The 213,987-nt window shown below is 33.9% G+C and overlaps 4 protein-coding genes across 4 annotated transcripts; all 4 read right to left on the bottom strand.

Moving 5' to 3' along the window:
* Positions 1–3,959: 3,959 nt before the first annotated feature.
* Positions 3,960–5,067, bottom strand: LOC149902897 (uncharacterized). The gene is made up of 2 exons (XM_090109733.1): positions 4,976–5,067; positions 3,960–4,424 (listed from the first exon to the last, which is right to left on the bottom strand). The coding sequence occupies exon 2, from the start codon at positions 4,420–4,422 to the stop codon at positions 4,093–4,095; it is 330 nt and encodes a 109-aa protein (XP_089965859.1). The 5' UTR covers positions 4,423–4,424; positions 4,976–5,067; the 3' UTR covers positions 3,960–4,092.
* A 9,384-nt stretch (positions 5,068–14,451) lies between these two features.
* On the bottom strand, positions 14,452–15,949 carry LOC149902898 (uncharacterized). Its single transcript, XM_090109558.1, has one exon. The coding sequence runs from the start codon at positions 15,649–15,651 to the stop codon at positions 14,695–14,697; it is 957 nt and encodes a 318-aa protein (XP_089965684.1). The 5' UTR covers positions 15,652–15,949; the 3' UTR covers positions 14,452–14,694.
* Positions 15,950–16,078: 129 nt separating this feature from the next.
* On the bottom strand, positions 16,079–19,184 carry LOC149902899 (uncharacterized). The gene is made up of 3 exons (XM_090109698.1): positions 18,905–19,184; positions 16,512–18,025; positions 16,079–16,135 (listed from the first exon to the last, which is right to left on the bottom strand). Exons 1-3 carry the CDS (start codon positions 19,182–19,184, stop codon positions 16,079–16,081), a joined length of 1,851 nt encoding a protein of 616 aa, XP_089965824.1.
* A 15,081-nt stretch (positions 19,185–34,265) lies between these two features.
* On the bottom strand, positions 34,266–186,941 carry cpo (RNA-binding protein). Its single transcript, XM_090109520.1, has 10 exons — positions 186,778–186,941; positions 169,807–170,510; positions 44,472–44,549; positions 43,642–43,695; positions 43,392–43,454; positions 42,369–42,513; positions 41,546–41,673; positions 40,407–40,588; positions 39,321–39,525; positions 34,266–38,833 (listed from the first exon to the last, which is right to left on the bottom strand). The coding sequence occupies exons 2-10, from the start codon at positions 169,864–169,866 to the stop codon at positions 38,795–38,797; spliced, it is 954 nt and encodes a 317-aa protein (XP_089965646.1). The 5' UTR covers positions 169,867–170,510; positions 186,778–186,941; the 3' UTR covers positions 34,266–38,794.
* Between the last annotated feature and the right edge of the window lie 27,046 nt (positions 186,942–213,987).

Raw genomic sequence — 213,987 nt, forward strand, 5'->3', positions numbered from 1 at the left:
GATAATTTTCCCCTGTAACCGTGAATGCTTGAATAGAAAATGTTTCAACATTCATAGAGTAATAACTCGGAGTTATCTTTGATTTTTTTATTGTCTGCGCGGCCTTTGTGCACCTGCCTGCAAAAAATTGTATTGCTCATTTTCTAGAACGCGGCAAACAACCTGTTGTGAAATTTTTTAATTAAGTACAGGGGAGTCGCTTTGCTCAGCCCGTTTATTGTGAAAGTGGCTAGTTTCCTTGCTTTACAGTGCCATCTACACGTGTTTATGTCTCAAAGGTATTGTCTTTACCTCAAGTTGAATTTTTAATTACATTTTATTAAAGATTTTGTGATAGCCAATGAGCTAGTGATAGAGTTCTTGGGAAGTTTTTAGTTTTGTTAACAAGAAAGTTAGATAGAAAAATTTTACATTTTTTGCACACTTGTCTTTTTAAAACATTTGCAAACTATTCAAAGAAGGTTAGGCATATATTTAACTTTCCATAATTGGAATAAACAAGCAGTCCCTAATTAATAGTTACAAATTAGCCCCACAAAAGTTTAGTTTCGCTAGATAATCAGAGTCTAGGCTATATCTAAGCGATGTTCGAACAACCGTGCCAATTAGCACTTGAAGTGAAAAAGCCAACAGTTTAACTGGATTGCGGGTGTAACCTAGATGAGTTTGGCGCATGATTGGGGCCGTAGCCGTGACCTGAGATATGCCTAGTTGACGTTGCAAACATTAAAATTTTGATGTACTGCACGCTAGGCCCTTGCATCATTAAACGGAAGCAGCTCTGCTACATAATTTTTACCTAGGTTTTACGAGATTTCTATAAAAAATGGTATGTACAAGGATCACCCAACTATCTTTGTAACCTTTCTTTTTCCCCGGCTTTCGCTGCAAGTATGTACCATTGTAAGACGAAGAGGGAAGATTCTAAAACCCGTATGAGAAAACGACCGACTCTGAATATACAAGCTACGCTACTCCCAATAAATATTATGGAAATATACGCTTAACATCATTCAACAAGGAGATGACAAATCAAAGTCTAAGCGGATCTTTTTAATTTTATTTTTACCACAAATCGAAAAGGATTCTACGGCGCTCAAATATAAAGAGACAGCTTAATGATCTGCTATGGATTTGACTTTTATAGACATTCTGAACATGGATTAATTTAGGTAGTAAGAGCATCAAAAGAATTTGCCATAATTTATTGCTCATTGAAGTTGATATAAAATACATAGATAAATGGATAATGTAAGGTTATACAGGAACTTAATTTTCAACAGGTTTAACCTTTGAAAATATTGTTTTATGCTTACCTTTGACATTTATGTACCTATTCTTATGTGATACTAGATATTTATAGCTTGATTTTAGATGCATATTAACACCACAGCATTTATTACTATATTATAATACTAGTAGGTATTGTAAAATAAATCCTGAAATGAAACTTTCAACCATACAAAAAGTTATCGATCAAGTTTTAATTTTGTAATTATAGACAATGTTTGTAACCCACATAGCTGATATACAATGTCACATAATTACTAGGAACTCGTAATAATGGGTTGTGTATAAAAGCTTCATAGTAGTTCGTTTAATATACCTATACACGTTATACAGAGGAACAGTCACGAATGTCGAATAAAAAATAATTTAGGTCGAGTCCCTAATTTATGTTGTTTCGTTCTGAAACACGCGATAACTTCGTGCATGATACTAGACTGTTCGCTTGTGTATACATTATACAATGCCTATTTTTACGGCTTTGTTTGCGATATGTAACTTAAAGCTGAATAATGAAAGTTGTACTATGCGCACTTAACACATTGACTTTGTCGGGCACGAAATTGCAGTATTGTCTTCTTTTAATAATCCTTCTACTATTGTCTGTTATAATTTATTCCTACTTAACAAGCATGAATTTCTGTATCAGCCATCTTCTTTATAAACAACATAAATCGACAATAAAGGAACAGTCTTTGTCAGTTTTCGGATACACGCCAAAAGTTTTTAATTTATTATAACAACTGTTAAGTGATAGCCACACAAGTCTAATAATTGATTTCCTCAGTATCCTGATTCAATAGTTCGGAACAAACTATAGTTTTCGGCTGCAATGGCTAAAAAAACGTGTAGAGGGTTAAAACGCCGGATATTGGAGGGTTACGAACATCCGACCGGGTCACCGCGACCGCTGTAATACTAACTCATTCGGTGTACTTACCGATATTTATGCTGGCCTACTGGATTGATAGCGATTCCATGTAGTGCAAATCAATTATTAATGCCCCATTTAACTCTGGATACGGGCCATGTTTGCATTTTACAAGAATTTATTTAGTGTTCAATAGAATGATTTCATTTCCCTTTAGTGTAGACTCCATCATATAAATGTGAAAAGCGCGTCTGTGACAACGATAACTTTAATTAATTGATTAGTTAAAACGAGGTTATTTACCGTACTCCTTCAATTAATTACGAAAGCAAGTAAATGAGTAAAGTATTTATTAAATGATAGAAACACTCAAGAAGAAAGCTAAAATCCATGTTAGAAATATGAGTAACTGATGTAAAATCAGCTGTTATTATTAAACCGAGCTGGTGGGGCGCCTAATGGTGAGCGCTTCAACCACCCAAGGGTCAATCGATCAAATCGGATGAGCTGATTCAGAGCTGATAATTTGTAAATTAAATAATTATACATTGACAACAATTAATAAACTAGTAAGCCAGAAAACATAATCGAAAAAGAGAAAACGTATCAATATTAATAGATACACGCTCTTCGTCTCGTAGGATGATATTACAAAATAGATTAAATAATATTGAAATTGTCTCCAAAAATATGTACCTAGAAGCAATATAACACCTAAATCCGGACCTTGGAACTTTTGGAACAAATGGCAACCGAGTACATGCAAAAGTTCTTCATGCAGGTATGTATCGTAACAAATAAATAATCTATATATATATATAAAAAAAAACCCGTTTTCCTTGGTCACGGCCGCGGCCGCGGCATCACGCGTGAACGGGTGGACAAATTTCGATAATTCTTTTTTTATTATATTCCTTGAAGTACGAGGATGGTTCTTATGTAGAGAAAACGTTAATTTGTACCACGGGCGAAGCCGGGCGGACCGCTAGTGCTAAATATTTGGCACAAACCCATAAGTAGGTAACGTTTTTTCACTGAAGCCCATAACACGTATTATAATAAAAAAAATCTCATTTAGAGTGCGGCTAAAAGAGCGGACAGATTATAAAATATATTTTTGTATGAATTAATTTTTAGAAACAAATTAGAGTTCACATGTTGGTATGTAAAAACTCAAAACACTAAAACTTTGAATTGAGTTGCTTTTTGTGAAAGATTTTTATTTTGTGAAAGACTAGAAATAAAACGCAATAAACAGTCTTTATCTGTAATGGATATTAATTATTTGAATTCACAAATAGTCAGTTATCGGTGATAGTTAGCACGAATTGTTATCTAAAATGGTGATATTATCGATTTAGGCAGATAAGGATATCCATACCCGCCTAAATATAATCAAAGTTATTTCAAAATTTTATATAGATCGAGGTTGGCTCTAAAAGTACCATTACATTAGTGATAGAATAAATCGATCGGCATTTAGTATACGAGGCATGTAGACCGCTTCCCTCATGATACTTGTACCGAATGCGATCAAACACATCTGGTGTACGTAATCTTGTTACAAGAAAAAACTTTCTTAATAAGAACGTAGCTGGCTCCTCCCTAGAGAGAGATGAAATAATTACTTGTTCCACTGTCAGAAATGACCCCGACCACTTGTATATTCTTAATTAACTCATTAAATGTATGTTCCACTAATTACACGCCGGAACAAAGCGTGTCGTTGTGACCTTTTTTGTAGATATTAGGACTTGTTCACTATAATTAGATATAATACCATATTAATAAAAACACACGATAATCATTTAACTGTTTTAATATTTAAGAAGATACAATGATAACAAACCAAATTCTTGATCAGTCTTAGATTTTCAAAGTTGATTATTTTCACAAACAAAACACATACAAATGTATAAAAAGAACAACTTAAATCACCGCCTCATTGCGTCCGGTACATCATTACGAGGATGCAGATGTGGTGGATAAGGTTGCATATTCGGTGGATATTGGGGTGGTAATGGCATATGCGGCGGGTACTCAGGCTGCATATGCGGGGGGTACTGCGGGGGCATATGCGGGGGGTACTGAGGTGGATAACAGTCGTATGGTGGTTGATTCTGGCCGGGCGGTGTGCTATACGGCGGCGGCGAGTACGTCTGCAGGTGTGGAGGCAGTGGTGGAAGGCTGGCAAAGTAGCAGTGGGGGGCGCAGTACCCGTTTCTGCAGTTGGGCCCGCAAGGAAGAGCGTGCGGCGGTGGCATGTCTGAAATTTATGATTTTAAACGTGAGTGCAAATTAATTTTACAATAACGTGATTATTTTAACGATCATTACGCTGTCGTTGTCCAAAACGTAATTAAGCAAACAAATGAGTATTTTTTGAAGATTTGTTTCATTTCCATTTATCAAAATGGAGGATATAAAAAGTTTTTATATAATATAAAAACAGTATAATAGATGGTCTTTGTATCAACCGTCCATTGTTACACGTTTAAACCTTCTTAATTTGGTTAAAAATTCTTATATAACACTGTTTTTTTATTAATGAATTACTTTATAAATTACGTAATAAACATTACGGGCGATATTAGCACCGCAATATTGTGCGTCGTTTTCTAGTAACTTTAATGAATTTGGAGACCGGGTATGGCTTTGACATTTACTCCATAATATTAGTACCTAGGAATCATTAATTTTATGTTATTATTATGTTAAGTAATGTTTTAATCTATTAACCTAATTACAAACTTCTCTAAAGATAATAACTTGGTTTACATAAGATTTGATTTTTATATAAATAATTAAAATACTTACTGCTTTATGTTTTATCTTCTTGCACAACAATTAACGCGTAGCACTTGTCTGTATCTATAAGCGAACTGATAAAAACATCGATAATACCTTACCTTTGCCTGATTTTATTGATAACTTGCTGCCTTTATCAGTGTTTGTGTGAAATCACACGTTTAGATTACTGACAGAGCTGAATCATAATGTTATCTATAAATAACAATGTTATGTCTTTGTTTTTCGATTTATTATCATTTGATGTCATAGCTATTTGATTTGTATCTAAAAATTGTTCCATTTTAAATTATTTTTAAAATAAATCACATAATCATCAGGGTATGATTAAGTATGTAATTTATAAAAAAATAGCTTTTTTTAAAATGGATAAAGTATTTTTGCACAGGCAGGCGGCATTATTATTTTTTAGGCATTATTTAGGCAGTTTTCAATTTTTCAGTCACTTTATTTGATTTTAATTAACGAAAGTGCGATTGTTTACTTTCAATTACTTCAGTTAACAATATATTTTTATCCTTGTACATCGTTTTATGATATTAAAATAAGATGTTAAATATCAAATTATTATTTTCGTTTATTTCATTCTTATCATACGCGATAAGAAAAATTATTTATTTTTTGTACATATCTCCAGAAATTGCTATCATGTATTCTGAGAATTTTCTCATAATGCTTCAGATATTTATTACACTCCAATTTATCTACATAAAATGTTTTTGGCATTTGAAAAAAATCAAATACAAATTATCATTGTGTACATTTTTGTCATGATATAGAGCAAAAAAAACAACAATACAGAATAAAAATATAAATTAACGGGCGTAATTAATTTCTCTCCACTGTTTGGAGTAATAAGTTTGGGGAATGACCGCAGCGCCCCAGAGTATCAATCTGTTAGAAATTGTTTAAAGTTTCCAACGGCGTCTGTTGCGAAATTTTCTCAAAGAAGAAAACGTTATTTACTTATTGCGCTTCGTTTACTTACAAGGTATTTAGGTCTGTGTCGTCTGTTCCCAGTTTTGTGTTTGCAAAATGGAATTTTCCTGTTGAGAAAACGAAGAGGAATTCCCAATCGATTTATAAAAAGGTTATTTGTAATAGCTGTTTTTGTTGACACTTTTCCCGTTTTGTTCTTAAATGGCGATAAAGTACTTTGCCACTAAATACGTTCTGAAACTTTTAGCATGTAAAATTCACGTTACGAATATTTATTTGGACACGTCTATTATTTCTAAACTTATGTCTCAAAGGCTCGAGGGTCCTTTATCAGCCGTTTTGTGAGAACTTCTTAAGGGACACATGAATATTTTCGGACCTCTGAATGCAGAGTCACATTTTTTGTTTACTTCAGTTTGTCATTTTCGGAGAAGTTCAAGCTGAATAATATATTTTATGTTGTTAAGTTAAAGCTTTTAAAAAGCTTTAAAATTAAAAATTAAGATAGAATTCATACACGCTTGTTTTATTTATCGAGAAAATGTTTAAAACTATAGCCTCATTCTAATACTTGGTGCAATAAACAGTATTTTGCGTCTCGTAGCTACCTGCTACGAAATTCATGCAGACTGTCAAATAAATGAACTACTTTAAAATAATAATTAAAGTAACATTTCAAAATATTTTTAATTAATAATGACTAGAAACTAACCTCTTTAATATTCACACATATTGAGGTACAATGAAGTTCTGTTATAAAATACATTTGTTTTATTGACCCAACTTTTATTGAAAGCTCTATTTAATATCACTACGAATAAAATTGAACGCGAATATGCAGCATAATTGCAGCGGCTATATCAGTTTATTACACAGTGGGACGTTTCATCCGAGGCGAGTTAAAACCAACAAGCGCTTATTAGCTGGAGACGGGACAAATCAGGAAATTAAGTGAGTGCTCTTTCCTCGCAACGAACACTCCGAATGACCGGCAATTATTATTAAACCTTTTTCTTACCACGGTAGAAGTATTGAATGTGTTATTTGTGGTAATAATTATTAATAGGTTTTTAAGCAAATTAACGAAAATATAATAAGAGGTAAATACTATAAAATAACTTTAGTGGATATGATTCACTGGGAAATAAACGGAACATTACATTTACATTTTCGTCAAATGATAAAACTTATATAACACAATATTTTGTTATTTTCAACAAACACTTTATAAAAAAGATTTTCAAATTTTAACAAACACACGCACAGTATATATATAATCACAAAAAATATGTGGTTTATTTAAAAGTAATCAATCAACATCGCCGTTCATTATTACCACAAACATAAATTTCAAACCAGATTTGGCCGTTATGGAAAAATCTGTTCAGTTTTAGTGAATCGGTATATTTTTGTAGGAGAGCTATAATCCATATATCCCATTGTGTTTGAATAAACATTTCAATCGGGAGTTTTTCATTGGCAGTGGTTATTCGAGCGGACCGTACCTACATTCGCTCTTTTTTACGCAACGCTGGCTAGCGATGAATGGACTGCGGTTTTGATATTAGAATTCAGTATTGCGTAGGTCACGAATACAAGCCTGTTTGCTAAAATCGATATGGAACAGGTAATATAAATGCTGTAATATTTTTATTGAAATTTGGTATGGCTTTGTTTTGTGAGCGTACAATTTAAGATTTTTGTTTTTTCCCATGGAAGTAAGCCTAAGTTAGTAGGTAGTAGTTATAATTTACATCAAATTACATTTAGTATTTATGGTATGATAAGAAAATTTTAACACTAATATTAAATAATTTGTTTATCTACATCATAAACAGTTTTCAAATAAAAGAAGGAATTTTAGGAATTTAAATAATCGCTCCCCAGAATGGTTTAAAGTTAAAAATTTACTCTAAAATAATTATTTGGTAAAGTTTACTCGGGGGGCTTTGCAGCGCTTTCCTCGAAGCAGTGTACGTTAGTGTCTCCCGCTCTATGCGTCTCTTGTGACACATTGCTGACGCCATTTTGAATCTTACGAACACCTGCTCGTATTGGTTAATTTTTTATGGAACTTCTTTATTGCTTGAATTCTTGTAAAAATACAGAAGGCAATTGCTTTTATATTAGGGTACAAATAAATTTTTATTAAAAGCATGGATTTACATTGATAAGTTTTATGAACAAATAAAAACGATAGATTTTGTAAAAGTCAAATATTAAATACATTTAAAATAGAAATAAACTGGAATACAAAGAAACATATAAGTGACATAACGTAAAATTATTCCTTCTGAGTGCAAACCATTCAATGTGTTTAGTAGATACTGAATTTCAGTAAATGTGAAGATATTGACAGAGCGCAACGTCAACTGGAAAATATTTTATGGAAGACGTACGCGACTCATGAGTCGTAGCAGCCCCGTATCACGTACCTACCACATCCCGGCCTTAGAAATGCATGAAATAAAACACCAAACAAAGAATGCAAAACTGCGGCTGCAATCGTAAAATACCCTTCCATAAACTGATGCACACATTAGAATTTTAAATTCGATTTCCATCCGGATTCTGTCGGAATACAGCTATGCCCATTAGTCGGTCCGCATGCTTTAATAGGCATGTCAATTTGTTTTATTAATACGTCTGCCGCCAAAATAATCGCAATTAAATATTCAAATATGGAAGTGCAGATTCGTGTCGTTGCAACGGCGAGGTAGAGGGCTGTCAAGAGTTGCATTTGGGCTGTCGGCAAATTGAACATGTCTGGTCCGTGGTATTTCTGGAATAGCGTCGATCGAGACAGGTCAAACGGAAATAAAGCGCGCTGCACTCAGTAAAGTTTGGACATGTCTGATAGCTTACTGGCTCGTGAATAAAATACAAGCTGCTTCCCGCTTTTATTTCGGTGTACCTATTATATTCCGCCGTGTCTAAAATATCCCGTTGAATTTTTATTCTCTATGCTTTATGGAAAACAAAAGAACGGCTACTCTATTTTATTATGCAGAGATGTCCTAGCGCTTCTCGAGAAATGCTCAGAAATAGTTCTTTGTTTATACGTTGAATATGCAAGTTATTTCCTTTCTGGGTTTTTAATTACGTGCACTAAGTTATTCAATACTAAAGAATGGTACATATTAAGCGAAAATCACTTTATATGTATACGTAGAACTGTGATAGATGTTAATTGCCTTGTCCATTAGGGTTAGCTATAACCATGAAGTTTTGCATATATTAACTGGGACTTTATGAGAATTATTAATGCATTGTATAGTCGGTTGGACAATCAGGAGATAGTTGAAATATTAATGTACTACAAGAAAGGATCTTTGAGTGACTTGTTACATAATTTTGTGTCCTAAAAATTTTAATTAATACTTAACTCGCCTCAAGGCAACTCTTAATTCAATTAATTAAATGTGTACTCAGAACAAGATGCTAAACTTTGGAAAGCTTAATAATAATAAAACAATAGTCACTAGCCAGTTTATCGTTAAACATTTCCTTCGCAGGCTTTTCAAATTGGAAAACTTTGGAGTTAAATCATCAATGATTAATATTAGTTGTTAATTTTGAGTTGGGCTCATGGATCAATCACACCCACGAGATCATTATATTTAAATAGGATATCTTTAGAAAAATAAACCAGCATTTTAAATATATTCGAATAAACTGGAAGCATGGACAAATATAAATTGTGGTACAGGATTTATCTCAAAAATCTTATATAGCATTTCTGTTGGACGGAAACATTAGACAAATTACCTATTCAGGTTGTGTGGTTCTTATTGAAAGTTATAAGTATAAAGTATTGATTTGTGGAAATTTAAAGCGTGTAAAGTTATCTTCGGATCGAGCGTCCATACCTATATTTGAGCATAACAACTGAAAGGCTTCGATTCCCAGTAGAGCTTGTTTATAAACTACTTTTTGCTTACTTTCTCCGTATAACGAGGTACAGAAGGTAGACTTATTTGAAAGATAACTAAATACAGATCAATTTAAGTTTAAAGACTTACATTGTAGAGTTATCATGGTAAATTTACGTACAAAAACGCGCTTGAAAGCAGCCATTCTATGTGGTTATTATTTCACTGTATAGTGACAAAGTATATGTAAATTAAAATGAAGCATAAATAATTTTTAAAACAAGAGATAGAGCGTAAAGATAAAGAATAGCGCTCAACATGGGGCCACTATATCGCTTAATATATCGCCGCTTGCACCTCGAGCACCATATGTGGTCGCTATATATGCGTTTTACATACGCTTTACTCTGATACTCCTAAATGAACATATTAAATTAAACCAGTTTGTTAGTGAATAAATTGTTTATAATATCAAATATGACATACATTTTTTTTTAAATATTCGTAATATTCTATTTAACGATATAAACACCAATGTAGAGAGTGTATACTTTTAAACTTGTTATTTTGCATGCCTAATTAATAATAATTCATTAATTATTAACTTGTTATTCTACCCCAGTAATTAATATGTTAGTGTCAGAGTTAAAAGGTCATGTCATGTGAATACACAAGTATTAAATTATATACGAATTACATTGGTTGTTTTAGACAGGTAACTTGTTTACCTTTTTAGAATAGTTTCATTTATTTTCCTTTGGAGCGTTACATGTTACAAGGTTGTTGTGGTAAATACTTTTACCCTTATCAGATAAAGTTTTCCTATCATCTATGCCATATTTTACATCATAATAAATAGTTTATTTTACAACGTGGGGTAAAAAAGGAACGACATGAAATTGAGACGAAAAGCAATAACAAAATAATTTATGAAAGCTGTCGTTTTTATTGTTTGGCAGTAAAGTGGAAATTTGCATCGGGAATCGAACTGGTGTGGAAACCAGGAATCGTAAAGCGAACCCGGTCACCAGGTTTCATGAATAAAAAACTTCCGAGCTCTCGTGCCTTGCAAGAACCTTTTGTACCTACTGTCGTCACAATGTCGGAAATTTGTTGAAATATTTACACAAGCCTTCCGCTTTGTGGCTCTCTACCGCGTTCTTTTTTAATACCTCCCCGTGGAATCTAATAGAAACAGACGCATTCATATTTGATATATTCGCTCATATACTTTAATACGTCGCTGAATTCATTTCTATACCATGATAATTAACAATTAATAAAATAGAGTGGGTGGTTTTACGGTTAATGAGTTAAAAAAGACATTAAAAAGTAGATAAAATTGATAACAAAGTGAGTTGTTGGAAGGTATAGCAATGAAGTATAAATTAAATACACAATGTACTTATTTTATTAAACCTTTTGTGGACATTATTATAATATAATTTTTAAGGCTGACCTAAATGGCTACCGATAACCGACAATTGTACACACAGGATATTAGAATCGGCCAAATTTTGTACTCCTCGTTTGAATGTCACCACGAAATAACAAGGTTATATTTTAGTTGGTTAGCTTAAGTGTTTAAGCAATTAAAGCGGACGACACCCACTGAAATTCGAGTCTACAATGCAAATTCCGAAATTCTATGAATCCAGAAACAGAGTTATCACGTGTATACCATTTGTTTCCTTAAAACCTTGTCTAGAATATTGTAGCTAGGCTTACAGTACGTACATGCATATATATTTCAGTTGAAAAGCGTGCAAGAGTCACGTTCAGGCAATATTTGCTGTATAAAATTCAGCAACTGCGTCGGCTTGTGTGCGTTTTGTACATATAACATTGCTTGTGCAGGCTTTTTTCTTCTTTTGGCTAAGTAAAATGCAGCTTAAGGAAATGCTTATTGCAAATTTTTGTATAAAGTTTAACAGCAGAAACATAAAATTAAAAATATATTGCAATTCCACCCAATACAGGTAACCATGTTGAGTATTTTTCAATTAAAAACTGAACCAAGCTTAACGTCGAAACAAATTCAATGGCTTCGTGGCCTTTTCTTTTGATTTTCCTCAAATTATAAATAGCCAATTACTTATTCCTTGACCCTTATTATAAATAACTTGAGCTATTTTGTCTGCAAGTCGTAATGTAACAAATATGACCGACTTTTATAAGAAAACAGTGCTATATGTGTTTATAATAAAATATTATTTATACTTTGTACTGTTTATAACAACGCGATTATTAAGATGGTAATAATAAATAAGCTAATTTATTACTTTGTCACGTTAAGTGCTATGGATTTAATTATTGTATTTAAAAGTTAAATGAACTCGCGGTAACAGTTTTAGCAGGAAATTAAACTCGCTAAGTTTTGTATCTCACTCGCTGAGAGGTATAGTGTTATTGCTCGCAAACTTTTTGCCATGGCTTTAAGTCAGTCAGAGTAAAATTTATAAATATACATACCTCTATTTACCCTTTAGATACGACTTTTTAATTTACATCAATTTTTGGAGTAAATTATTTCATACAAAGTGATAATGTCCACTGACGTAATCTTTTTGATTTTTGAGTTTATTTCGTAGAAGATGTATTTGTGCATTTAACGTTACAATATACGGCATAATTGATCAAAAGTGTTCGTCTTTGTTTCGTCATAAATGATTTCTGCTTGTTGAAAAAAAAAAACATTTATCTAGAAATGTATATTGGGGCTGCAGAAGCAAATATATTTAACCGTGACTCTCGGATTGTTTAAATCCGCGAGGATTTCAATATTTTTTGTAAACGTTTTTTATGACGAAACAAACGTTCGGCCACTAAAATATAGGTGATATTTATAGGTGTTGTTTATTGCTCTAATGTATCAATAAATTTTCTTAACATCTTTATGGTTAGTGCTCATATGTTTAAATCTGTAAAAAAAAAATAATACAAATATAAAGATTCCTAAGGTTGTGACTGAAAACCTTAGAGCAGCTGAAAACAAATGAATTTGACAAGTATTTTTATTATAACAGATTACATTCGAACGACTCTATATCCTATACTCTAATATATACCCTATATATAACTAAAGCCACAAATTACATTATTTGGTTCACACAGTTATTTTAAATTGAGTTGAGCTCATTTGCAGAAACCATAAACTTCTAAACCTCAACCATTTCTGTATGAGAACCTCCAGTTTAAAATTCAGGGTAATTAAAATACTAAAATGGAGTTTTTATCTCTGCCAACGCCGACACTCGACAGTAACAAGGAGATTGCTGGCTTAACATTTATCTTAGGAGAAGGTGCTTTTATTTTACGTCTTTTGTATTACGCCACTGATTACTTACTTTTTCATTATAAGAATGATAATTGTCTTCCTGACATATATTTAATTTTGTGTACTGATATTTGAACTTCAACGTATACGCAATCTAATCTACCCCATTCATTACGAGAAATAGGTGAATGACACTTTGGAGTCCTTCAATAAAACGGCGAATAAAATCAAAGCATTAATTAGCGAAATGGTAATTGAATGGATAAGTAAGCTGTAATTTATGCCACGGCTTGGAATTGGGTAACCAGGATAAGTGCGGGGTCTAATTTATTACTCTACTATTGATTTAATGCTTTAAATTCTCGTACATACTACGTGATGAATCTCCCACCAATTGAACACAATCTCCTTAGATCCGTACTAGATTGAATTTAGTTACATGCGAAGTTCAAGACGAGTTTAAACGCAATTAAAACCATGATAATGTTATGCGCGCTTTGTATTAAAACTTTGTAACAATTCATGTTACGTTAGCAATACGATACGTCTTTAAAGTGAAAACTTCGCATATTCTTAATAACATAGTGAAGTTTTCGTATCTTAGTTTTAATGGGGTATTTCTGGGTATTTCAGTGATTTAAATTGCTGAAAACAAGAGAGAGCCTTTTTGATCGGTGTTATTTTTGGAAGTGTCCTGGTAGGTAAATAAAGAGCGAGAAGAAGAATAAAGAGCGGAAATAAAGAGATAATATTATTAATGTTTTCATCATTTTTTGTTGAATTAGAAATATCATATATTTCATATCTTCATTTAATTAATTTGTATGAGGAATACAAAATGATTTTGAAAATCAGTAAGCTATGAAGGTATTTAAAGTTATAATGCTTTCAATTTAGAGTAGAGTAGAGTAAAGCAAGCTCATAGTACCAAATCAAAAATGAAACAAATATGAGTGCAACATTATACGTGTTTAAATGGTGCTACGCAAGACGATCTCTAACAAAATCTTACATGAACTTTTTATACATCAGATATGAACAAATCCTTTGAAAAGCCAGTATAATACGTACATCCTTTATTATCATGTGGGTAATATATTGACCTCTATTACAAACGGGTAATTTAATTTGCTGGACAGCAGTCGTAACTCATAACCAGGTGGGCGGACTATGGACAATACGTTATAAAAATCCATCCATTACTATTTCAGGGTTTGTACAACGTATATGAGATGGAATGGTAAGGAATTTTCGTTTTTTTACAATACCTTGTTGATGAGAAGATTCATTTTGTGTTATTATGGGTATGTTTTTTTATATGAGTAATAAACAGTTCATAATATCTACGTAACGTTTATTCATGATTAAAACTACAGTGCATTATCACATCATGTTCCCGCTTTAGGCATGGGAACTGGAATTTCTTTAGGGAAACTCAATATTCCTTGTATAAAGATTTTATTTTCAACACCAACGCCCCATTTGTACAAAGATTTCTTTGTGAGTAAAAAAAATACATTCTACCCGGCCAATAAATGATAAATTTATAAAAATGACAATCCATGTCGGTGCGTGCGCGATTGCTATTATAAATTAACAGGCGTAGACATAATCCTCCCCCCGGTGAAAAGCGTAGATTTTCAAGCTTGAAGGTCTTCAGAAGTGGGCAGAGGACACAGTCGAACCAAAGGTCTTCGAACGCAGCCTCTTGTAGTTTCGACGTCCGCAACTCGACAAACGCCGTCTGTTCCATGGAATAATCGAACGATACGCCCCATGCGCCAACAAAGTGGTGGAGAATTATCCTCTTGAAGCAGTACGAGGTCTCCGACGTTTATTTTTGATTTGTCAACCTTCCATTTGGTTCGTAGTTGCATTTCTGAGATATACTCTTTCTGCCATCTCTTCCAGAAGTGTTGGCGAATTTGTTCAAGTCTGCCATATCTATCCAGGGAGCTCTCTTTAGCGTTATCCAACGAAGGAGCTGGCAGTGCATTCAATGATCTTCCGATTAAGAAGTGCCCTGGGGACAAGGAAAGGAAGTCATTGGGGGAAGATGACATGGGACACAGAGGACGGCTATTGAGAATGGCCTCCACTTGAGCAAACAATGTCGAAAGTTCCTCAAATGTGAGATGAGTATTGCCCATGACTCGCTTTATATGAAATTTAGCGGACTTAACCCCGGCCTCCCATATTCCACCAAAGTGAGGAGCGTAAGCGGGGATAAAAGAAAATTTTATTCCCTCCTGAGCAGCAAACTCAGACAGAGGTGCTTGATTAGCCTTTAGAAAACTATTTAATTCTTTCGCGGCAGCTACAAAATTTTTACCGTTGTCGGAAAATATTTCGGTTGGCTTTCCACGGCGTGCCACAAATCTGCGAAGTGTCATAATATAAGCATCTTTTGTCAAATCAGACACGACCTCTAAGTGAATGCATTTGAAACGCAGACACACAAACAAACACAAGTAGCACTTAACTACTCTAGCACCGCGCCCTTTACGATTTAGAATGAAGAAAGGGCCCGCATAGTCCACTCCAACAGACTTGAATGGAAAGTCAACGTTGACGCGATTTGAAGGTAAGTCAGCCATTTTTGGATTATAGGTCTGACCACGAAGACGAGTGCAGGTAACGCAGTTTTTGAAAAGAATAATTTAATTAGTCAATTGATAAAATGCCGGTAAGTTTATTATTTTTATTTTGTTTTTAGAGTTGTGTAAAATCGTAGAATGTAAGTGAAAGTTATTTGAAGTTTTGTAAATTTAGAATATTTTTTAAAATCAAAATTAATTTCAGATTCGACGGCTGTATGGACCTTGACTTCAGGTAAGTCTTCTTCGTATTTTTTGTTAAGTTGAGGCCATCAGCGCATTGAGATGCATCGCTAAACGAATGTAAACGATTTTTGGTGAATCGCAAAGAGCTCTACGAGAAACATCGAATTTTGAAAGAAATTTTAGATTATCAACAATATCCAACCAGTCATTTTTTATATCCTGCGACACAGGTTCATCCCACTCAACACCCTTGAGCCACAATTTTTGGAGCAACATCTTTGGTTGAATAATACACGGGCTAAAAAGACCAAAATATCGAAGATTCGAAATGAACTTGAGAGGATATGTCTCTTTGTAATTTTGTCACTATGAAGTGAAATTTCGATTGGAAAATTGAAGGCATCCTTCGATGGATCCCAACAAAGTCCGAGAGTGCTCGACGACTCACTGATTGTTAAATGTTCTGTATTACTTTCGTGTAAATTTTGAAATAAGTTTTTTGAATTAGTTTTGTACTTTCGTAGAGGAAAACAAGCTGAATTTAGAACGTTTGAAACTGAATTTTGAATGTATTTAAGTTGATCTTCATCATCACAGCCGGTGATTAGATCATCGACATAAAAGTCGTGCTGAATAATATTTTTGATCATTTCGACCCCACATTCCTCTCCAACCTGCCAAAGGCATCTCGTGCTCAAGTAACTGGCACTTGCGGTACCGTAAGTGACAGTACTCAGTCGCAGAGTTTTCAGAGGCTGAGACTCATCTTCTCTCCATAATATGAGCTGCAAATTTTGATCTGAACTCTCAACTTGGACCTGACGGTACATTTTGGCAATGTCACCGGTCAGAATGAATTTGTGGTGCCGGGCTCTAACTAAAATGGAGAAAAGAGAGTCTTGAATATTTGGGCCCACCATGAGGATGTCATTGACAGAGAAGCCTGAGGTTGTGGGGGCTGAGCCATCGAACACTACTCGGAGTTTGGTAGATTCACTATTTTCTTTTATGACAGCATGATGACACAAAAAATATGATGGATTTGGAATAGGAGTAGGTGATTCAGATAGATGGCCCATATCAGCGTATTCACGAATGAATTCAATGTATTTTGATTTTAGTTCTTTATTTCGTCTAAATCTTTTCTCAAGATTTAGGAATCGTTTTTTAGCTTGAGAGTATGAATCGCCGAGGCAGTCAGGTGAGTCCTTTAGGGGTAACTTCACACAGAATCTGCCGCTTTCTAAGCGAGTGGTGGTATTTAGAAAGTGTTTTTCGCATGTTATGTCATTTTGACTTTGAACAGTTTTTTGGGGTAGCTCTTCAAGCTCCCAGAATTTTGTGAGCATTTTGTGAATTTCGTTAGTCATTATCGAATTCATAGTCATTGCAATCATGCCATAAATACAAACCCTACTTGGGTTTGTATTTATGGCATGATTGCAATGAATTTCGCTACTACGAGAATTATTAATTGGGCCAGCTATTAACCAGCCGAATTTAGAATTTTGCAATTTAGGATTATTAGGACCTAAAGAAAGCTGCTCGCTTTCTAGAATGTCCCAGAAGATATCTGCTCCAATTAAAACTTCAATCGGAGCTGGGTTGTAGAACTCAGGGTCCGCCAAAGTTAAAGAATTAGGTATTTTGAGACCTTGAATGTCAACTGGCGTCTTAGGTAAGCGGCCCGTCAATTCGTTGAGAACAAGACATGAAAGAGTAACGCTATAGTTGCTATTTAGAGATTTTAATTGAGTGAGACAGCTTTCGTGCACTGTATTAGAAGAATTATTGCCAATGCCAATGACATTCATTGCCTGCAATGGGCAAGTTCTCAATGACATTCTTCGTTGCAGGGATTTAGTGACAAATGAAGACTGGCTGCCACAATCCAAGAGAGCACGAACCTTTTCTACTTGCTTATTAATAGGGTTAAAAACTTCTATCAATGCTGTAGATAGGAGAACATGTTTGGACATTTGTCTAGAAAAGGCTGCTACAGATTCGTTTGGTTCAACTTGTTCATCTGTGCTGAAGTTGGCAGTGACGTCATCATTAGAATTATGGAGAAGAGTGTTGTGTTTTTGCTGGCATTGTCGACATGAACCCATGCGGCAGTTACTGACAGGATGCCCTTGTCTGAGGCAATTTCGACATAATTTATATTTATTTACATACGACATCCTATCTTGAATGTTTTTAGACTTAAATGTAGGACAGTCATAAATTCTGTGATTTTCGTTACAAGTTATGCAAAGATAAACGTTTAATTTATTTTGATTAGATGTAGAAAATGAATTAGTACTTCTATTTGTATTAAATTTATTATTTTTTTGTGAATTTAGTTGTGCGGGACGTGACGTGAATTGTGATTTAGAATTATTTTGGGGTTCATTATTAGTGCCAACCTTATTACGATTCAAAGATTCTAACACATCTGCACGGTTGATTAAAAATTGTTGAAATTGTTGCAAAGTTGGAATGTCATCAATAGTATTTCGATACTCTTCCCATTTAACAAGAGTACATTTGTCCAATTTAGAAGATAAAATAAATATTATAAGTACATCCCAATAGTCAGTAGGCTGACCCAGGCTAGACAAGGCGCGAAGATTTTTTGTAACATGATCGACTAAAAAACGTAGTGACTTGTCTGACTCACGAGTTATAGATTGAATATTAAGTAAAGAATCTAAGTGATGATCAACAAGAAGCCTTTTGTTATTATATCTGTCGCAAAGTAGCGTCCAGGCTGCCTGGTAGTTTGCTGTTGACACTTCGAGATTAGAGACAATCCGTGCCGCATCACCTTCAAGGTAAGAAATTAAATAATGAAATTTATGTATATCAGTAATATTTTTGTTTTTATGAACCAAATTTGAAAATGTATCGCGGAACTCTAGCCAACGGAAGTATGAACCATCAAACTTTGAGATTTCGATTCGTGGTAATTTAACATTTGAGTCTTGATGGAAAGAGTCTTCATTGCCCATCGATTTCCTACGATTTTCGTTGTCATTAAATAAATTATCATATTGTTTAATCATTATTTTAGCAGAAGCAATACCTTGGACGAAATCGTTCTCAATGTCGTCTCTTTCATCAATCTCAGAATCTATATTTTCAGAATTAAGAACCTCAATCTCAGTCTGCAATACATCAAACTTTGTTGACAATGCTTCGAATTTGCCAAGTTTCAATTTAAATTCAGCCATTAATAGTTCATCCATTAAAGTGGACTCGCTAATTCTGTCCAAATAATTTTTAAATTTTGTAATTTGGCCCTTAATAGCAGACCTTTTTGAATATAAATCTCTTAATAACTTTGGATTAGGTTCCGTAGACATTTTGTAAATAGTTTAATTGAATATTTTATATTGTTATGAAATTAAAATTTAATTGTATGTAATTATTTTGAAATTGTGTAATTATTTTTTGATTAATTAATTATTTAAATGCACGTCAACAAGCTTGATAAAATTATGGAAGAAATAAAATGCTTATCTCACGCTCCTCGCCTGGTGGAACCTGCCGCTGGTAGCCGGGCTGCTGCTCACACGCAGCTGCTTCGCAGAAAATCGTGCAAGCGATATTTAGTCGCCTGAGAAGACGGCTCCTGAAATTATTCGGCGAAGTCGAGTTAATAAGCGAGAAGGGCTATGATATTCGAGATTGTTGTAAACAAAAAATGAATTTAATTTGGAACAAATGAATTACGATTTACATGCCAATCCCGCAAGGGAATCTGGCGTGAAGATATGATAATAGGTATTGATAAACCAATATTACTATAATTTAAATTGTTTAACACAAATGGAAGCGAAATTATAGGTAATTTTTGGATAATTATGAACGTGAATTTTATGTTATAAGGTTAGGTATAGGAATGTGTTATTGGAATTAAGGATTTGCACTTAACTTGGTACTATGAGCTGCACTCCGGCACGACACTTTAGCTGTATCGTTGTTCAGACGAGCAGGTTATCCTTTTCGACAGGAATCAGTCCCAAATTGAAGTCGTCAATTCCAGAAACAATGTTGCGTAGATGTGTAGATATTTTGTAATTAACTCGTATTTTGCGGTGAAATCCGTTTTAGTCCTGTCACGGTCGCCAAATTGTTCCCGCTTTAGGCATGGGAACTGGAATTTCTTTAGGGAAACTCAATATTCCTTGTATAAAGATTTTATTTTCAACACCAACGCCCCATTTGTACAAAGATTTCTTTGTGAGTAAAAAAAATACATTCTACCCGGCCAATAAATGATAAATTTATAAAAATGACAATCCATGTCGGTGCGTGCGCGATTGCTATTATAAATTAACAGGCGTAGACAATTAGGTACCTATTGATATTTGAAGTATATGATAAAAAGTACTTTTTTACTTTTTTATTGGTCTGAGGTCTAATTTTATATATACCTACCTAAACAGAATTGTTTTCAAATAACATGGCAATGAGGATTTATAAGTAAGTTAATAACTCTTTGGGATTGAAATCGTTACTCGATCCAAAAAATTAAACGAGACAGCTTTATATGAATGGAGACTATTAGAGCGAAATTTTCCTTTACTTCTTCACTTTTAATTAAAAAAGATGAATTACGCAGGTATTTCAAGAGGTTTTTAGTTCGGGACGTAAGTTTTTTAAGCTTCGTTTAACTTTCATGATTTAACCGCGAGAACCTGTTTCCATGAATAAAAATTGTTAACAACTTTTTAATTTAAATTGCTCATACAGCGAATGGTTAGACTTTCGCCTTAATTTTTATTTATTACCCAGGCATTAAGAGTAATTATCTTGACTATATTCAGATAAATAATTTGATAATATTTATTGAAATTAATATAAAAAATACGGTAAGATAAGAATGTAAAAATAAAAAGCTCCTTTTTGATTGTACCATAATGGATCCAGTTCTGGGAAAATTAGCAATATTGTCCGGTCACAATACCTTTCTGTTTTGAAATAATCTTTAAATAAAACGGAATTCATTGTTTTTATCCCGTTAGAGATCTTCGCTCGAGTAAGTCTTGTATATTCTTCATATTTGCTATTTATGTAGAAAATCTTATTGAAGAAAGATGAACAATCGTTTTATATTTATTTACCTACCATTTATTGGCTTTTGCCGTTTTGATTTGTTATTTCTGCAATTATATTTTATTTCTGTTATATGATTCTGCAATAAGGTATTGTTTTTAACCTTTAACATTGATTTTAATCGTTATACTATTATTGTAAAGATTAAAACATAACACTTATTACTCGTAATATAGAGACGAGAACACATTACGTTTACGTGATGATTTAAAAATCACGCGCGTAAATATGAGTTTCTTAAAAAGAGACAACAGTTTAAAATAAACTAGTGTACAATGAAAATGCTTTGATAAAAGTGCAAACAGTAAACCAAGCCAGAGTTTACCTAGTCTGCTTTGTGTAAGCAGGCTGAAAATAACTTGAGTTTGCGAGAAACAGTTGATACATTGTGGATATCGCAACGTAGATAAAGATGTTCATTTTAATTAAACCATTCGAATATCTTTTATGCGTTTTATTACATTTTTTGATGGTTTGGATATTTATGACAAAGTTAAAATATAAAAGAAATCAGCTACTATTACACGTTTAATTAAAAATACAATTGAATCATATTATTTGTTCATTTATTATTAAGTAAACGAATAAAAATAAAAATTACAATAAGAATTGACAAAACCGCAATTCAGGAACGTCTAATGATTCTAGTCATTAAACATTCCAATCTCCTGAGTACAGATTTGAAAAGTTCTCATTCAAACATGGTTAGCATAAGTTACATTCAAATTATGAGACATTTAAAACTTACTTTTACAGACATAATATTCTTTTAAATTTCAAAACTAAAAGAAATACTAAAGACACCAATTGCTTATCGCTCATTGTTCGTAAGATGTGTTTTATTTGCCGTGTGTTTTTATGTATTTTATTAAATTAATAGACTGCGATCCGTCTATACAATTAAAAAATAACAATTGGATGACAGTTCAAGGATAAATCAAATAAAATTATGATAAAAAAATATGAATATAACATAGAAGAAATGCATTTGATTCCATGTTACAGAACGGTAACTAAAATATTAGTAAAGTCGTTGTTCGTTACATTTATTTAAGCAAATTTCCAGGAGATCGTTATTTCGGTTTAAAATAGACCGTAAATTCTTTATTAGTATGGTTGTCCGGTGGATTTATGAAGACATCTTCTGTACTTATATTGTCACATCGCTCGATAATCCAGGTGCCCAGTTAAGCTTCATGTGTAATGTTTCAAATTATAACTTTTAAAAGATTAGTTTAAATTTTATTAAAATATGTTTATTTTTTTTAATTAATAGGTCAAATAATATTGAGATGTTAGAACGTCAACTTTTAAGTATAAAAAGTTTACTATCCCTCGTATAATAAATTATTTATAATCCCCTTTGTTAAGCCAATAATAGCATATTAAGTATTCTGCGTTGTACAGTAAATTATAATTAACATTTTTTTTAAAGAAGTTAAAACATAGGTTTAAACTTTTAGTTTTATTATTTCATAACAACTAATCAACGCTTACACTGGAATTTGACTATCTAGATAGAAATGGATGTTATAAAAAAATAGTCAAGACAAAATATTTCAAAATATTGTATTCGCTTTTTAAAAATATTTCCTGGAAAGCGTAAAAGAGACGGGCAAAAATTGATGGATGAAAAATCCAGTCTATTAATTTTTTTATGCATTCTTTGTACACACCAAAAATTCATACGTAAAACCAGATCACATAATATACCTAGTAACGGTGAAACCTTTGTTCTATATGGGATGTCTTTTAAATTTTGTCCTTTGGATATGTCTGAGGATTTCCAGTACCTAACGATAAATCATTAAAAGAGAAGATGCTGATATTATACTAATATAATTAACGCAAAAGTTGGTAAGAAAGAATAGATGTAAGATTGTATAGATGGATGTTTTTTACTCTTTAACAGTTTTAAAGCAAGCTAAATGGAACAAATCTAGAAGCTATATAAATAATATAAATAAAATATAAAATAATATAAATAGAAGCTATATAAATAATATAAATAAAATATAAATTCCTTTAAAAAATTACTAAAAAAATCTTGCATCAGTTGCGTCATTAACCTTTTCTGTAACGGACGGGATAATTATTATTAATACTTTTCAAGAAATAGTTTATAAATCCTGATTGTGTCATGTAAAGCCAGAGAACTCAGGGGATTATAAATTCTTGACGCGTTCTTGTTTCATGCGGGATTAGATTGAATGATTAAATAATCAAGGAGTTAATTATAAACAACAGGTGTTTTAGAAGCTTTGCGGATGAATTACACTAGCGTGTTAAGATAATTGACATACGATAGGTGAAAATTTAAGTACAATTTAGGAATATAATATACTTTTCATGATTTTTCATGTAGGTAAAATATCACATCAAAAATAAAATGATAGATAGGTATGTATTAATCTTTTTAAACTGGTTTAGCGTTTTTTTTTTTTATAATAATAACGAATATAAAGAAGGGGAGAAAGGCAAACGAAATGTTTCTGTGTGACATTAAAAATTGAATAATGTTTCAATAAGTAATTGCTACGCCACATTTCTACGAGCGTAGCACGCAGCCTACGCAGTCTACGCAGCCTTTACGCTCTGTTGTATGAACATAAAAAAATATAAATAAATACTTTTACTTTTAACTGCAATGTAATGAAATTAAAAAGCTTTATTTCTTTTTTCTCATTAATACGTATAATCTTTTTTCTCATTATCTTATCTAAATATCTCATATGTAAAGTTCCATTTAATATGCAAAATATTTATCACATGTACTAAAAAGAGGGCAGTAGATTAGTCACATTTACGTATCCATAACAAGGCGCGGACGGCGGTGCGGCACTCAGCAATTCGCAATTAGTTTTTACTGGCGGTAATTAGGGGCCGATTGCGCACGCTCTCTGTTGGAGCTAAAAACTCATGGAAGTGTAATTAATTGAGATACGCCCTTTTGTATAGACTGCAAAGGATTAAAGGGATGTTTGCGGGTCTATAATTTTGGCCTGTGATTGGAAATATTTTTTATAACAATTAAGTTTGTTTTATTGTTTCAATTACATAGCTACAAGGACAATCTTAATGCACAAAATAGGCAGTTTTTTTAATCATTTCCACGATAATAGGGATTTAAAGGAATAATATTTTTCTTCTTTTACCGTCTATATTAAAGTGAATTTTAAGAATACTTCACTGCTACTTATTACAATACTATACTACTTTATACACGCTATTTTTATATTAATACAAACTTAATATGAAATCTTATATTATATGTTATACATTCATACAAAAATAAGAATAACAAATTAAGCGCATGTGTAACGTAATTAGCTACGAAGTGGTTTTATATTCAAGCTGGTTTTTTGCATTTAAATATCTATTCTATTTCTAAATAATAAGGTCGCAATTTGCGTTCTCATACTTATTCTACTCTGTTGTATCGTTACTAATTCCAGAGATGAGACAAAAATTATATTTCCAGTATTACTTGATATTGGAAACCAGACCATTTATTTATTATAAAAACTTTTCGCTTACGATTGGATATTCTTTGAATGGAAATTTAAACAATATTTGAATAATTGGAGGATTCCTAGTCGCGGAATTTCATTAAACAAATGTTTTGAGGAGGCTTTCATTTACATCTTTCTATATCCTTCTGGTGTTTCGTGAATTTTATTAATGAAATAATTTCATTTGAGGAAAACGTTTTGGGGTGTGCCATTTAGAATTCCAAAATAATGTTTTTTGTATAACGAGATGAAAAGATTAGCCCTAGCATTTCTTGTACAAGCTTTTTTAAGTTTCAAACTAAGTCAAATAACCTCAACTTAAGTATTTAATATTATCTAATTACTTGAATAGTTTTTATAGCGGCTATATTATAATAAAATACTGCAGAGAACTGCATAGAATGTAGAAAAGCTAAAAATGTGAAAAAGTTGGTATTGACAAAGAAGAATTAGTTAAAATGTATTGAAATTGCTGAAACCGGCAGAAAGCATAGTTATTAAATGAGAAATAAACATCGTTTTGAAACAACGGGTGCATACAAATGAAAAATTTGACAGGCAATTTTCTGTTGACTGTTTGCAAGAGGAATATCATGTTACTGCAATAAAAAGAATCCGCGTATTTTACAATGTCCGAAACTAGTTACGTTATTTGAAACTTGTTTTCTAAACTGTTAATAGTTTTGTAACGTATTCATTCGATTACAGGCTTTATTTGAACGTTGTTTAGCTGTTAGCTCTTGCTGTGTTCCGATTGAACTGAGATAAAGACATATAAAAAAAATGTGATTGAAGAGTAAGTTACATAGAACCGAATTGTTTTGTTATGTTACATAGAACCGTAATACATTGTAATATTTTCAGTAAATCAAAGCATTAATTAACGTATATCCTATATAGGTAATAGTGAGTGATTGATTGTATTAACTCGTCTTCTCAGGACGTGGCCGTTTAGGCCTTTGCCTTTGAACTGCTTAGAGATAAGTAATTGAGTAAACCCGAAAATAATAGGTGTGTATATATTAAAAATAAACTGTTGATTATTTATTATTAACCCGACAGGGATCATAATAATAGAACAATTAATGTATCGATCGTTAATCTATTTTTTCCTTGTGTGGTAGGTATAGGTACAATCAAACAATACATTATATGAAATTGTAAGGAATTTATTATACAGGGTGTCCCAAAAAGTAGTGATGAACGGAAGCTGGGAGGTAGAGGACGAAGAGGGCTATCCGAATCACCCCCATGTGTGTTATGCGATTTTTTGTATTTTCGGAGTTATTACATTTTTTTCAATTTTTCATCTATCGCCGAGTACGATGATATTTTTATTTATGGTGACGTGAATTATTGCGCTAGATGCTTGATTTTTTTTGTGTGCTAAGCTGAAATATAGGCTAATTCAGTATGGTAACATTTACTATCGTTAGATCTTCGAATGGAATAAAAAAAAGAATTAAATGCCAAGAAAGATAAAATTACCCAGTATGTTCATAACTTCAAGGGCACATAAAAAAATAAAATCACATAAAAAAGGTTTTCTATTTAGCTTTTAAAAACTTGCTCTATCGATCAGGTAGCTACCCTAAAAATTTCATTTTATTATTCAGAAGGCTTCAATCGAAAAATTGAAATCTAAATGTGGTAAGTGCAAAATTTTTATTAACATGATGATCATTAAAACCAATAAATAGGTGTTTAATTACCAGAATTTTTTTAAAATAGCCCCGCTGTTGCTCAATGCAAGTGCGACATCACCGTAAAAAGTTGTCTTTTAAATGTCTGAATGCTCTTTTATCATTTTTAATGGTTTCTTCTGCTACTATGAATTTCCGGGTTATTTCGTCCAAATTGTGGCATTCTCTCAAGTAGCCGAGGTCTTTTTAGTATCCCCATTGAAACAAATGAATGGGGTTTAGGTCGAGGGACCGTGGAGGCCAGGCTTTAAAGCAGGCGTCACCGGCGCATGCGCAGGCTGCAACGACCAATCCATCTTTCAGGGTATTTTTGCCCTTTAGCCTGGCCTCCACGGTCTCCGGACATAAACCCTATTGATTTTTTTCCGTGGGGATACTACAAAGACGAGAGACTGCCACAATTTGGACGAAATAACCCGGAAATTCATAGTAGCAGAAGAAACCATTAAAAATGATAAAAGAGCATTCAGACATTTAAAAGACAACTTTTTACGGTGATGTCGCACTTGCATTGAGCAACAGCGGGGCTATTTTAAAAAAATTCTGGTAATTAAACACCTATTTATTGGTTTTAGTGATCATCATGTTAATAAAAATTTTGCACTTACCACATTTAGATTTCAATTTTTCGATTGAACCCTTCTGAATAATAAAATGAAATTTTTAGGGTAGCTACCTGATCGATAGAGCAAGTTTTTAAAAGCCAAATGGAAAACCTTTTTTATGTGATTTTATTTTTTTATGGGCCCTTAAATTTATGAGCATACTGGGTAATTTTATCTTTCTTGGCATTTAATTCTTTTTTTATTCCATTCGAAGATCTAACGATAGTAAATGTTACCATACTGAATTGGCCTATCTTTCAGCTTAGCACACAAAAAAAATCAAGTATCTAGCGCAATAATTCACGTCACCATAAATAAAAATTTGATCGTACTCGGCGATAGATGAAAAATTGAAAAAAACGTCATAACTCCGAAAGTACGAAAAATCGCATAACACACATGGGGGTGATTCGGATAGCCCTCTAATTCCTCTACCTCCCAGCTCCAGTATATCACTACTTTTTGGGACACCCTGTATAAATGAAATAGAGGCTTTCTTCTTTTCGTCTGTTTATAATAATTCATTTAAATATCACTTTTATACAAGAGCTTCCACCATAAACTTAAAAATTGAAACTGTGAACTTATTAATATTATGCTACTACAGAATACATTTAATCCTCTTTATGTATGCATGCGTTATTTTTGCGTGCAATTTCTCTTTTTTATGAACAAAACCGACCGTTTTAATCGGAAATACACACAGCAATTCGTGTATTCATCACTATAAAATAGTGAGAACGATTTACAAGTCAACAATTATCGTCGAGTAGAAAGATCAAAAGCTATTGACGCTGCGAAATTTTTGTGAATAAACATTGAACGTTCCGAATGTGGATTGGCGTTTCAAATAAAATTCCTCATTAGTTAAAATGTTTCAGTTGCAGTATCCGTGTATTCATGATAGGGGAGCGGCACGTGACGTCACGTCGCGGGCTGCGCCACGCCACTTGATATTCGTGTACACAACACCGCATTTCACCCAAACGCGTACGGGATCCCGAACTTTGTGTTTCACGTACGCTTCTGCCGCTCTTTCACATTTCAAGTCTGTTTTAGTGCTGGTGTTGAACGTTTAGCTTAAGTATTGCTGTTTAACCAAAGCACAATATCTTCTGGAATATTCCAGTGCTCTAGACAACTTTAGTCAGATAGTTAAGTGCTCGGTTTGTTCAATACGTGATTAGCTTATTGTTTTCCCCTTCCCCTAAATGGTTCTGGTTTCTACGTTTGTGATTCGATCCCCCTTTGGATACCGAGACAGTTCCATTTGATAGGATTTAGATTGTTTTGTAATTTGCCATACTTACCTTTAGAATAAAGGTTTCCTTTTTGTCTTATATTATTATGAACACATTACCTACCCATTATATTAAATGTAGCCTACTACAAATTATTTCTGCAGACCATATATTTTGATATTTGATTTCATTTATTAAGCGAATGTTAGTTTGAACGTAGGAATATTTTTTATCGATTAGCAATGGTAGAATTCAATGAGAGAACCATCAAAGCCATTCAGATTTATTACGAACGTTTACTACAGTCCAATGAATGTATTAAACGTTTGCGCGCCTTCACTCGCACATTGCTTGTGTACATAGGTACATATTAATGTTTTTCATTCGAGCATCAATACCATTTACGCTTACAACGCATTGGTCCTCAATACTTTGTAATAAAAAAGGGAATCTCGTTTAATCAGGCCGCTTTTATTTGCTACATCGACGAGATCCATTCATTTGGAAATTCCAATGTGCACTAAGTGTTATTCAATACGAATTTAATTAAAACAACCGGGTGCGGTCCGGAGCAGTCCACAATTTCAAAACCGAAACATGTAAACAAAGCTTTCCAGTTAACTTCGCTTTTCACTGAGCGCACTTCGTTTTTTTTTCATTTCTCAGTTTGGACTTCATGGCACGGAATCGTTGAATAGAGCTGAACTGTTGAGTAATGTTGGCTTTACTATTTTAGTTGAATAGCCTGCGTTGATGATGTTGTTGCACTTTAAAAGAAAAATATAGGTACCGAAATTGACGAAATGTTATGGTGCTACAGTGAAAATGAAAGATGTTGAGGAAGAATAAATAGTTTGGATTAATCTACTGGATTATTTTTCATATAGCTGATAATTGAAATTCTTTATCTATTTGACAAAGACATAATAAAATAAAATGAAGAAAACAATAAGATTGTTATAATTTCAGGATTTGATCATTTCCTTTTCATTGTTTCGTCTCTTTTTTAATCCCATTAATTTAGTTAGAGACTTGAGAGTATATATTATATACTCATATCATCTTATAACATGTGCAAGATTTAAAATAAATAATTTCATAATTTCTCACAAATTAACTTTATTACCTACATCATTCATAACATGATTCAACTTATTTATTATCTTTTACGGCGAACTTACCGAGTATTTACGGAAATCTTTCACTGCTTATTAAATTCCGCAACTTCAATTTGTTTCATACTAAACAAGCATATGAAAAATAATACTCGTCATGTTCGTGTCATGACTTTTATAGAGAACATTCTTGTGCATTTTCCGCAACTCCAATGTATATAGTTGATTGCAAATACAAGTTTAATTTCATTTGCAAGCGGGAATTCAGAGCTAAATATGTTAAATGTTTACTTTATTTTATATACTTTGTAAACAACGTTGGACGCGACACTGCGTTTCTGTTTGATGTGGCCTCGGCTCATATTTTATTCCGACGATGTTAATCAGCGACGATTTATTATCATTTACTGTTTTTAATGTTTTTGTCTAGATGAAAACCACATTGGATTTTAAAACGTATATTAACGTTTACTCCAGTCAATAGCATTAAAGTGTTAAGAGATTAAACAGCATTATTTTCGGTTTCTGATTTTGTTTTGCTTTGGCCTTTATCGGATTATTTAATAGAGCTTGCTTGTGCATTAAAAATGGATTAGTCAAGTGAAAATATCATGGCCTAGCGATGTTTAAACAGCTGATTATCAACAACAAATTCCAGAAAATCAATTATCCAATTTTCAAATTAATGTAAAATAAACACAAACTCCTCTCCATTTCATTAAAGACGGGATGCTGTTTGTTTAGTTTTAAACTATAGACAAACATCTATCAAAAGATATATTATTTTCATCAGTTTAGATTTAATATTAATATTTCTTCTTTTGCTATATATGAGTAAACATTGACTAGTGAACTCACAGGATTAATGAAAATACTAAAAGCTTTAAATATGTATTTAACATTTAGCTAAAAAAACATTCAGTTGCAAACGGATACCCAAACTAAATAGTTCAGTATGAAACAATTTAAAATCATTGTGGAGTCAAAGAGAAAATGGTGGTCGGTTAAATTTCTGCTTAGGTTGTAGCGATATCTAAATAGCAGCTAGGTTCTGTTATTATCACGGTTGAAACTCTCAATGGTATTGGAAATGCATTGTGCTGCACTTTCGTGACCGCTACCCTATCTACTGAATTGTGGTTTAGTTGAAATTACTATGAACTCCGTATTACTTTATATCTAATGCACACACACTCATTTTAGACAGTTTGACGCTAATTAACGTCGATCATTTAAACTTTTAGTGCATAGCGTCGCTCGTTCTCGATTTGTTTTTGGGGTACACTTATATATAGAAACGTACAGAGATGTATATGATTGGTATAAACATAGGAGAGCAATATTTAGCACATTATAACAGAATATACAAGTGTAGATGTTTATGGTTGGTATACAGTCGAATATTTGTAAGATAGGTATTTAAAGTATTACGTATTCGATCTTTATAGAACTCGGTGTCAAGGCGTGATTTAGACAAAAAATGAAATATTTATACCTATTTTTTTTATTTTATATGTTATGGTAAAACTTTTACTTGTTTTTAATATTACGTTACGTTTAGTATATCTCTTAACTAAGTGACATATCACACTAGCGGATTGCGAGCGGTTTCAAAGCGGAGCGGGTGCGCAACGAATACGTTGCGGGCGCGCAACGAACACGCCGCGGTTGCGCAGCGAATTCGTTTCGGACGCGTGGCAGATGCGCAACGTTTACGTCGCAGTCATGTACACTCATTAACAAAATGGAATCCGTGCTGGTTGTTACTTAAAACTTGTGATAGTATAATGATTATGAGATCATTATTTTTTACGAGTTTCATAACATGTTAATGTTTAGGGTATTTTTTTATCCATTAAATCTTGGTCGAAATGCAATCAGATAACTTAATTGCTCATAAAGAAAGTTCATTAGTGAAATAAATGTTAAAGCTCCTTAACTAAAACAGGTCTATCTTATTATTAGGTAAATAGGTAGCAGTGAGTAGAAAATTTTATCAAGCAACCAGCAACTCACTAGTCCTAGTAATTCAATTTTATAGCACCTTTTTTAACAACTCCAGTTGTTACTATTACATCTTTAGTTAAGTAAGTGCATTTCCACAGTACGGTTAAAAAATTGAGTGCTACAGAAACGATGGAAATATTGAATGGAAGTTAGGCAAGGCGGAAGAGCTGGCTTTTGTGCGAGAGTATACAAAATGGCGTCGACGCTTCTATTCCGCGACGTGTTCGCTGCGCATCCGCGGCGTGTTCGTTGCGCGCCCGCAACGTATTCGTTGCGCACCCGCTCCGCTTTGAAACCGCTCGCAATCCGCTAGTGTGATATGTCACTTAGATACTAGGAACTGTATCAGATGAATATGATGAGGCTGCATATTTATTCTATTCTTTATGATATATTCGTATGTCGGTAAGGATTTAAGAATGGTAAACTTTTTTCTATAAAAATAAGGCTTTTTACTTAGGTACCTGATATAGTAAAGGTTCATCTTACTTAGACATATATCTATGTTTAACAATGTGTTATCATTTTCCTATATCCAATAATTCAACTTGGCCTGATTTGATTAAAAGACCTTAATGAATCAAATTTCCCCAGTAACTATGTATAATAAAACTATATTTAAGTATAAAACTGAATTTCTGTAGGTATTTCTGAATTTATAACTTCAGTTCCAGCGTATTTGTAAAGTTTTGAGCGTATAAAATATGCAAGCGGGCGAAGCAAGTACAAAAGCTTTTGTGTTGTAATGAAAAATTAAAACTGTGTATTTTTCGAAGTCTGTCCTTCTGTCCGTTTGGTTAATTTGTTCTATAGAAAACATTTTTTTTCTTTAATGCCGTATATTGGGGTCGTAAACCAAAATCATTTCTTTTCTAATAGAAAAGGAAACTGCCTTCTTTGTGAAATAATGCAAATGAAAATATACCTATCCCATTTTATTAATACTGCTTAAGTAATTATTGTACATGGTAACTATTTTTAAAGCAACAAACAGCAGTGGTCGCTCGACACAAATAACATTATTTGCATTTAAATCAATCATTAGTTCTGTATCACTAGTATTAATTCCATTATCATTAAAATACGCTATCAATTCAATCCCAATGTTTGAATATTCACATTAGTTTCCACTATATTTGCGGGATTAGGTCAAATTACTATTTGTAATGATGATCCCGGAATATATAATTCACAAAACCCTTGACTGTATAATATTATAAAGTTTAATTAAAGTAGAACGTACGCATTGCAAACTGCTTAACGAGTGTACAGAATAGAGACCAGGCAATTTGTGAAGTAGACACAGTCCTTTAAAAGTTACCTCTCTCGGGAAACATAACTGAACTCTCAATGCAATGTAGCTACTTCTTATTGTTAGTTAAGCTATTCAGTTCATTGTATGCGGTAAAAATAATGCAGTTGGAATATACTTACACCCATTTCTTTAATTCGAACTGAGAGCGCACTTGCATTTTGCTGTAGTTAACTTTGGTATAAAAGTCGTTTCTACATATATGAAGTAATGTATGCAGTTTTTTCTTGTTATAGAAAAATTTCGTATCTCTTATTGCTGTATGTGTTTTTTTGGAAAAATATTGTATTGTTTGAATCTCTTGCAAGCTTTTACTTATAATGTGTAATTATGAGTAGGTAATCATAAAGATTGTGAATGAAATAATAAACTATTATGATTCTTTAACTGATAATACATGGTCCAAAGTCCATTTGTAGGATGCATCAGTGAATATACCATACTTACACCATAGTCCTTCAGCATTATCCAGCCAGTCGTTATTCTGCCTTAGCTTACGAACAATATGTAGTAGCAAGACTGTTTTGAATCAAACAGATAATAATAAGCTTAATTAAGCCCCAAGCGTTTTCTTCAGAGGTCGATGTAAGATTTTTTTCAATTCTATACAAGTTCGTTTATAAAAACTTATTCAAAGGCGAATATAATATTCACCTGATTTGACGAATTATGGGGTTCTCAGGGTCACTGACCAATAAAGGCGAGGGTGGGTTCGATCCCCGCGACTGGAAAAATATTGCGTGATGAATATTGTTTTTTTGTGTGTGGACATGTACATTATATTGTGTTTTTATAACATTGGGTGAAAAAATATTGAGTCATTTATTTATATCTATATTTTTTTCATCACTCTAAGAAACTTCTATATTTTTCCACTTTAAGATCTAAAAGTCCACAAACTATTACTAGGTACCCTAGCCCTCGCTTCGCTTTGCCACAGTAATTGACAAACATTTTAAAAGCTTTGATAAATATTAAAATTTAAAAGCTACAATAAAATCAATTCTATAGTGTACTAGAAGCAACCAAATCATCCATTAAATTTCCATAATCATTAGACATTATAGTCTACTTTTCCTAATATAAATATAACATTTTCTTAAATAATACTTATATACTTAAGAAGTATATCCATCACAATTTTGTTGTCAAATACTTACTATCAACACGAAACTCCATGTTCCACGATCCACAAGACGTTTTACCTCGCCAACATCGAACTCATTAAGAAAATCCAGAGCAAATTAATTAGCACATAGTGTAACTACGTAATATCACGTTAGCCGAGAAGTGTAAGTTTGGGGATAATGTTATATTAATGCTTCTCCTACTAATTTGCTCGAGGTCTTAAAATGAGGTCACAGTAAGTTCAAATTGTCTAAATAATTACCGCCTCTTGCGGTGACTACGTGTAACTAAGAAGAGTTTACTGCCTGTGTGTAAAGTGTTGCTCTTTTCTGTGTTAACATTTTGTTTTATTGAATCTGTTGCAGTTGCAGGCTTTTAGTATACAAATTTGTAAAATCGGTTAAGTAATTACTTCTTTCCCCTTTGACTTTTTTACTCTCATTTTTTAGTATTGAGATAATGAGTTATTTATTTTGCTCTTTTGCTATGTTGAATTTAAGAGTAAATACTTAAATATTTTTAAAATAATGAGACGCCTGCAGGGCGCGTTGTTGTATATCTTACCCTCCCCTTTGTAAAACTTAACCACTCCATCTATCGCTAGTTAGGGAACTCAAATATTCATAGAGTAATTAGAAAAGGTTTTGGTACACACTTCCAGTGTGAAGGGCCGATTGAACTATCGCAAAGAAACAAGAATCATAATTTCTCACATAATGTTTATTCCCAATCTTTGGACCCTATAATGCTTTAAAACTAATCATAACATAAATACAACACTGCCATAAAATAAATTATCATCAAAAGTAAGAATTCATAGCGATTTACCCGCAATAGTCTACGTCGTCTATGTAAAACCAATTTGTTTAAACATTGATCTTAATATATTAAAGAATTATAATAATTGATAAAACTCGTTTTACAAGAGGACGTATCGAAGCATCTCTACAAAGCAAAAGTCAAAGCTCAACCGTCAATAATATAATTATTCTAATCTCGGTTATCCTAATCTAGACACATATTAATATTAATTACTAGATTTCAATATTACAAAGAGGTTGACAAAATAACGAACAAGTTCTCTAATAAATAATAGATCTCATATAAGAAAAATATTAAAAGTAGACTCTTTGATTGTACTCACTCAGATTGAGAGAAATGAAAATTTGTACAATCAGCGAAGATTTATTAGCTCTGTTCAGATTTCAATTTGGAGACTGATCGGCGCCGAAAACGGAGGGATGTACGAATAAAAACTTCCATTGAGGATCAGCTCAAATTTATTTGAATTAACAATGACGTCTCCAATGCGACAATAGTCAATGAAGTAAGAAATGAAAATTAATGAACATCTATAAAAGTCATAATAATGATACAATTAAGCTAAATTTATCACTATTTTTACAATGTCATTATGTTTTTTTTTTCTTAAACCACAATAACACTTTACCATTGCTCTAAAAGCTTTAAATAATCCAAGTCACACAAATCTAACAATTAACCACTAATTTAAATATTTTGTATGATTTTGCTCGATATACAAATAAGTTTTCAGAGACGTTATCTCGCGTCACCGAACTTTTAAAAGAAACACGTTCATTAATACTGAATATGAAAGCGAACATTTAGAAATTATTTTAGTAATTAAGCCATTTGATTAGCCTATAATAACAATAAAAATAACATTAAGACTATTTGCGATAAGTTTAAATAATAATTAAAAAAAATTGCGCGACACTACTCGGGTACTATGTCAACCATATTTCGAAAACATAATCTAATCGCATGATAACTCTCTCCGCGTGCGAAAACAACACTTAGTATGTATTAAATACTCCGAACGATTATTTTGTTTCTTTATGCTATTCATATGTATTTCTTACGTTAGTTATTAGCTAATTTTATTAAGGGGCACAGAATTGATATGTTTCCGATGCACGGCGTTTGTGTGATACCGCTTCACTTAACCTACGTTGCAAGGCGATGCTACACCCCTAGCCCTACCCTATCACATGCGGGCCAATGTCACGCGGCTCAGTCGACACGCTTCCGCTCCACTCGATGTCGCAAACAAACATACATTATTCATCGCATCGCATTCACCCGTTTGTTCACCGACTAATTCGATCTTCGCTAAATAATTCCGTTCCGTACAAGCTGAAATATTCAAGGTGAAATTAGCCGCCAAGCGAGAACTCCGTTAACGTAAAGTCGATACCGTTAGCGTGACATGTAGCCGATTGCATCGCGAGAAGTAGACAAGGATACAGAATAAACGTCTCTATGAAACCGTTTGATTATCTCTAATTACATTAATATTACACGATGATATGTATCGAGTAGTCCCGCAATAGGTGACGTAGCCGTGCCGCAGCCACTGGACGTCTCTTACGCTACAGAGTGTTGGACGGAATCTTGCGGCGCGGCGACCGCTGCGCAACGCAACTACACGCATACAAGATTATCAAATACGAACATTACTATTAGATATGGAATATTGACGAAAATTTTATAACAATATCTAAACATGAAAGACTTGAAAAAAATACTGTAAACTGTGCTCTTAAACTTGGGTAAGTGTGCGTAAACATTGTAATAGAAATTACTATTAACTCACACTTAATCAACATTAGGAACATGCATACACTCAAGGATGGATAACAAGAAGTTTTACAACAATAGCCTCTATGAAAGCGAGTGACAGGTATAAAAGTTTCGTTGTATTTCAAAAGTTGCGTGAGCGGTCACCGTGGCCGGAGGTATGGGAGATCGCTACTACACTATTACACAATCACTTACATACGAATTAGCATTACAATATATCGAATTAAATAAGTAAACATTGACTTAGTACATACAATAGAAATGACAGCGATTTAACGATTTTTTACATACTCAAAAGGTTTTCGTCACATGAATGTTGTCTGGCGAAGTGATGTAGCTTATAATACAAACCACAGATAATTTATAAACTATTTATATATTAGTAGAGAAAAACGCAGATCATTATAAGTGATATTCAAAAAAGGTTTTCCTTATAAGGTACATGCCTCCGCCCAGGTCTCCGGTGTAGGAAATTGGAATATTTTATATCTCTCATTCCCGCCAGTACGTGCGCCTACAAATAATGTTTGGTTCGTTCTGAGGTTAGTATTAAAGTTATGTAAATCGCTTATCTTTGGTGTATACGCCATGACGTTCGGTATGTTACACATTTATCGATCACTATAAACAACGTATAAAATTTTGCTAAGTTTTCTTTTAAAAATTGACAATATTTCTATATATATTGACTAAGAATTTTTTCATAAGAATTCACTTACAGAAAATTCAACACGACACGTGTACACATCGAATTGTCGCGTCAATTTTGTCAGAACATCCGAAACCTTAATAATTAGCCTATGCAGGGATATATTTTTTTTTACTTTTTTTTATATAATTTTTACATGTTACAGCAGAATACGTTTCTAGGCAACTATAATATAACATTAAGATTTTATTTTTGGTTTATTGCTATGTCGGAACGAAATGTACTTTCTCGTCACCGCGTTAGACATTTAGGTAACTGAGTCCATTCGCCTGCGACACTCAACTAGCTAAAAATAAAAATATATTAATTTTTTCATTTCAGTTACACCTAACACTCCAGTAATTTAACTTCATTACATTGTTTAATTATTATGTATGAATAACTTTATTAAATATTAATGTAACTATGCTGATCGTCTACAATAAATACCCTTACCTAATTAATATAGTATTGACCTAAAGGTTACACAGTAAAAGTATCTACTATTTGTTTAATAAGATTATTACCAAGAAGCTCGTCAAAGCATGCAAGTAGAATAATCATTTCACTATTCAGCATGGCGAGTCGCCAGTTAATTACGTCTAACATTACGATTACATTTATTTATTTAATCTTATAAGGCCAATGCTAAATTCTCGCAACACTGAACTGATCTCGACAACACCGCATCGTATACGAGAGGTAACAGACACACACAAGAAAGGTTGAACATAACTCGTGGAAAAAGTTTTGCAAGGCACAAGACATAAGTACTTAAAACAAGAATTGAGTTATAGAGCTAGTGAAATATTGAGGGGTCATAAATGTTAATGTGTAGAGTGGTTAAGTACGACCGGATCGATCGACCGACTAAAGGAGACCAGTAGAGTTCCTCTTTGGTTTTCACTAGTTCTAAAACTTGTAACAGAATGATACGATGCAAGTGGTCCCGAAGTCGGGCTTCGAGAGTTCAGAATCGTATTGCACTTCACAGTAAGCGGCACCAAGGGGCGTCACTATCTTATTACTTTTACATTTATTGCATATATCCATTTACACATAGAAAGGATCGAAAGACCAACACTAAAGTGCCAGCGCTTTAACGAGTGTTCGAACATTATAAAAATCACTAAGAAAAGCATTAGGTAAATATAATTTGAAATAGTCATGAAATTCATTTAAATATACTAATATTATCGAGACTAAAACAAAAGTATCGTTATTTATTAAAATACAACTTTTATTAAAAATCATTCAACTTGAAATATTTATTTAACAAAACGTAATCTTTCTATGAAGGGCACCTTTGGTTTTTAGCTTATTCGAATGAGATATATCCTAAAATGTTTTATTTCTGATATTACTCTACAATCATAACAAATCCTCTCAGTTGAAACTTCGGCCTAGAAACATACAAAACATTCCCATACAATAAGTTAGTTGTAAATAAATCTAATATTACACAAAAAAGAACATTATACATTAAACATAGTTCATCAAAAAAAATAATTTTATATATTAAAATATTTCATTGCAAACGGTAAACAATAAAAGTGGAATGTTAATTAATAAAATAAATCTTTTATGCTAAATTTGGTATCAACATAATACACCACCCTCTGACGCTGGTACTAGAAAAACATAAACATACAGAAGACGAGCACACGTAGCATACATATTAATTATTTCAAGTACAAAATTCTAGAGTCAAATTTAAAGAAACGGAGTAAGAATACAATTTCAAAGAAGAACAGTTAGGATTTTGACTTTAGAATGTTTGGACTTGATTTATTGTAAGTTATAGTACGATGGATATGTGAGATTGCTTGTGCGAGCTCCATCTTCCATTGCCGTGTTTCTGGGTTGGATATAGTTCAGAGGATAAAGATTGCGCGTCCCTCAGTGAGCTGGTTGTCAAGTGCCGAGAGCCACGAACGAACTAATGCTGTTCGACCTCTTCTCCCCCTTTGGCTCCCTGCTAATAAAAGAAAACTTTAGACATCGAAAACTTTTGCTAAATCTTTATTTAATTGCATTCAACAGTACTCGATACGAAGCGGTTTAGTTTAGAACTATGTGCACGGTGCGAGTGATTTTATTTCAGAGACGATACTTTATAAACTTTGGAATCCTTATAACTTCGGATCGAATAAATATCACGTACTTTTAAAAGAGACGTGGAGTCCAAAGAGTTTTGTTAATTTTTATACCACACGGTTTTTATGAGAACTGGATATTTTTAATTATGATTAATTACAATGTAAATCGATTGTAGCAATACGAAACAGTGTAGTATTTGAAGAGGCAGGTGCGGATACGGGTTCCCGTCAGGTGGGGTAAATTTTCAATATCGCGCAAGGAGATCGGTTTTATGAAGAAATATTGCGTAATTAAGTTTGAAGGGTGGAGGATTGCATCGGGCCCGTATCCGCGCCTGCGTATTAGCAAACGGTGCGCGTGCATACTTCATGTGCGAGTATCCAGCCGTTGTGAGCCAACTTATGCCTCGCGTATTCGAGATGTATCGGCCCCTCCGAGCTGAGAAGCAGCGCGCCCTGCAGCCGGGCCATGGCGCCCGCCGCTTCGCTTGCGCTAACGAAGTCGACGAAGGCCACCGGGCCAGAACCACCTCCACCGGTCAGAAGCCGCAAACGCGAGAACCCCGGACAGCTGCCATCATTATAATGTGCCCACACTCGTATCCCCTCTCGCCTCGTGTGTTGCATGTTCGACTATGTACTGAGGTCTTAAGGATGCCTCTTGTGCCAGTGACTTCTCGGCCAGTGATGCCGATATGTATTTGATTATATGAAGCCGAATTAAATGACGGGACAAAGCGCGCTTGTAAACTAGTATAGGCCGTTACGAATGTGTATAGTTAATACGTTGCAAAATAAATTTAAATCATATCTGAAGCGGACTAATTTGATATCGACTGATCAAAAATAAATTTGGAATAATTGTTTGTCGTGACAGTGCAATGCGGTCAGTATAGTAATGTGATCATCGGTGCTATCAGCTATGTAACGTGTACATATAATGTTGATGTCATGCTAGAGGTGATACGGGTGCAGGCTTATATCTCGCGCAAACTAAGAATATTTACTTGGTCATTCTTCATGTTTGTGCGAGATGATCGAGATAATTATTTGAGTCCAATACTGGAATCTCGTGATACTTGGTGCAACATGCACTGTGAAAGACACATCATACGTTAATAAAATTATTCTTATATTGCATAATTATAATTTTTTATATATGCCGTGTGGTCATGCAGACTTCGTGGATAAGGTGGATATCAACTGGAAATTTTTATAATAAATAATATGTACCACTTTTTATATACAATATAATCGATTCTGATAAAATAAATATAGCATCTATAAATTAATACTTTCCAAAATACCCTATAGACTCACTATTTCGGAAATAAACCTTACCTCCAATCATTAAATATTTTACAATTTAGAACAATTTTCTAACTATTGAAAACAAAAAGTATATCTGCGGGACGTTTCCAGTTGACTCCATAGATCTGCTACGGTTCGTACCTGCTGAATATCTCCTTGAGCTCGTGCTCCGACACGAACTGGCCCAGGTTGGCGACGAAGAGCGTGGAGCAGGGCGGGTGCGGGGTGTGCGGGTGCGCGGGGTGCGGGTGCGCGCCCACCGCGGCGCCGGGCGAGCCCAGCGCGGGCGCCGGCAGCACGCACGCGCCCAGCGTCAGAGGGGTCTGCACAGATACGATTGTATAGATGAGTGCCAGTAGGTATACAGGGTGACTGGTAAGACGTCAGACGCATTTTGACTGCAGCTTCTTCTCATGAAACTGAACAACATTTGTTCTACAACTTTGCTGAATTCGTAGAAAAAAATTTGGCGAAGCGAAGTTTCCTTATAAAGTCCAATTTTTTTTTAAGAATTCAGCAAAGTTTTAGAACAAAAGTTGTTCAGTTTCATGAGTAGAAGCTCCTGTCTAAATTCGTCTAACGTCTTACCTTTCACCTGGTATAATAAGTAGGTTTTAAACTGTATTTTCAAATGAAATCTACTATATAATATAAAAAATGTATAATCTATATATTACATTTTTTTTTATAAAAACTCTTTGAAAAAAGGCTTTGTGTTATCACATAATAGTTAGAGGTTGTTCAATCAATGTATAGTATAACCGCCATTTAACTTAATCATACAGAATTCTGGCAATTTCCTTGGATTCAGTGCGCTACAGTTTGCGTTTATAAATGTACAACTAAAAGTATTATTGGTAAATCCAACATGCACATTCATAGCGCTTCATAAACAGGTATATGAAAATTAATTTTTTCGTCCTTTGAAACATTTAAAGTTAAGAAAAATTTGAGGACGTTGCTAAGTGCTACGCCATCCATCAACATTCGCTAGACAATCCTAACCAGCATGATATATCATTTTAAAATAGACGATGTTGTGTCGATGGATGGGATAACGTTTTGTGATTATTTTTATAGTATTTATACGAAATTTGAAATTTCATTTTAATAATACGTCTAAGATTATGTGTTAATTAACTCATGATTTTCACCTTTCAAAAACTTTTTCGTAAATATTTTGATTTTTTATTTCAATTTAAAATTGACAAGTTTGTTTAACATGAAATACTCACGTGGTGTGGCCTATCGGCGGCAGCTAGTCAGAGGTAGGAACGCACGGGCGCCATCTGTGGGTGGATGGCGGGATGGACCAACCCGTGCGACAGCGTCGGCAGCTCCCCTCCGTAGGCCAGAGGGTGATGCCACAGTTCAGCTCCGCCACCCGGAAAGAATGGGCTGGCTAAGTCTGCACACATGGAAAAATGTTACCACCGAAACCCTCACGTAAGATCCAGTAAGAAATTCAGGCATATTTACAAAATCATTGACATGTTTTCATTATGTTAGATAAATATTCCCCCATTTTCCCATTCTAACCTGAACGTGACTAATCATGAAAACATGTGTTCAGAAAGTTTATAGTATATAGCAGTAAAGAACCCGACAGATCGACTGATAGGTAATAGCTTCGCGGAGCCAGGCTTTGCGTGGTACGTGTAAGCGATTACAGATACTTGCCCAAACTTGCGTTCGCTCGACACGATATTTCGTCATTGTATTCTTTGTCATGTAACATTTAAATTACATGTAGTATTAACGATGCATTTACGATTAACGGAAAAACAAAAACTTGATAGAAGGGAAAATATATTCAGAAACATGGCTTTAGGTGCACGAAATGTTAGGGAAGAGTGGTAGTGAAGGAAGACGGGTAAAGTTTTTGTTTTCCCATTTCCTAACCTGACACAATAGTACCAAGAAAGTTTCATAAATTATAATAATGTAAAAACAGAATAATTTGTTTTCAAATTGCTGTACATATTTGTATAAATTGTATAATGCTTATTCGTGATGTTATGCAAAGAGTAGTTAGATTCTTGGTGCTAGGGTAGTAGACGATCGAGCGAACGCGGGGCGGTGTGTGCATACGGCGGTACTTACGTCCAGTGAGTGGGTGCATCAATGCGGGGTGTGCAGCTGGCGCGGCTGTGGCAACGGCCGGCTTCGGCTTGCTGACCTTCGTGTTGCTTTTAGCGAACTCCAGCCGAATCGTTTGCGGCATGTCGGGGTCGAACCGGACGCCCTGCTGTGAACAGCCGCGAGCGGTGCGGCGCTCCGATATAATGACGATGGAACGTTCGTATGCCGCTTGCCCGAGTGGACGGTATCCACAGGGGAGGCAGTGAAAGTCGCGTGTTGGGATATAAAGGGACTACTCTAGAATAACTGATTGTTTCATGAACGAGTACTCTCGGTATGTTCTACGTAATTGTTCCACAATCTGGAAGGGGAACATCGAATCCAAATGCAACTGACGTAGTAATTTTGTAATTTAGATTTTCGCGCCTGCGCCTGCTTTTGTGCCGAACACAGTGCTCGGGGTGGGACATCAAACCCTGTCAAACAGTGACATGCAGTTGCGTATATACACCGCTTAATCGATCACACTCCGGAGTCAGGCTTAGTGACCCTGACTCGATGACTCGACGTTGGCAATTCGACGTGTGCATGGATTTAGCATATTAAACTTACGATGCCGTTACTCGGAGACGGGAAAATGTAATTTCAAGTCTACGATGAGAATATTAACTATAGTGCGTATTGGCTGTGTTGAGGCATGTGATGAGAAGAGGTTTTAGTAACACCGTGCTGTTTCGTTTTAGTATTTACAAATAGCGTAATCGCTCTGGTGTTTCTATCTCGATCTATGCAGAGATTTTGTTGTGACTTTGTTTGTGTTTTAAGCGATTCGTTTTAGGCAAACTTTTTGTACGTGACACTCTCACACTATGTGTTAATTGCTATCTATATGGAGAGTTGTACTCTTTCTGTAACTAGTGTTGCTGTTTATTTGAATGTATTCCATCATATCGTTTTAGTTTAAGATCACCTATATAAAGGATGAATATAGCTTAGTTATTTTATATAGTAATTTGCATAAATGTAAAATGTATCGGAACCAACCTGAAGGTCTTGTTTAGCAGCCTCGGCTCCAGCACGAGTGTGGAACGTCACGAAACCCACGGGCTGTAAGAAATCCTTTAGTCAATATATATTTATCTAACTAAATTAAATACTTATATTGAATAAGAATTGGCAAGAGACTATTTTTTTTTTAGAATATTGTATATAGATTGATATCTGTTTTAATTGAAATAGTTCATCCATAAAATTAATTCATTATACAAAACAAAGATTTGATTAATTAACTCACCGATGCTGTCTTTCCATTTTTGCTCGTAACCTTTAAGAGAGAACCTTCGTATCCCTGCAAAACAATACAAATGAATTAGAACATTGACCTGACTGTCCTAATATATAAATCGATATTTCCACATCACGATAGTTATGTCTAAGCATGATTTAGTGAAATTCGGTTCCGACGAAATACATTTAGCCGATCAAAAATGGTACCGGGTCGTGCCAGGTAAGTACCTTTATGAACACGCTATCCAACCCTCGTATTAACTTTAGGAAGTATGATAGCCGCGGTGCTATCCGTGCCAGCCGAGTATCGAGTAATCCCCCTTATCGATACACTGAATCGATTCAATCCGAATATTACGTATCGGGGCATGACATTTGATATTTACGACGTCGTAATCCAAATCGAGCTTTACGAAGTCGCGTGACGGGTGACGAGAAAGCCCTCTTCATATTTTTGTGCAAGAATATGTACCTGATTTTAAATAAAATATGCTCCACTATTTGCATGGTAGAGTTTTATCAATACTCGATATCTCATAAGGTAAACGTTACACGTTTGTGAATTTAATCTAACTGGTAATTTTTATCTGCAGAATTCATAACATTTTTTCAATTACAGTCTTGTCTAGACAGACTATCACGATTAACCAAATATTTCTGAACACCTAAGAATTTAAAAATTTCCATCTCCATATAAATATTGTCTTGTTCAATTCTCATAAGCTCATAAACTTATTACAGCGAGTGTATAATGAGCCAAAATTTGCGTTAACTGGCAGCAAATATGTGCCGTGGCACGTGCGGCATACAAGCCATTGTTTCGAGTTCCAAACTTACCTCATATGCCCGAAACAGCAGATACAATTCCCTCGGCTTCGCGTCCATGGGCAGCCCGCTCACGAACAACGTCCGCACCTGCAACCAAACATTTGTCTTTCACTTTCCTTGTATTACATAAAGTTTTGAGCCATACAATTAACCGTGTATGAAGCTACGCTGTGATTGTATTAAATTACCCCCTAATTTTGGCAATTGGCTTATTACAAATATTGAGGTTGTTGGTTTCATGGACACAGATTATGTTATAGAACTTAGATTATTCGATTTATCAAAAAACAGGAGTTCTATTTAAAATAAACGATACAGACTTGATATAACTTTGTTTGAAAAAAAAAATCTCTTATTTCAATAGGCTTTGCCTAATCGTTCTGCTCGATCCTCGTCCTTTCCTATACTCCTGTCCTGGAAGGCTTAGCCCCCAGACGATAGTGTGATTATTTTAATACATATTTTACTACAGTTTTCCCTCAGTATCGCATATAAACCTGTGTTAAAAATATCAAAACAATATTCATTAACGCAGGCTAAAAATTAATAATTGTAATTAATTATCCACCGCTTGTCATTTCGCACACAAAAGCGCGCGATCTTATAGAGGCGGTCTATTTTCCTCTTTCCACTTTGTAAACGTTTCAATGCATTAATTCGGCGGGTCCATTTAATGAAATAAAACAGCGCTCGTAATGGTGGCGCGATTTGGCGCGTGCGGGAAATGGAGATTAATTGCTGGTAGCACCGGCCGCGGGTAGGCGCCATCTTGTTGTGCACCTTATTTATGCGTCTGACTTTTTATACGTTTCTTCCACTTAAAAAATCAGTTTTAACGATGAAAGCCACCTTTGATCTTAATCTTTATTAGTGAAATTGTTGTTGTTATAACTACGATGGTACCTACCTATATTATCGACAATGACATGAGCGATATTAATTTCTACATGTAGGTAAGAGTATGATACACCTACTTGAATGAGGGTTAAATCTGACGTGTAAATGGAAAAATCCGAACAGCGAAAAAAATAATAAAGATACGAGTGTAACCATAACCGAAAACCGAAAACCGATAATAAGTGTGCTTTGAGAGGCATTTTTAAAAACATATTTTGTTGAGGTTATAGCACTCGGCGGCAAGGGTGGCCTCTCGTATATATTTTATCGTTTCCGTGTCCGGTCAGCAGCAGAATGTTGGACCTTTATGTCGGCTATTTTCCACTCGGCTGAACGGGGATTCCCGTATCGAGGATATATTGTGATATTTTACTTGCGAAATTTTTAATATTACAGCGCAAGGCTTGAGAATTTACAGCTTATATGATTCAGGCATAAATCCCCAGTTATTGCTCGTTGTTTAATAGAATTGTGTATGCAGCGAGGTAATTTCGTATATTATTTTTCATAAACATCTGATCTCCATAAGTTTTGCACATTTAACATTTAAATAATAATTTAAATAATACTATCTACCTATTAGTAAATTTTTGTTATAGGTACTGTAAAATATAGTTCGCTGAATGAGGTCACTGAACTATTTCATATTATTAAATATCAAAGAGGCCATAATACTATCTATAAACCCAAACATCCCAAATCCTTTTATAATCCAGCACGATTGAAGGCCACAATCACAAAGCGCTCCAATTCCCAAAGCCCACAGCATAATGACCACTCCGTGTGTCAACTGTAATCCAACAGTTAAGCATTGAAAACACTTGGCGCCGTCAAACACTCGTACATTCTATTATAAATCACAGAGAAGCACTGGCGGCCGGTCAGTCTGAAAATGCGCCCTCCATGTCGACCATTTTACACTCCGGTGCGCTCGAATCCCCTCACTATTGAGTTATGTTTCATACTCGCGCCGAGAAGAAAAATTTCTAGAACCAACACTAGGGTTTTGTCTGGGAAACTTATTATCATGTTGCACAATGTTTCTAGCTCATGAAATTCAACGATTTAACTAAATATTATACGTTCAACTTCCAGCGTTGGTGTATAAATTGTTTAGTTTCTATTATATTTTATTCTTAAATGAATATATTCTTTACTTTGCGGTCGGGGATATGTATAGTAAGTATACACACTACACAAATATAGTCATGCATGTTTTAAAATATGTATAATAATTATTGATGTAAAAGTTATTTCATATTTCGTAGCAAAAGATAAATACAACAATTACTTCTAATTCATCTTACAGTTGTAAATATAAAATAAAATAGAGATGAAATTTATTTTATTTCTCGAGTAAAATGCTTATCTCAATTTTACGGTGAAGCGAGTTTGAAGGAAGGAAACGAATATTTGATCCGTTTTGGGAATAGATAACGTCTACGGTTGACATTAATGCGGTGAAAAGTACGCGTTTTATATAACGCTCGCAATACAAGAGCCGTAAAAATATTGCGTCTAGCTGTTTACTTTCAGCTATAAATAAAACATGTTTATTGACATAGATATTGAAGTTGTAAAAGAGAGAACATCTACGTTGGAATCTACGTGGTTAAAATAATTCTTTTGGAAAAGCCCTTAATTGGATTGCAAGAATTGACTGCTTTATTATTAAGAAGGTTTCGGAAACCATCTGTAACCTATTCTACTAAGGGCCGATTTTTCAATGCTTGGATAAAACTTATTCGTCGAATAATGTATAAAACTACCATTTTAAAAACGTATTCTTATTGCCCGTATTTGACAGTTTACGTGATATTTTAATATTATAGTGTAATACTTTATTGGACGGATAAGTTTTATCCAAGCATTGAAAAATCGGCCCTAACTCTAATAAAACTAGAGAAGGTATACTCAAAAATGAAAAATGCCAACGTGACATTTAGTTAAAAACAACATGGCGCCGCGTTTCGCAACGTTTATTACAGTGCTACTGAATAAAACATATTCTATTTTATCATCTAGCGACATTCAATAACGCGCTGAAAATAAATGTAAATAAAAAGAATAAAGGTGCACGCACACGATCGATCGCGCCGGCTTGCAGCGGGCCGAGTGGAGCGGAACGACTCGGGGCACTGCACATCGAATTTATCATACGTCCGTGTGTACACATCTTTTCGAGTGAAAATGTCATCTATTTAACATGCGGTGAATTGGCTATTAATATAGATAATAAATTAGAAGGGACAACTGTTATAAACATACTATTAAGGACATAATATTAAATATAATAATATTAAAAATCTAGCTCATCATTTGAATTTATCATTATATTTCCGGCAAGTAATTGAAAAAGGTATCTCGTAAAAGCAGCTCAAAATTGTATAACACGAAAGGTAAACCCCGTTACCAACACAATATCGGTAACAGGTAAAGTCAACACAGAAAGCCATCCAATCAATATTCGCATTCTGCTTAACAAAATGACCTCATTCGTTCGGAAAACACAAATAATTGAAAACGGCATTTCGCGACGAACAGAAAGTTAATCAAATTGAGTCGGGCCTGTCGTGACCCTATTGTCGGGTATCATTTCCACGTGCAAAAGGGCTGTAATGAAAAAGCCTTCGCATTCAGCACCGCGAGACAAAGGAAATTGAAATTAACTGTCCGCCGACTGGTCAATAAGACGTCGCTGCTTCAGCGGTATTGCCCATCATGCTACACTGGCATATTAGTTTGTCGTTTGTTCATTTAATTAAGCAATTATGACTCGACCTTATTAAATTGCGTTGATAAATGTAAACGAAACGCTTTTCGGTATTATTGTTGTTATCTGTGAAATACCTAACCTCCGTACCTAATTTCATAAAATTTACCTATAGACTAGAGTAGATAATTTTTGAAACAAAAAAAAATCGCAGTCGGATGAAACCCATTAGAAAAGGAGGGGAATATGATAAAAATGTAAGGAAAAATAAATTACGGTCAATCCGAGTTCGGGAAGCGGGAGGGGGGAGCTTTTAAGAGAAAAAAATGGTTTCTCTCGATTTCCGACAAAACTACAAATCCTATAGAAAAAAGTTCAATGGCAAAGTTGTAGGTAATTAAAAGTTCTACAACTTTTGTATTCACAATTTTTTCACATAACCTAAAAATTTAGGTGAAAAATTAAAAAAAACCAAGTTTTTGGTCTTTTATTTTTATCTACTTCAAAATTTATTTTTTTTTCAACGAAATTTGGTGGAAACTTACTTTATTATGTCCCAAATACACTGTAATTTATTTGATTGAAAATATTTATTTTTTCGCCTTATTTGAATTTTTAAAATTTCCTGAGAACATTTACTATGGTGGTGTTTATTTTTTTTACACCATATGAAAGTAGAGATTTCAATGAATAAAAGCCACCCCAAGTTTTTGAAAAAAGCTGATATTTTGACGGGTGACTTTTCGATTGAAAATTAGGTTGTTTTTTTGGTATTAATTCAAAATAAGGCGAAAAAATAAATATTTTCAATCAAATAAATTGCAGTGTATTTGGGACATAATAAAGTAAGTTTCCACCAAATTTCGTAGAAAAAAAATAAATTTTGAAGTAGATAAAAATAAAAGACCAAAAACTTGGTTTTTTGAATTTTTCACCTAAATTTTGAGGTTATGTGAAAAAATTGTGAATACAAAAGTTGTAGAACTTTTAATTACCTACAACTTTGCCATTGAACTTTTTTCTATAGGACTTGTAGTTTTGTCGGAAATCGAGAGAAACCATTTTTTTCTCTTAAAAGCTCCCCCCTCCCGCTTCCCGAACTCGGATTGACCGTAATTTATTTTTCCTTACATTTTTATCATATTCCCCTCCTTTTCTAATGGGTTTCATCCGACTGCGATTTTTTTTATCTTTTCATTATTTTTAAAGGCTTCTTTCTACCCCAGTCTACTACTGAAATTATTTATTGAATAATTATAAGAGTATCTTTTGATTAAAAGAATACGATATATAGATATGATTAAGTTATTTTAAGAAAGAATTACAACAAATTAGGTAGGTATGACATAATTTGTTTAGATAAAATGTACCATATGTATGTTTCGCACATGTACCGAAGTTTTATTTGGCAAGGAATAATGCGTCATGCAATAAGAATTCCATAAGCTGTTCCTGTTTTTGCTTGCGTTCAGTAATAATTTTAATTTACATTTCGGTTTTTTCTCCAAATTACAATTACTAATAGAACAGTATATTACATGTCTATAAAAGTAAATTTCTTATCAAATTGTATACCTAAGTGGAGTAGCACGAGTTCAACAACGGGCACATTTTGTTCATGTTTCGTGTTCATAACTAGATAAAAGTGATGAAACTTCAGGATGGCAATTTTTCTTCGAGTATCAATGACAAAGGCAAATGTCAATACAATACTCCAAAATAGATTCCTCACAAGTATCGACGGATAACAAGCTATCCAAGAATACGAAAAACTATTTGAATGTATCTGAATAACAATATAAAATATCATTTCGATATCGTCAATCAATTATGGAATAAATAAGATGGGAACTTTAGGTTGTATAATATTAAATTTAGCTGTCAAGTTGTAACTTATCTACGTATTGAAACATTCTATTCAAGGCAAATAAAACATATCGTATGCTAGAATAAATGTTGTTTTATCAATTTATAAAAAGAACTTTCGATTCACACAAAATAAACCGAGACAATTTTCCGAGAAAGTATCGTATTTCACAAGTAAAGTAGCAATGTTGAACAATCGTTGGGAGCTGTCGGATTGACGTTCTCGATCGCCTCCAATAGAGATATTTCTAATTTTTCGCTCGACCTGCGCTGCAATACTCGTAGCTCCTAAAAAATAGACAGAACCGAACGCAAACAGATTGGAAAAGAAACGAGAGTTAAATTTGTCCGAAGAGTTACCGCAGCGTTGGTGGTAATTGAAATCACTGGTGCTTAAAGAAAGTAGCTGATCATTAATCAAACTCGATTGCTCTACTTTTCTTTGCATTCATTATACTTTTAACAGTTCTATTTAACATTCTCAAACCAACCTTGTTCTTACTACGCGCAGCGACGATTGTATAACTACGCGCCGTAAAATTACGAAAACAATTCTTTAGAACGTCACTTAAGATTGTACGCGCACATTACACTTAAAATCTTGAAAGCGAAAGGGTGGAAAGAGTTCTAATGGGGCAATATCGTCGCCCACCTGCTCCACAAAGATAGGGATCATAATGTTAATTTAATTAAAGGACTAATCTAAATTGCAGAAGACCCGACACTCTGGCGGCCATTAAAAGGATATTTCGTCGCCGACAGTTCAGGGGAACTTGCCGAATATAAATATCCCGAAAAACAAGTTAGAGGGGTAAAAAAGTAGGAAAAAGTCACATTGCTGGAATTAGCGGTACGTGCTCTGTATTTGGGTTCAATTTGTAACAATGCCAATAAAATTGGGAGTCGTAGATCGTCCCTTAACGCGTTTGTAAACAAACTAGTCACAATATATACTACACTTTTGTTTAGAGTTTTAACATTGGTAGCAAATGTTTTTACGTAGTAAATTTTGCATTTTTCAGTAAAATATATGGATAAATTGGCTTAATACTGGTATTTCCATTAAATATATCAACAAGTCCTCTTTAACCTTCTTCCTATCGGAAATTATGTTATTTTTCTGATGCTTTCAGAGTAATAAAACTTGTAAAAAGATAAAAGTATCTTCTAAAAGAAATCATTAATATATACATAAACAAAAATAAAATGGCTAATGTAGGGAAAAATACGTAAAAGCGGAAGAACAATTTAATTTCTATTAAGAAGGGTACGGGAGTTTCTTACAAGAAATAAAAAGTTTGGAAGATAACAAGTCTTTGCATCTTTATCACAGCGAAACACCGCATGAGCGTCTTAACTACAAAGTTAGGGACAGCTAAAAGAAAACAATTAATCTCCGAGCTGCTTCCTTTTACCATACATTAATATTCCTGAACTTTTTATTAGAGATTTATTGATGAAAAACGTCTTATCTAGTGGAATCTTTTTATGAGAGCTTAAAAAGAGTTGAATAAGATTGGATTGAGAGATTTCTGGAATTGGGGTCTCTAAAATGTTTGCTTTATAAATATTAACAGATTTTTTAATTACGAGTGAGTGTTGTTTATATTATTGTACTTATAAAAGTTCTATATTTAGCACTTGAACCATAAATAAGTCAGTGTTAAAAATACTATCATAATAAATAAGCCTTTGTAAATAAATAGAGCATCACCTACGCATGCTAAACAATAAAAGTATTAAAATGAACGATACAATAATAACCACCCTATTCGTTTGTATATATTTAATACGAGTACTAGTCGGGTAGATTACATCACAGCCTCCGATCCGCCCAAATTGTGTTCAATGGATAATTAATCGATCTTGTTCTCTTCAACAACAAAGCCGGCTATTATCAAAATGATTGTTATGATATCAATAATACCGATTACGTCAAAACGTTCGAGTATTATTCCATCGTGATGTTTAGAATTCGCTCGATAAGGTTTTGTTTTCAGTTAATACTCTTGTTTTGTAAATAAGATGGTAATGAGCAAGTGGGACGCTTTTATAAGGTAATGAATATATGGTACGAAATGTATTTTAGCAAAAAAGCAATGCTTTCCCTTTCTTAATTAAAAAGAAAACATTGTAAAAAATCCATTAAAATACTTATACTTGAAGATGACAAAAACATCGCATACATTTTTAAACGGAAACATAAACCGCGTCATATTAACGAACCCATTTACTAGAGTCTCTGGACTATAATCCAGAGGTGGCGCGAACACCCTGTGATGACGGGTGCCTTTTCAAAAAAAAAAAAAAAAAACCATTTACTAGAGACAAAAAAAAGAAGCTTAACAATAATTGCAACGCAAGTTTACGAGACTAGCTCGCGAAAACTATTGGACGATAAACATTGGGGTGGCGACGAAGCAGATTTGTCTCGTCCTATTTGAAATTCAAATTCAGCTGCAGGTGAGTGCGATTGGACCAACTTCCTGTACGGTTTAGATTCGCCAACCTCAATTGAATTTACCGTTGGAATCTACCTGACAGCTCCTCAGTGCTTTATTAAATGACATATTATTTGTTATGTGTAACGAGCTTAGAGTTTGTCGTGCAGTGCAGCTAAACGTATACTACGGTTTATGTAATGCTCTAAATGTGTATCTAAGTAAAGTTCGTGGAAAACGTACTAGCGTGGACTCATCTGTGAATACAAACAAATGATACAGAATATAAAACACTTCAACTGATTATCGAATCGGATCCCTTCAAAGTCCAGCTACTCGTATATCTACATCAATGTAATAACGGAATGGATAAAAGAACGCAGATGTTATTTCACTGTCAAAACTTGTTCCTAAGAAATTGTACGATAATAACAAAATATGAAACACAAATATAAAAGAAAATATTGACAAATAAAAGATGTCTACGACGACTCAATGAGCTGCCTCTGAGGGAACCCACTAAACCGTTAAAATGGTTGAACGTTGAACGAAGAAAACAATTGAAAGTAAGCAAATATCAGGGTTTGGTTTTGTTTGTGGAAATCAATACTGTCGCGTGCGGACGAAATTCAGAGCATTTTGTTTCCGTTAAAGCCTTTACTTTTCAGCGATACCGCAAAACTTTTAACTGAAATTGAATTTATACCCGTATTAAGAGTTAAATTTTGTTTTTACGATGCCATAATAGTTAAAACTTGTTGCGGAATAAGTAACCATCGAATGTAATAAAGGTGAGCTGTATAGTGAAAATGTCGGTATATAAATAATTGGCGGAGAATGAAGGAAAATAGCCATAAATAACGGCCCCGGGAGGACGATTAAATTCTTTATTCCCGGGCAAGAGAGGAAAGGGAATTCCTCACTGGACGTCTACATTTGCGGCTATTTTTCACCACTACACTGTGTTTGTGTAGATGTTGGTTCTGTAACTACATTTGTGTGTTACACCAAAGAAAGTTCCTAATTGTGTGTTATTGAATTAAAAATAATTATTAAAATAATAATTATTAATTAAATTTATTGTTGTCGACTATCAAAACTAACGTCTCGTTTGTGAAATGGATTCCTATAGAGCAGATGCATTTCACATCTGTGTCCAGGGACATCGGTTGTCTTCACAAGTAAGTAATCATTCTGTACTCTGTCACATCGAGACACTTTCCAATTACTAGTCTACACAATCGAATCTGGACTATCTCAATAATGTTCACGCGTGAATGCTTTCCTACGAAAGCTAAAGCGATAAAGTTTTGATTGTATTACAATTTGCAATAATAAACACAATAGATTTTGTTTATTATCTAAGCTTGTTGATTTACTTTAAGCTAATATGCACCAAAAAAACTATAGATATACCTATTTACAACCTATACATAAAAAACACCATTTCAATATTCGAAATGGAATTCGTTATCGAGCACAATCAATTCGAACAAGCGGAAAATCGAAGTCGAAATCATCTAATCGTGGCAAATCTCGAAACGCGGTCAAGGAGTGGGCTGCGGGCCCGTCCCAACAAGTCCCTGATTTAAATTGCAGATGCCCCACGACTGCCGCGATATGCTAATCATAGCCAAGCCAAGGATTATCCCTGTTTACACTCAACAAACTCACTTAATTTCGAACTGACAGACGCCGCCTCATATTTATTAGCTCTTACATTGATTAGATAGTTCGATAATGGATTCGGTTATCTGCTGACTGTTAAACAGTTCATGTTTTGCGAATTAGATAAGACCTAATTGCATTTAGGGCTAAATATATACATGAATTACTAACAGAAACTATATATGTATTGTCTTTGTACTTCCTCGGATCCAGATATATGTTATTCCAAGCTATTAACCCATACGCTATTCTATTCGAATGCAATGGGTATTCAACAATATGCATATACCTCAATAAATAAACGATCAAAGTACACTAACAGAAAGGGTAAAGCGAAAATCAAATCCATTACAATGAATCCATCTTAATTGAAATATCCAACCTCAAGTATTTGGACAACGTGACAATTCTCGATGAATTTTGTAGAAACTTTACGGCACCTTTAAGATGTCGTCTCCACTTAGGAGTTTGCCTTGAAGGCAAAATTAACTTAAAGACTTTCTCCCTTCCTTAATAATTTCATCTTGGTAGAGTATATTTTCCAATTTAGACTAAATTTAAAGTCACCTTTGTTATGAATCTTCATAATAATATCTTAAAGCATAATACTGAGTATAATGTAATGAATGCGGAACAATAACTTGACACAGTTCTTTGTGTTCTTAATAAGTTAGCAATATAATACTGTGTTGGTTAATTTAATTAAATAGGAAAATAATCTGATAGTCAAGTACAATTAAGAGACATACAGAAACTCTCGAATAAAGCATAATAAAATTAGTTATTCACCATCAAGCTTTAGCATATCGCTAACGTCAATTTAAATATACCTAGTTCAAATAACAGAACGGAAATTTTCCGTTACCAGAAAACTGAATAAGGATATTCCAAGCAGGTAATTGGAAAATATATAACGTCAATACAAAAGTAGTAAATATTTAATATGCAGAACAAACATTTTGAGGCTGGAACGAGCAGTAAGGAGTCGGAAACGCCGTAAAGTCGACCAGAGCTGGCACTAATGCGAATTTATGTCGATGGACCCACGCCCCACCGATATCGATTGCATACAAGCTTATTTTATAAAGTGCCATCCAATTTCTAAAAATCGTTCCAACAAAACGATATTGGGTAAATTTTTAAACGGACACGTACATTAGCGGCGCAAGTTCAAGATGAAGTATGGGGTAAATTATCTATCTCTATATTTTATGTGTACATATGTTATATTGATGAATTATTATTGATCGTACAACTTTACTTAGTAAATTGGAGAAATCCTACCTCAAAGATGGTAATTGAAAACTACAACTTTAAATGTATAGTGTATGCCCAAGTTACATGTAAATATTCTCATATCCGAAAGCACACACACTGAGCGGAAATCAAAAGAGTTAAACAACACTTACACCGGATCTTACGCAATCACAACGCGCCGCTCTCGTTCAACTTATATCAAGTTTTGAAAGGAAATCTTGGAAATTTACATGAGAAAAGCAGGACAGGCGTTCCCGGGTCGCCCGGGGTACGGTGGCTCCTAACAAGCAGCCGGAATGTTTGAGGTATCTAACGCAGGCATGTGGAATACGTCGGGAACATTTAAATTGAAATCGCGAACACGCTTACGGTATATTGAATTATAGCAAGAATTCATGTTATTACATTTCGATTATATATTTAGCGCTGTCTACGTTCAACCCGCTACGATCGCTACGGGCGACTACGCGTGCTACGAAATGTAGCGTAGTGAATGCTTGATTACAATTTCAGGCGGTGGATTATCATCTACGATAAAACTTGAATACCTTGGATTACTCCGTCTGTGTATAAATTACAATTTATGTACCCATGTTTAATGACGCAACCGTCTAGCCGTCTGATCGTCAATTACGCAACTAAATGATTACTTAAATAACATTTGGATTCACAAATATATACTCTGTATATAACAGTATTAAAAGATAAATATGTGGCGAAACTTACGTGGCGTCGCTAAAGTTCGCGATGTGTGGTCTGCCGCACAAGTAGTAATTAACACCGCCTAGCGTAGGGTTACCACAACTCCAAATTTACTACACTTGCAAAGACGCATGCAAAATGTTGCCTTAGTAAATTAAAAGGTAATTGGAAAGAAAACGAAAGCGCAAACATTTTTGAAATTTAATCGACAAGAAATGCGTGAACACAAATTATAAAAAAAAAACTGTTTTAAATTGCAACATAATCAGATTATTATTAATTTCTTTTTGCACAACTCTTGAAGCAGAAGAAAGAGCTACGATAAAGGCTTTAAACTTTTGATTACATAACGCCTAACGGCTTACAAATTCAGCAATGCGATAGCCGATACGCAGTAATCCCAATATCGAGTTGAAGCTGCTTAAAGTTAGCATCAGTGGCGGCCCTAGAGCCGCGTCCCCGCATGTTATACACACTGAGGCAGCCCTACACAACAGTGAGCCACTGCGATTGAATTAAACTTCGGCACCGTTGTTGTGGTTCAGATCCTGGCTTGGTTTTGTCGCCATTTTGTGCAGCTGCGATTATACTACCAATACTTGTCCGACGTTTATTAGTTTTGCTTTCGCTACTTTTTGTTTGGATCCCAATTGTGTAAATGTAATTGCGAATCGGTAATTAATGGTTTAGTGGCTTGTTTTAAACGGTTTGAAAAAGGCAATGAATGAGTTTTTAGTTGCTGTTGTGTGTTGCGGTTTTCGTTAACGGAACAATTAGAACGTTAACAGTACTTTGGAATATTAATGTTCTACTATATGATGTCAATAATATGTTATAGAATTATATCAAATGCACTGCTATGTCTAATCTTTTATACTTAATACCTTTCATAAAGGTTCATAGCATATTCACTAATGGTTATTTATGCGATTCACTCGCACGTGTGCTTTTTTCCTTGCAAAAGTACATTCATTTCATTTATATGACTCGAAATGGAGGTTAAGTAAGCCAGAGCTACAATGCTTAGTACAGCGTATAAAGGCATTACATCGCTGGAGGATCGTACGTCCGCATCAACACAGCTAACGAGGTGACAACAAAAACAAGGAAACAAAATTAAAAGACACACTTCTCTTTTTAACCGTACGTACATGAGCTCAATGTCAACAACTCGACAAAGTTTTTTTCCAGGTACAATGAGCCGCCGAAACGAGAACTGAAGAGAACTAGGCGAGCGTAGGGTTGCCGGGCGAATGTTTTAAATAAAGTTATCTTGTTACGTCTGCAGAAATGTAGCCTCGTGTAACAGAGTTACACATATGTAAAGTCGAGTTTTAATATAAAGTTATCGTGCTAGTAAATTTTCCAACATTGCCAATTGTATCTAAAACTATTGTTAGCCGTCGTTATAAAAAATGTATGTTACGTTTGTTATAGCAGGTATTTCTGTCACTTGAAACTGGATGGATTCTTTATAAAGATTGGTAGCCCTAGGGTAGGGGTGAAGAGGGGGGATACTCGACGCTGGAGCACAATTAGCGCGCGCGACTCAACACCGCTTGAGTTTTAACAACATAGCTCGGAACACACTCGGCATCATTCACGGGAGATGGGCTATTCTACTTATGCGTGTATAACGGTGTTGCTTATTTACTTGTTATTAAGTAATCCGCCTTTAGCGTGATCTATTTTTGTGTTTAGTTTTGTAGTTTAGGTGATTTTTGATTGTAGCATTTTCGGACATGAGCCGTTACGAAAATAGCAAATAATTTAGCAGAGAAATATGTCATATATTTACATTAATATTTAAACTAAATATTATATTACACTGTGTAATAAGAGAATATTAAATATTTTGTGCCAGTAAATGTTATTATTATAATGTTAGCAACACACCTGATAAATAACAGATTTTTATTTGATAAAGCAGCATGAAAGAAATTAACCGCAAAATATCTTGTGTACAAATGACGGCAAAACGTTAAAATTTCATGCTTAACGTAATTTCTAGGGCATCTTGTACCTTGGGGATGACGACGACGAGAAATTTAAATTTCTTCAGTAGATTTTAGTGAATATACAATTAAATAATATAACAATTTATTCAAATAACAGAACAATATGCAGCGTTACAATATTATTATAAACTGTAAATGCAGTAGAATTTAGAGTTACCAAGGTATGTTATTTAGTATATTATGTATTAAGTCGTTCATATTCAGCGGGTTATATATACCTATACCTATTACACAATTAAGTCAAGTCTTATTTCACCTTATGCTAACTAATTATTATTAATACGATAGGTCTTCTTTCATGTCGCAAAGGAGCGAGATAGAGTTCTTTTTACCGCGGTGAAACATCTCATTCCGATGGGAATTTCCTGTGACCACGCGGGCGAAGCCGCAGGCGGAAAGCTAGTAAGCTATACATATAACATGTCTTTGCGACCGACATGAGCGAAGAAGCAATGAAAAATTTTGCAAAAGCGGGAAATAATATTCCTTTAGAGGACAGACAGAGTCGCATGGTTCACGTAGTCTAAATAAATACATATATTCATAACAAAACAAGGAAAAACTCCGTACTTTTATTTCTCAACAATAAAACAGTCCATTTATATTTCAAATATAAGCAAAGCATTTCAGGGTGTTAATTTGTATACGCATAAACACGCTGGCACGTGGAGTTGCCAACAATGATAATTCCATACTTTGAGCATATTTGTCGACACGTGTATGACATTGCTATATCTGTATTGACTACGTAAGTGTGGGTTGGGCATAATGTGGCCGGGGATAGCTTTCAATTAGCAAATAGCCGCGTACAATGTATTCCGATGATATAATTTAACATTCGTACTGTATCTTGAAAGTACTAAAAATTCATGATGAGACTGAGTAATTATTTAAATCAATTTTCACAACTGTAACGGATTTTCTGTATTATGAATAAAATATATGATACGATGGAAGCATCAAGTCGGAGCGTAATAGAATATTTAATAGGAGAAATGAATTAGAATATTAGGTCTATTTATGAAGTATTTTATTGAAGTGAATATTTCTTTAGCGGCGTTGAGCATTTTTTCTGTAATGGGTATAAAATCTTAAACTCGCGTCAGGACACGTGACCTGATTGAAAAAGCGTAAGACGGATACCATTCCAAAATATCAAATATGCTCAACGTTAATAATCAAGTTTTCACTTCTGCTGGTACTCCCGGAGTGCAACCCGTCTTTTTTTACATTCTTATAGGGTGTGAATTTAAAGTAAAATCAATACTATCTGAGTCAATACTTTCACCGATCAAGAAATTTTAAATGAACCTCTTTACAAATTCCAATAACATAAATTACCTATAGGAATTCACAGACCGTTAATGTATCAAAAAAATAGAGCAGCGAATCGTAACTGATTCGTTCCCACTCGTTTCCAACAGAACCGATTATCTAACTTTATGTCGTATTATAATTATTAAAGCGGCGGTATCAAAGGGTGAAAAAGCCACAAATTGATACAGCAGTAAAGGCTGAATGAAAACACGACACGCGTGTGTGCAGTCACACACGGCCGTGCGACACTGCTGAACGCTCATACATAATAAGCAAAGCCCTTTCTTTATAAGGAAAGTCTTTTCTGACTTTAATATAAACCGTAGACGTAATATGCGGCGTCCGCTTTCAAATGCTGTTTGTACTTTTATGTCGTAGCAATGATATGAATTATTATGTACGATCATTTCTACGCGCTTTGGACATTATTTTTTATTTGATGTTTAATCAGTAGATTATTTGCATGTTTTAATATGAGTTTATAGATTCACAAAGGCAGTGAGATAAGCTTTCTGTATGAATAAATGTTTCATATATTTAGATATAGACGAAGAGATGATTGAAAACGTATATGAGTGATTAAATATATTATCACAAAAAATAAACTGACATATCGCATCGGTATAATATAAATCTGTTTATTTCATTCTACACTAGTTAAGCTTTTTAGTAAATTATAAATACTTTTCAAGCAACTCAGTGGAAAATAGCGCAGTAAGCATGGCGATAATTATTGCAATATTTCAAAAGGCATCTTCTGAAACGCTTTGAATGTTAAAGCGAAACTTCATATACTTGTAATGTTATAAGCAACAGAATTAAGGTTAAAACTTTTATAAACCTCGTCTAGACTCTTGTTCTTAGCTTAACCCCACCCTTGAGTACTCATTTCCGTACTTTAACTGACTTTTGAAATGAATCAGATAATAATAACTCGCAAGTTGCGCGGAGTTTGGAGCTTAAAGGAGAATAAACGTTTATTTTGATTTCGAATATTGTTTGTATTGTTATTTAATAAATGTATATTGTATATCTTCATGAAAACTATGTTATTACCGAAATTGAGCTACTTTTATGAGTGTTTTTAAGTAAACAGCTACGGAATTTTCCATACGAATGGAAACATAGGATAAAAAACATCAGAATGACTTATAATTAAAATTGTGTTTATTTCCTGTGTAAGTACGAACTTCTATTAAAACATTAAAGAGTCACATTCATTTATTAATAAATATAAAAATACTTTTACGTTCAAAACGATTTATAAATAATAAAATAATTTCGTGAAAGATACATAATCTGTCCTGAATTACTAAGACATTTATTATTTACGCATCTTTTGATCAATTCACAATTTTTATAGACGTGAAAGATACCTCCGTCCTTTGTATCGAATGTTCGAGATTGCGTAACTACGTAAATAATATTCAAGGTCTTCATACCGTATGTTAGCTTTGGATTATCTTGCCCTTCGCAAATAGAATATTGATGCTTAATATGGGGCAACTTATCTCAGACATTTCTATTATATGACCCTTCTATTTAAATACATTATTACTTTATAGGTATTGAGAAATATCCAGATATTTCAGATTGTCACGGTATTTATAGCTCTTTTTGTAATGTATACTGATTTAAAGACGATAGATTAATAAAATAATCATTTATTTATTTATATTGAATTCGTTTCAGCTTTGAGTATTTGACTTTCCGCTCAAGAGCATTGTTTAAAACAAGCCATTAATATCTCGAACCCTTCCATCAATATATTAACAATTTTGAATAATTCCCGTCTAACGACCTAGACCAAAGACGTCGGGTAACTCCTCGCTCGTCCATTCATTCAGCTATTTAACTATTAAAGTGGTCCGAGCTAAGGTATTCATGACTTGGGGAATATATTCTCGGTTTTACGATCGTTGTATTGAAAAGGTTGGCTGTGCGGACCCGGCCGAAATACCACGTAACAATATGCTGGGTAATTTGAGGGATGAACGCAGTGTCCCTATAACCCGAAATCTACTTTATGTATGCAAATTATATATTGACAGATGATATATTATTGACACGGCGAATAGTTCTGGCTTAATCTGTTTGTAGAGCAATCCATGTCGAATTGCGTACAACGCAAAATGAGTTATAATTTAATTAATTTGAATCATATAATCTCTGTATTAATACCACAATACTGATATAAAATAGTACGAATTCATTTTTTATTGGCACATTTGATATTTTACTCAAGAATTAATCAAAATAAGAATATAAAGCATTTTAACATCTAATTACATCTTGACACGTGCAGAATCCGGCTTTGAAGGAATCAGGAGATTGCATTTTATTAAAACGATAAATAAGAAAAACATGAAAGAAGTTTTGTATTAAACTATTCATTCTCTTTGGTAGGAATTAAAAAAAAGAAATTCGGAATTAGCGCCAAACACCAATTCCAAATTCAAATTGGCAGTGCACGTTGACATTTGCCAGGTGGTGTTCGCGCCTTGAAGCCACCAATATACATCTGCCTCCCTTGACATTTAACGATCTCCTTTGAAGTGTAGAAAATAAGCGATATTTCACAAGTTGTGATAGTGATGAGCGGGTATTTCTGCTCATAACATACCGTGGAATGGTGTCAACTGTAAACAGTTATTTCACTTAGGGCCGATTTTTCAATCGCGAGATAAACAGTCTAATAAGTACCCCTCGAATAGATTTATTCAATTATTTATCTAACTCATTACGGCTCGCCTATTTTTCAATCGTGATTTATTTGATGAATAACTATCTGACCAAATATTTCCATATTGGCAGCACTGCTCTCGGAGTGGCGAAACAAACATATTAAATTAGTCAGGTTAGAGCGGGATAGAGTCAAATCTTGCAATTTGTCAACAACTGTCATTATGACTCACGTCAGGAGTGCACTTGTCTTCTATGATTGTTGATTGTTGTTTTGATTCGAGTAAAGAGTTTGGTTAAATTTGTGTTTCAATTTATATATTTTACGATGGAAACGACATACTTAAAGGCAGTGTTCGGCAAATTTTCAATGGCATGGTCATCAGTACTATCAAAAACATCAATTTCAATATGATTTTAATTGATTATAATTATATAGAAAGAGGTTTAATTGTTAATAATTCTACGCTCTATGTTATGACATACGAAAATATCTCAAATTTGACGCGTCAGTTGTCAACTCAAACGCCTAACAGTCGAATAGCGCGCTATCTGGCCGTTGGAGCGGCAAATAGATTTATTCCTCAAATAACGTAGTTATTCGATAGATAAGTCCTATTCGTCTATTGAAAAATTGAATATTTTGTTAACTGAAGAATAAAGTCTATCTAGCTGTTTATCTGGGCATTGAAAAATCGGCCCTTAAACAAATTTAGTTGTTGTCTAGAGATGATTTTAGATCTAGAATTACAATTTGAATGTATAAAATTAGGAAAAATTCTTATTTGTTTAAACACGCTTTAATATAAACTCATGAAATTGTAAGTGGACAAAGTTTGAATTAAATTGTCTGTTTAAAGTGGGTCTAAAGTCAGTTAAATACAAACATACAACTGAAACTAATGAAAGCGTGTTAAATACCAGATTGTTTTATGAACGGTGCATTACTTAATTACTCAAAATTACATGCAACAACAGCGTTATACGCAAATTATGTTTCGCAGAATATTCTAGAAGTTTCCATTAAAATAGTCAATACGGCTACAGTATCACGTAGTAGTTGCTAGCTTGCAGTGTTGCTAGCATCAGCTGTCTGCGGTCGGATTTATCTCACAGACAAATTGTAGGTACGCTTGGGAACATTATTTACCTAAAATACTAAGTGACTTTGTTTAGAATGGAGCGGTAAAAACTCTTTAAGTAATGGTTGAAGCGCAGTAATGAGATGGAAAGTTTTTGTGTGAAGATTGAATATTGTGAATAAAATTATTGACGTACATATTTACAATATGTAAAATGTAATAATACACTGGGAGCTTATATTCCAACTTTTAAGAAAATAAACAGATATTATGCCTACATACACAGATTATACATTCAATAACATATCATGCTTGTAAATATAAGATTAGGTGTATTTTGTACAAACTCTGAAATAGATGTTGTTACATGCAAATTTGGAACAACTTCACGTACTTCGCTCGGAACTTTGTCTAGTTGCTTAATTATATAATCAACAAACAACATTAAGCCGTGACACTGCGATTAGTCTAAATATATATCTTCGACAGGGTTTGTTTAGTTAATTATCGGTTTATTTATGTTGGGAATAATCTAATTTGCCGGGAGCCAGCACCGTGGCGGTCGGGAGACGATCCCCGTCGCGGCATTTGACAGGTGTCTTAAGAAGACGTCGGATTTATTCTGTGATAAATTTCCGACAACGCCACTCTTAGCTGGGGGCCAATTCAATTTAACAAATGACACTTTTTATGAGATCGTTTAAAAGTTGGATTTTCAACATACGTGCAGCGGGTTAAATCTGTATAACAATTTGTTTATTGCTGTGATGGTTTGATTTTGATATAAATTGTATTATGTATTAGGTATTGCTCATGGATAAAAAGCACGACATCAAAAGATAAATGTTGATAGAGACGAGAGAGAGATTATAATATAAAAAGCCAGGTTCATAGGACAAGCTTCAACATTGTATTATTCCCCATAGAGTAGGTATATAATTATACCACATAATACGCAGTATATTAGTATTACCCGTATTTAACTAAAAACTTGTTTCTCCCAGTTATAGTTAATGTAACTAAAATTCCAAACTTTCGGTTCGCGTGTAACACAAAATTATTATTATATTTGACAATAACTCGAGTAGGGGATGCTGTAAACCGTTCTTTTTCCTTTTCTTTTAAATATTCACAGAGACATTCTGGCTCCAGTAAGTCTCCCAACTACCCCAAGCACTTGTTGAATATTTAAAAATAAAACTTCGATCTACTCCGCTCTTTTTACTTCGAGTATTTCTAACTCGCCATTATCATACATTTTTCAAATAACAAGCATATATTATCAAATGAAAATGGTTATTCATTATACCAGTGAGCGAATGAAAAGTTTAAAACCAGTTACATTACCAACCAATAATGATAACACATTGATGTCATTTATTGAACGCAATTATACTCATTCGGGTAATTATTATTCCGAAATAAAACTATAAAGATAAACCGTGTCAGGTTAATCGGTTAATTAAATTTTGTCGAAATTATTATTATCATTCAAAACATTTAACATGAATAAACAGTAATTATTTAAATGTAATATACCGTTAATAGGAAATTATGTGGATGAGGCAGTTTGTACACATATTTCTGAATATATCGAATTGGTAAAATATTTATTTTCATCTGCTAAAATAAGTAACCACCCCAGTTCTTACAAAATTTTAAAAAGTCTTATAAAATATGCACCACATTAATTTAAAAGTCCGGTTCCACTTTTAGAAACATTTAGCAAATAAATCTGCTCATAAAGCTTCATTTCCCGAGTCACTCGTCGACTTGGAAGTGAATTAAAAAATTGAATCCTAGTAAGCACTAATGCTTGTTGAACCTGAGTCACAAGTCAAACAGCTAAGAATTCAATTTCATTACTGCTCTTTTGTTAACTCCACCGTCATTCGAAGTACTCTTGCTTTGTATTTAAAATTCGACTCGCACGAATACACAGTATATTAGAGTACGAAATTACTTAGTTACATTAAAAAGCAAAAAGCTCACAGCACACTCGAGCATTAAGGAGAGTAAAGTAAATGGAGTGATGTGTATACTCGACGCAACAAGCCCGCTACTCTCCACACGGGGTAGCGAAAGATGCAATCTGCATACATTAGCCTAACATCTCTTAGTTTTGACACCTGCGCTTGGCGCATAATATATCGCTAGATAGATGGCACAAACATGTCAAGAATACCAGTATTTTAAAGTCGGACTTTGTCATGCACTTGGAGATATATTCTAAAGAATTTCATCTCTAGTTTTATCCTGCAAATGGTCACTTGAAAACTGTATACAAAGTACGCACGAATGGACTAACGTGAAAAATGAAACATGAAGTCGTGGAGCTTTAAATTCTTAATATACAGAATATAAAAGCGCTATAGTAGTTTATGTTTATTTAGCTCAAGTGAAATATGTCATCGGGTATGTTTATTTATCGCTCATAAATGTTTGCGAAGGTCATAAAATTCTATCAAGGAAATTGTCGTATTTTACAAGCCGCACTTTCATATTAAAGGGCGGTGTGCACAAAGTTTAAATACTCGCTGTCAACCGAGGGTTGTCACGTCAGAGAACATTTTAATAATGTACTCGCTCGTTTAGTATGAAAATTAGCGGGCGGGAGGTGGCCCTGTGCGGTAAGTTCACTCGTTTTATTGATGCATACGACGTTGCAATTTTATAGATGCTTTTGTTTCACCATTGCATGGTTCGTAATTATTGGCTCGAGGCGTTCTTTTAATTAAACGTCGTTTTTATTTATTTTGTGTCGTAAATAAAAACGTAACAAGTTTCAACAAATAAATTCCATTCCATATTAGGTGTATTCAAATTACGTTGTTGTTAATTAAACATTGATTTGTTTTAACACTATTTAATTACTGTCATATAAGATGTAGCAACTAAGAAGGAGCTAGAGCAATCAATTAACATGTAGCATGTTTAAAGCCAAGCACGTCTTCCCAGAATTTATATCAAATTAAGTATTGCATCGATAGTCAATACAGGCGCTAAAGTGATGGCATTGACGGCATTAAATATGACGCTTTAATTACAAAGTTTCGCAATGGCCTTAGTTCCTAAGAAGATGATGTCAATAACTTCGACTCACATTTATAGGAGAACTGGCGAGTGATCACACAGTATTTAATAATAAATATAGTGTATTGAGGTTATTGTGAAATAAGTTATTTTAAAGATATTTTTATAATAAACTAGCGGTCCGCCCCGGCTTCGCCCGTGGTACATATGAAAAATAGATGTTGGCTGATTCTCAGACTTACCCGATATGCACAGAAAATTTCATGAGAATCGGTCCACCCGTTTCGGAGGAGTATGCAGACTAACATTGTGACACGAGAATTTTATATATAAGATTAAAAATATTAAATATGAGATAACATGATAACAAAAGATTGCCAGTGACTGAAGTACGTATGATCATTTCTAAAGCGCTGGCAGTATTTCAAAGTTTATAAGTAAGAACGTTAGACAAAAAATATAGCATGTATCGCTTTATAGAAAAATATAAAATAGTATTATTTACAATAAAGTTACGTAAAGTTAGTAAGTACATGAAAATAAACAATAATGCGTTTAAATAAAAAATAGCCACAATTCAATTCTATACAATGTAAATGAACGAGTAAATAATAATATTCAATGTATTTTTTGTTTGCGAACTGAAAAACAATAATTGTGCGGTGACCCACGTTCGAATATGCACACTTTTCAAAATATAAAACTTGTATTTATTTTACCAACAACAAACATTCGAGGATTGTTTTGAATGCATTTAAAATTGATTTTAATCAAAACCCAACAACATCAAAAAGCACATTTTTTTACGTTTTATCTGTGGTTTTATCATTCAAATTTAAGTCTGTGAAACTTCAACTAAAGCCTATTACGTTGATATTATTTAGGTAGAGAAGTATCGTAAATTACGATACTTCTCTACCTAAATAATATCAAAAATAGTTTTAACTTTATACTTAAGTGTTATCGTAAATTACGATACTTCTCTACCTAAATAATATCAAAAATAGTTTTAACTTTATACTTAAGTGTTATCTATGAAATAAATATAACGGGATTGACGTCCTAAAAATCCGTAAATAAAAACAAACATTTCGTAACCACTTCACGTCCATTCACAATCCCGTAACAATACTATATAGGTATTCGCGCATCAGGCCGTACCAATATTTCTAGATACATCTATCCATACATCTATCTATCTATATCCCTAGTACAAGCTCGCACGTGACTGGATTCCTTGCCTGCACTAGACACTGAGGCCGAGCTCTTTATACTAAAAGCTTCTCAATGGAGTTGTATGGAAATATATGTGTCTGTTATGCTTTTGTAAATAATGTTCGAGAATGTTGTATTGTTTTACTGTTAGTGGATACATTTTTAAAAGGTACTTCTTTGGAAGAATGTTATGTACTTTAGGTGTTTCATAGACAGGTATTGGATTGTTTAAACTTTAGAGTAGGTACCTAATCTACTAACAAATACTTTTCAAGTTAAACTATAGCATTTTCTTGTGTTTGATTTTTCGCGAGTATTATACATTTAGAAATTAGTATTTCTTTGCCTTTCAACTGCTCTTTTGGTCACTTTTACCACCATATCATGAATGAAATATTCCCGATATACTTCAAATCGACCAGAAGTAAATCAACAGATCCCCAATAAAAGCGCTATCGTATAACATTTTGCAGGTCATACAAACACATTTCCCGTCACACGAGAAAGCACAGCAATGATATGTTTGTTGGAAACTTTCAATAAAATATCGCGCAGCTCGGCTCAGAAAACCGCGAGTAAAGTCAACAACAGGCCGCTTTGAAATATTCACACGACTGAAAATTCAATTTGTAGTTTTCGCCCTGGAGGTATTATGGTGGGTTTTATAACTTACCGTCGCCGCAAACTGAAATTTATTAGCGGCTTTTATTCGACCCTATTGTGCTACTATTTATATTATTACGCTTTCTTGTGGTATGATAGCAATGTTATGGAATTCTAGAGTATTTACGTTCTGACAGTGGCGCGCGTGAAACTATAGATGTGGGGCAAGATTAGCGAAACTACTGAATAATTTACCCTAAAGCACTTATAGAATGTACTTACGTGAAATGTGAAAAAATTGAAAAGTAAAATATTCATTGCCAAAATAATAACAAAGCATTTCCTCAAATATTGATACAGTAAATGCTTTGCTAAAAATGGGGTCATACTCTTTACCTTTTTCAATTATTTCCTCTGTATCAAAGTGAATTAATTTCAAAATGGTAAACAATTGATATTCTCATCAGTATCACAACATCATTCCATCGATGAAAAATAACAAAATGGCGAGTTACGGAAGTCATTATAAATAAACGCGATATTTCTTGGCGCACCCAGTCGAGGGGTAAGGTGGGCTAGGGCAACATGGCGATTGCTTCGCATAAATCAAACAGATTTGAATGCGGACCGTTGAACGTTTCTTTTACGGGACCATTAATGCGCCACATTTTTTAATTTATTTGCAAAATACTATCGAAAACCAATTGGTAAGGAATTGTGGAATTATTTTAAGATTAATGAAAATAGTTTTAGTATCACCATGGAATATATTGCATTGAAATAGGCTCAATATTTATTCGCACAAATAAGATACGTATACCTACCTACCATTTCATAAGAATCTCAACCAGAATCAGTATAAACTAAACAACATTAAACTAAATGCGTAAAACATGTACTAAATCCAGAACGTAACTTCTATACACAATGCCGCTACAACTGAGAGGAACAATGACTTATCATAATATATGCCACTAAATAGAGGAGCTGTTTAACTTATAAAACAAAATACCTACTTCCACGAAGCAAATAATAAAACGTTAAACCCTATCATTTAGTCCATTGAATGCTCACAAGCGTTAACCTCATAAAAATGAGAGAACCATCCATCCCAAATCATATATATTCAAATGAATTCTAGATTTAATTCGTTCCATGTAAGTAATTCGCGTGAAATCGCGATCCGAGTTCGTGTGACGTTAAAAATTTTCCGGGTTCTTAAACGGGTTTCATTCATAACTCACGGGCGAGTGGATCCTTCGAATATTTCAAGTTAAACCCCACCCCTATAAATTCCGCGCGTCGGGTTGCCAAATTAGGCGCGAGAAATGTCGACTTCTGTGCCATTACCCCGCGCACTGAGCATACCTGCCGGCCATAAGTGAGACTTCAACAAACACCCCACGTAGCGTCACAGGTGTTACCAACATTACAAACTTCTTCGAAATTGAACGTTCAATTTTGCAATTTTGTTCAACTAATCCACGCGTCTAGCAAACTATCGAACTTTGTTATTGTACTTGGTGAACTTATAAAATTACGCTCGGTAACGTTACACACCCGCTATATTTTGTATGTACCTACTTATTAAGTGATTTTAAACTGTAACTGAAAACTAATTCGTATAAACATGAAATACGATCACTTTTAATAAAGCAGTGAGAAGGTAAATTGGAAGCAGTTTTAAGTATTTAAAGTGGGAACCCCTGGTTCCTAACGGACTTTTAATGTCTTGCTGAGCGGCGGAAAGTGATAACGTAATTAGTAGTCTACTCTTTTCCATACAACTTTTAACTTTCTATCATTGCAATGAACCAATTACTCGTGTGCACAGAAGTAGGTCAGTGTGTAATCAGACAAAACACATTTACACAAACAATCAAATCAACTTCCGCCCAATTTACTTTACGTGGCAGCCATTATAATAATTGCTTGGTAGTTCCAAAGTTTGAAGCAGTCTAGTCGACAGTCGACACCGATATGTGAATTGGGAACTGCTTACGCGAATATTATTCGAATGTCGACTACATACGTGAGGGTCGAAGTTTGTTCATCACTTTATTATTAACACGGTTATCTGAATCTGTTTAAGCCGTTTTCAATCAATTTATTTACCATAAATTTGAAGTGGATTCCGAATTCTGCGAATGTTATCAAACATTTAATTAAAGGCTCGTAACCCAATATGTACATTTTACATGTAATTAATTCCATTTATTATTGTTTTAATACATTAATTAAATTCAACAACAGCTGGTTTCTGGACCGTATAATAAAATGGGAACATCAATCATCATTCCATAAAAAACGATTCACTAGCACACGCAAAAAGCGTTTTCTTTCATTTCAAACGGAAAATGTGAAGTTTTACTCAGAATTCATGAAAACTAATATCAATGTAGTATGTTCTACTGCTGCTTGCTAAACCGAAATTCCAAGTAATCATCCATTTATACACCCGTACCAAGAGCTTAAAGCAAAATAGGTTATGGAAAGTTTCTGCAAACGCATATTTATATTCAGTTTTCATCACAAACAACGTCCGTCGGAGAGTCCAAATCAATATCAATATTTGGCGTCACGATCATCATGGGGAATAATCGAGATAACAATGGCTCTGGTTTCACAATCACCGGTAATTTTGCGAATGTTATTCTGCCGGCCGTTCGGCGAATTTAATTTTATCCCGGGCAATTCGTAATATTTCACGGATACCTACCCCGGGGTTAGCGTGCATTACGCGGAAATTACGATTTGACACTGATTGATACTTGACGATTTAAATTCTGCTTGTTCTTCGCAATTGTGGTCTGAGGAAAAATTATTGTGTAAACATTGAATTGCAAAACGTGCGGACTTTTGTTGTTCTTCTGTTTACGCAAACCGTACCTACTTTTATTGTAACAAATTCTTGACAAAGCTTTATTAAAATAAAAAATAAAATATATACATTGTTTTCGACAACATTTTAATTATAATAAGACAAGGCTCTCTTTCTTTTTTCTCTTTATTCACGAGTACACATTTATTCAATTTGTAAACACATTGGCTGGCGCAAAGGATTAACCTAATTTCTACACTTGCTATTTATTTTCACATTAAATTTCCTCTTCAGATCATATTATATTCGTGTTCTTCGTCATTTCATAAAATGAAATACTTCCAGATCATTTTCTACGACAATTTTAATTAATTGCGAACGTTTAAGAATTACCATCACTACATAGTATAAAACAAAGTCGATTTCCCTGTCCCTATGTCCTTATGTCCCTATGTCCCTTTGTACGCTTAAATCTTTGAAACTACGCAACGGATTTTGATGCGGTTTTTTTTAATAGATAGAGTGATTCAAGAGGAAGGTTTATATGTATAATAACATCCATTAAATAGTGGAGAAGTACTATTATTTTTGAGGTTTCTAAAGTGATGTCGTAAAAAATTACATTTTTTCCGCTTACATTGCAAACGCAGGCTGAACCCTACGAGTTTTATCAAAATAATGTACTATAAGTATTATACACATTGAAAAGGTCTATAGAAAAGTCTGCGATGGTATATGTCTATCTCTTATGGATAACCCACAATAACATTTTTTTGTCATTTACTTTTTACGAAAAATAATGGCTAATTTTCGATGCGATTTTAACCAATACAGCATTAATCCTTAACCAATTAAATACCTTGAATACATTGTTCGTTTAATATAGATCAATATGGCTCTTTACACCGTATGATTTAAGTGAATATTTTCGAAGATATTACAGATTTAAAAATTGCGGGACGTAGCGTTTGCGGCGGTACCGGCCGGCCGCCAGGCTATTCGGAGCGGGCCGCTATGTTTTTATATACAACGTTCACAGTTTTTCTGTAGTGTATTTAGTATCAGCATTGCACCCGTGCGAAGCCGGGGCGGGTCGCTAGTATATATATATATTATGAATCAAAAGGTAAACTCAAGGACCGCACAAGTAGATATACGTATCTAATTACAAGCCATAAAACCAAAAGCCAACAAATCCTTATTAAGCAAATCTGTGGGTTGAATTTTAAACTCGATATTTACAAGCAGTCGCTGAATACGGCAATAGAATTAATTCCATCGCCACAAGTTAACATTGCTCACAAAGACGATTGTTTCTATTCACGATACCGAAAAGGGGTAAACCTCAAAGGGTACACTGAAGATATGAATCATAAATGGGGTTAATTAAAACAAAGCGTCTTATAGCTTAAGGATCGATACGATTGTCTGCCGCGTATCTACAAATCGCTGGATTCATGTTTACCGTTATAATATACACCAATAAAACATTATTACGCCTCAATGAATACCTGATTGATACGACTTTACTGAATAAAGATTATCCTTTTATATTCCGCAACAGTCCGCAACCATTTTGTCAGCGACTGTCACTAGCAATACCCGTATTTGTTGAACATAACGATCTATAACGGTATGGAAAAACGCAATATTAATTTTATACTTTGCTCGATTTTCCTATTAATATAGCGGAGAGCTGTTCGCAGTTTCGCTGCACGCAAACTATCCAAAACTATCGCTCAAATAACCTGAACTCGCGTCAAACTACGTTAAATATGCGCCTCTCAAACCGGAATTCATATTCGAGCCCCTTTTCCTAAGACTTGCACTTACGTACTTAACCTGTGGGGATGTAGAGTACTGCATTAAGCCTTGTATAAAGCTCGGTTACGCCGCCGTATGAACTAATCCTTATTAATTGTTTCAGGTGTGACTTAATGGTTGTGAATAATTGATATTAGGTAATTGATGAGGTTATCCACATTATTATATGCGTGTTACCGATTATGGTTTAAAGTGTCTGCTAATACGCACAATATATGTAGTTTAAATACGTTTTGATTGTCAATGACAAAAATGATTAATTAATAGCAATTAATTCTTTTCTGCTTACATAATATACCTTTCAATAAAACAAACACAACAACAAACTAGAATCTAAAGAAGAAGCCTCAACGAACGGTACGAATCCACAGCGCAGATAATCCATAAATATGACGAAGCAAAGATTCCATCGATATTATTCTCCGGCGTTTATGTTTTTGTTTTGTAAAATTGAGCGATCCGTTCCAATTAACGTGAGTTTGCTTTACATTTCCCGTACACCTCTGGCTGGCTGAGGGCGCAATAAAAGCGACGCCGGCAATGCGGATCACGTCACGGCGGAATTATCTCACTACGCGGCCGATCAGTTACCTACAATGACAACTGTCACGTGCTAACTTAGTATTTAGACGCTATTTAGTGGGATCACAGTGGGAAGTTATGCTAATTATGATTAATAAAATGTATGACAGCGAAAGACTAGTAAATATTTGGAGCGATGCTAATCAAAAGTTTAATAGCTCTGGTGCAAAGCTAGTAAACGTTAATAATATGATATGAGCTAATGCTTGAAATTTGTCAGAAGCTTTGTTTTGTTCCTGTACATACAAAGAAAGAAAAACTTAAAATAAATGTGTGGTTCAAACAGAGCATTTTTAAAGCCGAGTATAAATCCCTGATTATTCAATTAAATTAATTTTATACGTTGTTCTTTATGCTAACAATCACATAATCTTCATATGATTAAAACAATTTGCTAATAAGGGTGGCGGCCACAAAACCTTTTAGCAAAATTATAATGGGATTTGATAATAATGTATATTTATTAGTAAATTCAAATGTTATGGCTATAAAGGCGAACAATAGAGAACCTTTTATTATAATAACACTTATATTCGGGTTTCATAAAAATGTTTTTGTAATTTTTCCTATTATGTACCTTAAATAGGTTCCTAGTAGGTATGACTTTATCTTAAGATGAGTATATTATCATTTCTTACATCCAAAAGACGACAAAAAACATCCGTTCGTGTTAGTTAGCCATAAAATATATTTTTTTCTTACAAATATTATTACATACTAAGTTCCAAAGACAATATTTTTTCTGTATATCTGTATATCGAAACCACGTCTACCAAATAATAAGGAAAAATTATCACTGGACCAAATTATTTGATATTGCCCGTGGCTTTTTTCTATTATTCCGTAGCAGTAAAGACTACTGAATAATATAAAAGTATTTTTGTGAGACAATAACAAATGTTTGTATCATCCCACGTATTTTGTATGTCTAATAACTAATAAGCTGTCGATCAAGAGCGCTCACCTCACTCTATTTTTTTCAAGCCTAGCTATTTTTAACCTATTTTATCTTGGCCCAGATTTGAATTCTCTTTCACTTAGACGCGTTATACTTGGACCACTTGGAAAACTGGTCATATTTTTTAAATAACTTTAATATTTAGAATAAAACAATTTTTAGTGTACATTCGCTGTATATATTTTGTTTTGTTTCTCTAAAGATATTTAAAAAATGTCACACATTTGAAACTAAAATGTTTATTTGAAACATAATTTCATTTCGTAATAATCATAATATTACAAGTGTCATATAATTGTAAGTGTAATTATTGAAGAACACTGAAGTCTGCTGAAATACTTACTCTGTGTCTTGCTAAATGTGAGTGTAAAAATCTTTGTGGTATTTGCGGTTCACTTAGGTGGCATTAAAATTAATTGTTTAAACACGCATCATAAACGAAAATTATTTAGAGTTGACAGAATACAAACTTTATTTGTCATCATATTTATTCTTACAAGTAAATACTATCGATATCTGATGTACTAATCGAGTAAATAATGTTATCTAAAACACGTAGAGCAGCCCGTAGAGCAGTAAAATTACCACAATGAAGGTTCAATATAGTTAGTAAGTACCTACACGTTGCCTTACTATTTGCTACGTATCCCATGATTAAACACAATACAGTGTGTAATTCTAGCGAAGAAACATCGACTCGTAAGCATCCCCTTATTTCCTAGATCCTGTTTAATTGAAATATAAATTAAATTGAAGTATGCCACACTTGTACACAGTCGGAGAAATTAACGGATATTACTATTGATGACGCCGTGTTTGATACTCCGTTGTGTATTAATTATTTGTGTTATCGCTGGGGAAATTACGCAGTTCTGTAATTAATATTGCTCTGAATTTTGTGCCTATTTAGTATACAAATAACGGTACTTCAAAACATAGCGGTTTTCTATACAAACAATCAATTAACGATAAGCACTCCACGGTAAATTACACTGGAAGCAACGACGAGTTATATTTTTTTCATTCTACTTTAAAAGTAGGATTTAGTTGTGGATGATATTCATTAAAACAGATTGCAGTGATATAAATTTGAACAGACTTTTTTGTAATGATAAAATACTACACATTTAACTACAAATACTTATTATAATAATCCCTCTTCGTTGTAATAAGTACAACGTGTAATATATACTAATGACATATCAATATAATAAAAAGAAAAAATGTTGTATTTACATTACCTATTGAACTTGCTAAAGTAATTTAAAGCACGATTGAATTCAATTAGACCAAGGGGACTAGGAGCTGAGTAAACCATCTAATCCACGAAATTTTACTGGTAAACTTGGAAATTTTAATTTATCAATTTTTGTTTACTAGTATCCAGTTTAACATCCAATTTGTAAATATCTAAACAAACATTGTACCAACTCAATTAACTAGCGTTTGTATGTTGTTTTATTGAAAAAACGCAGCTAAATACAACACTAGCAATTAGTAACAAAATTGTATGAACATCCAAAAAATTCAAATGTTATTCTTTTCAATTCCACAACCATTTATTTCAGAGCAAACATTAGAGCAGCAGTTGAGATTAATAATGAATATACATTATTCAACATTTGCGATGGCTGAAACCGTTTTAATGAGTTAAATTATCTTCAACAAATGAATATTAACGCAAAGAAAATATTCGCATCTCCGACATATTGTTAGCAAAATATATTATTTCGGTACATTGGAACGAGAAGGCCTGTGGGCGCGTTGTTTGAGCATTTATCCTCGATAACATGGAATTGTAATTATGCTAGGATTATCCCTAATGTAGCGATTTAATGGATGTTACTATACTGACGCACTCAATGAGCCAATGTTGGACTCATTTGTCGAGTAATTAGGTTTTCTTCTATTGTTCAAGTTATTATTTAGAGATATAGCGTGTTAGTTAATTGTAGTTTCATTTCATGTCGTTGGTTTTATGTATAGAAATGCTTTTCGTATTTGAATTTCGTGTAAAATAAATCATATAAAATGCATCTTTGTTTTTAATAGATGTTGCATCATAATTATCTGATAACATAGTTTGAACAGAAAGCTATAAAACAAGAATAATTGTAAAAGAGAACTTGAGAAATAAAATAAACATTTCATAAAAATTCATAAGTTCACACGTAGGTACTTACACAGCTAAATGTGTATAATTTGCGGAATTCCCAGTGTATCAATTAAATTCTTGTTAGGTAGGTGGTGCGGCATGCGATATCCCCAAATACGAGGCTGAACGCGGATTAAATGGGAAAACGCCGCGATTACGAAACGAAGCCGACCCCTAGGCACCATTAAGAATTCAGCAAACGAATTGGGGACATCGAATCGACGAAATTGTGCTCGCCTCATCTTTTCTTACATCTTGTATTTTTGTTCCCTATAGACGGATATTTTAATATTTTTCTCGGCTCGAGGGAGCCGACCGCTGTTTTGATCTACAACACGCGTATTCTTTTTCTATACAAATATGCGGCGAGAGTCGAGACCCGAGACCCCTCCTCGTTCGCTCGTAACTTAGTAAATCTGACAATAATACTCTAATCTTTGGCAGCGAAGCCGGTGGACTTGTTCAATCAGGATTGGCGGTGTCAGTCGTTTGCTCACGAATAAATATTGGGATCTTCATTGTTTGTCGACTCCGGGTTCCGATTTTAGTGGAGTTGTATAATTTGAATCTACCCCTCTCATAGTATCACTTGTTACACGATTAATTAAAGAAGCAGTGTAAAACATTTGTTGACGATTTTAATTGTATTAGAGTAAGTAACTATTAAAATATAATATAATTATAAAGTATTTAGTAATTTTATAAGCAGCAACGAAATAAAAAGCGAGATTTATTATTATTATAGAGTCAGATATAATAATATTATTTAACCATCGTCAAATATGTTTTCCTCTCGATTATTATATTTTCATCGTAAACGAATTAACGAACGTTTATATTTAAATAAGAATGCTTCCATATCATTTTGGGTATCCATTACCCAACTATTAACCCCTTTGAAATAAAAATATTGAAATATGCTTTTATAAACGCAACCCCGCGCTTCGGATAGAGTAATACCGTAACTTATGCTCACCCTCGGGACCCATAGCTCTTATAACTCGCAGAACTTGGAAACGTACCTGAAACATAAAGAAACAGTGATTAGATTTCCAATAATACTTATTAAACAGATTTTTTGCACTTATGTGTTCCTTTTTAAGTTATAAATACGTACAGTACTGTATGTCATTTGAATAATACGCAAATTAAAGTCGGTACATCAATTATAACGATTATAAAGGACATAAGTACCTGCCTACATAATTATAATGTATTTTTTATTGTCCTTAGGAATTATAGACATTTAATACAGCTAACAGGAGCTTAAACGTATTGCTCAATTGAATTCATCACCTCATTTATTTAAGAACAAATATTCCTCTACACTTTACAGCATAGGTACAACACAATTTTCAGAAGTAATGAATACTTTTAGACGTTATTGCGGCCAAGTAAACTTTCGTGAGTATATAAGGAGCACCTCAAGAAGTGTGCCGCTCGTTTTGACCTGGCTCTCTTGATTGACCCCGGCGCATGTTAGATGACCCCCTCGAATGGGTCAAGTGTCTTAATTGTCTGCGATCTTGAGTCTACGGTGATATTGTGAACTTATCAATGGATTGATAGCGGTTTTTTATGAAAGATCTCTTTTCTTTGGGAAACGCTGCAAACGCAGAAGTTTTAAGCTTTTGTGAACGACATTTTTTGTTGTTGAATCAACACTTAAAAACGTAAATTTACATTACACATAATATAATTATACAACACACAATGCCTCGAGTTACAATGCTTCTCTATACGAGAAATCATACAACAGACAGACTAATGAAATTTTATGATTAAATAAAATATACGATATTATAGCATACTTTGTGAGACCAGGAAAAATGACACAATTATCTTTCCTTCCCTTGCGTAATATGGGCATTACTTTTATTAATGTTTCATTCGGGGTTTTCTATTACGGGCACAAAAGCGGTAAAAAATCTCGGGCCTAAAGTTATTTCACTACAACAATGCGAAGATTGGTCACAAAAACGTCGTACATGATGTGGTGTCAGCGGAGATAATGTATATCGAGATATCAGGGTGTATCGCTATTGTGTGAGCGCTGTGATCCCGGGATCGCGGCTCTCGTTTGTCCCGGCGTATCCTTCGGCAAACATCGCCGAAACCCGAGATTCACTAGACCTTTACACAAGGGCTTTGTCGAGTTGCTCGGGGATAAAAATATAAATAAGCATTTTCCCGCGCCCACATTCGCGCGATGTTATTGCCAGGCGTTAGATTGTTATTGCTCAATATTGCTTCAACGTTCCTGAAAGATATGGATCGTTGTCGCGTTATTCCTCGAGTATGCTGCCTTCCTTTCGCTGTTTATCTTTCGTTTCCGAAAATATTTCTTCTAATGAAATGACTTCAAATAAAAAAGACTTAGTTTATGGACATAGATCATAATTCAATATATTTGGCATGTCACCAAATTTACTACATTCCCATTCCCAATAATGATATTAAAGTTAAAGGTGAACTACGAAATTGTTGGAACACAAAAAGCTAAACAATGGTTACTGAATTCAATAGTTTATTCCCATTTTAAATATTCACCACACTGAGTTTCGGCTACAAAACCATATACGCTAATCCTCTCAGTCCCATCGAGTCCGTGTACTTAAAAATTACAAACAAATACGAAAACAATTTACAGCCAATAAATCCGACAGCACTCTGCAAAAAAGTGTTTCACTAAAGTGATACTTGAAACAATTCAAAGATCACGTCCCGACATCTCTTGCCGAACTTCGCCGGGAACATCAAATAAAACGTATGCTATTTGTCTGTTGCACCTAAAAACTTTGCCCTATCAGGCGACTTATCGATCGAGGAGAGGAGCGACTTGCCCCAACTTCGATATTAGTTCTAGTGTGATCGATTTACAACACTTTGACACTTGCGATGGTGACGGATGATGTTTCGCGCCGCATCGCTCCGATGATATTTTGTCTTCTACTTGTTACATTTAGCAAATGCATTGCGTATTATCAATTTTGGATGTAGGGGTGTAATGAAAGCTGCATACATGTTTAATTGGTTATCATATCTAGCTATAAAAGCACGGCCAATTATCTTTGAGACACAAAGTGCTAAAAGGACTAATTATAACCATGTTTGCCTTGAGATTCATATTTCGATTTTATTCAATTATATAAGTATCTATAATACAACGTCATCAATCAATCTTAGAACATTCATTCCATTAGAAGCCGATATAAAACCAAATTTCAGTATAGAGGTATCAGCGTGCACATTTGCACAGTCACTAGGGAAGTGTTTAACGCCTTTAGCGTCATTCCCGTGATTAATTTGCGTCTGGCTTGTCGCGTTAATGGGCTAAAATAATTTAGTGGGCGGCCGGGCTTTATTTATTGTTAGTCTATCTAGTTCGATATTCCATAGCTCATCGCAAATCTATTGGAACAGACGGATTTAAGCCGGCCACTCATTATCAGCTTATCCCTGTCAATTTTATCATTCCATACTACAATTTCGTCATTGATGCGCCGATTAATTAAACGATGGAGTGTTTCGAATCGAAAAGGCGGTTTTAATGCAAATATTGGACACACAATTTTATTCAATACAATATATTTTTAACGTTGTTTACATTACAATGGAAACATATTTGGACAAGCGATAGCTTCATATCTTTGAATGTTATTCAATTTGTTATGTACTGTGTATACACGCCTTAACTATTAGAGGATGCATGGGGCCACCCAAGAAGGACTTGCACCTGTTAGCAATTGCGACATCGCGCACACCTGCGATTCCAGAGAGTGTTGCGGCAATCATCGCCACCGCGACGCTGTAGCTGCCCCGCCGTGGACGACGAGCACTCTTGGTTCCAACATTGAACCGGGAGGGACGTAGTTTAAGTTAGGAATAATTTATCATGTAATTTTTTTACAATAAATTATTAATAAGTAAATTTCGGTTTTTTTTGCGCCTTCGCGGGTCGGTCAATATAATTGGCGCAGTCGGTAGGATAATCCTTGAGAGCCGTCTCTCGGAACGCGAAACTACAAGCATCGAGTATCGCTATTCCATCGGAGGGACGACGACGGGGATCCAGAACCTACACCGTTGGCCGCCGCAACGCGAAGGGTATCCAAACATTGATACTGCAGGAAAGGCCGAAATGAAAATCCTGTAAGTACACTAATTCTCTTAGTGTCTTGCCACTCCTAGATTGTAAGTTTTCCTAGATTACCCATTCACGGGAACCGAGGAACTGTAGTGCGTAGGCTTAAAATATATTAATTCATCGAGAATTAATTGTAGAATTTTACAAAATCAATTTGTAAAATTCAAATATATAGATATTAGGTTGATAAAAGATTAATAAATTTAAATATCAATTAATTACGAATTGATTAATTTTCGAATTTTACTAATTAATTCATTTTATAATTCAAATATATTAGGTAAAGATTATTATTTTTTTTATATTAGTATAACGAAGTAAATAAATTTAATTAAATTTAATATATTTTATATAGGTAATACAGATATTTAAAATGTCAGATTTGGATAAAACTTTTAATGCACTTTTGCCAGAATTTGATAGTAATGTTAAATAAATTACCCAAATTTTATGGCAAAGAGCAAATCCTTCAAGTTAATTATAGAGAATATATAGAAATATAGTTATAGTTTTTACGTTCCCGGTTGTCCTTCCTTCTACCTTTGAATTATTTAAATTATCCATAGTTCCTAATAAAGATAGTAAAGTCCTAATTCCACCCTATCCTTTTGTGGCAATTCACGACGAGGATTTTATGTACATGGAGGCAGAATGCCCGAAGTCTGGCCTAGAGTACCTATCTATGTGAGGACAAGCTGAACTATCATAGATCCAAAAATGAATGCCTACATCAAAGCCTATTACTACGAGTGTTCAAGATAATCAAAAAGAAGAAATAGAACATCAATCGGCGGAGTGTGAAATTTCAGCGATATTAACGAGCCTTGCCCGCCAATAATCGCTGAACTTCAGGAGGGAGGTGTTATGTACTGTGTATACACGCCTTAACTATTAGAGGATGCATGGGGCCACCCAAGAAGGACTTGCACCTGTTAGCAATTGCGACATCGCGCACACCTGCGATTCCAGAGAGTGTTGCGGCAATCATCGCCACCGCGACGCTGTAGCTGCCCCGCCGTGGACGACGAGCACTCTTGGTTCCAACATTGAACCGGGAGGGACGTAGTTTAAGTTAGGAATAATTTATCATGTAATTTTTTTACAATAAATTATTAATAAGTAAATTTCGGTTTTTTTTGCGCCTTCGCGGGTCGGTCAATATAATTAATTGTCATAGATACATAAACAAACCCACGAATGTTTACTAAGTAGGCTTTAAAAACAAACAAATTAATTAACCATTTCGAAATGAAGATTAATTTCCACATAAACCGGAGTTAATATCCAAATAATGAATATCATACACAACAGTATACACACGCCGTACCCTGAATTTTGATTCCATCCCCATAATTAAACTCTTGACTGATAAACAAAGTTTGAGGTCGATTCGCGTCACGCAACAGCCAACTCGGAATTGAAAGCCGCTAGGAATACGATGTAACTTGTCTGATTTCAGTGAAACTTGGCCCAATAGGCCGACTTGGGTACAACTTTTTACAATATGCTCCGAAGGAACAATGGGTCCGCCAAAACAAAAGCCTCGAAAGTCCCGCTGATGTATAATCAGCAAAAATTTCAACATGCTCCACATTTAATTTGTAGCAATTTATAAATACACATCCGTTACGACTATATGGTATATATTGGGACTTTCTTTTGAGTTTGCATGTTTAAAAATGTTTAATTTGTGATGATTTAATGCTAGAAATATTATTAAGACAAAACAATTTTATAATAATGTGATATTAATAAATCAAAGGATAAAATAAGAACTTTAAATGCATTTTAATCTGTCATTTTGAATTAACACACAAAATTGAATATGTACATAGAATTGTTCCAGCACATAAACACGACACATTAAAATTTATAACATAAAATTAAAGTCGTCTCACTGTTCTTTAGCACAGCACGGTTTTATTGGAGAATTTTATTTTGCCTCTATTTGTCGTTACGAGCGGGTTCCTAAGATGTTGTCATTATTTCACGCTATCAAAGGAGCATCAAGTTAAATAACAGTATTATAGCAGCTCCAAGCGTCTTAAATTGTTAGTAATTACTTCACTTAAGCTTTTACTAGAGGTATTACGTTTTGGTGTATCTGATTCAAAAAGAATATTAAATTAACACTATGAAATTTAGTTTGGAAGTGAAAATTTTCCAGTCAAATAATTCAAGGAACGAAAGAAGTACGAAGTGCAGAGGAATATTTTAATACATAATTGTCGATAGATTCGATATTCGTGTCTCAGGAGATTTTCTTTACAAATGACAGTAAATATCGTTGTAAGCGAAATGTCTCCTAAAATATTAGAAACATTCCTTTTTTTTTGTCACGACACTTCGTGGAAAGGCAGAGCCTAATCCGGTATTACATGACCGATGACTGTCTAAATATAAATAAAAAATATTATGTATTAGCGGATTTCCTCTGTACCATTTCGATTTGATCTTATAAACGGATTTCACCACTTGTGACATTTATGAGAATGATACAATATTTTTATTTTATTAAACGTAAATATGATAGAAAACCTGTATGATTGATAAGAACAAAGAAATATAGAAATACAATTACTTCGAGTACCTTTAGTTCGTTTTGTTTGCATATTCTTATAAAAAGACAAAGTCCATATAAAAATTAAGGTTTTTATCTTTATAATTTACGATAGTAGACTCGTTATAATCAATAAATTATTCCACTAGCAACCATAACGACCAACTGTGTAGTATGCTTCCAACTATCATTACTTTAATAAGACGTTCCGCGGCCGTATTTTAATGAATTTATGAAACGAATCAATATTCCGTGCGACCACACACCTGTCGATGTATCTTAGCGACCGGCTACAAACACAGCCGGTACACACCCAAACTTACTTACTACTTAATAGTTACGGAGAATATTAAAGTATGTTTGCCATAACTTTGTAAAACGACATACGAGGAATCAAAAGTACCTATCTACGCGTCTGACATTTTTCCATTTACCTTGTTAATGTTGTAAGTTCGTGGAATATTTGTTGTAGTTGGAGACAGGAACTTTACAAAGAGTGCATTTCTATGCAACTTAGCAATTAAAAACATGAAATTAAATGTATCCATTTTCATTTACCTACATAAAAATAGAGAAATGTTAACTTTTACCGTAAACGAATGCCATTGAAGTAAAAACTAAAAATACACTGCAACGAAATTCAATTAATGCAATCTTATATTTTATCAGCAAGCGAAAAAGTCGGAAGTGCGTCGTCATTACGGTAAAAAATGAAAACATTTTTGTAGGTACAATATTTTAGTTGATGGCTGTAGTATTTCTGGAAATTTCATTGGAACGGGCCACATAGAGCGCCGCCTTATGCCCCTATTTACTAAACGTAACACAATTATAGCACCGGCATTCGTAACACGCAATGTGTCGTGCGCCAAACTACCTTCTATATCAAAGGGTATTTCCCCCAATGTGCTCGCTTATCGACGGAATGCTTTCTCCTTGGAAGGTCGACGTAAATACATTAATTCTAATCTTTAATAGCTCATTCTTAAGGCGTTTACCGTATTCCGTGACAAAAGTCATCAAATTTGATTTCGTTGATCGCAGTGAAAATAGCCAAAATTACTCATATGACCTATAATGACATGGAGGGACAAAGTTGCTCGATTATAACGAGTACACTTCTAGTCAAAAAAGAAATACAGGTATGCTTCGAGAGAATTATAAAAACTACAGTTCCATAATAAAGTACAGTTGAGAAATATTAATCTTAACGACGCAAGAAAAGTTTGTTATAAGTGAACGTTTAAAAACTAAGTTCCCCATAAAACTTAAAGGTTACCGTCACCGCCGTCAACGACTTTAAAAGTTCTGCGTCTGAAAGGCGCTTGTTAGGGATAGTAAATGATGTTTTCTGTGAGGCCTTTCGTAATTAAGAACTGAAATATATTCACACTGAAACGTGCTGACGCAGTTTTCGTAATGGTTAATAGAAGCGGGCGTTAATCAGAGCAAGAGGGTTTTAAGGGTCACACGTTTCCACATATGAGGATAATTTGTGTTAATTTATCAGCTTAGATATTTTTTACGTGTTGGGAGGCTAACGAGCAAGCGCGTTATCGCAGTAATCACATAGCGAGTGTAGAGCAATTAGATAATTAATATATTCATGAACCTTTATTTAATTGTAATTTTATATTCATTTGGGAATTTAGGTATAGATTTAACAAGATTTTAGGGACGTTTTCTTTATTTTATTTTAGTCATAGTCATATAACTAGAAGCAACAATGATAAATAGAGAAGTAAGCTCATTTAATGGTGTCTATTAAATACCTAACAGACAAAAAAACATTACACGTTGCCATTGCATATCAATTAACAATACTACTGTAATATCGATATAAAATATTTCTAATTCTCTATCTATTGAATTGCGACAAGTCATGAAAGCTCCGGAAGGATGTTTCATTCAGAGGCGCGTGTCAATTTCTTCATTGTTAAGGGAACCTTGTTCAGGAGTCGATGGGAAAGAATATATTTGAAGAGTCATGGCACGTCATGCCGCATTAGTCGTGGAAGCGATAATTTAATTTGATTTAATGTTACATAATATTTCATCGCGAATCACCGCTTTGTTGAAATAAATCCAAGCATAAAATCAAAAATAGTGCATTTTCAAGAAAAGCTCACTTCTCACGTCGGAAAATGATCTAGTGCTCTGAAAAGCCTAATGTGTTTATATATCAACAGCTCTTACATTATTCAAATTTGAACGTTGAAAAATGCAGTGGACTCGCAGACGCGTGATCGAGCATTAGCCCAGTTCGTGCCGGCTTTGCTGCGACCGCTCCAGGTTAAGTTAGGCTGACAAGTAACGATCCACGGCTTTAGGATTTGACTCGTTACTTAGTCACGGTAAAAAATCGCTCAAAAATAGAGTGAAACAGTAGAGTTTCAGTTTAAAGGTTTGCGGAATTATTTTGCCTAAAAAGTATTGAACCTGTTACAAAAATAATCAGAAATAATCATATACCTACTTATTATCATCAGTTAAGTGCTTCTTACTGTTATGAGACAAACAATATAATTCAGTGACCTTGTATCAAGGCTAATTGAAAGAAAAAGCCAAACCCTTTAAGATTTCGTAGGTTTAATCACAGCTAATCTGAGCATGAATCACGCGAAATTTCATTTGATACAGTGAGCCGTAAACGAGAAAAATGCGCAGTTTTCATAAGGGGAAAAACAATAACCAGAGGCGCAGAACAAGGGCAGCTTTTAAGGTCCATAAATCAAAACATGGACAATATTTTCGGCGAAGCGCGAGGCCAGCACTTTCAGTGCGGGATTTTTCGGGACACATTGGGATTAGTGTTGTTTTTACGATTCACTACTACTTTCCTTTGTTTCTTTATTGGACCAGTCGTAAAGAGACCTCGGTTCTTTTCTGTTTTTCTGCTATTTGTAACAATGAAAAACGACTCTACAGTAATAAAACCCGCCCGGTATATAAAATTCATTCGGACAAAAATTACGTTTCCGTCGCTTACAATACTTTTTGAAGCAGATGTGAACTGATCTTGTTAGAGATCGATAAAATACGGGAGATGCGGGAGTTCATTATAAATTTGCAACTGTGTAAACTTTGTGTTTTAAATTACATTAACTACTATGAACAAATTATATAATTTGTAAACCGAAGCATGCAATCTATGCGTCTTATTTAAGCTAAATTGTTGGAATAAAATAATTTAACGAGGCCAATTTCATGAAATACGAGTGCATGGATCCCGTTGCTAAAGCATAGCTCCAGGCACGAACTGAATGGGATTCTTCCTTTGTGCCCTCATATTTCATCCACCTTCTGAACTCACCTCCGGCTCCTTGCCACAGTTGTACTTCAAAACCATTCTTAGTGCGCTACAATATGGTTTGTTTTCCAAATACCCTGTTGAATGCGAGCACACAGAGGCGTTAACACGCTCACTCGAAAATTTGCTTTTACGAGATTTGGTTCAGAGAGGTTAGTTCGGTGGATTATTCAGTATAAATCGATTAGGTTTCAGCACGAGAATCACAGTGCAATTACTTAAATAAGAATTTATTTTGGTATGCCATTGTTCTACGGGGTTAAGTTGAGTTAATGTGTTTATTACGTAGGTATTCAGCTTCCTTATATGCCTATCTGTAGATTGTGTTATTGTACAGTGCTACAAAACACGGCTTATAAGAACATAGTTACTTATTACAAAAATAAGATACTTAAGAACATTCTTTCACCAGACGAAACCAATCAGATCCGTTCCGTCTTTCCGAATCCAGTATTTAAAAATAAGATAAAATATCACTTTATTACGGTTTCGTGATGGTGTCACGCGGGGTATCTACTTGACGTTATGACGTGACAAATTGGCGACATTTTTCTCGCCCAGAGCTACGGGAATTAGCTTGATCAATTGCGTTCTTTGACAGATCTAACATCTCCCTTACACATTACCGAACCGATATTGTTTGTCTCGTTTCGGTGAAAATTTACGAGGTCCCTCGAACAGGAAAATCTTCACACCTAAACGAGGTTTCGTGCGATTTACATAGCTTTTTTATGGAAAAGTAATTCCTTCGGGGATTATCTGTGACCGATGGCAATGGACACATAATCCTCAATGGATTTGTACTATGTCTTTTTATCAAAAATCTATTCAATATAATAAATTAAAATTATTAAGTAGGCAATAACCGTCATTATAATAATCCTAGCATATAATGAATGAATATGGCTAGCCAGTATAAAGAAACTCCTTTCTCAGTAAAGCTATGTCCTCCAACTTTAATGAAAACAAAACAATAAAGTATAGTATTTAGCACGGCGTCAAATAAAAGCTGGTTGAGTGTTATGAGTTTCTCGTAATGTATTATCCCTCCCACTAGAGGCTAGATAACGCTATAACGAGAGGGTTATTAAGCGACATCATCATTTATCTCTAAGGCGACGAATTTCTCAGACCTAGCTGAAATGGGGATTGAATTTCCTGTGGACATAGATTTGCTGCAAATTATGCAATTGGACGTTAGACGTAATACCATGCATGGATACATTTTGATCAATCTTTTCATAATTTAATAGCATTTATCGCTTTTTATATTACAAAGCTGCTTAATTCCAATTGATATTAATCAATAAGATTTTGTTATATTTCTTTTGAGATGCTGGTTTTGGATATAATATTTAAAAATAACATTACACATACGACTTACGTCCGTACCTGCTATAAAAGACTTTCCCAAATTCTATGAGCGCATAGAGTTGGGTCATTTCCACCAACGGAATATTCGCGTGAATTTCTTGCTAACATTAAATCCATTTGTGAAAGTGCATCATCACTATATTTAAGTGAACAATAAATATTTCAGTTCCGTTGTGAGCTGTTATTTTTCTTATCAGCCAGTAACGACGGTCCGCTGTAGCGAGGTGCAATTTATCGCAACTCTTGTTAACTTGTAAATGTATTGCAGCTTGTTAAGGATCTTATCAAATGCTGTTGCTGTGTACACTGTTATATTTTCCACTAATATTTCACTTTTTTTCTATTCGGCTTTGTTAGCGAGTATTCTATGTAGCAAAATTAATCCGATGTACGATAATATAAGGAGAATTTTCAAATATTGTTTTTATTTTGTGTCCCTAATTGCCAATTGGAATGTGTACTATAAATACGTTAATAATAATCCGTAATTGGTAAGAATTTGATAAAAAAAATACGTCGTACGTTATTACCGTACATAATTCGTATTTGAATAATAATTTATGTTCCTTTTCCTATATTCCCAGAAATACGATCGACATAGTTACAGATTACAATAAATTTATACGTTTACGTTTAAATCGGATCTATTCGCTATAAAGCATTGCTTTGCATTGCATTGCAAGCTAGAAGTTGTGACTCTATCGACACAATACAATGATTCATTAGTACACATTGCACAACCAATCCCATTAATCAACTCACATCTCAAAGCAATTCATTAAAAGCACAAGACGACAAAATCTTGTTAGAACAAAGGCGTAGGTATATCATCGGTATTGGAATGAAATTGAATTGAATTCAATCCAATCTGGACACCGTCTAGTCCTTTCAATACGTGTTAATAGGCTGATATTCAGATTGCTTCAATGGCCGCTCTCGATCCGATGTAAATCTAGAACCTTCCAAACGTATATTACACAAACGGACATAATCAACTAGGATGTGTTGAAGCGGTTGACAGCCTGTCTCCGGTTATGACCCGTCATTGTTACGGAATCAGATAGGCCGTACTGAATTACCGTACGATCGATTTGTATAGTTTCCATTTACTTTCTAATGCCTTTTATTTTTGTTGGTTTTTTGTTCTATTCTCTTTTGTTTGTTGGATTAAACTTTTTTGGTATTATTTCGATATTCATAGCAACTTCAGTGAATGAATGAGCAATAAATAAACATTATAAATAGAAATAAGGTAGTTCTATATTTCTTCCGAACACTGATCTTTTTTTGAAAGAAATCTGGAGAACTGATATCAATCTGTATTATTCAACCATCCACAGTTGTTTTATATTTTCGAAATAACATTTTCCTCGAAAATGGAAAAACAACGAAAACGAAATTTCAGGAAATATACTCCCACACCTACGTAGCCTCGTTGAATTTATATTTTTGGTTTTATGGCATTCAAATGCTTTATAATGCTACGTAGCCTCATCAAAAAACAACAGCTATATTATCAGTCAGAGGGCACGATTTATTTTTGTTTCCATCCAATCATCTAACCTCGCTTATAATGGACACACTCCTATATTTTCTTTTACAGTTCGTTTAATATAAAAAGTGTATCAAACGATTTGCCGAAATGACCGTCATTCGTCGGGTGAGGTCAGCCGGCCCAATATGTCGGCTTGTAATAGAATGTGTAAGGCAGTTGAACGTCCCCGGATATGACCTGTCACTAGCCTGTATAAGGGACGGCCGGTACACGAAATTATGAGCTTAATAGAATTTTTTAAACACGTAACGTCTCCTGGATTGGCATGAATTTTGTACATAGATTTTCAGGACTTTTTTTGTTAGTGTTCTACATATTTTCGGCAAAACAAAAACAAACAAGAGGAAGAGTGCATAGGCAGCATAATATTATGTTAAATTAAAAGCAATACCTTTTCTCCTTTATTTTTTTAATGCAACTAAGGATTTTGTGACATGTACTTACGATAATATTCGTTTAAATTAATGTGTAGGTACAAATAAGCGTACAATCCCAACTTTCGGTACTGAAAATGTTCAATACAAAACCATACAAAAAACCTTCCTAGCTGACTATTTCTTATTTTTTCAGTGCCTACTCTTATTAGAGTTGGGTCTATTTCGGCAAGGACCAAATTGGTCGCATTTCCTACCGCAATTACCCACAACAATGCCTTCATTACGAAAGTCCCTTGAATCATAGCGAGAATACTTTCCCGTATTAGTTGAAAGGAAATAAATAACGGGAAATGTCCACAAGAGTATTCTTGCAGCTTAGCACTGTCGAACAGTAAAGCCTACAGGAGCTCAGGATCCGAAAATGGCTTTAGTTCGATTGTCAAAAACAATATCAAAACTTGCCACACTTTCGAAAAGGGTAGAAAAGGTTTCCCGACATGACCTTACAAAGGCGCGTTGTGTATAACTTTCTTTTTATAAAGGTGGAATTTTTTAACGCTTGAGATATTCCGGCTACATATCAAAGCCGACTTGTATCGTCGTAAAAAAACTACGTTAAGTATTTTCGTAAAAAGCGCCGTGAGCCATATAAGCCGTCGCCTGGTAGATACGTCAGGCAAGTTAGATTATGTTTGTCCAGAATCGTTACAAAGTACCGTCCCGAAAACGAGGGGTCGTGTCAAAATTAAACAAAAGCGAAGTAAACCAGAAATTGGATGGATTAGTTTTTCCGTTTTCCCGCTACGAGAATTGAATACAGATCTATTATCTGTGCCCTATTCTTCGTTGGAACGTTTTAAATATCTTTAACAGAGATGTTTTTGTGATGATTACGCTATCTCTTATTTTTAAACATCTTTATTAGGCATTTCATGCTTTTCTTTGTATATTTAAATTTTGTTTTTTTTATATATGGGTTTTAGATATATTTTTAGTGTAGGTATACCTACCTCAAACACACAACCACAAAATTAAATAACGACAAACATTTTATAAAATGTTATTACTACAATTTACTCAAAGTGAATCGAATTACTATTAACTAAATTAAGTTAATGGATTTAGTGGCTGTGTCAAGGATATATTTTTAATCTACTAAGGCTATAACTTAATTGTTCATTGTATCATCAATTGTATAGTCAATTTATTAAATGACTCATAATAAATACATTGAACCTTTTATCTCGTCATAACATAATTCGCTGTTTCACAAAACGCAATGAACCGAACATTCGTGCCGCAATGTAAATAAAATACTCTCGCACATTCATGAATTTTAAAAACCAAAATGAAAAGTTGCACAACAGTTGACTACATAGTACCTACACTACGTAGACTACGTAAGCCAGCCCAGTTAATTGTTTGCGGGGTCAACCAAGCGCGTTGGGACACTACATTCAATGTATCTACTGGAGTAAACAACTAGAAAATGCATGGATATAATGTTTTTTTGCGAGCACATTTTCTATTACGCTTGAAAGGATATTGATCGTTACGTTTATACGCAAATTAGAGAAACAGTAAACGACGAAATTTTCTTTTATTTTTCTTAATGTTACCCAAAACTTTAATAGAACACAAAAACTACAAATATATACAATTTAGAAACGTACACGTACAGGGTGAAAGAATTGTAGAGATTTTTCATGTGTAAATATTCGAGTTGCTGAGCGACCAAAAAGGTAATTTTTTATCGGGATAACGAATGTATTTGTATTTACCTAAATAAACCGAAATGTCTATAAAAACAGATATCTGGGTAAAGAAATTGCGAAAATCTTCAACATTCCTTTTTATGTGGGTTAAAATAATCAGAAGAATCAGAATAAAATGCTAAAAATCCTTAACAATCGAAGCTTGAATAGAAAGACAGTCCATCAAATATACTCGCTTCTAAATAATAACTTGTAGCTACACATCTTATTTCACATTATATTTATTAATATTTGATTACATTTCAGTACAAAAGCGGCTACGTCGTAGATATGAAATCTCATCACGACATGCATTTGAATTGAAATTCTAATATAACTTCCAACTTCGATGACTCGTATATTTCATGAAAGTATTTACCATATAGGTACGGTTTCGTTCGAAATATTACATTTTATGTTTGAAATTTTCACACAGCCTCGTACAGAGATTTGGATGTTATGTCAGTGCTATCTCAATTAATATTTAAATTGGCTTTATCGTTCTTGTTTATTTGATTTACATACAAATCTATGCTTCAAAGTAATTATATAATGCCGAACTACGAATCGAATATTTTGTTTTCATATATTTTCTATAATAAAAATTTCATATATTCGAATTCGTATTCAGCATTTTAACATCTACCGCATTAATAAAATAGCAAGAAAAGTATGCCGATAATTGTAAACATTTCAACGGAGAGCGACAGCGAAAATTAACTGCCGTGAAATAAGCTTTCTTAAATAAAGAATGCGTGCGATAGTTACGTACTCAACTACTCAGACAGTGATCCCCAGTGAACAGTGTGTCAGTTGATTGGACATGTGACAACGGCTCTGACGTGAGTGGATTGATTCCCTCGTCCCTCGTCCCCCCCTCTCCGTTCCCCGAGCCCGCACTCTTGCTTCCCGCAAACGTTATTACTGAAACTATCTTCCCAGTTTATTGACCGAAAAATAGGGATTTTTTTTGTAAACTTCAATTTATTATGTTGCGAACCATATGTTTATGAGATGTTGTGTGATATTTTTCGTTACTCTACAACTAAGTTTTTTCTTATTATATTTACCTAAATATACCTACATATATTGTACTCGTTACTAGAACGCTACAAGAACATTAACAATAGAGTATCATAATATACTACAGCTCGTCGCGAAAATAATTTTCGCAAACGATACCCTTGTTTATAATGTAAAATATCACAACAATCCCTTTGAAATATGTTCACAATTTTCCCTGTTCTGCCTACGTACCGATGAAAAAGAAATATGTAAGACGAATTCGCCTGAGAACAAGACGTTGAAACATTTAGACACGAATGAATAAAACATCACAACAATACGTATGTAAAGTAACGTCATACAAAATGAATGAACGAAAAATGTAAAAACAAAACAATCTTAGCAGATTTCGACGGAAAAACGGCGGAACACAAACTAGATCTGTTTCATTATAACTCTGTCCATTGTATTTCAGTCTTTGGGGGAAAGTTAAATTTTCCCGTTGTTTTCACACTTATTGTCTCACTGTTCCGAATCGAATTTTATGAAGCGTGAACTTGAGCAAGCGGCGAAATATTATATAGCATTTCTTTTATGAATTGGGTATTTTAACCCTTTCAAATTGGAAATTAATTACAACGACGTTGGAACAAATTTTATTGTTTCTCAAGTGATCAATATTGATTATTATATACTTCATAAAACAAACATTTAATGAATAACTTTATATTTTATGCTTAAATTTTGTTGGAATTGATTTAATAACAGTATCTATACTTGTATATTATGACTGTAATGTAGTTTGTATAACCCTTAACCATAAAAATTTTAATTAACAAAATGCGTTATTTCCATGGAAAATCCGTATGGAATCAAGGAACAGGCGTGATACAAAGTCAATAATGTTCACTGTCTGTTTAGGGCCATCACATTTCACTTGCACAAGACAAAAACGCGATCCCGAGCGTCACCTGCGCCGCGTGACTCGTCGACGCACATGTATCACGGCGTGCATCATAAATCACGATTCATTTTGCGAGATGGCAATACTAGGGCGGCGATATTTCATTCGGCCGCATTTCCTGCGCGTTTGAGGAAATATTTGCAAGTCAAGGTAAACGCGCACATTTTGTAAATGCCCCGAGACGCCGGCGACGCGCGGTGACCGATATTTTTCATCGTTATTTATTATGGCGCTGACGTGATCGTTGTTTTAATGCAATGCCCTAATAGGATTACGTCCTGTTATGCGTACAGTGGATTACAATGGATTGTTTGTATTGTTGTCGAATAATGATGACTCAGTTATTTGATCCGGCCCTTTTTTTGGTTCTGAACACTAATGGTCGGCACTATTTGCCGAATAACGGATAATAAATAAATTTTACGCTGAGCTCTATTTATTCGATCTATTTTATTATTTATACGAAACGGTGTTGGTACGGTTGTTTGGATAAATATCAAGTGTTTTATTTGTAACGAAAAACCATTGACACATTCTTTTTTCTATTGATTACAAATAAATAAAAAGTAGATAATACTATACGTACGTACTACATCTGACGATTAATTGTTCTATAGTTTATACAATAAAGAAATACACAGAACGCAAAACGTTTTACCATCAAACGTACAAACATTAAAATCGTACCACAACATTGAGCGTCGGCGTTTAATCGATCCATAAAACCTTCAACGGCATTAATTATAAAAGTTATAATAACTTCCCCACATCATAGCCGCATGTTCATTAACTAGGGTTTTCACGTCCACACTCCACGGAGCGTTCACGATGGAGTCACTCGATTTCGCAGACAGCCGACACACAACCGTCCTTTGACTGAACGTGAAAGCGCCCACCTCATATTTTCACCAGGAATATTCAAAAATGTACGCCTCGCCTTCTCGGAAGTAATGAAGCTTACTTTATAAACGATTCCAGTGAATTTCATACATCGTGGAATTTTATTGGAAAGGTCACAATTTCCTTTCCATATCTCGCACGTTTGCTGTTATTGAAATATACGAGTGTACACTTTTATATCTTTATTCTATTGTGTTTGTGAAATCGTAGAGTATAAAGCTTTTGTCGTTTAAAATTTATTCAAATCGCATTATGTACGTAGCCTTACGCTAGTTTATTATAAACAAAGTTTGCAATATCATTGTCGATGTTTAGAAGTTGAAACAAAAGCAGTTTATTTTCTCTATTTGTTTATTAGTAGGATGCGTAGTATATATTCTAAATTTCTAACGAACAGAGATTTTATATTTTCATATCATATAACATCAATATGTAGGTATTCTTTTCCTTATAATATAATAATAATTTATTAAAACGATGGCTTTTATATTGTTTCTGATTAAAGAAAAATAAAAATAAAGGCTAAAATTATGAATTTAAAATCTCGGTCATGAACTCATGACGAAAAGCAAACATCTTTCAAAAATAAAGTAACTGCACTCATTCTGATATAAAGTTAAGTACGAGTATATGTATGTACAACATTTTAACGCGACACCATTAGAAACCCAAAACGGCAAATCTAATTACGCAACGAATTCCATGCGTCAATAATTAGCAATCGAAGCGTGCCCTTCTATAGAAAATAAACAATAATTTATTCCGTTCGCTCTCTTAGAGTCCTAATTGAAAAATATGGTTGGCTAGCAACACTTATCAGTGTGACCACGCGCGCGTTGTTTGTTTAGGACTGTTGTTTTAATGGACACGCGGATACATATTTACTCCGGTATTTCGTATGTGGCAAGCTGATTGGATTTTTCATGGATTGAGAGGACACTGCATATAAAACTGCTGAATTCCACGGCTATTTTATAAAAGTTTAAAGGAAATCATCACACATAACACGTATGTGTAGCAGTTCCATAAAAAAGAGTATTTATAAAAACTATGCATGCCATATAAATATTATCGATGAATTGCTTTAACTAAATGTCTTTGAAATTCAAGGGTAACTAACAAATGGGTAACAATGGAACAAAGATTATGTTGTACCATCTGATAACATTCGATCAACAAATCGGACATGTCTAACGCAGTTGCTGTCAATCAGACGAGCCTTGATCCGAAGCTGGATGACGTCAGCGGATAAGAGTATGACAAAGTCGAGTTCGGAACCGTGACGAGCGCACAACAACGCACACTAAGCGAACTCGTCCCATCACACAATACACTCGCATTCCCAAGGGCGACTCTTCCGTAATTTTATACCGGCTTATATAGTCTTGATACTTTGGGGACGGCGATGTTTTGATCCTAGATTTGAACTTGGAATTCTTTGAAGCAAAATGTTATAACGTTATACGGGATTTAACGTTGCGAATAAAGCGGGAATTTTCGCCGAGGTTTCGTGGTTAATGTAGCCGTCAAAAATTAGTTTGAGACAAGCAAGTCTGAATAGCAATTACCTGCATACATTTTCCCTGACAAGCATCTAATTACGTTTCAGTATTTAGCAATATTAGCCTGTTGTGAACGGCACTGCACTTCAAGAATATATTTTCATTTCTGTATCTATTTTAACTTACATGTATCCGTATTTTACGCTATTTGTGAATAAAATGAAACAAACTAAAGTATCAATTATCAAATAGGCCCGTATTTACTTTATGACTGAACGATATAAAAGCGAGCACAAGAAAGACGCAGCACCCACAACTTTTCGCACGGAACAGGAAGAGCAAATAAAGACGCACACAAACACCCGTCGCCATGGCAACCGGCTCGTGATCCCCCGGGAATGAGCAATAACTCGTTCCCGGTTAATAGGGTGTCGCGAAAATTAGGGAAAGCACCCAATTTCACAGCACTAGCTGATTACTAGAGTGAAAACGTGGAAAATTACTTAAATACTTGATGACACTGTTTTGTTTATAGGCGTCGTTATAAAATATAAATATTTGCGTCATAACACGCGTGTAATAAACCGCAATTTGTTGCTAACAAAGTTTGTTTTAACGACGTAAGAGTAAACACATGTACCTCTAAAAGCTTTTGCAACCTATGATATTTTTTTAATTGTGTTCTAGTAGATTGTTAAACACTAGTTATATTGTTTCTAACGCCTACTCGAACAATACGAGCAATCTTGTGTACCGCATTGTTTGATTGCAATAACAATGCGGAGTTAAATAAAAAAAAAAAAAAAAAATATCTTTATTGAGTACAAAATATTAGTATTATCACAAATAATGAGAACATAGTTCTTTAACGCAATGGTAATTTTTATAATTATAAAAATATTTTTTTACCCAAAAGCTTTTAAAACATTACATATCATTCTAAATCTCATCAAGAAGCTGTCATATACTTAAACAGCCATATCATACTTATATTATATAATAGTCTTAGCAAAAACTAGTACTTAAACACTTGAAGCTTTCTACAAACTAACAGAATGACGTCACCGTGGTGCTTACGCCTCAACGACTACAGGTTGTCGCCCTATAAGGCGCCAATGAGTCTGAGTTGAGCTTAGCACAAGTGTCATTAGGCAGCTTACAACCCTAAGGAAGGTTTTATCCATTGGAACAAGAGATATAATTGTAGCTCTAGGATGTAAAACAAATATAAGTTGTACACGCATAGACAATATAAACGAGTGATTTTGTAGTAAATAACTTGTAATAACTAAAATCCATATTTGATTATGATTACTCTATTTAGTTCATCCCATACCTTAAGACAACTAAGTGACGCGCCCTTTACAACAAAAGCTCCAAAATTAAAACAATTAAAGTATCTCAAAGTCAATACAAAATATATACAACAATTTAATGTATAAGTATCTTTATAGAACGTGAGCAAACCGACCCGCAAAGCTTTGCGCTAAATTTCAATCAAGAAACTTATTTGACTGTTTGTGCCATCTCGAAATCCTTTCAAAGTTATTGGACCAACTTCGCAACTACTCCCTGTGGTTTCGAGGATTTAATAGATTTACTTATCTACTTATTTTCAAGTTATGATGTAGATTCTTAACCTGTTATAACTTATTTTCCTGCTTGTGTTTTATTTCTTAATAAATTCGGGGCAGTTTCTTGGAGTAAATTGAAATTACAATTAACATTTTTTAATTGTAATTAATTTGATGTTCTAAAAATAATATTTTTTTAAATATCTCTATCCTTATAAAGTACATTATATATGGACCTTCAAATAATTAAATATTATCGAGCTGTTATGTTTTAAGACAGTGGTATAATATTTTTTTAAATTAGCCTACTACATAAATAATATTGAACAGTAACATTACAACTCAGACAAATTATTTAAAAGTACATGAAAAATTTAAATTATTGCAAATTATAAAACACCATAAGTCCGTAACCGAAACGCCGAAACAAATAACTAAGCCCATGGAACAAATTGCGTTGTTTCCCTCTAAGTGTAACATATTTCAGCGTCAGGCGAGCTCAGACTATAGCTTCATCAAAGTGAGGAAGTACACGGCGCGTTTTAAGGACAACCTTAATACATTTCCGTTTCTATTGAGAGCGAAGATGGATTAATTTCACCAAGTCAAGATCCGCCGCAGCTCTCAGGAGTTGAGCCTTCGCGAGAACACTAGCTCCGTCTCCGACTAAGTTTCAATTGAAACTAGACTCGAGAAAGGATACACTTGACGAGGCATTTGCGACAGAAATGTTCATTTGACGAAATTAATGCCGAATTCCCCGTATAGAGGAGACGCGACGCCGCTCTATTTCTCATTAACGCTAACTAGATTTCAATGTTTCTCGCCGCGCACATTGAAGCATTTACCGATGCGGTATATAAACATATTTATGGTGTATATTTTTCGGCATTCACTCGGGTCGGAAGGAAGGGCGACTTCCTTTGATAAAGTGAAAAATAGGTTCTTCTGAATGTAACTTACTTACCCTTCAAACGAGACCTTAAATAAGGGTTTTTGAAAAACATCTTTGTCCCTTTACAGACTCGTGCCCTTAAATATTTCATGAAAGGAGACTATTCAATTAGACGTGGGTACTGGGTACGCACCGGCTATTAATATAACGTAGAAAGATTTGTTAATTATAGTACCTGTTGAAAGTTTTAAAGTCTAGTCTTTTGTGACGTAGGTCGTCATCATCAGAGGTGCTTGAGTTGGGGTCGCGTGTTAACAATGTGTCCCTCGCCCGCCGCCCCGCGCCCCGCACTCCGCCCGCCCTTTGACCCGCCGTGCTTTGTCGAGAACGGATGAGATGACATCACGATATAAGCACATATATTTTTCACCTACCCTAGCAAAGGCGTTCGTTAGAATGAAGATGTTAAACAAATTCTTCTATTCAAATTCAACTGCTTCATTCTCTAGTTGTCTAAGAATATACAAAGGGAACTGACCTTATTCTTTTTCCACTTTGTATTACACATTACACATTCGGACATTAAGACGTATTCTTAACATTGTAGTATTTTAAATTTTAATTACACTGGTATCACTTATAGCAAATACATATGTAATAATAAAAACATAATTGACTACGCAAAAAGAAGAAATTTTTTAATATCATGACTGAATAATATAATTTTTACTAATTGTAATAATCAAAAAGGAAAATATACGTTCATTATATAAATCAGTCATTCTCTGATTAATGCCATATTTTTTAATAACCGCCTTTGTCTTTTTTTCCTTTCCCCGTTTCATATTTTCCCGCATAAAATGAGAGAAATACATTAAAAGCACAGAGAATAACAGTTGCACTAATAAGACAGACTGCGTATAAAGGGAACGTCATATTTATCACACATCGAAACAAATTACAGCGACTCGGCGAGTGTTTGTAACCACTCATTACTTTCCGTACATAAAGCCCACGCAAACGTAAGAAGGTCAAAAGTTTCGCGTTCCCTCATTAAGCCCCGACTTTGAAAGATAAGTAATTTCTTCGAGATTCGCACTGTAACGAGTCTTGTGCGAAGGTGAAGCGGTACGTTTTATTGGAAACCTTTGAATTCTATAGACAGTACTTCACGACATGCTTACCAAATTACAAGTCCCTGTACTCCAATATTTAAGAACGGATCGGTGACTTTGTTTTAATTTGTGACAGACGGGCCACAGACTGAAGTTCTTAACAAATCATATTCTAATATCTAATATATTCTAATATATATTCTAATATATTTCTAATATATTTATATTATAAAGGCGAAAGTTTGTAAGGATGTATGGATGTATGGATGTATGGATGTTTGTTACTCTTTCACGTAAAAACTACGGAACCGATTACAATGAAATTTAGCACACATATAGAGGGTAACTTGGATTAACACATAGGATAGTTTTTATCCCGGAAATCCGACGGGAACGGGAACTATGCGGGTTTTCCTTTGCAAACGCGGGCGAAGCCGCGGGCGGTAATCTAGTATAATACATATATTCCTAATAAAAGCTTTCCAAGCATTCGCTTAACAACACTTTTTTAATACTTAAATAACTACTTTTCTTCAGTAAATATTGAAAACACTATAAAATGTAAAAACAATGTGTATTAAAAAGTAAATTGTGAAAGTATTGAAACTAAAAATAAAACACAAAAGAAACAAGATGGCGTATAAAACTTTTACTAGCTCTGAGTTGTAAAAGCTCACTTCAAGTGTTATAAAAGTTAGAATTAATAAATAATATTAATTTTCGGTAGCCGTTAGAAAGAGGGCGAATTAAATTTTACGGAGTAATAAGAAAGCTCGTAAATTCAGTTTAAAGTATTTTATGTATATTTACAGTAAACGAATAAATGACGTGAACGAATGGTCACAGCTATGAGCTTATTGGAAAATTTCCGATAATTCATTACTGTCATGATAAATGTTCCGTGCCGGTTTTCTATTGAAATCCGGCCCTTTTTACTTTAGTGGTGATACGCAAAAACGGGGTGAAAGCGGCCCGTCGCCAGTGATATATTAATCAATGTGGGGAGCCTTGTAGCCACATCAGTATTGAATTTCCGACGACTTTGAATATTGATTTTGAAGAATGACTTACGACAATCACTCGTATGCGGGAGGTTTTATGAGAACTTATTGAAAAGCAAGAGCGATCACCTGTAAGTAAAGTCAGTGGCTACGTTTTGAATTCGAATACACGTCGAGTTTGAAATTTACAAAGGACATTTAGAGGCATTTTTCATCCGTCGAAACAGAAGATAGGCGAATAGATATATAAATCAGTCGGTATTGTACAAAACTGCAGCGCGGGCGGGTCCTATCGAAAACATGTCATCGGCATGTCGCTGACCACTGACACGTCCGCAATAGCCATTTACCGGGAATATGCATAGTGATTACGGCGCGAAATTGACGTATGCACGGTGCACCCCGCTCTATAGTCGTGTTTGGCCGTTTAATTATCAATGATAATGTAATTAATTAGGGATTTCGTGAAGATTGCTGATGTACTAAGATCAATTATAGACTAGGAAATTACATGGTTAATGAGTTAGTTATTTTTAGTTAGTTATTACATTAAGTTTTTTCATTTTGTTTATAACTAATATTATTTATACCACTATTGATAGGCAGAGCGCAGTTACAAAATGAATCTGAAATTCATTCATCACTTTTCCTTAGATTTTATACCATAAAAGCATTATATAAAGCCTTATTTCTCGTCAAACATTCTATGTCTCCCACCAAACCCTGCAATAATAATCAAAGCGGTACATAAAACAAAAACATAACACCAACAAAGACTATTTATTAGCGGCACTACATATACAGTTCCCGCCGCCACCGACCATTAGTTAAAAGCTAAAACAATCTCTATTAAGGCCTGCAAGCGGATAATGTAGATAAAGTACTATCTGCGCTGTTTCAAGCTAAACTTTAACGGGATCAGGGTGCATAGATTCATACAAACATCACGGGTGCGTTTCCACAAAGGTTTTGCACGTGAACTCCGGGATGGTTAACGTAGCTTTATGCCCTCACCTCTGATTAAAACCACTCCGGTTAATCCTATCTTTTATGCGTAAACACAACTACATTTTAACTAGTGTTTGTAATTTAAAAAAATATGGGTTTTAATTCTTGATTCTCTCTCTTCTCCTTTCTTCTTCTCTATTATAAAAAAATAATTGTTATTGTAAGAAAGCTCTTAGCGCTTGTTATTTTATCAGATCCTCTTTATGAAGATTTTTTTCGTCATTTATTAATCTTTATGTAAGAGCAAACTATCAACAAATTGTTTGTGTTTCAGTTTTTACAATAAGCGTATCGAAAAATATAGGAGGATTAATTTTAACTAGATGATTTTATACAAATACCTTTATAAGACGGATTTAATCGAATGATTAAGAGCATTATCGTTTATAATTTTCTCTGTTCTACATTAAGGTAAATATTTCCTTGTATGCACTTTACTTAAGTATATAGAACCTCTAAATTGAGACTTCATTAAAAACCACGTTCCGTTAAAATGATAGCTCTATTGAAAGCTCTTCGAAACCGGGACAAAAAACAGCAGCTTCCAAGAAACAAATTATAACCATTCACATTTGTGACGTAACACGCTTATAATAACATAATGCAAGGATCAATGAACCAATAGCACGAGCCACGATATCCGACTGCACACTTGCACACAAACTAGTTTCAAATGAGCCGATATATGACACTCCTGCCAGCAAATATTCAATTACGAAACTTGAGATTAATTACATAAAACACCTCAATTCACGTAAGCGAAACCCAAGACGGTGCGAGTGTTGAGCAAATAATAAGTAATCAAGACTGGTAATCGATTTAATATGATTAAATATTTAGTAATACCATTTTGGAGATAGAGGAATGACTGAGTTTCCTCTTCGTATTTTTTAAGGTTTCATCTTAGTAATAAAACTGTTTATAAAACTTTTCACAGCAGCGTAGCACACAAATAGGAGCAATAAGAAGAATAACACCATGATCTTTTTGGTAGACCATCAACAAACAACAACAAAGAATCCTTATTGTTTTAAGTAGACAAATAATAATCATCGTCTCATTCGTCAATTTTATTCAATACATTCGACCATGCATAATTTTACTCAGCTCCCACATGATCAATACAGCCAAGATAAACTCAATATCCAATATAATTCATAATGCACATAGCAGGGATTATGTCTAACCCATTTTTACATAGCATTTGCGGAAACCTTATTATTATTGTGCGTAATCATGTTTAACGCTTGGAATATAATCTAGTCTAAGAATTTACCGTTCTTTGGAGACCGTACTTTACAATGTAAGAAAGTACCGTTTCGAATATTATGGTTTTAGACGTTTGATCAATTATAACACTTTAACGCAATACTATATCGCAATCTATAATTTTGGAACCGTAGGTAATTAAATTGGTGTTTAAACAAAGTTGATTTAGTATTTTTTAAGCGAATTTCAAAATAATAATAAATTTGTTTAGTTAAAAAGACTTTAGTTTTAAATTGTTTTTAAAAGAAACAAGAATAGAAGACTGATAGTTAAATCTAAGAAAAATTCTAAAAGATTGAGCGATTTGTTAAAACTGACATAATTTATTAGGACACCTACACAGTTACCAAAATGTACCATAATGTATATAAATTACCAAAATTATGTTTTATACATGATTCATTTTATACGATTCACTTCAAATGAGATTACTGCATTTTTCATTCAAACGCTAATCCAGGTCAACGAAATTTCTGGCTCGCGACCTCAGATCTTTGAGCAATTTTATAATATGATCCGTATATTTTCGATATAAGAGATAGTATCTGAATACCTGCCAGAATATCAATAAGATTGCGTCAAAACCCCTAAAATAAAATGTTCCTATTTACAACATACTTGCTTATGATAATCATTAGAACTGTCGGGAATACAATTAGATTCGAAACGTCAAACATTAAAATTTAAAACGTTCCGAGGACAATTTATAACATCTGAATGAAATGTTTGTACAATTATTTATTTAAATTGGTTTTCTGAATGGATAAAACAATTTTCTGTGTAATATATACCTGCCACATTGTCTACTAGTTTAATCTATAATTAAGAATAGAATTGATTCAATAAGAAATCATTATTTTAGTGAAACATTGTATCTATTGTGTGGCAAAAGAAACGATTTAACACATCGTATAATAATTTGTGAGCTAAACAAATATCAGAAGAAATTATCAACTGATATTCACGATCGTTAATGTATGTAGGCGGAGTGGGTATCAAGCGATATTGATTCTTAGGAATTTAATAATGAGAACAATATTCGTCGATATGCCGTATTTTGGATGGTTCAACACGCATAGCAAGACATTTATGACTTCCCGTGTCGCCGAACAGAAAACCATCAAAATACTGAGGGAAACGTCTAAAAATATTGCTGACGAATTTGTGTACGGCATATATTCGCATCAAAACACTTTCAACACAAAATCCGTGGAAAATTTTCACTTCACATCGAAATTTTCTCCGATTAAATTGGCCGAGTTTAAACTGCGAATCATATACAGAGCGTTCGCGTTCGCAAATAAGTGGGACTTTCTGTTGAACGTAAAGCAATATCGAATTACATTACCGCCTGTTTAAAGCGTTTTTCAACAAAATAATATGAACTTATTGCAGTATTATTTACTTTCATTGGTTGAAGTTCAAAGTTCTTGTTTGTTTTTTTTATCGGTAAACAATAGGAACTAATTATTATATTTCTATTGTAGTTGTAGGTAAAATAAATAGTTTGTAAACACATTTTGTTATTAAAGTTATACTTAACCCAATTTAATCACCAATTGAAACGAGAAATGAAAACAGCTACAAAATGAAGATACATCACCATTGCACACATAATATAATAATTATTAATTAAACAAACGCAAAAATATCATTAAAAAACAAACATTTATAGCATGAAGTGCCGACAAACCGTCACACACACATACACAACACATACACACGCACACACAGCTGATATCACTCCGCCGTGTCGCGTAGTCGAACATTCTAGACATGTGCCGCTATATATCGCACATGTCGATCAAATTAACAAATAATAATGCCTTAATATACAATATTTTATTTTTAAGTAGATTCTGGTTACTGATTTGTCGGTGCATGAGTAAAAAGTCCAACCTCATAAGCTCAATAAAGCTTTTCTGAAATTAGTTAGGCTTTTAGCAATTCAACATGAAAAGTTGCAAATTCCGCAATAATGTTGAGTCATGAGTGATAGCTAGACAAACATATAGACCGATAAGAGAGAGTTATTTTTTTCTTCTGCTACTCTAGAAAAAAACTAATTTATTTTTCGATCTTAATAATTTTCTTCTTTATTTATGGTGTTCAGAGACATCGGAATGTTCAATTTTATGTGGAGATATATTAATGCAAGCTTTTAATGTATGACTGTGTTATCAAAACGAATAGATTTATATAATGCATAAAGTCGCGAACTTTTGCTTTGATAAAATAGTAAATTCGATAGTACCTAGCACGTACACTATAACAATTTAGAACACAAGAAGTGTGATTAGTTCTGAAAACGACCTTGACTTTATAATGGTTTGCGCTTTATAATAGCATTTTTACACGATAGTAATTTATGGCGTAATTATTTTTTGTTAGAAATTAAGCAAGGCTTGTGCGTCAACTGACTAAGAGGATATTTATAATTCTTAAAACACGAGAAAAAAAATATTATTTAAACTAAGTCCTGATTTAGATTCAGGGTGAAATTAGTGTGATAATAATAAAATAAACGTAAAATTAAACAACATTTAACTAAACCTAATATTTTTCATCAACATTTCAAAACAATCCCTATTTCAAACATTAAAAATAATGAATTCTCAGTACATTCATACACCTATATAAACGTTATTATACAATATCTTCATCTTTCTTTTACTCTTTCGATTTGCCCTTTTATCCTAATTAACCATTGCCACAAAATGACAAAACAGCGAACAATTAAAATAATCCAATCCACGAATACAGATTATAATATTGTTACCGATTTTAATATCGCAAACGTGGTGCATCACTAGCTATGCTAATCTGTGGCTCGGATGTCGTCTTACGCAACAGGCGACCGCAGTCACTGTATACGCGGATTAACTGAACACTAGTTCATATTCTACTTCCTAATACTTGCATTTTAAATGCATGAGTATTGGAGTTAAGCAGCTATTGTTATAAGGGACTTTTTTACAAGAGACTTGACTAATTAGGAGCATTTTCACTACCTTCTAATAAGCTTTTGGTTTCTTTTGTACCTATTGTGTCTGTGTCTTAATTAATGTAAATCGTACATTTTTAATTATGCTATTCAATGCGAATATTGAGAACAAGGAACATCGATAATCCTTTAATGGGGAAAAAGATGTTGCACGAATAAATAAAATTGTATTTTCTTTTATACAAAGTACCACAATTGAACACCGCAACCCGTTCAATTGTTAAGTCGACGCCAATGTTTTAATTTAAAACGATTAACAATCCAAGGGATGCAAACTATATCATGCCGAAATTAATCTGACAAAATCTGCTCATTTGTCATTTGCCGCTTAAGCGGATCACCGGACATGAATGCAAATTAAATTATACAGAGATATTGTCCACGTTCCGGATTATACGTGTACTCTTCTGATGTATTCCGTATAATTTCGAGTAAATAAAGCCGTCAACACTTCATCAAGCGCCGCGGACGAAGCAGAACTAAATTACAAGGTAAACTGGAATTAATGTCTCTACCTACTATAAATAACGTTCGTTGCATGAACATTATGTAGTGTTAAATGTATGGTCCATTAGGTTAGCAGATTTGGTATTCTATTTCAATAGCCAATGAACACAACCGTTTAGTTGATAGTTGCAATATTCTCAAATAAATAACGTAAAAGTTTAACTAATGATGTTGATGACCGTTTCGCACCTATACGATTGAGCTAACGATTATATTCTCTACAATGAAAGTTCAGTATTGAGATCCAGAAGCTAAATTGTCATATTATAATCATTTCATAACAATCTATTTATCGTAAATATAACAATCTATTTGAGCATGATATTCCATCTCATCCCATTAACCCGAAAAAGGGTTGTACACAATTTCATTTTAAGGCCCCACAAATGCCCGTGATGATTGTTTTGGTAATAAAATTTAACTGTTGCTTGATAATAAAGGTGTCTCCGGAAGTACGCAGTTTTGTACATCCTGCGGTCGTGCGCCGTTGAATCATGAATGCAAATACATACTCAAATAATGGTCTGGCGCGTGCGCTGCCAGGTGAATGGAAGGATCGAGTCACGCCTTAACAACTGCGACAAATCACACATGCTCACAATACATCGCTTGTTGCGCTTACCGCCCGCGTATAACCCGACCATCGTAAAGAGCAACTTACAGCAAATAGGGTAGTTGATAGCTTCAGTGTTATGGTTCAACGGTGATCTAGATAGAGATTTATTTCCCAAGAGAAATTGTTAGCAGTTTGTGATAAGGTGTACTGTACTTTCTTGACGGTCTTATGACGGCTAATAACAATTTTGTTATTACTACTATATCTTGGCTTCTCGTAATATAATTGCGTAATAAAAACTAATAAAAACACGTAGTGCATACTGATATATTAATGTTGTGCTTGTAATAAATGTTGATGAATTTACACTCAGTGTATCATGAAAATATTTGAGCAGTATTTCGAAGCAAATATGTTGCTTGTTTAAAACAACTAAATGCTGACATTTTAGTTGATAAAAATAATGGAAAAACTCTGTGAAAGTTCACATGCGCAGCCTGTACGATAGAACAATGAATTTCCGGCCTAAATTTTGTATTGTGACATGTCACGGTATTTGTGTTGTACAATGAACTAAGCTCTTTGACATTAAGAGAATCGCTGTCCGCACAGTTGATATGGAATTATATCAACTGTGCGGACAGCGAGGAGGTCCCGTATATGAGTTCCGTTTCCGCAAAATACGAAACATTGAAAATGAAGATGGAAATTCATACCCGCGTATATTAATTTATTTAATCACTCAATCGAACCAATATTTGGTTCTATTGAAAACGGATGAGTTGGTCACGTACCTATATCCGCACTAAATTCACCGTTATATGTTAGCGTAATGAATTTTTTATTCCCTATTACCGCTCTGTTGGCTTGTTTATCCGGTCTATTTCAAATATGGCACACCATTAAAACGTGAGCAAGTGCATAATATTATATATTACTGGCCACGCTATAGGCGAAATGTTTGCAGACACGGGTGGCCGTTTAATTAGAACGATAGTTGTAAATAATCATTATGACCACTATATCATACGCAGTGTACGCAATTATAGCTTTCCCTGCAGCTATTACATACACGAATGTTTCTTCTTAGTCATTATGTGTGTTATTACAGCGTTACCCATACCCACGCGGCAATGTTCACGATACACGTCTATTAAAATATCAAGGTCAATGTTAAAGTATACAGCGACAATCAATCACGTATCGTTATTAAATAACCTGTTGCGAGCTTTTAAATATATTCCGCAATATGCAACTCATTCATTTGACAATCGAACAAAAAGTATAGCAAAAACTCGCGTTGTTGGTAAATGGTAACATATCTATGAATAATTTTGAACAAGTGGGGAGTCATAGACCGAGCGGAATTAAATACTGTGGCCGAGATAAATCTTGAGGCAAAAACTCGGACCGACGACATGGTATTGCGTGCAAGCATTCAGCGTTTGAACAATAGTCGGCCTAGGGCGCAGTAATCAGCGGGAGCGGGTACAATGCAGCGTCCGAACGTCAAAATAAAACTTAAAAATTTAGATTAAGTTGTTTCACCGAAATCAAGCCCGACGTGTAATTGTTCCGCCCCAGTTGTAGCAAATTACTTGCGATTGTTTTGAAACTAATAACCAGACGTCGCTAGATCAAAAGGGGTCAGTGAAATTTCATGGAAGACTCGTAATTAAAGTGATCCCTACTTATTATAATGGATACAGAGTTGGCACATGCTGGATAAACATTGTTATAGTCCAGTCTCCATCTATTCATATTGTGATATAGACTTAGTCACATTCTTTCAAAATAAAATAATCAGTATAAGTATCCTATACAAAACAAGTAAAACAGACCTAAATAAATGAATCAGAAAAAGATTTCTAAAGATTGATAATTTTGAGTATATCGCACATTTATTATCACACAATAGAGTCACAATATTTAATCAAGTTTCTGCTAGATTTTGCTAAAGTATTTACGGGTAAGTCTGTACTTTAACGTGCAAATTGCATACATTGTGGGAATATAAGAAATAAATCATTGACGGAATGTATAAGGTATTGCAAGTATTGTTCATGCATTGTACATACAATCTCTACATAATGGAAGTTAAAATAACTGTAATTTTGTCCAATGTCGTGGGAACTACAGTTTTGTTGCGCAAGCTTAAAAACTAGTTCATAGTTAATCTTACTCAGCGTTAACATCTACTTGCAAAGCACGCCTCGTTGATAACCATCTATTTGTGCGTAGATGTAATTGAGAATAATAAGATGTAAATATTTCACAACATAAACAAAAGACACTCGCTCATACCATATACGATTTAACAGCAAATGGCACGTAATCTATTGGGAATGTCATGAGCAAGCACTGCTAATTCAAGCGGGATGCAAATTGATAATGAACTCGCAACAAAAGCATGAAAGCTGAAGCTACAGAGCAGGAATCGGCTCTTTGATCGCGGTTTCAGCGCAGTATCACACACGGTGTACTTGGTGAGGATTTCAATCCGAAACCCAATCAGCGAGCTTACAAAACCGACACGACGCAATCCAATCCGTCGGCCAGTGAAATCGAGACCGCACTCCATAGTTACTGTAGGTGTAACCGAATACAGTCCGCGACTTCCGTCCACAATATTTTAGATATCCGATGTCCGACCATAAGGTACGGTCCGTTCCCGTTGCGGTCTGCTGCGTCCGTCCGATTGAGCTACGTCACACATCCATTATTCCTGCCCTTAACTATTAACGGACCGTTTCGCAGGCAAATGCTCTAGACGTCTTCAGATATACAGCCCTATGTATCAAACGCGTAATATAGATTACGATAAGCACCACACAAATCAAATAGAAATTGTAAACATACATACATTGTATCTCCCTTCTTTATTAGGTAATTAGTTTTACACGTGTAACGTCTCATCTCTCGCAATGTCGAGAAACATCTTGAAATTAAATTTATTCGCGGATAAGAAATGTATGCTACCTATATATAGAATGAGGCGTAAAGATATCCGTTGCCTTTACACAAAATTTTCCACAAAAATACAACTTAAATTACTCGTGCCATTATGCTAATGTTTGCCAAGTTCACAATTCCCGCTTTAATAAGGTCTCCGGTGATGGAAAAAACGCGAGGGGATTATATCGACATACCTAGATAAATTCTAAGAGAGTTACGAAAGCCTAATAAAAAATACATAACCGAGTGCCGTCGGCAAATGAACAGAGGGACGTACGATGTTAGTAACCCTCGAGGGGGTAATATAAAAATGATATAACGTTTGCAGCGATGTCCTAGCGGGAAAATCGATGGATGGAAATGTCACAATACTAATATTTCTATTTGCATTGCTTGTTTTTCTTTCAATAGAGGACGTTATTGAAAAGCGCCCATGTCGATAAATAAACAAAAACAAAATTACTTTGCTCTTGATATATTGATATTATATCAATAAAAAAGTGGAAAGTAGCAAGATATAGTTATTATAGAGCTAAGTGTTAAGCAAAAACAATAAGTATTATCTAATAATGACAGCATTTTGACATATTCATACAAACGAGTATTCATAGGTATGGATACAGTTTTCTATTTATAGTTAGTCAGATGACGCTTTTTCATATCCACACAAAAACCTTTATAAAAAGAAGATCGGTGTCGCCTGACTTCCGGCCGACCTCTTTCCTGTTATCGCGTCCCTCTCGAAATTCTAAAATTCTTTTACAGGTGGGCTTACTGACAATATACGCGATACTAGGCTTTGTTGTACATATGTGAACTCCAGGCTTTATTTAATTGGAAATAAAGCAACCAACTATATGAAAATATCTACAAAAATTTGAATTGAACTTTTGAAATTTGAATGTTTAAAATACTTACAACTGAACAACAAAATATGTAGAGCATAGCAGCCCAAAAGTCGTCCTTACCTGAAAATAATAAACAAAAATTGAATATTCCATCCACACACTTTGATATCAATAAATAACATTACTAAGTATTTATATTACAATAATTGCATTGCAAATAACATGACTTTGTAGCGATAGAAATTCAACCTTGCTTTCTGTTTATCTTGGATGCTCTTAGATGCAGTCTGTTATTAATTTATTATTTGAAATTCATACAAGTGAAACATGTGTTATTATAAAATGTATTGTGAAGGGAACCAATTGGCTGCAATCCCGCACACGTCAACAAATTACACACCACTCGGTTCGCTTTTGTTGGATTTATACTCCGAGTGGGCTGATTCACCACTTTTATTGTAAATCAATCGATTTTATAGGTCCCGTCTACATTACGACTAAGATAATATTTGTTACATTTTAAACAAGCCAGTAGCGGTGATTGGATGTAACGTAACTCATTTTATATTGGTTGCACGGATAGTAAACAAATATGTTTTCGCAAATAACATTTGCAAGATTGGCTATTTGGCGAATTACTGCTCAATGTTTAGAAGCTCTAACTGGTAGTTTTCCAAAAAAAATAATAATCGATAAGAAAGCTTTAACATTTTTTTTCATAAGTACATGGGGAATCATTGATGAAATGTATTGACCAATTTAAACGTTCATTTCACAGCCGTCGAAAGTGCAATAAAAAACCGAAGCAAACAATACCATCGAAAGTTTACCTGACACTTTATACAAAGGCGATATTAAAATAATACGAGCGAAATAATTTACCCTCGATCGTTAACACAAACATATCGGCCATTGATATGATTGATTATAGAGAAAGTATTTCATCCAGTGCAGACGTCGAGTACGCTCTTTCCTTTCATCTCAGAGTGGATGAAGTTTCAAGGAGATACCATACAGATTATGTATCGATTTGAAAGCTTGTATGGCAAAGATTTATTTGTTAAGCACTCAATTTTAATTTGATTGCTGACATGAGCTAAGCAGTTCTTATGAAATCCATTGATCATAATCAGTTGTTAGTTATTGCGTGAAATGTTCTTCAAAAGAGTAGCATTTGCTAATAGATAAAATAAAACTGTTTAGTAAGGCTGTGTTCCACACAAATCTTATTCAATAAAATTTCTGTACAAGAATCAGATATTAAAGAGTTGAGCGGAAATTAAAGCAAACGTAATAAAACAGCGAATAAAAATAAAAGGAAATTAAAAGGTTAAACGTGATTGTTTTCGAATAGAAATAAATATCGTTTCAAAGTACTTTCTATATTGGAGATATTTATTGCGTTTTACATAGAAGTAAGTTAGCACGTAGTTTCCTACAATAATAACAATAAATAGTCGAACAAGCTCGCCTTTGAAATTTTTTGTAGCGACAATTTCAATGAGAGAAACTGTATTTCTTTCGTAGAAATTGCATTTAAAAGTTTTTGTAAAGATCACGAATATGATTAAATAGGTTTGAAGAAAATTGTACTTATCCGAATATTGGGTATGCGATAATCACGTAATTTAGTCTTTTATCTGGTTTATTTGAAGCCTTTTAAAAAATCACGGCTATTTCTCTAGCTTGCCTTCTTAAAAAAACGTTGTATAGACTAATATAATCAAACTAAATTTGCATTTAAACAATCTTTAACAATAATAATTTTAGTTCCATCTTCCTAAGTATAAACTGTTTCTATTAAATTTCGAAGCTACCTAACCAAAATTATTTCAAAGTTAAACCGGGAACGCATAATCTAAAACCCGACGGACATTTCTAATATTATCGTATTCCATCAATTTCAATTCGATATCAGATAGAATATTACATTTATCGATTTTCGGGACTTAAATTAAAAGTTGCTTTTATGAATGTTTACTCAAAACTGTTTATTTGTATATATACATATATCAGTCGGATTTTGCTTTCAGAGAATATTTTTTTAGTCAGCAACGAATATGAAAATATAAATAAACATTTATTTACAAATGTACGAAATTGGCTAGGAATGATTCGAAAGCACTTTCGGGAATTATAAGGTCAATACATAATAATTTAGACGGGACTTGGAGTGGAAATGTTCTGGAATCGTTTTAGTTTGTTATTTTTAACTTATTGAACCTAGCTCTATGTTGATTATAAGTGTATATTATAGAAAGTGTATTAAAAATGATAAACGAGTAAAAAGTTTGATATGATCATAGTAAAGTGAAATAAAGTGAATAAGTGAACATAGTAGGTACAAATAATCCGCAAATAAGATTACATAGTCGGTACTTATATACCTATTTAACAAAATATAATATGCTATTTTATGATTACTTTACGCTACTAACTACTTTAAATTAGTATAAACAATGTAGTTCTATAGCTACCCTTGTAAACACATGTTTAGACGACATAACATTAAATTAAGAGGTGGAAGAGCGTTCACTGTCATTTTATTTGAAAACAAAAAACAGTGAAACTTCAACGATGGCTGTTTACATCCGACCGTTTTTTACGAAGCTGTTAACTGTTGATTCTTTTTAAACATCTGCTTTTGAAACTGTTAACTACATTGTTTGCGGCGTTTTAATATCGCTATGGACTATGGAGGTTGTTTTATAGAATCTAGTTAGTACCTAATGATTGTGTGTCACGTTAATTTCCTCAAGACATTTGAATGTGTTTCTTTCATAAATAAAAACAATAAATTGCCGAATCAAAAAAATAAGAATCAGTTAAAAATATTTCATTCTTGTATTATAGGGCATAATTGCATCGTTTCTGTATTTTATCCGTACAAGTAAAACGCTTTAATCAAAAACATAGACGGGAAGGACAGTTTTTTCGAAAGCTTGCTACCAATTTTTGGTGCTAATTGAAATGTGGTTGTATAAAAACGACTTCCAGTTCCCAAGCGCCACACGTTGACAGATCTTCACGATTTATTTAGTTTACAGTTTTTGTGGCATCTACATCGATAAGGTGAAGGAGATATTTTGATAAAAATAAATAAGGATCCAAATATTCATTCTTAAGCCAAGTCCTACAGAATTATTGATAATGAATTTTTTTTTTTCACTTTTAGTCGAGTGAATTTTTCACAGTAGATAGAAAAGAGTTTAATTTTACTGTAAGTGTTCCTTTCATTAGGTACACTATCGTTAAAATTTCAAGGTTTTTTAAGTGGACTGAATGCGTTAAAATATAAATTAAAAAGTTCTAATCAATTAATTGGTCTGTCTCCAATTTGTACTTTCCCAGTCTACACAGTGCGCGGAAGCCTTAATCGCCTGCAGCGTGGATACAATTTGAATCTCTACAAAACGAGCAAAGAGAATCGATCTCAATCGTATCGGGAACACATCGCACGACTGAAGACGTTCCTCCGACGGGACGCTGCGATGCTTCGAGCAATTGGAAATACTCGCTTCCAATTCCAAGTGAAAAAAGTTAATTGATGCCGTTTTTGTCAGCGCACTGTTCCGTTATTCCCACTAATCTCTTTATTGCCGGAGTAGCTTCCGTCTTCACGGTTTTTGTTACACGTTATTGAAAATCATCTAGGTAGCGCTGTTGCAAGACGAACAGTAAAATTCGATAACCTTTTGGGAGATACAAATGAATGTTTCAGTAGCATCAATTGGGGAGCTACTTATTGGAATCTGAAAAACAAAGCTTTGGGAAAAGCGGAATTGAATGTTTCGTCGAGTCGTTAAATAATAAATCATAAGCCGGCTGCTCTACGAATATCAAAGGAATGTTCAAAGTACACTTAACGGTGTTATTAAAGAGCCGTGTAAATAAGAGATAAATGTAAAAGTTTTACAGCGCAATATATCATCTTAGGTATTATACAGTAGGTTACCTAAAACGCGCTTTATGTTATGCTCAAAATTTAGCAAATCTAGACAAGCGATAAAATAAATTGTATGTTTAATTACATCTACCTACATATTACATGTACAAAAATGTAACAAACCATTGCAACTTTTATAAAATGCACAAATTGAATAGTCGAAAATATTATTATTAATTTATTTTCGAATAATCTATCCAAAACACACAATAATAAAACCGTCAACATTCCATTGAATTTGCATTCATCATCGTCATTAGCCAACATTTTGTACAATGCGACAGTCCTTCAAAACATTACAATGGCCCATTCTAGTCTGTATTTACCAAATGAAATCAATAAAAGTTTATTTTCCGTCAGCCTTCAAAGGCAGAGACTGGAGCTCGATTACATTTCCCGTCAGTGTCACCAGCAAACAAAGAGATCAGAAGAAAGTCATCAGTCATTATCAGGAACAATGGAGTGGCGAGTCATCGTCGTTAGCGGAATTTAACTGGGGAACCTAGCGTGAAAACTCCGGTACACCCTTTTATGTATGCATCCAAAAAACTTGGTAATTAAAATGTATTGTTAATAAATTATATTAAAATCAGCGTCGTTTTAGGATAAATCAGTTTTTTCGCGCGGCTTAGCTCGCTCAGCTTTAAGTTGCCGCGCAACGCTTCTCTAACAATGCTCCTTCCCCACCCTAATTATTTTCTGTTTTTGTGACAAAAAAATATTTAAAAAAAACCAATGGGTCTCTATAGTAAAATTCAACAAAATATTCGCGCTATATCAAGCACTCTCTATACTAAGCAGGGGAATCATAATATAATTATAAGGTTAAAAAAACTTATTTTTATTAATTTATTTTTTAAACTTACTGATAGTTGAATTTAAAATTATAAATATATGCATGGACGCTATATAGTTAGCATGTATTCGATATAACTCAACATATTATGTAGTTTACAAGTAGACGGACTTAGATACGGACGTAGACTTGATACAGAATTATCTACGAACTCCACTAAAACAAACAAATCGAAATCACATAAGAAAGTTAGTGCTTCCATCACAAACAGTTCAACTAAAACCTCATCATTCTAACTCTGATTTGACTTATAGCGATCCAAGTACTATCGACCGCATAAATTAAGCAGTATTAACGAAAACAGAGCGGCGGATTGTCGACTGTGGGGTCGTAGAGTTAAGGATTACAATGCTTTGCGGGGTTTTGTGTGAACTGTGGATGGGGAAGAGTATTAGAGCAAATGACTTTAGTAGGAGCATTGCTGACGCCGGGCAGAGTCGTGTACCGTTATGTTCTAAGAGATTTTCGTGACGAGATGGCCGCTTCAAGTAATTGCTTACGGCCTTCAACTTTTGCTACCGTTTTGAGTGTATTTTTGCATGCGCTGCTAGCAGCTAGGCCAACTAGAATATTTTATTCGTATGAAATATGAAATATATAACTGTTAAGTGTGTTGTACCACTTCTTTTCAGACTGAAGTTTAGTCCGGAAGTAGGTAATACAATATTAGAGAATGCGAAACATGTTTTCATTTTTTTTTCTTCAAAAAATTTAAGAACAATTTATATATTGAGTATTATAATTTATTACAATTATCATAGATGAATTCAAAAGTACACAATACACTATGAGGTATTAGATGCAACACAAAATTAATTAATGCTGCACATGCATAAGATTATTAAATTAGTACAATGCCATATTAAATGCTGAATTATGCATGATTAAAAACTGCGCAATTAGTTATATTAATATTCAACATACATTGCATGCGCGTACGTATGTAGAACACATATTAGTATGACAGACGCATTGAGATTCCGTGGATAATTGCAATACTATATACTACATAATACATTCCTGAGGGTATTTTCACTTGTGATGATCGTGCTGGTTTCTGAGCATAACTCTAAAAACATAACGAGGAATTACTTGAAAATATATCCAGATAATTGACTACTTTCAATTATTGCGATGATCGCGTGTAAATGTATGAAATATTTTTAGTTTCTTACACAAAACATAAAATATTACGAATTTGTCTCTATGTATTTAAAACAACACTTTCAACTGTCCACCACTAAAAATTAACCCAAAGAAACCTGTTGTAGATATTTCCACTCCATGAACATTCTCTAAACAACTTAAGGAAAAGTAAACAGTTTATTGTAGAGCCTATAAGATTATCAGTTCCAGAACATGCAGCTAATACATAATTAATAAAAATTTTATAAATATTTAAAAAAATATTATTTTCCATTCTTTGTTTTTCCAGGCCACATAAAATAATCCAAGTACTTATCGACATAAAAAAAGACTTAAATAAAAATAGAGGCACAGTAAGTTGTTAGAGTACTTTCCAAAGTTATTATTATTGTCGGCATCTTATTCTTTGTTCTTGTAACAACTTCACGGTACTTTAGACTCCGGTCGTTTGAATTGCCAATGACCGTAATAATAAAGTGAAAATTGTATTTAAGAAATCATTCTGGTAATGTTCACAATTGGCCATTTTGGAAGTTAAATACCATCCGGTTACATGGGGTGATAATTTATGCTGGGTTTTTAAAATTAATTAAGTAACTGGTCTAAAATTATCGAATAAAACGTAAATTAGAGAAGAGTAAGATACTCCCAAAATAAAAATAATTTGAGGAGATATTTATATTTAAAAGTACCTTGTTATTAGAGGTCCGCGCCACGCCGGCGTGCCGCCGCCGAGCAACCCCGGCGCGCCGCCGCCGCCGCCGGGTCACAGAAAAATTGGCGCCGAGTTCAAATTCTGCGCGCGAACCATGTGTCACGCACGCGTTGTTGTCTACAACACGACAACGTTGCATCGATATAGTAGACAATGTCTACTATATCGATGCCAGATGTTTTACTCCAAAAGCTAGCCAAAAAACACTCCAATAGATTTATTGATGAGGATGACGACGTCGCTCAAGAGTGTTGGAGATATTTGGCTACGGCTAACCCTTCAGATTTAGGAGATGTAGAGGGCAACATTCTTAAGTTAAGGGAACAAAAAAAAGTTGTTTTTCCTTGGCTTGCCGGATTAGCGCGATCGCTTCTATCTATCCCAGCTACAAGCACGCCAAGTGAAAGGGTTTTTTCTGTAGCTGGACTAGTCTTAACTGAGAAGAGATCGCGTCTAAATCCTGCAAAAGTTAACAAAATTATTTTTATCCATGATAATTATAAACATGATTTGTTACAAATCAGTAACATTCATTGCTCTGCAGACGACAGTACGGGGGATGCTCTTTATCCCGGCCGTGCAAACACCTCAAAGGAAAGCCTCAATGAGAGTCGAAACAAACTTGTGTCTGAAGTCGAGTCCTCTCTCCAAGAAGTCTCGGATTGGGGCGAACTTAATCTTGTCGAGTTCAATCCCCTAAAGACACAGGTTTGCGCGTTCACCGCTAAAAAGACCCCATTTGTCGTAGAACCTCGGGTTAAGAGTACTCCCCTTAGTATATCGCCGAAAATCGGAATCCTCGGAGTTGAAATCTCGAGTGACGTTCAATTCCGCAGTCATTTGGAAGCGATGGCTAAATTAGCCTCGAAAAAACTTGGTGTGCTCAGTGGATCGAGATAGCCTCACCAACTTCAGCTGTACAAGGCTCAGGTGCGACCGCATATGGAGTACTGTTCTCATCTCTGGGCCGGAGCCCCACAGTATCAACTGCTTCCTCTTGACCGCATCCAACGTCGAGCAGCTCGAATTGTCGATGACCGTAGGCTTTCCGATAGGCTCGATCCACTGTCAGTGCGAAGAGACGTTGCGTCTCTCTGTATACTGTACAGAATCTACTATGGGGAGTGCTCTGAGGAATTGTTTCACCTTTTACCAGCCGCACAGTTCCACCACCGGACCACACGCCGTAAAAACCAGTTCCATCCGCACCATCTGGATGATTGGCGCTCCACCACTGTCCGCTTCACCCGCAACTTCCTTCCGCGTAAAACTATGGAACGATTTGCCACCTGCGGTGTTCCCGAACAACTACGACATTGGGACCTTCAAGAAAAGAGCTTATTTGTCCATAAAGGCCGGCAAAGCACTTGTAACACTTCTAAGTGTTACAAGTGTTTATAACTAGCCCACGCCGGCGACGCCGCGCCGCGCCGGGTGCCGCACCCGGCGCGCCGCCGCTGGGCTTTTGGACTGCGGCGCGGACCTCTACTTGTTATTAGGTTTATAACAAATCGATATTCTTTTCTTAGATGATAATGTAAGACATTAAAATATTTTTTCTATACATTTCAATAGTGTCTAAAAAAAGTTTTGATAATAATAAAACATGTGCTTAATCATTATAGAAGCGCATTCTTCTGGGAGACGAGACAATAGTCGAGAAAGTTTGGTCCCCTACTATGAAAAACAAGGTATTTATTGTTATCGACTTACGAATTTATTTATTTCCTCTAAATACTCACAAAAATATGAATACATTTGTATTGTAGCATTTTAAATACGTTATGCCATATTTTACGGTTGAAAAATGCTTATCCATGCATTTAAATTCAATTTAACTTGAAATGAAAATGGGCGGAAAAATCCAACGGAATTGCACAGTACTACAACACAGTAACACAGTAATAAGGTTAAATAGAGGTAACTTTGTTAGCTATTATCGCTATCATTTACCAAGGCTATGCTAAGTGTCTTTTGTTATTCGAAATACTGAATTCCATTACTATTTAAATGTTTTCGTGGTTTATAATTTATATTATCGACAAGACAGTATTTTTAAATGTTTTAAATGCTTCAATCTTCAATGTTACTTACATCTGAAAATGCTGTGTAATATTCAACAGTGGCAATTAATGAGTTTTATTTTTCTTTTTATTAACCGACTTCATAAAAGGGGGAGGTTCTCAATTCAGCCAATATATTTTATTTTACAACGAAAATACTTTAAACACGTAAATAACTATGTTTTACAGCCCATCAAAGAAAGGTGTAAAGGTGTGTGACTGCATAAGAGACAAAAGCAGTTTTCTTTCCCCCTTTGACGTCCTCTTGCACGAGTTTCATTACTGTATACTGAGTCTTTGTCGAAACAAAACGTGAAATAGTCAATTCTTTAAACCTTAGTAGGGAAGAGGTCGATGCACTGCTGAGTTCTAGTTCAGGAGATAGTGGATAAGGAACAGTCAACACGCGCTATACAAACAAAGGACGCGCTGTTTTGCTTTATTTCGCAATGGGAATATTTGCCATGGTCGCTTTTCCGGTTTCCGCTTACACTACTAATTACAAACTTGCGTTTATTTAGATATTACGTTGGAACGCAAGCGTGCTCTAAAATATTTTCGCAACGTTCGTGTTTGCAAAACAATTATACATATTTCGAGGTAACACTACGTTTGATGAACGTTCCCAATGAACTTTTAGGTCAGCACTTAATGTACCGAGCTAATATTTATGACTCAGCTGTTTTGATTCCATCGCGGGCGTTATTATTGCTTACATAGACGATCTAAAAATATTTGACTTTAATTTTTATGATGGCTTAACTGAAATAAGAATGAACAGCTCATGAATAATTACTAAAAATATAAACTTTTGGTTAAAAGTTCTCTCATGCATGCAATGATTTTATGAAATGTTGACCTCTGGTATTACTATATAAAGTATAATAATTTTATATTTTACATGAATAATATATTCAATGTTGTTTTACACAAAGTTCACTAAACCGTACATAAAGTATACAGTTTCCAAAACAGTATACAAAGCGCGAAAACATTAGCTCAACAGTGAGTAAATAGCCTAGCTGTATACAGCACGCTGGTAACGTAGTAATAAAGGTTTGTCTATACGCTATGCTCTGAATGGAGTATTTTTAAAGCCTCTTGCTCTATTACCCAACACAACACAGCTCATTAGAAACGGGCCGTGAGAAATTACAGTCGGCTAGTGATGTGCTAGATGTCGACGAACATTTTTTATAAAGACGACCGACAATACCGCACATAAAAGAAAGAATAGACTTTACCCCACCATTATAAATATTAATTAACTCTCTAGACGATTTTTGTACTTCGAATTATTATGCAAATTTATAAATAACCTTGTTTTATTTTGCAAGGTTCTTCGTCATTAATTATTATACCTAACCTTATACAATAGCATTAACTTCAGTTTCTCACGCCATGTAATAAAGTTTGTAATTATTTTAAATTTAAATAAGTTACGCTAGCTTGGTAATGCGTCTATAAAATGTTTGTGGGATTAAAACACTCATATTTTATGTGATTAATGTGCTTACGTTATTCACAAAGATCGAAAGTAATTTAACTTTTAAAAGCGTATAAGTATAATTCAACAGTTGGTTCAATAATATTATTTGTAGAATTACCAACATACTTAAGACTATCTAATTTATTAAATAGATATCGGACGTGTAAATTCATATTACGGTTTACAAGTGATTAATTATAAGTAGCCTAAGTTATCAGACTGTCAATTTCCTTTACGATTGTATCAGTATAAACTCACCGACATCACATCTAAAATTTACATGGAAAAAATATTCCACAAATTTTCTTCTACTTTTCGCACAAAAAATCGACACGTGCCTATCACTAACCATGTTGTAGAGCGTCGTTTACAAACACTGCGCGAACGAATTTATACATACATACCTACCTATGTACCTACTATACCAGCGGCCACTGAATACTTTTAGTTTCGACACAGTACACGTGAGAACAGTAGCCAAACCATTACCGGAAAACGCATTGTGTTACCAACAATGCCTCCTGCGGTGATGCAATGGTAATATGAAATTGTCAATCTATTCCCATAATGCGATTATATACGGCTACATTATCATGCTTTGATTAGAGCGAATTATTATTTTATGACTGTACCAACTGATTAAAATTTTAATAGATTATTGCGTGTCACGTGTATTGGAAGAGAAATTTCTATTTATGTATCGATTACATTGTTATTAGAAGATTAGGCAATAGCCCGTAGTTATCAATTAATATTGTTTTTGAGATGTTTTTATTATAGTTTTACATCTTACATGCAATGCGTGTAATTGGTAATTTAAATTCATATTTGCAGGTTTCGCGTATTTGGAAACCCAATTGACTAAAAGTAAAACAATTATGGTATTGTTAAATAACATTATAATGCTATTCGAGCGCTAATTGATTATGTGCATGTTTGCCAAACGGTTTTGCATCAATAATGAGGGTAATCATATAAATACAGTCGATGCATCTGTTAAACGCTTAACAATTGTATAATATTTGCTTTTTACACGTGTGTGAGTGAGCAAATAGCACACAAGCGCATTTGAATGTCCACAAGACGGTCTGGAGCCATATTACCTACTTCGAAAAGAGACATTACAAGAAAAATATCTTGTTTTAGTTAACTCATAACTTTTTATGGCTGGTTACTTGTTTCACTACCAACTTGACGGCAAGTGGACTATAAAGACTGCGTGTTTGAAAACTCCTTGTTAACTTGTAATACTGGGAAATAGAATGCATACCATATTTTTTGCATACATTTGAGGGAACATTCATAAAATAACGAGTCATATAAGAGCTTGTTTTCTAAAACAGTTAAAGAAGTTTTAGAATTGACAAGCAAATTATGATTTCGCAGTGAATCTGTGTGTTATTAGACACAGGTGTATTTAATACCTACATTCATTAGTATTGGACAAACATAGGCGATTAAAATATAGTTTTGTCAATAACTCTCATAAATATAAGTACAATAATAGCATAATTTTCTTTTAAATATTAGGGAAAGTGAAGTTATGTTTAGTATTTCCCTTGATTTAAACTCGCATTAACATTTAATATTTATGACTACACTGTTAACTGCAAAGCAAATCTTCAGACAAATGACAGAAATGCGGCCGGCCATTCCTCGGTTCCGTTGTTCCTACGCTACGTCTTTATCATTCATTCTTAACATTGTGAATCACAGCTCTATACTTTTATTTTAACTATGTTTTTTTCATTATAATTCTCATTCTACTTCGCATTCAAAAGATAGAACTAACGTCCTTGCTCCACAATTAAATTGTTTTCATATTGACCCGTTATTTTCGACCCGAGTGTACCGCCCAGGCACAATTTAATATATTATTTATTAAAATCGACTGTTATTTTCTGTGAACGATATTCATATCTGCTCGTGTGTTGATAGCTTAAATAATTTAGTGACCTTTCAAAATATGGATATGCGATATTAAACTTTATAATGAGACATATTTCAAATATATTGCTATAATTATACATAAAATAATGTGCTGTATAATAGTTATGTAGAGCTATGTATCATATCTAATAACGCGTTCCAAATTGTATATTTTAATACGCCTAATAAATAAAGTTTCTTTTTTTCACACCTGGATCTCGTTGGAACAACTCCAAAATCTAGCGAGGCAATTTAAAATGCTTTGATTTCATGCCACATTGTCATAGTGTTTATGAAAAACGTATTTCGATGATTTATTTTTCATTTGAATATCTTGAAAGTGTATATTTTGTGAAAGCACGTTATTTACCTTACGTACCGGCGGATTATGAGTATACTCTGAATTGAATACTTCGCTTAGTAATTAAAATGTTTTTGTCATTCATTTTAAACAGATTTAAAGCTCGCTATTCACTCGCGATATTAAAAAGGTACCGACCTAGGTGGAGCTATTTTAATTCAGCTGAAAATAAAATTTCAAATAGTAGGAGAGAATGTATAACGATGAAAATATAATGTTGAAACATTATGAAGTGTACGCGCGACACGATTTTATGCTTTTCGTCATAAAACTTGTCGCTATCGTGTCGGCTGTCGACGAAATGTGCGGATCAAAATAAGTGCTATCCAAACTTAGTACATCGCCCGAAACATGTGCGACACGCTACAAATATTTTTGGACTACCGGCTATCAATTTTATTTTGGTTTTCGTACCGTTATGTTGAAAGAATTGCAACAGTTTTTTTAACGATGGATATAAATTATGGGCTTTTATCTAAAATTATGGGCTCGGTAAATGAAATAAGAGTTCGTAATAATTATGCGCAATATTTGCCAAGACAATAAATGTATATATGGCAACAAGACAACAATAGACGTTTATATTTATGTGAATTCTTTTAGATTGCATTTGAAATTATAAGCTAAGAAGTTTATAAAACAGAAACTATATTCTTTAACCACCTAATGTGATGGGTATGTGGATATACGTATTAAGATTGCTATACGAAAAATAAAGCAGTGCACCGAAAATTTAAAACACTGTAGTCACTTAAAATGACATGTACTGAACACAAAATTGCACTCACGTTTTATGCATGACGTATACAAAGTGGTCTATTTTCAAACCGTCTCGTTGACCTCTCGTAGACTGCAACTAATGTCGCATGCGGAATCCAGTCTGCATTACGCCGCTTTCTTATTATACAACCGTTCGATAAATCATCCAGTATAATTATGTTAAGTACGCGTACGACAGCACTTACGATTCTCTATGTCGTTAGTGATCCGTTCCTTGAGATAAACTGCAGCCCGTTTAACTAGTTTACGCTTACTACGATAGACTGCCTGCTCGAATGATAATAGGACACGTGTTAATTAATTAAAACGAATGTCACTAAGTGGCTGGATTTTAATGAATGGTATGATATGGAACAGAATTAGGTCAAAATATATGAAATGTAAGGTCAGAATAATTACGTAGATAATTGTTATAAACAAAATTATGATAATTTCTTATTGAAATGTATAATATACAAAAGTAAACATTTATTATAGAGGTTATGTGTTAGACTATCTACATAGAACCTCAGATCTCTAATAGTAAACTTTATTATCCCACAACAGCGTCTAGAAAACATTATATCAAAAAAATCGCCAAACAATAAACGCTTTCCCGTGAATTTTCCACTAAAGTAAACAATATTTCAAGTTCACCGCAAGAACGCTATCCCAAATCCGTAATTCGCATATCATACGATCTTGTGTACGGTAAAAAATATAAAAAACATCTGCCCTCAGTCGTTTGGATACGCGGCAGATGCCGGCAACAAGACGTTATGGCGGGTAATCCGTATCACATGGCGTATAGAAAACGATCGTATTTGCTCACTACCGATACTATATATTTAGAACTCTGAACTGATAGAATCTGATAAGGCAGCGTGAATCAAAAACAAAATGCAGCGAGGTGCTGAAGATAGGGGACTTTGCAACACTTAATTCAAAATCACTGTGATGCACACTGCACACAGGTGCATACTACGGATGCTCTATAGGACTCTAAACTGATAGAATCTGATAAGAGGTAGCATGAATGAAAGGCAAAATACAGGAAGATGGAAAAGATAAACTTTCTAACGCATAATTGATATTAGCAATCCTTCGCTCTATATGCTTTACTGCCACCCTCCAAATTCTATCCTTTAGGAAAATTTAATCACGATTATTTTGTGAAATTGGATACTTAGATAATATGGGATACATTTTCTTAAAATCAAAATTTATTTGTAAAGTAACTCTTTAATATAAAACATCGAGAATGAGATCTCAAGACAAGCAAAGCACGCGGTTCAACTATTAATAAATTAGATAATTTCGATAACACATTGCTTACACGCGCTATTCGTTTCATATTTTACACACATTTTGAAACTTCGCACTCTGTTACAAATATGCGTCATATTATAATAAATATATTGGACAGTAACTGAAACGATACAGCTGCATAAAAGTGATATTGTCCATAAATTTGCAGCCGCATGGTCTTTATTTGAAGCCATATATCGGACAATTTTTTTAATTATTAAATTTGCACTCCTATTCATGATATTCTTGAATATGAATAAAGAGAATTTCATATATTCATAACCGATACCTAACTACGATACTAATAACGATTTGCCCTATTTCCAACAAGATGCATAAAACGCAAATCTGGATATAATTTTAAGGACGTTTATGATTCAAACTCTTAATTTATCATGCACCTAGCCAAAAATAATACATAGCGAAGTATTTAACACGCCTTTGGCTTTGCCTTCTCCTGCGTAGCGCGCGGCGCACCCAGCTCTGTGTACACAACACGCAAACAGTAAACACGCCATAGTTTACATTAGAGCGATTCCGGATCGCTGCGCACTGCTTTAGCAATATTCCCGAATTAAGGGAATCAAGGCCGATGCGTCCATACGGTGCAGTAGGTGGCCGCGCGTACCTGCGGACGGGCTAAGATTAAACTGAGATGAAACCTAAACACGGCCTTGCACAGTTTACACCAAGTTCGGCGAAACTCCGTCTGACGCAATTCCGGTCATGAACGCGACTTCTCCGTACCGAATTCGAACACTTCGAGCTAATTTCCGAACGGCACTTTGTTCTTTATTCAATTTCCGATATTGCCAATTCGTATAACGTCCGACGTTATTTCTAATTCTCTCTTCAAACTTGTACGTCTCATAATTAAAACAAAGCTAAGTATCGCTCGCGAAGGAATTATTGAGCTTATTATTTTAACGAGTGATAAAGGAAATAATAAATATAGCGCTCGATGAAAAAGTGAGTCTTAAATTGGATTCCCAAAGGGATTTAACTCGAATTATCCAATTAGGAGAAATAAATTAGAATCCCGAGGAGTACGAAAAGGGTAAACAAGGGAACATCGGGCCGTGAATGCGAAATATAAATGAAAGATTTTTAGAGGCCTAACAAAAATTAAAATGAAATAAAATACCAACATGTAATTAGAATTTAACTCCCTCTTTACGGTTGAGTGACGTATTTTTTATAATTCGAGCACGTTATTCGGTTAGTAAATTCTTGTGAGATTTGGGATTAGATTAATGCTCTACATAATCTTCACTAACAATTTGTCAAATTCTAAAACATAAACTTGTTGATCACTTAACGCTGAGGTATACAATAAACATGATAAATTACTTAACCTGTCAAACTGTCTAATGACGTAGTGCGTAAGCCCTGTCAGTAATGATTGATAAGCGCCTTACTAGTGCCTGAAATAATTATAAGTTTAGAGCTTTCGGTGGAAATTCTTATGTAAGGGATTATTCCTGAATCAGAGTTTTCTTATTAGCATAGCACTTTCAACTGCGGGAAATGGAGAAATTGGAAATGGATGATTAAAACTAGACTTTCTAAGAAATATGATATTCTTGCAGTTATGGATTCCCGATCAGTATAAATACATGTTAGATCATTACGCTATTTAAGTAAGTATTGTGAGTACGTTGATCAATTTCCCTTGTGTAACTTTAGAGAACAAATAAAAAAAATATTTGTTCTCTAGGGTTGTGTTTGGTGAATTAATATTTATTTTCGTTATTTCAATCTAGAAAATAACATTCCAAAAAAATTAAACGCGTTCGCGTTCTCATTCGGCTGAACACTCTTACTTTTGGCTGCACCAATTATGATGCGCTCTCATGATTTTTAAATTGCTTTTATTTAGAGCATGAAATATCTGTATCACGGATCTGTAGAACGTTTGCCGCGGAGTAAAATTATTTTAACTTTCATTTCGATATTAAACTAGAGGTTGTTTCATTCGTATTGTTTATACCTATATTAATTTAAACTTATAACAAATGGGTAGGTATTGAAAATAGATTCATTATAAACTGAAAAAGTATTAGAGATTTGTTACTTAACCTCAAAAGCAAGACATGCAAAAGACATAAAAAGCTTGGCAATAAATATACGAATATTTAATTCAACGTCACAACTTTACCTAAGAATGCAAGCGCAATATGATAGAGTTCTCGAAACGTAACTGGCCGGCTGTTGCCAAGCAATTAGGAGAAAAAAAGGAAAAAGACAAAAGAGTGCATGTCCCGAGTCCCGACAGATGCTGGCATCGGCGAGCGATCACGACAGGTGCGGCGCTAGGGCTGCCACGCGTCTATTATTATTGTCGAATAAACTATCCTAATTTGAGTCGACTTTGATATGACAAATCATTGTTCAAATTATGCTTGTGAGTGAGATAGTGTGTCGTCTTTGTTCTTAGTGGTAATTAAAGACAATTATTTATTAGTTTACAAGTGCCTACTGTTTGAATTGATGAATCTTTGCCGTTGTCTTTGTGAATGAATTTTACTTAGGTCACAAAACACGGATATTTTTCAATAAATCAACATAACCGTAAACGTTACTATCGCATCCAGTAAAAACATATTATTAACCAAATTCACAAAATATGTTATTTATCAACTTTATACCATAATGTTAGCGCCGATAAAGTTAATATTAATTGTTAACGATAATGAGCATTTAAACTTCCCATTGTATTTGGAAGACTAACGTTCACAGATCCAACAATTTGGTAAACCGAGCAATTATTGCTAATCGCTATAGTTTCGCAGCAATTTGGACAAATGACGCTCTCCCGGCTGTACACAACTCGAATCTAATGAGCTTATCTACACAGCAGTTATCGATTGTCACTTGACTATCTCACACCTAAGCCGTTTTCCACAAAATGTATACTTACTTTTTTATTCACACACGTATTAACAACAATGTGGCATTTATAAAATAACCTGACATATTGTTCGAACGTAATACCACTTCACTTAGCATGCTTACATTATCTAGATGCTGTTTGTTGCGATTATCAGTCTAGAATTTCAATTTTTTTCTACTTATTGTTATAATTTAATTCGCTTATTTTATGCTAACGGCGCGGCGTGACAATTTTATATTAGTTAGATAAACGACAGCCCTAGTGAGTAGCAGCATGCGAGGTGTTGGCAGGACGTTCACTTATTGCCCGCGCGCTAATCGAGGCATTAATCGAGCGACCTTTATCTAGGAGAGATAAAACAAACAATAACAGTTAAGTACACGGGCCTAATAATAATAAAACGTCTATTTCGGGTCTGAAACAGCTATTATACGATTCGCAACAAAGACATTCCGCAAGTCCGGCTTACAGCACCGTCCTTCCTCCCACTCCTGTTTAATTCCATTAAGCACCCCTTTTATCTTTGCGCTTTTATCTTTCCCTTCTATTGGATTACTGAACAAATTCCCTGTAAGAGACACACGCAATCCTTCGCCTATGCCATTACTTTAAATATGGCCTTTTACAGTCGCTCAACACTCAAGCCGGAGATTAAAAACTATTTCATTTAGTGTTTGAAAATGAATGGTCTCGCTACCTTGAACTTTATATTTTATCGTTCATAATATGAATTCGTACTAATGAAACATTGAAAATGTACTAAATATAAGTAGGCTTAACAAATAATAATGCTTGGAGGTTTGTTTCTTTTCAATATTGATATAAGAGAATAACTCCGAAATAGAAATTAAATTAAAAACAGATAATAAACTAATTTTAAATATTGTATCTGAGTAATATTTTGATACATGCTGTTTAATTATTTATTTAATTAACTCCCCTCTTTCATTTTAATTTTCAATTTCTTAAGATACCTATATCAACATACCATAAATAAACCAATAATCCCCTACCAATTCTAACATGCACCAATATCAAACAGCTACCTGCTATACATCAATGTATTGTTGAAGCCCGAACATCTAACGCAGTTAGCAAATAGTTTAAACTTGTATTAGAATTTCCATCGAAATCCCGTGCCGTGACAATCACAAATATTTGAAATAGTTTCGAGAAAATCACGAACACCGAGCGTCTTCCACGGTCCATGCGAGCATCAAACGGATACTTAAAGTTCCCGTTCTGGTCGTCGAGGGCAACTTACACAACTAATTTCTGATATGTTTCGTTAACGGCACTCCGCCACCCACCCGGCCAACAAATTTTCATTAAATACTTGATAACAAAGTTGCTTCTTTGATGTCAGCTAATCAATAACCGAGCTACTTCGAACCAATTGATTGTACATTGCGTTGATAACTGCGCGGTTATATTGTTATTTCAAATACTGTTGACGAAATTAATTTAGGGCCGATTTTTCAATCCTTGGTTAAAACTTATTCGTCGAATAATGTATATAAAACTACCATTTTAAAAACGTATTCTAATTGCCCGTATTTGACAGTTTACGTGACATTTTAATATTATCGTGTAATACTTTATTGGACGGATAAGTTTTATCCAAGCATTGTAAAATCGGCCATTAATTTTAATTTTTTAGCTCGAATTATATTATTTGTTAAAGAATTCAAAGTATCCTCGACTCTTCCCATCTAATGATATACTTTTTTATCAGTACGTATAAACTAATCACTTATATGCTCATTTAGTGCGTAACAATTTACGATTGCAAAGGAAAAATCTTTAAAGAGTTTACTTCACTGTGAGAATAATAAATCTTTAGATACACGTGCCCACGGTCCCAGAACGAATTTCCACATTCCTTCAAGTGAGAGCGGACTCGTCTGTTACATCAAATACAAGGAAGGAATTAGCGTAATGGTTCATACTATACCTACATATATATTAACACTAGGTAGAGATTGAAATAAGTTTACATACATAAATATTATATCGACATCCCTGAAATTGCTCGTAAAAATAATTTAAAATGATTTTATTAAATATTCCTGTCTCTACATTATTACAACGCTTAATGAAATTTCCTTTTATAATTATATTGAACACTTGTTTAATTAATCTTTAGTAAAGGTAATTGCAATATTTTCAACGACGAAAATTTAAACTCAAATCTGTGTTTTAATATAGGTACCTATGTGCTTTTAATACTTAATTTACTACGCTTGTTTAATGCTTGACGATGTGATCAATTTAATTATATTCAATTATGTTCTAGTGAGTTTAAAACCTATTAAATATTATAGTGGTGATAATCAATATATAATGATTGAAAACAATCCTTTTTGGGCCAATAATGCAATCAGGTATATGCTGAGCATCAAAAGGCTCGTTCCATACTTATACGAATATGACCTCACATATATTTTAGCTGACAGTTCAAACGGAGCATATTAAACTAAATATAGTATTGGGTAACTGCTTAGCTCGCATTCTTACTGCAATACTATGGACATAAGGAGAGAATGCGTGTGCGACGTGTCTGGCGTGCGTCGCTTTAGGGTTGCCAACAATGGTTATGATATAAAATAGGTATCACTAAGTATAATAAGTGCACTTAATAAATGTAGGTAATTTTGATTATCAGATAATATTTATGAATGGAAATTTAAATAATGAAATATTGTCGTTTCCTTTCTTTGATCTAAATATGTATAGATATTTGATCCATTATATAATATTTCATAGCATTATCCAATTTTTTTATCTGTTTAATATTTATTTTTAAAAGTTTATCTTAGTGCAGTTTCTCTAGTTATAATACAATCAACTTGCCAACTATCATCAAAACCATGTTCTGCCAACCCTATCCGTTTGCGTTTCTCGTACTTCCATATTCAAACTATTCATACGCTTTCCTGCGCCGGCGCACGCCGAATTGCATTGACTTCATTACCGGCGGTTTCCATTTCGCTTATCAACAACACCGTAACTTGTCAAAGGATGTGACCCACTTGCATACGATTATGTGCCTTTTGTCTTTAACACAAAAATCAATTTGCATTTGCACACGGAGAAATAGAAAAACGTCTTATAGAAGACGCCATTGTTACAAAGACTGTTGTTTGAATAAAATATAATCTTAGTGAAATTTTATATGAAGTTGTTTGCCTTCATCATAATATTCAGTTCCTACGAATACTTATTTCTTTAAGTATATGAATAATATTTTTTAACTTTAAATGTTAGCAAGAAAGCGCAAAACATCTTACATTTTTTACGAGATTATAAGTAATGTAAACTTTTCTCATGCAAATTCCCATTTTATATCATTAAAAGCAATAAATAATAATAGGTATTATGTTATTGAGTAATTTAGTTATGAGGGCTACAATAGCTTCAAAAAGAGCTTCGGAAAAGTCGCATTAAATTTTAAAGACACAGATATCTCTTCAATATCACGATTAGCAACTAAGTAAGTATAGTTCATTAATGCTTTAAAACGTCTCATATATTGCACGAAACATCTGCTCTTACTGAATAATAAATGAATCAGGTGAATTTATGACTTAAATATTAGGTATCTAGTTCCACCACTTAGGCCAGTAGAAATCGACACTAAAAAACCCTAAATTCGCAAAGCACGATGTAGATTTGAATTTTTGGTATGTTGTTTGGATCAGTTAGGGTGATGTAAATCCCAATTTGCAACTTCGAAAAAGTTGTGCTCGCTGCGCACCACGTGATAAACTGCGAAAATTTTGGACTTTTTTCACTTTTTGCTCTAAAAGTCATAAACTATGCGTTTCCGACAAGTATGATTCAGTACATAAATTAAGGTTATTAAATTTGCAACAATTTAAGCCTAACCGCAGCTCTCTAAACCTTATAACGACTAAACTGTGGCCATTCGAAGATGGTTCATTTTCCCGAAATATTGAAATTTTTAGTTTTGCTCCCGTTTGAAGCAAAATATTGGCAAAAACCGCTCGTTCTATGAGAAGTTCGTATAATAAAGTTGTAGTGCATTTAATTTTCTTTCATAAGAGCATAGAACAAAGTCTGTGAGACAAATAGTTCACTCACAATATCTGAAAAAACAAAAAGAAGGTAGAAATAGATTTTTGAAGAATTGAAACTGAGGGCATATAAAATCATAAAAAGGATAATACTTTTTCATTTGCAGGATAGGTAATTAACAAAATTACAAAGATAATTAAATTTGCAACAATTTAAGCCTAACCGCAGCTCTCTAAACCTTATAACAACTAAGCTGTGGCCTTTCAAAGATAGTCAGTTTTTCCCGAAATTTTCAAATTTTTAGTTTTGCTCCCGTTTGAACCAAAATATTGGCAAAACCGCTCGTTCTATGAGAAGGTCATAAAATAAAGTTGTAGAAAATTTAATTTTGTTAATTACCTATCCTACAAATGAAAAAGTATTATCCTTTTTATGATTTTATATGCCCTCAGTTTCAATTCTTTAAAAATCTATTTCTACCGTCTTTTTGTTTTTCAGATATTGTGAGTGAACTATTTGTCTCACAGACTTTGTTCTATGCTCTAATTAAAGAAAATTAAATGCACTACAACTTTATTATACGACTTTCTCATAGAACCCGCGGTTTTTGCCAATATTTTGGTTCAAACGGGAGCAAAACTAAAAATTTGAAATTTTCGGGAAAAACTGACTATCTTTGAAAGGCCACAGCTTACTGTTGTTATAAGGTTTAGAGAGCTGCGGTTTGGCTTAAATTGTTGCAAATTTAATTAGCTTTGTAATTTTGTTAATTACTTATACTGCAAATGAAAAAGTATTATCCTTTTTATGATTTTATATGCCCTCAGTTTCAATTCTTTAAAAATCTATTTCTACCTTCTTTTTGTTTTTCAGATATTGTGAGTGAACTATTTGTCTCACAGACTTTGTTCTATGCTCTAATGAAAGAAAATTAAATGCACTACAACTTCATTATACGACCTTCTCATAGAACGAGCGGTTTTTGCCAATATTTTGCTTCAAACGGGAGCAAAACTAAAAATTTCAATATTTCGGGAAAAATGAACCATCTTCGAATGGCCACAGTTTAGTCGCTATAAGATTTAGAGAGCTTTAATTAGGCTTAAATTGTTGCAAATTTAATAACCTTAATTTATGTACTGAATGATACTTGTCGGATACGCATAGTTTATGACTTTTAGAGCAAAAAGTGAAAAAAGTCCAAAATTTTCGCAGTTTATTATTTGCGTATAATCTTTTTTCCTACTTTCCCAAATTTTGTAATTTTGTTAATTACTTATACTGCAAATGAAAAAGTATTATCCTTTTTATGATTTTATATGCCCTCAGTTTCAATTCTTTAAAAATCTATTTCTACCTTCTTTTTGTTTTTCAGATATTGTGAGTGAACTATTTGTCTCACAGACTTTGTTCTATGCTCTAATGAAAGAAAATTAAATGCACTACAACTTCATTATACGACCTTCTCATAGAACGAGCGGTTTTTGCCAATATTTTGCTTCAAACGGGAGCAAAACTAAAAATTTCAATATTTCGGGAAAAATGAACCATCTTCGAATGGCCACAGTTTAGTCGCTATAAGATTTAGAGAGCTTTAATTAGGCTTAAATTGTTGCAAATTTAATAACCTTAATTTATTTACTGAATGATACTTGTCGGATACGCATAGTTTATGACTTTTAGAGCAAAAAGTGAAAAAAGTCCAAAATTTTCGCAGTTTATTATTTGCGTATAATCTTTTTTCCTACTTTCCCAAATTTTGTAATTTTGTTAATTACCTATCCTGCAAATGAAAAAGTATTATTCTTTTTATGATTTTATATGCTCTCAGTTTCTATTCTTTAAAAATCTATTTCTACCTTCTTTTTGTTTTTCAGATATTGTGTGTGAAATATTTGTCTCACAGACTTTGTTCTATGCTCTTATGAAAGAAAATTAAATGCACTACAACTTTATTATACGAACTTCTCATAGAACGAGCGGTTTTTGCCAATATTTTGCTTCAAACGGGAGCAAAACTAAAAATTTCAATATTTCGGGAAAAATGAACCATCTTCGAATGGCCACAGTTTAGTCGTTATAAGGTTTAGAGAGCTGCGGTTAGGCTTAAATTGTTGCAAATTTAATAACCTTAATTTATGTACTGAATCATACTTGTCGGAAACGCATAGTTTATGACTTTTAGAGCAAAAAGTGAAAAAAGTCCAAAATTTTCGCAGTTTATCACGTGGTGCGCAGCGAGCACAACTTTTTCGAAGTTGCAAATTGGGATTTACATCACCCTAACTGATCCAAACAACATACCAAAAATTCAAATCTACATCGTGCTTTGCGAATTTAATGTTAATTTCCACTGGCCTAACTGCGTACTAGAACTATGTAATATAATGTAATAAATACAAAGTTACCTACTTCATTATTTTAATTTATCTTACATTTCGCTAATAATCTTCTTATTTATTAAATAAAATATTTTTTAACAATTTTATTAAATTATATAAAATTCTTAGACATGGTGACAAGGTATTTATGAAATCTCTAGTATATGCGAAACACATTTCCAAACGCATCACAAAAACACAAATTAACATTTAAATTTAAAGTACGTACTTATGTTATAGATTCTCGTAAATTTCACAGTTAATGCAGCCTATAAATACAATTCCATTGAATCAGCAATATAATTAGGTTAATAGGTACTCAATGAATACAATCTATCAGAAAACACAAATAATAATCTATTTGCGAATTCAGATAAATAATAAATTATCAAAGGTACATCAAAACGAGTATCGTTATTGGCATGCCAACGTTTCATCAATTAAATAGGAATCCAAAACGTTATGCTAACATTCTGCCATCCCTTAATTAAAATTATTGTGACAACTAGATATCAAAAGTAAATAAATACCGTCAAATTATTTATTAACATTTACACGACTTACATTTCTCTAATTAAATAACGTCGATCAATCTTCATGACGTGACGGTAATAAAGTTTTGTCTAACATTTGTTCCTTTGTTTTGGTATACGAGTACAATACATTTGGATTTAATTAGACTATTACGAACTTTATAATGAGATGTATTCATGTAATTAATATTAATGGTTGTTTATTAAAATAGAGCAATACGATAACATCAGTTATTATTACATTCCATTATTTCTATAGAAAATAGAATTGAAAAAAAATTATATTGGCAATCGTTTAAAACCTATTTACTATTTCAACGGATTTTTATTTTTTAATAGCGTTTAACTTTAAGTTCAATTTTTCTATACCTAGTGAGTTTTACATAGAGCTATTATCAATTATGATGACACATAAAAAGCACAAAACGACAATGTACTATTGAAATATTCTTCACAATATTTACTCCCCGTCAGCTTCCAAACTTTGGTCCATTCTCCGTACGAACGAAATGACGTAGCGCGCAATGTGCTGCGTCATGCAGTCTATAATCCCGCTGCAACCGCGCTCCGGCCGCAATCTGCTGATTGAAACCCGCCGATTTGTGCTTAGCGCGCATTTTAGATCCGTGCGGTCTATCGTCCATCTTAATATTTGGCTATTGAAGTTGTATAGATATTTCGATCGAACTTTAGAAATAGACAAGAAAAGAAGTATCCTAGTTTTTGTTTAGTATTTATCACGCAAGAAAGTAATCAAATAATAAAAAAGTTCTAAGAATAGACGTTTCTACAGTTACGTAAAATATGTAAAACATAAAATCTGTCGCCTAAGTGGTGGATAATTTATTCCTCATCCAGAAAACGCCGATCAACCGATCTCGTACCCGAGACGCCACCCTAATCCTTTGATGGATTCCGCCGTGTAGACAAGGAAAATTCCAGAAAAGTGCACTTTAAAAGGAATAATACAAAGCCCTCTTCTCTTTATGGTTTTATCAAAACTTAGCTCGCCGACGTATATTAATAACCAACGAAATATCAACATGAAATATTACTCGCTCCTTTCTTTAGCATACCTACTTCTTTTTTGTTCATTTATTGCTTCATTACGATGAAGCAATTTGAGCAATGTCGAGGAAACAAACGTTTACAAACAAGTCAGCGGTGCAGGCCAATCACAGCCAGCACGATCTGCTCCAATACTCTTTAACCGAAACAAATTACCACTTTTCCATTGCTTTTTTGCCTCGTCACTGAAACGTTGTCGGTTCGGACATCACAAACGCGACCATGTTTTTACACCGGCACCGCCAAATTGAATTCGAAATCGAGCTCGCACGAGCCTTTGAGACGCGCTCAAATAGCTCTCTTGATAAATAATTGCAGATAGATAAGTTATTGCGCAACACGTCGCGTCTCGACACGTGAGTACATACGTATTTAACACGGGTCTGCGACAGACGTTCTGCGCCGAGTTCACTCGTGTGCACCGAGCATTACCCGTCTAACAGTGCTCGCTGTAATTAACATAGCGGCACCGAGATAATAATTATGCATTTCGCTAACTATAAATAACAATGGATTAACAATACTGGGGGCATGAGCCCGTAAGATGCATGTGGTGGACGGCGGCCAAAAGTCAGCAGAGCGAGTAATGCGCCCCAGGCCCACCCTGGGATTAGCGAACTGGTGAGCAGATCGTTCGCTTGTTCGTACTTCTTACAATTAATTTATTATAATAAATTGCCTTGCCGCGGCATCGATCTTCTCGTTGCTAATTAATGGTATTATTCGATCACGGTTTATAACAAGCCAGCATTGTAATGTCATCGTATTTTAAAAGGCGCCAAGTAGCCCTGTCCATCAATTACAGCCATGTAGTTAATCGGAATGTAGAGGAGCGCTTAAATCGCAAGTTTCCTCTAGAAAAATATAGTCGAAGCCAAGAACATTACTCAGTTTCGAGAGGCGACCGCAACGCAAACAGACCGTCATCAAAGACAGACAGTGTGTTATGAAAACAAGCGCCGAGAACAAACACAAACAAACACGAAACAATTGATGAGATAGCGGAGGGAGGCACGGTGCTGCATGTGGAATTTTCTTGCCTCGTAAAAATGTCAACGCGCCGCGCTAAATACGTCTAAACAGAGCTGTGTAAGATACTTGCCTGTGTATGTTCTCTTTAATTGCATTGGCTTTAAACCAGCTAGCCGAGATTAAGTGTTGTATTACTCATTCTTTTTCTAATTCGTTTATAATTTTTGGCTACATTTAACAACAAACGTAGATCACTTTACGCATGGTTAAACGAAAACTTAAATCAATATGATAGCATGCCATGGAATATTTAATTTTCTTCATAATCCACATGTAGTCTAAAACTACATAATTATTAAAATTTAAAACCATGCATGTAAACAAAATATGGAGAAGAATTCTATACGAGGAAGTAGATTACTCCCTGAAAATAATAATCAGTCGATCTGATCCTTTCCCTACCAATTAATCCACGTCTCAGTGACATGAATATTCGGATTTATTTATAGCCGTAAACAAAGGTTCATATAAAAAGGCCAATTAAGCAGTTAAGAGTGATACAGGCACATAAAATTAAACGCGATATTTAGGGGCAGCGGCCAAATGGGTCCGATAAAGAGACGGTATAAGGTGAATTATGATGCAAAATGACCGCAACAAATTAGTTTACTTCCACAGATGTTGTGCATGTTTTGCGGTAGTTTTACATTTTATGTCGGACACGTTTTAATTAGGGAGGGAGCATTATCGCCGTAATATTATTACAATATTCGTGACTTAATTTTTTTTTTTAATTTTGTGTCTGACAATTTTCTTCTCTACCTTTGAGAATAATTTAAAGATTAAAATAGTATTATTTTGTTATTGAAAAAAAAAATTTTTTTTTGATCATACGTACCTACTCGTAAGTCGTAGTACCTACCTACCCCATACGTAGGTATTCGACAAAATGCAGCGAAGTTAGAAAGCCAAAAAACGTTACAAAACCCAGTAAATAAATCACATAGAGAAGCAATATGGCTCCACCAACCTTCCCATAACCCTCCATCGCCGCACCGAGCTATTCAAACTATCAACCGTCCACATTACATAAAAGGCCGCTCATAAAAGTCTCCGTAATTGTTAATACGCTAATTTAACGAGACCCTAACCCGAGCGAGATAAATGAAGCAACAAAACAACATGATAGTGCGTAAATCTGAGTGAACGTGATTTTTATTGCCGCCGGCCTAAAGTGCGGCCCGCTTGTTTACCCACTGCGCATTCAGATTATCGATTTTGCATTACATTATTCCATTACACGGCGTCGGTGGAAAATTGCTGATTTCATAATAGCAGACAACAAAGAAATAATGCAAGTTACACATGTGAAATAATTAAAATCTTGATTATATTTTTTTGGTTTAAAACAATAGCCATTTCTTTCTACTTTCACTTGCTAAGTTCTTACTCCCATCATACAAAAACATAAGGCTTGACAAGAAAAAATGCAAAAGTGAAAACTTGGGTGTATTTATTTCTATGTAGGTGCACTTGAAAACACGTTATTTGGATTAAGAGGTTCTTGCATAAGCACCATACGGAATTACGATGCACCGACACATCTTGTCCCCTTCCATTCGAAAGGAGATACACAAAACAATTACAAAACCAATCTAGCACACGTTACACCGCGGGCAAGAATTGTACAACAAAATCTCTTTATCTACAACAATCACTGACGCAAAGCAATCACTCTAAGCGAATTAAAACTGTTTTGTGTTATCGACCCATCTAACTTCTACGACTTCAATTTAGCTTTTTCAATGTTCGGACAGTGCAGTGAGTGAAGCGCTCGAAGCGCTTAATGAAACTGTTTGATTGTTAAAGTCAATTTGATTGTTTTCACACCGTTAATGATCAGTACATCGGAGCTGTCGATACATATAATTGGATTTGCCGGCGCATGTTTAAAAATCGTCGCTCGCTCCACGTTTTTATTCGTTTAAACTTTAACCCGTCCAATATTTAGCGCGGCACGGTTCATTTAGCGTTTTATTGTTTGCTAAATGCACCCGTCCGAACAGATAGATGTCTTTGAAAAACTATTTTATTCCGTTTTACTCTCTTAGCGAGCGAACAAAAAACTTTTGTTTTAGCGTGTCAATTTCTATTTAACTTCGAATACTTTTAATGTTTAATCAGCTCAACATCAATTTTCATTATGTCTTTTAAGATATTTAGGTACGCTCTCGCAAAATTTTAAGTAGGTAAGTAAATAATAATCGTATTATCATTATAACTTTCATGAAGTACTTAATAAATTTAAAGATCGTAATATAAAAGCGTATTTCAATACATTCAGTATTCACGTTGTTGTTGACACTAGAAATAGACCTATAAGATACTCTGAACGCCACCGTCATTAACCGATACCAAAACTTTTCTATATTCACTTCAAAAAACACCTCCAAATGCACGTGAAGCATGTGCAATACCACGCTTCACCTGATGGTTAATACATTCATTAAGATTCTATGAATATTTCATCAAATTCAACCGCGTCGCATCGACCTACGACCGATACGATATAGGGGACGTGGAGTATTAATAAACTATAATAAATTAGTGTTTTGGTAAGTGGCGCCAAATATTTCAGAAATTATTTTTATGATCTGAGAGACAATATTATCTTATTATTCCTAAAAAATGTCAACAGTACGTTAGATATAAATATATTTAATGGCATACTTTAGCGCATATTGTAATAAGGGTCACGGGAAAGTGCGGAAAATGGAGAGCAAATATTCAAATTTTCTTTTGATATCAAAGTATCGTCACCTGGTCCATATTGAAGGTCGATAAAACATAAAACTAATTTAAGTAGCTATTCGCACAGACAGTAAAATATTCAAGAAAATAAAATCAACAAAATTACATATATCGTAAAAATTTATGACAATAACGTTTTTTGCTCATTAAAAACACACGAAAGAAATATACGAATTAAATAAAATGTATGCAGATAATATAAACTACATTTTTACTGTTAATTTATGGTAAAACAGAACAGTCAGGATATCGTTTATTTAAAATGAAACAAAGGGCCCCTCATACACCGAAATATTAAAGTTTTAAGACACGGCATTCACAACCGACAATCATACAGGCGAGTGCGCTAAATAGTTCAAAGACAAGTAGTCCGAAGCGGAGAAACTTCAAGAATTGCTATAAATTTTTACTAAAATAAACACGAGCGAGAAGTCAAATAAACATCGGGATACAAGCTCTTCATGTGAAACCGTCTTGGTTACAGAGATCGTTCTCATTCCATAGCACTTATTATATTATAGTGACCGCAGTTTCATATGAACGAACACGAGCATCATCCAGGAAGCTTGCTTTGTGTCAAAGTATGGAATGATAGTTAAGTTACCAGTCGGTACGTGGATCTGATTTGTTCGTTTGCTAATGAAATATGAAAATTTTACACTAATTGTGAATTGCAATGTTCTGATGACAAGAAATACGCAAGACTCCATTATTATTGTTAATTTCACATAACTAAGTATTAAGCCGTCTACACAAATAAACAGCAAAATAAATATAAATTATAAATCACATCGTTTGATTAAGAATCTTAAAACTAAAACACCTGTTCGATTAGACTATTTTGCATTCTTAAAAAAACGTAACCGTTTGACTTAAATAAAAACATTTTTCAATGTTACTGGTTACTGGATTATTGAGAACGTTTATACAAAAATAACCGTCGGCAATAATTAAATTTGGAAAATTGGAATATCAACCCGATAAATTTAATTTATTTAACGAATAAACAATGTTTCGTTTAGTGTGAAAATACTTTGCGTAAACCTTGCCAGTACGTTAAATAAACAAAATAGGTTGGGACTGACGGTTTAATGGACTTCATGACAAATTAATAGGTAAGCATTAAATAATTTAAAATATGTCATTATACTCTATACTTATACCACAAAACAAAAAAACTCTCTTTTCAACTAAAAATAACGGTACTCACATGAAAGACATTCTTTATTTTATCTTATTTAACTGTAGGCAATGATTGTTATCTGGTATATTTTACTATGTCAAAGATGAATTATGATATACACTGGCTTGTGTGGAATAGTAAACAGCATAAACCTTGAAAAACTATGATTCACCAACGCCTCGAGCCTGCATATTAATTACAAAGCAACAAACGCAATAAATAAATATAACAATCTCAGCAACAATACCTATTCGTATCAATCAAAGTAACTACTTAATTGCGTTTAATATATTGCAGGAAACACATATAAATACGATTAAAAAAGCTCATTATGTAGCGATTCATTTGAAAAATAACTTATCATTTATAATATCATCCATAACACATACAGGCATTATATTATATGCACAAAAAGTCACGTTTAAGCTCTAGATATATATTGTGTCAATTCCATACAGCAGCTATATTACAAACATATGCTTATACATCGCAAGGAATCCACAGAAAAAAGTATCCAATAAAATATGATCCCTAAACGGTTGTACATACGGGCTTAATTTGAATCTAAATAAAACGCAATTTCAATTTATGGAAGATAACGTTGAAGGTTGACGGCAGGTAATAATATGTACAGCCCTCGCGAGTCGCGTCAGCCCACAGCGCGGGCGCCCGGGTGCACCAAGCAAGTAACATTTAATATTTTCCACGTGTTGGGGTGTCGTAGGAAGGGAGATCGACAGGTGCCTCCACACATGTCCCGTAAATGCCAACGACCCCCGCCATAAAATATTATACGAAATTTATTGATATTTTTACAGCTGATGGTATGTACGCGTGCTTTTCAGGTATTCTCTCTTTTTAATTTAATTGGGTGACTTTTACGCGGCGATAATCAAAGAATCGGCGATATCTATGTCGTAAATGCAATTAACTGCTACCGTTATTGATCACATATTTTTAGAAAGGTCTCGTTAAAAATAATTATGATGAATGTTTTTGTCGCACATATGTATGATTGCATCGCCAACGCAACCTTAAATGTCAATGTAATAAATTGAAATATCTATTCCGTATATTCTTCATTGTAGGACAATTTACCCCTCTTTTAATTCAGTATAACCATAGTATAACGAGCGGCGGTCAACGTAATTAATGGCCCGTCAAATTTAATGAATTGTTCCCTTAATCAAAAAAATAATAAATTCTTCATTATCCCAATAGCAAAATTATGTAGTAGCTCTTGTCCTCATTATCGTCTAATTAGTAAGTAGCTACCCAGAATGTAACATATTGGTCCATTATATAAAATATTACAGTAATACGAATACGAGTACGAATGACAAGAATTCAACTTAATTATCATCACATTATTAGACCTCTAACAACGAAAACCATGTAAAAAATATACTTACTTAGATAGGTATAGCTAATATTACTCACAAAAAAATATTAACTAATACAGTAAGAGTATAATTATATTTTTAATCTTTGATAAAAGCTAATCATTAAAATACAAGAATAGCTTTCAATTCGCATATTCCAAACAAAACAACGTAATTCGCCCAGTTAGATGTATGCCACTACATATGACATGCAGTTAACAAAAAAAGACTAGGGTTGAATTGGAGTAAAGTTCTTTTGTCTTTAAAGTATTTTCTCCACACCCTAAGCCTAATAAGAGGATAAATCGGCTAGAAAATGCGGGCGGGTGCTTGAAAAATGCAAACTAGTCTAGAGAGGGAAAGATTCAAAATACGTCTGATTTAACAAACGAGAGCGTCGTCCACATTTTAACCAACTTTATGTGTAACACCCGCTTTATATTAAATGTAAGGAGAGGAATTGTTCTTTGCGAATTTTAAACTTCTTTACCTTTTTATGAAATTTTTATGATAAGGTATTTTTTATAATTATTAATTTACCTAAGTATAGGTATACGGCAGCGGACCAAGTAGGTACCTTCATAATACACCTACGCAATTAACTTACCTACCTTTAAACACATCCAATATCATTATTAACATACCACATATTTCTTACTTCCATTCATAAGTATCATCTAATTCAGAGACAAAATCCCAAGTCCCGATCACTGAGACGCATTCAAACCAATAGACACGCAGCATCACAAAAAATCAATTCGTATAAATATTTACGCGTCGCTTGAACTTCCCGTACCAATCTTCTGTTTGTTGTGTATTAACACTGTTTGCTTTCCATCAGTTAGCGACAAATTAACACTCGCTAAGTCGACGCTACAAACATGGAACACAGAGATTGTCAACACTGAACGCACACACAAGATGTGTGCAGATATTATACGTGTAATATTAACCGTGTGGGTTGCTTGTGATTTCATTTCATATCGCTTTGTTGTTATGAATTTGTAGTTTGTTGATGATTAATATAGGGACAAGTTGTTCTAAGATTGTGTAGTTATGTATTTTTAAAACTAGGGATTGTACAATAAGTAGGAATGCAATAGCATAAAACTGCATTATTTTTATGAGAATTCAGATGAAGTATTAACAAACCAAAATCTTTATAATTTAAGCTCTATGTTTTAACTTTTAATAGCCATAGTAATAGAAAGTTTATATGGAAGCTCCTTACAAATGAAACCATACAAATAAGCAAAATTTTTAGTAAAAATAGTCGTTTATAAAGGGAGGAATCGAGGCCGACTTCCCCTTTACTATATGGAGCTAAAAATAGTAATTAAAAATGCCACACAAAATATCTCTATAATTAATGTATATACCCGCAAAGGCCTATAAAGCCTCCCTATTAATTTATAACAATTAATTATCAGTTTTCGATTAACTCTTTTTTAATTTGACTTATAAAACACTTGGCTTTTGAAAAGTCGTGACCTTTCGTAATACCTATTTTAATGTTAGATGAACTTTTGAAGTCCGATGGCCCCTAATGTGATAAAGGGCAGATGCATTTTACATCTTTATTTTCTTTACAGAGAAGTCTTTTCTACCAGATTCATGATACTATTTATGATCCAAACCAAGGATCTTCATATTCTCATATATTATGATTTATGTGCTTACAACTCCATAACTTAGCATGGAAATACTTTACTCGTATGTTTAATTTAATATATAATCAGATATTCGGAAACACTATGTTTTCGATTTTTATTAACAACCGCTAACGCACATACCAACCAATTTTAAATAAAAAAATTATAGCGAACAAAAATTCCAAATTACCAAGTCTGCAAAAATTGCTCTAGTGCGCGGTAGATCCTGTTAATTAATAACTCAGTTTAGTCCGAAGTACCCACGGCCGAACATCCCCTTGGATTGGGGTGGAACTTCCGGTCAAAACCCGCGTATCCGGTCGCTGCGAAACTTTCAAACTCAGAATGTGAATATTTAACGTATTATGAACGTACGAATATGGTTGTGGAATTGAATAATTTATAATTAAGCGAACTTTTGTGTGGCTTCAAATAATTTGGTATTATAATATTATTTTTAAAAGTATGATTCATATAATTTATTTTATAATTGATATTATAGGGAAAATCTTAGAATTCTGAGTCTTACATTCAGTTATTCTACGAGTTATTTTGTGAGCATTTCTCTATATTTTTGATCTTGAATGAAAGTATCTATTAAAATAAGTAAAGAAAATCTTTCAAAATATTTCTACTAAATTGAAAAGTCCTATATTTTCTTTGTACGGAAGCGAATTCTCTAACACACTTATCCTTTCCTAACGTCAATGAAATCCATATACAAAGTTGTAATAAAAACATCGATCCTTTTAAAATAATTCATGAACGCAGAACGATACACATAATGCACACGGCACAAACAAACAGAACCTGTGAAGGGAGGCAAAAACGCCAAAGGCGTGTAATATGTATCAGTTAAAAGGGCTAAGAATATACCTATACATATTGTCATATGTAAGGGAAGGGAACGGTATGGAAAACTGCCTTAGGCAAAGGTACTTTCAAATTCGTTTTGAAACGACCCGTTTTTTTTAAACATTCATTAAAAGTTTACGTTAATTTAAGTTTTAATAACCGTTATCTATAGAATTAATATTTAACTATTCAATTAAAGAAATAAACTTTATACGACTTTGAGAAACGACGGGGTCGAATATGAATTATGATAGTACCTAATATCTATTGCAAAAATAAAACTAGGAGTGACCAAATCGTTAAATGATCTAGTCATAACTTTATTATGGCCCTACTTACGTACGATAATATAGCCATAAAAGCATTAGGTACATATATACGTATAGCTAATATATTAATAAAACTAAAATACATTTCTAAATGTATGAAATAATTAACCTTATACAAACGCCATGTGGTAAAACGCTTCCATATTAAGCCCTATCAGATAAAAACAATAGATAAGGGACCCTTCGTGAAATATTAATGCGCAACTGTTTTTGCATTAATATAAAAGTTTTTTTATTATTTTGCTGGCAATAAATAGATCGCCTTATGTTAAAATACACATACATATACAGCTGTTAGTTGGCGTTGTATCATAGAAAATGTATTTCATTGTTTATTATTTCGCAAGTACGTGTATTCCACAAACAATAGTATTTCCATAGAAAAGATGCGTGTATGCCGAGCACACGTGTCAGAAGTGAAACTTCTTTGCAAGATTCAAAGATACCAAAATCCCTTACTCCATGACGTCACGGTATTGCCATGACGCGACCTTGCAATTTTACTCTCAACGCCCCCGAAGAAGTTTCACTGCAATAATAATAATTATATAAACAATCAATAGTTTTGTGTTCAATGAATTAGCACCTAATACGTATTTTAGTATAGCACTTAGTTACAAGTCGGTGAAAACATATAGTTAGGTAAATAACTAGCTGTGCTCCGCGGTTTCACCCGCATTGCTCCGCTCCTGTTGGTCTTAGCGTGATGATAATATATAGCCTTCCTTGATAAATGGGCTATCTAACACCGAAATAATTTTTCAAATCGGACCAGTAGTTCCTGAGATTAGCACGTTCAAACAAACAAACTCTTCAGCTTTATAATATTAGTATAGACTATAGATTACCGTTAAACAACATGCACCACCCAAGTCTATGAAGCTTACCAATCAACAATAACATAAATGAAGATTTAAAACCAGTTAATACCATTTCCGAGTGTATGCGGTTACATGCCGTGGGAGCGTGCCTTGCGGTCACGGTGACGGACGATCAGCTGATCCCGGACAAGGATTAGTGGAAACCATTGAAACCGGATTTATTTGAAGGAATAAGCAATTAAATCTCACGAGAAGAACATGTCAAGTGTTTAGGAGTGTACTCTGTAGTCTGTAGTCTGTGTGTCATTTTAATATAATAGGTGCATGACTAATGTCGAAAGACTGCCTCTGCCTCGATAAAAATTATAAATAAATTTAGAAAGAAAGAAGAAGGAATATACAGCAATAACAAATACAACTACAAATAATTTGCACTTGTAAGTTATTTTAATCTGTATATTATTTATGTAATTAATTTTTTAAACAAATTCATATTCTATTTCTTTAATCACCACTCGAATACGAACAATGGAATATCTGATACGTATTTATTGAATTTTTTAATCTTCTTGTATTCGAATTCATTAATATGTAGTTGTTTGTTGTTGAACGTGATTGAACTTACAGACAGAGGTTAATTGGTTTTTAAACTGAATATTCATTTATACAAATGCTACAATTTAATATTTTTCAAAGTATTCACAATTTAAAAACAATTATTATTTACCTCATGTATATATATTGGTTACAGTTAATTAGCTTTGTGACGATGATGTGATATTATGTGTAGACAAGGTAAATAACTCAGGATATAGAAGTGACTGTAATTTACGGCATAATGATAACGTTTCATAGAATTCTGACATGTAAAGAGTCATTAATTTAAAATAATTTCTAAAATAGGTATATCTAGAAATATCATACCGTATGCTGAAATAATAATAGCATTAAAATATAAATGTACAAAGCCTGCTAAATGTCGGCTTAGATGACATGTAATGAACACATTGTTATTTCGTGACAGAGTTGTATTTGAAATTCATAACACAAGCGTAAAAACACGTAAGAAATGGCTATTATAAAATAAACAGGCATACGTGTAACGCGTTCACAAGAATACCTGCATCATAGTCATTAGTTACAACGAGCGACCCCGGTTAGCTTAGGTTCACGTCAAACATAAAAACATAGCATTACACTTTTAATTTAAGTGAGGCAACATTTCTAGTTACTGACGACCCCGTCAGAGCTTAATCAAATATGAACGAACCCGCACCAGGTGAGGGATGGCAGGTGCACGACAACAATCCCTTTGTCTCCCTCGCTCCTGCACACATACCTACACATGCTCACTCTCCTTCCCTCGCCAACGTATTGTTTTTATGCAATATTACTTTTTCCGTAGATATGCATCAGTTTTATATAGTGTTATTTGACTTTTCATCCGTTTCTGTCGTGCATTTGAAAAAATTGGCTTTTGAGCTAGTCGCTCCCATTGTCGTTTTGCTTCGTTTCACTTCCACGTCGCAGTTTTCATTTATTCAGAACATATTCGCGAGATAACTAGACGTAGCCTGAAACTTTTTATTCTAATTAATTATTAATGTAATTGGACTGAGCTCCGCCTGTTCAACAAGTTTTGCCTAAATTTTCTTCTCTTAAAGAATATATTATTTTTATTCAGCTAATTAGTTAGTAACAAGCATAATTCCCTTGTTATACTTATTCATTGATATTACCACCATTATAACTTTATAATTATTCTCAAAGATAATTTAAGCTTAGTTGGAAACACTAGACTTTGTAATGAATAATATAGATCTCACTGGGATGTGTATAATCATTTTAGATTCTGTCTGTCTCTACTAAATTTTATAATAAGACTGAAAGTGTTTATTGTTTTAATAAAAGCTCGCATTAACTTAAACAACGCAAGTTTACTGAAGAAGTAATAAAAATCGAAATCCAATACAGGTAAACACTAAATACCAATAACAAAACATACGCATTTTGTCACATTCTAATCTACTTCCAACACATTCCCAATGAAAGAGAAAATACGGCCGAATTAGAAAAATGTATAAGCTAGACCAATACAATGGAACTGTTTTCAAAGTAAATGGTAAACGTTAGCTAAAAGCAATAATCCTGATAATAGTCCGGGATACATCGCCCATTTTTGCAAGTGATTACTATCAAGCTAATTTTTCGTGAGTAGCTTTATTTTGATGAGATGCCCAATAATTTCATGAACGAAACTCTCGATTGTGGTAGCTTACAGAGGTAACAAGGATAAAATTTTTTGATTTGACGGTTCTCAAATATTTATTACGCAATTTGTAGGACAATATGTCTGTTGAATTATATAAGTATTAAATAAGTGAAAATAAAAAAATCAGCTGGTTACTAATCATTTATGATGACTTCGTTATCGATACAAATTGGAAAGGGGGACTCTTTGATCAAACCATAGATTTTGTAGGACAAATATTTTTTCGAATAATTTAGATAATTATCTTGAGATTGAACAAAAAAAAACATTCAGTTAGTAATTAATATTTGAGAACCATCAAATCAAAATATTTTATCCTTGTTTCCTCTGGTAGCTACCACAATCGAGAGTTTCATACATGAAATTATTGGGCATCTCATCAAAATAAAGCTACTCACGAAAAATTAGCTTGATAGTAATCACTTGCAAAAATGGGCGATGTATCCCGGACTATAATCGCCTATAGGTAATATTTGTCCCGATAATACTAGTAACATTATGGGCATATCTTATTTCCCCGCAACAAAGGCTTTGATAAACGTAGGCGATAACCTATCAATAGATCAATAATTGGGAACGTTTTGTTACACATGGGTATAAAATTATACGTGGGCTGTGGGCACGGGAATTCATAATCATTAACGTGACTTATTAGAAGTTTTATGGATATCGTTTGTTGCCAAATATAGAGGTTTATTTAGTGGTTATGCCATGAATTATGATTTTCCTAAGACAAAATAATTTAAAGACCAAACAAGAAGCATTTACATTAGCTAGAGCCAATTCAATGGAGCAGAAAAATGTTTAATGCATTATGACATAGCATTGCATGAAATAAATAATAAAATAATAAAGTGTTTAAAATCCATTATAAAATTGAAGAAATAGTTTAAGAAACAATTTAACTCGGCGACAAAGCGCAAGTATAACGGCGAATTAAATTGGAATATCACTGAAGAATAAATCGAGGAGCATCCAGACGTCAGAGCGAGGCAGCCAAGTACGCCGACGTTTGGGACTATCTCCAATTGAAAACTTAAAATATTTTCCCACTCGCCCCGAAATGTTGCCATGAAATAATATTTTTCCACGTCACCCAACAAACTGTCATAAAGGCGAACATGTCACTTGCATATTTTATGAACACGTATGAAATATTATGGCACCTAATGGGTTGCTTGCGTGTAGACACGCCTTTACTTACAGTGTGGCCGGTGTGGCCGCACCTTTTCGTTATTAACGCTAATAACGATTTTAGACTGGAACTAATAAGCTTGCGTTAATTAAATTAAATTATATGAATTTATTATGCGAAATTTGAAATGTTAACGAGCTCGCATCTAAGGTTTAATAAAGTTCGCACTGAACGTAAAAATATGAAACGCCGCGTTAGTCTGCATTTTATTAAAAGCTCTATGTTTATGAATATCTACCCTAATAGCTTATGTTATATTGTTTATGTGACTAATAATAATGAAAGTTTGTCCGTTCACAATTATACCACCCAGCTAATGTTATTTATTCGCAAAAAATAATTCAATTAGAAGTGAATAACAGCACTAAACATAATATAATCATGTGATCGATACGTGCTTTGTTGACCAAAAGAAAATATACTATTGTAAATAAATTTAATTTTGTTAGCCTTTTTTTTTTAAGTGGGGAAATCTTGCATAGATACCGGACTCCGGGGAAGGGGCCGTGGGTTATGTCGGATTCCTACCGACCAAAACCCCACTGTGTTCCGTCAAGCCGCATCAACGACGGGGCCACGGGTATGGTAGAATTCTTCTGTTAGCCTACTTTTACATTATATTTATGTAACTTCTTCTTAGTTTACTTGTGACTATAATGTAGAGACTGATACTTATACTTTGCCTTAATAAAATTGATTGCTCTTGCAAGTACATAATAGCTTATACAAAATCGATCCAAGATCATACAGATTGAGGAACTCTACCATTAAAATTGATTAAATACACATTACGTTTAAATTGACTTGTCCTGGCGTCTAATTGACCTATAAATGTGTAAATGTCAATGCCAACATATAGCGGATGGCAAGTGCTTATCACATTATCACTTCCTATACAAATTCTTCGTCTAACTACATTAAATTAACTTGCATAATATTTACAAAGGATCTCCAGTATGATGTATGTTATTCCCAGTCAGTTTACGCCGTAAATTGAACTGACTGGCAAATTCATATTTTGATCGCAATAACCAGCCACGGTTAGTTATGGTGTAATTATGTCCTATATGTTATATTGTAATTACGTAGTCAATTTCAATTAAATGTCTCATTAATAGATCATTGTGATGAGTAAATTGTTGTTATTACATTTTAATTACTAATAACTTATGTGTCGGTATAAATCAAGAATGGTTTTCGAACATGTAAATTGAAACAAGTACATATTTCAAAACCAAGTTTATCTTTATATTTTTACAATGTAACGTAGATAATATTAATAATAGTTTAAATAACGTAAGGCCAAATGAGATCGAAATCTAAATGGAATAATGCGAACAATTCACAAACTTCACACTATTGTTTTGTTTTTTGGCTGATCGAATGCGAAACAACTTTGTTCTTTAACACACTGAAATACTAACAGAAATGTTTACCATTCTTGTGTTACTTCGAAAATAGGCATTATTTTATTTTTATTACCAAACAATTAATACATCTTCTTATATATAAAATTCTCGTGTCACAATGTTAGTCTGCATACTCCTCCGAAACGGGTGGACCGATTCTCATGAAATTTTCTGTGCATATCGGGTAAGTCTGAGAATCGGCTAACATCTATTTTTCATATGTACCACGGGCGAAGCCGGGGCGGACCGCTAGTAATAATATATAGTGTTGTATTTGTAGCCTTGTATCGTGAACTTCCAATACGAATTTTCATGAAGAGCCTTCGTAGAAATAATAACTCTTTTATATTCATCATACAATGCATTCAATTAATTTATATTTTCTAGAATTTAAAATCGCTCAATAATGACTTAATTTTTAATTTTACTTTACAAGAAAGTTATATATTTTAAATAATTTAATTGACTGATTAAAGTAAGGTTACTGAAAAAGAGAAAATCGTCTATAACAGTTCAAAGTGGAAGGAGATTTCTCATTGAACTGAAATCTCTCTCGAATCTCTTTTCAGCATCTTTAAAGCCTGTTGTGAGTTTAAAATACGAAATCTATAAGACGTAGAGCTTTATCCCTAGTTTTAACGACTACGTGCTATTACAGGAGCAAAAGAGGTCATTATACCACTGCTATTTGAACATTTTACGTTACCATAAAGCAAAAGTCTTCTCCTTTTTCAAATTAGACCGTAACGTGAATCTAATGTTCAGGGAAATATATTTATAAACTCCTTTATCAGTTCTAATAGGAACTAATAGAACAAATTGTGTCGCGTCAGTTTTCAGTGTGATTCCATTTCACATTCTTATTTGAACCGCATTACATTCATGCTCGTAAAACCCACACAGGCTTGCACAAAATAAGGGCATGTAATTAATATAATGCACCGTACTACAGTTATATTTCACACGAGTCCCCAACAGTCGCTTGTATTGTTTCTTCCTTGCGCAATTTGCTGAGATCGCACATTGCGAAATTATTTCGTCAGCACGTCCGCTTGACCGTATGTTTGTCATTTTGCATTGTTATCTTGATATTCGTAACAGTGTTTCGTAATTTTTACGAACATTTAATTTAGCATATGTTGTAGCTGCTACATTTAACACTGAATGTAGCTGTTAAAATAGTACTTTAAATGTTAGAAGAATAATTTTATCATGCACTGAGAAAATTTTGCTTTAGCAAAGTACCAATTTAGCTCGGTTAAAAATTATTCTGCTGCATTCAATCAAGACATATTTAAAATGTGCATTAAAGCTTTGCTAGTATTATACAAGCAAGTATTGCTAAATATTCTTAGCTATTATTAAAAAAGTACTTATTTATTTCAAAATTAACGACTCGGTCAATATTACCTTTACCGAATTAGGTTCAAAATAGACAAGCTTACGTTATTATTTAATCATAAGTAAGTTATTTATTTTTAGACTTAACTATAGTTGGCTAACTACTATTTACACAGAGTTCGGTTAAAAATAAACAAGCTTACATTATCATTGAATGACAAGTAAATCATTTAAATTTAGACATAATATTATTTGGCTAAAATTAAATCACTTGCTATGAAGCATATAACCGTGTTTCTTACTTAAAAACAAACAAGTAACTTATCTATTGGTACATAAGCATAGCTCGGCAATTAACAATGGAGCGAATACTATTTTTGACCGAGCAACTTGATAAAAATTCAACAAGGAATTGGCTGCGTAGCCTGCAAAGTCGGCCATTTCTATCAAATCATAGTCGAGTGACGAACGTGTCTGTTGAAGCGCCGCCTCAGCACCTACAAGGCAGATTCAAATTTACATTAAAAACAATAATTTTTCATCATCATTTTGAATTTTAATCAAACTATTATAGAAGAGCAAGATGCAGAAGACAAACTATTATGGCTCAAAAACTCCTCTGAGCCATGGACAGCCGTAGAACTAAAGTGGCAAGAAACTACAGAGACGAGGCTAATTGCTGCAAAAGAGTTAACCATAGCTCCAATACCTCAATACAATGAATATGCTGCTCTTAAAAAACCCAAAAGATATCTTCTGGTGAGTTAAGTTTTTTAGAATTTTTTGTCTGCTTTAGTTTAATTACTTTTGTATACTTACTTACGTTTTTTTTTATTTGTTTACAGCTAGAAAAAGATATGAAAAGCAAAGGACAATATACCGAAATCACTGAAAGCTTCCCCACAATCAAACCAAAAATAAATTTGAATTAGTAAGTTACTTCTGATCAAGCATCATATTGTCATATACCTATTACTTTAATATGTAAATTACATAAGGTAGGTACGATATAGTTCCGATATGATATCTGCATATCTACGCATCAAATTTGTAACGAGGTTCAACCAGAATATTTTATAATAGAAAACAAACAATATGTAAAGAGCTTATTGTACTTAAATTTTTTTTGGTGCAAAAAATGTTTAAGTTAGCATTTATGATCATTTTCCCGAAGACGAATGTGAATTATGTTTCAATGAGAATAAATTCAAATGTTTTAAAAAAATGACGGATTTACTTGTTGGGTTGTAATAAAATTATTAGATCAAAAAGATTACTTATTCTCCTACCTTATTCTATGGTTTTTGCCTAAACTTTTGACTTATCAAATACATTTATAAGTACAATTTAGGTGTATTAACTTGCTTACATTACCATAATGGTTGTTTGTTTTTATGTAAACAAACCTAAACCACTTTCATTAGAGAACAAACTCCAACATCGCGAAATAAAATCAGCTGGTCCGTAGATTTTGGCATAGTAGATAATTCCACTTTTGCATATTATGAAACAGCTGATATTTCTTTTACGATGTTGGATTGGTCCTATACCTAATTAAAGTTGTTCAGGTTTAGTCTAAGTCATTCCTTAAAAGTTTGCTCATGATTTATATTTCACCCTGTTATTGTGAAAATTAAAACACAGAACTCCAGTATCGTTTCTTGACATTGTGAATTGTGTACTATTTTTAAAAGTAGTAGTATTTAAGTGTAAGTAGTAGATATGTTACTTGAAATGATTGTATCATGTACTGAATAAAGCTAATTTCATTAATGTGCATAATTTTCTTTCAGTTTCTTCTAAGTTTTTGGTGTGTCGGCAAAATTAGTGTTGTTTTCCTACATGAACGTTTCATTGGCTTTTTTTCCGACATGCCAAAATTTTTCCCACTGCATTAATAATGGTAGAAATGACAACATATCGAACTAGATAAATATTTTCAGTATGAGCTGACCTCACATTGTATACAGGGTGCAACAGAAAGGGGGTACACATCTAAGCAGGGCGTGATGTACTGATGAAACTGAACAGTACATCACGCCCTGTTCGGATGTGTATATCCCCTTACACCTTGTATAGGTTTTACGAACATTCACAGGTCAGCTTATACTGAAAATATATAGCTTAATATGTGTCGTTTGAATTATTACTTGCAACCAAGTATTTTAGCTATGGTTACCTAATAAACCCGCCTAAGAATTCAAAGTAACTTGGCTAAATATACCAATCTTAATTGACTAGAAAGAACAGAGTATATTTAGTTATAGTTACCCAATGAACACGATTGACAGTACCCAGTAACTTGGCTACGTATACAAATTTTTAATTGAGTAGAAGTAACAAAGTAGATTGGCTGTCCCTACCCAATAAATATGATTAACATTATCGTGTTACTTAGCTAGTTTTACAAAGCAACATATTTAAAATCACTGAATTACTTTGCTAAAAACAACAGAGCACGTTGGGTATTGTTAAAAGAGTAACACGATTGACTATAGTAAATAGGTTTGTTAAGTTTACTGAGTGAATAGGTTAAAAGCAACAAACCCTTAATACGTATTTTTTGACCACCTTAGTGGGCTTATATTACCAACATACGTTAACAAAGTTGACTTGTATAATTTTAGCAACAAACTTTGCAGGCTCCCTCCGAAGCAAGTTACTCGGTTGTAAATAGCAGCAACTTGATTATTTATAGCCGTTACGTTTTCTCAGTGTGTGCGACCCCATCTAAAAGTCTCGTTATAGTATATAGGTAAAATTGTTCACTTAAAAGAAAATATACATAATAGGTTTTTAAATTTACTATATCTTCATGTCGTATACAAAAAAACTTTTTACAAAAAAACTTCGCCGAGCTTATGAAAATACACTTACACATGCGAACCAGTAATTTATTATAGAAGCACGGGTAGAACAGATAGCATAACACAATGTATGAAAGCAGGTTGTATTTTATGAAACAGCCGCGAGTTATGGAACTAAACAAACACGTGCAGAATGTACGCACGAATGATTTTATGCACATACCCGCAAAATGTGCTAAACTCGCTAAACTAAATTAAAACCCAAGTAACTAAATTGAACAGATAACTGTTGATTCAGCTTTTGCAAATAATTATACGTAAACAAAACAATTACATTTAAATATTTAAAGTAATATTTATAAATATTATTGTGCTTTTGAATTGTATTATTATATATATGTTAAGCATACTGCAAAAATGACCATCTTACCACTCAGACGAAATAGTGATGTAAAAACATACCTGAAACAGATAATAAAATAATTAAAATAATGAACAAAGTTTATAATATTTTATAGGTAGAGGGAACACAATTTCAAATGTTCTTCAAGATCATTAAAAAGATATAGTTTAAACCTTTATAGGTATGTATTGTCAATTGAACCTGCAGAATGTAGATACATCGTGGGTAAAATTCCAGTAAAACTTAATGTCTCTTTAAACCAAACAAAGGGTTATGACAGCCCAACTACACATAATAATGAAAATAATTTCCGCATTTCAACAATGTAATTTTTAACTCTATTATAACATGGCAAGAGTTGAAAATCGCATATCCAAAACATCGATCGATGGCCACGATAACGTATCAAAACACGTAATCAGCGCACTGATCCTGCGGTCACAGTGCACTGGGCAGCTTCGTCTTTGTGCATAAAATCAGTCCAACAAGTGAATACGCTTTGCGGAGCGTATAGCTATAAAGTATAAACCTAGGGCGGACACTGATCGCGAATGCATATCAAACGAGGCAAATAAGCAATTATGCGCTCACATTCGGGCTCGATTACGCGATGTGGGAAATTTCATACAAACGACAGCCGAGTGCCAGCGACGGTCGAATGCCCGCGGTATGTTAATTGTAATGAAACGTGTCATGTTATGCATTAATATTGCATTGGGAATGAATTTCAGGCGGTGAGACACGTTGACGTGTTTAAAAAGCACTAGTCTTATAATCTGGTATAGATATGACCTAATATTTGATCCAATCAGACTTCGTTGAGACAATAAAACCGTAAACAAAAAATGTATTGATTCTATTCATTGAACTGAATCAATTTATAGAGCTCTATTATTGTAAACAAACAGATTAAAAAATTCTAAAAGATTTGTAATAATATATCACGATATAATGTTCTAGCAATCAATTAGCATTTAAAAGAGTGCTATAGTTAAATTGAAATGATTATATTACAAATGCAGCAGTTGTGGGGCTTACACTAGATTTTAATCAGCTTATTCACATATAGCCATATAGTCAGTTGTTTTTGTTTAATGGAAATGTAAACATGCATTTAATGAATAGAACACATACCCTAAATTATTTGCAGACATAATAAAATGCTACTTATAAACAGTTATCTATTCCTAGAGACATTTATTCACCAATGTCAAACGACAAAATATATTTTGATCAGAGCTTTAGAGCTATTTAAAAATAGCATTAATGTGGCATCCTAGATTAAACAGATTGATCTTCGCTCTGTGTATTTAATAATTTTAAGAAGCTGTTTTAATCTGAAGCTTTCACATATTTTTCATACGTCAACAGAATTTAATCATGATAATTGAGATGAATATCTTTACGTAACCAACATTTTTTTGTGAAGATGAACCGTTATCTTCTGTGATTTTATTATATTATCTTAATTAACGTTTTTACGCTGTATTAGAGCCATTGTCGGAAATGCGACGTAATAATTTCATCTCTTCAAACACAATGGCCAAGGTCCGAATGAAAAGTGACTAACAAAAGATTGAGAACTAAATCATACTCGCTATTGGCAGCGAACGCGGCTCTGGAATAAAGATTATACATTTTTATCTTAAAAATATAAAACCACGACGTTTTAAAATGTTTACGATGTCTACGCTGAATATAATTATTTGTTGTACAATTTGTACGATCATAATACAGATTTAAAGTATCAAATTCTGAAGATATTTTATTTGTAGCTTGTATAAAATACGAAAAACATTATTTTAAACGTAAAATAAACCTTTTCGATAAATATAATTGTTTTTAACACACACGCTGCCAGTTTACCTTCCCAACGTTATGATAACTCGGCAAAGTTATAAACACTTCCCTACATTAACCGCTTAAACAATTTTATCAGCGTATAAGGGATCGTATTTACATAATCAGCCTGCCCGCATGTTCAACCCGCGATATTCAGATTTTCGTTATTTTCCCCCATTCACTTCACCCCGAAATTATGTGCCGAGCCTGAATCAAACACATTGATAACAGCGCGTCATTTTAATATTCATCGCGTAGTTTGTGTGTCAACACTCAACAGATACAAAAGATAATCGGATTTACTACATGTATGCCCTGAATCTCTATAAACTATCCGTGTAAATAATGTCCGTGTTTTACTTACATTGCACATTTTTCCACGTTATTTCCTACAGAATAATTCGAGATCCAATTTATCAATCGTGATTTTAGATTATGAAATGAAACTGTGACAAAACTCAGTGTCTAATTGTTGTTGAGAGTGCCAAATGTTATTGGAGCGGAACGTTCGTTATGCTATAAACTATAAAATTTACTTTACTTCGACGATAGTTATGTCAACATGTAAACCTTAATTATAACACATATTTTGGGTATAGGCTATTGCAGTAAAACTGGAACGCGATAAAATCTACACTTAGCGAAATAATTCCAATTACTCCGAGTGGCAAAAACGCGGCGCTTTTATCTCCGTTGTGAGATTTAGTAGTTACTTCCAGTTAAAGGTCCTGATGAGAGCATAAAATAAAACAGAATGGTCAGTCGGAATCCAGCGACACAGCGTTGGTCGCGAGCCAAGTGTCGCGGTGCATAGGTGCCCAGTATAGTGATAGTAGTGATAGCCGAAGGGGGCTTCTACACTGCTCCCAGTTCACCTCTCGAACACTGACGAAGGCTGCAAACAATGTTTCACGATTGACCCAGAAAGGACACTTGGCGTGCGTTGCAGCCATCAATCCCAGCGATTCAGATCGAAGAAAATAGTACCATTCATTCCAGTCTAGCTACTTTTATTTCTACGTATTTCGGCTCAATTTTATAAATTGTTAAATACTAAGCTAGGGAAATTGTGGTATAGCTACTTTTGGTAAATGATGATGAAACGAAAGTCTTTCATTTCTCATTCAACAATTGTTATGTTAGTATATACTAATTATGATAATTACAGATAAAATACACACTGTTATGCTTGAAAGTATATCCCGAGCTCACATTCAAGGCTTGAAATTCAATCGCTTATCGATCACCTTCATCGTTGTTTTATTGGTGTCAGTAATAATTAAGCGTTGAAAAATCATCGTGATAAAACTTTATTAATGATAATATTTCATTATCATTCAATTTTTTTTCCCTATTTCAACTCAGACGAGTAAAAATAACGCTTATTCTCAGTTGTGAATTGTGAGTTATGGGCTTTCAAAAAACATGAAATAAACTGAGGCGTAAAAATAAAATAGCCGTAGTGTACATAGAGCTTAATTAATCGAACTGGTCGGTTTATTTTATTTGCACTGCGCCACCAATTACAGTTAATTGGCATTTCCCATACCGAGTAAAAATAACCAGTACTTAATTAGAAGCTCAAAATAATTCGTGACTAGTACGAGTAATGCGGATTCTTAGTTTTAGGAAATATTATGCAATGCTGAAAATAAGCATTAAATTTGGAATATTTATAAAATACCCATAGACCGGGAGATACTGACACAAAATTTCGAGTCATTTGTAACAGGATGGCGGTTCTACAGGGGTCTTAGTACGCAATGACAAAAAGAAAAATGATGGTGTGAACGCTGGTACCGGTGGGTTAGTCGCGTGGGCGTTAGTCGAACTCGTCGGAAAAATAGCGAAAGTCAAACGACTTGTAACACAAAAATTTTAGAATTTACCGATAGCCCATAAAAAAGAAGTAGGCGGTAGTGTCATGCCATACTTTTCCGGTATGACTTACAGCCCGCCATACCGACGCGAATGTGTTGATTTAAAAAAAACAATTATTCAACCATTTGTACCAAGCTAACTTTTGCACAGGTAACCATCGTCGTGCAGCCATTTACGAAAATCGCCATGCCATACTTTTCGGACGATTCCAAATGGTCGCCATACCGCCGAAAATCTGCAAAATTTTTTTATTTCGCCTATCTTTTTGTACCAGTATTGCATTTGGCTTTTTGGAGAGTATTTGATAAAATGTGACCATTATTATATTTGCCATACTTCTAGTAGGGGGAAAAAGTGCTGTCATACTTGAAAAATAAATTTATTATTAATTTATATAAGTGAAGATTTCCAACACCTAGATCTTTGAAATTTTGTATTTATATTCGTTGATCCTCAAACTTACAGGAAAAATAAGTGCCATACTGTTACAAATCGTTTGACTTTCGCTATTTTCCGATGAGTTCGACTAACGCCCACGCGACTAAGCCGCCGGTACCAGCGTTCACACCATCATTTTTCTTTTTGTCATTGCGTACTAAGAACCCTGTAGAACCGCCATCCTGTTACAAATGACTCGAAATTTTGTGTCAGTATCTCCCGGTCTACCATATTAAAGTACCTATAGGTTGTGCAACGATTAGATTTGAAATGCCATTAGTTAGATATTAATATTTACAAAAATGGAAGTATAATATTGTGACTCTTTTTATAGAGTAGATAGATAACCTATCAAGAGTAATGAATATGTGGACATGTAATAATGAACTTTGAACTTAATTAATCTTCACTGATTTTCACTTTGAAAATTAAAATTATAATTTTCGAGAAAGCTTACGCTGAATCTCACTCATAGGTAGGAACATATTTTAAAGTATTCTTTCCACGTATAGCGATGATCCATTTCGTTATTTTTATATTACAATAGGTTTGTCGAATGTATGTTTCATCACGATACGTGCTTTGAAACGCAGTCAAGAGATGTGAGAATCATAGAAAGAGAAAGTTAAATTTTGAACATTGCGCGATCCTAGTTCAGATAAACATAAAACTTCTTTGAGTAACAATTTTCTACTTTATTTATTCGTATAAGTTTGTCAACACTGTGGTCCGTAACAATTCATTGTCTATGCAGATACGAGTCACCTGCCATACGAAAACGCTTTGTGAATATTAATTCGTTCCTCAGTTTATACGATGTCTCATACTTTTTAAGGAAACGAGGTCAATTCATATTAACCGTGTGGATTAATAATACCGCTATAACAATAGACTTCCTGGTACATTAGTGGTGAAGTAAGTACACCAATTAATCCTTCATCGTTTTATGGTGCATATGATCCACGTCTATTTATAGTTATCAACATCTAGGTTGGTAGAATATGTTATAAGTAAAATATTATTTGTCTTCAGTCACCAATCCACTTCTTCTTCTTCATTTTTTTATGCTGTCCAGAATTAAAATTCCTTGTATATAAAAAGCGGTCAACGCTATAGGACAAAACTTAGAACTTTGGAAAACACAGTATGTCATTAAACCATTATTTTTTTACCATTTAAGTAGCATTTACACCTGTATTAACAAAGCAAAGCAAAGCCTTACAGTAGCTACTACGTATTGTTTCCCAGTTAATATGAACAGTGCCTCCCGCGTCCCGGTAAATCACAACACCTTTTGTGGCGCGCTGACGTCCGCACCGGATGATCTGAACCGCCGTTTTTATTTATTGTGTATTTAATTGTCGCCTCACATAATACGCCTTGTTTGTTGCCAGATATTGTATTACAGATTTGATAAAGAGATATTAGATGGTCTTTTATTGAAATATAACATTTGTAGAGACAGTGATTTTTACTATATGCTTAACAAACTACAGTCCATACTAAGTAAAGGTTTAAGCATTTCTTTATGGCACATTTAACAACTTCTTTTTATCATTTTAATTTTGTAAACATGTTATTCAATTCCATAACTCGTAAGCAAATTATCTTACGACGAGTAACATTAAAAATTATGATCATAATTTTTAAAGTCCACGGTCAATGCGAGGTAAACATAATATTTTAACTGCCAATTAAAGCGTACTTAAGAAATTACATTAAAATTTAAAACATAACTTTTGAAGTTACTAGTTACCTACAGTTACAGATATCTAACAAAAGCTATCTACTAGATAGCTAGATAGCCAGCCATCGAAACATTCTCAAACCATGCATCACCTCAGTTAATTCCATTAGAGCGTTCCGCAAATTTAATACTACAAATGTTCTCCAAATATAATCCACTATACAGGGTGTCCCACTGTTGGTATACTAAGCTCAAAGGAGGTTATAGTTTTGCATACGCTGAGTACGTAAAAAATACTTTAAAAAATCCAGACGCATTTTTTTTTCAAATAGATGAATTCTTAAAACTCTATGTGTACACCCATAACAAGCAACCCGCCCATTTTTGCCACTAGCACGTGAGCTATCGTTTAAGATTATGTTTTCATAGACAAAATGCTCACATTAGAGAAGCGGTATATGACGGCTGCGCGAAGCTAGAGAAGAAAACATGGATTTTCAGGAAAAAAATATCAAAAAAATTTTAACGTAATTTTGTTGTTTATGTATTTTTTACGTGATCAGTGTATACAAAACTACAAGTTCCTTCGCGCTTAGTATACCAATAGCGGGACAACCTGTATAACCAATATATCATATTGTATGACACCAAGTACGGAATACGTGAGGTGAGGCGACTGGAGCGGATACTGTACCCCAATATTGTGCTATAGAATAGAAGACCGCCCGCCGCTGTACGGCGAGGGTCCCGTAGATTTACTATGAATTTAATTGATATTAGCAAGGTATGAGATCATTAATGTATGTTTCAGTGATAGGTATTGCATTTTTTGACGATATTCACATTAAGAGGCATAAATTTCAATATGTAGAGTAGGTAATATTGTATGTAAAATCTTACGACAGTAACCTATTAGTAATATTGTTATGCAATATCTGCTTAACGGAATAATGGCGAAAATAATTTAAAGTAAATAAAGTAAGAAATAACACCCAGCTAAACATTGTTAGCGTAGTGAAGGAATCTTATTAAGATTTTGTTTATATAAATTTATAGATATAAATTTTGTTTGTTTTCATACATTTCAAAGTCATGTTACTCGTTCAAAACTTTCTACAAATAAAAAAATGATGGTAGTTAAAGTTATAGGTAACTTTATAGTTTCAGATTAACTATTCAATAACTTTAATAGGTATTGATCTTAGTTTAAAGTTTTTTTTTTATATTTATTACCTACATTATATTTATGTTTCAAACACCGAATTATTGTTTCATATTAATTACATATTTATTGTTCTTTAGATTTATTTATTCTTGGCATTGTTACATAGGTACTCATTCTTCTAGAGAGCTAATCCCAAAAATTATTGCTAACGTTGAAATGATTAAATATGACCAACTCAAACACTGATCCAAATCCTTATTTATTACGTTTTGACACGTATTCTGCAATGAATTAAAGATACAACAAACGAATTCATATCTCGCTCGCAATTTATATTCAAGATCAAGCAATCATCCTGCCAATCAGCATAATTCGAGCGTAATCAATAAACATAGAGCTAACCTCGTGTATGTAGGTCTCTCGCATAACGCCTACCAAATTGACCGCACGAACCGATCAAATATGCAGTCAACAATGCACCGAGGTATAGCATTGGCACACTTGATAATCACATCGTAACTAATTATCGTCGCAACACTAATAAAGGGGAACACGTCGGAGCAGCTGTACCGAATTCTTGCATATCACTGTTCGCGAAATCTAGTCTATGATGACTATATCGCATTACTTTTAATCTAACGACGTTCCGCTCTGAATAACTGCTGACGCTCTTAGCCATCTGTCTATTGGATGTGTAGTGGACTATGAATCGCACAGGCTAATTGGGAGCTGTACTGCTGGCTCTTTGTATGGTTTCCGTTTATGGAAATTGTGCAATGTGTACAAAACGTGCATTTGCATGCGATACATGAAATGTTAACTCATTATTTACTTGATTTATCTCTTTCATAATGAAATTTCTAGACTCCATCATACACGAACTATTACAAAATATGTAGAGTAATTCTTTCTTTACATAAATATAGGCCGTCTTCAATTAAGCCGTCTGATGATTGATGAGCTTAAAACTTTCAAGTAAATAAAGTTTTTAACTTCTGCCTAACAATGGCTCAGGATAAATAATTAAAAACAGCGATTCGCACAATTATTTAAATGACAGCCGCCATACCGGAATCTGCCGAGCGAAAATCGGATCGTGCACAGCGTACACCATTGCGCTCGATTACAGTCAAAGGCACGGGACAATATGCATGACCCAATGTTGGCAGTTTAATATTCAAGTGTCGCCCGGCCGTGGCGCACGCTTCGCTGTAATAAAAGCACGCTCCGACGCTTAACGAGCTCCTCTCCTCTCCTGCGGAGGAGCTCCTTCGTATTTCAAACAAGTCGCCCCCGTACGTGACCGCTGCGGCGATCTTAATTTCTGCACTAACAGTGAGATTGCGAATTATGATCCTTGTTAATGCCGCTGTCAAAGTGTCGCGGCGGCGAGATAAGCTGACATTGTCGGGTTGCATTCGAGTATCTGTGTAAATAAACGTATCCAAAGCTTCCGTAATTTAGCGTCGGTATATGTAGATATGCCAGGTTTGAACCAGATTCAAATCTATGTAGTTATTTAATCGTCTATAAATATATGTTATGTTGTAATTATACAATCTTCTAAGATATATTATATTGTCTGCTTTAAAGTAAATAACTGTACAAAGTTTCCTTCCAAGTTCCTTCCCTTGAATTGTTTAATTAAAATCAGAAGAATATTAATTGTCCGCGCGCAATTCTTTGCGTGACAAGCGTTCCAAATTATTCAGTTTTACGATTGTAATTACGCCAACAATGGGGCTAATTCCGCCTTCCGAGTGCGGTCTAGCGTTGAGTTATTGCTATATCTGATTTCTCGAGAGAAACTATCCACAAACGAAGGGATCGCAAAATGGATACCTCCGAGCGGTTTCCAAGTTAAACTCCTAGACAGCAAAGAAAGTTATCAGCAATCGAGGGGCCATTGATTGTGCACAAAGACCCTTTCGTCTCGCGACATTCGAGTTCGATTTTCCACTCACAATGCCGACTTCGTTTTTCGCCTTGCATTCGGTATTATAGCTGCACGGTTCATTCGTTCCAGTTCACATTGTCCCCGTCTTCCCGTTGAGCTTTTTCTCATCGAGAGCAGTCTTGACTCGACGAAACTATTAATCGAGATTAGCCATTTTTTACGTGTCTGTCATGACAAATATCAGTGAATTATTACATTGTTCAGATTCATAAAGCTTTAGGACCACTTTGGCCGGTGGCCAAGTCGCTTGCACAATGCACAATAAATACCTACTTCTACGGCTATTCTTAATTACTTGAGACTCATTACGAAAATTCTAGCACATACTAAACGCACTTAGTTTAACTGTGCGTCGATTAAACATGTTGCTATAAATTGTAAGTGAATTTATTCGATTTCACACGCGCTGAGCTGTTTACACACGTTTACGCTACAAGTTGTGTGTCGACACTTCCAAAAGGGAAGCTATTAGTCATCGTCTTAGATCTCTTGCAACGGATATTTTGCTATAAATATTATTCGACTGGGCATAATTTAAGTGGGATTTATTAATCGTATACTGACAAAATATCACGATCAATCAGTTTATAAATAATATCGAATTTGCACAACACAAATATGAAACACAACCTTTAATTTAGAAGAACGACAAGATAATAATGACAACATTGAGCGGTGATATTATATTTAGCAATTTATTATTGTCTGTAAATTCATACCGTGTTTTTTGCAATCTCGTTACTTTTGAATGAACGAATGATGTTCTCGTTGTAGGTAGATAATAATAAAATACTATTGATAACCGATATTTCCAATCAAAAAAATAAAATGGAGCATTGGTTTGGTACTAAATTGAAGCTACGTGGAAATTTCGTAAATTTTGTAAGAAAAGTTTCCTGCCTGAATTACATCGCAACAATTTATTTATTTGGATAAGTTGAGAAGCCACGTCATAAAGGAACTTGAGTAATAACAGGTGATTTTAAATCACGACGTCAATTTAAATAATTCGCGTCCGTAATGTTGAGAATTAATTCCGTGGGAATATAGTTTTAATTCTTACTTCAATTCAATGAGAACAAATTTGTTTGTAAATAAATATAATATATAAGGCAAATATATAGTCATAAAATAAGCAATAAGATTTAACATAGCGTACAATATTTATACCTTACCAAAAAACTGGAGGCAGGTGCCATGGTGTTAGTACATGCGATAAATTATCAACTTTATTATCCGTGAAAAATTACACTGCAGATAATATTACATCGTCAGGTAAATTTATAAAGGAAACAGTGGAGCGTTACCTAAAAATTGTTTCAAACCCGCAACACGCTCCCGTCAAAAAGCCAAAATCGACCGACGAATTCAATTAAAACTTCTTTACGAGTAACCCAAACCGACGAACGTTAGATGGAGCTCGATTAATTATTACAAAGGAACCTCTTTACAACGTCAGACAAACAAGATTCGAACTAGACAAAAGCTGGAACGTAAACGGCAATCGCTCATTCAGTCGACTTGTAAAGCCGGAGCCTGTGAAACTATCTTTCCTTTTTCTGCCTTTATCTGTGAAGAGTCTGTCTCGGTCGCGCCGCGGGGGAGGGGGAGGGGGGGAAATGCTAGCTATTTGTTTTTACAGTCGGGCGCCGGCGACAAATTAGGTGGACAAACTGTTGAAGCGGTCGAGGTGTCTATATTCCTCTCGACGTGAATTCTCTTAAAATCGCTTTGTGGCCCTCTCTAGTGAGCTGTGAGCTAATAATTTTCTCTTCAGTTTCAATTGAGATGTTCTTTCAGTGCACGTATTATTTAAATTCTAATGTCAACAATGGTATTTGAGTATGGGAACGAATTTTATTTCAGGTTGAGCTCTTACGTCCTAATTTACGTGACTAATTTGGACTGAATTTGTAAGTATTGCATTAATAAGTGATGGGCTTATTGAAAACGTAATATCGAATATTAGTGAAGTGAACTGTGAAACTCGTAATTTAAATTACTTATACTTATTGATATACTTACCTAACCGCTTGAAATAAGACCTTATTGTTAATTCAAGTTCTTAAATAATTATAGAGTTATGATTGTAGGAAGTAAGAAAATGGCAAATATAGCATTATTTAGTTATATAGACAAGATATAAAAACATAGCTACAGTAGACATACCTAGAGCCGCTAGCCTAAAAGGAAAAGTTTTACAACCTATCACAATATAAAACTGTCCAATTAAAAACCATGTCAAGCAATGAGTACAAAACTATAAACCTAAGAATGCAAGCACAAGGTTTCAGGAACTCTTACAAGTGATGCCTACGCGTCTGCCGATATAATCTAAATACCTATCGACGGACTTGTCTTCAATTCTATCGAATCCACGCTTGTTTACTTCAACTAAACAATAGTAACCAATAAAATGCTTAACGTCCTTTGAATTTATCACAAAGAACAATCAAATTGATCAATAAAGTCAACGATCTAAATTTAGCGGTAGATATATTTATAGCGCTTCCTTTCTTTCTAAGAGAATTTACAACTATATTTTCCCTTTCAATTGCGAATATAAAAGTCGTCTAGCTATACCAGTATTGCTGGTTTCGTCATCAGTGAATCGATCTAATTACCTGTTTATTTAAAAGGTATCTCGTACACAAACAAGTTATCTAACATTATAAAACATGCTTGTACTGGACCTATATTAATGCGGAAATGTTTAATGCGTGTTTAGATGTTGTCGCAATTACATCTAGCTTTTTTTGTTAATAAATATTCATTTACTAAAGACGCATAAAACAAAAAGACTTCATAGCAAATTATAATGACTTAATACTAATATTAAGAAATGATAAGAAATAATGTACCTACTTACATCATTCCGAAAAACTCATACTTTATCAAATCCACGAAACTAATACAACCTTATCCATTCACATCAATCTATTACTCAATATTGAATATATCCCATTCAAAAGCTAACCTACAGATCAATCGCAAAACACATAACATCCTGTCGCAAGGAACCCCAGCAAAAAACTCTTGAATACAGACTAAGTGAAACAGACATAGGCGCCAGACGCACAGGCGCCGCTCACCCCGGCGTCTCCTGAACTCGTGTCCAGACGGTTTACGCACCGTTACAAACTTGACATAAATGACGCTATAGCACCATACGCGAAGGATGTAAAAAGTGAGAGCCTCGTGAATTTGTAAAGCTAGAGATAATATGTGGATTTAGAGACGAGAATTTAATGAAAAATGATAATGATGTGAAAAATGTAACAAGCTAGACATACATATATTAGATACTATACACTGTACATACTTGGGGTAGGAAAGCTTATAGTAAAAGAAATAAGAACTTTCGCTGATGCCCTATACGTACGTTCCTACTACCTATCAATTACAGTGTAAATGTAAATTTTACAAAAATATTTATTTGGCAATCAATTAATCTCCTATTAATTAAGCTCCAACAAAAAGTTAAACAAAAAGTTCGTCAACTTTTATGTAAACTATAAGTGATATCAGCCCACAATTAAGTTTCTCGCAGTTAATACTGCGACAGAAACATTAATAATATTACGAGCACATACTGTTATTCAAACTGAATTCTCATATGTTTAGTCTAGACTTTAAATATGTATAATTTATGTCCGTCGCGGCTTCAAGCGAGGTTTTGGCTCCCACTATTGTTCACACACGTATAACTTTTGACAATGATAAGCTTGACGATGAATTATTAGCAGATGATAAAGTATAACCCAACAGAACTAAATATAAACGCACCTCATTAAATGGGATTTTGAGAAGCGATGAAATATTAATTGGTGTGTATATATCATACAGCTGCTTCACCAACGTCCTTCACATGAACTTATTATTTTCAACTGATGATCTGAATTCGAATTAACGGTGATAATACGCATACGGCATAAACCACTAACTTATACTTTTCTTCATGATGATTTGCAATATGGGGCGGATATTCTGTAATACAGTATGACATAACATCCACCAGAATTTAAAATTTACTAATATAAATGCATTAAACAACTCAAAAGAACTGTCTGAAACTGTATAGGGTATTGAGATGAATCAGATTATGTATAACCGGTTCAAGACATAAACAAAGATAAATTTAAAATCAACTTCCAAACAGCTATAACATGAATAAATAACTTATTAGCGTGACATAATTGCGAAATTGTTATATTATAAATTCAGGGTGTCATAAACTCAGATATTCATTAAATCTTCTACTATGTCATGCACAAACTTTGTGCGCACTAAGAGATGGAAGCGTGCAAGGCTAATTTAACCTAATATGAATAAAGGATTAGTCCCATGAGGCTCAACTCAGTATACAGCAATGTAGTCAGTCGCTTGAATGATTGCATCCACGCTATGTTGGCAAAGGGTCTTGTCCATAATCTCGCCCCTTTGCTTAGTGCATGAATTCACATCAAAGAGATGCAACATTACTTCAAACGTTGTAAGCCTCACAGTTGGGCTTCTTCGAGTTTGCGAATACCAAACAAAACTATTAACGCTCAATTAACAGCATGAACAACAGATAAACTACATTATTCGTTGTAATAGATTATGGGGAAGTACCAAATTTGAATATTAAACAAACATCTGTATATTTGATCCTCGAAACATTGAAGCAGGAAAACATAATCCGAAACAGGAATTAATCTAACTGCGTGTCTTATTTTAGCAATCACCTTCTATTTAAGCCGTAAATATTATTGAACTGATATTACATAAATTACGGAGCAATAAGAGCTGATATATTTCAATAGCTGCGACTGTGAATAATGTAACGCTTTCGAGTAGCAGTCGCGATGAATTTCCTTTTATTGTGTTAGCGAATGCTTATTGTATATCCGAACGTTTTCCCATTGAAATGGGTACAGCGACGGCGCCGCGCCTCTTAGCTATTACTTAACAATTGTTCGATGACAAATTGCTAAAGCGATACATTAAGTCCTCTCCGACGCACGAACTTTAGTGCCATTCCAGTTTCTATTGTTAATTTATAGCTACCGGTAGACCTGCGGAACACAATGAGATCCCTATCTATGAATTCATTGAAATTTTCAGGAAATCTTTTATAGGATATACTGGCTCAGATCCCTGGGGTAATTATCCTTACTCGTTAGTCGAATAAGCTATCGTTATTGCTTTAAGACAATTGGGTTGCTGGGCCACCGGTAGCTAATGACCTGTAAAAAGTTATACTGATCGTTTATCAAAAGTTCATCAAATTTTATATTCTTAACAAGCAATTTATTGGTTTCTTGAAGGTGATTAAGTAAACAAAGAATGTTTGCGAGAAAATAAGACCGAAATAATGTTTATTAATAATACTATAGGTATATATTCAATCAAATACTTTTTGAGTTCTTGTGTGGTAAAACTTAAAACAGAAATAACTTACCTCTTCCTCTGTAGTTGCTGTATTGACGGAGTCCATGCTCTGACACAAAGCGAGCTCCATGTTCTTGTGTTGCGGGGATGAAGCCCGCGGCGAAGGCTGCTGCGGCGGCACCAGCGCGCCCTGTGTCGCTCCCGCTGCCTGCTGCGTGCCTGCGCCGCCCGTGGGACTTTGCCCCTGACCTCCTTGCAAATTCTGCACGGCTTGCAGACTCTGCTGCGCTGCCTGTAGGCTCTGCGCTTGCAAGTTCTGCAGCGACTGGTGTGCCAGATTCAACTGGTGTTGCTGCACGATGCTCTGTTGCACTATGCTCTGCTGCACTTTGATGTGCTGATGCACCGCGAGTTGGTGGATGGGGTGAATCGCGGTAGGAGCGGGGTACGGGGGGGAGAGACGCTGACGCTTCACTTGCGCACTCTGAAGCGCTTCGTGCAGCCTCTTCACCGGGAGGGGGCTCTGGCCGAGGTTATCCACGGCGGTGGCGGGGAGTGCTGGCCGAGTCGCGCGACTCCGGCGAGCACTGACTGTGGCGGCTACACGGAACTAAACACGCGACACGAGATATCGCGTACTACAACGGCGACGAGCGCGCGTTGTTTTTTCAAGTCCGATTTTAATAATGCGACGCGCCTATTAATGTTTCTGTTTAGCGCTTCTGCACTATTAGTATCATTCGTGTAAGATGGTACTCCACTTGTAAAGTGATCCTGAAAAGAAGAAAAATATATTAATCAATTACATGATATTTTCTACTAAATACCTAACTACATGAAATACAAAATATTTATAGAATAGTATAGCAGCTCTATGTTTATTACGAAAATTGTATTAATATCTCACGTATAGAATAATATAATGAATAAAGTATCTTTGAATTTTACATCGTTCAAAAGCATTCAGGAAATATCTATTCCCTGAATCACTGCACGTATAAAAATGTAGAGTCCTAAAATCTTCAAAAAATACACATTAAACGTTATTTTTAAAATGTCAAACAGAACCGAATGCAGCACGTGGGTGTCGGGCCGCCATTTACTCTGTTAGTCATCGCAATAAACACCTAGAATTATCTAAATTGAAGAGCAGAGAGATGACATCACATCGGATTAACTGCGGCTACTTGGTAATTATTTTACTGGGTTAAACGAATGGGAATAAGGTTATAATGATTATCATAACAATTCTTGTTTATGAAACATAGCCACAATGAGTTCCCAGAACTAAAAAGATTCACATTTTACGCTTTAATAACAATTATTAATCTAGCAAGAAATCTTACGAAGACGTTTTTGTGGTAAAATTTGGCACGGAAATAGCTCGATTTCTAAGAGAGGATATACCTACGCATTTTATCCCAATTGAATCGACATTGTAGACTTAATATTAAAAATTTCCGCTCAGTAACAATAGAAGTTATTTCGATAGATTCGTCCTTCCTATAGGTATGTATTATAGAATTGCATCGTTATAAGCATACATTGGGTAAAGATCGAGTTATTATAGGTACCTATCGAATCATTTTGACAGAAGACAATTTTATATCCAGGAGCTAAAGCATAATCCAATAGGTATTTTGAAATCATTTTTTACCCCACATTTTAAATCTCTTCTAATGTTTGTTTATGTGAAAGCAATCAAGACTACAATTTCGCATACGACTTTGCTCGCGCCTACCTCCTTCAAGTTATCACGAAGCAGCCACTTCTATACAAATATAATTAAAAACTTCCTTCTTTTTTTGATAAGGAACCGAATCCACGCTTTATTGATAATCGGTTTGATTGAAAACGAAACAAATTTGTAACCATATAGGTAGGTATATGTATCTAAATTCGTATCTGTATAAAATTTGTAGGAATGTCTAATAGTTAATTTATATTATTAACAACTTCCATAAAAGTATCAAAACTATTCACACATACTATGTACCCTCTAACTGGTTCAATCCTTGTAACATATCTACATTTTAATAGACTATGTTCTGTTTGTATTTGCACTTTGTTGCGTCATTGTGATTATAGTGTTAATGAGACCACAGTAAATTAGTATTGTCTTTAGGTTGTTATTTTTAAGGTAATCGTTTTCTTGCGGTTATCATTTTTTTTTTTGTTGTTCTGCCAAATCATAATTTTGAGTGAGCTACTTGATATCTATTTTTAACATACATACTTACTTACATTTAAAAATTGTATCTGCATTAGAAACATAAAATACGAAATATGAACAACTTTACAAACTGAGTGCGAGTAAAATAGGAATTTATTGAAATAGAAGTCATAAATAGAAAGATTTTATACAAATATAGCTAAAAGTAACCAATTAACAACCGCTCAAAATAGAAGTCTATTATCACCGTTAACGCTTAATAGTCGTGTAGGCGTCAACAAGCTATTTAGTAGCATCTGATACGCAGCCCGTCTAATAATACAATTCAGTCTTAATATGTAACAATCACGTGTTTTTTACATGAGCTAGCACAACTTCAAGGTCACGGCTTTTTGCTCCTTCGCGTGACTAACACGCAAACAAAAAAGCTCAATTCTTTTCAACGTAATGAATACCTCAAACTATGCTGTATGTGTATGATATTCACGTTGGTACTTCAGTATTTATGTACCGAGCTATTTTCTCACGTTTTCAATTGTCAAGAATCAAGATTGTATCTTTTTGATCTGGGAGCAAACAATGTAAAAACAGTGACAATATACAAATAAAAACAAGAAGATATTCATCTAAAATGTACCTATAGCTGGATAAACAACAAAATTTTATATTTTGATACCTTCCAGGCTCCAGCCTTATGAATGTTTTTACCTGTGCAGGTTTAATAATTGGATAAAGTACCTATTGATAGATAATCAAATGTATTTTTATTTTTACATTTTTATTGTATTATATGAGATATACGAAAACATGTTTCTTATATTTAGGTATCTATTTTACATTTAATTGCAAACCATCAAAGTATTATATCTAAGTAGTAAGTACCTATATATAAAATATTTTATACAGGTTCTAAATTCTAAAACATCGATCGAATGTTTCGTTTTGACTTTAAAATTTGCTTATTTTTTATACAGAACACTTTAATAGATACTAAAGTTTTTCTATAAGTTTGTTAATATTTGAGAAATAAATAATATAAAGTACTTTATTTTCATGCAATATTTTGTGATAATACCTGAATTAACTATTTTAAAAATGAACTTAATTTACATACACAGAAAATGTATTAACTTAATTAAATCCGACTAAATTACACTCTACCCACATCAATTGCTAGCAAACACGTTTCCTATCATTTTAATAGCATCAATAAATGAGCAGTGACGTCATCGAGATTCTACCACATTGAGATAAGGAGGACAATAGTTATTAGTTACCTACTGTTCGCCAACACAATGATAATACTAATAGTATTTGAATTTATAAACAAATTTATAACGAAGTATTAAGGACTAACGAAGTCCTTTTAGATACCAAATTACTACATGTGTATTGCAAAGATATCTAAATAAAAGGTCACATGCCTTTTAAATTATGCAAAAATGCAATAATAATAGAGAGTAGAGTTTTTGAATTAAAAAAATAAATTCACCTTATTGAAATGAAATCCTTAAATATTTTCTATCTGTTTGCGTTATATCAAGGTGATTTGTAAATAAGCTGCAGGCAGCGGAAGTACGAAGCCTCCATTTCATCTATTATAAGTCCCGGGATCCCCGACTTCGACGCTTTGATTTATCGAGTCTTATAACTCCGCCAATATATCATATATTTATTTTCAAACACTATTTCCTTTTAAACTGTATTATTGTTAGACTTATGATATACTAAAGGGTATTTTTATTTAAGTAAATAAAAAATGTGTGCAATTGCATACCTACGAAGTACGAACTATACTGAATCCCGCAAATTTGATTTTGGTAACCCAATACATTTTTAATTTATTTATTTATTTATTTATTTATTTTGAAAACTACACAGCTTACAGTTTGACTTACTCTACTTATATCTATGATACAATACGCCAATTACGAGTTTTACAATTATTATCAATTACAATATTTAAAACAGTAACTTATTAAAGAGTGGTGAGTAGTGTGTGTGGGTGAGTGCGTGCGTGCGTTTGGGTATGTTTGTGTGTATATATGTGTGTGTGTGCATGATTAAAATGTGTTAGGTACGTTAGATAATATTTTAATTACATTGGTTTTAAAACGATTGCGAGGGCTGTTAAACATGTCAAGAGTAGAAAATTTTTGATTGTATATCGAAGGCAGGCGATTAAAGAGTGAGTTCTTCATATATTGGTTTTTTGTACGTGGTATAAAGAATAAAGGAGTATTACGTGTTCGAGTTAGAGGGGTGTTAAAATATATATTTTCTGTTAATTGGGGGCAGTCTAGTTTGTTGTTTAGGAGATCATAAAGAAACATAATATCTGAAAGAGTACGTCTGTCTTCGAGAGTATTCATTTTAAAGAAAATGCAGGATTCTTTGTAGTCCTTAAAGTTATGTTTTGCTTTAAAACTAAGATGCTTCATAAATATCTTTTGTATTTTTTCAATTTTGTCTATATATTTTTTAAAAAATGGTCGCCATATTATACTTCCATATTCTAATATGCTTCTGACGTAACTATGATAAAGCATTTTTAAACACAGAGGGTTTTTAAAAGGTTGACTTGTTCTTAGGATGAAACCAAGGGATTTGTATGCTTTACTGGACATGTACTCAATATGGGCGTCGAAGAAACATTTATCGTCCAGAAGGATGCCGAGATCCTTTACTGAAGTTGTTCTATTAATTAACTGATTATTGATACTATATTCGAATAAAATAATGTTACGTTTACGAGAAAAGCTTATGGTTTGGCATTTTTGAATGTTTACACCGATGTTATTAATTTTAAAATATTCTCCGAGATTATCTAGATCAGATTGGAGTAGATTACAATCGGCGGTACAAGATACTTTACGGAAAATTTTGTTATCATCGGCATACAGTAAGCAATTTGAGTTCTTAATACAATGTGTTATATCGAAAAGGAAAATGTTAAAGAGTAAAGGTGATATATGGGATCCTTGTGGAACTCCGGAGGTGACGTTTATGAAGTTAGATTTATGACTTCCTATGACTACTGCCTGACGACGGTTTCTAATATAAGATATTACCCATCTATGAAGATTACCCTTAATACCTACAGCATTTAGTTTCCCGGCGAGAATCAATTTAATCTCAAATTAATCTTGATTATATATTCTTTAATCTATGCAAAATGATGCAAAATGCAAATTCATTATTTAAAAGTAGAGATACCTAGTAGCTACTTAGGTACTAAGTGAAGGTGCAATTAATATCTTCCTGCAAATATGAATTTTTACTTTACTACGAAAACAGGAAATCTCAGGTGACGTACAAGTATTAAAAAGTTCATAATGTATTTATTGCAAAAGCAATAATAGTTTCCGAGAACATTTATGAACCAGAGTTTATTAGTGCTCGGTCTCATAACAAGTTATTACATAATATTACACCTGATGCTTATTGGATCAATCATAATAACTACGAACATAAAGAACAACGTAATAACATTAGACGATTTATTTTTGTAATATAATTAACACTTATGTACGCATTTGTTTTGTACACAAGATAAACACATAAGTAGTACCTACCTATTTGGAAAATGGAAGGATCAATTCTTATTCATGCTAGTGCGAAAGTAACTCTGTCTGTCTGTCTGTTACTCAATCACGCTTAAACTACTGAACAAAATTTCATGAAATTTGGTATGGAGATATTTTGATACCCGAGAAAGGACATAGGCTACTTTTTATCCCGGGAAAATGACGCAATCCCGGAAATCCCACGGGAACGGGAACTATGCGGGTTTTTCTTTGACTGCGCGGGCGAAGCCGCGGGCGGAAACCTGTAGTTATTTATATCTTAGTAGGTATGGTTGTACGTAAGGAAGTGATACTCGAAATTGAAATACATAGATAATATATTTGAATATAAATTTCTCAATATTGACGAACTTATTTAGTTATAGCAAAGTGATGGTATTAAAGGGCTGAATGGGAGGGAATATTTGTCTCTAGACCCATCGTAACACAAAATGTAATAGGACACTGTAAATATTCTACGTGGGTGTGATAGCTTCCCTTTTGTTTAACTATATTGAAATTGATTTAATTAACTTCAATCATTCTTAACTTAGCTATTAATAATTTCTCTAGAAAAGAATAACAAAGCAGTACAGCCAGGAGAAACGCTGAATGAGTCATCTACGAAACAACTCAAAGTATGAGGTTCGCGTCCTAAACCAACAAGTTTAATTCGAAAACTATGTGTTTGGGTACAAAGAAATAGTTTCGGGGGTTACTCTGAAGATGGATAGGCGAAGGGGCGGCCCGAATACTCAATATTGTAGAAACTTCGAGAAACAAATCTGAATCAAGGCATTTGATATCTCCTTCTTAATAAAACCAATACGATTATGCGCTATTATAAGTTATAACGTTTAAATAATCCAATGTGTTAATAAACTGTAATTCATTCTGGAAAAAAATTCTAGATAGAAACTATGACATAAGTAGGTAAATTAAAAATAACATAAATAAATAGTTCATGATATTAATGAAAAGGTTTCTAGCGTTTACTTTTCAATTACCTATATCTACTAACTATGTTCTATAGTCTATACAAACAGAACTAGATTCGCATGCAATGTTCTATCACAAACACAACGTTATGTCGGAAACATTCCTCATACATATAATTTAGAAAGCATCTTTTTGCAATGCAAACATTTATTGTGAGTACTATAAGCGGATCAAAGGAAATCCTACAACTACACGATTTAATACCATCGGAGTATTCAACATTAATTCACGTTTGCCTAACTTCGTTTTAACATCAAAGCTTGTGGGAGGTTACAAAATGTGTTATAGGCAAATATATGAACGTCAAAATACAGGGCAGAGTCTGAACTGTTATTCCATAAATGTGGCTAACAAACAAAGCCGTTTAATTAACAAAACCGGCCTGACAACCAATAGAACCATTCACGTAATGAAATTCGACTGAAACAAACTCAATTGTATAGCCAACATAAATTGTAACATACCTACTCGTTTTGATAAACATTCCATGCATCATCATCATACATTGGCATTTTTGGATTGTTTATAATAATTATTGGAACTCGATTGTACCTAATATTGTTTATTGAATTGCAAATACATTTTCAATTTTGATTGGAAAAAGCAATCTATTATCAAAGTAATTATTTATTTCTAATGGATTTCACATGAAAGTGAACTCTATCAAAACTTTCATTATTTAGAATTCAACAAAATATCCGCACGGCGCACATAGAATGTAATAAAATCCGCTGATATGTAGAACGATATATTAAATCTCAAAGCTCGAATTAATGAATGGAAAGTACTGGAACATTAGAAACTTTGTGCTGCAGGAAAGAGTATAGACACTTTCCTATTCGCTTGCTAATTGTAAAACATTAGCAGTAGTGCTTTCGAGCGTACTCCAATTTCGCGTAAAAGAACCTTTGTTTGTTCATATTCATAGAATGTGCGCCGCAAATTGAGTCTAATTGCTACAACAAAGTGTTAAATCAGGCCAGCCGACGTGCCTTCGTGTCCTAAATTGCGCCTATTTAACCATTTAGGATGAGAACACCCACCGGCCACCTGTTTTGAAGTTTTCGCGGTGACGGCTTTGAGTGACATCAGCTGTTACTTTTCATATTGCTTACTTTTGTAATATCGGTCAATTAGGGAAAGCTGGCATGTTCACAGTACTCACACTTATGCAATTTCACTTACAGTATGTTCAAAAATAAATGTGACTCTAGTTTCATTTTAGACTTGAATTGTAAAATGGGTGCGTTGTAGATATATATATATGCAAATATAATTACTTATGAAAACTCTCATAATTTACCTGTAAAATTATAATTTAAAAGTAAATCAATTGATGAAGTTAATTTAAATTTATTCTAATAATAATCAATTGGATAAAAGTATTAATAATCATTCAATTATCAAATAATAATTAAATTCCTGACTTTGGTCGAGTAAAGATATCTAAGAAATATTATATTTGTAGTAAGTACGTAATACCTACCAATACGCGCTAACAAATATGTGTTACATGTTTATTGTATAGTTTTCACATATTGGTTTTAAACTCAAACTCAAACATTTATACAATTAGACTTCTTCTAGAAGCACTTTTGAATCGTCATAACAGTTTAACAGTTTTAACATTTACCACCAATTCAGAAAGCAGTATCTATAGAGAAGAAGAAGAATCTATTTAATCATAATCGTAATCTTCTACTTCACTGAAACTTTCATCGCTCGAAGAACTCGATGTTTCGTTGTCGGAATTTCTTAATGTTATTATATAAATGAGTCAGTGTAATTATCTACTTTTGGTTCTAATTGAATATATTTTTCCTCACGTTCTCGCGTCTTTCTCCAAACGTCACTAAACATATCCAGACTAATAGCATTTGCTTCCTTTCTAAATAATTCTTCCACAGTTTTCAAGTTAAAGTTCACATTTTGTGATGCTACTTTCCCTTTAATTATGCCCCATAGTAACTCTATTGGGTTGAGTTCTGGATGGTATGGTGGAAGGCGCAATACACTATGTCCATGATCTTTGAGGATTGCATCAAGTAGGTAAAAATTGTGTATAGTTTGGCTTATTTTTTTAATAATGTGATAACTCTGATTATCAATTAGTAATTTGATTTTTGAAAAAAAAAATGCCGATTTTAGTCAAAATTTATATTTTTCTAACAAGATCCTTATCATCCAAATTTCCACCTTGGTGAGAAAAATTGACATTTCTTATGAAAATGGACAAAAAATTAAATGATTTTATTAAATACTGTAAAATAGTCTATAATTCTTCCATTTACTGTATCACAAAATTCTTCATAGATTTTTAGATATTCGTACTACACCAATTACATCACCCTGTATTTATAAACAATTGCAAAATATGACACATACATAGGCCGGGAGATACTGACACAAAATTTCGGGTCATTTGTAACAGAATGGCGGTTCTACAGAGGTCTTATTACGCAATGACTAAATGATGGTCAGAACTCAGAACGCTGGTACCGGCGGACTAGTCGCGTGGGCGTTAGTCGAACTCGTCGGATAAATAGCGAAAGTCAAACGATTTGTAACACAAAAATTTTAGAATTCACCGATAGCCCATAAAAAAGATGTAGGCGGTAGTGTCATGCCATACTTTTCCGGTGTAACTTACAGCCCCCCATACCGACGTGATGCGTTGATTAAAAAAAAAAAACAATTCAAACATTTGTACCAGGCTAACTTTTGCACAGGTAATCATCATCGTGCAGACATTTCGGACGATTATGTCCATGAAAATCGCCATGCCATACTTTTCGGACGATTCCAAATGGCCACCATACCGCCGAAAATCTGCAAAAAAAAATTTTTTTTCGCCAAACAATTTGTACCAGTATTGCATTTGGATTTTTGGAGAGTATTTGATAAAATGTGACCATTATTATACAGGGTGTCCCGCTATTGGTATACTAAGCGCGAAGGAACTTGTAGTTTTGCATACACTGATCACGTAAAAAATACTTTAAAAAAAAATTACGTCCAAAATTTTTTGCTAAATTTTTCCTGAAAATCCATGTTTTCTTCTCTAGCTTCGCGCAGCCGGCATATACCGCTTCTCTAATATGAGCATTTTATCTATGAAAACATAATCTTAAACGATAGCTCACGTGCTGGTGGCAAAGTTGGGCGGCTCGCTTGTTATGGGTGTACACATAGAGTTTTAAGAATTCATCTATTTAAAAAAAAATGCGTCTGGAATTTTTTAATTATTTTTTACGTACTCAGCGTATGCAAAACTATAACCTCCTTTGAGCTTAGTATACCAACAGTGGGACACCCTGTATTTGCCATACTTCTAGTAGGGGGAAAAAGTGCTGCCATACTTGAAAATTAATTTATTCGTCACGTTTCAAAAATACGACTGTACAATACGTAAAATAATTTTTTACAGTATGGGATCATTATATTCTGTTTGTTTGTATACAATTCTACCTAGAAAAAAAAATATCGCAGATTGCAAACATGGGGCGGATGATTGTAAGACTTAAGCCAAGACGTAAAAAAAATGAAAAGAATTGGCGATTTGTACCAGTACGGCATTTTTGGAAAGTATATGATGCAACGTGACCATTATTATATTTGCCATACTTTTAATAGAGGGAAAAATTAGTGCCATACTGCTACAAATCGTTCAAACTACGAATAAAATCTTACAATAAGAAAAAAATCTTATACACATTCGCCACCTCCCACAGGTATAGCATTATCACACTTCTATTTATAATCATTCAGGAGTTGTTGAAAAAAAATGTAGGGTGGTACAAATCGTTAGGCGAGAAAAAAAAAATCAAAAATTTGCAGATTTTCCGCGGTATGGCGACCATTTGGAATCGTCCGAAAAGTATGGCATGGCGATTTTAGTAAATGGCTGCACGACGATGGTTACCTGTGCAAAAGTGAGCCCGGTACAAATGGTTGAATTGTTTTTTTTAAATCAACGCATTCACGTCGGTATGGCGGACTGTAAGTCACATCGTAACTGTATGGCATGACACTACCGCCTACATCTTTTTTAAGGGCTATCGGTAAATTCTAAAATTTTTGTGTTACAAATCGTTGGACTTTCGCTTTTTATCCGACGAGTGTGACTAACGCCCACGCGACTAGTCCGCCGGTACCAGCGTTCTGACCATCATTTTTCTTTTTGTCATTGCGTACTAAGACCCCTCTAGACCGCCATCCTGTTACAAATGACCCGAAATTTTTTGTCAGTATCTCCCGGCCTAACATGTGCAATGTGTAAATGTGTTGACGTTCCAGCTCTTCTTAATATACCTATACCGCCCTCTGATAGCGGTAAAATCATACTAAAATTTTTGTGAACTCTACAAAAAAATATTGAATGATATTTCATCATATTATTGTGCAAAATTGAAAAGTATAAACTGCAATAGGTGTCCATATATGGAATAGAGTCTTAATGCACCCATACATGATGCAATTAAATCATCTTTAATCATTAGAAACTCTACCACGAATAAGTAAATAGTCAATTACTTCAATAAAAGTATGTCTACAAATACCGATAGGTTCCAGCAAAGCCAACTGATAAACGGCTCAAAAATTAAATACAAATTCATATTTGGATATTTTGGTATTAAAATTTTCCAATACATCATAGTACATGTTATTTACAAGAAAAACAAGTCATGGTCTGTATCATTAATGGCCTAAAGAGATTTTTATTACCGCAAATATTTACATTTGGCGGAAATCGCAGTCATCGTGAAGGAACCAATGTTCTAGTTTTTCACATCACATAAAATCTGATAAAATTTATTACATCGCTTTTAACTAGGTCCAACTCGTTTGACATAGAAAAGAACAGAGTAGGTATGTGGTTTTATGTCATTTGTATTATTTATATTTGTTTGTTTTGTTTATTTATGTTTAAGCACACCCCGGACACTCCATACAAAATTATCGTTTTGACAGTGACACTGTAGAGACTGCAAATGTGTGTGTTAACGCTTTATGGTTGGCACATTTTTGACTAGCGTAAACTAGCGTAAATTCGCGTTTTTCTGATGAAATACATCCGTAAACAGCACAATATATCTAACCATTTTCTACGAAAAACGATAATCATGCACAAATCCGAAATAATAAAATTACCCTGTAGAAAAATGTGGACCATTTTTAGACTGATCGTGCGGGGTGAGGTAAGTGTTTAATTTTGGCGGGAGGCGGAGAGTGTCCGTTCTGTAGCGTTTAGCTACTATTATGTATTCTGTGGTTTAAGTTAAATATTTTCTGAACTCTTTGACAAATGCTTTCCATATTAAACAGTCTGAAATTCAGTTCAATTATTTGGAAATTCAAAACAAATACACTTGAAGTTTTCCTCAATTCGCCATGATTGTGTAAAAATGCTGAATTCAAAGTAAAACTATCGAACTGGCATGACAATCGATTGTGTAAACTATCGTGCCAAAGAAAGCGTGGCGGACCACTGGCGGACATATTTTTTATTGCAAAACAATTCTATTCGAGCGTATTGCAAAATAGACCAAAACGGATTGATTCCACTGCAATCCTATCACAACCGATCCATATTTTTGAATGTGCAAACAATGTGACATGTAACGCTATATTTTACGTATACAAATCATTTTATTTATGAATACTGTCTATGCAGGTTTGTCGCGAAATTTAGAATAGTAAAGCATTTTGTTATTTATAACTGCAATAAGCAGTGAGCACCTATTTCATATAGGTATGGAATAAAGAATTGTGTTCAGTTATATGAAACAAAAGATTATTTTTCTGTATCTATTGTGGGCAGTATATAGGTTTATTATTGTCTTCTTGGCGCAGCCAACTGGCTATAACTTAAGATACGCTTATCGCTTCGCTGGCTCGCTTCGTATTCCAAATGTTCCTTACTGACGTCCATCTCATCCTATTCGTTTTAATTCTATTTAGTTCAAGTGTCTTTCATTCAATAAATTGTAGGTCTTTATTTAGAGTACGTACGCAACGGCACACGTCGAAAGACACATTATGCATTTATCTAGATCAAAATACCCAGCGCAATTAATTTAACAAGCGGCTATTAGTAGGTACCTCTCATGATCTCGCGGTCGTGACGCAACGAAACCGGCACAATGGCTTCTCTACAAGTGACTATTCGGAGCGGACTCGCCTCGGTAATTACGCCAACGAAGTACACAAGAACGGATTGACAACAAAAACTGTAATAATGGACATAGATATGGAACGGAAAGAATGAGACGTTGAGACGCTACAAAAAATTTCGATTTACAATAAACGCTGTGGTCTGAGGTACTCAGATCGCAATAAGTTGCTTTATATTTTATGTTTCTTGGTTTAGAAATTGCTCTGATTATTGTACTCTTGTTATAAATTCGTAAGAGAGGAAAGTCGAAGTAAAGTTTTTTGTAACCTGCTATGTCTGAATCAAGCATATTTTCAACTTGAGATAACTAAATGAACAAGGTTAATTTTTTCTTAAGTTTAAAATTGTATAGATTATGATAACATTAAAACAATATTATTACCTAGTTATTTCTTTTCAAAATATTAAAGTCATTAGAATCTTAGAGCATAATTGTAAATTAGTACATAGTATATTTCACCACAATCCCTTTCGACCATAGCATAACAAAAACCAACAATGAAACGAATGTAAGCGAAAAGTACTCTCTTGATTGAAAAGAACAATAGCATTGTATTGTTTTCAATTGCATAGTCTTATTCGCAATAAGTGCATACCATGAGACGTAATGTATCGTTTATTCGATTTTTTATAGCTCTTATCGTCTACGAAAGTTGTTTTCTACCAACCACAGAACTTTTTATCAGATAAAATGGAACAAGTAGGTAGGTACCTACATATTTCAATAATAACGAACTCTTCAAAGCCCAATTATTTAATTTGTCTTCTAGCGAACCCTCACCCGATTCAAAACCTCATCTGAATCTAATTCGATTAACCTCTTAACATGAGCAGTTAAATTTAATGATCACACCGGCATTCTTAAGGTCATTCTCGTCAATTAACTCCAATTAGTCTCTACGTCTGCCCATTCAATAACAATATAGAATATGTATTATTTCATTTATGTAACAATACTAGAATTCTACTAATCTAATACTGATATCATATTAATTAGTTAATTGAAGGGTGAATGAATATTCATCGTGACAGCTGGACGGATGCAATAGTAGCGACCCCTTGTGCATACTATCTGTACCTAGGGTCATTGCGCCTGTTCGCGTCCACTTAGTGCAGTTGGAAAGTTTGAAGGAGAAAATAAAAATGTTCCAGAACAAATTTCAACGCAAAATTTATGTAACGTGTTCATTACATAGTCTATTTTAAGATTTACTTTCAATTGTGTTGGAAATATCATGTGGTTTTTATTTATCTAGACAAATAGCAGAATTAGGCGTTTTACCCAGATCGCGTCCAAAAATTCCAGTTTGCGTCCACCCGTGGACCAGTTCGCGTCCACCAGCTTAGAAAAGGAATTAAGAGTGTATTGGGTGATATTTTATCAGATAAATGCAAATAAAAATTAGATTTTAATAAATTATTTATTTACGAATATAGTTATTTAATAAAAACCGGCCAAATGCGAGTGGGACTCGCACACCGAGGGTTTCGTTTTAACTCGTTTTTTTTCATATGTTTTAACTGTAAATGATTATTTTTTTCAATGTTTCCCTTATTTTTGCTATAAGACGTTGCTTCGTACCAAACTTCAAGTGTCTGTGTTCACGTAAAGTACCCTGTAGGTTTTGATTCCCTTGCGAATGTCGAAATTTGCGAAAATTTGCAGCATAAACGGCTGTATCTTTTGATTGCTTTGGCTTATAAGTTTGATTTTTTCACTGCTTCAAGGAACCGTAGACTTGAGTATTCAATATAAATTTCAGCTTTATACCTCCACGCGTTACTGAGAAAAAGGGTCTTGACCGAAAGACAGACCGGCAGACGGACATACAGACGGATGGATATCAAAGTGATCCTACAAGGATTACGGTTTTTCCTTTTGAGGTTCGGAACCCTAAAATCAACATTATTATTAATATAATTCACTGTAAGGAAACTGGAAAAACTTATTTATATTTATCTTCTCATCATTAATAGAACTAAAAATTAACAAAAAACAAAGTTACGTTATGTAAATAAATAATAATCAGTTCTATTAAGATTACCTACCTATCCTATTTTTTAGTTTCTAATGAATTAAATTTATTTTTTGTTTATATTACTCTCACTCTCATTCTCAAAGATACTAGGTCTCATTCTTAGAATACCCATTTTAAAATGAAAAAATAGCAAAAAAAATTGCTAATTTGAATGAAAATTTTAATTATCAACTTGTAGTCTTAGTCAAAAATTTACAATCTATTTTAAATTACATATTTTAACAAACAATTCATTGCTACTTAATGAAAAACAATGTGGACGCAATTTGTTCTATTGTTATGCACTATAGGTATAGTTTGCGCCCACCGTGGACGCAAAATGGAAGTTGTACAAATTCGGTGTAGTAATTCGCGTCCACCTTATTTTAGCTATTAATTGTAAAAGAAATAAGCTGATTTATAATCCATACTATTCCATGTTTTGTTAGCAAAGTAAAGAAACAGTTACATATTCAAAAATTCACATTTAACAATAAGATACTTACCGTGAAACGCGACGCTGCGCACTATTTTTTTCTCAAAATACCGCGCGTTTTAGCTCTCTCGTCTAATAGCCAAAATTAAATAATTTTTTTTAATAGGATAGGCGGTGCGCAGGCATATTTTGAATATGTGTGCATGTCTCTTATACATTGAGGTATTATCGGAAAATTTTCTTATTACAATTTTACTTAAAGTATACTTATTTTCGTGAATTTTCTAAAAGATATCCGCAAAATGGACGCGAATAGGCATGTGGACGCGAACAGGCGCAATGACCCTATATTGTTTACAGAACATACTAGAATACTTAGTAGGTTTTTATTTGCATTTGCGTTACCATAATATAACATTGTATGTTTTTGTGATTCAATGTGCATTGCTACTACAAAAAGTATGATTGCAATATACCTAGGTAATGTGTGATAATATTCTTATGTCACCGCATCAATGTTTCTTATTACCATATAGTTAGGTTCGCATACGATATGAATAACGACTACCTACCTATCAATGAAAATAAGTATTTTTTTGTGAATAAACTGTATAATATTGTTTATTTTTTAGATAGCGATAAATAATTGAGATATGAAAACGCATGGTTGAATTGCCTTTAATTCTATTTGTGTTGCTAAATAATTTTTATACTACTCCTAATTTATTAGAGCGTACAGTCAGTTAGTACTTTCAAACGTTTCTATTCCAATTTTCTGACATGCAATGTTCATTAACTGTATGATATTGGCCAAGGAATGCAGTACAATTACTGTATTTCACAATATTATGTGAAACTAATACACACCATTTACAAGGTATGTCTAAGTACAAACTGCGTTGAATTCATCGTAAAATTACGTCATTTATTAATAGATTTTATTATTTTAATTACCACTCTACATTTATTAAGTAGGTACTATCGTTATTGTGCGATATCAAATACATACTTATAAGGTTTTGGATTCATTACAATATTGTATTAATAAACTAATAAGGGCCAAGGATTAAAGAAACTTGCTATTTAAATTGTGAAATGAAGATGAGTGTGAATGAAGTTTTCGGGCCTTATTCAAACGAATTCATCATTATGTAGGTAGAGCGAGATATCCTAATAACAATATTAGAAATCTCATTATTATTTTATTTTTAAAATACATATTAAAGATTTAATAATTTAATTGTTTTTAAACCAGATAACATCATCAACCATAACTATCAAACATATCTTTATTATTTATCTAGAGTTATATGCAACTAAGAAAGTTTTAACAAACTTGGATATAATGTGCGTCTTTATAAGATTTACCGAGTAATGTAAAGTATTTTCAAACACATGTCTAGTTAAACTACAGATTGTCTGTGTAGCGCAGTTTGTTATGCTTATCTAAGCGGCGCGAACAATTAACGGATCGTAAATTTTAATCTTGTGAAAGAATAGCGCGCTTTTAACGGAATATTTATTCATACCAGCAACATCCTTTTAAACTTTTTTTTTTCATTTAACTTTTCATGCGAAACGGAAAAACTATTGCCACCAATAACTTAGGTCTCTAACTACTGAATAGCGTAAATAAACATAGAGCAGCCTTTTTTAAACAACAACCTCCGTTACCTAGAAAACAATAGCACATATCACAAGCACACACACTGCTTTCGTCGGAAAACGCACATGCACAATTTTCCGAATATCAGTTACGGACACTGTCGGCCGCGACAAAGCAAAGGTGGCACATACAAGCACTACCTTTGCACGCGAAAGACTGACTGACGGTTCTCAGGCGGGCTCACGAGCGAGCGGGACGCGCGGCGGGCGTGCCAACACTCTGCGCGCGCATCTACTTCTCTCTCTCACTACTCGACTTCACATATAGTCGTCTCTTCTCCACACGCTTGAGCACACCTTTCGTTCCCGAGACAGGTGTTCTTGTCGATGTGTGCGTCCAGATATGGCAGCCCTTGTGTGTGCGCGCTTCCTGCGGCGGCGGATCGTTTTTTATGCCCGGCAGAAATTATAAAAAAGTAAATGGAGGGAAAATTAAATAAAACGTTTACAATGAAGCGTTTTCCTGTGCACTTTGAATGATTCAGTATGCGCTATTTTCAGGGTAGACATTCAATGGTATTCCACCGGCGGGGTGATTACGGAGCTTTTAACGGATGTTTGACTGATGTAGGTGGGCGTAATTAGGCATGGGGCGGAAAGGCATATTGATTGCGGTGACGCGGCTTTGTGGAAAAATCGATATTTTTGTATTAAAGGTGGCACGCGATGTGTCCGGCCCCATGCGTCCATGGATAAGTAAACCTGTGTATCGATCGCCTTCAAGTTTGACCCTAGTTTATGGTGCGCTATAACTCTAACTAAACGATAGCTTAGCCATAAAGAATACTTTTCTATTACCCTCAAATGAATCCATCGCACAATAGCGTACAACCTTAATAATGTAAATACAACGGAGAGACAGAATTCCGTATCTTCCGCTGAATGAAAACAGAAAGTGCAATTATATTAAATGCGCATCCTCGTATTGTATACGGATAAAATGTATTTTAAATAAATATTTTGGAGAAACGCAATTCACCTCCGTGTAATTAATCGTTTTCACCAGGAGCGTATGCAATGAATATATTTTAAAATAACGTTTCCATCGCTTTTCATAAACTTAATTTGAAATGAAATGTAAAGGGCTTTACTGTTGAGGACTAATCTGCCAACCGGGACAGAGGGAACACAAAATATAAAACAAATTATAAGCAGTCGAGTGCAGGTTTTGGACGAAATTACGTCATTATTGCGAGAAATGGTACTAAATGTTACTTTTCAAAACTCTGCATTTACTTAGTTTAAGTGAAAATAAAATCCTTTTTGTGTTTTTAGGTAGTGATGCAGCTATTCAGTACGTTAAGAATCTATTGACCTACCTACTACTTTAGTGATTATTGTGAATTCATTTTATTAATAAATTAAATATTAATCAAAGCTCTGAAATACAGATTATTAATTAATTTATATCGTAGCATACAATAGAGAAAACTAATAATTTAATAAATATCCATAGGACAGGCCAGCGCCATAGTGGCGATTTTATAACAAAGGCAAATTATTTCAGACCAGTAAATAAAGACTTCTACAATCAAACATTTTCCACGCCTCATCTGTATAACAATTGCGATGATGCAATTCCTATATCACCCTCCAAAAACAATAAAACCATTTCTAAATAACACATATACCTAATATTTTCATCAATCAAAAATTCGGACAATAAAACAAAAGAAACAAACAATTACCTTATCGATACACGTACCTGTACAGTAAACATCACTACACAATTCATTAAGTCAGTTGCAGCCAACAAGACTGAGTGAAAATCTCATCAAAGAATAGATCTCGCTACAGACACAGCTTAACATAACAAGGACATCCTTATTGTTCGTGGAAACTTGACTTATTAAGATGTGGGACGGAACGATTCAATCAAAGGGAACAAATATTTTCCGACTCCTGACCTTAGCGATGCGGATTTGCGCACGGTCGTCGCTAAAAAGATTATGCCGCTTTTTATTGGGATTTAATAAAATGTCGTGATAGATTTAAAATTAGATCCAAAAAGAATCGCCGATATACTATAGTATATAAGTTATAATAATTATTATTACTTACATTCGGAAAAGATGTACCTAATTAACTAAACTTTTTTTTATGTATAAATGTGATCCGCAAAAGCTTTAAATGTTTTTCCACCCAAGACATCCATTTTTATGTTCACATTTCACTCCCGTGTTTCCTCAGACAATTTTTATTATTTATAGTATTTATAATTATTTTAAAAACGATTTTTGATGAAATTAAATAATACAGTTAGATTCGAATTTCGAAACTTTAATGCTTTTTTAATTCACACTTATTTTTTTTTCGTCTAAGGCATTGGTCACCATTGTGCAAATAAACTTAAAATTAAAGATTAATTATCGTAGCCTGTATAATTTAAGCAGTTATTTTAAATGAAAGCAGAAACATATCTTTTAGCAAGATGTATTGTAAAATTAAATGGGTTACTTATTTATTAATTACATATTTGAAATAGAGGTAACATAGTCTTTTTTAGCGTGGGCACAGATAATATAATCCTGGAGTGGGGTAAGTGTAAAATTAACCGCTTCTATGAATTCAGTTACTGAAGATGATTACAAAATTTCGTCTGCGGAACTAAACGTTTCGCTACAATCATATCAACATTGTGTTTGTAAAATAATGCGAATTTTCAACACACATTTTTTAATCAAAAGCTATTTCATCATCATCATCAGCCAATATTTATTACCTACAGATGTGATTTTTTTTTAACTTTTTGGTTCTTGGAAATGGCGATTTTCCCACGATATTTTCCTTCACTAATTAATGAAGCAGTGGTTAGATGATAATGCACAGATAAAATAAAATATTAAGTAATTTAATTTTTGTACATTTGGCTGGTTTCTAACCTTGAATTTTAAAATAATTAAGTAGTAGGATGTAACTACTAACCTACAAGGGTCAGCTGCTCCCATAAGTTGATTCAATTGAAGTAAGAAAAAAATCCGTCGTCATATCCGTCTTCTTAAGGATATTTCCCTTTTATATACCCTAATATATCAAAAAAATAAGACATCACATGTAGTAATAGATTTAGATTGTACCCATTTCATAACAATAGATACTTTAATTACTGTATCAGGTAAACGGATCATTAATAGTATCTTTGTTACAGTAATTAATAATAATGATATACATATGTAATACCTACCTATATACATACCTAGTAGTTATATATAGAAGGAACATAATAAACCGTACAATAACTAGGCGATAATAACTTCAGTGCCGTAACACAGTGTGTGGGCTAGCACTTAGAAAAGCGTTACTGTACGTAATTTGTATTAGGCTGTACTAAACAATGGGTATGAGTTATTATCCCGAACTATTACGTACATAATACATAACAGAACAATTTTGTGATACCTAAATAAATAGATGTTGCATGTATTAGGTACTTTTCTTATTTTTAACTTGAATATGCTTACTAAGGAGATACTGATACAATACAATTACTTAAGCGAGAACAAGAATATTGTTATTCATTTGATTTTTATTTTGGGTACTTGATAAATCTATTGTTACGATCTATACTTCTCTACTCTCTACGTTTTAGATAAATTATTGAAAGAAATGGCTGAAAATCTGTGCGAAACAATACTATAGCATTACTTCCCATCCTGTACGGTCTACGTTCTCTACGTAGGTATAAAGGTAGAGTAAATACAAGAGATATTTCACGGCTTCTCGTCACTATTACACAATTCGGTTATACCCAGATGTTGAAGCACTTAGCGGCCTGCAACGGTTTTATTATGAATAGCAATGGAACTAGTATTTTGAGGCTTTCCCTAGAGCCAGACGCAAATTAATGCCGGAGCTTTCAGCTAGAAATTAATGTAATGCACCTAGGTTACGTAGCCAAATTGTTGGCACTCAGTTAATTTTAAACAGCGCAACGAGGATAGGGCGAATTTTGTAATTGAATTTTTGATGCAAGCACGTGTGACTCGCTATGCAATATGTCGCTACAGCCGAACGATTACATCGTAACACGCTCGGCGCCGAAACAAAATCAGAAAAAAGTATAGTGGCCGGTTTGGCCCGAAACTTCAGCTTCGCAAGCTAAATTAATATCTGCTAATGAAAAAACCTATTCAGCTCTCGTTTTATTATATGATCCTTTTAAGTAAAATATAATTATTTATAGTGTTGTACAGAAATAGATGGCTTTACAGCAGTACAATAGAATACTTACAGCGTCTGTATTCTGGGACTTTTAATTAAATTACTGGAAATTATTTCGTAATACTTAGTACCTATTTATAAGAATATTAATATAATAAAATTGAGTTGTTCTTGTACCTATAATTTCTGAATATTCTCCTCTTGTTAAATAAGGTTGTTGGAAACGAACTTATCTCTCGATAAGTTCGTTTTCATCGAATGCTCATATTATTTTTAAAATAAATGAATATTATGTTACAAACGAGGTGGTGTGAACAAAGCTGTTTTAGTTTTTATTCCGTGTTCAAGGAGCATGGCATATAAACAATTACAATCTTAATTAAAGTGTGTGCAAGATAAAAAAGAGATTTCTTTCTTTTCCCACAACAATGACGAAGTAGAGCAATGATTACCTACATATAACTTTGCTTTAGAAAGTAGAAAAATTCAACAGTGAAAAATCAGATCTATGCGTCTTTACATTATCTCAGAAAAACATCTGAAAACTCTTGTAACAATATTATACGGTAATACGTTTTATCTATTCACTTTGGGTAAAAATAAAATGTTTATTCTATACAATTCAAGGGTTTCGCTGTTATAAATTTATTTTATATTAAAGTATAAGCTTCAAAAGGCTTTAGTAATGTGAATAGAGAATTCTTTGCAACGTGTAACCCAGCCAAAACTCCGGGAACACTTTAACAGATTAAAACGCTTATCGTGTGAGTTGTACGAGTTGTACGCTCGTTTTTCATTCTCTTATTTAAGGGCTTTTACTTTTCTTTCAGTTTACGTGATGTGCTCTGCTAAGAGATTAAATTTAAGACGTTCTTTTCACACTACGTTATCGGCGCGTTTTATGGTCACGCGGGAGATTAGAACGCGACAGCGGTGTTTGTTGTTTTTGAAAAGTTTTTGAGAAACCATTATAAATATTACCTACTTATAGAGTAATTGTTGCAGCTTTAACTGAATTTCAGAATACGGAGAGGTATAGGTTAGGACAAAATCTTTATCTCAATTAAAAAACAGTTGTATATTTATAAGAGATATTTTGTTATGTAATGAATGAAGTTCATTGATAGGAAATAAGAAAGTTTTTTACAAATAAGAATAAAAAGTAAAACGATTTTGTCAAAATTTTGCATCGCAACTATTGTCTTTATATTTAATCGTCGTCTGTGATTTCTAAAACCATGTAATAAGATTCTTAATCATATCCTTTTAATAAAGTCCGCCAAATCCACGTGCAGAATGGGCAATAGTCGTTCTAGAAGCTATCACTGTTGTCAAGGCTAATGACATTCGAGCGCGCCGAGTGCCTGAAATGGACTCTTACTTGACCGAGCTCTGGTTTCGCCTTAAGATTACCTAATTAGTACTACCTTCTTGACTTCTATTCAAACATATTTTAAAACAGCGTAAAATCTGAAAGATAAAATAGGTCAGTAGCTGTGATACTTTATGGTAGAGTCAAACCCTAACTTTTGTAAATAAACGCATACTTAGGATACATATATGAAAATATATCTGTAACAATGTTATACCTACGCTATTTACTTTTTATTAATTTTCATATTAAAAGGAGGAAGAAGTGATATATCAGAGAGTATATTACACTTTATTAAGTGCAGTAAACAGCCTTGACTGCGACAAAATAAATCTTAATACCATGATATAAAGAAGTTCCGTGAAGTAACAAATCAAAACGTAAGTCATAACATTCGTTTGCCGTAAACCCTTGCTCGGAATCTCAAATGAACATAATGTAGAGGGAATATCACAGCAGCTAATAACATGTGAAACTCTCGCAGCTGCTATGGCAACAATTTTAATAAATAATTATCCGACCCACTGCCTGTCCGGGGTAAGCAGGCGAGCCTTAATTTGACTCCCGCCACATACGTACTTAAATTGTCACACTTGTTTAGACGAAATTGCACGCCATTACTGAAGCGCCTCCCCTTCATTATGATTTTGGCATTTTTAAATAGAACGTTTGCAAATACGTTTTATTCTACTCCCATTCGAACACAAAAAGCATAAAGGCAAACCAGACAAATGATAAAAATATTTTTCAGAGCATAATATATTAAAAATTACTTAGCTACGTTGTTACTTTGTACCGTTCCTGTTTTGATGCAGCAAATGAAAACTGCAATGCGAGGATTTAATTTTAAATACGACTTGAAAATTTCGTAAAAATGAATGAGTTTTTCATTCATTCACGGCGTCGTTTTGTTTTCTCTCACATTGAAATAAACGATGCTCACAACCGGCACTCCTAAAAAGCTGAAGCTAATTGCAGTAAGATACTATCCTTTGCTAATACGATGTGTGTTGTACGGGGTGCGGCTGCTCCTGGTCGTTTGAACATAAGAGAATCCGTTCCTTTGTTATTGTAAGTCTTATAACACTAGGTTAAAGTCGAAAACAGGACATCGGCTCAACATTTTTGGCCCTTTCTGTATCAGATTTGGCTAATGGAAATTGTGAGCCGTGCCCGTGTCGTTACGCGCTGCAAATGTACATAATGTTGTCAAAGGGGTGAAATATACGTTAGTGGCCCGTGATTTGGCTCACTGTGAATCCAAATTTGTAGATTTCAGGTGGTCAATAGAAAACGACGGATTTAAGTAATATCGTAATACGTAAATGATTAAAAAGCGAATAAAATACGTTAGTAATTGAGTTAAGCGAGAGGCATCTGTTATCTTATGAAGCTCAAAAGCATTTCAAAAACAATGCTTTTATTAAATTCTTACGTTTTCTGAAGAAAGAGGAAAAATACCCCGACTTGTGTTACAAGAAGGCGAGTACAAAAAAACAAGTTTCTCGCTTCTCGCTAAAGTATTTTATTAATGTTTAGCTCTTCTTTTACAGCATCATATTTATTTAAATTAAGTTTTATGACGATTTACGTTACTTCTGAAATATTTAAATCGAAAATAGTTTGCCAATTTCTGCGACTTAATTTTAAGATGCACTCGCCATTTTTTTGCAAATTTCTTTGCAAGCTGTCGGGTGTTCGTAGCTTACAATATAGGTAACTTGGTAATGTTCCAAAAAGCCTATTAAGCCGCAAGCCTGCCGTCCGCGTGATGATAAATGTCAAAAACAGACGCATTGCAGGATAGGGCTTAAACTTTGTTGTGAATTATTTACTTAGTAGAGCGAAAATAACGATATGAATCCTTAAGAATAAGTGTATTTTTATAAAAAATAAATATTAAATTAAAATAATGATTGTATTGTAATGATTCTACGTTTCAAAAGTCATCAACAATTTCAGATTCGGATTAAAAGTGTAAAATATATGTAGGATTTCCATGATTCCATTTGGCTCTTACACATAGGTACATCATTCAGTCTACGTAGAATCACATACAGATCGAAATTAATACCTCGTTAGATCATTAATAAGGGCGCGTATAATTTTATGAAAAGCTTGTACGCGAGACTATAAAAAGCTGCTATCCCCCAGGAACGCGATGGCTTGTTAGATATGCGAACTCAACATCGAAGTATAATTTGCATAAAAACGAGTTACTCGCCTTATAATTATGCCTTTGATCTCCAACATGTGAGATTTGCTGCTGCAAATTATGAAAAGTGATTATGTTAGTACCTATACCTACGATGTGGAAATTTATGGCCCCTTAAAATTATTTCTTGACGATAAAATATTTACGATGCCGTTTGTGCATTAATTGCGATAACAATTTATAAATAAATAATATCGAATAGTTCTGCGTGTCGCACGCTATTATTGCATTTGAACGTGTAAAGGTACGATTTTATTTTATTTTATAATAAATAAAATTAAAATATACACCAATATATTAACGCGTAATTTAACATTTATCGTGATAATAAACCACGAGAGGTCACCGTAAAATACATAGCTTTTACTATTGTTTCATATAAAAATGAGATATTTCCTATTTTACGTTGATAGTTAATTGTTCCAAAATCCTATTAAATAACTAACACATGAGATGGTACATCAAATTAGAAAGCCATAAATGTGTCTCTATTTAATTGAGAGTCGATTTCACGTGTTATATTCTACACTTATAAATAATAATTAAGCAAAGTAAAATAAGTAAAATAGTTAGTAAAAATTCCATTTACAAAATATACAGGGTGTCCCACTGTTGGTATACTAAGCTCAAAGGAGGACGCAATTTTTTTTTCAAATAGATGAATTCTTACACCCATAACAAGCAACCCGCCCAACTTTGCCACCAGCACGTGAGCTATCATTTAAGATTATGTTTTCATTGACAAAATGCTCACATTAGAGAAGCGGTACCTATATGCCGGCTGCGCGAAGCTAGAGAAGAAAACATGGATTTTCAGGAAAAAATTCCAAAAAATTTTGTTGTTTAAGTATTTTTTACGTGATCAGTGTATGCAAAACTACAAGTCCCTTCGCGCTTAGTATACCAATAGTGGGACACCCTGTATATGTTATATGTGGGATTCAGTTGAAATATAGAGTTACAGTACTCCAAAAGTAATAATGCGCATAGAAATCTTCGTCATTGTTCGGCAACTGTCATATTCCCGGAGCGTCCGAAGATGATATGTATATAAAGTGGTTAAATGCATTTTCTTCATGCATAATTTAGTCAAATTATGTGTTTTGTGCTAAAAGAGATTAATATTTATTTGTAACGATTTTGTTTCGATAATTCCTTGTAAGTAAATAGCAAGGTTAACCCCACGATTGCGAATATATCTTTGTTGGATTGATTTACTTGGAAAATTTTATAGTACTTTTAAAGTGTCTTACTGAAGCTGGTGTTATGATGGATGAAAAGAAGGTTAAAATAACACAAAATTTATATTGTACTAGATTTCCGCTTCGCCCGCGTTTTCAAAGGAAAACCCGCATAGTTCCCGTTCCCGTGGGATTTCCGGGATAAAACCTATCCTATGTGTTAATCCAAGTTACCCTCTATATGTGTGCTAAATTTCATTGTAATCGGTTCAGTAGTTTTTACGTGAAAGAGTAACAAACATCCATACATCCATACATCCTTACAAACTTTCGCCTTTATAATATATATATAATATATATATATATATATATATATATATATATATATATATATATATATATTATATATATATATTAGATATTAGAATATTAGATAAAATATGGTTTTCAAACACAGGTTTACATTTAAACCATATAAATCTAATCATTAAAATCTCAGTTCAAAAGTATTCGTGGTATTTACAGTACTGCAGATCATTCTTCAATATTATGACGATTACAAAAAATAAATAAAAATAAAACCAATCAAAATCAGGGATTATCTTTATTTCTGACATTTTAGATACATCGGAACTTTCATTATGCTCTTCTTCATTTTCACTTTCCCTACTGCCATCGCCTGTGTAAATCATTTCATCGATTAATTCAATTCACCTTTAAAAACAAAACCAAGAAGGGTATGTAATAGCAGCTCTATATAATTTCACACAGGGCGAACACGTGCATTCACCACAAATATTTAAAGACGACTGACGGATTTTTGAGTTTTTTGACTGACAGGCTACCGTCACCTACCGCCCGATTTGTTTTTGATTGTGTATGACCGTGAATTGACTTCTATTCCTTTTGAACAAGGTGTAAAATGCAAGTGCATTGTTTAGGGCTCTTACGATTCAATGATTCGAGTGTTTTCGGAAATACGATAATTAGCGAAGATTAGCATGCGCATTATTAATTTTGGAGTACTCGAGTCGGTTCTGGCACTCGCCGGCCGCTGCCGCGGCACGCTCGCTTCGCTCGCTCGGCTCGTGGGTGGTCGCAGTTCAAACCTAACCTAACCTACTGGGTCGAATTTGACACTTAAACCTTTCTGTAATGGGCAAGTAAAACTCGCTATTGTTTTACTTGCCCATTACAGAAAGATTTAAGTGTTAAAATCTATTCAGTACGTTGGTTAAAACTTAAAACCTATATTGACTGAATGTCTGCTCTTTAAATCAGTCAATAAGGTTATTGACTAAGGGTGTCGGTTAATAACCTTATTAACTGATTTTGTCAGATAAAATCAGTCAATAAGGATATTAACCGACGCCTTTAGTCAATAACCTTAATAGCCGGCAATAAGTATATTGACTGGTTCAGGGTTTTGACTGTAGCATATATACAACTCTCTCCATCTCCCATCCTCCCCACATCCATTCTCCCCACATCCATCCTCCCCACATCCATCCTCCCCACTCTCACCTCCACATCCATCCTCCCCACTTCTATCCTCCCCACATCCATCCTCCCCACCTCCCCACTACCATCCTCCCCACATCCATCCTCCCCACTCCCATCCTCCCCACATTCATCCTCCCCACCTCCCATCCTCCCATCCTCCCAAACAAACCTAATGTTGATAATTAAATTATAATACATATTAAAAGCTCAAAGCTTGTTACTACTAAATTGAATCAGTTCTTAGGCCGGTTGCAGAGCTTCACCGACCATCAGTGCGTACGTCAGTCGCGCTTGTATTTTTAGTAACGGCTATACCTGCTTTGAGCTTTTAATATGTAGGTATTATAATTTTATTATCAACATTAGGTATGTTTGGGAGGATGGGAGGATGGGAGTGGAGAGGATGGGAGTGGGGAGGATGGTCGGGGGAGGATGGGAGTGGGGAGGATGGATCTGGGGAGGATGGATGTGGGGAGGATGGATCTGGGGAGGATGGGAGTGGGGAGTGCGGAGGATGGATGTGACTCCCCATATCTATCCTCCCCACTCCCATCCTCCCCAGATCCATCCTCCCCAGATCCATCCTCCCCACATCCATCCTCCCCAGATCCATCCTCCCCACTCCCATCCTCCCCCAACCATCCTCCCCACTCCCATCCTCTCCACTCCCATCCTCCCATCCTCCCAAACATACCTAATGTCGATAATAAAATTATAATACCTACATATTAAAAGCTCAAAGCAGGTATAGCCGTTACTAAAAATACAAGCGCGACTGACGTACGCACTGATGGTCGGTGAAGCTCTGCAACCGGCCTAAGAATTCAATTTATTAGTAACAAGCTTTGAGCTTTTAATATGTATTATAATTTAATTATCAACATTAGGTTTGTTTGGGAGGATGGGAGGATGGGAGGTGGGGAGGATGAATGTGGGGAGGATGGGAGTGGGGAGGATGGATGTGGGGAGGATGGGAGTGGGGAGGATGGGAAAGCAGGTATAGCCGTTACTAATAAATCGAATCAGTTCTTAGGCCGGTTGCAGAGCTTCACCGACCATCAGTGCGTACGTCAGTCGCGCTTGTCATATGTATGGAAATTCATAAAACCGTTCATAGCTAGACCAACCATACGCACGCATATTTCCATACATATTATTACAAGCGCGACTGACGTATGCACTGATGGTCGGTGAAGCTCTGCAACCGGCCTTACTATATTTAAAGGACTTTTTATTGCGTGAATGTTGGCGTGAATACATAAACTGTCAGATAGAAATGTAGCTATTTCTAATTTTATTTCGATATCCCAAGTGGTTGCGTAAAAAAGGGATTGATCCTCTTTACGTATGGAAAATAAAATCCTTACACGATTTTCCTATTTTCATTTGATCACAAAAACATAAAGAAACCAAATTAATGTATTGTTTATCGTTATCCGAAATGGTACCCCAAATCGCAGGTAGGCACTAGGCAGTGACATTTAAGCCGATATCCCCCATCAACTGTTGTACTTCTATAACTAATTAGCCTTTTGTATAAAAAGGTCGAAGAAACAATACAATCCTTAATGAACTTTCTTCGTGTTTTTAATCTTGCCCACATCTCACAATTAGTATTTTCTTGTATTTTTTTTATATAAAATCGAATAAATATTTAGAAATATTAGTATTTTTCTAAGACGCCTGTTGTTTTTGTTTATCAGATCTCGATTATTTATATTTTACACGGAACGCTGCATGTTTAGTTATTTCTGTGGTGTAATAAAATTAATTCACGGAATTAAAGTTTTTATAAACATATTTTCAAATGTATAAAGGCGGTAAATTATTGTGGCACTTATACAATTAATATGAATTCAACTACCGATAGGTACGCCTTCGCTATTGTATCTAACATGGAAGTAAAAGTTAGCCAATCAGTAGTACATTTCATATTACTGCATTTGAAGGTACATAGGTGATAGGACATTTATTAAAAAAAACCTTTCTAAAAATTTAATTTAACAATTTACAAACGATAACAAGGGAATTCGCGGGATAAGCTAGTAAATTAAAAAAAAAAACTTATGTAAGTTCATCATAATTTTTTTCTTATTGCTCTCTTTTTAAAGTTATTGCGTTTTTTTAGTCTGTGAATAGATAAATGTTTGTTTATTTCTATCTTAAACTAAATAATTGTATTTTATGCGTAGTGAATTGTTTTACATCTCACATAAGGTCAGACAAGCAAATAATACATTCATATCACACGCTCAAAAACCCGCGTAGCATTAACATTAACAGTTGGTATAGTCCTTGCTATTAAGGGATTTGAGCTTTTAACCTTTATTCTTGTTAAACCGGGTCTAAGGGCACTTTCAATTAATTTAAACTTTGCATTTTCCAAAATGAAAGATGATATTTGTCATTTAACACTTATCGTGTAAAATAGCTAATAGATAATGATTATAATATTGTGTATTAGAGTGTCTCAATAAAAGTAAAAAACGAATAAATTTATCATAAGGTGGAATTAAAAACGCGATCGAACTTTTCACGGAAAGCTTGTTTTAAAAAAAGCTATTAAAGAAATGTGTTGCCCCATAATTAATGATTGATCGATTTACCCTTGTTTGTTTAATACAATTCAAGTAAAATTTCATTAAGTAATGAGGTTGTCGCAACAATATATCAAAACGAATGAACGAGAAATATATTCGATATTTATCAAAGGTCCTAATAAAAATGTGTCGTAGATTTTAAACTCTTGCGTGCTTTCTTTATAAAAAAAGTACTTAAAGAAAGAGTTAAATCCATGCAATCCCTATAGCTTTGTCAATGTAACTCGTCACTAGAGGTCGGCGGGTCAGCTGTGAGGGAGGGATGGAGGGGTTGTTGCCATGACAACGCGCCCTACAACACGCCGCCGCGGCGCCTTACTGTATACGTACTTATTATGTATGTTTTATGAGTTTGTTGGTTTTAAGTTGGACTCCAATGTAGGGATAAGGCACTCCACAGATACGCACAAAGCACTCTAATATTAAAGAGTGTTCCAATGTTGATAGGGAGCGGTGAATGACATAGGTAGGTACGCATTTTTTTTTCAATTCGTAGGACCCAATTAAATATTATATTCAGTTAACAATCATATAACGAAATTGCACAACTAAAGCTCCATTTTTTTAATTCATTAATAAGGAACACATAGGATATCTATAGTTTCGAAATAGTCATTACAATATTCTTCCTTATAACCGAAACCACAGACTAATAATAATATACTACGTCCGAAACTAAGGAACGACAAAAAATATCATCAGATATTTCTTGTTATGACTACTTAATACCAAATCAATATACCTAATACACACAGAGCAATAACGAGTTCATATTACAAAGAAATACAACCACATTAGGTATACGATTATTGGGGTCATGAAAGTACTAAATATTGATCTCTCCATAACAATTTAGCAATATCGGGAATTCGACCTAAGATGGCCAAATAATCATATATATGCATAAATCACACTTCCCATTTATATAAATAAAAGATTTTTCCCCCTACGAACCATCACAAACGAAACCAAATTGAAGGCATTGAATAATCGTATTACTAATCAAGTTTTTTCATTAAAATGCATCCCATGCAGCTCTTAAATGATTCGTACATGACTGGAAATTGTTCTCAAATGAATTTCTCAACATTTCATCTAGTATTTCTGGAACAATAGTTATCCTTCTTCTAAAGTAACTAACAAAGAATGGAAACAAAGAGTGAAGAGCCTTTGCATAAGCATTCCTGACACGACTTTAAGGAAAGGAACCTTAGAAATGCACTGACTTAAACTGAAACAGGTACTTAATGCAAACAGAGAAATATGAAAGCATTTCCTCTTAAAAATCCGGGTTACACGCAGATTCGCCCGTTGGAACTTGGAACCAGCAAACATGTGGTTTTCAATGAGACTTTCATGTCAAATCAACGCGCTTTGATACCGGGGCATCATTTGCTTTTGATTGAATTACATTAATTTATATTAAAAGTATGTTAACTGTGTTATTATAGAATTTAAGCAACTGTAACGAAATAAAAATAATGCAACAATTTATGTTTGGCATCTCTTTTACCTTACTGAAGTACGCAAAACAAAACCTCCTTTATATTAATATTTAATACACTCATTAAAGTAATTTGAAATAGTGAGCAAAGCAATTACTGTTCCATATAAAATTAGTTCTAACATTCGTGATAAATAGTCGCTCACAAGGAATGAAACGCGTGCCTCACGCACTCAGGCATTAAAACATTTCAGATTTTGTCACCCGTTAATAAAAGAAAAATTATATTCACTATTTATAAAGCCCGCCTTTCACAAGAAACACGTACAATATATTTATTTATCCTTCGTGACCTTTCTGAGTTTGTATTCCAAACACGGTACGCGAATATTGTTCTTGGTAAAAAGAGGAGTTATAAGAACTAGGTTTCAGCTTAAAAACATATATAAACGATTGTTATTACAGTTCTTGCAAGCTGTTAAATGTCAGATAACCTTTTAATTAGTATACGGGATTAATTCCGTGAAATTGAAGTTAAATATCTAAGTAAAACAATATGTACTTTATTTAAATATAAATTATAATATAGGTGTTATTGTTTACAAAATCTACGGATTCTCACTTTCTTTCTACTGCATATACCACGTTGAAATACATATACATTTGATAATACATATGCACAGGAAACATTCTGAATACGTATACACTACCCGACGAAACGTACTGCGTATTATAAGATCCAGTAAATATCTACTAAATAATATCTAAGAAGCTGTGCAAGGGAAGCGCATACAACCTGTGTTAGGTTTCCTACTAATTGTGGAACCTAAGTCGTACTGTTTAACTAAATAATTACGTTCAAATGTAAACTATATTCTATATAAATTATTGAGTTTCAAAATTAATTCAAATATTGTAGAGTCAAATAAAGTTTTCAGCACGTCATTATTGATTTGTTCATTAGTAAAAGAACTATAAGTTCTTGTCATCATTCTTAAAAATTTCCATCATGTCTTAAAGCAGTATAGTATTTACAATGTGGGGGAGTGATGGCGCTAGACGACTTAAATACAACTCTATCATTTTCCACTCTGGAATTAAACATCATGATTTTCCCTGATCCTCTTAATAGGAGACTGAATTAGAAACAAATTATTGAAGGTTTCTTTCAATTACAAAATAACATGTATTTAAGTGTAATAGAAATAGATTAGAGCCTAACCTTGATAATAATGGTTGCAACATTGGCGCAGTACCGTCAGCGGAAATTGGCTCACGGGTCGGCGCCCGCGCACAGGATATGAAATCGCGTCCGACACATTGATCTATTGTGTACGGGCTCATTGAATCGCGTTATTATGTACAAATTTCGCTATTCGATTTTGATTTTCATCAATTATTGTAGACGGAATAATTTGTGTTTTTGTAATGTATTACTGGAGATATTTCTTTTAGCCGCTTCAAAAAAAGGCCTTTGCGTTAAGTTTAAATGACACCATTATGCATGAATATATCAAACTCTGCCCTCAAATAGAAAAGCAATTTCTTACATTAGATGGCTTTTTTTAACCTACACAATGTTTTGCAAAATAGGAGAGCGCTACTTTTAAGTATTAGTTCACTACACATATTGAAAATCAGTTAAGTGAAGTGAAACCTACATTAATTTAATAGTATATTTCAAATCCTTAACATTATTTCTAGTTACGGTACAACGGATATGATTGCAACGATTGTATCAGGCCCATGCGTTATGGCTCGCTACGCGCGTCCGCTCTTACCAAACATATATTCATTTATCAATTATCTATTATGAAAACTACATATAAACTGCGTGATGAAGCAAGAATAGTTTTTACATAAGAAAGTATTATTGCGTAATCAACGTACGTTTGTAGAGTTCAAAACAAAACACAACACTTTACTCATTCCATTTATTTTACTTGTAATTGATATATGTATTATAAACACGTCAATTGGATTAAACTACGTTTGGATACATCATCGTCAAGTTTGTGGTCATATAACTATTTCACTGAGCCTTTCAGAATGTGTAGTTTAAAAATAAAGCTACTATAAACTATACTACTATTCATGTTATTGTAATTGTGTCATCCGAGTATGAAGAGCTATTACGCACTGTCGACCAGTCCAGTGTCCAGTCACCGGCGACTGAGTCGCCGGCGACTGGACTTACTCCTGGACGACTGACGACTAAGTGCGCAAGCCCCTATTTAAACTATAGTAAGTCACAGTCGCCGGCGACTGAGTCGCCAGCGACTGGTCGACAGTGCGTAATAGCTCGAAATATGAATAACCCGCTTGACAGAATCAACGTCTACGAACTTTAAATTTTAAAATAAGAAATAATCTCATATTATACGTATAGTCACGTAAGTCACTCTTTTTTATTGCAAATGTTTTAATGTCATACTCATTAAAGATTACTTCATGTTTAAATGAAAAATCAAAATGTTTTAGCATACTAACTAATACTCCAAATATCTTAGTGAATTTCTGGAATGAAATTTTAAAAACAAAACGTGAAATGTAAACCCTTCTATTAAAAAGGGCAAGGGTTGCTGCTAGTACTTTTTTCGTATATTCAACTAATGCAGAGTCACGGAAAAATGTAATTTAAGGTTGACTTAACACACCTTTATTGGGCTTCCTGTTGTTTGCACAAGTTATCACTTTGCCGAGGAAATTTGTAGGCAAATATATGTTAATGCGTTTTTTATTACCTGTCTTCTTACAAATAATCATTGTTTGTTGCTTAATTTTATCATTATGTGCACGTTTTGTCATAGATAATGTATTTTCCTTTTTTTTTCAAAAGAACATTCACGGTTTTTATTTTATTTTAGTCACAAAGCGTTTCTGAAGTTGTTCGTTTTTCATAAAAAATACCGAATTTGCAAACATTTATTTACAATAACAGTACTAATTTTCATTAAATTATACTCTAGCCACTAGCTTCTTCAATGTTTTTCTATACATAACTTTATTTATATTAATGCCATCTATGGACAATAACAGAAACTGTAAATATAGAGCCTCTGTAGTCCTTTTCCTATAAAGGCTCTACAAAAGCGCCAAGAGGTTCTGATTTCAGGTTAAGCTTTATATTTATGTTATAATAGTTAAATTATTTTCTCAACTGAACACCGACACTGATAAATATTATTTACGCCCAATGATAAAATTCAATTAATTTAAATTGGTCGAAAAATATTAAATAAATAGGTACTTACCGATCGAAAAAGGACACTTTCGCCGTTGCTTGAATATAGAATGAAAAATAGAGGATATTAAAGTCAATATATTTATAAAACGTCTTTAAATACTGCTCAATAATATAAAGATGTAAATATGTATAGGGGATATTTAACTATAGGCACACAATGATATGTATTTGTTAAATTACTAATGTCTAAATGTTTTTGTTCTTACACTACGTCCATTGCACTTATATTATTGACTTAAACACAAACGAAATAGTCCAATTGCACGATTTTTAAGTCCATGATGATGTTTAAAGTTCAATTTCACAAAACACAACTGAAAACGACGTAGCACGCCTATGTTCGGGTGGTTTTATATTCACTGTTTGTTTGTAGCGAAGAAATGAAAGGTACAGAATTGCTTGGAGTCACTAGGTGTGCATAATATGATAAATGTGCGAATTATTTCACGTGATAATCTACGCGTGGTGTGGTTATGTCGATGGCGTGCAGTGTTGTCATACGGGACGCATGCGCGGTGCAGGTGTTTTGACAAGTATGGTACTAAAGTCGATACAGCAGTTACTTAAGTTACTAATAATATCTTCACTCTTACTTTTGCAACACATTTATCATCTGGTTTGAGTTATTCATATTTGTGATACTGTAAAGTGCGAACATCATTAATAGACAACCATAATACATAGTACCTATGTAATGTGAATCTAGACAAAAAAAATCAACCGAAATATTTTATTTCTCAAAAGTTTATATCGCTTTCTCAATCAAACCTAGACGGTACGTCACCAAATAAAGCTACTACAATTCAGAAGATTGAATGGGAGCGTTTGAAAACAGTTTTAAGTTATTTTACGCAAGTACTAAAATCACTAGAATATTGTTTACATAAACTAATATTAGGAGGATAATAACTAATATAGCAATAACAGTCGATTTATATCTTCAAATTCACTTTAGTTACAATAGTTATATGTACCTAAAACAATTAAATATAGGGTCTACGCCGCGTAGAGTGAAACAAGAAAGCAGCTTTATTTCTTCCGTAGTAGGTATTCCAAATGCAGGATTGGCCCCTTAATTCATGTAAAGTAATAATATATACCTACTATTATTCACCAAATATCATATTTTATAATTTAGTCTTTTAAGAACCCTTTTTTAAGTTTTTCAGTCGCAATAGCAGCGTACAATGTTGTTATCTGATACTTCATTTAAAATTATAAACCTTTTTTGTCTTCATTGTACCTTGTACCTATTTAAAGGTGTAATTAAACTATTACTACAGTATCCTGCATAGTTTATGGAGCTACAATAATTTTGTAAGCATCCACAATGCGTCACTACAAACATATTGTTTCAGTGGACCTATAAACTGTCCTTGGATTAATAGCTTATTGTTCTCTGTCAAGGATCAATGATCTGGAACATATAGCGCATTGTTACGATCAAAAGATATTGTAATGATAGCCAAATAATGATAAAATGTAACAATATGTTGTAATAGACGTTACGGTAATAAAGGATAATATATCACATCGTTTCGGTATGATTATATAATTCATTGAATCATCTGGATGCTTTTAAATGACAAAATATTTACTTTACCATTTCTTTTATTTGACCTTCAACTGAAACTTTGTTGGTCTTTTACTTACATCGGCTGATATAATGTCGATGAAATTCGTGTAGCGATAGATTATAGCCAGGATTATCGCAATATGTTTTATTGTCCTGTAGAATAGAACACACAGAGTGAAGCAAAAGTGCGAAAGCTGTACAATAGAGATAACTTATCAACATTTACGTTCCTAGTAGGTACATAGGTATATTGATAAAATACTAATATATTATATTTATAGTAACGTAACCTATCTACATTACCTATTAGGAAATACTCACCAAATAAAACGTGCATAATCTTTCGACTGGTATTTATATGCTGTACCCGGAAATTCCATTCCATACAAAATTGGCAGCATTGAGGTTAATAATATAGGGCTCGCAAAAATTATTCGAATGTAACATCGCTTTGCATACAACGATAAAATGCTAAATTCATGTCATCAACGAACTCTCCGTGGATTAGGTACGAGTATCATATAAAAAGAAGCTTACTCCGCATTACTTATTTACAAATACAACCCAAAGCCCCGGAACAATTTACATTTTATATTTATTTATTAACCGCTGGTTTGTTGAGGGGATGAAAGAATTGATTTCACTGGCCGCGGCTTAAGTCAATTTCGAAATGATTATCCTTTTACAAAATTTCCATTATTATTTCCAAGATAGTATGAAAGAATAATAATTGTCTTAATGAACGTTTTGTCTAAACACTTAAATACTTCACAATGAGTAATAAAGTAATCTATTTTCAGCTCTAAGCCTAAGCTCAATCAGCCTGCTAACGAATTTTGGAGGTATTTTTGATCGTCTCATCTGCATCGTGACTTTAATAACCTTATAAGTTATATTTTAATATCTTTAATATTATGTGAGTAACAGAAGTTACTAAAATAGCGTTGAGCAAATTAATTTAAGAATAATTAATCTATGACGCTTTGTAAAGGTTAAAACATTGTACCTGTGTGTAATAAGGTTAAGAAATCGACAGGTATTTAAAAATTTTAAGACCTTTCATATAAGTTAGCTACACTGCAATCTGATAAAGCTGCTGAATTGTAAAGTCGAATACCTTCTAGGTTCCACTCATATTGGTATTTCTTTCTAGCGTGCGTGACTCAATTCACACAGAAGCATGCTCGATAAATGCGCATAAAACTAAAACAAACTCGTACTAAAAATATAGAACCAATGCATAGAACTTGAAGCAGTTCGTGTTTTACGAAATATTTAGGTGTTACCCAAGCCCTCTTATTTATAAATTGAGAAGTGCCTTGAGCCCGTAGCTGCTAATTGCGACAATTAGAAATCTTATTCAAACGTCTTAGCATCTAACCGACAACAATTAGAACCATTGCACTGTGATCTGGGTTAGGTCACGACGCATTTACCAATATTAACGCAATTAAGAGCAGTGGTGGCTCAGTGCCCAGTGGTGAGACCTCGGACTTCGAATCGATAAGTCCGGAGTTCGAGACCAGGCGAGCGCGCAGGAAATAAATTGATTTTTCAATTTATCTGCGCATGTTGTAACATCACCACTGCTCGAACGGTGAAGGAAAACATCGTGAGGAAACCGACATGTCGAAGAATCAAAAGTTCGACGACATGTGTCATCCGCCAACCCGCACTTGGCCAGCGTGGTGGATTATGGCCTGTACCCTCATAGGAGGCCCGTGTCCCAGCAGTGGGAACGTATATGGGCTGATGATGATGATGATGAACGCAATTAGTGTTGAATAATATATACTATAGGTACTTTTCGCGTAACAACTAACACGAACATTTGCCCATTTTCGTCATCTACTTTCTTCGTTTTGTAGTTTTTACCGCCACATAATCTATAGTTTATTCTACCAATGTCTTAAATATTTTTTTCTGCAAAACGAATGCTTAGGCTTCATCATGTCAGTTGTATTTTTAACGAAGCATGGATGGATACCTTGCATTCCAGAAAACAAAAAAGAAACATTCATATGCAATAACAAAGGCAGAATGAGCACCTTTTATGAATAATCATAAACAACTTTTTTAAACTCCATATGCGTCGGAATTGCAACGGTATTCTTTACGTAATAACACCAATCAAGCTGCCGGCATCATTGAACTTAAGAGCATAGGAAAATGATCGCGCGTGTGCGCAACCCAATCCGCGCATCGAAGCTAGCGTGCATAGAGCACGGCGCACACGCCGTAACCGCTGCGCTTGGCCGCCCAAGCGCAAAACGTTTTTTTCTACATAAACATTGTTCGCAGCAGAGAAATCGACGGGCGTAACTGGCCATTGTGTGCGGTTTAAATACGGAGGATATTAGAGCGTGATACAGTTAAATAATGGAGTTTATTGTGAACTACATGAAGCACTCATATATTCTATCGCTGTTTGATCGTGTCAACGTGTTGGTATAGACTAGAATGATTTTTACAACAAAGAGTTACAATCTGATAGATCACACTAGATTTCATACATTGACCTCGGGTTATGACTCACTGAGGTGGTGAGGAAACCTATCAACGTATGAAAATCAAACTAAGGAAAACTGAAGATATGCTTTTCCAGCTAACATAGCTTTTATATATATTATCATGGTGATCCAATTCAAAAATACTTACAGTTCAATTATTTATTATACTGTACCTAAAAATTGATCTGAATATGTTTTATTTATGAATTAGGTACTTAAATTTCATATCATTTATGAAGTGTTGCTGTATACAATTTCATTTCTTAGATAGGTAGCTCCCTTTTGAAGCCTGTTCAGGCGAGTCTTCAAATTAGGCGTATCTATGCGCATACGCAATGAGCCCGCATAACATTCGTCACTCATTATCGATCTTTTATGGCTTACATAATTGCCTTTTTTGTTAACAGGGTGCGATACTCCTTTAACCTTGTAGGTGATAATGAAAAAACACATTTGTACTATGAGCAAATAATGTAGAGACAATCGAAACAACTAACCAGTAGATAAGTATTGATAAAGTATATATTTAATACCTAATTTTAATACATAAAAAATATCACCTACATCTTCTACCTATATGTAGGTAGAGTTTGTGATGAGGTAAGTACCTTATGTTTATTTCGTTTGATATTAAATTCAAATGCGATTTAATTTCCAAATAATTCTAAATTGAAGAGAATATCTACATAAGTAGTTTTTACTTAACTAGATACCTACCTTGGACTGGCGCAGTTATTACTTATTAGTGCTGTAGTGACTGTCTTCTGCGCATTGCGTGTTTTTCCCATATCTACCTACGTAGTGGATAACAAACATACCTTAAACTAGGTAATATTATAGAATTTGGTAGTGATACATTACATAATTACATTTTATTGTATTATTTCCATTAGAAATTTATGAAAATTTTCTAATTAGATAAGAGGAAACTAATAAATGGACATTTTTTTATTATCTATGCTTGTTTTTTTTATTATTATTAATTATTATTGCTAATTTACTTAAAAAAACGAGGATTTTTTCTTTCTACTTCACGCCTAGGTACCTACCTATAGGGTACGTAAATATTTAACACAATCTATAATATAAAAATGAATCCCAAAATGTGTTGGTAAGCGCATAACTTAAGAACGGCTGAACCGATTTCGTTAATTCTTTTTATTATATTCCTTGAAGTACGAGGATGGTTTTTACGTAGAGAAAACGTAAATATGTACCACGGGCGAAGCCGGGGCGGACTGCTAGTCTATAATATAAAAATGAATCCCAAAATGTGTTGGTAAGCGCATAACTTGAGAACGGCTGAACCGATTTCGTTAATTCTTTTTTTATTATATTCCTTGAAGTACGCGGATGGTTCTTACGTAGAGAAAACGTAAATATGTAGGTACCACGGGCGAAGCCGGGGCGGACTGCTAGTATTAAATATATAAATAATAACACAGTATAACTACTTTCTAATGCTAACAATGCGTAATAAGTAGGTATCTATGTAACATCTCTCTAGTGAGAGTCTATTAACGTAAAAATAATTCTCACGAACACCTATTAACATTTGAGTTTGATACCTACTTCCTCAACACAATGAAGAAACGCCACGTTCGCTAAATAAAATTCCGCGTTGACATTTAAAGCCTAATTAATTTTGTGCTTTGCAGCCCGAAAGCTTTCTAGGAAATAATAAATTATATTATTATATAATACAGTTCGATACAAACTATTTTTGTTAATGATATGTCTCTTAATGCTTCCATAATCTTTACTATTAACATTAATATGTATAAGCCATCTATATTCGATTCGTATACAGCAGAAATCTACATTGATAGTCCAGACAACAAACACGATCCCTATACAGCGTTCAGCCTAGAATATTCTGGAAATAGCCCCACATTTCAGGTAGTACAAGTAGTAATAACGTGGGAAAATGTACGTGGAGTCGAAACGAGTAGTGCTGAATTTTTTATACAGTTGGCCGGCACCGCGACGCCGCCTCAGCTACGACATTGCATACTGATGTTCATACCTACTACACTACAGCTTTCATAGCGCGATAAATGTTTTCCTTTGATATCAATATAAGCGGCAAAAGTGGCTATGATTACGGGCTGTGTATGAATTATGAATTTGACGGTATTTATGTTATTAGAATATCAGCGAACATTATTTATAAAGCCTTTGTTAGTTAATTACTAAGTTTGCAAATACCTAACTTCAAACTGAAACATTTCTTAATTCAATTAGACTTCTTCTAGAAACACTTTTGAATCGTCATTACATATTTTTAACATTAAGTAATTAATGTTCTTTGAAGTTGACTTATCTAATATCTAATATATCTAATATCTAATATATCTAATATATATATTATAAAGGCGAAAGTTTCTAAGGATGTATGGATGTATGGATGTTTGTTACTCTTTCACGTAAAAACTACTGAACCGATTACAATGAAATTTAGCACACATATAGAGGGTAACTTGGATTAACACATAGGATAGTTTTTATCCCGGAAATCCCACGGGAAGGGAACTATGCGGGTTTTCCTTTGCAAACGCGGGCGAAGCCGCGGGCGGAAATCTAGTATATTATAAAGGCGAAAGTTTGTAAGGATGTATGGATGTTTGTTACTCTTTCACGTAAAAACTACTGAACCGATTACAATGAAATTTAGCAGACATATAGAGGGTAACTTGGATAAACACATAGGATAGTTTTTACCCCGGAAATCCCACGGGAACGGGAACTATGCGGGTTTTCCTTTGCAAACGCGGGCGAAGCCGGGGGCGGAAATCTAGTTGAAAAATAATATTTATATATAGTTAATTTTGCAACGCTATTTTATGGAAAGCTTCCTTCCACCCGAGTACCTACCTAGTGGGTAGTATTAGTTTTTTTTTTAGTTAATTCAAACATTATAGTTTCTACTGTTATTGAAATAGAGAAGAAATACTATTATTTTCTAAATATTTCAATCAGCAATTATCTGTTATTGTTTGCTCTACTTTCTATAGTTTTCAATCAAATTCCATCGCAGTAATGACGATAATGCATTAGTAACACAAAAGACACGACTGAAAGTTTATTGATGTAGATAAATATTAATTTTTCGTGGAACAACCGTAGAATTATGGCATACAACTACGACCTTAATGGAATTCCGAGCACCGCCGGTTGCATTCTGGGAACCGTATCATAATAGCACAATCGCATGCTGCAATACAAACACACGCAAATATGTCATTCCAGTATTGATTCTTTTAAAACACCTTTATATTTAGACTAGATATTGATGAAAGTCTCAAATCTCCAACTTTTTAAACAATTTTAGGTATGTTCTGCATGATTTGACCGCCTGGGTCCTGGGTTCGATTCCAGGTGGAGACGAAGAAAAATAAAATGTCTCAGTCTGGTAGGACACAGAAGGCTGATCACCCACTTGTCGCTAAAGAAAATCGATCAGTGAAACAGAATATGTGTAATGCATCTGCCCCTTACCCCACAAGGGGACATGGGACTTCACTTTTTTCTGCATGATTTGTTACTGAAATACTGGCAAATGTTTGTATACTGAACTGGAAGAAAAATTCCCTTAGTTTTTATATTAACACTCATTTTATATGTGATCAAGTTTGCGAATTAAATGTTTGCGTATTTCCTGCCCTTTATAAAATATAATCTGCTTATGAATGGAAGTGAATGCAATCAAAAGATTCAATAATCAATTTACGTTACGCTCTATCACTACAATCACCCCAATACTTTTTGTACCTACAAACTTAGGAACATACACAACTTTAAATGTAAATACATATACCATATACCAACACATCTCAGCAAAATAAATCACATTTTTCTTTCAAAATTTTAATTAGAGATACGTCGATTACATTTAGTATAAGATAACTTGAACAGATCAGCATTCGGGCAAAAAAAACCTAAATCTGCGCTTTCTGGGGTATTGTGTTTACCTGAATTTAAAAGAATTAATGTTAGGCCTATAACTAAAAAAGGCATTAATAAATTTAGAGATAATATTAATAAAAGCCTGCCCGTACTGAATGATCAATCCTGTCATAATAATCCTTGTGAAATGTTTAAAAATCTTTTTAATTTAGTGCATAATGAATTTGAAAAAATATTTAAAGTTAAATCTTTAAATATTACCAAGGATTTACCATTTAGTAAATGGGCGACACCTAGCATACATAGGTGTAGGATCGTTCTTTATGAGTTATATGGTATGAAGCAATATAATAAAGACCCATCTTTTCTTAGTTATGTTAGAAATTACTCAAAAACTTTTAAAATTGTTTGTTTTACTGCGAAGCGTTTGTATATCAGAGATAAAATACACGACTCCGATAATAAAGTTAAAACAGTTTGGTCTATTATTAATGGTGAAATGGGTAAAAGCAAATCAAGTAATACCATAAAACTTGTTAATAATGGCATGGTTATTGACAAAAATGCTGATGTTGCGCTTGCATTTGAAGATTTCTTTAGTAGTGTCCCTGCTAGCATTACTAATAATTTAAATTCGTCTTCAGCACTTGCAGAGACCTTTTTGAGGGACCATGTTGCGGGGTGCAGCACATTATTTGAATTGCGACACGTAACTGCTAATGATATTGTTACAGCCTTTAAGACACTAAATTTAAAAAATACTTGTGATCTTTGGGGAATGTCCGTAAATTTAGTTAATAATATAATAGAAAATATTGCGAACAATTTAGCTTTTATATTTAATAAGTGTTGTGACTATGGTACATTTCCTAATTTATTAAAGCTTAGTAAAGTTATACCTCTATTTAAGAAAGGCGATCAAGAAGACTGTAACAACTATAGACCTATCTCGATTTTACCAACATTAAGTAAGGTATTCGAAAAGTTAATATTAAACCAATTGACTAGTCACTTTGCATCTAATAATTTGCTGCACACCAAACAGTTTGGTTTCACAAAGGGGCGCTCAACCACAGATGCTGGAGTTGCACTACTAACACATATATATAAGGCATGGGAAAACTCAAAAAATGCTTTGGGGATATTTTGTGACCTCTCCAAGGCATTTGACTGCGTTGAACATTGTACCTTATTGCGTAAACTTAATCACTATGGGATTAAAGGACAAGCTCAGAACCTCATAGTCTCATACCTGCATGATAGGATACAAACTGTAGTTGTTAATGGAGAACGTTCTAGCGGTGCGTCAATTAACATTGGTGTTCCACAGGGATCTATTTTAGGACCCTTCTTGTTCTTGGTATATATCAATGATCTACCTTATTATTTACAGGATAGGTGTGAAATAGTTCTGTTTGCAGATGATACCTCATTAATATTTAATGTGGATAGGCATGACCCAAATGTTGACGAAGTGAACAGTGCTCTTTTACACATATCCGAC

The sequence above is a fragment of the Colias eurytheme genome, chromosome 14 (genome assembly GCF_061535395.1).
Source record: "Colias eurytheme isolate Ceu_HAF_F1 chromosome 14, ilColEury1 Martin Lab GWU primary, whole genome shotgun sequence".
Classification (NCBI taxonomy): domain Eukaryota; kingdom Metazoa; phylum Arthropoda; class Insecta; order Lepidoptera; family Pieridae; genus Colias; species Colias eurytheme.

Bases quoted from the DNA above. Each gene is read 5' to 3' on its own strand.
- LOC149902897 (XM_090109733.1), bottom strand. From the start codon at position 4,422: ATGCCACCGCCGCACGCTCTTCCTTGCGGGCCCAACTGCAGAAACGGG.
- LOC149902898 (XM_090109558.1), bottom strand. From the start codon at position 15,651: ATGGCTGACTTACCTTCAAATCGCGTCAACGTTGACTTTCCATTCAAG.
- LOC149902899 (XM_090109698.1), bottom strand. From the start codon at position 19,184: ATGTCTACGGAACCTAATCCAAAGTTATTAAGAGATTTATATTCAAAA. The intron at 18,026-18,904 runs GTATTGCTTCTG...AAAACATTCAAG, and splicing joins TGAGAACGATTTCGTCCAAG to ATAGGATGTCGTATGTAAAT. The intron at 16,136-16,511 runs GTTGGAGAGGAA...TGGTCTTTTTAG, and splicing joins GCACGAGATGCCTTTGGCAG to CCCGTGTATTATTCAACCAA.
- cpo (XM_090109520.1), bottom strand. From the start codon at position 169,866: ATGGAGCTCGCTTTGTGTCAGAGCATGGACTCCGTCAATACAGCAACT. The intron at 44,550-169,806 runs GTAAGTTATTTC...GTTTGGTTGCAG, and splicing joins CAGCAACTACAGAGGAAGAG to GTGCGGACGTTGTTCGTGAG. The intron at 39,526-40,406 runs GTACGAACCGTA...TAATGATGGCAG, and splicing joins CTCAAGGAGATATTCAGCAG to CTGTCCGGGGTTCTCGCGTT.